This window comes from Heloderma suspectum, chromosome 15, assembly GCF_057233095.1.
Source record: "Heloderma suspectum isolate Gila_16-S chromosome 15, 16-S_ref, whole genome shotgun sequence".
In the NCBI taxonomy this organism is placed as follows: domain Eukaryota; kingdom Metazoa; phylum Chordata; class Lepidosauria; order Squamata; family Helodermatidae; genus Heloderma; species Heloderma suspectum.
In genome coordinates, this window is record NC_139472.1 from 15,318,501 (window position 1) to 15,590,237 (window position 271,737).

The following is a 271,737-nucleotide window of genomic DNA, read 5'->3' on the forward strand; positions in this document are numbered from 1 at the left end:
CGAGTCCAACCCCCTGCTCAAGGCAGGAATCTAAGTCAAAGCATCTCTGACAGATGGCTGTCCAGCCTCCTCTTGAATGCCTCCAGGGTGGGAGAGCCCACCACCTCCCTAGGTCGTGGGTTCCATTGTCGTATTGCTCTAACAGTCAGGAAGTTTTTCCTGATGTTTAGCCGGAACCTGGCTTCCTGTCACTTGAGCCCATTATTCCATGTCCTGCACTCTGGGATGATCAAGAAGAAATCCTGGCCTTCCTCTCTGGGACAACCTTTCAAGTCCTTGAAGAGCGCTATCCTATCTCCCCTCAGTCTTCTCTTCTCAAGGCTAAACATGCCCAGTTCTTTCAGTCTCTCCTCACAGGGCTTCGTTTCCAGTCCCCTGGTCATTTTCGTTGCCCTCCTCTGAACCTTTTCCAGTTTGTCTGCCTCCTTCTTAAAGTGTGGTGCCCAGAACTGGACACAGTACTCCAGATGAGGCCTAACCAGTGCTGAGTAGAGGGGAACTAGTACTTCATGTGATTTGGAAGCTATGTTTCTATTAATGCAGCCCAAAATTGCATTTGCCCTTTCTGCAGCCACGTCACAGTCAGTGGGGGAACAGGCTGCCCTGTGCAGTGGTGAGCTCTCCTTCATTGGAGGTATTTCAGCAGAGGCTGGACAGCCATTTGTCAAGGATTCTGTGGTTGCATCCTGCATCGCAGAGAGCAATATGTCAATGTGCAATACTCAAGCTTCCGCCAGGTTCTCCAAATTCCACCTAAAACTCATTCAAATGTGTGTCCCTATCAGATGGTGAGCTTTGTTTTAATTTTTCTTTTTGCACAAAAAAAATAATGGTGCGGGGGCTTCGCATCTTTTTCTAAATGTGTGTATTAATGTACACATCTTCTCCCATTGATTAAAGCATACCTGTGTGCATTTTGTAAAAATGTGTATTTTTTCATACACATTGTTCACATTATGCTAGAATTGCGCATGTCTGAAAGGCCCTTACAGGGGCCAAGGCAAAAAGAAATCATATCTGCTTTTTAAAATATAAGAACATATAAAGCAAAAATCTTAGCCTTGAGGCTCCAATGCCTAGCCAGGGATTTTTCTTTGCATATGTCCTTTGTGGGGCCTCCAAGCCAGAGTTAACACAACACAGCATAAGAACATAAGGAGGAGGGGACAAAGTTAACACTGTGGCAAATTGCATGTTCACAGAGGTCTTGACAGGGAGTTGTTACTGTCAGCATGCTCAGAGGAACTCCAAGGTTTACAGAAGTACAGTTAAAAAAAAAAATCCCCTAAGGAGACAAAAAACTCTCTAAAGAGCCCAGTGAAAAAGACCCAGCATGATCAGTGGCCATTGAATGTTGAGTTTTTGTTGTGAGGAAAACCGGAAGGTGAATGGAGTATATTGGAAGAGAACATGGCTTTTGGTGCCCTGAACAGGAACACATCACACTCCAACATTTCATTAAGAACATAAGAAGAGCCCTGCTGGATCATACCAAGGGTCCATCTAGTCCAGCATTCTGCTTGCACAGTGGCCGGCCAGCTGTCAACCAGGAAGGAACCCACAAGCAGGACATGAATGCAACTGCACCCTCCTGCCCATGTTCCCTAGCAACTGGTGTACACAGGCTCAAAGCCTCTGACACTGAAGGTAGCCTATAGCCATGAGGACTAGTAGCCATAGAAAGCCTTCTCCTCTATTCCTTTGTCTAATCCCCCTTTAAAGCCATCCAAGCTGGTGGCCATCACTGCGTTAGTGGTAGGGAATTCCATTGTTTGGCTATGTGCTGTGTGAAGAAGCCCTTCCTTTTACCTGTCCTGAATCTCCCACCACTCAGCTTCATCGGATGACCCCATTGGGTTCTAATCTTATGGGAAAGGGAGAAATGTTTCTCCCTATCCACTTTCTCCACACTATGCAGCAGGGGGGAGCCAACTCCGCCCACCGCCCAGAGAACATTCAGATGCATGCCCCAAACATGCCGTCTAAAGAGAGTCCCAAGGTCCAGTGGCACGAGAGATGTTCTTGTGGGTTTCCGCAAAAGCCACAACCCACCGGGAACACAGCTTTGCTCGGAAAATGCCCGGCCACAGGGGAGGGTTCCCCATATTTCTTGCCGAGGTTGCAGAAAGGACCCTGAGACATTATCCTGCACTTCCCTGTGCTGTAGGCAAGGTGCAGATGTGAAACTGCTGCTCTGGCAGGGATGGACGGAAGGAGCCAAGCAGAGAAAGGGGAAGGACCAGCCAATTTCCCTTTTGTCGCAAACATGTGAAGCATCGCACCACGCATGGATGTGTGGCTGGGTATGTGACAGGGCGGGGAGGGGGGAACGTGTCCCTGCTGCACAACTGTCTTCCTGTCTTTTCTGTGCCGTTGTCTTCAGTCAGGGCCTGAAGTGAGTCCAGCGTTGCTGCCTTGAGGGCTCATCAGGTGTCTGTGAGGTAAGGGAAAGATTTCCACTTGCCGTTTTCTGTTTTGCTTTTCAAACCAGCCTCTCTCTCTCTCTCTCTCTCTGTGTGTGTGTGTGTGTATGTGTGTGTCTGCGTGTGTGTGTGCATGTTGTGGTAGGGAGGAATTCATGGCTGCTAGCCAGAGAGCATCTCCGGACAGGGATCCCAAGAAAAAGCCCATCCTCCAGTGGTTTGGGAGAAGATGGCCAGTTTGGCGGCAACCCAAATCCCATGACAGCCAACAGCTCCAGGATGCCATTGCTGTGGCCAAAATAGAAGGCTGCAGCTGGTCAAAGAGTCTGTGGGCTGGTAACCTTCTCCAAAGTGTGTGTATGTTCATCCCAGAGTCCAGGACACAGAATAATGGGCTCAAGCGACAGGAAGTCAGATTCCGGCTGAACATCAGGAAAAACTTCCTGACTTTTAGAGCAATACGACAATGAAACCCATGACCTAGGGAGGTGGTGGGCAAGATGACAATAGAACCAGATGCCTGGGGAGGTGGTGGGCTCTCCCACACTGGAGGTGTTCAAGATGAGGCTGGACAGGCACCTGTCAGGGATGCTCTGACTTGGATTCCTGCATTGAGCAGGGGGTTGGACTTGATGGCCTTGTAGGCCCCTTCCAACCCTACTATTCTATGATTCTATGAAGACGAGGCTGGACCACCATCTGTCAGGGATGCTCTGACTTGGATTCCTGCATTGAGCAGGGGGTTGGACTCGATGGCCTTGTAGGCCCCTTCCAACCCTACTGTTCTGTGATTCTATGTGTGGTGGTGACTCTGACGGAGAGGGGTATCAAAGGCGGCTGGGAAGAGGGTGGCTCTGTAGGCTGGGCTGGCTCCAGGTTTTGAGGGCCCTTGGGGCAAGGCCCCCCTCAATGGGCCCCCTCCCTTAGTGAGCCTACTTTCTCACTGCAGGCTGCAATCGCTTCTCATCGTTGCTACCGCTTGCTTGCTTGGCAGGCAGAGATCCAGGGAGCAAGGAGGCCACAGCATCTCCTGCTCCTCCTTCCTTCTCACCACCACCGTTGTCTGGGCCAGAGCGAGAGGCAAGTGAACAAGCAGGTTGGAACAGCGGAGAGGAGGAGCAAGTCCAGGGGGCTCTCGTCAGTGGGCCCCAGCTGGGGCGTGGGCCCTCAACAGCCACCCAACCATGCCAACCCTTGACGCTAGTGCTGTGTCAAAAATTTCACCCACATTTCTTTCCACCCTTCTCATTCAGTTTGGTGGAAAAGAAGTGGCTTTCAAAAAGAAATTCAAAGGAGGAGAAATTTCAGAGAAATGGTCCTGGGTTGGGTTTGGGGTTCTTGTGCTTACCTTACTTACAAGGTAAGCGTCTTACCTCATGGGTGTCCTGTCTGTCACTGTACAATAATCTCCGTGTTATCCTGTAGCCTCCTCGGCTTCCCACACTTCAGTTCAAGCCATCAAGAGGAAGGCATAGAATCACAGAATAGTAGGGTCGGAAGGGGCCTACAAGGTCATCGACTCCAACCCCCCACTCAATGAAGGAATCCAAGTCAGAATTGCATCATGAGGCCATTCCTCCCATGGGGCTTTTTCAGTGCAGGAAGTGCAGGTGGCCTGGGAGGCTGCAGAGCCGTGGAAAGATGTGTAATAGGGAGAGAAAACACACACACAGCACCCTCGGCCACCTCGCAGTGATCAGGCAAGCTCAAAAACCAAAAGAAATTCAAAATTCTGCCTCAGAAAAGTGGAAGCCTCGACACAGTGGATGCTGTTGCCACCTACAGAAGCAGAGCAATGAACCAAAGACGCTCAGGAAAAGAGGAAAGAAGCTGAGCTACAAGCCCTGCCAGTCGTGAGCCTTTTCTGTGAGAAGCGGCTGGAGAATTTCTCCTCCCCTAGGAGAGATTCGGTGAGATTGTCTCCCACAAATTTCTCTGCCCACCAATAGGCTGGGGAATTTTGAGAGGCCGCTTGTGCACAGCCCTACTTGACGCCGGCCCTGCCCGGAAGGAGCAGGCAAGGCACGTGAAGTGTGATGCTCCTATTTTCTTGTCACTGTTCACATATTCAGCGAGGAGGAGGAGCGGGGCCAGGGGACTTTGGGGAGTCAGCCACGGGGCCTCTGCTCAACAGGTGCCTGAAAGTGTCCACCCCTGGCATCGGCCCTGTATGCAGGGCTGGACCCCTTGCACAGAGATACCATGTAGCTGTGTCATATCTGGCGTGACAACCACATAGGGTGCAACACTAGGGAAGAGAGTTTGCAATGGCGGGGAGATCCACTCTGCCTCCCAAAGAAGACTGGCCCTGTGGCACAACACTGAAGGGGAGGAAGGTTGCTTCTTCCAGCTGGTGCTGGGTCAGGAAGCCCTTTGCTCTGTCCATTCATTGCCATGGGACTGGGCAGGCCAGGCGGAAGACAAGCAGTGCCAGCCATGCAGCTGGGTATGGCAAGTGAGTGGGCAGGAAGACTTCTGGGATTCTGAATGATACTGCATTCAGTATCAGAGACAGTATACTGGGGTGTGTGGGACTGAGGATTGAGTGAAGGTATACTGGGAGGAACTGAGTGGGTAATGGAGAAAGAAACCTTGACTGGCATGAATGAGGAAGTAGGAAGGGGGTGAGATGGCCATTGCTGAGGGGGTCACAAAGAAGAGAAACAGGGTCTCAGGGTATATATATGTGTGTGTGTGTGTGTGTGTGTGTGTGTATATATATATATATATATATATATATATATACACACACACACACACATACATACATACATACATATATACACACACACATACATACACATATATATATATATAGTAGGAAGCCCAACACATTTTGGCCCTTTTTCTTATTTTTAGGCCTTCTTCAGGGGGAATAATGCATACGCCCCTGTCGCATTGTATGTTAGTAATGTTTTAATTGTGTGTCATTCTATTTGTAATTTTTATTACCATTAATGTTACAGCCCCCTGAAGAAGGCCTAAAAGTAAGAAAAAGGTCAAAATGCATTGAGCTTCCTACTATATATATATATATATATATATACACTGCACCCTGAGAACCTGTTTCTCTTCATTGTGATTTACTTTGCTCACCTTCCTCTGTTTTCATTGCTGAGGGGGAGCACAGAGGCCTCTGCAGGTCCACGCCAACGCAGACTGGGGGCCTCTTCTGACTGGGCCCTCTCTCGTCCTTCCAGGATGCTGAGCATGGAGACTGTTGTGTGGGCGATGCTGCTGTGCCTGCCTGCGGCCTGGCTGGCAAGTGCCAGCGCCTGCCAGGGGCCGACCCTCATTCCGGGGATACCTGGCATGCCGGGTGCTCCGGGCACCAATGGGCAAGACGGAACAGACGGGACCAAAGGGCAGCGAGGTAAGGGGAAGGGTGGCACGGGGACAGGAACTCCTTCCCAGGGGCCCTCTCAGTGTGGCACGCATCCCAAGTAGAGAGCGAGATGCTGCGGTGGACCTCTGAGCATCACCAATAGAAAGCCACTCTGCAGCCTGGTGTGGGAGGGGCAAGGAGGCAACAGGTGGAGGGAGGCAGGGGGGTCCCTGGAAAACCGTCCTCTGCTGATCTCTCTCCTACATTGGGGCCCCTCCCAACTGGCTTATCTGATGACAGCAGGGGACACCCACAAAGTTCATTTCCCACAATGCCACCTTAATATAGCGTCACTCTGGGGCATTGTGGGTAATTAAAGTAAGAGATGAGGCAGGTGGCTACCAGGAAAAGGGCCTTTTCTGCTGTGGCACCCCGGTTGTGGAAGCAACTTCCTAGAGAGGTTCACTTGGCATCTACAGATTGTAGTCTTTCCAGCACCAGGTGAAGACCTTTTTTTTATTATGCAGGAAATCCAAACCTAGATCATCCCTAACAGATGGCTGTTCGGCCACAGCTAGAAGACCTCCAGTAAATGATGACAGAGGCAACATCTGAACCCAGAAACTTAGGACAATAAGGCATTTCCCCCAGGATGTTTCCACTCTGATAGACTTACAGATTCACACTTGGGGATGAGGCTGTTGGGATTTATATGGTATTGCTGCCTCTTATTAGAAAGGCCATTTAGCCGAGAAAGGCAACACAGAATGAGCGGTTCACCATCCCATATGCACATGCAAAGCTATCTTAATAAAGATACCACACTCCTTCTTTAGTTAAGAAAAAAACAGCTTTACTCATGAGTATTCTTGCATTAAAATATGCAGGCACAACTTACAGTTTCAAACAAAGGTTTGTTCAGTCTATTTCTTTGTGTTCAGGCAGGAGAGAGAACAAGCACACCATGTGCTCTCAACAATGGAGGAAGGCAGAGAGAGTGAGGAAGCGGGGAGGAGCAGGAAGGAGGAAACAGGAAACCTCTGTAGGATATAGAGATCTGAAGGCGAGCTATGCCCATGCATTAACAGGAAACCTCTGTAGGCTATAGAGATCTGAAGGCGAGCTATGCCCATGCATTAACAGGAAACCTCAGTAGGCAATAGAGATCTGAAGGCGAGCTATGCCCATGCGTTAACAGGAAACTTCTGTAGGCTATAGAGATCTGAAGGCGAGCTATGCCCATGCGTTAACAGGAAACCTCTGTAGGCTATAGAGATCTGAAGGCGACCTATGCCCATGCATTAACAGGGAACCTCTGTAGGCTATAGAGATCTGAAGGCTAGCTATGCCCATGCATTAACAGGAAACCTTTGTAGGCTATAGAGATCTGAAGGTGAGCTATGCCCATGCATTAACAGGAAACCTCTGTAGGCTATAGAGATCTGAAGGCGAGCTATGCTCATGCATTAACAGGAAACCTCTGTAGGCTATAGAGATCTGAAGGCGAGCTATGCCCATGCATTAACTATCTGAATGCCAAACTGCCCCCTTTCCAGTGACAAGCACACGAGGCTGCAATATTCCTAATGGGGGGGGGGGCCTTTCTGTATCCAAGCAGTTCTCTTGACTGCAGTTCCAGGGAAACAGATGAGCTCAGCCCTGATTTTTTCAACCTCTTCCTCCTTCCCTCCCTCATGGTTTCCCTTTGCCTCGCTTCCTTCCTTCTGCAGGTCCTCCTGGGAGGTTCGAAGACAGCACAGATTCCGGGGAGCCAGGAGAGCCGGGGGAGCCCGGTTATCCGGGAAAAGCCGGCCCCAGGGGTCCAGCTGGTTCCAAAGGGCCACCCGGCGCTCCTGGCCCCCGTGGGCCCAAAGGGCAATCGGGCGACTCCAAGGCCTCCCTCCAAGCTGCCTTCTCGGCATTCCGGGGCGTCTCCATGATGCCGCGGAGAGGGCAGCCGGTCCGGTTCGACCGCGTCGTCACCAACATCAACCGGAACTACGAGAACCGCTACGGGCGCTTCAACTGCGAGATCCCGGGGGTGTACTATTTCACCTACCACGTCACCTCCCGGGGCAATCTGTGCATCCATCTCAAAAAAGGCCGAGGTAATGAGCGAGGTGAGAAGGTGGTGGCCTTCTGTGACTACGCTTACAACACCTTCCAGGTCACCACGGGCGGCGTGGTGCTGCGCATGGCCAAGGGCGAGTCGGTGTGGCTGGAGCCAACGGAGAAGAACTCTCTGATTGGGGGCACGGAAGGGGCCGACAGCATTTTCTCTGGGTTCCTGCTCTTCCCTGATAGCTAGAAGAGCCCCAGAACACGCTTTCTGCTTGCTTTCTACCCAACTCCGCCATCTGCAGCTGAGCTGGCCTGGAAAATGTCGGCCAGTGATGGCACTTGGGGCCAGTGATGGCACTTGGGGCCTGTGAGCTGTGAAGCCGCCTTCTCTTGACACAGCACAGCCCCAATGGGTGCCTGTCCACACATGTTAATCAGCACTCAGTCGTTTTTTTAAAAAATAAATCCAGGCCTCTGTGCTGTCCTCGAAAACAAATAAATGATCATTAACACTCCAGTTTGCAAAGTTGTTGTTGATTGCATCCTGGGGGAAATGCCAAGCAGGACATTGTTTTCTGACTTACTGATCAGCGGTTATAGGGAGCCTTCCCCAACCTGATGCCCTCAAGGACTTCAGCTCCCATCAGTCTCAGCCAGCATAGCCAGCCGTCAAGAACCCTGGAATTTGTCATCCAAAACATCTGGAGGGCCCCCGGTCGGGGAAGGCAGCTGTAAAGTTTGAACCTCACCTTAGGTGCCCTGGAGCAGAAGCTACAATTTATGACCATGCAGGCTTTCAGACACCACAGAGTTCTTGCACCGGCAGAATGTGATGCAAACTGGATTCGAACAGCAAGGAGGGCGAGTGTGGCTTCTGAAAAGTTTAAGGAAGCTAGGTGTAGCCTGTGTTAAAACTGTGCCCCTCTGTGTGTGTCGTTTCAGCGTGAAGGCATTTACTATTCATTCATTTGAGTTTATAGTCCTATGTTCAGCCTGAACATGGGGCAAAACCAGTAAGGATCAAGGCCGGGATGAATTTCTTTTTAAAATCTTTTTCAGACATTTGTTGGGTGGGTGTTGCAAAATGACCCCCACCACAAAAAAGGTGGCTTTTACTTTAGTTAAGTTTTCAAGATGGGTGCCATGCTCTCTCTGTAGCTTCCTACTGGCTGGACTTCCTGGGAGCAACAACATGTTGCGTCATGTTGCTCCCACGGCATTCTGGGAATCGAGGCTGGCAGGAAGTTGCCAAGAGAGCCTTGCACACCTGTGAGTGGTGTGGAGATTTTAAACAGAAAGTTAAAAAGGGGGGGGGACTCTTGGCCACCTTTATGGTTCTGTAAGGGGCTCCCCCACCCTCCAATTTGTTTTGATGAAATCCTCCCCCCCAACACACACACACACACACACACACACACACACACACATACACTCAGTAGAAAACTGGCAGTAGAAAAGAGAAGAGCCACTCTGGATCAGACCAAAGGTCCATCTATTTCAGCACCTTGCTTCTCACAGCGGTCAGCTCTTGGAGGCTTACAAACAGGGCCTGAAGGCAAGAGACCTCTGGATTTAGACCAGAGGCGACGAACCTCCTTCAATTGCAGAGAAGCTCTCAGGGGCCACATTCTAGTGGTGGGCGGGGCAAAAATGCATTAGAAAAAAAACCAACCCCAAATGCCAGTGTTTTGTTAGGGTAAAGTTTTACTCCCAGTAGCTAAGCCTTGGGAGAGGCATTTCAGCCTTTTAGAATCATAGAATCATAGAACAGTAGGGTTGGAAGGGGCCGATAAGACCATCAAGTCCAACCCCCTGCTCAGTTCAGGAGTCCAAGTCAGAGCATCCCTGGCAGATGGCTGTCCAGCCTCATCTTGAATGCCTCCAAGGCAGGAGAGCCCACCACCTCCCTGGGTAGTTGGTTCCATTGTCATCTTGCTCTAACAGTCAGGAAGTTTTTCTGGATGTTCAGCCCGAGGGGGGAAGCTGCACAAACACCAGGAAAAACAGCAAACTATAGGTGCTCTGGGGAAAGGGGGCCAGCTTTCCGGGGAATTCAACAGGGCTGGATTTCTTCCCCTGGGCCACTGCTGATCTAGAGGTTCCATATAGCAATGATGACCGGTAGCCATTGACGGATCCGTCCTGCCTGAATTTGCCTAGTCCCCTTTCAAAGTCGTCTGAGCGAGAGCCTCCCCCACCGCCACATCTCAGGGCAACATCCCCAGCGGATCAGTGTAAATCTTCATCAGGTTTATTGGCCTCCCCCCACCCCCCATTCCCAACTGAACCCCAAGCCCCAGTTTATCTTTCTTTCTTTCTTTCTTTCTTTCTTTCTTTCTTTCTTTCTTTCTTTCTTACATTTCTATACTTCCTGATAGCTGAAAGCCCGCTGGGTGGTTCATAACGATTAAACAATATATAAACATAAGAACGTAAGAAGACCCCTGCTGGATCAGACCAAGGGTCCATTTGGTCCAGCATTCTGTTCACACAGTGGCCGACCAGCTGCGCACGGGAAACCCAAAAGCAGGACGTGAGTGCAACAGCACCCTCCCGCCCATGTTCCCCAGCAACTGGCATACATAGGCTCATTCCCTCTGGTTCCGGAGGGAGCACAACACAAAAGCACATGTAAGACAGCAGAGCTCAAAGCAACAACAGCTGGAATGCTGAAATGCTAAAAATGCCTGAGAAAATAGAAAAAAAGGTCTTCACCTGGTGCCAGAAAGAGCGCAATGTAGGCGCCAGGTGAACCTCTAGGGATATGTTACAAAACCATCAACCCTACAAAAGGGTGTATCTCCTCCCCAACACTAGATAATACCTCCAATCGCCACTAGGGGGCAGTAGATACCCAGCGATTGCAGAACGCAAGAAAGAAAGAAAGAAAGAAAGAAAGAAAGAAAGAAAGAAAGAAAGTCCACCTATCTCGCAAGCCCTGCTCATGAAGCCTTGGCGAATTTCTGAGAAAAGGAATGTATAGTGTCTACATCCTGCTGTTGCTATGACTGGGGTGGAGGTTGGGCCTTTGGCATGGGTGGGGGCAGGTAGGCCTTCAGAGAGATGTGAGGGCTCGTTTCCCCTTCCCTGAATTTTCATGGATTTTTTGAAGAGTGGTTGCAAAGTCTCTTTCTCCCCCCACCCCATTTTTGCCTTGCGGGAGGGCAGGTATGGAGGGAGACACATTTCTTACTGGTAGCTTACCATCTGTAGTACAGTTAGGTAATTTTAAGTTCTGGACTTAATGGTCTTACATCCCCCCCCCCACCTCCGGCTTCTTTTAAGATGGCAATGTGTATTACTTCACTGACCTCAAAATGTGGCTACGCCAGCCAATCCATATTGGGGGCCTTCCTGCTCAAGGGCTCCCTGGCCTTGTGTCCAAAAGTCCTGCCATGACTGTCCCAAAGTCCTGCCCTTTCTACACTCTGCCATAGGATGTAATGGCTCGTCTTTGCTTCTTTGGGTCCTTTGCGTGTGGGGTAAAGAAGCTGTAGGGGCAAACGCCAAGGGGAGGGTGTGAAGCCTTGTTAAGGGAAGCTGACGGGGGCATTGGGGGTGGGAAAGGAGATGGAGACACATGGTGAGGGGGATTAAGAAGAATCTAGGCGGGTTGGTTCCCCACTCTGGTGTCACGTTCCTGCGTCCTCCTCCTTCGCAATCAACACTCCCCAAGAAACCAGGCTTTGGGCTCACTACTTTATTAGTTAATGGCCAGCTTCCTTACAAATGCAAATCCTAGGAAACTCTCAGGCTACAAAGGAAACAGCTACTCCACACAATTACGAATACCAACGGAGGAGCTGAAGTGGGACTTAGAGAAGTTGCCGCAAGTTTGAACAAGAACTTCCTGGCCAGACTGGGTTGGCGGCGGGGGGGGACGTCCGTCCTTTACAGTTGCTCCCTCCTACGTAGGCTCTCACGCATAGCTAACAGGGTGGGGCGTCTGAGCTCTGCCTCTAACCTTCCCCGCTTCGCTCTGCGACGGACCCTGGCCTCCCTCGAGTCACGCCCCTCGCTCTCCTCCTCCCCCGAGACCTGGGTTCTCATGGAGGGGGGAGAGGGGGGACCCTTCCGGCTGAGCCCTCTGTGTGCCAAGGTCTCGGGAAGAAGGCCTTGCCATATCTGAGCTCACTAGGGAGGGAGCCTCCCCTGTCTGGCTGTTCCCATTCTGAGCCTGAGCTGCTAGACATCTCCACATGCTCAGGTTCATTCCTGACATCTGGATTCACACTCTGAATTTACCTCTCTCTCCCTTCCTCCTAGGAAATAATGGAGGGATGAGACTCCATTAGGTATTGTGCAGGGGGGGGAGTAGAAAGGGGGAAATTCCTAAAGGGAAGGGTTGGTCCACAGCACGGTTGCTACGTCTGGGTTCCCCTCAGGACTGCCAAGCCTCCGTAGACAAGGAGGGATGCACAGTCCCTTCTCTCAAGGGCTTCCCTCGGGGTGTGGTGGGGAGAGGGGTCAGCACGCTTCATAGCTGCCTCCTCAGTGGCCACCCCTACAGGTTTCCCCACACCCAGACTCCACCTCAGCTATGGGTCTGTGGATGTCTAGACAAGTCTCTCCCCCGCCCTCTCACCCCCAACTCCTTTGCAGGGCAAAGAACAACCTCAGAACCTAAGAAGAGCCCTGCCGGATCAGACCAAGGGTCCATCTAGTCCAGCATTCTGTCCACACAGTGGCCAATGAGCTTCCCACGGGAAACCACAAGCAGGACAGGAGTGAAACAGTGCCACCATTGCCCCACCCATGTTCCCCAGCAACTGGTGTACACAGGCACACTGCCTCTCATACTGGATGTAGCATATAGCAATGAAACAGACTTCTTTCTATGACCAAGAAGAGAGAAAAAGAAAGGAAAAAATATTCCTACCAGCACCTGGAATTGATAACTGAATCATAGAGCTTTCATACACAAGGCTGTTAATCTGCTGTTTCTGCTTTCGGTTTCGATGCAGAATTAAGATCTGAGCTGTACACAAAAGCATTTCCTTTCCTGCTTTTCTGTTACATAACCTCTAAGTAGTACTGCGGTATAGTGGAATAACATGATTATACAAGTGGAGAATTGCATTTTGTTTGGCTTTCACAAATAGTACTGCTTTTTCCCTGCTTAAAAAAATAGTGCTGTTATTGCTTTTCTACCCAAGGCTGTTAATCCATTCTGTTTACTTTCAGTTTCGTCGCAGAATGGAGATTTGAACACTACACAAAGAGTGTTTACTTTCGTGCTTTTCTGCTACATAACCCCTAGGTGGCACTGTGGCATAGTGGAATAGTGCAAATACACAAGTGGGGAAAACATCTTCTTTTGCTTTGACAAATAATACCACCTTTTCCCTGCTTTTTTTAAAAAAAGCTGAAAATGCTTTTTACAAACAGAAGTGAAACTGGAGGGTCATGATATCATCTAAACAGCCCGTAAACAACAGTGAGTAGGGAATGACAAGTGCACAATAAATGCCTCGTGTGGAAAAGCTTGGATTTGACTCCATCAAAATTAATAGGACTTATTTCAGAGTCGTCGTCCCCCCCATAACTGAAAAGCATTTTGCCTCTTCTGTGCTTCTCTCGAATACCTTTTTCCAGTGCCGACACTGATCAGGCAGACCTTTACGCAAATTCGGAAACTAAAAAAATTCTGATTCTGTCGATCAGCGGATGACAGAATGAAAAGTGCCTGACAATCTGTGAAACACAGACAGAATGGATTTTATATACTCTGTACACCCTGGAGAAGATGCTGATGCCAGGGAAAGTGGAAGGCCAAAGGAAGAGGGGCCGACCAAGGGCAAGATGGATGGACGATATTCTGGAGGTAACGGACTCGACCTTGGGGGAGCTGGGGGTTGCGACGGCCGACAGGAAGCTCTGGCGTGGGCCGGTCCATGAAGTCACGAAGAGTCAGAAGTGACTGACCGAATAAACAACAACAAGCAAAACATCCTTAGACCCAGGTTAAGACACTGTTCTCCTCCACTGAGGATTTGTGTGCGACAAGGCGGGGGAGAGGACCTGGTTCTTTAATTTCTGGCATAGCAACCTCTGTTTAAAGAATGAAAGTTTGTTTTAAGAACGATTAAAGAACAATTCAGGAACAATTCTGGCTTGAAAAAAAATCTATGGCTGCTGGCATTCCCCTCAAAGTATAGCTGGCTGGTTTGTGTCCCCCCTCGCCCTCAAAGGCAATAGACCTTCAGACTTCACCCACCTGATCTGCACAGCTCTATTCTTTCTTTCATCCATTTATTATATTTCTTTCTATACCACCCCATAGCAGAAGACCTCTGGGCAGTTCACAAAAATTAAAAACCATTAAAATACATTATATAAAATATAAGAACCATTCACATAATGACATGAAACGAGTAAAACACACAACAACAACATATATCTAAAACAATTTAAAATAATCAGCCAGAGACAATCAAGAGACTCGCTATACGCTGCCAAATGCCTGAGAGAAGAGGGCAGTTTTATCCTGGCACCAAAAAAGATAACAATGTTGGCGCCAGGCGGGCCTCGTCTGGGAGATTAGTCCACAAATGAGGAGCCACCACCAAAAAGGCCCTCTTCCTTGTTGCCACCCTCAGAGCCTCCCTTGGAGGAGGGTCCCGGAGGAGGGCCTTAGATGCACAGCATAGTGTACAGGTCTTTTCATGCCAGGAGAGGCATTCTGTCAGGTACTGTGTTCCCGAGCCATGTAGGGCATTATACGTCAAAACCAGCACTTTGAATTGGGCTGGGAAGCATATAGGCAGCCAGTGCAAACAGGCCAGAGTCTGTCTTCTATCTTCAGACCTTCTGGTCCCCGTTATCAGTCTGCCTGCTGCATTTTGCACAAGCCGCAGCTTCCAAACATTCTTCAAAGGCAGCCCCACATACAGCGCACTGCAGTAATCAAACTTGGAGGTTACCAGCGCATAGACAACTGCAGCCCGGCTACCCTTTTCCAGATAGGGGTGTAGCTGGGTCACCAACCGAAGTTGGTAGAAGGCACTATTCACTCAATATTTGCCCTTCCTCAGGATGGATTTTCCAGGATCAAAACCACCCTTCTGCTTAAGTGATCCTGGAAGACCAACAAGAACAGGAACAATTCTACCATGTGATCTAATGATCATTACGGCGACTTGTAATAAGGTTGTAATAAATGACACGCACCCGCACCCCCGTGTGGGCTAAACCTGTGTGTAGGGCCTGCCCCCTGTGTTCCAGTGCTCCCTCCCTCAATTCACATGACTGGGGACCCTAATAAAGCAGGGTCCCTGATCACGCTGGAGAGGCCTCCTTGCATTCACGCAATGCAAGCAGAGCTCCCATGCAGAACTCGCCGCTCAATGTGGCAAGGTCTGAATGGATGCGGGACAGGGTGGACTTGTATGTTTGTCCTGCTCTGTCTAGGCTGAACAACTGAACGGGGCTAAAGCCTTTGATTGTGTGGATCACAACAAACTGTGGCAAATTCTTAAAGTGATGGGAGTACCAGACCACCTTACCCGTCTCCTGAGAAACCTGTACGAGGGTCAAGAAGCAACAGTAAGAACCAGACATGGAACAACTGAGTGGTTCAAAATTGGGAAAGGAGTACGACAAGGCTGCATATTGTCACCCTGCTTATTTAACTTATATGCAGAGTACATCATGAGAAATGCCGGGTTGGATGAATCACAGGTCGGAATTAAGACTGCCGGGAGAATTATCAACAACCTCCGATATGCAGACGATACCACCCTAATGGCAGAAAGCGAAGAGGATCTCAAGAGCCTCTTGTTGAGGGTGAAAGAGGAGAGTGCAAAAGCTGGTTTGAAACTCAACATTAAAAAAACTAAGATCATGGCATCTGGCCCCATCACTTCCTGGCATATAGAAGGGGAAGAAATGGAAGCAGTGACAGATTTTACTTTCTTGGGCTCCAAGATCACCGCAGACGGTGACTGTAGCCATGAAATTAAAAGACGCTTGCTCCTTGGGAGGAAAGCTATGGCACACCTAGACAGCATAGTAAGAAGCAGAGACATCACCTCTTGCCGACAAAGGTCCGACTAATCAAAGCTATGGTTTTCCCAGTAGTAATGTATGGCTGTGAGAGCTGGACTATAAGGAAGGCTGAGCGCCGAAGAATTGATGCTTTCGAACTGTGGTGCTGGAGAAGACTCCTACGAGTCCCCTGGACTGCAAGGAGGTCAAATCAGTCCATCCTAAAGGAAATCAACCCTGACTGCTCATTGGAAGGACAGATACTGAAGCTGAAGCTCAAATATTTTGGCCACCTAATGCGAAGAGAAAACTCCCTGGAAAAGACCCTGATGCTGGGAAAGACTGAAGGCAAAAGGAGAAGGGGACAGCAGAGGATGAGATGGCTAGATAGCATCACCGTTGCAATGAATATGGACTTGAGCACACTCCGGGAGAGAGCGCAGGACAGGAAGGCCTGGCGTGCTATGGTCCATGGGGTCACGAAGAGTCGGACACGACTGAACAACAACAACAACAAATGCACAAACCCCAGATCGCACAACCCAGCAGTGTGGCTGATAGATGGGGCCAGAGGGTGCTTCCCTCCGGCTCCACGGTCCCTGGCAGTGGGAGGTGAGTTTTCTTCCTGGCTTGGAAATCATGGCCCAGGCAAGGTTTTGGTTTCGTCAGCCAGGGCCCTTCTATGGGTCATAAGAAACCAGCAGGGGAAGCAGCAAAGTTGGCAAGAAGCAGCGATTGACCAAAATATCATGATATTGACCCGGTAGTTCAGGGAGAAAGGGTTTTGTGAAATGCCCCCCCACACACACACACTTTTGTTTCACTGGTTCATTCCACCCCTTTATCAGCACACTCACCTAGGACTACCTTCCTGTTGATTCCAATAAGGGTCATTTCTCATGAGGCACGCACGTTAGTCTCGGATTTCTCCCATCCCCACAAAAATTATTGCACGGGACGCCTTTTAAACCCCCGGGTCTGCTTTCGAACACAGCACCTTGCGGGATGTTCTTAGAAGTTTCTCTGAAAAACCAACGGATGGGAGCAACCCATTTCGATGGGAGTGGAACGGTCCCGAAATGACCCTTTTTATGTCGAGGCAGGCCGAGACGGTTTTTGCTCTGTGTCTGAGAGGCACAGGTGTCCCCACCGCGCTGAGCGGGACGGGCGAGTCGAAGGGGACCCGTAGCCTAGCCAAGGCCTCTTTCCCTTCCTCTTTCTGGGCTACTGGCTACATTGAATCCCTTTTCTCTAGCCATTGTCTTTCTGGCCAGCTATGGAGCCGCTTTGCTCTTGACCAGAGCACTCACAGAGTGTGCTGGAATTTCACACCCCGGGGTGTGAGGCTGTTTGTTGCAAACGCAGCCCCAGCCTGCCTTGGGCTTTCAAACAGGCTGAATGAAAAAGGGTCCCTTGGGGGAGATTTCGGCCTCTCCTGTCCCGTTGATTCTAAGACAAGACAGTGAGGGACAGGCTGAAGAGACCATAAGCTCCTGTCCCCCCCCCCCACATATGCTGCGTGAGCAGCCAGACACAGAGGGGTTAATTCCTGGGATGAGACCCTCTCTCTCTCTCTCTCTCTCTCTCTCACACACACACACACACACACACGCACAAACACACACACGCCAAGCTGATTCCTTATGAAAAGCAGGCTTTGTGGGCCGTAAGGAGCCTCGTCTCTCTGGAAACGAGCGAGCCTGTGTGTTCCAGATATTAAATTACTCATAAAATATTTGTCCCGTCCCTGAGGCGGCTGGGCAGCCCTCACTGGGCTGCTGCGAACATGCATCTATGTGTCACCTCTTGCCCCCGAGGTCAATCCTGCCAATTGAAAGCGACATCCGAGAAAGAAAAGCACGGTTCAGCTGAAATCAGCTTCGAGGGGGGCATTTGGACGAGGGGGTAGAGGGTGGGGGAAGCCCCCCATGTGGACATGAGGCGTCCTTCAGGCCACTTCTTATTCCTTATGTATTTGTTACATTTATATTCCACCTTTTTTCTTCCTTAAGGAACCCGGGGCAGCATACATAACCCTCCTCCTCTCCATTTTAGCCTCACAACAACAACCCTGTGAGGTAGGTTGGGCTGAGAGTCTGTGCCTAGCCCAAAGTCACCCAGTGAGCTTCCATGGCCCAGTGGGGACTAGGGATGCACAGACTGTGTAAAATCCGTTCTGTCTGTGTTTTGCGGATTTTCAGGCTCCTGTTGCTCCTTCGTCCGCCCGCACACGGATGCGAATCTTATTTTTTCATCATGCAGAAAAATCGGCAAATAATTACTTAAGTATTTACATAAATATTTACATAATTCACCTCAGTACGTAATATTTACCATATTATCCCCCATTCCATTCAACATTTCCTCAGAAGGAACTTACGTATTTTCCTACGAATTTATACGCGTAAATTTCAGGAAACTAAAAAAAATCATCCGAAAGTCCCATGGACTCCACGTGGCCTGAGGGGCTCGCTCCGCAGCAGATTCTGCAGGAAGGATTCTTAGAGACCCAAGCTCATTTTAGTCCATCTCAAATTTTTCCAGCATCCCTAGTGGGGACTAGAACCCGGATCTCCCGACTCCCGGTGCAGCACTCTAGCCACTACATCGCTTCTGCTATTCACCCTGCCAAGCCAGACCCATCAGGCCATCAGGTCTCTGTGTTTGCACGTGCTGGGGGATGAGGAATGTGCCACCGCCTGAGAAGGCCTGAAATATCGGGCCTTCCTCTGCCAAGTGTGCTTTTGCATCACCAACTGGCCAACATTCCCCTCACCAGCCCAAGCCAGTTGTGCTGGCAAAGGCCACCTGTGACCTAGAATCTGCCATGGCTGTCTGGGAGGGTGGGCCGCTCTCCCCCGGTTGAGGTGACCATGGGGACGGCCAGACAGCCTGGCCTGCGTTCAGCTCCGGGCATCGCTACCCAGCATGCCTTGCCGCCATCCCCGACTCCTTCTGCTCCGTTTCTTTCGAGGCCCTTCATCACGCCAGCTCTTCCCTCCAAATGAACAGCACCCTCTGTCTCCACAGGACAGCGACCTCACGCGTTCTTCCCTCCGCCTGCTGGTCGACGTCAGATCTGGGGCTGGCCGGGCCAAGAACAGGGAGGGGAAATACGAGTAACTGGTCTGTGGTATTTGAGCTTGTTAACTGTTTGCAATGTGCACAGAGGACATTAGTTACTGGGCAGATTAGAAATGTAATAAATAAATAAGTAAGTAAGTAAGTAAGTAAGTAAGATAAAACTTCTCCAACTCTACCTGAATCTTGACGTTCTTACAACACACCAAACTGACACTCGGGGTTTTATGGAACTCAGATCCACCAATCCGAATATCTTTTTCCCAAATGCATAAGAACACATTACTCCCCGGTCAGATTATTTGTCCATATAGCCCAGTATTGTATATCCTGTCTGCTGGAAGTCACCTAGGGTCTCATCAAAGAGGTGTTTCCCATAAGAACGTAAGAAGAGCCCTGCTGGATCAGAGCAAGGGTCCATCTAGTCCAGCATCCTGTTCACACAGTGGCCAACCAGCTGTCGACTGGGAACCCACAAGCAGGGCATGAGCGCAACAGCACCCTCCCGCCCATGTTCCCCAGCAACTGGTGTACATAGGCTCATTGCCTCCGATACTGGAGGTAACACAGAGCCATCACAACTGATAGCCACTGATAGCCTTCTTCTCCATAAATTTGTCCTTGAAAGCTATCCAAATTGGTGGCTACTACTATATTTTGTGGTAGTGAATTCCATAGTTTGACTAAGTACATGTGTGTGTGTGGGGGAGGGGACTTATGTCCCCACGTAGCTATGCTGCCATGAAAATGTTCATTATACATATGCCACATTATCCATATGCCGTGCCGTTGTGTGCAGAAAACTACCTCGTCTACCTTGGTGACAGAGCAAGCCCATTTTGGAGGCTTCCATAAGGTTCCGGGGTTTTTAGGTGCTGGTTATGTGTGTGGGGTGGGGTGGGGGGAGGTTTTCCCTAAAAAAGAACCCTTATTGTCAGGCAAAGCTACTTTAACCAAGCTGCTAACGCTAAGATCTTTAACTCTGTGTGTGTGTGTGTGTGTGTGTGTGTGTGTGCAAAGTCTTCCTTTTCCATCAATGGGCTTCCACCCTCCTCACCTAGGATTGGCCCAGCCACAGAGGGGCAGAGCCATCCTTTCCCCAGTCTGTGATTTCTTATTGGAGGAATTTGAGGCCTATCAGGTCCAGAAAAAGACTTCCTTGTTGCAGAACATGCGGGGAAGGAACTATGCTTGGGTTCATTGTCTCAGCCTTACTGGCTTTGACCAGATCAATTTAACAGTTATACTCAACTCTTCTATACCACTCTTCAAGTGTTTGATGAAACACTTCACACACACCGTCACACTGATCCATACAACAACCTTGCAAGGTAGGGAGGCATTTTCCCTCATATCAATTCATAGCTGAGCCTGGGCTGATAGGATTTCCACGTTCTTTTATTGCTTTTCTCGTTCACTTATCCTGCCCTTCCTCCTAATTTCTGGATTAACTAGGACAGCCTTTCCCAACCTGGTGCCCTCCAGATGAGTTGGACTACAGCTCCCATCATGGCTAGTCAACACTGCTTCCAGGTTGGGGAAAGATGAACTTCTTTTAACCTTAATTCAAGGATTGGAGCATGCACAGATTCCAGCAGCTTTCAGTCCCTTCAGTTCAGGGGTAGGCAATGTAGTCCAAAACTTCTGAAGGGAACCACAACTTCCATCATCCTTTTGTTGGCCATGCCGACTGAGGATGATAGGAGTGGTAGTCAAAACCATTTGGAAGGTGCCATGTTGACAACTCTACTTTAGTTCATTTACATATAATCCCCCGACACATTACCAATGTACATACAAGAACATAAGAAGAGCCGTGCTGGATCAGAACAAAGGCTTCTCTAGTCCAGCACTCTGTTCCCCCAGTGGCCAACTAGATGGCCCAAAGGGAAGTCCATCAGCAGGACATAAGTGCAATAGCACGCTCTCATTTATGTTCCCCAGCAGCTGCTACTCAGAGGTGTACTGCCTCTGATACTGGAGGTGACATCCAGCCATATTTTTAGGGTGCAGTCCTATGGCCTCTAGTGACTTGACAGCCATAGGATTTTTTGTTGTCTGGGAACCGAGCTCGGAGCCAGAGCTCTGAGGTCAGTTCCCAGAAAACCGCCTCCCTGCCTCTTCCCCGCTGCCTTGCAGGTGGTGCGGTTTGTCCCTGGCTCCGTGCTTGTAAGAGGTATGCAAAGCAGGGGAAAGGGGGTGTTCCTGCGGGTGAGAAGGGGAGGGGGTGGCGGAAGCGCCATTACGATGCTTCCTATGTGCTGTCCAGCCTCTGCCCCCCTGCTCCAAGGCACGCCAGCTAGACAGCCGAAATTGGATAGTCAGTCGCCTCCGAGTTCAGAGCTGGATGACTATCCCCATAGGATCGCACCCTCAGATGATGAAGCAGTTGAGGAGGGTGGAATAGCGTCACAGCTAGTCACACCAACTGCAAAGCTCTCTCCATGCTCCCCACCAGCATTTCACCTGGGCAAGCCAAGAATGCCCTAGAAATGACAGTTCATAGTCCCCTCCCAGCTGTTGACAGTTGACAAATGACAGTTGACAAATGACAGTTCATTGGCAGTTGACAAATGACAGTTCATTGACAGTTGACAAATGACAGTTCATTGACAGTTGACAAATGACAGTTGACAGTTGACAGTTCATTGACAGTTCATTGACAGTTCATTGACAGTTCATTGACAAATGACAGTTCATTGACAAATGACAGTTCATTGACAGTTTACAAATGACAGTTGACAGTTGACAGTTCATTGACAGTTCATTGACAGTTGGTGACAGTTGGTGACAGTTCATTGACAGTTCATTGACAAATGACAGTTCATTGACAGTTGACAAATGACAGTTCATTGACAGTTGACAAATGACAGTTCATTGACAGTTGACAAATGACAGTTCATTCAAATGACAGTTCACAAATGACAGTTGACAAATGACAGTTCAAATGACAGTTCATTCAAATGACAGTTGACAAATGACAGTTCATAGTCCCCTCCCAGCTGTTCCAACACAAGGAATTTTTATTGCTTTCAACCAATGGCCATTGCAACCATCCAAGAAATAAAAATAAAGGTATACCTGAAAATTAATTAAAACTGAATCTAGTGTCTCTACATTGTAATGGTTACAGTTTTAAAGTTTTGAAATGGAATCTCTGGGAGCATAATGTACAACCAAATAGACCAATGGGTTTGTCATATGAAAACGTCGCTACGGCAATCAACGGCCAAATCTGAAATGCTCGGATTTTCAAGGTGTAAAGCAGTGGTGAGTAGAGGACTGGAGGTGGAACGGCACTTGGCTGCTTCTTGCCAGCCAGAGCCATTCGCCTCCTCCCTGTCCCTGCCGATCACCATCTCTTTAAAAAAAAAAGAAAGAAAAAAAAAAGCGATCGGCAGGATGTGCCCATAGACTTGGATGCAAATAGAGTCATGAATCTTGTATCTAAGTCTATGTGTCCATAGGCTTATACGCAAGATTCACATCTCTATTTTACGTATAAGTCTATGGGCACATCCTGCCGATCGCCATTTTTATTTTTAAGAAAAGACATGGCGATCGGCAGGGACAGGGAGGAGGCAAATGGCTCTGGCTGGCAGGAGGGAAGGTAAGCACCCCCAAGCCGGTTCCCTCCCTCCCCCCCCCGGAATCCTCACGGAACGGAGCCGCTTTGGAGGATTCCGGGGTGGGGGGAGGAATGGCTTGCCTCCCCCCTCCAAGGATCCCCCACTGGGACGGATGGTGCGGAATCCATACACCCCTAGTCTCGTCACATTGACCTACCCAGGACATGAAGGCATAGCCTTTTCCTCACTGTCATGCCCTTGACGCTGGTACTCAAAGACATACTGTCAGTGAACCTGGAGGGCACATATCAGAAACCTGACTGGTAGCCATCCCTTTGGAAGCCATCTAAGCTAGTGGCAAGACATCTTCTGCAGTCAGTTCCACAGGCTAGTTTTGCACTGCGTCTTGTTGTCTGTCCTGTATCTCCCACCATTCAGCTTCACGAGATGATCCCAGGTTCCCGTGTCATAACAAGACGGAGAAAAATGTCTCTCTAATCACATTGTCTATGCCATGCATAAGTTTCTAAGCCTGCATCATGACCTGCCCCCTTTTTTTCTAAGGGATGCAAAGCGGATACTGGTTGCTACACAATGGCCCTGTAGCCCTCATGAGCCATTACTTCCCTGCCCCGCCTCCCATCACCTGGAAGAAGAATTGAAGCCGTGGTTCCACACAATACTTCGTGTTCCAGGGCCTGGTCTGAAGGCACGGGAGGCTGCCCCCTTGCTGAAGCTAAGCAGGTCTGGGTCTGGTCAGTGCTTGGAGGGGAGACTGCCTGGGAACTGCATGGAGCCACCGTGAGTTCCACCATGGAAGAAAGGTGGGATCTAAATGTAATAAATAAATAGATGTACTTTGTGGATTTATATAAACACACACATATACAGTATAGATGATAGATAGATAATAGATAGATAGGTAGATAGATTTGTATTCTGCCTTTTGATCAAATAACACTCAATGGTTTAGGATAGATGGTAACAACACACATGCACACCCTGGGCCATTGGAAGGGCCCCCAGTGTATTCCTGTTCCACTTTCCAGCCCCAGCAGGAACACAGGACGTTGGAGCTGATTGTTCTTTCTGGCAGGGAGGGGGAAGCGACCTCCCTGCAGCTGCTCTTTCTCTGACCAACGGATGGGCCCACGCCGGTCTTCCCCTTGCTGCAGTGTGCTTCCTGAGAGGCAGGGGGCGCAACCTCTCCACGGCCCTAGCTCCCCCTGGGTAGTAGCAGAGGCCAGAGTGCGCCTCCTTTCCGCTCCACCACCCCAGGGCAACATCATTATGGGGCAGAGCGCATGTGAGCTTTTTACCTCGGAAGCAAAACCCAGCGCCCATGTTTAGCTGTGCTGTATGCCCTTGGCCGTCTCTGCTTTACAAGGTCACCTGTCCCTAGCCACACTTGTGGCGGGGATTCAGGGATCAATGCGCATTGAAATGGCAACTGAAACCCCTCTCATTTCCCACACGCAGCCTAAGCTGCCTGGCTCAGCCCCTCTCTCCCAGGACAGCCCACTGCATCTTCTCTCTCAAAGCGGCCGTCGGGGTGGGGGGGAGGCTGTCATGCCCGGGCCCTCAGCTCGGCTGGCCATACAGCTTCCCTTAAACAAGCTGAACAAACACGGCCTTTATGGGCGCATTCTTTTCTTTCGGAGTGGAAGTGAAAGGCTGAGATTTTGGAGGCGTCCCACAGCAGCCGGGAGCCACACAAAGGCCTGGAGCAAATCCTCTTAGGGTCTGACTGTACGTGCATTCTTACGGAAGCCCATCTGCTGAGAGAGAATCCCGGCTGAGGGGAAACCTCACCCCCACCTCGCCCGCTAAAACAAGCATGGGGCATTCAAGGAATTAAAATGGGCTGAAAAGGAAGAATGGCCATCCCACACCACCCTGCTGATCCCAGTGGTAAATAATAAATACAGTTCCCCCCACCCCGCTGCAGCCGAGGGGAAGATGTGTGTGTGTGTGTGTGTGTGTGTGTGCGTGTGTGAGTGCGTGCTGGGGGCATGATAGCCTCAGTTTCTGGAAGGAAATCCCATTGCAACTGAACCATTCACATAGAGGGGAAACTGGGGAGAAAGGAGGAGACAAGCCGGGGGGGTGGGGTGTAAATTGCTTTTCACTGTTCTCTGGCTGTAAGGAACTAGGGCCTCTTCTCACCTTACAACCATGTCGCTTGCAAAGCCATCGGCTGAGTGAGCATCTTGAGCACTAAAGTGCTCCCTCTGCCAGATGCAGAGACGCGCATCATTTTGTTTTTCTCTCACACACCGCGCTATTCGTGTGTAGCTTTCAAATCAAATTGCACATTAGCCTGTGATTCTCTCAACACGCACAGAGTGGAGCTTGAATCGTTCTCCCTGAGGTTACATGAGGCTTTTTCTGAGATGTCATCTGGGGGCTACCAGCAAAAGGCGATTGTATGCAAGCTTGAGATGTTCACGTCTCTGATCTAACAGCTGGCCTTGATATTCACAGCATCTCATCCATTGCAGCAACAGCCTGGCACCTTCCAGATGTTTTGGACTACAACTCCCACAAGACCTAGGCAGCCTTGTCAATGGGCAGGGATTATGGGAGTTGCAGTACAAGACACCCAGAGGACACCAGGTCGCCTACCCCGCACTACAGAAATATGTGCACACTGGGGCAAAAAATAATTCCTGACTTCACAAATATGATAATATAGTCTGAACTGGAAGAGACCGGTCAGGAAAGGGATCTTGGGGCTTATTTATTTCTTTATTACATTTCTATAATGCCCAGTAGCCAAAGCTCTTTTCGTGGGTTGTAGAGGATAACTCTGTGAAATGGTTCTCCAGGGTGGATCTCCTATGAAGAAGGAAAATTCCATGTTGGGGAATATTAAAGAAGGAATCAAAAATAAAACTGGCTATGTCTTTATACAAATTTATGATGAGATCACTCTGCAAACATAAGTTTGTAGAGCTGGAGGAAGTGCTGAAAAATGGAATCCCAATTATCAAGGGGCTGGAGTATGAGCCAACAATGTGATGTGGCTGCAAAAAAGGCAAATGCAATTTTGGGATGCATTAATACAAATATAGCTTCCAAATCACGTGAAGTACTAGTTCCCCTCTCCTCAGCCCTGGTTAGGCACCACAATTTAAGAAGGATGCAGACAAGCTGGAGGGGGTTCAGAGGAGGGCAACAAAGATGATCAAGGGACTGGCAACAAAGCCCTATGAAGAGAGACTGAAAGAACTGGACATGTTTAACCTTGAGAATAGAAGACTGAGGTGGGATAGGATAGCGCTCTTCAAGTCCTTGAAAGGTTGTCCCAGAGAGGAAGGCCAGGATCTCTTCTCGAACATCCCAGAATGCAGAACATGGAATCATGGGCTCAAGTGACAGGAAGCCAGATTCCGGCTGAACATCAGGAAACACTTCCTGACTGTTAGAGCAATACGACAATGAAACCCATGACCTAGGGAGGTGGTGGGCTCTCCCACACTGCAGGTGTTCAAGACGAGGCTGGACAGTCATTTGTCAGGAATACTCTGACGTGGATTCCTGCATTGAGCAGGGATGTCTTATAGGCCCCTTCCAACCCTACTATTCTATGATTCTATGAATCTATAATGTTTGGGGCTTTCTAGCTTAGAAAAAAGTGAGTAAGGTAGCAGGACATGATAGGTGTGTATAAAATCATGTGTGGTGTGGAGAAAGTGAGTATGGAGATGCTTTCTCTCTCACAATACTAGAAGCCCCCTGGCTTCTCATGAAGTTCAAAGGTGGGAGATTCAGGATAAAAGGACGGACTTCTTCACACAGCACATAGTTAAACTGTGGCATTTGCTACCACAAGATGGTGTGATGGCCATCAGCATGGATGGAAATTAGACAAATTCATGGAGATGGATAAAGCTATCAATGGCTACTAGTCATGAAGGCTAAATGCTACCTCCAGTATCAGGGACAGTATGCCTTTGTATGCCAGTTGCTGGGGAACATGAGCAAAGTAGTGCTGTTGCACTCATGTCCTTCTTGTGGGCTTCCCATAGGCATCTGGTTGGCTACTGTGTGAACAGAATGCTGGAATATTATTTATTTATTTATTTATTTATTTATTTATTGCATTTATACCCCGCCTTTTTTCCTCTTGCAAGGAACCCAAGGCAGCTTACATTATCCTCCTCCTCTCCATTTTATCCTCACAACAACAACCCTGTGAGGTGGGTTGGGCTGAGAGTGTGTGACTGGCCCAAAGTCACCCAGTGAGCTTCCACGGCCGAGTGGGGACTAGAACCCAGATCTCCCAGCTCCTAGTCCAACACTCTTGCCACTACATCCAGAAATTCTTCCCCATGTGCAAGGACATTTTCTGCAAAGAAGACTAGCGGAAAGCTTCCCCCACCCCCACTCCAAAAGATCAGAAAAGTCGCTACAGATTCCAAAGCAATGTTGCAAACATTGATTGGCTGCATTATTGTCCAGTGACCATTATCCCTATTGAGAACTGTCAAGTGGAAGAAAGAAAAATATAACACCTATTAAGAGTCATCTAACAAGCTAACAATTAAACGGAGCCTAAACACACAGCTGCATAATACACAGAGTATCGTCATCTTCTTATAAAACACCTGAAGTTTTCTAAGCACTGTACGAAGATGAAACGATGACGATGACGCAGTTCCTACTAGGAATGTACAGATTTTGTGAAATCCGTCCTGTGTGTATTTCGTGGATTGTGCAGTGGCATTCGTTCTGGCGTTTGTTCACAGATGGATTTGAATTTTGTTTCATTATGCAGAAAAACACGCAAATAATTCCATAAGAGGGTTTGCAATAATTTACATAATTTACCTTAGTACACGACATTTAGCGTATTGTCCCACACCCCATTCCACTTTTCCCTGAGTATATTTACCAGACTCAGCAGAAACGTGCAAATTTTCCTACAAATAAATATGCGTAAATTTCGGGAAAGTTTAAAAAAAAAAAAATCGGAAAGTGGCCTGAGGAGATCGTCATGGCCTGAGGAGGCCCGGTAGGTTCCACAGGTCAGATTTTTAGAAATTCGAACTCATTTTAATCCGTCTCACATTTCTCCAGCATCCCCCCATTCCTACCCCCAAGCACACTATCTAATAGACACAATATAGAAGAGAGAGAGGAAAAGAATGGTTAGGGAAGAGGAAAGCAAGCAAATTCAGGTACCTATGCATGACATTACATATAATCTGAGAGCCTCACTGCCTTTAAGAACATGTACACACAGACAACCCAGCTGCCCTTAGATGCCGGTGTGTGCTTCCCTTCCATTCTGCAACAGCCTTCATAGAATCATAGAATAGTAGGGTTGGAAGGGGCCTACAAGGCCATCAAGTCCAACCCCTTTAAAAGCCTTATTTTGAAAGAAGTGCTTCCATTTGTTGGCAACAAGTAAAAACAGAGGGGCCAAGGTAGATGTTCTTTGGAAGGGAGTTAGATTGGGCACAGCTACAAAAATGACCTGGACCGCCACACTCTCATCGATTTCATTGTCACACACAGTGGCGGCTGGTGAGATTTGGAACTGGCGGGGCCAATTTCTTTCTTTTGCTTGTGCATAGTGTGCATTCGTACAACAGTTATAGTAGCATATGTCTTCCACACACACGTACTGTGTGTGTGTGTGTGTGTGTGTGCACTTTTGGATAAACCAGGGGCTCTCTAACTTTCTACCCCAGAGCCCAGTTGAGGGAGGGGGAAATGACTAAGACCCACCAGTCACAAAATGATGTTGTAGGGCCAGAGCCAGTCACAAAATGGTGACAGATGGTGGTGGAGTTTGGCATAATCAGCTGGCAATTACCGATAGCATCTTATATTGATATCTAACCCCTCCTTGAAAATTGCTAAATTCTTTGCCACCACTATTTCCTTGCAGCAGGGATTTCCATCATTTGGCTTCCCTCAAGTTAAATATAGACATCGCTACTCTGCCTCCTCATTTCAGAACAAATTTCCTGATCCAGAGGCTCTACGTCTGGGTGTGCTCATCAGCAACGCTGGAGCATTCGAGAGGGACTAAAATGGGTTTGGGGTTCTAAGAATCTGACCTGCAGAATCTGCTGTGGAGCGGCCCCCTCAGGCTGCACAGTCTGTGGACTTTTGGATCTTTTTTGTTTACTTTCCGAAAATGTACACATATTTATTCGTAGGAAAATATGCACGTTTCTGCTGAGACTGGCAAATATGCGTGGGCGAAAGTTGAATGGAAGGGGAGACAATATGCTAAATGTTATGTACTAAGGTAAATCATGTAAATTGTTGCGAACCCTCTTAGGGAATCATTTGCGTATATCTCCGCATGATGAAAAAATAATAATTAGCATCCATTGCACAGACCAAAAAGCACCTGGCAATCCACAAAACACAGGCAGAATGGAACTTAGGCAATCCGTATATCTCTCGTGTTCATCGACATTTCTCTTGGCAGACATCAGTCTACCAGCCTCCATTGTTTTTTTAATTTTATTTCTTAAGATAATTTTAATTTATTTTTTTACAAAAAACCCCTGGGAGATTGCCATGCTGCAAAGTGAAATGCTGGTCTTTATTTGGGTTCAAAATCTTTATTTGTGTTCAAAAGAATGTTTCGTTTTGTTTTCATTTTGGAGTTCAGACCCACCATCTCTGCCTTGTACTTAGGTTCTGAGGCTAGTTGCGTTTCTATTAGTCTCACCAGTTTGCCCTCTGGAAAATGAGTGTTTTGTGACTGGCCACACCCCAAAATAGCAGCTCTTTTATGAAAGAGCAAGCCCCTCCATGGCAGCCATTTTATGAGAGTGTCCATATGTGCCCACCAACCCAAAAAGGTTAGGGACCACTGATTTAAGTAGAGAAAACCATTTATTTTACATATACTTTTTCCTCTCCCCACATGTCTCTCAAAATCTTCTTCCTTATTTCCTCTCATTTCTTCTCCCATTCTCCTTTCACACTTAACTTGCATCCTTACCTTGTATCCTTCTGCCCTCCTTAACTTGCATCCTTACCTTGTATCCTTCTGCTCCCCTTAACTTGCATCCTTACCTTGTATCCTTAACTTGTATCCTTCTGCCCTCCTTAACTTGTATCCTTACCTTAACTTGTATCCTTCTGCTCTCCTTACCTTGTATCCTTACCTTGTATCCTTCTGCCCTCCTTACGTTGTATCCTTAACTTGTATCCTTCTGCCCTCCTTAACTTGCATCGTTACCTTGTATCCTTACCTTGTATCCTTCTGCCCTCCTTAACATGCATCCTTACCTTGTATCCTTCTGCTCCCCTTAACTTGCATCCTTACCTTGTATCCTTAACTTGTATCCTTCTGCTCTCCTTACCTTGTATCCTTACCTTAACTTGTATCCTTCTGCCCTCCTTACCTTGTATCCTTACCTTGTATCCTTCTGCCCTCCTTACCTTGTATCCTTACCTTGTATCCTTCTGCCCTCCTTACCTTGTATCCTTACCTTGTATCCTTCTGCCCTCCTTACCTTGTATCCTTACCTTGTATCCTTCTGCCCTCCTTAACTTGCATCGTTACCTTGTATCCTTGCCTTGTATTCTTCTGCCCTCCTTAACTTGCATCCTTAACTTGTATCCTTAACTTGTATCCTTCTGCCCTCCTTACATTGCATCCTTACCTTGTATCCTTCTGCCCTCCTTACCTTGTATCCTTCTGCCCTCCTTAACTTGCATCCTTAGCTTGTATCCTTAACTTATATCCTTCTGCCCTCCTTAACATGCATCCTTACCTTGTATCCTTGTGCCATCCTTAACTTGTATTCTTAACTTCAACAGCCAGTTTCTTTCATCCCTCCCTCCTCCTGCTTTTACATTCACTTCCTCCTATAACAGCTTCCCTCTCTTATTCTGTTCCTCATTATTATTATTATTATTATTATTATTATTATTATTATTAGCTTCGCTCTCTGCCCAATGCCTGCTGCCACACCTGCCTATGCAGTGTGCATGGTATGGCCATGGCACAGGTGGTCAAGCGAAGAGGCATTGGGCACTCTGCTGCACTGAGACTGCCCCGAAGATTGGCTGAGACCCACTGGTGGGTCCTGACCCACAGTCTGAGAAATGCAGGGATAAACATTGTATTCCAAACAAAAGCCCTTCTCTGGCACTTCTCCCTGTGATGTATTTTCCAAAAGCATTTGTCTGCTGTTCCTCTAGCAAATGACACACTCCTTGCCTCATTATCATGCTCGATCCGATACTTGGCCCTTGTTTATTTACATTTTTATAAATAAAGTTACCACCCCCCACCCTGAGGCCAGGCGATAACATACCTTTGGGACTCTCAAATCCCAGAGAAGATATCCCCTAACATAAAAGATTCAAGGCTACAGTGTCTGCATGAATTTAATCTGTAACCAATCTGATATCACTTTACTCCATTTCTCCAAGTAATCTGTTGGGAGTATTGCAGCCTCGCCTGCAAGTTACAGAAAGGGGGCAGTGTTGCAGTTAGTTAATGCATGGAAATGTTGGCCATAGCTAGCCTTAGGATCTCTATAGCCTACAACATGGTTTCCTCATTTTGCTCCTCCTCCTTCTCCCCCCTTGCTCTCTCTCTGGCCTCCACCATTGCTGGGAGTGGAGTATTTGCACTCTCTCCTGCCAGTGTTATAGAACACAGACAAATGGACTGAACAAACTTTGTTTGAAACTCTACGCTGTACCTCCATTTTTATGCAAGAATATTGTGAGTAAACCATTTTACCTTTTCTTCATTAAAGAAGGTTGTAGTCTCTTTTGTTCTCTTTTAGCCTTGCATGCATGTAGGGCCAGTCAACGCTCCTTCTGTTCTGCCTTCTGTTTTGTTTTCTGCTGACTGCCTTTTTAACAGGAGGCAGCAATACCAAATCATTCCCATCATAACCTACATTAAACTACTTTCATCATGGTGAATGAAATTATACCAGTGTACTCATAAAGTACTTATTATATAAATAAATTATAAATACATATATTACACATATATTATTATATATATTTATAAATTGGTATTATATAATACTAATTTATTAATACTAATTTATAATTATATAAATACTATTTTTTATTCTCCAAACTGAATACCAATGTCTGTATTTCCTAAAAAGGAAGGCTCTGTTCAGATGTCATGCTACGCCGGGATGGTTAGGGAATTTCTGCTAACCACAGTGGCTTAGAGTGTCATGTGGGGGCAGAAAACCACATTCCCCATGGTTAGTAAGCCACGCCTGTGAATCTCCCCCCTGCAAAAGGGTTAAGGGGCCCCAGGGTGGCTTCCTGTGTTGTCTGGTGGGCTCCCCAGTGCTTAAAATGGACTCCGGATGACTTCCAGGCTGCAACCATAGAGTCCGCGAGCTAGAGCATCTGCTTCTGCGGGTGTCGCTCTAGCAGCCATGGACTTTCTCTATGGACAAGGGGACAAGTGGGCACATAGTTGAACATCAAAGCCTACTAGGCCAGGCCTCCCTTTTAGACCAACTAGTCCTGTTAGAAGAACCAGGACTCTTAAATGGAAGGAAGGAATCTGCTCTTTTGCAGTATACCTTTTCTTCCTCATATTGGCATTGGTTCTATGGCCCTGCCCTAATAGAGAGAAGTCAGCCAATTGGAGGGAAGTGGTGTCCCAGAAGTATCTGAGGGGCTGGCCCTACTCAAAGCTCACTGGATTTATGCAATTGGCTGAAAATTTCCTTACAACTGCTGGCAGCCTTAGCTAAAAGCTTTGATAATTCCCTGAGAAAAGGGGGCCTATACTGAAACTAGTAATTTGTCCCTCCCTCTATTGAGAAGACTGGAGCCAGGGAGTCTTATCATGTGATTCTCTCATCTGCAGGCCTTCGCCCCTTGCTCTGACAGGATCAGAGGGGCCTTGATGAAAAACCAGCTTGAAACTAGAGACTGAGGCATGAGGGAGAAGCAATGGGACTGGACAACCAAAAGAAAACCAGGATTAATGACTCAGTGACTGGGAGCATTTCTACACAAGGCTTTTATTGCACACTCATGACTGGGCACTCATGGAAGTTTGTGGGTCCTTTACATGACATCATCAATCTCCAAGATGTCTCCCACCTGTTCTGACCTTTATCCCAGTTTTAAAAGATTGGGGATATTGCAGTGATAAATGTTGATCCACTTTAATGACTGTGTGAAATTGCACAGTCCTGCTATAACAGTGCCATCTAGTGGCTGTATGATGAAACATGTAGAACTTGCAGACAAAGGAAGTGCCAGAAAAAGCCTGTGTCAGCCTGTATATGGAGCTAACTTAATCCCACAAAGAATCTGGAAGCCGAATTCCCGGTAAATTGTGGGAGAAAAAGCTTGGTGTGGAGAAGCCCTTAGCCTGGATCACACAGAAATATTTAACTGATGAATTTTTTGCAATTAAATATTTAAATGCATTTAAAAAAAAATTTCTTGGGTGGGGTAAGTCTCATTTGGCTCTATGGAGGCGCCTCCACTGGTAACACAAGAAGAAGAAATGAAGAGTGGATAGGGGTGTACAAATCAGCAAAACTCGAGCTTGGTGAAGTTCTCCAAATTCTACCTTGAAGTTCATTCTGATTCATGTCCATATCGGATTGCAGACTTCTTCTTTTTTCAGATGAAAATCCATGCATATTTTCATGCACATTTTTAAAATGTATGCATTTCTGTCCTATTGATGTGCTTCTTTACCTTTTTCCACATTTTTTGAATGCATTTTTTGTTCCATGAATTGCATGACAAGCTTGGAATTGTATAGGCTTTGACTGCAGTTTTCATTTGGGTCCATGTTCAGCTCCAGGCCATGCAGACTGGGTGAATTCTGGTTGAACTGAAATGAATTTCTCATTTGTCCCTAAGAGTGGGTCATTCCTAGCAGATCTGAGCCTCCCAGGGCAGCTTGAATGAGAGAAGATGATCCACTCCCTTAGATATGCATAGTCAATCAGTTCAGACTAGTGCTGTGTCACAAATTTCGATTCTTCCACTTTCAGCATTTTGGGGGGGTGGGGGAGGGAGGGAATGAAAACTCTGGTGAAAGAGGGTGGGAGAGGTGAGAATTTTCTCCTTGGGGAGGGCGACAGAGTTAGCACATATTCTTTTAAAGTGTGGGCAATTCTTGAGGGGTCTTCTCTCTATTTTTTTTTTTTTTATCACTCCCTGCAGGAGCCCAGAACTCTTTTGCAGCCTGGCAGGTCTTTCTGAACTCCCAGGGGACCGTGTGACCTCTCCCTCTCCAGTAGGCATTCAGGAAGAACTCCCAGCTGGAGATGAGTCCTGAGCTCCTGCAAGTGCAGGGTTGTTGTTGTTTTTAATAAAAATATTTAAAAAATGGAAAGAAGACCCCCCAAGAATCACCTACACTTTAAAAAAAGGTATGTGGAAAACCTGTCCCTCTCCACAAGGAGAAAATTATCTGAAATTCTCCTTCTGCCTGAGAAAGAGGCAGAAAAAACCAATGCCTCTTTTGCAGGGAGAGAAAAAGGTCCCCAAAATAGGGAGCAGGCACAGCACTAGTTCAGACCTCTAGCAACGGCAATCTGCCCTTCCCTGGCAGCCTACTGGATGAGTAGGAAGAGAAGAAGGTGGCAGAAAGAGAGAGATAAGGGATAAGCCCCACCCACTGATGCCTTTCCCTGCACCCCACCAACACACACTCCTTACAAGTAACCCTCAAAGGACTGTGGCTCTCAACATCCGCTGCCCCACCTAATCCTGTATTCTTTTTCCAACAATGGGGGTGGGGGGAATTGCAGGTCTATATGTTTAGAATAATCTCCACCCATCCCCCTAGGACAGAAGTTAGGCTGATGAGCTATTAATTTCCAGGATCCAAGCTACATCTCCTGTGTAAAAAATTGTGTTAGCTATCTTCCATTCTTCTAGTAAAGAGGCCAATCTTAATGACAACTTGCAAACTTTTCTTCAAAAATCAACTATTTCATGTTTGCACTCTTTAAGAACTCGTGAGTGTATGCCTTCCTGGTGTGGTGACTCATTAATTTTTCATTAATCAGTTTGCCCTATATAACTTCATTCCTTGTCACCTATATTCAACTTAGCACTTCAGATGCCTTTCCCAAAAAGAAGGATTAAATGCTGGTATTTCTCCAACAGCTTCTGCAATTAAGATCATTGCAAAAAGTTCATTTAGCATCATTCTTCCTATCCTCCTCCTGCATCTCTTTCATGCTTTTGCCATTTAGGGCACAGTCCTAAGCAAGTTTAAACAGCAAAAAAACAAAAAACAACCCCACCCCCCCTGTAATTCCCAGCATGCTGGTTGGGGAATGCTTTCAGTTCCAATCATTTCTTTGGTTGTGTTTCTGCTATTGATGTATTTAAATCTGGGGTGGGTGCGAATTTTATTCAGGTCATTTTGATAAGAACTTACCAAAATTCCCCTTCCGAGGGGATCAGTCCTGCAAAGTTTCAGATGGATAGGTGCAGCGGGTTGTGCAAGGGCAGCCTTTAGAGTTCTGGCATTTCCAAAGAAGGATGAGTTGATCCCACAACATTTTAGGGGAAAATAGTTATGAAACTAATACAGCACAGAGGTACGAACATAAGAGCCATACTGGATGAGACCAGAGATCCATCTTGTCCAGCGGGAACCTGCAAGCAAGCCATGAGTGCAAAAGCACCCTAGTTGGAACTAGTTGAAGGCCCTAGCAAAGAAACCTTCAGAAGGTCCCCCAGACTCCACCAAACCACTTTGAACATTTGATTTGATTCTCTCTCTTGGGAGAGAGAACTAGCAAAGCACACGGAACACTCGAACGGCCCTGTGATATATTACTTCAACATCCCTTAAAGTACTGTGACAAGAGCTCTGGCAACCTACTGCCCTCTAGATATTTTGGGCTACAGCTTCCATAAGCCCCAGCCAGCTTGGCTAATCAACAGAGATTATGAGAGTTGTAGTCCAAATCATCAAGAGGGCACCAAGTTGCCTACCACTGCTCTAGAACATGCTTCTGTCCTGCTTGTGGGTTCCCGGTCGGCTGCTGGTTGGCCACTGTGTGAACAGAATGCCAGACTAGATGGACCCTTGGTCTGATCCAGCAGGGCTCTTCTTAAGTTCTTATGTTTTTAACATGTGCACACCTCTCCAAAACGGTGGCAAAAACATCTCCTGTAGTGGTTTTCAGTAACCTCCAGGGCAGTTTCCTGAAGGGTTTCATCACTACCCTCGAAATGAAAAGTTACGATTGACCTTTATGGCCAGATTTTCCTATTAAAGATCTGTGACATCAATTGCTGAACGGACATTTCTTAGAAGACATTTTTCTGAGAACATTTGGGATTTTTGTTTTTCCCACCACCCTAAAAAGAGGGATTTCTGAACACCATTTTGGGGGTATGTGGCAGCTGCTCTTATCCTCCCAAAATGTGGCCCTTTGGCCAGAGAAGGTTCCCAACCCTTTGATTCCCCTGCTCTATCTGTCAGAGTCAAGAATGGGAAAGGTGCAAGCTCTAGATGGTGGATAATGAGTTAGATCCAATGGCAACACCTGGTGGGGAGGGCACAGGTAGGGGTGTATGAAACCCACTTACCAGTCTGCTGAAGGGGTCCGCGGGGGGAGGAGGTGATCCATCCCTCCCCCTGGAATCCTCCCCAGCCAGCTCCGCTCCGCGGCGAGTCCGTGGAGCCACCAGCCGGGCCTGTCCGCAGCCGGACTTCCGTCCGCTGCCACGCAAATGGCCTCCATTTGCATCCCTGCCCTTGACTGTGATAGGCTACATAAATATTTACGTAGCCTATCACGGTCAAGGGCAGGGACGCAAATGGCATCCACTACGCTGGACACCATTTGCGTCCGCAGCCCGGCAGCGGATGGCTGCAGACCGAAGACAATGGACCCGGACCGCCTGGCGCCAGGTAGGGTCCATCCTGACCAGACTTTGCGGGGTGGTGGGAGGGAGCAGTCCATTCTGTCACGGACTCTGGGGGGGGCTGGATTCAAAAGAATCTGGCCTTATTGGAGTCCGGGGTGGATTTCTCCGCCATCCCTAGGCACAGGTTAGGTTTCCCTCCCCACTGGCCACTGCTGCTTCTTTGCCCTCAGTTCCCCTGTCACTAAGCTTGTAATATGTAACTCACCCCTTTGAGTCAGGGCTCAGCTCTGGAACCGATTTGGAATGTTAGCATGTCTTAAACTGGGGCCTGATCTACTCAAGGCCCTCACCAACCAGATTTCAAGATCCCAATATGACTCAAGTCCACTTGTGTGAAAGAATGAGCGAGATTATTGGTGGAAAATTTACGCAGATAATGAAAGCAAGAAAAGAAAGCTTACACATGCCCCTTAACTCTCAGTTCAGTCACTCTGGTTCCCAAGAAGCAACGGGTGCCATCCCATGGTACTGGTTACCTGAGAAGGTCGTTCACCTCCCCCCCCCCTCAGATGAGAACAGGTAACAAGCCAATCTGCACAGGATTTTGCAGAGCATGTCTCACTGAGTTAGAAAACTGTCAGAAAGTGCAGCCCCCCATTTTTTTGCCAAGGCCTTTCTCCCCTGGCAGAAAAGAAAGTTTCCCACAACAGAGAAAAGGAGCATCCTTATTAGCTAAGAAAGCACAGGCTGCAAAAGCCGCTGTGCGTTGTTTAATTCTTGTTATGTCAGGACCAAAAAGCTAACCACCGTTGCACAGCAGCGTGAACCAATTCTAATTTCAGAATGATTTGCAACTACTCTGCTAAATAAAAATGCATATGCTTAACAGTATATGTGTCAGGGTGGACACTGAGCCCATAGAATCCCAGAGTAGTTCTGATTCTGAGGAAGAGCAGTCGCTCCTGGGAGAGGAGTGCACTCCTCTTTCCCAGGACCAACAGCTGACGGAGATTCCTCCCACCAGCATTCCTAGTTTAGTCAGCAGTCCAGGGAGTGACCGAGCACAGATAGCAGACTTGGTGGATGCGCGACGCAGACGCAGAGAGCGGCACCAGATGGAGGGCGCGGAAAGGAGGCGTAGTGCCCGGTTGGCGCGCAAACAAAGGCTGCGCCCAGAGGATCCAAGGGAAAAGGGGAGGGACTCTCCGTAGTCCTTAAGTTCAGGGGTCTGCCAGTAATTCCCTTTCAAACGGGGACCAACTGTTCCAACGTAGGGCATAGGTACTGTGCTGCTCAGATCTAGTTGCTACCTGTAGAGTTGTTAAGTTGTAAAAGAAGAATAAAGCTTTGAAAGGAATCCCTTTGTCTGTGTCTGGACTTGGCTACTGGATTAGACTGAGAGAGGCCTCCAAGGAGCCCTTGACAATATGGAACTGTGAAAAGTTCACACCTGACTCCTCGCAAATATCCACTACACGGGGGAAGGCAGGGTGGTCAAATTCAAGAGAGGGCAGGGCTCCTGCACTTCAAGTCATTGTTTCGTCGAAAAGGGAATTTCGGCAAGCAGATCTTGCATGACACGCGACACCTGCTGAAATTCCCTATATGAAAGGTGCAGGAGCCCTGTCCTCTTTGACATCTGGCCACCCTAGAGGGGAGGAGTGGGGTTCAATGGTCTCAGGACACACTACCAGCATGGTCAAGTCAGTGCTGGCAAAATGTTTCCCTGTTTACCTAAAACCTCAGCCTAGATCTACTCTTCGGGCTTGGGGGCGGGGGCGATTGCATGGTTTGCCTAGGGCACCAATTGCTGGCAGCTAGTCTAGGACCACCCCATCTACATCACTGCTGTTTTCTCTTATCTGTGATGAGAGAAAACAGCTGTGATTCCCCTGTTCCTTGAAGCCCCGCCCACCGGAGTAATCCTAGAAGGCTCAATAGGCTGGTTGGGACACTTCAGTGGCCTAGAGGGTCTCCATCCCTGGTGTTGACAGGGCTACATGGGCCAGTGGTCAAACTCTCAACAGGACATCTTCCTGTGCCCCTCTGTTTTAAGGGAAGGGCTGTAGCTCAGTGGTAGAGCACACCCTTTGCATGCAAAAGATCCTAGATGGAGTCCCTGCCATCCCCATGGGGGGCAGGAGAAAATCTCTGGGGAAAGCCTGGAGAGCTTCTTCCAGGCAATGTAGACATGACTGAGCTAGCGAGACCTGTGGCTAGGGATGTACGGATTCCCCACTGTCCGTTCCGGTGGGGAATCTGTGGGGGGAGAGGCTATCCGTTCCTCCCCCTGCCCCCGGAATCCTCGAGGAGCAACTCGGCTCTGCGAGGATTCTGAAGAGCTGAGGCCCTCTGCTTACCTGAATCAACCGGAGCCCTTCGCCTCCGCACCGATTGCCATTTAAAAAGAAGAGGCAATCGGCAGGATGTCCCCATAGACTTATACGCAAAATAGAGCTGTGAATCTTGCGTATAAGTCTACATAGACTTATACGCAAGATTCTAGCCTCTTATACACAAGATTCACGGCTCTATTTTGCATATAAGACTATGGGGACATCCTGCCAATCACCTTTTTTTTTAATGGCGATCAGCACGGAGGCGAACGGCTCCCGGTGGAACAAGCAGCCATGCTGTCCCACGCGGAATCCTCCAGGAGATGAGGTAATGGGGCCGATCCACCATGGATTCCTGAGGCCAGATTCCAAAGGATCTGGCCTCATTTGAATCTGTGGCAGATTTCTCTAACATCCCTACCTGTGGCCTGAGTCAGGATTAGGCCATTGTCTTTGTTCCTATAGGGCAGGGGTGTGCAATGCTTTCAGCCCTGAAGGCCTCATTTGAGGTTGGCCCACACGTGCACTCATACATACAAACATGAACACGCACACTCACTGCTTTAGAACAGTTGCTCCTGCCACTCTCACCATCACCATCAGCAACAGCAGTCCCAAGACAAGAGTACTTGTTTGATGACAGGCATCAAAGAGTGCTTCAGGGGTCCCCAAACTTTGTGGATCATTGGGTGCATTTGGGAATTTGAGATGCTGCCGTGGGCACCACCACAAAATGCCTAATAAGTGGATCACCTCTTTGGCATCCAACGTTGGCATCCCTTGATCTCAGGTAGGGATGTTAGAGAATTCCACCACGGATCCCAAGGAGGCTGAATTCCAGTGAATTCACCCCCCCCCCCCGAATCCGTGGTGGAATGGAGCAATCCACCCCACCACCCCGCGGAAGCCCCGCGAAATGGAGCCTACCTGGCTGCGGTTCCGCTGCTGGGCTGCAGCTGCAAATGGCGGCCGCTATGCTGGCCACCATTTGCGTCCCTGGCAAGCTGTGATATGCTATGTAAGTATCTATGTAGCCTATCACAGCTCAGAGCAGGGACACAAATGGCATAGCAGCAGCCATTTGCGTTCCTGCTTTTGCTGTGATAGGCTATGTAAATATTTACGTAGCCTATCATGGCTCAGCCAAGGGACGCAAATGGCAGCCGCTACACCGCCCGCCCTTTGTGTCCACAGACCTGCCGTGCAGATGTACCCCATCGGGCCAGCAGCTCTGTGGAGTCGCCACGGAGCGGAGCCGGCCAGGGTAGGGTTTCAGGGGGAGGTATGGAGCGCCTCCTCCCCACCGCAAAGGTCACCCTTCAAAAAGGTAAGTGACTTTCGTACATCCCTAATCTCAGGCTGCTTCAAATTCAGCAAAAACTTTTGTTTCAGGTCTATTGGACACCGCAACATCTCTTTAATAAGGGATTGTCTAATTTGGCTAATACCTGGTGGTGCAATACAGCTAATGCTTCTTTTAAACATATGTTTTGGAAAGGTCCAGTAACTGCTTCTTTGGGGGAGGAGGTTATTATGTAGATCAATTTTGTACTGGAAGAGTCTTTAATTGAGGTTGGGGGAGGTTGACCTGGTGTTGAATGGGGTACAGCTACCCTTGAAAGACCAGGTCCACAGCCTGGGGGTCATTTTAGACTCCCAGCTGTCCATGGAGGCTCAGGTGTCAGTTGTGAGATAGATAGCACTGTACCAACTCCATCTGATACAGCGCCTGTGCCCCTTGCTTCCTGACCATCTGCTCCCATCGGTAATACATGCCCTGGTCTCCTCTCGTTTAGACTACTGTAATGCGCTCTACGTGGGGTTACCCTTGAAGACGGTTCGGAAGCTGCAGCTGGTGCAGAACACGGCGGCTCGCCTGATTAAAGGCAGCCGCCGGTGAGATCACATCACTCCAGTGCTTAAGAAGTTGCACTGGTTACCAATTGTTTTCTGGGCCAAATTAAAGGTGTTGATTTTGACCTTTAAAACCCTATACAGGGTTTTTTAACCCCCACCCCCCCCCCCGGGACGGACTTACCTTCTTCGAATGTCCCTGGCGGCGGCGGCTCCGGTGGCAGTTCAGCAGCGGTTTGACAGCGGCAGCTGCGGCGGCTGGTCTTCCGACTGGCTGCCGCCGCCGCCATTTCCAAGTAAAAAACAAAACAAAACAAACAAATGTGATAGGCTACGTAAAGATTTACGTAGCCTATCACGGCTAGATTTTTAAAAAACACCGTGATAGGCTACGTAAATGTTTACGTAGCCTATCACGGCTGACTTTGAAAAAAAAAAAAAAGTGCGTATGCAAATGGCGGCGCCCATGGGCGCCGCCATTTGCGTTCCTTATTTTGGCACCTGTAGTAGCGTTCCCTTTATTTTCGCTGTAGTCTATGTAAATGTTTACATAGACTACATGTGCCAAAATAAGGAACACAAATGGCGGCGCCCATGGGCGCCGCCATTTGCGTACACACTTTTTTTTTTTAAGTCAGCCGTGATAGGCTACGTAAACATTTACGTAGCCTATCATGGCTGACTGCAGGGACGCAAACGGCGGCGGCTACGGCCGCCGCCATTTGTGTCCCGGCAGGAGAGGAGGTTTCGCAGCAGGAGGGATGGGGCGCCTCCCCCCCGGCCAGAATTTCGGGGGGGAGGGACGAGGTCCCTCCCCCCCGGTGAGAATTTCGAGGGGAGGGACGGAGCACCTCCCCCCCCCCCACGAAGCAAGCTTTGGGATCAGGTAAGGGACTTTTGTCCATCCCTACAGCCAGGACAGTTAGGCTGGTGAGGACAACCAGAGAGGGCCTTCTCTATGGTGGCCCCCACTCTGTGGAACTCCCTCCCTATGGAACCCCGCCATGCCCCCTCTTTAATGAGCTTCCTCCACGTATTAAAAACATGGTTGTTCAGGCAGGCATTTGGGGTGGGTTAGGGTATTTTTAGAAATATGATGTTTTAATGTGGAATTTTATTGTTTTAAACCGTTGTACTATTGTACATCACCCAGAGTGGCTGAGGACTGGCCACATGGGCAATTAAGAAAATAAATAAATAAATAAATAAATAAATAAATAAATAAATTCACTGCTGTACACACTCTTTTAAATGATTTACCTGCTTCATGGAAATTAACAAATGGTCATTGTAAATGGATTCTATGCACCCTTTTGATAGGTAAAAGACTGATACGACAACAATAGAAGGATAAACACTCACACCACCTATAATGCAATAGATTGAGGACCTTACAATGCTTTCAGTATTTGAAACAGTGGCATATAGATGCCATCTTCAAATGGATACTTATTTGGATATTAGGTCTCCTTTTGTTGAAGCTCACATATAATTGCTAGGAAGCTGTATGCATTTCATACAAATGCATGCATGTGTGTGTGTATATAATTTATTTATTACATTTATATCCTGCCTTTTTTCTTCCTTAAGGAACCCAAGGCAGCATACATGGTCCTCCACCTCTCCATTTTAGCCTCACAACAACAACCCTTTGAGGTAGGTTGGGCCGAGAGTCTGTGACCAGCCCAGAGTCACCCAGTGAGCTTCTGTGGCCAAGTGGGGACTAGAACCCAGATCTCCTGACTCCTAGTCCAACACTCTAGCCACTACACCACACTGGTGCTCTCTCTCTCTCTCTCTCTCTCTCTGTGTGTGTGTGTGTGTGTGTATATATATATATATATATATATATATATATATATATATATATATATGGGTGCCTAGGGGCTCCATGTTGGGGACACATTCACGGGCACCATTGGAGGTGCCTGCAGGTGTCATGACCCCCACGGGCACCATTCTGGGGACTCCTGTGCTAGAGCATCTTCTCAGATGGAAGTCAGCAAGACAAAGGAAACAAGGCAAAGGAGACCTCGTCTGTTTGAGGCAGACGTGGCGGTGGCAGGAACAGTAAATTGGCCTGGGTGGGAGATTTGGTGATGGGAGCTATAACCCAGTTCTCAGGAGCAGTTTAAATATATCGAAATATGCATTTAGAGAGGCATTGTGAGGGGAAGCAAACACTTCAATGCATATTATTTTGAGAGGAAATACACATTAAAATACACACTTGGGAGACACATTTAAGAACATGTTTGAAGAATATATTTGCAGATTAATGTGGAATTATAGGCAAAACCATGCAGATGTGATAAAGACCAGAAAGAGACAGATCTAGCCATAACAACTTAAGCAAAGCAGTGCTGGATCAGACCAAAGACCTATATAGTCCAGCAGTCTGTTCCCACAGTGGCCAACCAGATGCCCACAGGAAGACCCTAAGTCCTACATGAGAACAATTTGGCCACCTCGTGTTCCCCAGCAACAGTTCCCCATCAGAGGCCAATTTATTTATTTGTTTGTTTGTTTGATAGATTTATTAGCCACCCATCTGGCCAGCTACTCGGCTACTCTAGGCGGCGTGCAATACAAATGACAACACAAAATACAATAAATTTACATAATCCATTGCCTCTGACACTGGAAATGATCTACAGCCATCATTACTAAGAGCCATGATGACTAGGGGGTACCTAGCACCACCTCCCAAAGAGATCGAGAGAAAGAGATGAAACTGTGAGGAGTAACCTCACTTGGAGAGGGCAGTTAAACAGGGAGGAGAAGGGTGACCAGGAAGTCTGTAGGACCAGGAGATTTCTACTGGGGTGTGATCTTCCACATCTGCCTGGTGATGCTTGCCCCTGGCACCAGTCCTGCCCAGCAGAAATATTTTAGCCCTTGTTAGCATAGCAACCACCTGTTCTGTAGCCCCTTCTTATATGGCCATCTCGAGGATATTCATTTCAATTCCACTCAGCAGGCTTGGGTTGGGGGAATGCCTTCCTTTTGGCTAGCAATGTGAAAATCAGAAAAAAAAACCTGAAGTTGTTGAGGTTTTCCGATTCCTATCTCGAAGTTTGTTCCAACTCGTGTCCATATCAAATTGCCAGTGTTGCTTCTTCCTTCTTTTCTCATGCAAATTCGTGCATATTTTCATGTGCATTTTTTCCAGTTGCACGCATCAGTTGCGCACATTGTCGAAATATGCACATTTTCTCCCGTTGGTTGTGTGTATTTTTCAAATCTGTGTATTTTTCATGCTCATTTTGAAAACGTATGCATTTTTAGTATACATGTCAGTGAAGTGAGCGCAGCGTGTATCCATTTTTAAACACCTTTTTTGTGGCATCCATTGCCTTGCAACCTCGGAAATGGACAGACGTCAACCGAAGACTGTGTTTGGGTCCGTGCTTGGCTCTGGGAGGTGCAAGTTGCCCAAATCCTGTTCAAAAACGAACTGAAATGAATTCCTCATACAGCCCTACTTGCCGCTCCTTAGCTGCATGGAATACACTGGATTGCTTGTCAGGAAGCAATCAAGTAATTTCAAGGCGACTCGGCAAGTGAGTGAGTTCCTGTGTTTCCGTTAAATCGTGGCATTAGATAAGCAAACATTGCAGTAATGAAAGCCGGGCTGGGAGGAGCTGAGCCAAGGAGGGAAATGGTTGCTGGACAGACAGAGAAAACAGGGAGCTGGAGGAGTAGCAGAAAGCCTGGCTGAGACAGCAAGGGAAGGCAGCTTGGCAGGGGGAAAGAGGGGAGCAACCTCTCCCATCCCAGTAAAATAAAATGCTCCTTCTCAACACTGGGTAAGTTGTTAAGGGAGCAATGTTATCCGGATAGGTGGCCGCCTCCAAACTCGGAGGTGACTGCCTATCCAAAGCAGGGCAGGTGAAGCACAGAAGGGATCGTTCCCTCCGCGCTTCTCCTGCCCTGCTTTTTCTGCTGGACGGCCGATTGCGGTTGTCTAGCCGTGGGAGGACGGAGCAGGAAAGGAGGCTGCTGTACATTGGATGTGTTGTACATGCAGCTACGCCCTCCCTGCCCCAGAATGCCTCCAGCCATGCCCCTTTCTGGCCCCTCTATGCTCCTCTTGTGAGCTCAGAGGATGGGCTGTTCTGTGCTGTCTCCGAGGCAGTGCGGAAGTGGGGGAGGTCAGTTCCTGGATAACAGCTTATCCTATGGCCGTCTAGCCTCTGACTAGCAGCCATCAGATTGCTCCCTAAGTGGATGTTTTGCCAACCCACTGCAGTCTGGGATAGATTAAACAAGGTGTATCTGTAGTGCTGGCTACGCCATTCTCTTACTTTGCATTTATCTGCAGATCTGTGTTGATATCTTTAGCATGGTGCCAGCACATACACAAACAAGCAGATATCTAGTAAACAAGGATGAAGGATGAGTAAGTTCCTTTGTTCCCTTCCTTTACTGGCCCTCTGGTTCTCTATACCCTGCATTCCACTCTTCCTGGATTCCAGTTGAGCTCAAACTTCGAAAATGAATTCCTTCACTGGAGCATGGAGAACTTGCCTCCCCGTTTGTCTGCATCATTCCCTCCACCCCAGCTGACGTTACTGATGAGCATTGATAAAACACTGCCCCCCTCCCCAAAAAGAAGTAATCTGGGCCATCTATATATGATTGCATGAAGACTCTTCCTGTTTGATGTTTCTTTGATCCACACCTGCATTCCTGCACTTGGATTTAAAAACAAACCAACAAAGAACATCCCATAAAAAGAATCTTGATGCAAGCTCACATCACCTTTGCTTCTTTGTGGCGCAGTAAAATACTTCACACGTTTATTTGTTGTGTGTCCTTATAAGAGGCCTATAACAGGTATTCTCTAGGTGCCATGCAATTATTTTAAAAGAAAACGATGGTACAGTAAATCACAAACAAAGATCTAAAAGCACAGCAATTCAAAACCAACATGATAAAAATACAGACGGACACACAGAAGCCACCATGATTTGGAAAGAAAAGAAAAAAAGAAACATCATGCAAGCAAAACTAACCCAATAAAATACAGTTTAAAAAATGAAGAGCTAAAACCGGGTTTGGGAGATAGGCTCATTTCCTGTTCTGGATGGGGTCACGTTCCCTCTGAAAGATTTATGTATGTATGTATGTATGTATTTATTTATTGCATTTATACCCCGCCTTTTTTCCTCTTGCAAGGAACCCAAGGCAGCTTACCTTATCCACCTCCTCTCCATTTTATCCTCACAACAACAACCCTGTGAGGTAGGTTGGGCTGAGAGTCTGTGACTGGCCCAAAGTCACCCAGTGAGCTTCCATGGCCGAGTGAGGACTAGAACCCACATCTCCCAGCTCCTAGTCCAACACTCTCGCCACTACACCACACTGGCTCTCATCAGTGTGAGATGAGATGAGAGATAAGATCAGGTCCGTAGTCTCGGGGTACTCTTAATCACTTTCGTTGGAAGCCCAAGTGGCCATGGCGGCTTGGAGTGCCTTTCACCAGCTAAGGCCTCTTCTAGACAGGGACAGCTTGGCCACTATGGTACATGCATTAGTAACCTCAAGACTGGATTACTGCAATGCACTCTATGTGGGGCTGCCCTTGAGGCTGGTCCAGAAGCTGGAGCTGGTGCAGAATGCAGCAGCTGAGCTGTTGTTGGGAGGAAGGACCCTCTCAGAGGAAGGACCCTCTCAGAGCCAGGCATTTGGGCTGGTCCAGCCCTCCGAAGAGCTGTGCCAGATGCTTTTTCTGGCCAATGCGGCTCACTGGGCTCTGGGGAAGGACTCTCTCAGCCAGGCATTTGGGCTACTCCAGCTCTCCAGAGAGCTGTGCCAGATGCTTTTTCTGGCCAATGCGGCTCACTGGGCTCTGGGGAAGGACTCTCTCAGCCAGGCATTTGGGCTACTCCAGCTCTCCAGAGAGCTGTGCCAGATGCTTTTTCTGGCCAATGCGGCTCACTGGGCTCTAGGGAAGGACTCTCTCAGCCAGGCATTTGGGCTACTCCAGCTCTCCAGAGAGCTGTGCCAGATGCTTTTTCTGGCCAATGCGGCTCACTGGGCTCTGGGGAAGGACTCTCTCAGCCAGGCATTTGGGCTACTCCAGCTCTCCAGAGAGCTGTGCCAGATGCTTTTTCTGGCCAATGCGGCTCACTGGGCTCTGGGGAAGGACTCTCTCAGCCAGGCATTTGGGCTACTCCAGCTCTCCAGAGAGCTGTGCCAGATGCTTTTTCTGGCCAATGCGGCTCACTGGGCTCTGGGGAAGGACTCTCTCAGCCAGGCATTTGGGCTACTCCAGCTCTCCAGAGAGCTGTGCCAGATGCTTTTTCTGGCCAATGCGGCTCACTGGGCTCTGGGGAAGGACTCTCTCAGCCAGGCATTTGGGCTACTCCAGCTCTCCAGAGAGCTGTGCCAGATGCTTTTTCTGGCCAATGCAGCTCACCAGAAAGCCTGCCCACCAGTGGTGGCAAGGGATGGGGGCTGACGATGACATGGCAGCAGCCGCAGTGGAGAAGATGGGGGCGATAATGACGTGGTGGCAGCCACCCGGGGGGACTTCAATGTGCAGGTGGTGCATGTGCTCTCCCACCTGGAGGTGGCTGGAGAGCTTGTGCCAGCGCTGGGAGCAGTAGATCCCGGCTTGTTCCCTGGCTGTCTGCCTATCAAGCAAGCAAGTGTGGTCAATGATGAGAAAGAGGATAAGGAGCCAATAGCAGCTGCTGGCAATGCAGGTGAGAAGGTGGACTCACTGAGTGGGGGGCATTGAGGGTGTCCTGCCCAAAGGCCCTCAGAACCGGGAGCTGACACTACTCCTGCACTTCAACATTTATTTTTATTATTAAATTATTAAATTTATTAATCGCCAATCTGGCTGGTCACCCAGCCACTCTGGGCGATGTACAGCATACAATAAAAGAGTTTAAAACAATAAAATTCTACAATAAAAACATTTGCCAGTATACCAGCAAGGGCGAGAAATGGTGATTAGCTCAGGCTCACCCAGTGACTTTCCAGGCTCCCTGACCCTGTCTGAAATGCTCCAGCCCAGACCTGGGCTTGCTTCCTCCATGGGAAGAACTAGGCATGTCTCTGAGCATGTCTACCCGAGGCTTTTACTGCATGCTTGTGATCGGTCTCTCACGGATGTTTGTGGGACCTTTACATGGCATTGTCAACTTTCATCCCACTTTTTAAAAAAGATCGGCGATAACCTGATCAGGAACGTTAATCCGATACGTTGGCCGTGTGAAATTGCACAGTTCCGCTATACCCACAGTGCCTTCTAGGGTCTGTCAAATGAAACACAGAACTTGCAGAGAAAGAAATTTCCCAATTCAGAGCACATTTCCACCTGTGTAAAGGAGCCAGTCATAATCCTCTAAGGAATCGGGGGAGGGGGGAAGACCCAGCAAGGTGTAAGATAAAAAGCTTGGTGTGGAAGCCCTCTGTCTCACTGCTGCCACAGTCACATTTCCTGTCCTCTCAGCCCAGATCCTAAAATTAGTGAAGAATGTGCCACATCTGTGCCCCACACATTTCAAAAGGTAAGTTTGGAGTGACCACCCTTTTTTCAGATCCCCACTACAACTCCCATCAGCCCCACTTAGCACAGGTCTGGGGATGGCATGAATTGTAGTCCAAACCATCTGGAGGGCATCAGTTTGGCAAAGGCCTACAGTCACAGGAGCGGGGATCTGGAAAGTCCATCAAATGCTTCCTGTTCCAGGTTCTTACACTAAGTGCTGTAGTCATTAAAACCTAACATCTTTGTTCATGTGGCGAAGTAACCATCATTCTCAAAACGAAACACATATTCTCAGTCCGAAAAGTGCTTGTGGTGTTTGGGTGCATGTTTTTCCCCTCAGCTTAAAAAACAACAACTGAAAGCAGCCATGGGGGCTGAGATCTTGAGTAGAAGACCAGCGGCAGCAGGAAGAGTGGGAAGAAAACAGGGCAGGAGTTAGGGTTAACAACCCCATAAGGATGGAAGAAGCAAGGAGTGTGCTTGCTGAGTGAATGAGAAGGAACTGCAGGCACATACGAAGAAACCATCCTTGGGGGGGGGGGGGTTAGATGGGTCGGTTGGTAAGGGAAAATTAGAGCTGAGCTGAAATTTCTCAGAATCATAGAAGCATAGAATTGTAGGGTTGGAAGGGGCCTATAAGATCATTGAGTCCAAGCCCCCACTCAATGCAGGAATCTAAGTCAAAGCATCCCTGCCAGATGGCTGTCCAGCCTCATCTTGAATGCCTCCAGTGTGGGAGAGGCCACCTCCTCCCCAGGTAATGGGTTCCATTGTTGTATTGCTCTAACAGTCAGAAAGTTTCTCCTGATGTTCAGCCGGAATCTGGCTTCCTGTCACTTGAGCCCATTATTCTGTGTCCTGCACTCTGGGATGATCGAGAAGAGATCCTGGCCTTCCTCTCTGTGACAACCTTTCAAGGACTTGAAGAGCGCTATCATATCTCCCCTCAGTCTTCTCTTCTCAAGGCTAAACAGGCCCAGTTCTTTCAGCCTCTCCTCATAGGGCTTTGTTTCCAGTCCCCTGATCATCTTCATTGCCTTCCTCTGAACCCTCTCCAGCTTGTCTGCATCCTTCTTAAAGTGTGGTGCCCAGAACTGGACACAGTACTCCAGATGAGGCCTAACCAGTGCTGAGTAGAGGGGAGCTAGTACTTCCCGGGATTTGGAAGCTATGCTTCTATTAATGCAGCCCAAAATGCATTTGCCTTTTTTGCAGCCACCTCACACTGTTGGCTCATATTCAGCTTGTGATCTACCACAATACCAAGATCCTTCTCGCTTGTAGTGATGTTGAGCCAAGTATCCCCCATCTTGTAACTGTGGTTTTGGTTTCTTTTTCCTAGGTGCACAACATGATCTCATGAAGACATTTTTCTGAGAGCATTTCTGAGTTATATTTCTTTTTGTCACCCCCCCGGGGGGGGCATTATGCAGACATTTCTCCAAATATTCACCACCATTTCTTTCTTTTGCATCATCATCACCACCCCCAAATGCCCTGGAATGATACTAGGTCTGCGGCATTTTGAGGAGGCAGAATAGTGGCCAGGCTGCTAATTCAGTTGCTGCTGTTGCCACTTTCAGTAGCAGCAAAACACACACACACACAACACCACCCTTAGGGAAAAAAAGAAAGAAAGCTATGCTGCTGTCACTGGTAATGGTAATAGTGAGCTTCACCCCAAGGAACTGTTAGGGCATTTCTCCTCTCCCTGGAAAGATTCAGTGTAATTGTCCCCCAATTTCTCTGTCCACAAAAACGGTGGATAATTTCACAGGACAGCTGATTTTATTTATTCATTCATTTACAACATTTGCACACCACTCCCCACCTAAAACAGATTCTGGAGTGGTGAATGACGGCTCTTTTAAAGAATGCTTCCTGGAACAGAACATTTTTCAGGAGGTGCCAGAAGCAACACAGGGTTGGAGCCCACCTGACTCTAGGGGCAGGGAGCTCCAACGAAAGGGGGCCACCACACTGAAGGCTCTTCTCCGGGTGGACTCCAGTCAGGCCATAGGTCTGTGTGGAACCACTAGGAACATGCCCTCTGATGACCTCAGTGACCGGGCAGGTTGGTAAGGGAGAAGGCGCTCTCTCAGGTATCCTAGTCCCAAGTTGTTTAGGGCTTTGTACACTAGGACTAATACCTTAAACCTGGCCCGGTAGCGAATAGGCAGCCAGTGCAGTTTCGTCAGCAAAGGAGTTACATGCTGAAAAGGGGCAGCTCCTGACAACAGCCAAGCTCAAGGATTCTGCACCAGCTCCAGCTTCTGGACCAGCCTCAAGGGCAGCCCCACACAGAGCGCATTGCAGTAATCCAGTCTTGAGGTTACTGGCACCTGTACCACTGTGGCCTTAGCTTAAGAGCTTGGCTCTTAAACATCTGAGCTTGAATCCAAGTTTGTGTTACTGATTCAGGGTTGCCACCTAGTTTTTGTCCCTGGCACTCACCTTAAAGAGCCACAGGGCAGGCAGACATGTGCAATCTGATCCATCCTCTCCATGCTGGGAATAGTTGTACCTATTGAATTTGGCCAGTGGACATGGGCGAGTATTGTGTTTAGTTGTCTTTTGATAAGAACTTACCAAAATGTGCCCATTCCTTCATAAGCAGGATGAAAAGACCTTGAGATGATTCCCCCACCCCACCCCAAATGCAGGAGAAACCAAAACAGACCATTTTTGTCCATCCTTAACAGTGAGTCCCACCCCCGAGAAACTGTTGGGGAATGGTTCCCCAATTTCTATGCCCACAAATACGGTGGAAAATGCTGAGGGGCAGCGTGTACACTGACAACTCTAGCTGAATTTGGTAAGGGTATGAATTTGGTAAGGGTATGAATTTGGTAAGGGTATGCACACTGTTGAAGCACATACACATTTTACTTTCTTGGGCTCCAAGATCACCGCAGACGGTGACTGTAGCCATGAAATTAAAAGATGCTTGCTCCTTGGGAGGAAAGCTATGCAAACCTAGACAGCATAGTAAGAAGCAGAGACATCACCTTGCTGACAAAGGTCCATCTAATCAAAGCTATGGGTTTCCCAGTAGTAATGTATGGCTGCGAAAGCTGGACTATAAGGAAGGCTGAGCGCCGAAGAATTGATGCCTTCGAACTGTGGTGCTGGAGTCTTACGAGTCCCCTGGACTGCAAGGAGGTCAAATCAGTCCATCCTAAAGGAAATCAACCCTGACTGCTCATTGGAAGGACAGATACTGAAGCTGAAGCTCAAATATTTTGGCCACCTAATGCGAAGAGAAAACTCCCTGGAAAAGACCCTGATGCTGGGAAGGATTGAAGGCAAAAGGAGAAGGGGACGGCAGAGGATGAGATGGCTGGATAGCATCACTGATGCAGTGAATATGAACTTGAACACACTCCGGGAGAAAGCGGAGGATGGGAAGGCCTGGCGTGCTCTGGTCCGTGGGGTCACGAAGAGTCGGACATGACTGAACGACTGGACAACAACATATGCACACTGTTCCTAACAGGTCCAACCATTCTTAGCATCTAGCACCAGATGAAATCAAGGGTCTCCTCCCCTCTAGTTGACTGTATGATGACCTATTCTATGCCACAATCATTTGTCATGTATCTATAATATATCTAGGAATTCATCGTGTATCTAGAAATGTTATCTCTTTGTTGTGAACTGAATGTACGTTGACCCAGCTGAAGTGGAATTCCCCGATCACTACCACACCATGTTCTCCTTTGATTGTCTCCCCGATTTCTTTCTCCATCTCAATGCCACCTCCAGAGTTTCGATCAGGGAAGCAGAAAGTATATTCCTAATAGTATATTACTTCGGGGGCTGCAAGCTTTAGGAAGGTTGTCCAGATTTCTCAGCTGTTTATCAAAGAACATGGGAAGCTATCCCATTATGCAGCTTAAGAGTGCTTAGCCAGTGATCAAGGAACCAATAACCCATTTCCTTCAGGTGGAGATATGTTACACCCTCCCACCCACCTACTTAAATCAATCTCAGAGGTCCTGCACCTTGTCTCCCTGCCTTCAGCAATTCAGCAAGTGGGGGTTTGAGAGATAGGACTTTTTGTTTGTTTGTGGCACCTTTAATATTTGCAGAATGCCCTTCCTGGGGAAGCCCTCACCAGCTTCATCATTGACCACAGTTGTCCATTCCCTGGAAACATCCTAACTGGCTGGCTGTCATGACTGGATAGTTTAAATATGTGGAGCTGTCTTTGAAGACAGATCAGAAACTTCAGCTGGTAGAGGATAAAGCTGCCAGGATTTTGACTGACACAGCCTATTCAGATTCTATCTCTAGTTAGAAACTGGATACAGAGTCAGACAGGCAGTCAGTGCAGTTCTAGTTAAAAGAACTCCACTGGCTACCTGTCCGATTCTGAGTCCAATTCAAAGTGACTAGCCCCAAGTCACCAGGTGAGCTTCTGTGTTGTAGATCACAAGCCGAATATGAGCCAACAATGTGATGTGGCTGCAAAAAAAGCAAATGCTATTTTGGGCCACATTAATGGAAGTATAGCTTCCAAATCACGAGAAGTACTAGTTCCCCTCTGCTCAGCACTGGTTAGGCCTCATCTGGAGTACTGTGTTCAGTTCTGGGCACCGCACTTTAAAAAGGATGCAGACAAACTGGAGAGGGTTCAGAGGAGGGCAACAAAGATGATCAGGGGACTCGAACAAAGCCCTGTGAGGAGAGACTGAAAGAACTGGGCATGCTTAGCCTTGAGAAGACTGAGGGGAGATATGATAGCGCTTTTCAAGGACTTGAAAGGCTGTCCCAGAGAGGAAGGCCAGGATCTCCTTTTGATCATCCCAGAGTGCAGGACATGGAATGATGGGCTCAAGTGACAGGAAGCCAGATTCTGGCTGAACATCAGGAAAAACTTCCTGACTGTTAGAGCAATCGACAATGGCACCCATAACCTAGGGAGGTGGGGGGTCTCCAACACCAGAGGTATTCAAGACAAGGCTGGACAGCCACCTGTCAGGGATACTTTGACTTAGATTCCTGCACTGAGCAGGAGGTTGGACTCGATGGTCTTTTAGGCCCCTTGCAGCCATACTATTTTATGATTCTATTATTTGAACCCAGTTCTTCCCAGTCCTAGACCAAAGTATGAACCTTTCCCAACTTGCAGCCCTCCAGATGTTTTCGACTGCAGTCCCAGCATTCCTGACCATCGGTCATGCTACCTGGGGCTGCTGGGAGCTGATGTCCAAAACATCTGGAAAGCACCATGTAAGCAGGGGTGGGCAACTTGTGGCCTTCCAAATGTTTTGTGCTACAACCTCCATGATCCTTCACCATTGGCTCTGCTAGCTAGGGCTGATGGGAACTGCAGGCCAAAACATCTGGAAGGCCACAATTTGCCCACCCCTGATGTAAGGGGAAGGTTCAATGAACTTAACTTATTTATTTACAATATTTATATACCACTCCACAACAAAAGATTTTGGTGAGGTGAACAGCAAAGATAAAAAAATAAACACCATGTTAAAAGAATTTAAATATTTTAAAAAGAAGCAAGTTCCGACAAGACCAAATTTAAGAAACCACGGCTGGTCACTCAGGGAGGGCCTCCAGAAATAACAGTGTCTTCAGGAGGTGCTGGAAGCAACATAACATTGGTGCCTGCCTGACCTCCACAGGCAGGGAGTTCCACAGGATGGGGGCCACGATGCTGAAGGTTCTTTTCGTGGTGGACTCCAACCAGTCCATAGGTCCATGTGGAACTTGACTGGTTCTCGTTCTCTCTCTCTCTCTCTCTCTCACACACACACACACACACACACACACACTATTTATATCTCACCTTTCTTCATACATGGATCTCAAGGTGGCATAAATTGAATTTCCAACTGGTCTCCCATCCAAGCACTGGCCAGACCCAGAGCTGCTTAGCTTAAGCAGGTTTGCTGCAACACTTATGATCAGACCATGCCTGGGGACTAGTAAGATTGTGCCCTGGAATCATCACCTGCCTGGTATGACATCATCTGCCAGAACCACTGTTCAGTTCCTTGTGAGCCAATTAAGGCAAGCAACATTTCACGGGTGTGTGGAGGGGAGACCTTTTCTTCTGTGGGTCATCCATTGGTCTCTTCTGCTCCATGTGCCTCACTTAAGATGTGGTATGATGGAATGCAGTGTGACAGGAGAGCTGCTTCTTCCATTCTGCCTGTGGATGTCACACCAGCTCCCCAACCCTCAGCTCACCTGTGCAGCAGACAGAGGCGGATGCATGACGTGCTGTAAAGCTGAGCTAAGAGGAGGAGTGACCTGGCCAAAGAGAAAGGTCAACATGTCAGATCTGCAGGGCAGCCTGTGCAGAAAATCTCTCTCATCAAAGCTGCCACTGCCTCGACTTCTCTCACATCTGAGAGATTGGCCTCCCTCAACACACAGTTACAACAGCTTCCTAGACATGCTGTGTGGAATTATTCCCTGCTTAAAAACATTGGTCATCACCAAACAGAACACATTCCTGTATGAGTCCCACAGTCCCCAAACATTCATAAACAGCACGAGCCAAGATAGCATAAACCAAGGGATCTCAATAACAAGCTACAATCCAGACTGCACAAATTTGTGCCTGGTTTTCTCGTGTGTGTGTGTGTGTGTGCATGCTGATGTTGCATCTTTTAAAAAAGCTCTTTTACAGGATTATGTTCATCTTCATCTGCTAAAAGAGGACAGATAAGAAGATAAGGACAGAAGAAGAGCACTGCTGGATCAGACCAAGGGTCCATCTAGTCCAGTGTTCTGCTCACACAGTGGCCAACCAGCTGTTGACCAGGAACCCACAAACAGGGCATGAGTGCAACAGCACCCCCCCACCCATGTTCCCCAGCAACTGGTGTACAGAGGCTCACTGCCTTTGGTACTGGAGGTAGCACATAGCCATCAGGACTAGTAGCCAAAGTAGATCTTCTCGAAACCATCTCTAATTCTGTCAGCTATCCTTTCCAGTATTTTAGCCAGAAACCTATTCCTAAGGGGTACAAAGAATGGGCGATATAAGCCATATATTATTCTCCCTGCTCACCACAGATATTCATGCTCAGATTTACAGGAATCAGTGAGTAACTTCCTTCCAAATGAGCTGAAGACATTGTCTGGAATTGAAAGACCATCAAAGATTTTCTTAGGAGAATGTTTTAGAATTCCATGTTCATTATGGGGGTAATTTAATATTTCTGCAGAATCAGAAGAAGAAGACTGATTTTCTAGGGATGTACGAAAGTCACTTACCTTTTCACAGCTTGGATTTGCGGTGGGGGGGAGGCACTCCGTCCCTCCCCCCAGAATCCTCCCTGGGTTGGATCTGCTCTGCAGCGGCTCTGCTGAGCCGCCAGCCAGGGCCGTCCGCAGCCGGAGTTGTGGCCATGGCTGGCTGCTGTGAACGCAAATGGCGGCCACCATAGCGTCCATTTGCGTCCTGCCAGGCTGCCATGATAGGCTATGTATTTACCTAGCCTATCATGGTAAACGCAGCTATGCAAATGGCGTAGTGGCCGTAGGGATGTACAAAAGTCACTACCTTTCCGCGGATTATGTTTATGGGGGGGGGAGGCATTCCATCCCTCCCCCGGAATCCTCGACGGGGGGCAGGCGATCCGTTCCTCCCCCCCGGAATCCTCGAATGGCTGGCTGTGCTCCGCGGCAGCTCCGCGGAGCAGCTGGCCAAGCCCAGGCCAGAGCCGTCCGCAGCCGGATTTCCGGCTGCGGAGGTCTCTGGGTAAAACAAAAACAAAAACAAAACCGCGTATGCAAATGGCGGCTATGGCTGCCACCATTTGCATTTCTTATTTTTGGCCGTCTTAGTCTACGTAAATATTTACGTAGACTATTATGGGGAAAATAAAAGGGAATGCAAATAGCACCCGCTACGCTATTTGCGTTCCCCTTTATTTTCCCTGTAATAGTCTACATAAATATTTACATAGACTAAGACGGCCAAAAATAAGGAACGCAAATGGCGGTGGCCATAGCCACCGCCATTTGCGTACGTGATTTTTTTTAACCCAGCCATGATAGGCTACGTAAATCTTTACGTAGCCTATCACGTCTCTGTAAAAAAAACAAAAAAACCCACCTCCAGATTGGAAATGGCGGTGGCGGCAGCTGGTCGGAAGACAAGCTGCCGCTGCTGCCAAAGCCGCCGCTGGAGCTGTCGCTGCCCGGAACATCCGCCCCAGGTAAGTCTCGTCATGGGGGGCATCCGCGGGGTGGCGGGGGGATGGCAGGCCGTTCCGCCACAGATTTCAGGGGGCACGAATGCACTGGCATTTGACCTCACTGAGATCCGTGGCAGAATTCTCTGACATCCCTAAGTGGCCACCATTTGCGTGGCTGCCTTTACCGTGATAGGCTACGTAAATACTTACGTAGGCTATCACGGAAAGAGCAGCAGTGCAAATGGCGTAGCAGCTGCCGTTTGCACCCCTGCTCTTTGCCGTGGTAGGCTACATAAATACTTACATAGCCTATCATGGCAGCCTGGCAGGACGCAAATGGCAGCCACAGCAGCTGGCCAAGAGACCAGCTGCCAGAGCCAGAGCTGCCGCCAGAGCTGCCTCCGCCTCCACATCCACCACAGGTAAGCTTCGTCCCGGGGGGGGGGGGGGATTCCGCGGGGTGGCGGGGGGTGGGAGGCCATTCCACCATGGGTTTCAGGGGGCCGGATGCCAGTGCATTCGGCCTCACTGAAATCTATGGCGGAATTCTCCGCCATGCCTAGTGTTTTCTCCGTTGTCCTCTTGCATGTTTTCAGATCTGATTGTTCTGGCAAGTGTGAATGAGGCTTTTAAGAACTACTGTGTCTTGAATTAAAAGCTCCCCCCCTCCCAAGTTTTGTATGAGTGGAGCATTAGTAATTATGTTTTCTTTCATCTGTCATTTTCTGTTCCCTTTGTGGTATAGGCGTTAACTGCTGGTTTTCTTTCATTATGTTTTTGTTCTTCTTTGTTTTTCGTTTAGAATGAAATAGTGCTATTTTGCTATAGAAGAAATGAAATTAACAGAAACCAGTAATTAAAGTCTCTTCTGACACACAGGGAATAGAAGCTGACTAAGGAGCAATTCAGGGGCAATTCATCACCACAGAAAGTAATAAGAATGGTACAAGCTGCAAAGAGGAAGGTAGTAATTAAAATGGCAAAGGATCTTTGCTGAACATAACTTATTTTATTATTTATTTATTTATTTATAGCATTTCTATCCCGCCCTATACCATTAAGATCTCAGGGTGGCATACAGATAAAATCAATTTAAACAGTATAAAACAATAAATAATTTAAATATCTAAAAACCATATTAAACTATTAAACAAGCTAAAACCAATTAAAATCTAAAACAATAAAACAGTTAAAACAATGTTCTAGGGAATGCATTTAGCCCTCAAAGGCTTTGGTAAAAAGCCATGTTTTTACTTGGCGCCGAAATGAAACCAATGTCTGTGCCAATTGGGCCCCCAAGGGGAGAGCATTCCACAACCGGGGTGCCACAGCAGAGAAGGCCCTCTCCCACATCCCACCATAGTGTATGTCTCGTACTGGTGGGACGCAGAAGACGGCCCCTCCAACAGATCTCCGTCCTCGGGCAGGCATATATAGGAAGAGGCGCCCCCTCAAATAAGTCTAGCTCCTGCATTTTGCATTAGCTACACCTTCGAAGTCGTCTTCAAGGGCAGCCCCATGTAAAGTGCACTGCAGTAGTCAAATCGGGAAGTTACCAGCACATGCACTACTGTGGCTAAGGTATCCCTGTCCAGGAAAGGCCATAGCTGGTGGATCAGCCAAAGCTGGCCCCAAGTTCTCCGGGCCACGGAGTCCACCTGGGGCTCCAGTGACAGAGATGGATCTAGGATAGGGATGTTGGAGAATTCTGCCATGGATCTCAGTGAGGCCTAATGCCAGTGCATTCGGCCCCCTGAAAGTCATGGTGGAACGAAACCCCCCGCCTCACCACCCCACTTACCTGGTGCCGTTCGCGCTGCTTTGCGAATGGTGCCGTGTCTGTGGCCGCCATTCACTTCTTCATTATTGCCGTGATAGGCTATGTAAATACTTACGTAGCCTATCACGGCTAACGCAGGGACACCATTTGCGTCCCTGTGGAGGCCATGATAGGCTATGTAAATATTTACGTAGCCTTTCACGGCAAAAAAGGGAATGCAAATGGCGGCTGCCGTAGATATGGAGATATGGAGGAGGGGAAGGGAAGCCAGAGACTCAGCCTGGAATGTGTAGAGATCTAACTTAGGGGGTCTATCACAATCTTGCCAGGCCTGATCTGTTTTTGTTCAAGGATCTTTGCCCCCCAGAGAGGGGGTGCTTTGGTTCATCACAGGCTGCCACACAAAAGGTGATGCAGACTTGTTTCCTGTTGCTTCAGAGGGCAGGACTTGAACCAATGGGTGGAAATGGCAGGGAAGCAGATTTTGACTAAACATTAGGAGAAACTTCCTGATGGCAAACTCTGTTCGACCGTGGAACAGATGGCCTTGGGGCTGGTGGCCTCTCCTCCTCTGGAGGTATTTAAACAGAGGCTGGGCAGCCATCTGCCAGGAATGCATTGAGCAGGTGGTTGGACTAGATGGCCTCTGTGGTCCCTCCGAACTCTATGATTCTGTGCTGGATAAATGGAACCTCCATTTTCAGATGAAGTATACCTTCGAATACCAATTGCTGGTGACCAATTGTGTGTGTGTGTGTGTGTGTGTGTGTGTGAGAGAGAGAGAGAGAGAGAGAGAGAGAGAGATTGCATTGATGTTGCTGCCTTTTGTTTGTGGACTTCTCAGAAACATCTGGTTAGCCAATATAGGAAAGAGGATACTAAACTAGATGGACCTTTCGTCTGAACCAGCATGGCTCTTCTTAAATCCTCAGACATGATATATAGAACCTCTCTGGGAGGGCGAGGTTTGAGTGGCCTCCATAGCTGCAGCTGTAAACAACGCTGCTGTTGCTGAGATCTGTTCCAGTACACCAGCTTCGGGGATGTTTCCTCGGGCAATTCCATGGCATGGGTGAGGGGGCTGAGTGGCTGTAGACAACTCCCTTCTGATGAATCTGTCACTGTTCCCTCACTGCTGGATCCAAGCTCCAGGCAAGTCTCTGATGTCCACTGGGGTGGGGAGGTGGGAGCAACGCACAGGACTAGAAAATGCCAGTGCCCAAAGACATCAGTGCAGTAATTGTTGATGACCTCTGTGTGAAGGGATGCTCCTGTTTACTCCTTCAGGTTGTTAAAGTGCCTCCAGGGGAGGGACAGGAGAAACAACCCATGCAGTCCTCTAGGACAGAGATATTAGACACGCTGAACATAGGAAACTGCCTGACACCAGGTCAGATTCATCTGTCCATCTAGCTCAGTATTATCTACTCTGATTGGCAGCAGCTCTCCAGGGTCCCAGGCAGAGAAGGGCCTTCCCCATCACCTGTTGCTTGATCCTTTCAGCTGGAGACACCAGGGATGGAACCTGAGACCTTCTGCATGCAAAGCATGTGAACTGAGCCACCCTCCCACGCCACAGGATAAGCTGGGTGGGAACAGAGGTGCTGGTCCTTCCCAGGCCATAAGGGAGAGGAGATCTGAAGTCGCACTTGTTAAAAGTCCTTCTCCTGGGATACAAGAAGAGTGAGCCCTGGTTAAACCAACAAAAACTTCTTCGGCTTCTCCTTCCTAATAGGCAGTCTCCTCTGGATGTATCCATGCTATTACATCTCTAACTCTCCAAGAGCAGATTCATCCACTGGTGAAACTTTTTCTATTGGTGTGGCAATTCCATAAGCCCATAAATCAACTGGGTTGCCCAATTCTTGGATTTGGAAAGTCAAGCAGTCCAATTCCTCCTGCATTCTGGTCTCCTGCCATCCCTGAAAGGCTCCTCCCTTCTCCAATGGGGTGGGATCCTTGCCATGCAGAAAAGGGCAACCAAAATGTCCCCTATGAGGAAAGGTTGCAATATTTGAGGTTCTTCAGCTTAAACAAATGTGAGTTGAATGGAGAAGAGGTGAGACATGAAAAAGATATATAAAATTAGGCATGGTGTGGATAATGTTTCTCCCTCTCTCATAATACTAGCACCCAGGTTCATCCAATGAAGCTACACGGTGGGAGATTCAGGACAAGTAAAGGTAACCTGTAACCCTGGGGAACCACTAAAAGTCAATGGAGACAATACTGAGCTAGATGGATCTGGGTTGGTATGTCTGACAGCTTCCAATGTTCCTGTCAGAAATGTTAATTTAATGAGCTTCTGCCACGCACTGAAAACTTGGTTACTCAGGCAGGCATTTGGGGTGGGGGTTAGGGTATTTTTAAATAATGTTTAATAATAATGTGGTGCTGGAGAAGACTCTTACGAGTCCCCTGGACTGCAAGGAGGTCAAATCAGTCCATCCTAAAGGAAATCAACCCTGAGTGCTCATTGGAAGGACAGATACTGAAGCTGAAGCTCAAATATTTTGGCCACCTAATGCGAAGAGAAAACTTTCTGGAAAAGTCCCTGATGCTGGGACCTGGGAAAGACTGAAGGCAAAAGGAGAAGGGGACGGCAGAGGATGAGATGGCTAGATAGCATCACCAATGCAATGAATATGAACTTGAGCACACTCCGGGAGAGAGTGCAGGACAGGAAGGCCTGGTGTGCTATGGTCCATGGGCTCATGAAGAGTCAGACACGACTGAACGACTGAACAACAACAACAAATAATTTAATGTATAACTTTACTGTTTTAATTTGTACCATTGCACATTGCCCAGAGTGGCCGGGTGACCAGCCAGATGGGCAATTAAGAAATTTAATAAATAAATACAACAAATTAAGCTTGAATTCAAAAGAAGAGGAACTGCAGAAGAGGAAACACAAAAGAGGAACAGGCCAGCAAAGAACATGCCAGCCCATAAGGACAACAGATGCAGTGCAAACCTGAGTTGCGTTGATCCATTCCCATCCATCTCAGCAACTGAATGAAGCATCACCATTATGTTTCTTTTTCTCCTCCCTCTTAGTCCCTTTCCTTGCGTCTTGTGTCTCTTTAGATTGTAAGCCTGAGGGCAAGGATCATCTAGCTGTAAACCTCTGTTTTGACCGAAGAGCAGAATAACAATGTTTGGAGTAAATAAATTAATATGTTGTACCATAGCTCAATGGTAGAGCACATGTTTTGCATGCAAGAGATTGCACGTTCAAGCCCAGCGTCTCCGGACAGGGCTGGGGGTGGGGGAATCCTCTCTGAATCCCTCAAGGAGGTGCTGCCCGTCAGCGTAGACAAGAAGATTCTTATGAGAGGAAGTCATGAGCTGGCTGCTTGCTTCCCTCAGTCAGCTAAACCTGTGGTGTCAGGAGGAAAGGGTGTATGTCCAGATTTTGCTTCCATCTAGGGATGTTAGAGGAATCTGTTTGTGGGCTGGAGCTCCACAAGGTTCCATCAGCTCAGCCCCTTGGACTTCGGTTTGTTTTCCACTTGCTGGCCTGACTCACTCTGCAGCAAGTTGGGCCAGCTAGCAAATGTTTGGTGTGTTTTACTTTGTACAAATTATACTAGCAATTTGCGCTAATTTGCATAATTTGTGCAAATTGTGCCTGGAACTTCTGCAAATTACAGCTCTAATTTGCACAAACCTCCATTGCGCGCACGCGCGCGCGCACACACACACACACACACACAATACATGCAAAAAGTCCCCGGAGTTCGGGGAAAACTCACAGCTTGGCTCACAAATGCAAGCTCAGTTGGGCATGCTGCAGAAGTACTCCGGTGAGCCCCCAAAGGGCCAGATTTCCCGGTGAAGGACATTTCTACTTCTGACATTAAGCATTCAAGGTTTAGTTGGTTCTTGCAACACCCACAATCCTCCCCCACCCCCTGCCAAATAGGGGGTGAAGGCTTTCTCTTATGCTTCACTTTCTTCCCAGTTTGGTAGGTGTTTGTAGACTGATACTGAAGATTACAAATAGACAGGAAGTTGCCAAAGCAATGTCAAGCAGACCTACAAGTCATCCTGTCGGGTCAACTGAGCCAAGCAAAATTCATATCCTGTTGGTACTGCTGGAGTTAGCGGTGGAGTGAAGGGATCTACTTTGTAGTAGTCACGAGTCTGCAATATTCACTTTGAGCACTTGATGGAATATAATGCAGATTCATTCCACCCTCTTATTATTGTCATGTATTAGCACAGAATTTCATAGCACCGTGCTATACGGTTTGGAATTCTAGCTATGTATGTGTACGTTTAAGTAGGAACTTTATACATGTCGTATACTTTGCATATTTATGGTTACGATTTTATAGCTGATGCCAGTGAGTAATGTATGTTATTTTCTGCAATTGTACGTCACTATCACTATATCTATGTCTATATTAGTGGAAGTGGCTTGGCTTGGCAAATAAGTCTATACGCTCCCTATATGTTCACAAATATTGATTTTTGGCATTGGGGTGGGGTTTTTTTGGGGGGGTGTGACAGCAGGTTCTTTTGACCACTCTCCAGAAGCATCCCATCAGTTACCAATGAATGATTGTGCTTATGCTGGCAGGGAGAATCATAGCATCATAGAATAGTAGGGTTGGAAGGGGCCTATGAGACCATCGAGTCCAACCCCCTGCTCAATGCAGGAATCTAAGGAACCATTCCAAGACCATGGGGTGAAGATCTGTCGCCCATCCCATCTGGGTAGAGCTCTTCTAGAGGCACCATCACACTTCAGAATGAGCAGTAGCTCTGACAGGATTTCTAGCCCAAATATCGTCCGTGTCAGGATGAACATCCAACCCACTTTTTTGAATCTTTCTAACAGATGCAATTGCCTTTTGCTGGAGGGGAGAGGATTTCTAAGGCCTCTTCCCCATCCCTCACCTTGAGCAAATATCATTTCAACCTCAGTAACTGGGAGAAGAGTGCACAGACTGGGCATGTGAGCTTCTTACTCCAAGGTCTAAGGGAGTGATGGAAGTAATCCTAGCTCAGCACAGTGGTGGCTGTTGGTTTGGATTTTGGTGGGGCTGTGATTCCATTCTGGGTTTCAGCCAGAACCAGTCAGAACTCTAAAGGAGCTATCCAAGGTGCTGAATACTTTATTTTTATTTATTACATTTATATCCTGGCTTTTTTTCCTCCTTAAGGAACTCAGGGCAGCATACATTATCCTCCTCTCCATTTTATCCTCACAACAACCCTGTGAGGTAGGTTAGGTGGCGAGATAGTGACTGGCCCAAGTAAATCCCACCTTTTGCCATGCCCCACCTCTACACTCATGTGTATATATACTTACCAACTGAGCGGAACACTTTGTGACAGATGCCTGCATTGAGCAGGTTAGAGTACATGACCTCCAAGGGCCCTTCCAGTACTAAACTTCTATGAGTCTGTGATAAAGTGGGCTCTAGTCCATGAAAGCATCTACCAGCCTTCTGCAGCCTGGTGCCCTCCAGCTGTTTAGGACTACAACTTCCAGCATTCCTGACCATTGGGCATGTTGGCTGGGGCTTATGGGAGTTGAAGTCCACAACATCTGGAGGGGGCTCGTTGGGAAAGACTGGCATACACTACAATAAATTCGTTGGTCTTTAAAGTGCTGCATGGCTCTTGGGTGTTTTGACTGGCTCAAAGCTTCCCTGTGAGTGATATGGCTGAGTTGGGATTTCAACCGGCATCTCCCCATTCCTCCTTCATTTATTTATTTATTTATTTATTTATTTATTTATTAAATTTATTAATCGCCCATCTGACTGGTCACCCAGCCACTCTGGGCGATGTACAACCCACCATAAAACAATTTAAAACAATAAAATTTTACCATAATTTTTTTTTTTAAATACCCTAACCCACCCCAAATGCCTGCCTGAACAACCACGTTTTTAATGCACGACGGAAGCTCATTAAAGAGGGGGCATGACGGAGTTCCCTAGGGAGGGAGTTCCACAGAGTGGGGGCCACCACAGAGAAGGCCCTCTCCCTCGTCCCCACCAGTCTAGCTGTCCTGGCTGATGGGACAGAGAGAAGGCCATCTGAGGCTGATCTTGTTAAGCGGCCTGTCTGGTGTTGCTTTAACACTTTAACCACAGTGCCATGCTAGCTTACCATAGCTGATCTTGACTTCTTATCTATTTCATCCTTTCTTCTTTTGCACATTGCTTGTCCTGGTTTATCCTTCTTCTCTGAAGAAGAGTTTGCTGGGACTGGAGCAGGCTGCAAAATCATTTGAGGAGGTCCTGCCTCAAGGCCTAGGCGAGCTCTCTTCAAACTTCTGCCCTCCTGATGTGTTGGAATACAATTCCCCTGACCCTACCTGGGGATGATGAGAGTTGTAGTCCAACACATCTGGAGGGTACCAGGTGGGGAAAGCCCAGCCTTCTTTAGGGATGTGTCTCCTTGCTTGGCTATGTACGGCCAGCGGTGCAGAGGAAGGAGGGAAGGGATTGAATCCACTCCGCCGAAGTCCGTGGAGGACTGGATCCCCTACCTTGTCCTGCAGGGCGAAGTCCTTGCTGGCGGATCCTCCCTGCCGCCGGCTCCAAAGCCCCAGCAATACGGCCGCCATGGCCGTATCGCTGGCTGCACAGATTGACTGAGGACGCAAATGGCGTCTGGGACACCATTTGCGGCTGTAAAGGCCTTAGTTTAAGGCAAATGCAGCAAATGGCATCTGGGATGCCATTTGCGGCTGTAAAGGCCTTAGTTTAAGGCAAATGCAGCCATTTACAGCTGCATTTACCTTAAACGAAGGCCTTTACGGCTGCAAATGGTGTCCCAGATGCCATTTGCGTCTGGAGACTCACCCTGCCTACCCCAATGATATGGCCATGGTGGCCGTATCGCTGGGGCTTCGGAGCTGGCTGGTGGCTCCACGGAATTGCTGCGGAGCAGAGCTGGCTGAAGAGGATTCCAGGGGGGAGGAACGGATCGCCTCCTGCCCCGCAGATCCCCCCCCCCAGAATGGCAGGTAAGCATTCTGGCTGTCCCTAGCTAGAACCCTGAGGTCCACCAACTGGAGTCAGGTGCAAAACAGTGGCCCAGCCAGGCTGGCATAGAGGTGCAGAACAAGGGTGGTCCTGAACATATGCTCAGCCCAGGAATTCACTTTCAGTGCCAGAACTGGAGCATACACACAAATCTGCCCCTATTTCTGCAGCCCCCCCCCCCCGCCTGCCAGTTCCTTGATTTCAGCAGTCTAATTATGAGGCAGAAAGGATGTTTTGTAGCACTGTGCTGAAAATTTCTCCACATTACTTTCGACCCTTCTCATCTGGAGTACTGTATCCAAGATGAGTACTCCAGATGAGTACTCATCTGGAGTACTGTGTCCAGTTCTGGGCACCACACTTTAAGAAGGATGCAGACAAGCTGGAGAGGGTTCAGAGGAGGGCAGCAAAGATGATCAGGGGACTGGAAACAAAGCCCTATGAGGAGAGACTGAAAGAGCTGGGCAAGTTTAGCCTTGAGAATAGAAGACTGAGGTGGGATAAGACAGCGCTCTTCAAGTCCTTGAAAGGTTGTCACAGAGAGGAAGGCCAGGATCTCTTCTCTATCATCCCAGAGTGCAAGTGGGCTCAAGTTACAGGAAGCCAGATTCCAGCTGAACATCAGGAAAAACTTCCTGACTGTTAGAGCAATACGACAATGGAACCAATTGCCCGGGGAGGTGGTGGGCTCTCCCACACTGGAGGCGTTCAAGACGAGGCTGGACAGCCATCTGTCAGGGATGCTTTGACTTGGATTCCTGCATTGAGCAGGGGGTTGGACTCGATGGCCTTGTAGGCCCCTTCCAACCCTACTATTCTATGATGCTACGATTCATCCCATCTGATAGAAAAAAAAAACAGCTTTCAAAAAGAAATTCAAAAAAGGAGAAATTTCGGAGACATTGTCATGGGTTGGGCTGAGGGTTCTTGTCCTTATTTTACTTATGAGGTGAGCATGAAGTGCACACAAGTGTCCTGTCTGTCAATGTACAACAATTTCTGTGGCAGCCTGTAGCCTCCTCAGCTTCTCATGCTTCAGCTGAAGCCATCAAGAGGAAGACATCCTGAGGCAATTCCTCCATGGGGCTTTTCTGGTTCAGGACGTGCAGGTGGCCTGGGAGGCTGCAGAGCTGTGGAAAGCTGTGTAACGGAGAGAGACAACACACACAGCACCCTCGGCCACCTCGCACTGATTAGGTGAGCTCAAAACCCAAAAGGAATTCAAAAGAGGAGACATTTTGAAGAAATTCTCCTGGGTTGGGTTTTCTTGGGCTTACTTTACTTGTGAGGTGGCTGAGGAGGGCACATGAGTGCCTGGCTGTCATTGTACAGTCATCTCTGTGGCAGCCTGTAGCCTCCTCGGCTTCCCCCACTTCCATTCAAGCCATCGTGAGGAAGACATCATGAGGCCATTCATGAGGGGCTTTTCCAGTCCGGGACGTGCAGGTGGCCTGGGAGGCTGCAGAGCTGTGGGGAGGTGTGTAATAGAGAGAGAAAACACCCACAGCACCCTTGGCTGCCTCGCAGAGATTAGGCGAGCTCAAAAATACCGCCAAAAGGAATTCAAAATTCTGCCTCAGAAGAGTGGAAGCCATTTCCATCCAGTGCAACAAATGAAAAACCCTGTAGGGAAAAAGGAGCTGGGCTACAACTTCTGCCAATAGTGAGCCCTGCCTGTGAGAAACTTGGAGAATTTCTCCTCCCCTAGGAGAAATTCAGTGAATTCCTGTCCCCCCTTCTCTGCCCACAAATAGGCTGGAGAATTTTGAGAGGCCGTTTGTGCACAGCTATATTTTCTGTTGTTGTTGCTGTTGTTAAACCATTGGGAATCAGAATGGAAACTTTGCCGATCTACCACTAATCACCTGGAGATGAGGTCCTATGAGCGGCTGATCTCTGAAATTAGTGCTGTAAAAGCCCCAGTGCTCTAGGTCTGTGTACAGTAAATCTGCATGGGGGGAGAGCAAAGGTGAGCATGAAAGCTTCATCCCCCTCCATCCCCATCTTCATTGCCCTCGACATGCTTAAATCACATGGGGAGCCTACCAGAAAAGGATTGCCACTGCAGAAGGTATCCCACAAGTCATGGAAGGTGATGGGCACGGTGACAGAGGGGGAGGAGCTAGCATGCTCACCCTTGCCCTCACTTACCCTCGCTCCCCTGTGCTCACCCTTGCCCTCACTCACCCCTCATCTGTTTGTTGCACATGACACTCAAATGCCAGAATAGGGCTAAAGAAGAGCATTAAAAAGCTAACTGAGGCCACAGGGTGGGGTGAGGAGATGGCCGTCTCTGAAGGTCACCCTTCATGAGAGGGGGAAATAGGAGGGATGCTAGCTCAATAGCAGAGCACCCAATTTGCAGGCTGAAAATCCCGGGTTTGATTCCTGGTGGAATCCAGGAATCTAATTTGATCCAGTTAAAAGGATCAAATCGCAGGTGACAGGAGGGACCTTTCTCTGCTGCCGGTCATAGTAGACAATACTGGGCTTGATGGACAGTATTGGTCTGGTCTTTCCTGGTTAGACAGTTTCCCATGTTCTTAACTGCACTTGCTGATGTAGACATCCCAGGCACCTGGTTGGCCATTGTGGGAAACAGAATACTGGAGGAGATGGACTTTCCGTCTGATGATCCAGGATCAGAGATTCTTCTTATGTTCTTAAGCTTATGGTCTCCTTCAGTTCTTAAGCGGGGGTTCATGACCTCCACAAGCCCAGCTTCCGCTCTCCCCAATCATGCCTGCTGGTTTTTGGAACAGCACTGGCTACGGGGAACATTAAAGAATACTTGGCTCAGCACCCACCTCCCCTGTAATCCCAGCACTTCTCCAAAGAACCTTCCCTGGAGTAAGGAAAGCACCTTCCCTGGAGTAAAGGAAGCACCTTCCCTGGAGTAAGGGAAGTGATGTCTCCAGCCAGGAGGTGGATGAAGAGCACAACAGTCTGGATTCAGTTTCAGCCAAAGGGCTGCAGGGTTGGTTCAGTCCACTGCTGCCACTTGGAGTCTCATCCTACCTACTCCAATGTGGTTTGACTGGGCACCTCTCTGTCCGGCAATGCCCCAGGGACTGGAAAGGTTGAAGAAAGTTCCAAAGGAAACACCCTCCCTCCTGTGCTGCTCCAAAGGAAACTCCCTCCCTCCTGTGCCTGTAGATCTGCCCTGTGGCCCCTAGAGACGGGCTGGGTGGTGAACCACTGGATGGAAATGGCAGAGAAGCTGATTTCAGCTACAGGTTTAGAGAAACTTCCTAACAGGAAGAGGTGCTGGACAGCGGCAGAGAGTGCCTTGGGAGTTGGTGGGATCTCCTTCCCTGGGTTTAAGCAGAGGACGGCCGGCCATCTGTCAGGGATGCAGATCCAGCAGTGAGCAAGGGGCTGGATTAGATGACCTCCAAGAACCCTGCCTGTCAACTCTATGTTTCTATGGCAGAGTATCCCGGAGCAGCTGTACTCCTTGGAACCCATCCAGGGAAGGCGACAGACTGGAATAGCAACAAGATCAACCCTCCTGTTCAGAAACGGAGCGGCAGTACAAACCAGACCCTCAATCTCCAGAACAATCCAGACCACAGGTCTGGGAAGGGGAGCCAAAGCTCCAGGCAAACTTGGGCAAGAGGGGAAGGCTCCAGTCCTGCCCGCCCTGCTGACTGAGGGCAGGGGGAGTTTCCCTTGGGCCATCTGGCAAAGAGCGGCGGCCAGATCCCCTCCTCTCTGAACGTGCTGTGCTGCCTTTGAAAAGCCACCACCAGTTCGTCCTGTGGCAAGGAGTTCTACAGGTGAATCACGCCTGGCTGGAAGGAGCCTGGCTGGAAGGAGCCTCGCCTGGCCACCACCAGTTCGTCCTGTGGCAAGGAGTTCTACAGGTGAATCACGCCTGGCTGGAAGGAGCCTCGCCTGGTCAGCCCTGCACGGCCATCCCTTTCCACAGATGGTCCTGGGCGGGCAGCGTTCTTACCGCCGGCTGCTGTCTCCTGGAGGAGCCCACCCAAATCGGGTCCAAAGTCTACCGAGTCCGGCATCCTGCTTCCCACAGCGGCCAAGCCAGGTGCCCGCCTGCAGCCCCGTCTCCGCTGGGAAGGCGACGCGCAGCCCTTCCCTCTCGGCGTGTCTGGTACGCTGCCTCGGGACACGGAGGCTCCATTGCGCTCCCCAGACGAGCAGCCCCGCGGGGCACGACCCGGGAATCCCTCGCCTCTCGGGGAGGCAGCCGGGACGCCCCTCCCGCGCTCTCGGGACGCGCCTTTCCAGGTGCGCGGAAGCTCCCTCGGCCCCCGGGACGCGCCGCGAATCCGATCTCTTTGTCGCCCGTCCCGGGTCGCCGGGCCAGCCCTCCCTACCCCGCGCACGGGCATGGGGGGGGGGGTCCGCGCCCGCGCCGGGAGAGCGGAGGCCGCCGCTCGCCAGTCCCGCGCCGACGTGGCCCAGCCCGCGCGCTCGCTCGCCTCCGCCGGCCTGGCGCGGCCCCGGCAAGGCGAGCGGGCGGGCGGGCGGGCGGGCGGCGGGAAAGGCAGCCCCTCGCTCGCTCGCCGCCCCTCCCGCCGCCAGTCTCCTCCCCGCGCCCCCTCCCCTCCCCGCGCCGCGCCGCGCCGCGCCTGCCCGCCTGCCTGCCTTTGCAGCATCCTGAGCCGCCCCGGCAGGCAGGCAGCCAGGCGCGCCTCCCGTCCAGCAGCCGCGCACCCCCGGCGCGCCAGACGGACGGGCAGACGGACGGAGCGAGCGGCCACGCCGGGAGCGAGCGAAGAGCGAGGGAGGGAGCGAGCGAGCCGGGAGGGCGGGCAGGCTGCGCCCCGGGCCCCCTCCCCCTCCCCCCCCCGGCCTCGCTGCTCGCCTCGGCCCTCCATGGCCGCCTAGAGCCGCCGAGAGCGCCGCGCCATGGGGCCGCCGCCGGGCCCGGGCGCGCTCCGGCTGCTGCTGCTGCTGCCGCCGCTGCTGCTGCTGCTCCGGCCGGCCGCCGCCGTGGAAGGTGAGCGAGCGCGAGCGCGGGAGGCGGCGCCCTCCGCCCGGGCAGGCGGCGGGCGCAGGGCCGGGATGCGGAGCCGCGAGGGCGCGCGCGGCTGCTGGGGCCCGACGGCGGGCCGGGGGCCGCTTGGCCTGGCTGGCAGCGGCCGCGGCCGGGGGCGGGGCGGGTCTCGGCCGCGGCGCGGGCGGCAGGCGCGGGGCCAGGCGGCGGGGCTGGGCAGGAGGCCGTCGGGCGCGGCGGGCGGCGGGGCTCGCCCGACGGGGCTCGCGGGGAGCCGGGACGCGCCCGGCCGCCCCGCCGGCGCCCGGCCTCGGCGTGGCGTCCCTTCCACCTCAAGGCCGGAGGACGGGCGACGCCCGGGCACCGCCGCGATGCAGGGGTGATGGGCTCAGCGCCGAGCCCGGGCGAGGACTTGGGGAGGGTGCCCGCGGGCGCGGGCGGTGAAGCTGCCCTCACTGTCACTGCCCGGCAGAAGCGGCGGGCAGGCGATGCCCTCGCCCGGTGGCAGTTGGCAGCGAGCTGGTTGGGGGGAGGGCAAGAGAGGGGCCGGGCTGCCCTCACTGGGCAGCAGGAGAGAGGCGCAGATGGTCTCGTTTGGCGGCTGCAGCTGGGGCTGCCTCCCTGGACCTTCCCAGGGCGATGTGGGGAGGTTCTCAGCGTAGGGCCGCAGCATGGCCGCACGTGGGCTGAATGGGCAGCTCTCTCTGACCCGCAGGGATGGTCTTGGCTCTCCGCCACAGCTGTGGTCTGGGACTGGGTGCCCTCACTGAATGTTGGCTGTGGAACACACCAATGTTGAGATGCTTCTGTAGGGGTCGTATGGACCTCTTCTCACTCCCTGCCCTGTTTGCCGTGGGACCAGTATGAGCATGGGGAGGGGGACCACCTGGTGTGAAGGAAGTGCCACCAGGAAGTGCCAAGGGGCCCACCAAACTGTTGTCCAGGACCGGCTTGCAGAATTTGGCCCGAGCTTTCTTAGGAAGAGTTGGCAGGAGCCCACAGAGTCGACCTGTTTCGCGTTGGCCATCTTATGCTGGCCAGGAGTCCATGATCATGGGAAGAGAGGACCACGTGTAGGGGTGGCACCCACCAAAGGCTGAGGGAGGCACAGCCTTTGTTCCATGATTTGGGGAACACGTCCACTCTCCGTGGCCCGTTCGGAGCCCGCGTCTCCGCACCCGGATGCCTTGTGGTGAATGGCCGCCAACCGCAGACGTCAAACCTTTTCTTCCCAGCACTGATGGAGTGCCTCTTTCCCAAGGAGACTGATTTGTGACCAGAATTCTTATAGCAATACTTGGAGTTCTGCAGAGTTTTACATATTTGTGGAGCTCCTGGGTATTGGGCAACAGAACAAAAGAGAAAAAGCCACTGCTGGGGGTTGGGGGGGGGGGACAGACAGAAACCTCAGTTGCCCATGGCTTTCGATTCCTCAGCAAGACTTCCTTCAGTTCCAAAGGTTCAAACCATAGATGGTGGTGGATCTCCATCACTGGTGGTACAAAGATGTTCTTGTTTGTTCACTTTAAATCAGCACATTGCCTCCTGACTGGGCAAAGGGATGTTGAAACATCTTTCCTGTGCGATTTTCCCAACCTACCCCCCTGCCCTACAATTGTTATTAGCCCTGCAGTGGGGGGCGGGCGGGCGGAATAGAGGCATAATATGGGTCCCTGTTTTTATTTCTCCCCTGCTGTAGGGCTAAAAGCGGCTCTGTGTTTGTTGTGTGTAGTATAGGTCCAAGCACATGATGTTGCGGGAAGCATTAAGCACTTTCCCCTTGCTCTGCTGCTCCAATCAAAACTGGACCCACCCGCAGCCGTTCTAAATTGGCAAACACACACGCACATGAGAGATCTGTGGCCTGATTTGGCATTAAGATTTCGCAAAGACCAAACATCAGTCATCCCCCCTCCCCCGGCAATATGAGTGTGGATGCCCAGGAAGGCAAAAGTGGGCAAGCACAGGCAGTGATGCCATAGCGGCAAAACGTGATCCCAAAACGTTTCCTCCACATCGATCCTGGTGTTTTGAATGTTGGCGAAGCGCATTGGGGCTTTGGGTGAGATGTGAAATGCTTCCTTCTCAGGCGATTCCCCTCTTAAGCACTTGGCAAGGCTAGGTGTTGTACTTTGGAATGGAGAGATAGTGAATGCTTGTATAGAGGAGTGTGAGATACATGGGAAAACAAAGGGAGGGGTATGTATATATGCATGGGCGCACATGCGGCCCTCTTGCGCCCTGGAAATTTTCCAAAATGGCAGAGCAGATGGTCTAGGAGGACATGGAGAGTGCGACGGGCACCATTTCCTAGGAGGTGGTCATAGAACTCTGGAGCAGAAGGAGATTTCTGGGTCTGCTCCATATTCCTTCCGGTTCTGGCCTGATACCATGCCACGGAGTTGCTCAGTGCCCCCAGAACAACCAAATCCAAATTCTTAGAGCCAATACAAATGAGTCGTGGGAGATGTCATCCATATAATATCATCCAATATTTTCATTTCTGCCTAAAAGCCACGGGGCAGCCTTCACATTCTCTCAACGCAACAGTGCTGAATGGGGCATTAACTATTTCCCCCTGCATCATCTCCCCCCTCCCCGCCAATTATGTTTGTCTTCCCTCCCCCAAACACAGTAGTTCCTATTAGCCCAGCAGTGAAAAACATACAGGAGGGACAGCATGAAGTTTGGTCGTTCCCCCCGCTGCACGCAGTCGCTGCTTTTAGGTAAAATTGAAATGAAGAGTTAAATTGATCAATTGAAATGACCTTGTGCATCTCATCTACTTTGGACTTCTAAATTCACCTTGGGAAAAGTTGATGTTTCAGATCAAGCAAATATTTGAATATTCATGAGGTATTTTATATTGGTATTAGTCATCCAATGATATTTTATTTCAGCCTAACTATATTTGAAAGCTCTTGTGTGATAATCTTTGACTATATGCAATTAATGTAATACTTGACAGTGTCTGTTGCAGGCATAACATAACGTTTCCTTTTTCTGACAGTGTTTGATAGTTAACATCCAATGGGCTTTAGTCTTGGGCATTGTTTGATAAGAATATAGAACAGAACAATCGTCTTGCCAGATCATACCAAACGGCTATTGATCTTGCTTTCAGTTGCAACAGTAGATGGTCAGATACCCCTGGAAAACCCGCAAGTTGAATGTGAGTTAGGGATTGCTGTGACACCAAATTATTTAGGGTGGTTAATACAAAGAGGGATTGCAAAGAGCTCCAAAAGGATTTCTCCAAACTGGGGGAATGGGCATTGAAATGGCATATGCGGTTCAGTATAAGCAAGTGTAAAGTGATGCACGTTGGGCCAGAAATTCCCAAATTCACATATACGCCAATGGGATCTGAGCTGCCAGTGACTGCTCAAGAAAGGAATCTTGCCACTGTGGTGGATGGTTTGATGAAAATGTTGACCTAGTGCTCAGCAGCTGTGTAAAAGGTGGATTCCAGGGGGTGTGTCATTAGGCAAGGAATAGAAAATTAAACTGCCAATATCAGAATTTGTTGTTCAGTAGTTCAGTCGTGTCTGACTCTTCGTGACCCCATGGACCATAGCTCGCCAGGCCTTCCTGTCCTGCGCTCTCTCCTGGAGCGTGCTCAAGTCCATATTCATTGCAACGGTGATGCTATCTAGCCATCTCATCCTCTGCCGTCCCCTTCTCCGTTTGCCTTCAGTCTTTCCCAGCATCAGGGTCTTTTCCAGGGAGTTTTCTCTTCGCATTAGGTGGCCAGAATATTTGAGCTTCAGCTTCAGTATCTGTCCTTCCAATGAGCAGTCAGGGTTGATTTCCTTTAGGATGGACTGATTTGACCTCCTTGCAGTCCAGGGGACTCGTAAGAGTCTTCTCCAGCACCACAGTTCGAAAGCATCAATTCTTCGGCGCTCAGCCTTCCTTATAGTCCAGCTCTCACAGCCATACGTTGCTACTGGGAAAACCATAGCTTTGATTAGACGGACCTTTGTCGGCAAGGTGATGTCTCTGCTTCTTACTATGCTGTCTAGGTTTGCCATAGCTTTCCTCCCCAGGAGCAAGCATCTTTTAATTTCATGGCTACAGTCACCATCTGCGGTGATCTTGGAGCCCAAGAAAGTAAAATCTGTCACTGCTTCCATTTCTTCCCCTTCTATATGCCAGGAAGTGATGGGGACAGAGGCCATGATCTTCGTTTTTTTAATGTTGAGTTTCAAACCAGCTTTTGCACTCTCTTCCTTCACCCATGGTGCAACTACACTTAAAATACTGTGTACAGCTCAAAAAGGATATTGTGGAGTTGGGAAAGGTGCAGGAAAGGACAGCCCAAATGATCAAGGGTGGGAGCAACTCCACTATCAGAAAAGGTCACAATGTTGTTGGTTTTTTTTGGGGGGGGAGGGTGCTTTAGCTTTTTAAAAGTAGTGAGTAAGGGGAGACAGTATAGAAGTGCACAAAATGATGCATGGTGTGGAGGAAGTGCGCAAGGAGATGTTTTACTCGCTCATAATACCGGAATCCAGCGGGGGGTCATCCCATGAAGCTGGGAGATTCAGGACAGATAAAAGGACATATTTCTTCACACAGCACAGAGTTGAACTATGGAGTTGGCTACAACAAAATGTAGTGATGTAGCCAACACCTTGGATGGCTTTAAAAGGGGATTAAACAAATTAATGGAAGCTAAGGCTATCAATGGCTACTAGGGGGATGCTTGGATTTTATGACATCCGTCCCTTCTGTGTTTTGTGGATTGCATGGTGTCAATCTGTTCACAGATGGATTTGATTTTTTTCCACATTATGCAGAAAAATGCGCAGATAATTCTGTAAGAGGGTTCGCAACAATTTACGTAATTTACATTAGTACGTAACATTTAGCATATTGTCCCCTATTCCATTCAAATCTTCCCTTGCATATTTTCCAGGATAGCATATGTCTCAGCGGAAACGTGCATATTTTCCTACGAATAAATTTGCATAAATTTTGGGAAAGTTAAAAAAAAAAAAGGATCGGAAAGTCTATGGACTCAGCATGGCCTGTGGTCCACAGTGGATTCTGCAGGTCAGATTCTTAGAAATCCAAACTCACTTTAGTCCATCTCGAATTTCTCCAGCATCCTTAATAGCTACTAGTCTTAGCTACCACTAGGAGGCCTCTGTGTGACAGTTTGCTGGGGAACATGGACAGGAGGGCACTCTTGCATTTATATCCTGCTTCTGGGTCCCCGGTTGACATCTGGTTGGCTGCTGTGTGGACAGAATGGTGGACTAGTTGGCCCTTGGTCTGATCCAGCAGGGGTCTTCTTACATTCTCATGAGGATGCTGTTAGATTCATGGCCTGTTGTGGGCTTCCATCAGGTAGCTGGCTGGCCGTTGTGTGAAAAGAATACTGTTCTGTTTTGTCTGATCTACCACAGGTTTTCTTATGTTCTTATGTGAAGGTGATAGGCCATCTCAAATGAGTTTGGGCAGCTTTTTCTGTATATCTGTGCCTGAAATTCCTCTTGCCCTCTGTATGTTGAGGTTGTTAATACAGGAACAGACAATAAACACAGCAAGCCCCATTCACATCAGTGGGACATAGTCCCAGGTAGGTATGTATAGGATTGCAGCCTTAAGCACCAACCAACAAGACCTTTAGACTTAAATATGTTCCTGCTGGAACTTTCATAGCTGAGTCCTTTGGTTATAATTTGTGCTGGTGCTCTTAAATGAAAGGATCTGGGTTCTAGTTCTACTTTTTGTGCTGCCATTTGCCTGGAAAACAGTCCCACACTGCAGATCCCTGTTGCTGATGGGGCCTGAGAGAAATCCCCCTTCAAAACAGTTGGCATGCTTTGAGATCTGCAGCTGAAAACAAAACTGAACTAGTGCAGTCTGTGTGGCTTCTGTAGCCGATGCTTTCGAAGATAACATTTTTGCAGAGCCAAGCATAATCACAAACGGAACAGATGGGGAGGGAAAGAGTGACTAGGGATGCAATGTGGGAGATTTCCCCTTGCTAGGTATACATGGTATAAATGTTGATGAAGACAAAAGCATTTCTTACATGTGACTCCGGTTGTATTTGAATTTGGAACCGGCCCCTGGACTGGTGACAGTTTTCCCTTCTTCAGTTGTAGCCAGACATGGTCCATGATGGAGCCAAAGGTTTTGTCTTTCTTTTCCACAACCAGCAAAACAATAAACCACCACTAAAATATTTAAGCTAAATATTTTTAGACCTACAGATCCAGGTTTTAAAGACAGAGCCCTTTCACAGCAGAGACAGGAAGTGAACCTGTGCTTTCACCAAGCCTCCCTGAGCAGATATCAGTGGCAGGAGGGAGAGTTCCCTTTGAGTCCAGTCCCATGGGATTCTGCAGGAGGCAGTTGAAGGGCAGCTCTTCCTGCTACCAGCCAGCCAGACACACACAGTGAAGGGAGAATTTGCCCTGGTTTTTATCTCTCCTTTCATGCCTATCAGAATAGTTGTGGAAAAGTTTGTCTTCCTTTGGAGGTGACTGGAGGGAGGTTGTCTTTTGAGCCACAGGAACGTAATGATGAGGTAGCACATCTGATGATGACCACAATTTCTATAGCTCTTTATACATGCTGTTTACATGCTGTTTACTAAGGATGAGAGGACAGGTCCCTGCCCCAAGGGACATACAGTCTTGAAACAGACACAAGGAAGGTGACAGCAGAATGAGATGGGAAACTAAAGGAAGGATAAGTGATGGTTGCTGTTCCCTGTGGGAACATGCCAATATCATACTGCTTTTATATGAATCTATGGTGCGACCACAGTTAGAATACCGGGTACCATTCTGGTCACCACATCTAAAAAAGGGTATTATTGAGCTGGAGAAAAATGCAGAAAAGGGCATCTAAAATGATCAAGGGGCTGGAGCATCTCCCCTATGAGGGCAGGTTTCAACAGCTGGGATTGTTTAGCCTGGAAAAAAAGGAGGGTAAGGGGAGACACGATAAAGGTCTACAAAATTATGCATGGTGTGGAGAATGTGGATAGGGAGACATTTTCCTCCCTCTCTCAAGATACTAGAACCCAATGGGGTCATCCCATGAAGCTGATTGGTGGGAGATTCAGATAAAAGGATGGACTTCTTCACACAGAACATAGTTAAACTATGGGATTTGCTACCACAAGATGTAGTGATGGCCACCAACGTGGATGGCTTTGAAAGGGGGTTGGACAAATTCCTAGAGAAGGCTATCAATAGCTACTAGTCCTGATGCCTCTGTGCTACCTCCAGGATCAGAGATGGTAGGCCTATTTATTTATTTATTTATTTATTTCTATACCGCCCAATAGCCGAAGCTCTCTGGGTGGTTCACAAAAATTAAAACCAAACAACACACAATAAAACAATTTAAAATATATAGAACATTAAAACCACAATATAACAATACAACCACAATAAAAACTAGCAGCAGTACAGGAATTTAAAATACAGATTTAAAACAGCAAATATAAAAATTTAGAAAGCTAAAAAGCCTGGGAAAATAAAAAGGTCTTCACCTGGCGCCAAAAGGAGTACAATGTAGGCGCCAGGCGAACCTCACTAGGGAGCTCATTCCAGAGCTGGGGTGCCACAACAGAAAAAGCCCTCCTCCTAGTAGCCACCCGCCTCACTTCCTTTGGCAGGGGCTCACGGAGAAGGGCCGCTGACAATGATCTTAAGGTCCGGCCAGGCACATATGGGAGGAGGCGATCCTTCAGGTAACCTGGCCCCAAGCCATTAAGGGCTTTGAATGTTAACACCAGCACTTTGAATCGGGCCCGGAAATGGACTGGCAGCCAGTGCAGCTGGAAAAGTACTGGTGTAATATGAGCTCGCAGGCCAGTCCCTGTTAACAATCTTGCTGCCCTATTTTGGACCAGCTGAAGTTTCCGGACCATTTTCAAAGGCAGCCCCACGTATAACGCATTGAAGTAATCCAGACAAGAAGTTATCAGAGCATGGATAACTGTAGCTAGGCTATCTCTGTCCAGATAAGGGCGTAGTTGGTATACCAGCCTAAGCTGATAAAAAGTGCTCCATGCCACTGAGTTCACCTGTGCCTCAAATGACAGTTCTGGATCCAAGAGCACCCCCAAACTACGAACCTGATCCTTTAGGGGGAGTGCAACCCCCTCCAGAACAGGTTGAATATCACCTAGCTGGGCAGACGAACCACCTACTAGCAGTACCTCCGTCTTGTCTGGATTGAGTTTCAGTTTATTAGCCCTCATCCAGTCCATTACTGTGCCCAGGCACTGGTTCAGAACAGCCACTGCCTCACCTGGGTTTGATGAAAAAGAGAGGTAGAGCTGGGTGTCATCCGCATATTGATGGCACCTCAGCCCACACCTCCGGATAACCTCCCCCAGCAGTTTCATGTAGATGTTAAACAGCATGGGGGATAAAATAGAGCCCTGTGGAACCCCGTGGCACAATTGCCATGGCACAGAGCAGTAATCTCCCAGCACCACCTTCTGGAATCAGCCATCCAAGTAGGAGCGGAACCACTGTAGTGCAGTGCCTCCAACTCCTAACCCAGACAACCTATCCAGAAGGATACCATGGTCGATGGTATCGAAAGCCGCTGAGAGGTCCAGGAGAATCAACAGGGTCGCACTCCCCCTGTCCCTCTCCCGGCAGAGGTCATCCCACAGGTTGACCAAGGCAGTTTCCGTTCCAAAACCAGGCCTGAAGCCCGATTGAAATGGATCTAGATAATCCGTTTCATTCAAGAGTGCCTGGAGCTGTCCTACAACCACCCGCTCAAGCACCTTGCCCAGGAAGGGGATGTTGGCCACTGGCCTATAATTGTTAACATCCTCTGGGTCCAGGTTAGGCTTTTTCAGGAGTGGTCTAATTACTGCCTCTTTTAAAGCAGCAGGCACCACTCCCTCTCTCAAGGAGGAATTTACAACCTCCTGGACCCAGCCGGACAACTCCTCCTTGTTTGATTTAATAAGCCATGAAGGGCAAGGGTCAAGCACACAAGTGGTCGATCGGACTTGGCCAAGCACCTTGTCCACATCCTCAGGCCTCAGTAACTGAAACTCATCCAATAAAACTGGACCAGACGGTGCTCTGAACGCCTCTATCAATGGAACTGCATTAATGGTGGTTTCCAATTCATGACGAATCTGAGCGACTTTATCCTCAAAGTGCCGCGCAAACTCGTCACAGCGTGCTACCGAGGGTTCCACCGTCTCTCTCCCTGGCCCAGAATGTAACAGGCCGCGAACCACTCGGAAAAGCTCCGCCGGACGACACTGAGAAGATGCAATGCTGGTGGAAAAGAACTGTCTCTTTGCCACCCTCACCGCCACAGAGTAGGCTCGATAGTGGGCTCTTACCTGTGTTCGGTCAGACTCAGCACGAGTTTTCCTCCACCTGCGTTCTAGCCGTCTCCCCTCTTGCTTCATTGCCCTCAGCTCAGGTGTATACCAAGGAGCTGGCCGGGCTCTGCTCAGAGGGAGAGGGTGCTTGGGCGCGATCGCGTCAACCGCCCGAGTCATCTCTGCATTCCACAGAGCGACCTGGGCTTCGACAGGAGCACCAGCCATACCAGCAGGAAAATCCCCCAGAGCCCTCTGGAATCCATCGGAATCCATTAATCTCCGGGGGCGGACCATTTTAATAGGTCCCCCACCCTTGCAGAGGGGAAAGGCCGCCAGGAGTCTAAACCTCAGCAGGAAGTGATCTGACCATGACAAAGGGACAGATGTTAATTCCTCCACTTTCAGATCACCATCCTTCTGCCCAGTCGAGAAAACCAGATCAAGCGTGTGTCTTTTTGTATTCATTGGGCCATGTTGGGACAGCCCCATGGTTGTCATGGTGGCCATGAAGTCCTGAGCCGCCCCGGATACAGCAGCCTCGACATGGAAGTTGAGATCCTATGTGCACCAGTTGCTGGGGAACATGGGCGGGAGGGTGCTGTTGCACTCATGTCCTGCTTGTGGGTTGGCCACGGTGTGAACAGAGTGCTGGACTAGATGGACACTTGGCCTGATCCAGCAGGGCTCTTCTTACGTTCTTAACATAGGAAACTGCCTTGTACTGAGTCAAACTCTTGGTCCTCTGAGCTCAGCATTGTGTACACTGACCGGCAGTGGCTGTCCACCATTTTAGACAGGGGTCTTCCCAACCCTACCTGGAGATGCCAGTGACTGAACTAGAGATGTGAAGGTCAGGGGTGGGAGGGAGAGGGGAAAAAAACTTGGAAAATGCACCCCCCCATTTTTTCCAAGGGGTGGGGAAACACTGGAAAAATGTCTCGTTTGATTTCCCCCCATTTTCCCCCAGGCCTTCACATCTCTAGGAAATGCATGCAAACATGTATCCCATTACTGAGTTATTTATTATTTATTGCACTTTTAAACTGCCCAAGAACCAAGTTCTCTGGGGGGTGTACAATTGAGGGTACGATTAAGGGCACAATCCTATGTAGGTTTAGACAGAAAAAAAAATCCCACAACTCCCAACATTCCCTAGCCAGAATAGGAGTTGTAGGACCTATGCCTATCTAACATACAAAGAATTGCACTCTAAAAACAGAGAATATGAACAATAAAATAATGAATAAAACTAGCACATAATAAAACCAAGATAGTCAAAAGCAAAGAGTAAAACCACCACAGCACATAAAACTGAAACATAATAAAAGTACTATGATCTAAAAGCTCAAAAAAAAAAAGTCTGGGAGAATAAAAAGGTCTTTACCTGGTGTTGGAAAGATCGTAGTGTAGGCATCAGGTGAGCCTCCCTGGGGAGAGCATTCTACAGAGCAGGTCCCACCACTGAAAAGGCCCTCTCCTTAGTAGCCACCTCATTTTGTGGGGACACCTGGAAGAGGGCTTCAGATGATGAATTTAGGGTCCACATAGGTAGATATGGAAGGAGACATTTCTTCAGGTAACCTGGCCCCAAGCCATTTAGTGCTTCAGTAGTTAAAACCAGCACTTTGAAGTGGGCCTGGAAATGGACTGGCAGCCAGTGCAGATGGCAAAGTACTGGCATAATATGATCACATCAGCCAGTCCAAGTTAGCAGCCTAGCCACCATATTTTGGACTAACTGAAATTTCTGGACCATTTCCAAAGTCAGCTCCAAGTATAACGCACCGCAAACAGGAGCTCACCGGATAACTGTCACAAGGCTATCTCTGTCCAGGTCGGGTCATAGCTGGTATATCAGCCTAAGCTGATCAAAGGTGCGCTGTACTGCCAAGGCCACCTGTGCTTCCAGTGACAATGATGGATCTATGAGCAACCCCAAACTATGAACCTGCTGCTTTAGGAGGAGTGCACCCCCTCCAGACTAGCTTGAATGCCACTTCACCGGACAGACGAACCACCACAAAAGTATCTCCATCTCGTAGGAAGCTGTCTTCTACCCAGTCTACTCTGACTTGAGATGATTTCAGGCAGGGGTCTTTCCAAGATGTACCTGGATGAAGAGATGCTAGGAAGTAAACCTGTGAACTTCTGGGTGCTGATGGATGGATGGATGGATGGATGGATTGCATTTCTATACTGCCCAATAGCTGAAGCTGTCTGGACGGTTCACAGAAATTAAAACCACAAGTTTTTGTTCAGTCATTAAGCATACAAACAATATGAGATATAAAAGCTGAAAACTACAGTATAAAGAACAACCAGAATAAAACCTAGCAGCAATGCAGAGACTTAAAATACAGGAATAACTTTAAAACAACAGAGCTAAAAGACTAGAGTGCTAAAATTCCTGGGAAAACAAAACAAAAAAAAGGTCTTCACCTGGTGCCAGAAAGAGTACAATGTAGGCACTAGGTGAGCTCATTCCACAACTGGGGTGCCACAGCAGAAAAGGCCCTCTTCCTGGTAGCCCACCCACCTCACTTCCTTTGGCAGGGGTCCTGGAGAAGGACCAGTGAAGATGATCTTAGGGTCTGGGCAGGCACATATGGGAGGAGACGATCCTTCATATAACCTGGTCCCAAGTCATTTAGAGCTTTAAATGTTAATACCAGCACATCAAATCAGGCCCAGAAATGGATGTAGTTATAGTCTGCTTCTCAGTCCTAATTTCTAAAAAATAATGTGAGCAAACAAAAGCCAAAAAATCCCCAAAGCAAGCAGTTCCCCCAAATAGATTGGACACATATACATGATAGATACATAGATTCTCTCTCTCTCTCTCTCTCTGTAGTTGAAGTATAAAGTTGTATTATAATTTGTATTAAAATCTGTTGATATTGAATTTTGCTATTTTATATCGTAAGCCACCTTGCAACGTCTACGGCCTGAAAGGCGTCTAAGAAATATATTAAATTAAAATAAATAAAACAAACCTATCAACAGTATTGAAACAAGTCTTAAAATAGCAGCAAACGTATAGTGAAAGGCTACTCATGACTTGTGAAAAGCCCATATAAATAGCCAAAGGCACAATAGGGAAGTACCTTCATTAGGATCAACTAAAATATCAAAAATAATGAGCAAGATTTCTAGTTCTCCAGAACATTTGTGCAGGCTGGATGTTAAGCAAATGGAGTGTGTGTGTGTGTGTGTGTGTGTGAAGCTGGACATGATGATGAAGCTGAAAAGTCTGCAGTTTGTAATAGTCTTAAGATGGATTTTAGGAGGTTTATCTGTTTTGCTTTGGCACCAGCAGATCCAGGAACAGCAGCTGGTTCCTCGAGTCGACGCCTGACCTGTTCTATGGGGTGGATGCGGGATAACAAATTGACACATTATCCTGACAAGGTGGAGATGATGGTGGTGAGGAAGACTTGAGAGGAAGGAGCATAGCTGCATGGCAGAACACCTGCTTTGCATGTAGAACATCTCAGATTCAATTCCTGGCCTCTCCAGTTAGAAGGATCCAATGATGGGAAGGACGGCTGCCCAACACCCTGGAGAGCAGTTGCCTGTCTGAGTAGCCAGCTAGACGGACAGATAGTTTGACTTGGTTCAAGACCGTGTCCTACTGATGTTTCTAGATGCAGAACATATTTCTGGTTGAATGTGTTTAGTCCATGTCTAAAACCTGTCAAAGAGGATGCTGCATGAATGGAGAAATGGAGAGCGTGTTACAGCTGAGGTGCCACAACTGAGAAGCCCTTGTCGTAGAGGCAACAGGCTGACAGCAATATTGTCTGTTACCCTCAAATGTGTCACCAGAATCCCGGAGAGGGCTGCTGAGCTTATATTGCCATCAGCAAGGATTTCTATGCATCTGCGTTTTCCAGTGCAAAAACCCAACTCCAGGCAGCAGCAACACCAGATAGCCATCTTGGCCAAATACTCTCTGTATGCAGGAATTTGCATGCACACATGAGGATTAAAGCTGTGCGGGGGGGGGGGGGCAAAGTCAAATCCCATCTTCAATGTCCCCAGGCACAGTGGCTGCTCGAAAGACTGACCTTCTCATATTGAGTAGGAAGGGCTTCTATACCCATTCAGCTGAACATGGTTAGAAGTCTCCACATAGTTGGGAATCCCAATAAAGGTTACTCATCCAGCCTCAGAGGACAGGGATACCAGAACACCCCATTATCCCAGCATTCCTCCCCTCAAACCGCTTTTCTGCTATTCTAACCCTTCCATCAGTGGTCCCACTCTAAGCACTTTATTTGGGGGTGGGGGCGTAGGTGCTTGCTAACCACAGGAGACTGTTGGGAATGCCATTACCATAGGGACAGGAAACATGGCTATGAGGGATATGGCGAGGTTCCAGATCCACAAATTTCAATTTAAAAGTTCCTAACACTGCCATCCTATGCATGTTTACTCAGAGGAAAGTCCCATAGTGTTCATGACAGCAGCCTAAGAGAAGTTGTGCCTCAGCCTGGTTTAATGGCAGTTGAAGGCCGCATCCTGCATCTGATCTCCTCAGTGACCTTCGTTGGCATCCTGTCAGGCAAGCTACCTTCCCAGCAGTGACAAAGGGTGCCAGTGACAAGTTTTATAAGGGAAAGCAGACATATCTGGGGCTGTAGAACCAAGAGGAAACAAGGCATGTTGACATCTTTTCCCCAAATATTTAAAAATATGTCAGAAAGAAGAGAGGAAATTATCATTGTTATATCCACCGAGTGCAGGACAAAGAAGACAGATCTAGGCTAAGCTGTGGCAGAATGTTCGAAGCTATAAGTCATATGGGTAGCAGGAGAGATTGGCAAATTCCTTTCCTGAAGGGCTTCAAGAAACGTCTGATCAGGCACAGCCTGTTCCCAACCTGGTTCCCTCCAGATGTGTCAGACTACACATGCTATCATCCCCAGCTAACTGGCAGGGTTTTGTGTAGTCCAATACATGTGGAACCATGTGGAAGGCAGGCTGTTTTAGCATGCCAAGTATCTTGTGAGTAGATCTGATTGGCTGTCTGTCTGTCTGTCTGTCTGTCTACCTACCAACCTTCCTATCTACCTATATATATTAAACACACACACAACAACAACAACAACAACAACAGATTTATATTGACCTTGAAGCAGACTGGGAAATGAGGACAGGAGTAAGCTATAATTCAGTGCAAAAAATGCTTTCAATGCTTGTAGCAAGAATTATAGAAAATATTTGTTTAACTGTTAAATTTGGTTCTTTTTTAAAATCAATTATAGTCAATATAGCTTTTTAAATAATAGTCTAGGTGTTTTTTTTTTTAAATAAAGAAATCTGAGCTTAATATGAACCAATGTGCCTGAAGTCTACAGTTATCATAATAGTTCAAAAATGAATCTGTGACACTTTGAATGCACACCCCATCATAGGAACAATGATCCAGTCGCTTGGTTGTTTTAGCTGTCTTTTGCTTGACTTTTTTCAAGTTCTATGATATCCATTTTGAGATGGGACAATCAAGACTGTCTGGTTTTCTAAATGTAGATACACCAAAGGATTTGCACCATTTCAAAATGCACCAAATAGAAATGCACCATTTCGAAATGCACCATTTCTAAATGCACCATTTCTAAATACACCAAAGGATTTCTAATGGCACTTGCTGTATTATTGGCAGCCCATTTTCTAATAATTCCACAAACTGAACTTTCTTAAAAAATAAATGCCAATACATATTTCTTCCTTAGGGACCAATCCTATGGCCACTAGTCAGTGGCTAGACGGCCATAGGATATCTGGTTTTCTGGGAACCAACCTCAGAGCCTGCACTCCAAGGTTGGTTCCTGGAGAACCGACCTTCCCCCGCTCCCATGCTGCCCTGTGCTCACAAGAGGAGCATGGAGCAGCCAAAACGGGGTGTTCTGGGGGGTGTTCCGAGGCAGGGAGGGCAGAAATGCCAGTACGACACATCCAATGTGTCGTCTGGCAGCCTCCTCCCCCACTCTGCCCTCCCACGGCTAGACAGCTGAAATCGGCTGTCTAGCCTCTAATGCAGGGCAGGAGAAGCACGGAGGGAACGATCCCCTCTGTGCTTCTCCTGCCCTGCATTGGATAAGTGGTCACCTCCGAATTCGGAGGCGGCCACCTATCTGCATAGGATTGCACCCTTAATTACACGTTGATTCAGATTCACATTCTATTATTTGCATCACCCACAGAACTTTGCATTTAAAATATAATGCACAAAGGATAAAAGCAAGATTACAATTGACTGAAGTTACCCAGGTTAGATTCTAAAAATGTAGATCAAACACAAATGCCAAAATTAATACACTTAAAAGAGTTCTTTTCACATACAAAATTACACAGATACACTACTGATCCATCGAAGGAGCTGTGTAAAATTAAGACTGAGATAAAATTATAGATCTTCGTTCAATAGCACCTGCTAAAAAATTGTAGTCATTGCTGTTAATTACATGTACATTCCACCTTTCCTTGAAGGAGCGCAAGGCTGCAGAGGTGGTTCTTCCCACCATTTTATCCTCACAACAACCCTGTGAAGTAGGTTAAGTTGAAAGAGAGTGACTAGCTCAAGCTCACCCACTGCGCTTTATAGCTGAGTGGAAACTTGGGCCTGGGTCTTTTCAGTTCCAGTACGACACCCAAGCCACAGAGGTAGAGAAACTGTCTGGAAGTCACTTTTCTTAAGTGGGAAAACACTTGGGCTATTTTGGGGGCAAAAGGAGTCTTCAGACAAGGTTCTTCTCTCCCCACTTATATCCAAAGAATGGAGTGCTGCAGCTGTGTCCCCTCCCTGCCCCGATCAGCCTGGCTGCATGGCCTTTGAGTCACCGGGTTGCTGTATCCTGCGGCTGTTTCTGCGGAGAAGAGACGTCCTGGGCTCTTCGTAATGTTTTACGGGCCATGGGACTTTGCCAACAATTGAATCATGGCTAAAGTCTCACAGAACAGTTGAAGAAATGTTAACGCTGGGATTATGTTACCCATCCTCCCAGTAAAAAAGACTCTATAAACAGTCCATTAAGCCCAAGAATCCTGCTTTTGGCTCTGGGGTTCTGCCCAAGTCGGAGCTTGCTTTGACAGGCGTTGTGGGGAAGTGGGAGATGGTGGGAGGGCAGGGGGAGAATTCTCCATGGTGACAGACTCCTGGAACATGAAATCAGAACTCGTCTCTGGGTGGTCACTTGTTCCTAGATCTATGTGGGAGACATGAGGCCCATTGTGAGCAGCTTCGGGCATCTCTCCAAGGGGACAGCCAGGCCAAGGGCTCTGTGACGTGGAGAGAGAGCATCTTGAAGGTCCTGAGATTGCTCAGGAACCTACAAACATGTTGCCGATGCCAGGGTGCTTGGAATGACGTTCCAACCTTGGTGGGGGCAAGAGTTTGAGATGGAGGATGAGTCTACCTCTGGCTGATGTGAAGGTCTGAGGCCTACAGAGGCAAAGGGAAAAAGGGTCCGGCTCAGAGGCCCGGGGTTTTCTGTTGGGAGGGGGTAACCCTGAGAGGCGTAGTTTCATTTCTCCGTTTAAGTGTCCGTTTCATTTCTCCACTTAAGTTGCATTTCTTCAGGTTTGAAGCAGTACTTTCAGCTTTGAGGGAGGAGGGTATATAAAGAGAGCCAATAAGAGCAGAGACACAGCCAGAGCCTGAAGTGAGAGCAGAGTCTGAACAGTGAGCAGGAAGAAGCAGCCTGGAGAAGTCTTACGCACTGCTAGGGTCAAGGAATTTGTGTTTTGCAACTTTTAATTTCCTTGAATGCCTGTTGTCTCACTCAGCTCTATTGTATAAATACTTTTAGTTGTAATTTGTTTGCTACTAGTAAACTGTTGTGGCTAAACCCTGTGTCTAGAGTGTCAGTCACTCCACATCTACAGCCTAAAACCCACACTACTGGGAAGGGGATGTTTAAAAGAAGGAAAGTGGGACTCTTAAGGAGGGAAGAGATACTTAAGGGATTGCTCAGGGGGTCTAGGTCATGAAGGGAACCTTGACAGCTAGTCATCATAGAATCACCATGTTCAGAGGCAGGCTATCTTAGAGCTCCAAGCACTGGGGATATACAACAAAGGAAGACTGCCGTCATGCCCTTGACCTCTTGACCACTGTGGGAAAACAGGATGCTGGACTAGGTAGATCTTTGGCCTGATCCAGTGGGGCTCTTGTCGTATTCTTAGGTCCATTCCATTGTGTGCCCATTACTGTGGTGTGTTGAGGAAAATTTGGGTTGGGAGGTTTCCATCATTGTCTAAGCTTTAGGGTATGTAGGAAGGAGGGGCGGGATATTACTGGTTGCTGTTTCCATTTGCCCCCTCCTGCCTCCCGAACTGGGAAAGCTGCAATGAACAAGCTCTGAATAGAAATGCCGGAGCTCAACCTGCCCGTCGCAGATCTGGCTGGCATGCCAATATTGCTGTCTGTTTGGGTTCTGGTGAGCTTTTATGGATGGAAGAAGAGCCCCTTTGCATCCACTGCACGCTAATTTCCTGCCAGGCATATTTGGACCAGATCAGGGGGTGGCAGGGAGGAGGGAGTGCAAATTTAGGAGTGGGAATCCCCTCACAGAAGATCACAGGCAAAGCCAGGACACACTGACCTCACCCATAGTGAGCCTGCAAGCGTCCTTTGTCTTGACGTGGCGTCTTTGCCTCAGCTTTCCAACGTCTCTGCATAATACTTTATTAAGCACTTAATAAACTCTAGGTGCTGCAGTCCGTCTCCTCGCTCTGCACATTTCCTTTAATGGAGGATACAGAAGTCTGGATGACTCACACCCCTTAAGCTGTTGTGCATTCGAAACAGCCTCCCTTTCAGCCCTTTCAGTTGGCAAAGATTTTGGTTCAAGGCTCTTTGACTTAAGGCTCTTTGAGGATCTTTGGTTGGCAGGCCGGAATATCATTTTCTGCAGTCATTTTCCTTCCATCTTTACATGGCTTGCAGCAGGGTCATTGCTTAGCCCTGCAGTGAGCATAGACCCTTAGGTACCTGGGCATGGCGTTCATATGGACCCAAGCAAATAACTTACCAAACTCTCTTTCTCTTGGGGTTGATCTGCCTGCCAAAAGTCTGTAGTTTTTTTTTTTTTAAATAGGATCATGTTATAGATGTGTTGGCTGCATGCCAAAGGAATAAAGGGAACCCTTCATCAAGGAAGCATGCTGTTGGTGCCCAGAATAGTTTAGTTAAATGTAGGGATGTCAGAGAAATCCGCAGTGCAACCAAATGAGTTTGGATTGTCATGAATCTGACCTGTGTATTCTGCAATGGTCGGGCTTTTGCTCTGTCGGGCTTGCAGACTGGTTTTCTAACTTTCCCAAATTTTGCTCAGATTTCATTATAGAAAGATGTGCAAAAAAAAAAAAAAGAACAAAGCCAGCCAAAACTTATATTTCCCACATAGGATAAAGCATGAACATGCACACTTGGGGAATTTGTGGATTTTCACACCTGCGAAATTGCACAAATGCACATTTGTGCACATTGGGAAACAAACAAAAATCTGATTCCATCAATGGGTGGACGAGGCAATGGAAGATGCCTGACAGTCTGTGAAACACAGACAGCATGGATTTTACAAAATCCATACATCCCTGGTTAAATGCCACAAGACGTAGTTTTCACTGAATTGGTTTACTCTGTGTCTGGGTATTGTTACTTCAGATTGCAGGTGGAGGTTCACATGAAGGAAGCCTCCATTTGCTGTCTGAAATGTATGATGTTTCAGGATGTTGAGAATTTAATTTTTGCTCACAAAACATGCAAGCATGTCCCGTTTGAAGCTCTGAACGCGAGCGCGAGCACATGTTTGCCAAAAACTTTTGGAAATTGTCAAACACGCTCTCATGTTTGTCTTGTTCCCAATTCCCAGTTTGATTTTATGTATTATTGATTTATTTATTATGTTTCTATGCAGCTCAATAGCTGAAGCTTTCTGGTGGTTCACAACAATGAATCTCCTAATTTGCACAAATTCCCTCAGTAGACTGCATCAGCCCTGCTTTAGTCTATGGAAGAGATTTCCCCAAATTAGATTTGCACAGATTTGGGGAGATTTGTGCAAATTTGATCGCCGCTTTATTTGCCCAATTTTCCCCTTCTCTTAGAGCAGGCAGTGCTCGTAAGTGTGCATGGGAATCAGGCATGAAACGAGTGGTGAGAAGATGCTTGGAGAATCCTAGCCACCTTGAACGTGGCTCATTCACCCATCCCTAATGGCATGGATGGTGGAGAAAATTGGATTGGAACGACATTAGGAGAGTGCTGGATTTAGGAACAAGCCAAGCAAGCCCTGGCATAGGGCCTCCTATTATGAGGGGCCTCTAAATACTTTGGAGATAACAAAGAATTATTATAATTGAAATTGCTATGGCTTGAATAACATTTCATCTACAAGCCACCACCAACCTTCTGAACCCTGACCTCATCCCAGTTCACACCCAATCTCATCAACTTCCCTTCCACTGATGGACAGTGGCTCTCGAGGATTTTAACCAGAAATCTTTCTACCTGGAGCTGCCAAAGATTAAAACTGGGACCTTCTGAAAGAAATGCCGGCATTCTATGCCACATGAACTATGGCTCCTCCCATTATGCAGTGCATTTGTGGGCGGAGCTACAGCTGGACCACTGTGATGCACCGAGGGATGTTGGAGAAATCCACAGTGGAATCAAATGAGTTCAGATTTATATGAATGCAACTCATGGATTCCACAGCAGTCTGACTTTTCCTGAGTCACATGGATTCCATGGATTAGTGGACTGTTTGTTTTTTGTTTGTTTTTATTTTCCGGAATTGTTTGCAAATTTAGTCATAGAAAAATACATAAAATAAAATTTTAAAAAGTCCGGCCAAAAATATGCATTTTCTCCGTAGGCTAAAGATTGAAAATATGCATTTGGGGGTGATTTGTGCATTTTGGGGTGATTTGCACATTTTGGGGTGATTTGTGCATTTTCACAAGTGCAAATTTGCGTAAATTCAAGAGACTGGAAAGACCCCCCCCAATTCTGCCAGCGAATAGAGGATGGAATGGAAGGGACTTGACAATCCGCAAAATGCAGAGAGAACGGATGCACCATTCTTCTGCAGTATTCACATCTCCCTCTGTATTACACTCCCCACCTCCACCCTGCTGCAGTTATCCAGAAGGCCTACAAAATCCTTGAGGAATGGCGGTTCCATGGCTTTCCTTGGACTGTTGTTTTCTTGTCCCCGCAGTGCCGATATCGGGGTGTTGGATATGCACTGAGTGGTGACTTGCACCGAGTCAGTTTGATGCAAATCATTTAGCCATAGTAGCTCTTTCAGCATTTCCCCTGTAGTCTCATGCCCCAGCCACCAAAATCAATGAGCAATGCTTGCTTATACTATCACCCCTCCCTATCAGCTTTCTTGGAAAGGGACTCTTGCATGGGAAGCTGCTTTCTATGAGTCAGATGACTGGCAACAGCTCTCCAGGTGGTGGTCTTTCAGCCCTAACTGGAGATGCAAAGCAGGTAGATCTGCTACTGAGCAACATCCTTTCAGCATGTTTATGGCGTCCGTCTTTGCCTTTATGGCTGTGCATAGCTGTTCCCTTGTCATGGCTTCCCTTTTGAACCACGCAAGGAGGGAACAGGCAGAGCTGGGAGCGGAAGAGCTTTCGTTCCCTTCCAAGCTGTCTTGTCTGTGGCTTCAGTTTGGTCTTCTTCTGAGCATGAACCTGGTCATTTATGTTCGGGACTGTTTGTTATCCCAGCAGCACGCGGGGGCAGTGGAGGAGGCCTCGGATAGGATCAGGCTTTCTTCTCTGGTATGGGATGTTTTGCCTGAGAGGAAGCTGAAATGTCAGCCACTGGAGAATTGTAAATGTCCTTCGGTGTGGGTCAAGACTGGAGGGGCACGTAGGCCAAGGCCACGTGTGGGTTGTTTCTTACACATCACTTCCTGCTGAGACCCCATTCAACTCCCATCCTGGGTTTGCCTGCAGCTGCAGTTGACCTTGGGGATGGACGAACTCACCACAGTCTGGGTCACACACCGCTCGCTGAACCCCTGCTGGCCAGCCGCCCCTGTTCTCTGTGCGAGCTGCCAGGTGGTCCACGAGTACCTGCAAGCAGCGTGCAGCTGCCCACTTCCTCACCAAGCTGCCATTTTGTGGGAAAACCTTGTTCGTCAATGTCCATTTGTGAAAATGGCGGTGGTAAAGTAGCCATTCATGCAAGATTACTGGCGTAAATGGACCATTTATGCATGTCATCTTGCATAAATGGCCCCTTTACACTACCATTTGCACAGATGGACATTTACAAGGATAAGCTGCCATTTCCCCACAAAATGGCATCTTGGCGAGGAAGCGGGCAGCCACGTGCTTGCCTAGCTTGGTGAGCACTGAGCCGGGCAAGTGGAGGGATTTGCTGACTGGCCTCCAGGAGGCCAAGCCGGCAATTCCTTGCTGGGCTTCAACCCCTAGCGGGATGGCTGTGACATCCCTAGTCAACTGCATGAGAAAAGGAAAATGGCAGCCATGTGCAGGGGAAATGTTCAGCCCTTGAGGCTGGCAGGAGTGAGGAACATGGACAAGGACTCTGTCCTGTCCCCAGTGCTGGGCTTATTCAGAAGAAAATTATTCTGGGCTACTGCTGGCATATAAGGCAGACGCATCTGGCCTTCATGGAGAGTTTCTTCAGGCTCTCTGCTACGATGCTGGGCCAGTCTGGGTTCATTTGGTGGAGAGTTAGGACAGCCTTACCTGCTAGCACAGATGTCTTCCACACTTCCCTTGGCTTTGAGGAACCAGAGCAAAGCAGACTTCCTCACCAACATCTGTGCCTCCATCAAGAGCCTCGAGTGATTATCTTACATTAAAATCCATTGAGAGCATTTTCTAGGATTGACACAGTTGGATTAAGTGCCCATCACCCTGCACCTCTGGGTGGTGTGATCAAGGGAGCTGGAAAGGCAGACAAGAGGGGCAGGTGGGCTCCAAGGAGCATCGAGGTGGCCGGTTGTCAGGCGCTCAGTCCTGGGGACGGCTCCTTATGTCAACAGGGCCTTCTGCACATAGGAGGAAACAACAGGTGGTTCCACTGGGACAGCCATACAACAGCCCCAAATCCTCCTGGCCTGGGAAGTCAGGTGATGCTGGAGGGCCAATCCGAAGGAACAATAGGCAGCTTCATATGGGACAGTCACAGAGCAGCTCCTAATCCTGGCCTGGGAAGTCAGTTGATACTCAAGGCAGGAAAGAAAGTGATGCTTGCTTAGAGAAGAGCCATCCTTGAATGAGGTGGGTGGGCAGGCTTGGCTCCCTCCACTGAGGACAGGTAGGGAGCCCACCTTTTCCTGCCCCTTTGGCTTTAACAATAGCCCAGCACACAGAAATTAGGGCTGGGCCAAACGTTCCATCAGCAGAACATTCCGTGGGTTTGAGGGGGGAATTGGGGGTGCAGTGCAGAACCTTTCCCAAAGGGTGGAAAGGGGTTGACGGCATTCAGCTAGCAATGGGGTAGAAGAAGTCTCACACTGGTGGGATGCCTACAATGTCATGAGGTGGCTGAGTGGGTTTCCACCTCCTCCTCCCCCTTTTTAACATTGGCGTTGGGAGCATCACCACATGATGACATAGCATGTTTCTCAGTGACACAGAACAGGGGGCAAAAAGATGGCTGTCCCCATATAACGGGGCTGGGAACCACATCATCACATAGCCATCTTCCCTGGGCCATTCTTTAAAAGATTGCTTTTTAACAAGACCAGCAACCACTGGTGTGAGTACACAGCCACTTGTCCTTGCTTAATATTTAAAAGAAGCAGAGAAAAGGCAGAAAGATGACTCAGGGCACATTGTACAATTGTAAGTACCTCATGCACCTGAAAATGTTGCAACGGTCAATTCTAATCCCTCCTTCGTTGGAGGATGAAGGTCCAGAGAAAGCAGGATGTGGGCTCCTGCACAGCCCAACAGAATAGTATAGTAGGGTTGGAGGGGGCCTACAAGGCCATCGAGTCCAACCCCCTGCTCAATGCAGGAATCCAAGTCAGAGCATCCCTGACAGATGGCTGTCCAGCCTCATCTTGAATGCCTCCAGTGTGGGAGAGCCCACCACCTCCCTAGGCAATTGGTTCCATTGTTGTATTGCTTTTGCAATACGACAATGCATCAGTTTTTCCTGATGTTCAGCCGGAATCTGGCTTCCTGTTACTTGAGCCCATGATTCCATGTCCCGCACTCTGGAATGATGGAGAAGAGATCCTGGCCTTCCTGTCTGTGACAACATTTCAAGGACTTGAAGAGCGCTATCCTATCTCCTCTCAGTCTTCTCTTCTCAAGGCTAAACATGCCCAGTTCTTTCAGTCTCTCTTCATAGGGCTTTGTTTCCATATTCCAAATAGGGACCATTTGGTCCATATTTTTAAGAGAACCAACCTAATTTGCACTTCCTGGACTAATCTAACACAGTTATTATTTGGACTGCTCCTTCCTCTGAATGTTGCAATGCAGTTCTCACCATAGAAATAACACAGAAACATGGCTATATCAGGCAAAGTTGTGTACAAAAAATGTATTTGGTAGGGAACGTTGTTTGGGGAAATTGCATGCACAAATGCGTGTGGATTTTCGTGCAGACTGATGCAGAACTTGGATGGAACAGGCTTGTGACTGAATTGATGTGGAACTGCCACAAATAGACAAGAGTCGTGCATCTCTAGTAGCAGGCAATGCTTTCCCCATCATTCTGCCTGCCTGCAGTCAACAGATTCCATGGTGTGATTTCTGTCCATCAGGCCACAAGATCAGGGCCAGAAAAAGAAGATGGCCACTCTGGCTTGCAGGAGGGAAATCCATTTGCTGAGACAGTATTAAGAGTCATTTCCGATAGCAATCAGGTAATGGGGTGGGGTAGGGGTGGCCTGCCATCAGATAGGGTAGTTGATGCTAATGGTTTCGTATGCAAAGCGGCTCTGTGGTCCCCCACAAAGAAACCAAGATTGATTGCATTTCTATACCAGCCCACAGCTGAGGCTATCTGGGCGGTTTACAAAGATTAAAGACATTAAATGTTAAATGACAGTAAAAATAATAATAATAATAATAATAAAATAAAATACAGTGTAAAAGTTTTTAAAGCTATTTACATAAAATGCACAAACAGTATGCATGAGACAACATATATCTAAAAACAACATTGAGCCATGAGCCATAATCATAAGATGATTAAAAACTCACCGTAGGCTTCCAAACACCTGAGAAAAGAGATAGGTCTTAACCTGGTGCCAAAAGATGGTTAAAAACTCATCATATGCTTCCAAACGCCTGAGAAAAGAGATAGGTCTTAACCTGGTGCCAAAACAGAGCCATAACCATAAGATGACTAAAAACTCACCGTAGGCTTCCAAACACCTGAGAAAAGAGATAGGTCTTAACCTGGTGCCAAAAAAGAGCCATAACCATAAGATGATTAAAAACTCACCGTATGCTTCCAAACGCCTGAGAAAAGAGATAGGTCTTAACCTGGTGCCAAAACAGAGCCATAACCATAAGATGATTAAAAACTCACCGTATGCTTCCAAACGCCTGAGAAAAGAGATAGGTCTCAACCTGGTGCCAAAACAGAGCCATAACCATAAGATGATTAAAAACTCATCATATGCTTCCAAACACCTGAGAAAAGAGATAGGTCTTAACCTGGTGCCTATCTTAAGGAGCGCTTCCAGCAACACCATACAGGCCGCTCAACAATATCAGCCTTGGATGGCCTTCTCTCTGTCCCATTAGCCAGGACTGCTAGGCTGGTGAGGACGAGGTAGAGGCCTTCTCTGTGGTGGCCCCCGCTCTATGGAACTCCCTCCCTAGGGAACTCTGCCATGCCCCCTCTTTAATGAGCTTCTGCCATGCATTAAAAACATGGTTGTTCAGGCAGGCATTTGGGGTGGGTTAGGGTATTTTTAGAAATACGATGTTTTTAATGTAGAATTTTACTGTTTTAAACTGTTTCTATTATTGTACATTGCCCAGAGTGGCTGGGTGACCAGCCAGATGGGCGATTAATAAATTTAATAAATAAATACATGAATAAATAACAGTGTTGGCGGTTGGGGGGCCACCACTGAGAAGGCCCTGTCTCTTGTTGCTGCCTTCCGAGCCTCCCTCACAGGAGAGACCTGGAGGAGGGCCTTGGATGCTGAATGTAGAGTATGGGCAGGTTCATGTTACGAGAGGCACTCCATCAGCCATCCAGGAGATGCAGCCATTGAAGGAGAGGAGAGGTTCCTCTCATTCTGCAGCCAATCCAGTTTCTCTGCCTCCCTTTGCATTCCGAGTTGCAGTGCATGCAAGTCACTATGGATCAACTGGCTGCTTGTTCTATCCTTCCATCTGTCCTTGCCCAAATTTCAAGGGAAAAGATTCTTCTATTTCAAAAGTTCCCCTCTCGTCCAGATATTTATCCCCCCCTTTAAAACCTAGTAAAGAAACTACTCAAAACCTTTCTTCGCTCCAGCTTACTCACAAGCAGACATGCCAGAGCTCTCCTCCTAACCTAGAGAGGATTTCCTGGGCATGGAAGCTTGGTGCCAGGCACCTAGAAACAGGAAGAGAACAAGTGGAATTTGCAAGAAAAGTTGCATGCAGCATTTCCTCCTCTCTTATTAATAGGAGTGCTCCGGTTCAGGGTTCTGGCCAGTCAGCTGCCAGACCTTCCTCCAGGTTATGTATGTATGTATGTATGTATTACTATACTGCCCAGTAGCCAGAGCTCTCTGGGTGGTTCACAAAAATTGAATTGTATTGAATTATAAGCTCTTAGAGGATCACACAAGGCAATTCCCTCTCCCAGCTAGATTTCTGGTTTTCTTTTCTAACTGACACTTTATGTGGCTACTGAACATGCTTGATCCTCATTGGACTGTTTTTTTTTACCATATAAAATGAACTTCTGTAAACCACGGGGTTCCTTGAGCGTACTGGTATCTCCCTCAGGTTTCTCAGCGGCCCCCTATTTTATTCCATTTCTCTCGCCACTCACCACCTGAGTTTTTTATTAGAGGCATTGCTGTCCTGATGACACACTGGCTAGGTTCGGACGATGGCGGGGGTAAAAGAAGCCATTGTGGCTTCTCCCCCAGCCCCTGCACTGCTGTGTGTGACTGTGGTTTGCATACTTACCCATGATGCAGTGGGAGTTGCAGTGTTGTCCGAACCTGACACGCGGTATGGCAGGGGTGGTTTTACCCCCGCCATCATCTGAACCCAGCCAACGTCTTAGTTGGAGCATTCAGGCTCTTCCTGTTTCTCTTCTAACACCCCAGATTTTCGTGACATCCTCTTTATTCCCCTTTTAGTATGACCCCTCGTTTAGTACCACACCCAAATATCCTATTAGCCTCATGGCTTTAAAATGGGGAAGATACAGTTAAGTAAAACTAAAAAAGAAAGCAGCACATCACAGAATCCTGTCCGCATCTATTTTAGATCAGGAATTGTCTTTTGAAGAACTAGGTACAGTCAGGGCTGCAGAGCTGAAATGGGATGTTGTACATTTTCTAATTGCCTTTTTGAATCTTTAATATTTTCAGATTTAATATTTGAAAGAAATCTGGCTCTGGGACTTTAAACACACACATCTGGGTGACCAGCCAGATGGGCGATTAATAAATTTAATAATAATAAATAAATAAATAAAAATAAATGCACAGGATCATGTAGCAGATGTGTGAAAGAACATCTGGATTGCTGAGAAGAAATTACTAGGCCAGATGGATAAGTAGTCTGACCTCTTCTAAGGCAACTTCCTATGTTGAACACAGGAGGGACATTGGCTCAGTCATAGTCAGAGCACATGCCTTGCATGAAGAAGGTCGCAGGTTCAGTCCCCATCATCCCCAGTTCAAAGGGTCAGGTAGCAGAACATAAGAACATAAGACCCATGCTGGATCAGACCAAGGGTCCATCTAGTCCAGCATTCTGTTCACACAGTGGCCAACCAGCTGTTGACCGGGAACCCACAAGCAGGGCAGGAGTGCAACAGCACCCTCCCACCCATGTTCCCCAGTGTACATACTGGGGAACATGTACCTCTGATACTGGAAGTTGCACATAGCCATCAGGACTAGTATCCATTGATAGCCTTCTCCAGGAATTTGTCTAGCCCCCTTTTAAAACCATCCAAGTTGGTGGCCATCACTACATCCTGTGGTAGCGAATCCCATAGTTTAACTCTGTGCTGTGTGAAGAAGTTCTTCCTTTGATCTGTCCTGAATTTCCTGCCCATCAGCTTCATGGGATGACCCCTTTGGGTTCTAGTGTTATGAGAAGGAGATAAATGTCCTCCTATCCACATTCTCCACACTGTGCATAATGTTGTACACCCTTATCATGACTCTCCTTACTCACCTGTTGTAACCTTCCCTCGTAGGGGAGGTGCTCCAGCCCCTTGATCATTTGAGTTGCCCTTTTCTGCAGTTTTTCCAGCTCTACAATCTCTTTGTTTAGAATCTCAGCCTGAGACCCTGGAGAACAAAAGCCATAGAGAACAGAGACACCAGAGAGTGGCTGGGTGACCAGCCAGATGGGCGATTAATAAATTTAATAAATAAATAAAATAAATAAGAGAGCACTGAGCTAGATGGACCAGCGGCCTGACACAGTAGGAGGCAACTCCCCTTTCCTGTTTAAATCAGCCCTTTACTCAGAACCATGAGGACTAGAATCTTATTTTTTTTAGGGAAAGGGCCATAACTCAGTGTCAGAGTGCACACTTTACATGCAGAAGGTCCCAGGTTCAATCCATGGCATCTCCAGATAAAAGGATGAGGTATCCGGTGATGAGAAAGACCCTTGTCTGCTTGAGACCCTGGAGAACAGCAGCCAGTTAGATTAGAGGCAATACTGAACTAGATGGACACACCGTCAGACCTGGTATGAGGCAGATTTCTATGTTCGTAAAGCTCTGGTGATTTCTTCTCTGGTCAGCGTCCCAGAAGCTCTCCTGGTTTAGGAAAGGGAGATAGTTCCTGTTTGGAATATGGCTCCCCCTTTGCACTGTGGAGATGGCTGGGCATGTTTGGGCTGCCTGTCTGCCTGCTGTTGCTTGCTGCACATGGCTGAGCTTGCACTTGTTATTGCGCACCACACACACACACACATGCACGTGCACACACACCAGGGTAGATGCACAGAAGCGCTTCAGAAAGAAGAGCCCTGCTTGATCAGCCAAAAGACCCATCCAGTCCAGGATTCTGTTCCCTCGTGTGCCCACATCCACTGCTCCTTTGCTCTCACTCCCATGTGTCGATATGCACACTCTCATCATGAGTGGAGCCCAAAGTGAGTTCATATTTCTGCCCGCTTCTTCCTCTTGCCAGCCATTACTTGGGAAGCTGCCTAAGTGGAACTGCCAACCATAGCCTGGTTTGAAGCCCACCAGTCTCTCTCTCTCTCTCTCTCTGTATCCATCCATCATCTATCCTCCCTCCTGCTCTCAATCTCTCTCTTACACACACACACACACTCTATCCATCTATCCCACCTCTCTCTGTGTATCTTTCCATCCATCCATCCATCCATCCATCCATCTCTATCCATCTATCCTCTCTCTCTCTCTCTCTCTCATCTATCCATCTACCATGTCTCTCTCTCTCGCACGCACACACGCACGCACGCACGCACACACACACACTCTATCCATCCATCCATCCATCCATCCCCCTCTCTCTGTATCTTTCCATCCATCCATCCATCCATCCATCCATCCTTCATCCATCCATCCATCTCTATCCATCTATCATCTCTCTCTCTCTCTCTCTCTCTGTATCCATCCACCATCTATCCTCCCTCCCGCTGTCAATCTCTCTCTTACACACACACACACACACACACACACTCTATCCATCTATCCCACCTCTCTCTGTGTATCTTTCCATCCATCCAACTCTATCCATCTATCCTCTCTCTCTCTCTCTCTCTCATCTATCCATCTACCATGTCTCTCTCTCTCGCACGCACGCACACACACACACTCTATCCATCCATCCATCCCCCTCTCTCTGTATCTTTCCATCCATCCATCCATCCATCCATCCATCCATCCATCCATCCCCCCTCTCTCTGTATCTTTCCATCCATCCATCCATCCATCCATCCTTCATCCATCATCCATCCATCCATCCATCTCTATCCATCTATCATCTCTCTCTCTCTCTCTCTCTCTCACACACACACACACACACACACACAGTCTATCTATCCATCTCTCTGTCCACACAGACAAATCTGGAACGCTTGGCAGTTGGGGTAGTGCGCAAAGCCAAAAGAAAGTATAGTGAGTGAGGGGAAGGATCTGTCCTGATTTGTCATCATGGGGTTTCGGCCCTGAACAGCTGCCTCTCAGGAAGCAGGATCTGTCTGTAGCAAAGTGGAGAGGCCAGGGCTTCTGGCCACAGGAACGCCCTGCAGAATTTCCTGTAGACCCTTGGATGGACTTCCCACTTACTGACGGGAAGAGCTCTGGGCCCTTTGGCCAACTGTCAGCTGAGGTCTTCATGGCCCCACCTCTTCGGAGTGTTGGCTGACGACTCCCAAGAAGAGAAGGGTGTTTTTCTCTGCAGCTGAAAAGAGGGCTTGGGCCCTGGTCAGCCCCATGGCACCTTGGGATGGTCTTTTGTTTGACCCGTCACTGCTTTCTCGAGGCAGGTACACCCGTGGCATCAGAGCCCAGCTGGGGAGCGCTCTCCCACCTTGTGTGGCCTTGCCTTGTGCCTTGGCGTGGCGAGACGCAGCACGTCGTGTGCCGTGGAGGCTGTGCTGTCTGAGTGACTGTCGTCTGCACTTGAGGGATTTGAGACCTAAAAAAGAAAAAGGAAAAGGGGGAAAAAAAGAAGCCTTTAATTATCTGGGCAATTAATTCCACTCAGCATAGTTCATTGGGAGGGGGTGGACCTGATGTCAATGGGGACTTCTTTAATGAGGTAATGACGCCAAAGGGGGAACAACCCCTGGTGAATTCCTCAGCCTGAGAGTTTGGGGGGTGGGGGTGGAGGGAAGAATCCACCTGAATGAGGCCAAAGGGGGGAGGCGGAAATATGTGGGGCGGGGGTGTGCTTTTATTGAGGCACAAAAGCTTTCAGAATTCCTCACCCTCCACAGCTTCCTCCAGTCCCACGTCTGGGAACGCTGCCCACAACAGACCTGGTCTTGAGACACTTCTTGTGATTCCGTCCAGGCTGGGCCGGCGAATGTCTTGCAAACTCCCCTCCCTCTCCACCCGATGCCCGTCTCTCTGAAAGCCGCACTTTTATCAGCAAGACGCCTGCCCTGGTCCCTCTGTGGCGGGATGGGAGTTGGCCCTGGCATCTCCTTCAGCTTGGAGCTGGGCCAGCTCTGGCACAGGCGTCTAATGAAAAGCCCATCGATGTGGGAAGGACGGGCCCAGCTTGGCTAACTGGGCCGTGGGGAAGTGCCACAGCTCCTGCTGGGAAGACAGCCAGGCTTGTGTCTGCCTGTTCCCATCGGCTGCAGATTTATTTTGAATGCCAGGCGCAGCGTGAGGACCTCCAGATAAAGACGCGGGCGGGAGGAGCACAAAAAGCTTCTTTTCTGAGCGCCGGCTCTCCAGGCTGCCAGAGAAGGGCAGGCGGTCGAGTACTTTCTTTAGGTCGCCCACCATCCTCTTCCTCCTGTATCTTCGCTCCAACTGGAGGATGTCAGAGTTGAGAAGAAGGGAGGCGCTTTGGATGGCTTGACCGTTCCACATGTTTTATCCCTAACTAGTTTTTCCAGGGCCATTCCGGCCCCACTGTAATCCAAGCTGTGTTAGAAGAGATTGGGCATTTTGAGGGGGCAACCTGTAGCACCGGTCGCTGGGCTTGCTCCTGCAACTAAACAGCCTTCTTTTATTTGTTCGTTTGTTTAAAACATCCATAGACCACTCTTCATTGCATCTGGAGTCCCCGCATTCAGTCTGTGCATTTGCACTAGGGGTGGATGAATCAGTCCATTTCTGAGCCATGTCAGTTCTGCATGAGTTCACTCACAAGTTCGTTCCGTTCCGTTTCTGCATCCATCTGCAATTTCTCAGAATCTGCATCAAATTTTTTGCAACATGTCATGTATATCCTCTCAAAACACACATTTCTAAATGTATTTCCTGTCAAAACACACTTTGAAAAGTGATTTTTTTTTTTTGAGCCAAGAACTGCATCAGCTGCATTTTTTTTCTTTGAGCCAAGAACTGCATCAGCAAAAGCCACCGGGGAACTAAATTCCCATCCACGCAGCAGAAGGTGAAGATCAGGTCAGTCCATATTGGAACTCACAAAGATCAGCTTTTTCAAGCATCCCAACTTTGCACCAACTGCCACACACATTTAAGCAGTCCTTTTTCACGCATTCATGATCTTTGGTCACCAAATCCTGCCAGGAGTCAAATGTGTATCTGGCGCAAGTGTATTCAAACATGCGTATTCGGGTAGATACCAAGGTGTCCAATGAAGTTCTCCTTCCTCGTAGAAAGCAGGTTTGGTATCCCACGTATGCTGTGGGAACTGTGCAGTGACTGGCTTAGAAAAACCACACAGCTTTGTGGTGTCATTGCCTGCCGTCGAAAGGGGTGCGTGTTTGAGAAATGACTCTTGAACTAACCTGAAATCCCGCTGCTGTACTTTGGGGAGGGTTGACGTGCGTTTCTTCTGTAACAGCAGAGCGGTGGGGGAAGCTCTGATAACTTTGGGTTGGGTGAGAGGGTGGTCTCTGACTCCGTGTTTTTTTTTCTCCTGTTCTTCTGCAGAAACACTGATGGACTCCACCACAGCAACGGCAGAACTAGGCTGGACAGTGCACCCACCTTCAGGGGTGAGTTTGTGCATGAGGCAGAACAGAGGGATAAGAACCAATCAGAGCCTCCTTGGCCAATAGCATCTTTCTCAGCTGGCCCCAAGGAAGGAAGGAAAGAAGGAAGGATGTAAGGTAGCCTGTGGCATTCCTGTCTGTCAGTGAGAATGCCTCTTCAGTAAGGCCTTTCTGACAGCAGGCAACACCTTCCCTCATGCCCAGTAAAACTGCCATCAGGACCTTTACTTCATCTGCAACACTGTACTTTGTGAGATGTGAGGACACCCTGGCTTTTGTTCTAACCTGTATTATTCCCTTTATTACTTTACCGTTTTGTAGCCATGAGCAGAAGGCGTAGGATTTTATAAAACAAAGAAATATTTATTAACAACAGCATTAATTTATTAAACAATAAATAAGTAACTTTTAAAGCTTCTATGTACATGCTTTCACACACACACACACACACACACACACATCCTAGTCATTCTCTCTCTCTCCTCACAATTTATCTCTTCACAATCAATCTCTTCATCCACTCTCTCTCTCTTTATCTTCACACTTCCCACAGACCCTGTCCAACCTTGACCCTCTTTCGCCACAAGCCCTATCTGCCTTCCACATGCACAGCTCCCTGCTTATATATCACAAGCACTTTGCCCCGCCTTCACTCACTCAGCCAATCATTTCACATATACAAATGCATCATTCCTCCTGTCACTCATACCACTCTCCCCTAGATATACTCACCATCAAACACAGAGTCATACCAGGAGTACACATCTGTAACCACAAATTCATAATATACGTACATGTAAAGCCACATAGCCTCAAGTGGTTCTTTGGTTCGTGAATCAAGGCGTGTTAGGATTTCTAACAGTCAGGAAAAACTTCCTGACTGTTAGAGCAATATAACAATGGAACCCATGACCTAGGGAGGTGGTGGGCTCTCCCACACTGGAGGCATTCAAGACAAGGCTGGAAGGCCACCTGTCAGGGATGCTCTGACTTGGATTCCTGCATTGAGCAGGATAGCGCTCTTGAAAGGTTTATGATTCTATGATTCTGAGTACTTGAAAGGTTGTCCCAGAGAGGAAGGCCAGGATCTCTTCTCAATCATCCCAGAGTGCAGGACACAGAATAATGGGCTCAAATGACAGGAAGCCAGATTCCAGCTGAACATCAGGAAAAACTTCCTGACTGTTAGAGCAAAACAACAATGGAACCCATGACCTAGGGAGGTGGTGGGCTCTCCCACACTGGAGGCATTCAAGACAAGGCTGGATGGCTACCTGTCAGGGATGCTCTGACATGGATTCCTGCATTGACCAGGGGGTTGGACTTGATGGTCTTATAGGCCCCTTCCAACCCTACTATACTATAATTCTACTATTCTATGATTCTCTGGAGCCAGATTCCGGCTGAACATCAGGAAAACCTTCCTGCCTGTCGGAGCAATACGACAATGGAACCAATTACCTAGGGAGGTGGTGGGTTCTCCCACAGTGGAGGCATTCAAGACGAGGCTGGACAGCCACCTATCAGGGATGCTCTGACTTGGATTCCTCCTGCATTGATCAGGGGGTGGGACTCAATGGTTTTATAGGCCCCTTTCAACCCTACTTTTCTATGATTCTATGATTCTTGGTGGAGGGGGTGGTGGACAGAATTTGAATTCTCTGACAGGTTGTGGAGATGTGAGAAGGGGTCACAAGTCAAGAGTAGAGTGCATGGGCTGCATGCAGAAGTTCCCAATTTCAATCCCTGGCATATACATCAAGTGGTGGAGATGGGAAAGACCTCTGCATGAGACCGTGGAGAGCCAGTGCCATTCATAATGGACAAGACTGGGCTAGATGGAACAATGGTTTGACCTTGTACAGCCTTGCTGTAAGGACCTTTTGGGGAAAGTCCCAGGGTCAGTTAAGGGTGGGAGAGAGAGAACAGAGGGAGAGAATCTCTCTCTCTCTCTCTCAAGAGAGAGAAAAAACAGAGAGAATACGAATATATGATGTGAATGCATATAACATGTTTTCGCAAACAACTCCCCCCGCCTTTTCCAAACCAATTTCAGAGCCCTCCGCTTCGGATGTAGAGGGACAACGGTGCACCAGCATCCACTGCTCATTTGCAAAATGCATTCAGGAAAGCCTCTTGGTAATTTCCTATCGGAATGCCGTAAACTCCTAGAATAATTCCAATAAGATTGACAGTGCTAATGAAAGCAATTAGTTGATTAATTAACTTCATGGCAGATTAAAAATGTGCATTCCATGGAGGTGTGTGTTTATGGGGATAGCACATGGTTGATGCCTTTGTGAGAAACAACTAGGTATCTTCCTTGGTTTGTGCGTCTTGGTTGGGATGTTCTTTTTTTTAATTTGTAAAGAAAACGTGTTGTCATGTGGAATTTAGGCAAATGCTTGTTCCCCCCAGATTGCTTCAAAATAATACCCGAATGCAGATCTTTTTAATCCCTGCTTACTGATTCCAGTGTACCCTGGTAAGCAGCTACGTTACCCCATTACTCCGTCTCCCAGATGAGCAATGAGATGTAGGGCATTTCTTCCTAGAGATTTGATTTCATTGATTAACATATTAATATCCCTCCTCTTTGAACCATAGGATATGCAAGGCAGCTAGCAATGTGAGGAAAAAACACAAATGTTGTCTTAAACTGACAATGACAGAACGTGCACATGACATCAACCAACAACTTATCAATCAAAGAAGCAGCAGGAAACGAAAAATTATAGCTGGCAGGGGTAGGGAAGATGTAGTAGCTAGAGAAGGAGACCCCTTCAGAACAAAGCCAGTGTGGTGCAGTGGCGAGAGTGTCCGAGCAGGAGCCGGGAGATCCAGGTTCTAGTTCTCACTCAGCCACGGCAGCTCACTGGGTGACTTTGGGCCAGTCACTGACTCTCAGCCCAACCTACCTCACAGGGTTGTCGTTGGGAGGAGAAAATGGAGAGGAGGAGGAGCATGTACACTACCTTGGGTTCCTTAAGCAGGAAAAAAGGCGGCATATAAATGTAATTAATTAATTAATTAATTAATTAATTAATTAATGCATGCATGCATGCATGCATGCAAAGCTCCCCTGGATGGCCTCTGGAATGACACAGCCTTTGCCTGTGAATAATAATAATAATAATAATAATAATAATAATAATAATAGAGAGAAGATGGAGCAAACTCTACCCAACAGAGCGTTCCAGGTCCTTAGTGCCACCCCTGGATAAACCCTTCTCTGTAATTCATATAGGAGGCAAACCCAGAGTAGATCCTCCAACAAAGATTTTGAAATCTTTGGTCATTGGATCATGTCATTGGATCCCACAGGTCCAGCCCCTTGGCTAGGCAGCGATGCCAAATGATCGTCTGTAGCGGCACCCACCCTCTGGAAAACCCTCCCTCGTGCCGTTCGGTAGGCAGAAAATGTAAAGTCTTTGAAACGCCTCCTGAAAACACACCTTTTCACACAGGCTTTCCCTGGGCTGCAACTGCAGCTGGGTTTTGCTTTGGTTCTGCATAGTACTTTTTACACTTCTAAAAGTTTTGTGCTATGTCTTGTTGTTAGTTTGCTTTTTGTTTCAATTGTGAACTGCCCAGAGAGCCTCGGCGATTAGGCAGTATAAAATGTAAGAAAGAAAGAAAGAAAGAAAGAAAGAAAGAAAGAAAGGAAGGAAGGAAGGAAGGAAGGAAGGAAGAAATTGTGTGTAGGGGATGTGAGGGTGCTCAATGTCAAAGTGTATGTTTTTCATGGCAACATGGTGGTGCCACCCCACTCAGGCAAAACACACCTGTTTGTGTATTTGGTGAGTCCTAGAGCAAGTGTGCCCCAGCGCTGCACCCAGGTGAGGTTGGTAGAACTTTAACTTCCCTTCGGCCCCCAGCAAGTCAATGGATTAGCTAGGAAAAGCGTCTTTGCATGGGTTGCTGGCTGGATTGATGTGCATGTGCTGGGATCGGTGCAAAACATTAGTGATGCTGACATGTCACACAGCAGAGAACGTGCTTCTGCTAGGGAGGTACGGACTGTGTAAAATCCACTCCATCTGTGTTTCGCGGATTGTCAGGTGCCTTTCGTTCGGCCGTCTGCCCACAGACAGATGCGAATAATTTTTTTCATCATGCGGAAAAATACGTAGATAGTTACATAAGTATTTATGTAAGTATTTACATAATTTACCCGAGTACGTAACATTTAGCATGTTGTCCCCCATTCCATTCAACTTTTCCTCAGCAGAAACTTACGTGTTTTCCTACAAGTTTATATGTGTATATTTCAGGAAAGTAAAAAAAAAATCATCTGAAAAAATCCACGGACTCTGTGCGGTCTGAGGGGGTCGCTCCATAGCGGATTCCGCAGGTCGGATTCTTAGAAAATCGAGCTCATTTTAGTCCATCTCAAATTTCTCCAGCATCCCTGTCTTCTGCACTTTCCGTTTATGTCTGAAGCCCTGTTCAGATGTTTGGTACAGTGCATACCGAGCCCATGAAGGAGCTCTCTAGAACATCCCTGGCTAGGTCTGCTTTTTTTAAAAAATCAGAAATTGATGCAGCAATGTGGCAGAATGAATTTAAGGTTGGAAAAATGAGAAAGCCACATTGTCCATCCCCAGCTTATGTGAACCCTTAAAGACAGTCCAAGCATAATTTGGAATAATAACATAAATAGATATAGATGCACATGGGTTTGGCCTTCCCATAAGATTGCAAACCACGGGCAATTGGGGTTTGCGTCCACATGGAGGAAGTCCTATACACATAAATCCAAACACATTTAGGTGCTCCTTCAGACTGAAGCTGGTTGCAGGTCACCAGGGAGCATGGCCAGTGCATGCATCGGTGCATGAGAGCCCGTTCACGCATTCCAACTGCGCACCTGAAGAGGACTTTAGCCCTGACATCGTCTATAGTCCCACAAGCTGGGGTTTGATTCTTGGCTCACCTACTGTCTTACTGTGCTTGACCTGTAGCGAGTGGCTTGGCAGCTTGGGCGGTCAGCTTCACCCTGCGTGCTACATCAGGCAAGCAGATTTGGAGGTGACGCTTTGGACCCCGAGGTCCTGAGTTCAAATTTGGCCTAAGCCATGAACTCATGGCGTGTCCCCATTCTCTCATCCTCCATCTTCTCCATCTGCAAGATACTGAACTAACATACGGCATAGTTGTGAGGATTGCAGCAAGAATGCACGCAGGGTGCTTTCAACAATCCAGACATCTGCTAAGTATTGTTACTCTCATCGCTGGGAGCCTGGCCAGCAGTCAGTAAATCTTAGCAGCTGGGGCATGTGGATGGAATTCCTCTGGCAGCAACAGCTACAGTGATCTAGCAAGGTGTGAAATGGGATCAATTAGCCAAAGAGGGAGTCTGGAGCAGAGAGCAATGAACAGGCAAGAGCAGGTGACAGCTGAGTGAAGGATGCCGGTAGGGAGCAGGTCTATGTGGACCAAATGGAGTGCTGGCTGATCAGACTCAGGCCCTGCATGCACAGTAGCTCCTCCAGACTTGAGAGAAGCCTTTGCAAGAAGAGGAAACATGAGAACACTGAAGGTCCAGCTAGTTCAGCATCTTCCTCCCCACTAGGACCAGTCAGGTGGTAGGGATGTATCCAGATTTTGTTTCTGCTCACAAACCATGTGAGCATGCCCTGTTCTCAGCCCTGAGCACAAAGAGAACGCGCCTGCTGAAAATGTTCACAAATTCTTGAATCTGTGCCCGTATTCAGTTTGTGCAAATCTCCCTGTTCTATTTTGCACAACTTTCAAAAATGCACAAATGTTGAAATCACCCACGCAGAGTTTGTCTGAACTGTTTTTAACAGACTTGCAGATGGGAGTTTCACTTTTGGGGGGATTTGTGCTAATTTGCCCTTGCAAAGGCACATTAGTGCTAATGCACATTAACTAATGCGGATTAGCACACAGTTTGGGAAATGTACACGATTTAGGGGATTTTTGCTCAGGTTTCACAGTCAGTCGCTGTTCGTTTCATGCAATGTCCCTGTTCTCACAAAACACACAGCCATTGCAAACGCGAGTGCAAATTGAAGAGAGCTGAGCAGCGAGTGGGTGTTCTGAGTATCTCGGTGTGCTCAAACATTGCTCGTTCACCCATCCCTATCAGGCACTCCTGCTAGGAAGCCCACCAGTGGGGCACGGAGGCAACAGTGCCTTCCTGCTGTGTGTCACTAGTATCTGGGATCCAGGGGAATACTGCATCTGTATGTTGAGGTCCCATATTATGGTTGATAAGGATGTGAGAAGAGTCCTGCTGGATCACACTGAAGTGAACCACTCAGAGAACTTTGGCTGTTGTTGTGAACCACCCAGAGAGCTTCAGCTATTGTTGTGAACTGCCAAGAGAGCTTTGGCTATTAGGCGGTATAGAAATGTAATGAATGAATGAATGAATAAATACAAGTCCAGCATCCTGTTTCTCACCATGGCCAACCAGATGTCCCTGGGAAGTCCACCAGTGGGGGCATGAAGGGAAGCCCAGGTCTTGACCCTGTTGGCATGCCATGCTTAGTGCTAGAGGTGGTGTTTGCAGGACAGGCACACTAGTGTGGCTTGGAGAATCATGCACACTTGCTGTTTTTTCTGGCACCCTCCTGCCCACACGGAAGTTGGATTCAGCATGGGCATTCCTGGTGGGGGTGGGAGGTGGAGGGCCACTTTTAAATAGGCAGCATTGGTCACAATTGGCAGGCAGGGTGAGTCCAGCACCTTGGGCGTCCATCATTGGTGAGCACCCAGAAGTGCCTTTAAGGTGAAACCGGGGATTCCAAGAACATTGGATGGGCCCTGGGATTGAGACTGGAGCAGTGCTGCTCATATTGGCTAACCTAATCCGACCTGCACCACTACCACCATTTTCACATGGCTTGCTGTTCATGTGGCTCTGGTTTAGTCCGACCTGCACCACTACCACCATTTGCACATGGCTTGCTGTTCATTGTGGCTCTAGTTTAGTCCGACCTGCACCACTACCACCATTTGCACATGGCTTGCTGTTCATTGTGGCTCTAGTTTAGTCTGACCTGCACCACTACCACCATTTGCACATGGCTTGCTGTTCATTGTGGCTCTAGTTTTACCCAACTTTCTGTGTGTCGCCTCGTCATTTCCGGGGATCTGGTTTGTCTATAAACAGAGCATAAAAGAAGATCAAATCAAGGGTCCATCCATTTTGATTTCCCATATATATATATATATATATATATATATATATATATATATATGTGTGTGTGTGTGTGTGTGTGTGTGTGTATATATATATATATATAGAGAGAGAGAGAGAGAGAAAGATTGCTTTTATCTCAGTTTGATAGTTTTCGGTTTTAAGCCCCCTTTTCTTGGGTGGACAGGTGGGATGCAACTTTACTTTGAATTAATTAATTGATTAATTAATTATTCAGGTCCACCATCCTGTTTCCCAACGTGACCTCCTGATGCTTCTAGTAAGCCCACAAACAGGGCATTTTTAATTTAGTTTTTTATTTTATTTATTACATTTATTAATCGCCCATCTGGCTGGTCACCCAGCCACTCTGATATGGCATGATAGCAACAGTGCTTCCCTCCCCTGCTGTTGCCATCACCACTACCGTAGCCGCTGCCATTTGGAGGTATACTGCCTCTGGACATGGAGGCTCGGTTTATCTGCTGATAGCCCCCTTCCTCCTAGACTTTGTCTGAACCGCTTAAAAAAGGGAGAGCGGGGGATGCTGCCAAAGCCTTCCCGTGCTTCCTTAGTGGCTGTTTCCAGAAGAACCCTGCAGGGCCCAAATCTGCCACGCACATATATACTTCCCTCTTCCAGCCAGAAAGCACATTTTCACACTGAGTTACCAGTTCAGTGTACAACATCTCATTCACCAAGCACTATAGTTTCCAGAATTCAGTGCTGAGCAAAAATAAAAATCAGAAATCCAACTGGCAGGTAAGCATCAGCCATAAGGTACTGATTTTCGAGCATGGAGGAAATGAGAAACACACGCGCACACACACACACACACACACACACACACACACCAGGTGCTGTTGTTTTCAGGTTGGAGACAGACAACTAGGCTTTAAGGGGACATCTAGTCTTTAAGGGAGTTGAAAGTAGAAGGACACGGTGACAGAGTCTCCCCATTATTTTCCTCTCTTGTCCCCCTGTCATCTCTAGTCCAACAGATTTTGCCAGTACCCTACCTAAGTGCTACAAACCCTATTTGACCAGAGGTGATAATGGAGCAAAAGAAAGGATTGTGCACACCAAAGAAACAACAACAGCAAGCTCTTAAGCTAAAGCCACAGTGGTCCAGGTGCTAGTAACCTCAAGACTGGATTACTGCAGTGCGTTCCATGTGGGGCTGCCCTTGAGGCTGGTCCGGAAGCTGGAGCTGGTGCAGAATGCAGCAGCTGGGCTGTTGTCGGGAGCTGCCCCTTTTTAGCGTGTAACTCCTTTGCTGAGGGAACTGCCCTGGCTACCTATTTGCTACTGGGCCAGATTTAAGGTTCTAGTCCTAGCGTACAGAGCCCTAAACAATTTGGGAGCAGTATACTGGAGAGAGGGCCTTCTCCCTTACCAACCTGCCTGGTCACTGAGGTCATTGGAGGGCTTCCTCCTGGTGGTTCCACATGGACATATGACCCAATTGGAGTCCACCAGGAGAAGAGCCTTCAGTGTGGTGGCCCCCTTCTTTGGAATTCCCTACCACAGCACTCTTCCAGGAGGCATTCCTTCATTGACCAGTCATGCTTTTTATTGGTATTCTTTTTTTAAAAAAATAATAGAATTGTAATCTCATATTTTAATCTGTTTATCCATTGACTGTTTTATCTCTTGTGTTCACCACTCCGAAATCTGTTCTAGATATGGAGCGGTATACAAATATTGTAAATAAATTAATTTCAAGGTAGCAGGGTTAGTGGCCCTCCAAGGAGGCCTGCCCCAGCTCACCCCAAAACCTAGCTCACATCAAAACCTAAGAGCAGTGATGCTGTGTCTGCTGGCGGGACAACTCTGGGGCTACTAATGCTGAACTGTGACATCCCATCTCTCCTCTCCACAGTGGGAAGAAGTGAGTGGCTATGATGAGAACATGAACACGATCCGGACTTACCAGGTGTGCAACGTCTTTGAATCCAGCCAGAACAACTGGCTGCGGACCAAGTACATCCGGAGGAGAGGGGCCCATCGCATCCACGTGGAGATGAAGTTTTCAGTGAGGGACTGCAGCAGCATTCCCAACGTCCCCGGATCTTGTAAGGAGACCTTCAACCTCTACTACTATGAGTCCGACTACGACGCTGCTACCAAAACGTTTCCCACCTGGATGGAAAACCCATGGGTGAAAGTAGACACCATTGCTGCCGACGAGAGTTTCTCCCAGGTGGACCTTGGGGGCCGAGTGATGAAAATCAACACGGAGGTGCGCAGCTTTGGGCCCGTCTCCAAGAACGGCTTTTACCTGGCCTTTCAGGACTATGGTGGCTGCATGTCCTTGATTGCTGTCCGCGTCTTCTACCGCAAGTGCCCGCGCATCATCCAGAACGGAGCCATTTTCCAGGAGACGCTCTCCGGAGCCGAGAGCACTTCACTGGTGGCAGCCCGGGGCACTTGCGTCCCCAACGCAGAAGAGGTGGATGTTCCCATCAAGTTGTACTGCAATGGCGATGGGGAGTGGCTAGTGCCCATCGGACGGTGCATGTGCAAGCCCGGCTACGAATCGGTGGAGAACGGGACGGTCTGCAGAGGTAAGTGACTCTCACCAAAGGTCTGTTTCCCGAGGATCCGAAGATTCTGCAGTGCAGCTTTCCCCAGCTTGGTGCTCTCCAGAAGTTTTGGACTACAACTCCCAACATTCATGATCGTTGGTCATGCTGACTGGGGCAGATGGGTGTTGAAGCATTAAAGATCTGGAGGGCAGCAGGTTGGGCAATGTGCTGTATTTGGTGTGTGGATGAGGGGAAAGGAAGAGAACTCTGGACTAGTTTGCATGATACGAGGGTGGTTAATAAGCCACAGTGGCTTGTTAAACACCCCTGTGCATGCAGGTCACGTGGTGACTGATTTCCCTAATTACCCTTGCTGGGTGAGGGTTGTTGAGACATCCAAACCTGGTGAGGGTGGGTGGCTGAGGTTGTTAACAAACCACCCAGCAACCCTACAACAGGCCATGGGTTCTCTGCGGTTTGTTAACCACCCAGCCACACACATTGTGTCATGTGAACCTGGTCTGTGTTTTGCTGCCTTGTGATGGATGAATGCCAGTTTGGAATTGGGTCAGCAATTATGAGTATCCATGGAGAAAGCTAAATAAAAAAAAAGATAAACATTTCAGAGAGTTCTTCTACACTGACTCATAACGTCACCTGCACCATATAATACTACTGTATCATTTTTTTTAACACACACACCCTTCAACATTTTATCTGTGTCGTGTCCATGCTCTGGGCACTAGTCACCCTATAGATAGGGCAAAGCAAATACTTTGCTTGTAACATTTTTTTAAGGCTTGGGGGAACTCTTTGCTTAGTACTTTCTGGGCCATGCTTAGTGGCCTGAACATGAACAACAACAGCAACAACAACAGAGAGATTTTAATTAAAAAGAGATTTTGTGCATTTGCAGAGTCTTGTTACACATTTTGAGCTGTAGAAGTAGTCTGGGAAATGATGTTCATAATAAATGAGAGCGCTGTGATTTGAGCAGGTTCATATTCAGGGCAGGGTAACTGCGAGCTTTGCTGATGTCCCCCAATTTTAGCTTTGCTAAAGTTTGCTGCCATTCATTGGTGGTGACTTGGGCTGGGGTCTGGGAATTGTGTGGCCAGTTACATTGCAGGAAAGACTGGTGCTTGGCCTCGCTTCTTGGCTGAAAGGGAGCAGCAGCGTGTGCTACGCAGAGCTGGTCCTTTCTTCCAAGAGAGAATTCCCCCTTGTTTCTTGCCAGGGTGGGGGCTCCCTTCAGAGGGAATCCCTGGTAGGCTCAAAGTTGCTTTGCCAGCTGATTGACCTCCATGCTTTTCTCAATGTTCTTTGCTGCACAGTTCTGGGTGTTGCCAGGGCACAGCTTCATTTTGAGGGAAGGAACATGAGTTGTGGACGTCCACTTCCATGACTTAGAAAGGTTCTTTTCTGTCTTCACAAATTGCTGATCCAGGTTGCTCAGCTGAAAATTACTGCGTGGTAGTTTGTTGTTGGGATTTATACACCACTCTTTGGCAATGCCTCTCCTCTACCCTCTCAGTCAACTTAGTTGACTGAATGATCTGGCGGAAGATGGGCTGGGCTGGCTTAATGTCCTTGAACTTGGAGATTGCCATAAAAGAACAGCTCCCATTAAATATCCTCCATTTGCAGTGCCTGTGATCTTATCCCACAGTAGGACAGAGGGTGAGTGAGAGCCTCCCAACAGCCATAAAGTATTTAGTCACCTTGAAGGACATTGACAGCCATACCGCACCTAGCTTGACCAACAGAGGGGTTGGCAAGATTGTAGAGCTGGAAAAGGTGCAGAAAGGGGCAACTCAGATGACTGAGGGGCTGCAGCATCTCCCCTATGAGGGAAGGTTACAACAGCTGGGATTGTTTAGCTTGGAAAAAAGGAGGGTGAGGGGAGACATGATAGAGGTGTACAAAATTATGCCTGGTGTGGAGAATGTGGAGAGGGAGACATTTTTCTCTTTCTCTAAAAATAGTAGAACCTGGGGTCATCCCATGAAGCTGAGTGGTGGGAGGTTCAGGACAGATAAAAAGAAGTACTTCTTCACAGAACATAGTTAAACTATTAAACTACACAGGATGTAGTGATGGCCACAAATTTAGAGGCCTTAAAAGGGGGTTGGACAAATTCTTGGAGGAGAGGTCTGTCAATGGGTACTAGTCCTAATATCCAGTACCAGAGGCAGTGAGCCTACGGACACCAGTTGCTGGGGAACATGGGTGGGAGGGTGCTGTTGCACTCATGCCCTGCTTGTGGGTTCCCGGTCGACGGTTGGTTGGCCACTGTGTGAACAGAATGCTGGACTAGATGGGCCCTTGGTCTGATCCAGCAGGGCTCTTCTTATGTCCTTATGGCAAGACAGAGGGGTTGTGCAGCCATCTGGCATTTTCATGTGAAAGGGCTGTAGCTCTGTGGTAAAGCACACGCTCTGCATGCAAAAGGTCTCAAGTTCAACCCCCGGCATCTCCAGGTGGGGCTAAGGAAAACCTGCCTGAAAGCTGCTGCCGGTAGGTGCTGGTATGTGCAGGCAATACTGCTGCCGGTAGGTGTAAGGAGGTAGCACTGAGCTAGTTGGACCAGTGGTCTGCCTTGATATAAAGCAGCTTCCTATGTTTCCAGTGAAAGGTGGAGAAGATGGGAGGTGGATGCCGTCAGCTGTGCATGTCACGAGGTATTATGAGTTGACAAGATGGGTCTTTGTGGTATGCTGCTGCAAAATGTCTTGGGCTGACCCTGCTACCTTTGCCTGTGGTCTTTGCGCATTTAGGATTCAAGCACATTCATGAATAAGCATCCCTGTGTGGATTAAGGGACTCTTTCCTGGAGGAGAAGGCTGTCAGTAGACTACCAGTCCGGATGGCTGTTTGCTACCTCCATATCGGAGGCAGTGTGCCTATGTACACCAGTTGCTGAGGGTGCTGTTGCACTCATGTCCTGCTTGTGGGTTCCCGATTGACAGCTGGCTGGCCGCTGTGTGAACAGAATGCTGGACTAGAGGGACCCTTGGCCTGATCCAGCAGGGCTCTTCTGATGTTCTTATCTGTTCAAGAGAGAATAATCCCTCTCAGCTGAGATGCTCCATTAGTCTGCTCCGCGCTCACCAATGCAGTGGGGCCCAGGCCCTGTGTCTCCTTTGGGTGTGCCAGCTGGATTCTCTCTTTCCTTCTTGAGTTTCACACTGACCTGCGCGAGCTGAAAGAGTATTTTGGCACTGCAGTGGGCTTTGGGACCAAGTGCCAAGAAGCCCTATCCACCCTGCCTTGGAGCCACGGTGTCCCACCAGAAGATGCAAAGCAAGTTGCAACATGCCAGGGTTTGGTGTGGACACCACACAGACATCATGTATTCAGAGCTGCGTAATCTCAGTGGTTTGTACTGCTCTGGGTATACATCAAGTTGGGGAAGCAGATCAGTGTGGTTGAGTCAACGAGGCAGGGGTAAGGAAGGCTCTGCTGGTGCTCAGAAGGCCACAAAGCCAGGCAGGATTGGGGATAAGTAGCTCCTAGGCACAGGAACCCCAGAACTGCTGTGTATACGTTTGTTTACTTCCTTTTGTTGCCCCGGGCCATTTAATGACAGATTATGACCAGTTCAAACTAGTGCTGTGCCGAAAACTTCTCCCACATTTTTTTGACTGTTCTCATTCAGTTTGATAGAAGAGAAGCTGCTTTCAGAAAGAAATTCAAAGGAGGAGAAATTTCAGGGAAATTCTCAGGGGTGGGTTTGGGTTTCTTGGGCTTACCTTAGGAGGTGGCTGAGGAACAAGCACAAGTGCCCTCTCTTTCACTGTACAATCCTTTCTTTGGCAGCCTGTAGCCTCCTCAGCCCCCTACACTTCAATTAAAGGCCAGTGGAAGGCACCGTGAGGTAATTCCTCCCATGGGGCTTTTTTTCAGATCAGGAAGTACAGGCAGCCTGGGCGGCTGGCTGGGGTTAGGTAAGCTCAAAAACACCACAAACATAAATTCAAAATAAATTGCAGACTGTCCTGAGGATGACAGGACAGGAAGCCCCTTTCATAGGGGAAGAACACATCAGCTGATGCTGTTGCAGCGCGAAACACCCCAAAACTCTCACCAAAAAAGACATCAGCTGTGCTACAAGCCCTGCCAATGGGGAGCCCTACCTGGGAGAAATGGTTGAGAAGTTCTGCTTCCCCTGGAGAAATTCAGTGAAATTGGCTCCCAAATTTCTCTGCCCACAAATAAGGTGGAGAATTTCAAGAGGCCGTCTGCGCACAGCTGTAGTTAAAAGCAGCTCCTTGAACTTGGATGATAAGAGTTTGCCTTTGGTGTCACCATTCCAGAGCTCACCTGTGGTATTGGTGCTGGCAGTTACAAGGAGGCTTTGGGAAACTGCGTTGCAATCACTGGCCCAGGGCTCTCTCGAGGAAGACATTTGCTCTAGCTTTGCCACAGCATCCAGTCTAAGCTCCAAATAACCATGCCATAATGGGAGACAGGCAGCCATAGAGTGGGAGCCAGGAACCAGATGCCAGAAGGCACTGCCTAGGGGTCAGCCAGAAATCGCTCCAGAAACCAGAAGGACAATTGCTGCCAAGGCAAAGTGCCGAACACATTTGGGGGACAGGGTGCAGCACCTTGGATAGCACCTTTAGAGCTCTGGCTGGTTCTAACACAAACCCAGAATGGAATTACCACCAGCAGCCTCCATGTCTGCTTCAGTGGGACAGGCTGAGCACCCTCCCAAACCTAGAGCCTTCCTTGATCCCACCAGCAAAAGGTGTGGGTGATTTGTCCCGCATGTCGAAACATCAAAGTTCATCCTGTTCCCAACCAAGTGCTGCTGTGTGATTATACAGCTATAATTCTTGATAGGGCGAGGGTCTCCACCAGGGCTGGCCCAAGACATTTTGCTGCCTGACACCAAGGACAAGACGGTGCTCCCCCAGTCCATGTACCAAAGCCAACCAAACTGGTAGCTGAATCTTAGTTCAACACTGGCGATGAGGCAAGTGTCCTCCGCTCCACCTGAGGGCAGCAGGTGAGCTTATGGGATGCTGTGTGACATCCATGGCTCTGTTCTTCTGCCTCTGCCCTCCCCCCGGCGTCTGCCACCTGAGTCACCCCCTCACTCTGCCTAATGGTATGGTCAGCCCTCTTCTCCAATAAAGGGTTCTGAGTAGGGAAGGCGGAGAATTCCGCCACGGACCCCAATGAGGCCGGATTCTAAAGAATCTGGCCTCCGGAGTCTGTGGCAGAATGTCACTACTCACTTCCATCTCCCTCTGGACCCATGCGGAGCCAGATCCTCTTCACGGCGACTCCTCAGAGCTGCTGGCCAGCTCCACAGCGCCAGCAATATGGCCGCCATTGCCGTGCCTTATCACTGGCTGAGGCTGACTCCGGACGCTAGCCTATCGCATGAAAAACCACAGACTCAAATGGCGTAGGCATTTACAGCTGCATTTAGCTTAATCTAAGAGCTTTATGGCCGCAAATGGTGTAGTGGACACCATTTGCATCCAGAGTCAGCCTCAGCCAGCGATACAGCACTGCAATGGCAGCTGTATCACTGGCGTTGTGGAGCCAGCGGCCACCGGCCAGCTCCATGGAATTGGTGTGGAGCAGAGCTGGCCGAAGAGGATTCCGGGGGGAGGGACGGATCGCCTCCCCCCAAGAGCGGATTCCCCACCGGAGCAGTGGGTAGGGAATCTGCCCATCCCTGGTTCTGAGGACCCTAACAAAACTGTAATTCCTGGCGTTCTTTGTAAAAGGCCCTTATATCAACCTCTTTTACAACGATGCGCTCTATCAAGTAATGGGGTAACATAGAAGCAGCCCAGAAAATGCTGTCCGGGAAATGTTCTTTTTGGTATAGCCACATTCCTTCTCAAGTAACCGAAGAAGAAACTACTGGAGAGATGGCTAGATACCAAAAACGATCTTATCCTGAACTCTCAGCAGCCCAGAGTTTGGCAGAGACTGGCTGGCAGCTTTCTGGAGCTGACTGGCTCCAGCAAAGAGTTTTGTCAATCTTTCAGGCACAACAGCAGCCTCAAATACTTCAGATGTTTCTGACACCCTCTTGAGCGGAGAAAGTTGGCCAAGACATCTTTGGAAGCTGGGATGACCACGCTCCCAAATCCAGAAGCCATAGATCAGATGAGCCCAGCAGTGTCGATCAATTGGGATAAAAAAATGAAAAGTTAGCAAACGGCTGTCATTAAGCTTGTCCCTGTCGGAGCATGTCCACAGCTCAGTGCTAGAATGTAAACTCTGCATGCAGAATGTCCAAGGTTTAATGCCCAGGAACTCTAGTTAAAAGCCTCTCAGATAACGGGGCGGTGGGGGAAGTGTTGCCAACATCATTGGCAGAGACATTAGAAAATGAAATCCTAGCTTTTTTTCCCTAGGAAAATAAATGAATAAATTCAATGAAACATGCTGGCTTAAAAAAAAAAATCTAATCTAAACTCACTTTACTAATTAAAGGGTACAAGGCTATATCCCAGAAGTGTTGAATCTGTTTTAGCCTATGGGCTGAATTCAGTTTCAGAGAAACAATGAACTAAAGAGCAGTGGAATAATAAAATTTGGGAGACTTTGAGTATGTATAAACTTACTCAGCGAGTGCAATGAGCGAGGAATCCGAACTTGAAGAATGATATTATGGCACCATGGTTTCCATTCATTTCCTGTGTTGAGGCACTTCAAACTTTTGATAAAGTGCCAGCAAAGTACAGTTTCCTGTGTTTTTTCTGATGAATATGCACAAAGACACAAAATGACACACACTTGTGCACGCACCTTTTATATGCTGTACAACCTGTATTTTTACGTTCCAAAAATAGCTCCTACTTGGGCCTTTATTCCATAAGCATATTTCATTTCATTTCGTTTCATTCTATTTCTATACCGCCCCATAGGCAAAGCTCTCTGGGCAGTTCACAAAAATTAAAAGCCATTAAAATACATTATACAAAAAATAAAAACCATTCACATAATGACATAAAACAAATAACACACACACACACAACAACAACATATATCTAAAACAATTTAAAACAATCAGCCAGAGACAATCAAGAGACCCATTGTACGCTGCCAAATGCCTGAGAGAAGAGGGAAGTTTTAACCTGGTGCTGAAAAGATGACAATGTTGGCACCAGGCAGGCCTTGTCAGGGAGATTATTCCAAAAATGGGGAGCCACCACCGAAAAGGCCCTTTCCCTTGTTTCCGCTCTCCAAGCCTCCCTTGGAGGAGGTTTCCGGAGGAGGGCCTTAGATACAGAGCATAGTGTATGGGTCTTTTCGTACCGGGAGAGGCGTTCTGTCACATACTGTGGTCCTGAGTCATGTAGGGTTTTATAGGTCAAAACCAGCACTTTGAACTGAGCTCGGAAACATATAGGCAGCCAGCACAAGCGGGCCAGAATCTGTTTTACTAAAACTGCTTAAAATACTAAATTTTAAGGCTGGCGGTTTTAGTATTTGGCCACACCCTCTTTTGTCTTTAGCCCCACCCACCACTGGAATGTGGCACCCCAGAATTCTTTTTTTATCATGACATTTTATTTTATTTCAAAATCAGGCTAACACAATAAAGGTGACAAACAGAACAAGAACGTATATTATAATAAATCAAAATGGCTTTTAGTATTTAGTATTTAAGTGGCTTAAACTCTTACTGTTCATAACCAAGCCTTAGGGGAGGCATTTCAGCCATGTAGAATGGGGCCGGGGGGGAGGGAGCACAAAAGCTGGGAAACCATCAAATGATCAGCAGTCAGGGGAAAGAGATGCCGTGTAGAGCTGTGTGCAAATGTCCTCTTGAAATCCTCCACCTTACTTGCGGGCAGAGAACTTTGGGACACAATTTCTTCGAAATTCTCCAGGGGGAGGAGAAATACTCAACCGTTTCCCCAAGATAGGCCTCCCCACTGGCAGGGCTTGTAGCACAGCTTTCTTTTTTAGTCAGGGGTTTGTGCTGCAACAGCATCAACTGTGTTGGCAGGCCGGCCCACACTTTGCATCTACTGCAATGCAGGTGGGGGCAGTGTGGTGTCCAGCTCCAGAGATGCGGTGGAGTTCGTGCTCTGCCAAAATCTGTCCTCCAATTTCCTGAATGTTTTCTCCCCCCATGAATGAGGCTTCCCTGGTTCTGCCTCATTCTGGATGTTTTATAGTGTGTTTTTGTGGTGTTTTTGAACTTACCTCATCACAGCCAGCCACCCAGGCTGCCTGCAAGTCCTGATCTGAAAAAGCCCTATGGGAGGAATTATCTCATGATGCCTTCCTCTGGGCTTTAATTGAAGTGTGGGAAGCTGAGGAGGCTAAAGACTGCTGGAGAGATGATTGTACAATGAATAACGGGACACTTGTGCTCACTCCTCAGCCACCTCCTAAGTAAGGTAAGCCCAAGAAACCCAAACCCAACCCATGAGAATTTCTCCGAAATTTCTTCAGTATGGAATTTCTGCTCGAAAGCAATATGGGAGAAATTCTTGACACTGATGTAGCCATCTGGGGGACCAGACTGGGACCCCAGGCCAAATTTGGCCTGTTTCCCACAGGTCCAACAGCCCTGCTGTACACATTTACCTGGGAATAGATCCCATTTAATTCAGTGGATCTTACTTTTGAGTAGACATATATAGAACTGGCAGTGTAAGAATATACATTATTATTTTACAAATAACTCTGCACAATGGTACTGTTTGTCATCTTTGGCATGCACACTGCAGTCCTATGCATGTTTACTCAGAAATAAGTCCCAGTATGATCAACATGACTTATTCCTATGTAAGTATGAATAAAACTTCATACTTGGGGGTTGGACTCGATGGCCTTGTAGGCCTTCCAACCCTACTATTCTATGATTACATGATTGAAACAAGAATGTAGACATAGCCCATGTTAGGGATCGGGGCCACAAGCTGCTCAACCTGGAGACATCCCCCCCTGCAACACACATGCATAGAAAGGAGTGAAAATAAAAACCATCATGATTATAGCAAATTGAAAAGGAATATCTTATTTTCTGGGCTTGTATTTTCTGAGTATGTAGACCTTGACTGTCAAGTATAGTATATATTCATACTTATAATTTGGGATGTTGGACAAATACATTTGGGGGCTGGAGTTCAACGGGTTTTCCCAGGCTCGGCCCCTAGACTTCGTTTTTGTTCCTGCTGTGGCGCCTGAGTCAATCTACAGCAAGTTGGGCCAATTCGTGGATTTTTGGGGGAGTTTGCGCATTTTCAAGGGGGTAGTTCTGCAGCTTGCACACATTTCTGAGCAATTTGGGCAAATCATGGCTGAATTTGAACAAATTGTGCAAATCCCAACAAATGTGTGTGATTTGAGCAAATTCGCACAGATTGCTCAGAATTTGCGCAAATTGTAGAACCTTCCCCCACAAAGCACAAAAAAGTTCCAGAACGTTAGGGAATAGCCTGCAGCTCAGCCCACAGACACAAAATGAGTTGTACATGCCATGGAACTGCATTAAGCCAAAAAAGGGCCAGACACCCAGGGACAGACATCCCTATTTATTATTATTATTATATATATATATATATATATATATATATGCGCGCGCGCGTGTAGGGAAAGAGAAGCCCCAGCACCTCCCTATAATGTAGTTAAGGAGTATTAGCACTGAACTGATACTGAAAATGTCTGTCTTGAAACCTGGGTGGGGTGGGCAGAGAAAAGCAGACTTCAAGCCATTTTAGTTGTTCTTGTGGGGCACAAAATAGGGTGTGCCAAATGTTAGGAGCACCTTGCCAGTCGGGGCAGTGGAGGCACTCATCATTTTCTTAATGGGGATGGGGTGTTTAGTTTTGCTATCCACTGATGGCTACTAGTAGTGGTTCCGTGGGGGGGCAGGGGAAGGTGGGGAGATGACTGGCAGTGGGTTGAGAGTGGCAACTCCATGCCTGCTCCCCCAAACGCAGAGAAATAATGGCAGCTGACAACCTTCAGGAGGACAACCAGTAGTCCTGCTTCTGCTAAACCTCCTGAACCTTCCACAACCTGTTTCACACTCCATTCTCCCCTGAAAATCATCAAAATTCCCTCCCCATTTTTGCCGTTCGAAAACAGAATTGTACAATAACTGGAGTGGTGGTGGGATCAGCTCAATTTAACTCTTCCATCCTCATAAGCAGTATGTATGATAGCACATCAAATGCGATACAGTAATTTTTGAAAGGGGCCCCACATCAAAATGTTTGAGAGATGTTGTCTTGGGCATCATTTCTCATTCAGCACCAGATTTCACTGTTCTCTTTTGCATCACCTGGCCAGGCACTGTGTCCAGTTGTTTCAAACTGGCTGATTGTTGATCTGGGAAGGCTCAAGAACCCCTAAGTTTGAGACATCCCAGGAAGAAGCTGATGTGTTTGTTTTCTGGAATGGGGAGAGGATATAGGAGTGGGGTGAGGCTTTGATATACATGGTGCATCATAAAGAAGCATGCCATTGCTTCAGAGGGCAAGTGTGTGTGGCAAATATAGATGGGGCAGAAAGTGCCTTTTCTGAACAGGAATGATGCTAGGGATGAGCAGAACAGGACAGTTCTGTTCCATAATTCCTCCAGGATTCCTATATCTGGTTGGTTTGTCCTGGTTTAATTCCAGTAGGAAATCCAGATTTTAGAATATAAGTAACAGAATTCTCTGCCTGTGCTTTCCCCCAACATTTCCACAATTGTGCATCTGCAACGACATCTCTACTAGAATTGACATGGAGATTAAAGAGGCTGCATCCTGAAAACATCTGTCAGAAGACAAAAAGCAACTCACTGCTGAAGATCTTTGGGGAAAGAGGTTCTTCAAGGCTGGGTTGTTTGTTTGGTCACTTGCTTGTTTTAAATAGTGATTCTCTTTTTCCAGCAAAGGGGGGGGGTACAAAAATACTCCTCCAGAATGTGACCCCTCAGATAATTCTGAACTGCCAGGCTCTAATCCAGGAAGCCCACTGGATCTGGGTTGAGGTAGATTGGAAGGTCAGGGAAGAGGGCCCTGGACAGGGGTGGCAGGGTGGCTTATCTCTCCTCAGACTTCCAGTGCTGCACAAAGAAACATCTGGGCCATTGGGGCCTGAGTAGGGCTGTGCCAAGGGCCTAGGGAATGGTTTGGCAGGAGCCTGACCTGCACTGGGCCGCCTGCCCTCTGGGAGGCCCTGCCCGCCCTGTAAGGGGGTGGGGATTATATTCCTTCTGGGTCCTCATGGAGGGGACTGCCCACCTCCATACCCCAGCTTTCTGTGAACACCCAGCCGCAGCAGAGACGAGCGGCAGAGTTGCTTCTCAGCCTTTTGTCGATGCCTGAGAGCGCTCCAAGCTCCTTTAATTAAAGACAATTACTGCTTTCAGACCCTCTCCCGGCTCGGCTGCCTTGTTTGCAAACACACAGCTGCGGGTGCTTTTGTGTCCCTCGGCACACTCGGCTTTTTCCCCCGGAGCTGTACAGAGCTGCCTCTATTATCTGCGTTGTAGCTGCAGCACCAATCAGGACGGCGGGTGGAAACCAAAGCTTTGCCGCAGCGCAATGCCACGGTGGAGACGTCTTCCATGGGGAAAGACCCAGAGCGGGCGGATGCAAAGGGAGGTGGGGGGGTGAGGGTCAGTGGGGCGATTGTACCTTTAGTGGCTGTGTTGAAGTCAGATCGTTTTGGCCAAGTGCAGCTTCCATCCCCTCTGCAGCCTTGCGGCATGATGAGTGAGCTGCAGTGGGTCCTTCTTAATGGGGGACCTTGTCTGTCTTAGCCTTGTCTGTATCTCAGGTGGCCATCCGACTGGAGTCCAGCATCAGAAGGCATTTTGAGTGGTCCCCGCTCCCCTAAACAAGACCTTTGGCCTGACAGACATCACGCTAAGCCATGGCCATTTGGGACTTTCCAATAAGCATGGTGGCTTAGCGTGTTGTGTGGGGGGAGAGAACCACGTTCCACATGGTTACTAAGCCGCCCTGGTTAACAACCCCCTGGGCCCCCAGGATGGCTTACTGTTACATGTGGTGGGCTCCCCAGTGGCTTAAACGGAATCAGGAGGATTCCCAGGCCATGACCATAGAGCCGACTAGCGTATCCGCTGCTTTGGCCAATGTTCTAGCTGCGCCAGACTTTCTCTATGGTCACGCTGCCGTTCTGGGAGCCCGTTCACGCCACAGAGGCCGTCGGGATGCCCGCAAACCACTAAGGTAAGTTCACCCAGTAACTACGGAGTGGGGGGGGGATGTTAGCGGAACCACAAGGCACTGCGTGGTTCCCTGACATCTGATGGGCCCGTGTGTAGTGGTTCCGCTAACCCCCCTGTGGTTCCCCTAGCCACCCTCCTCCCGTGAACATGTGAACAGGCCCTTTGAGTACCCTCACCCTTTCCCCCTCTCCTCACATGCCAAGGTACCAAATATTTTACAACCAAAATCATATCTGTGAATGAAGCAGAACTGGCTAATTAATAAATAATACCTTTGCAAACAAAGCAGTTGTGATGCCACCTCTCTTTCTTCCTTCAAATCTCCTTGCTGGAGGCTGAGCAAAGGGAATGACTCCCCTCCTCCCACATCCCATCCACCCACCCGCCAGGTTTGTGAATGCCCTGCTTTCCTGAGGCTCAGGTTTGACTAAGAAGCTGTGGTCAATAACCGGGAGATCCTTGGGAGTTCTACACAGATTAGGAATAAGCAGAGAGCAAAGGCAAGGCGGCCCACAAGTGGACCAAGGCACCACAGCGAACAGGGTTCAGGCAGGAAGAGTGGTCCACAGGAGGCCCCCAAAGGTACTCATGAGAGATTCAATCCAAGGAGGAGTTAGGTAAGAGGCCAGAACTGATGGGGAAGGAGATCGAGGGGAAGAGGACCAGCTGCACCAGTTGGACCCTGAGGCTGAGTTTGTCTCTGTCCCTGCCCAACCAGGTACTTAAGGTGGGGCTGACAGAGGCTGCTTGGGAAGGAGTTTGAGGGGAAGAGGATCAGCTATACTAGAGCTGACAAGGTTCAGTTAGGAAGCGTAGTCAAAAGGCAGTTCAGAGCTATTCATGAGAGGTTCAATTTAATAAGACCACTAAGGAGCCTTGGGTTGAAAACGGAACAAGAGGACAGACAATGTTTCCAGCAACCCTTCTAGCTCCCAACTGCTGTTCTCAAGCAGAGACTCTCAGAATCCCACCCAGCATCCAGCTGCAGCTTGTTAGTTGCTTCTGCAAAGAGTCTTCTCCTGATGAGCCCCCTTACTCCTGAGGAGTCTTCTGCTAGAGCTTGGCACTTCTTATGGGCTTGAGGAGACTGGCCTGCCTCTTCAATCTATGCCACTTCTGGTGGGTTTGCGGTCTCTCCTCTTCTGCCTCCGAAGGAGATCCCCCCTCCTAATGCGGGGATAGGTTCTGGGTGGGCATTATTGAGAGCCCAGGCTCTTCCAGGGCTTTTGAGGAACACTGGTGGAACTGGCAGACCAGAGCTGGAGCATGGACAGTGAAGGCCACAGCATGAAGGCTCAACCTGAGAGGTGCCCAAGGAATCCAGTGATGAGGTTGGTCATCCAACTTAGTAGGGGGCCTACAAACTCTGGAGCCCCCAGATATAACCACACTAGGCTGTGTCCTCTGAGGACCCTGTCTGTCCCTGTCCTGGATATGGAGTCCCTCACACAGGGTTTCACAGGTTTGTCATTTTTCTTCCAAGTGAGAACTGAGAGAGAGGCCACCCTTGGCAGTGCATTTTACACCAAACAGGCCCTACTTTTTAGATGTCTGCCCTGTTTCACCCGGCAAAGGAATCCATAGCAGATCCTCAGATGTTGAGCTAAGAGTTTGGGGAGCAACATACAGGGAGAAGGCATATCCAGATCCCAAACCGCTTTGGGCTTCTGCATGTTAATGTAGAAAAGCAGGGTATAAACTATATAAAGGGTGCAATCCTATGCATGTTAGACAGAGAAAAGGCCTACAAGTCCCAGCATTCCCCAGCCAGCCATGCTGGGAGTTGTAGGCCTTTTTTCTGTCTAAACATTTATAGGATTGTGCCTTAAATAAATATTGGGACCCAGAATGTATTGATCTGGGCAGCCACAGTCAGAACAAAATGTTTACCATATTCAGAAAATTGCACTAGATAAGGTGGAAGAATAATATGGAATTTATATAGAATATACAAAATCATAATCAGATTTTTTTTTTTTTTAAGATGATATTGAAGAAATAGTCAAAATGAGTGACTGGGTCTGCTGTAGAGAGGCCCTAGCAATTTTATAAATATTGTTAGAGGCGACAATCAACTAAAGACAAAGAAGCGTTTGATGCTTTAAGGGAAATGGGAGTGAAATAAACTGGCTATCTGCGGATCATACATTGGAAACGGAAAGAAAGTTGCAGAACATATTAAATAAAATGGAGCCAATACTTATTTTTAGAACTATTTTGGCTCAAAAATGTAAGGGTCAGTCCTGGGGCGGGGCGCTCTCACAAAACCCGCCCACTGCTCACCATTTCTGCCACTGCCTCTTTTGTGGGCCTTGCACCAGTTGCAAGGCTCAAAAATGAGGGCAGGAAGCCTTGTTCTCACCCTGACGTGGCTTCTGATGTCATCATGTGATGTCATCATCAAGGCACTGTCTTCCCTGTGGACTCACGTGGGTTAAAAAAAAAAGGAGGGGGCGGCTTCCCATAAGTCCACAGTATGATTGCTTCTGGCATGTTTACCCTGTACTTTGCCTCCTCTCCAAATCGCTCCCCTCGACCCCTGCCGCAATTGTGCCGCCTGTGAACATGGTGATAAAGTTTGGGCCGGGGCGATTCAATTCAATGGCTAAGGCGCACTCCCATTGAATGAGGGCTTTAAAAAAGTTAACAGCAGCGTGTGAGGCAATTTGTCAGGATTTTGGCTGGGGAGGACAGAGGTAAACATGCCCCCCCCCCACACACACACACACTGTAGTCCCAATGAGAATCTTTCTCTCTCTCTGTCTCTCTCTCTGTCTCTCTCTCTCTCTCTCGCACGCACACACACACACACTCACACCAGCACCTAGTATTAGGCTATTTTTAAAAAGAAGGAAAAAACCCCAGTCATAATTGCTAGTAGCTCCGCAGTTAAAGTAGCATCCACTTTAGCCCTTTGTCATGACTTAAATCCCGATGATTTCGATGGGGAATAAGTTCAGTTCATTTTGCCTGCATCCAAACCAAGTTGGTTCAGGATTATGGCCTAAAAATGAATGAATGAATGAATGAATGAACGAACGAATGAATGACAGTGTTAGTAACAAAGAAATTTGCTATCTACATAGATACATACATGCATACATACAAATTGAGCAAGGACAAACATTTAAATATCTGGGAAACAAGAAGGTAACAGAAGACCGAAGACATGGACGAGAAATACAAAGCCGAACAAGGATGGCATAACAGGCATTTTATAAGAAGAAGCACCTGTTGGCAGGAGGAATACGTTTCATGCTGAAAAATACATTTACAAAAACATGCGTATAGATTATCTGCAGAGCTCTATGTGGCTTTGAAGCATGAGGTCTGGGTGGAAAGAAAGAGAGGAAACGAGGCATTTGACATGTGGTGCTGGAGGAGAATGCGCAACGTGAGGACGACGAACAAAGAAGCGGAGGGCACCATCAGAGAGGGACGAAGACGGCTACACACTGTGAAGAAAAGGCAGTGAAGCATGATAGGCTGTGCTCACACACTCATGAAGGAGTGGGGGAATATGTTCAACAACCGGGAGCTGCAACGTAATGTTGCAGCATATCCTCCTCGCCTCCTAGCAGGAGTGCTCCTGGTCAAGATTCCTGCTAGCCAGCCCTGCCCTCCTCCTGGATAGAGTATAAGCTGTAAGAAGCTCTTTCGCTTCCTCTTTCTCCGCACCGGCCGCCCTTTCTGGAACGCAGTTGACACTCAAAATGCTGTGGCTGCTGAGCATGCTCAGTCCTCATTGGGACATGCTTTTCTTCGCGCGTGGAGGGTGGTTGTCCCCTTAGGTTTATTTTAAAGATATTTGAAGGTATTCAGATATCTCCCTTGGTGGCCCCATTTGAGCTCCATTTGTGTCAGCACTCAGTATTATCACTTCAGTATTAGAGGGAGTTGTGTATGATTGAAGGGAAATCAGGAGGAAATCCTTCCTCCTAAGAAGGGAGTAGGCTATCTCTTTGCTCCCGAGTCAGAGGCTTTATGGTGCTGTTGGGTGGGCCAGGAGCTGGCTTCCCCTCCCCTCCCCTCCCCTCTCTCTCTCTCTCTCTCTCTCTCTCACACACACACACACACACACACAGTCATTCATGTGCATGCGCGCACACACACAGTCACTCCTCCTCCCACTTGAACTCCCCTCCCCATATTTGAGAGTAGTAGTCTGAGACTGACTGGATAAAAGTATATTTGCCCATTTCCCTTGTGATTGGAACAACTTTACACTTTTAAAATAAATGTACTACAAATAACATGGCAAAGGTGAAAACAGAAAAAGGTGTTCTTTTTTAAAAAAGTCATTTACTTCTTCTTCCTGGTGTCTTGTCAATCTGTCTTTGTCTCTTGATTCTTCTTGCTCTGGTGTTCTTTCAGCTCTTTCTTCTCGGCTTCTCTTCCTCCTCCTCTATCGCCAACTGACTTTTCTTCAGCCCCTTTCTCGACATTCTGTACCTGTCCTTTCGTTGGCCCAGCACTCTGAGATACCTCACAGGAGTATTATTACATGTACACATACACACACTGTGCCACATGTTACATTACATGCACAGTCTGGGGCATATGCATTAATCTCCCCATTGCCTCATCCCTCTCCCTTCTCCCTTCCCGAGCTCCCCCGAGCTTTGAACTTTTCCAAAGTTTCGAAATGTTCTGCATGTCTACACTGCTCAAGGTTCAGTTAAAAAAAAAAAAAACAACAATTGAGCAAAATCAGTCTGGTAGACCTCTAGTAATAAGCCTTACAATGCCATATTCTTATGTAAGATCTTAATCTCCTCACTCCCTAACAGCCTTGCTCGTGTTCACATTGCCAGCCAGCTCCCCCCCCACACACACTTCTCCAAGATACTTTAAGCTGTTTGGGGCTCAAGCAGAACAATTAATTCCCTCCCCTCCAGTTTGGGTGTTTCTTTTCCAGCTGACATGCCACATTCCATGGCCTGGAGGCCACTGAGCATGCTCGGTCCTCATTGGACTGCTATTTGATATGTGTGTGTGGGGGGCAATCTTAAAAAAAAAAAAGTTTTGTAAGTCTTCAGACCTTGGGGTTCACCCAGACATGCTGTTACCTCCCTCTCATTTCTCAGCAATCCTGTTTTGGCACCAGTCCTGTCAGCACTCGACCACCTGAGTTTGCTGTTGCAGCGAAATATGTCTCTGGCGAGCTTCTGTGGGTATTGGAGCCAGCTTAGCAGTATGCATGACCAGCAAATGGCATCAGATTGTCTTTCCCTTCTGCTAAGAAGCCAAAGACGTCTGCTCCTGTTTGCTGTCACCCAGCCATTTGTTTATAGCGGGGACACCCTTTCTGTGAACACACCGCTTTTGCAAGGGGGAGGGAAGACCCTCAATTACCATGACTGAACAACAACAAAGGAAAAGAAAGAAAAGGGAAAGGAGAACTGGTTTTGATAACTAAATTTGGAAACAATTAGAAGTTTCTAACTGATTTTTTTTTTTTTTAAGAATCAACCCCCTGACTCCTTATTTATTGCTTCTGTGTCACTCTGTGATCTTGTTATTGCTCCTTTCAAGATTGCTGAGGCTGTTCCCGAGAGGCCTCGCTACCTGGCTCTTAGAACGTCTGCTCTGTTCGCCGTTGCTTTGAACTGTTGGGAGATTAAGGAAGACCAAACTCCTGTTACGTTGTTCATGCTTTGAAAGGGGAGGGAAAGGTGCTTCGAACGGCCACTTTTCTTTTCGAAGAAAGAGCAGCCATGGGGCCCTCATCCAGAACGTGCTTCTTGCAGCCAGTGCATGTGGGCCGGACTCGGTGTTACACGTTCAGACCTTCTGGTCCCCGTCATCAGTCTGGCTGGCGCATTTTACACGAGTTGCGGCTTCTGGATTGTCTTCAAAGGCAGCCCCATATAGAGCACATTGCAGTAATCTAACTTGGAGGTTGCCAGAGCATAGCCGACTGAAGCCAGGTTATCCCTGTCCAGATAGGGGTGTAGCTGGTCCACCAACCAAAACTGGTAGAAGGCACTCTGTGCCACGGAGGCCACCTGAGCCTCAAGTGACAGAGATGGCTCCAAGGGAACAACCAAGCTACAACCCTGCTCTTTCAGGGGGAGTGCAGCCCCACCCAGAACAGTTTGAACACCCTCTATCTGGTCAGAAGAACCATCTATTAACAGCATCTCAGTCTTGTCTGGATTGAGCTTCAGGGTTTTGTTTTGTTTTTTTAGCAAGGCACTGACTTAGCACACCTATAGCCTCACCTGATGAGGATGAAAAGGAGAAATAGAGCTGTGTGTCATCAGCATACTGATGACCACACAATTCAACACTCCTGAGAACCCCACACAATGGTTTCGTGTAGCTGTTAAATAGCACGCCGGACAAAACCGGCCCCTGTGGAACCCCATATTGGCCACGGGGCTGAGCTATATCCCCCAGTGACCACCTTCCGGAGCTGTCCATCCAAGTTGGAGTGAAACCACGGCTGAAATTAATCTCGTAATTGGTCTCATGTATTGTAGAAGTAAAGAACCCTCTTGTGAAAGTACCCAAGTCTCTTGCATGTTACCTGTAGAACAGAGCGTAGGAGTGGACTGCAAGCTAACCAAGCAAGCTCACCACCCATATTAACCACACCTGGGGCCGTTCCAGGGATGAAGGGAGCCAGGGAAAGAACTGAAAGTTTGAGCCCCAGGTAGAACTAGAAGGACATTTCCAGGCACCAGATCTATGCACTGGGAGAAAAACAGAGGCCTGTCTGGCATACAGTTTATCAGAGGCCAGGTCTCCATATCTCAGCCTTGTCGCAAAAATCTGTCACAGAAACCTTTAATGGCTTTCATTAGGGTTTCTATGCTACACTCACAGCAATTCATTCCAAAGAAATTATCCATAAACATTTTTTGTAAGAACCTTCCTTCAGAAAGAATTTGAAGGCAGAATAAAACAATCTAAATATATCAAGGACATCTAATTCAGCATTGTCTAAGTCCAAATCCACCAGGCATTATAAAAAAAACCCCAAAAAACGGTTTTGAAAAATGAGCAGCTGAAGCTAATTAAAAGCTAGAGAAAACAAACAAACAAACAAACAGATTTTGTTTTCTCTGGCTTTTAATTCATGGTTCAGGCCTAGAATTGTTTATTATTATGACATTCAGTGGTGAGAAACCACAGATTTTTAATTATTTTTAAACTGACACATTAATGCGACAATTAAGTGTTTGGTTACAGTAGGACATATACACACTGCTGGAGAAGAGCACATTAAAATCTGTGCCCTCTGAAGCAAGATGTGTGCCGTGTGCTGTGGGTTTGCCTGGCAATTTGCATATGGACAATGCATATGATGGGGTATGCACCTTAGCCCTTTGATAGTGTGCAGCCAATGTGTCTGTGTGTGCATCCTTGCTATGTGGAATAGTGATGGAGGGTTATGTGTATCTCTGGCAAGTGCATAGTGTAGATACCTGTCAGCTGGGTAGGGGAAAAGGATTGCGGAGGGGATCACTTGGAAATGGCTGTCCCAAGGGATTCTTTTATAAGCCAGGCAGGTTAAGGATAGATGACTCTGTCTATTTGCAGTCTGTACCACTTTCACAAGGTTCCATTCCTTTCAGAGGAAGGGTGACAGCCTAGTGAGAGAACACATGCTTTGCATGCTAAAGGGTCCTGGTTCAATCCCAGACATCCCCAGGTAAGGCGACTGCAGCTGGGATTGTTTAGCCTGGAAAAAAGGAGGGTAAGGGGAGACACGATAAAGGTCTAACAAATTTTGCATGGTGTGGAGAATGTGGATAGGGAGACATTTTTCTCCCTCTCTCATAATACTAGAACCCAATGGGGTAATCCCATAAAGCTGATTGGTGGGAGATTCAGGGCAGATAAAAGGAAGGGCTTCTTCACACAGCACAGAGTTAAACCATGGAATTCATTGCAACAAGATGTAGCGATGGCCACCAATTTGGATGGCTTTAAAGGGGGGTTAGATAAAATATCTGAAGGAGAAGGCTATCAATGGCTACTAGTCCTGATGGCTATGTGCTACCTCCAGAACCAGAGGCAGTGAGCCTGTGTACACCAGTTGCTGGGGGACATTGGTGGGAGGGTGCTGCTGCGCTCGTGCCCTGCTTGTGGGTTCCCATCGACAGCTGGTTGGCCTCTGTGCGAACAGAATGCTGGACTAGAGGGACCCTTGGTCTGATCCAGCAGGGCTCTTCTGACATTCTTCTGTTCTTATGTTCCGGTCTGGTGCAACGAGGGAGAGCTGCTGCCAGTCAGTGCAAACAATACTGGGCTAGATGGACCAAGGTCCTGACTCCATATAAAGCAGCTTCCTATGTGCCTATTTAAATGAGCCCTTTGTTTAGAACCACAAGGACTGCAATCTTTATTTTTCAGTGGTGGAGCTCATGCTTTGCCCAGGTTGCATAAGGGCTCTGGTTCAATCCCCAACACATCTCCTGCTTTGAAAGAGCCCGTCTGAAACCCTGGAGCGGTGCTGGCATTCAGTGTGGTAGGCAATCCTGAGCCAGATGGTCCAGAGGTCTGACTCAATGTCAGGGCATCTTCCTACATTCATTCATTCATTCATTCATTCATTTATATTTATTTATTTATTTATTTATTTATTTATTTATTTATTTATTTATAGAGACAGACAGACAGACATAGAATCATAGGGTTGTGTGTGTGTATATATATGTGTGTGTGTGTGTATATATTTTCTCCTCTCAATGTACTATTTAAATAATATTTAAATGCTTGTTTCATTTATGTATTTAAATGTGCATTTTCTCTCAACAGACGTATTTAAAGGTGCATGTTCCCCCAAGTCTCATTTTAGTAAAAGGTTTATCGAAATATCTCTGAAAATCCTATGTTCTCTTAAACTGCTGTTTCAATATTTATTTGGCACGTTTCAGTTGCATCACAGCATTTGCAGAGGTGCGAGACCCAGTGGATAGCTCCGCTGCCGTCCTCACATTGGTCTGGGATACGTGGCTCGTATTGTCTCACCCAGAAATAGGTCAGGCGGGGTGCTGTCTATGCCCCCACTGCATCTTTCCCCTGTGTGTTGCACAAACGACGTTCTTTCCAACTGGCCTTCGGTGCATGTGTGTTCGGCGACTGCTTTCCCTAAGCCCTGCTGTGGGCGCCAAGCCAATTGCCATGGAAACCACTTTCGGCAGCTGGAATCTGTGCCCTGCTGGCATGTTTGCCAAGATTTGCTGGATGAATTGGCTGCTGGCCCCCTGCACCCTTGCCGGATGCTGGACTGCACCAGCTAGCCTGTCCAGTTCTGTCTTCTTCCCCCTCCTTTGCATGCAGAAAGTCCCATGTTCAGCCTTTGACGTCTCTACTTAAAGGATCTTGGTTGGATTTTGGATACTTGGGCTGGGAAAGAGTTTTCTCTGCCCGGGATCTTGGAGGAGACAGCGCTGGCTTAATGGACTGATAGGCGGGCTCAGGATGAGACAGTTTCCTACGTTTATATTAGTACCGCACCGAAAATTTATCCCACGTATTTTTCTACCGCTCTCATTCAGATGGAGTGAAAAGAAATTGCTTTTGAAAAGGAATTCAGCTGTGTAGAAAATTTCAGACAAATTCTCATGAGTTGGGTTTGGGTTCCTTGTGCTTACTTTACTTGGGAGGTGGCTGAGGAGTTTGCATAAGTGTCCTATCTTTCATTGTATACTCATCTCTCTGGCTGCCTGCAGCCTCCTCAGCTTCCCACAATTCAGTTAAAGCCCAGGGGAAGAGATCATGAGGTAATTCCTCCCAGAGGGCTTTTGGGGGGCTTCGCCCAAGTAATATCTTCTGTCTTCCATCCACCATCACTGGCTGCTGATGTCTGGCTGTCCTGAACGAACACAGCACAGGGCTTGGCCATTCATACTGGAGTCCAGCATCCTGTGTCCTACTGTGTCCTATAAGCATCCTGTGTCTTACTGTGTCCTATCTTTCATTGTATACTCATCTCTCTGGCTGCCTGCAGCCTCCTCAGCTTCCCACACTTCAATTACAGTCCAAGTGAAGACATCATAAGGTAATTCCTCCCAGAGGGCTTTTGGGGGGCTTTGGCCAAGTCATATCTTCTGCCTTCCATCCACCATCTCTGGCTGCTGATGTCTGGCTGTCCTGAACAAATACAGCACAGGGTTTCCCACCCCTTGCTGTCTGAAAGCGCACCCTTTCTTGCCTTCCTGGCCCAGGTACTTGGTCTCAACATGTTATTCGAAGGCAGAGTGGAGAGGCCATGCCAAGCAGAGCTGGCTTCCTGAGGGGACCTGCTGTTCTTTCCTCAGGCCACAGTGGGCCCCACGAGTGTTGCTGCGAGAGATCCTGCTTGGTGGAAGAAGAGCTTTGTGCCACAGCAAATGCTCCAAGCACACCCAGTGTTGCATAAAGCACCTGTCACATTGCATAAAGACTAGTCACTCAGAGCCAGTTTGGTGAAGTGAGACCAGGGAGACCCAGGGTCAGGCCCTCAGTTATCTGTGGCATTTATTGGGTGGTCTCGGTTCAGCCAAACCTACCTCACAGGGTTGTTCTGAGGACAGTATGGAGGGGGAAGAAGTACATGCAGTTCCTTGAGGGACTTGGAGCAAAAGCAGGATATAAATGTAGTAAAATAAGTCAAAGAATGAGAGTAGCAGTGTTTTTCAACGGCTGCTTATGGGACTGCTTATTTCGTTCTCACCAGGGCAATCTGTGTTTGGCTATCTGGCCTTAAATGAGCAGGACTTGCCACTTGAAGGGCCTTGGCGGGCTTCATAGCTCATCAGAGATTGCTCTCTTGAGCTGAGCCAAGCCAGGAAGATTCCATCTGGCACAGTCTGCCTTTCTTTCCCACCCTCACATTCTTCCTATTTGCACACTGAACCAAATGGCGATGAGCAAACTCTTCAGCTCTATTCGGAATTAGCTTGGTATTTACAAGCTTTCTTGGCAAGCGTTCGGGGGAGGAGGGGCAGCGTGTCTACTTTCCAAGAGTTCTGTCCTGGCTCAGACTGTTGGCACATGCATGTCAACTGTGTCATGCACGTGCAACCACCCCAGCTCAGTGGTAGAGCATCTGTTTTGCATGCAGAACGTCCCAGGGTCCAAGTAACCGGCAATGCAAGTAAGTAACCAAGTAACCCAGGGTCCAAGTAACCTCTGCCTGAGACCCTGCAGAGGGACTGCCTGTCAGAGTAGACAGACAATACTGGGCCGGAATCGGTAGTTCCCAGCCTTGGGTTCCCGCATGTTCGATTGTCAGGGATGATGGAAGTTGTAGTCTAACAGCACCTGGGAACCACTGGGCCAGATGGGAACCACTGGGCTGGATGGACAAAAACTCCGTCCCAGTATGGAATAAACGTGTTCTTGAAAAAATGCAAATGTTATAGAAAGTGAAACAGAGGGATTTGTCCAGCAGAGAGATTTGGGCATTTTATTGATTTATTTAAAATATTTTTTGGCTGCCTTTCAGGGCAGAATCCCTCACAGGATGGCTTAAAACAATAAAAAACGTAACCATTAAGATATTGAAAACAATAAAAAATGTAAGCACAATAAAACAGCCATAAAGACAGCCATAAAAAAACAACAATAAAAACCAGCAACAACTACAGCAACGAGAGCAGTCATATCGTGAGAAGGCCTCCTCAGGTAAAATAATATGTTTTCAAGGCCTTCTTAAAGGACTGCAATGATGCAGCGTGGCAGACCCCTGATGGCAATTTGTTCCAAAGGTGTGGGGCCACTGCAGAGAAGATCCCCTCATGTGTGGTCATCCACCTAACTGCTCTCACAGCTGGGCAGATGAGAAGGGTCTCTCTTGGTCATGTAGTTCCACCGTGAACCATGTGAGTTTTATGAGAGTTTCGTTGGGAGTAAGGAGTTGATGTTAAAACAACTTCTGTACATGCACTCAATAAAGGGGCTGGCTTTGTTGCTGATGCAGCTCCACAGCCATCAACGTGTGTTTCATTGAGAGCAAGGAGTGACATTAAAGAATGTTTGTGCATCTCCCTGCGAAATATTGTGGTCAGCTTGCTTCTTGCCCGTACATTCGCAGAACCCAGAGCCAAAGATCAATTAAGACCATAAGGCAGGAATTGCCTTTCCAGCGCCCAAATTGTTCCATGACACCCATTAAATCTCAGCAATATGGCAAATAAGCATGACCACACACAGCCGATAACACAGCCGTGTTTGGAATCCGTTTGTGTTGTGTTCTTATCTTGCTTCTGTTTGCTTTAGCAGTTCTTCTATAGCAAGAGAAGAGCCTCACAAAAAAAGAACTTAATATCTCAAACACCATATCCAACGCCAGGAGGTGTTTGCTCGTGTCCAACACAGCTTGGAACAATCACACCTGAACATAACCTCCCCCCGCTCCAAAAATACCCCACCACCATATGCAGGAATTAAATTTTAGGATCCTGTCTCCAGTATTCTGAGTCACCTGAGTAACACGTGCAGCCTCCTGGGTAAAAGAGAAGTTCACGTTAGGATATTTTGCCTGCTGGAGGTGAGGTGGAGGAGGGAGTTGGCTGAGATGGGCCGTTTTGCAACACTGGTGCTTAGCTAGAGATATCAGTGCAAATGCTCAATCAGTAACTTAAAAGATTCTTTAATCAGCAAACTTTAGTAAGGGAGCAACAAATTATCAGGGAACTGCACAATTATGGTAAACGTTGGACCACAGCCAGGGCCCTGCCAGTTCAGAAGACACACGGGCATAAAAGCTTCTGAACTGCATCTGTTGCTGAACGCTGTTTCCTAAAAACCAATAGCATTTCCTTAAAAAAAAAAAAAAAAGACATTCTAGCAGTTTTGTTACAAACTTGTCAACCAACAAAATTAGTTCTGAATAACTTATTGGAAGTGCATTTTGTCATCACTGTTTCGTTACCTAAACCCCTTTCTTCCTACTTCCCTTCAAAATTGAAACAGCAATTTCAAATCCTCTGTAAAAAGTTCCTCCCTACTAAAAACGATGGATTTTTTTTTAAAAAAATGAGCCTTTGACACATCCAGCCTCAATTCATTCCTCTATACACTCAACTAAGAGATAATCAGATAATATTAACCAGAAGCAAGGTTGTGCTACACTGTTGTTCCCGCTCTCCTGAGACAGGATTAATCATTCTGACAGGAGTTCTGGTGTGTGAGACCAAACTGATGACTACTGGTCCTGATGGCTATGTGCTTCCTCCAGAACCAGAGGCAGTGAGCCTATGTGCAGCAGTTGCTGGGGAACATGGGCGGGAGGGTGCTGTTGCACTCATGCCCTGCTTGTGGGTTCCTGGTCAACCGCTGTTTGGCTGCTGTGTGAACAGAATACTGGACTAGATGGACCCTTGGTCTGATCCAGCAGGGCTCTTCTTATGTTCTTATGAGACTTTCCTCCCTGAGTTTGGTAACTATGTGGATACTGAATTTACCTAGATAGCTAAAACAAGATTTGTAATTAGCTGGTGAACTCCCATCTGCTTTTGACTAAGATAAGGGGATGTGCCAAGTCTCACTTCTGTATTGGTTTGAATAAGGGGTCAGAGAGCTCCTGTCCTTTTTGAAGGAACACCTTGGCAAAGGTCCATCTAGTCCAGCATTTTGATTCTGAGAGGAGTCATGAAAGACATGAAAGGGACCATTGTGAGAAAAATAGAATGGGGTTACACACACACACACACACACACACACCCTGTGCTTCTCCAGTCTTCCTTGACTCTTAAGTCTGGATGTTCTGGGAAACCAACAGGGGTTAAACTGTTAGAATTGAGCCCAAGTGGTCATGAATATGCCCCCCCCCCTCTGAAATAGGGGATGAAGCAATCTGGTGTACTGTTGTGGGTAGGGATGTCGGAGAAATCTGCAACGGAATCAAATCAGTTCAGATTTTCATGAATCTGACCTAACCGGCTTTTCGCCTGTCGGGCAGATTCTGTGGACTTGCAGACCAGTTTTCTAACTTTCCCAAATTTTGTGCATATTTTGTCAGAGAAAAATACGCCAAATAAAAACGGCGCGAAAGCACGCATTTGGGGGGAACTTGTGCATTTCTGCATGTGCGTAACGCATAAATGTGCATTTGTGGTGGTGCTCATTTACACAAATTTGGAAACAAAAAATCCGGTTCCATCAATGGTTGGACAATGGAACAAAAGGCCCCAGACAATTTGCATGAAACACAGATGGAATGCATTTTACACAATCCACACATCCCTAACTGTCGCCTCATAATTCCAAATTGTAGGCAGGACTCAATTTAATTTCCCCCCGGGGCTCTGCTAGCATTGCCCATTTCCAGATGTTTATTTTATCACTGAAATATTAATACTAATAATTCTACCCTTCCTTCAAGGAGCAAAGGGTGGCATACATGGGTGTCTTTTCCCCACCTCATGCTAGCTTTACAACAACTCAGTGAAGGTGGTTAGGTGTTGAGAAAGTGACCAGCCCAAAGTCGCCCAGTGAGCTTGATGGCTGAAGAAGGATGGCTACCCAGGACTCAGTAGTCTGAAGCCCAACACTCTGCCCACTGCACCATGCTGGCTGTACACAGTGGTTTTGTGAGGTATCCTGAATGGAAGAGGGAGAGAAAGAAGTGGGAGGATCTTCTCTTGCCCTTCCTCAGAAAAGTCCAACTTCTAGCTTTTTGAGGGCTTAGTGGCTGCCTGTACCCCATGACTTGGCTTTTCTAATTTTCAATTAACAGCTGTAGCAGCGAATTTCCTATGGTGGCAAGGGGTTGGGCTAGATGACCTTCGAGAGACCCAACTCTACTTGTCTAACACCGTGGGTATTGGAAATGGAACTTATTTCTCTTCATCTCATAGGGAGGGACATCTCTGGAACAGCTGCTGCCTGGCGATGGAGGCATTGTGTGTGTGATGAGGGGAGAACCACAGGCCTTCCCCATCTGTTCCCTTGCACTCCCTATGGGGCAAGGTGAAAGGCCAAGTGAAAGCTGTGGAGTTGCCCTAGCAACTGAGGCATAGCCCACAGGGAAGAGCGAAAGGCACCTGATCGCAGTGGAGGGCTTAACACAGAAGCATCCTTCCCTGGTCCACCGTGACCTGCTTTCCCCAGTTAGGGCGAAAGCACCTTGTTGAGCCCAATCTGCTTTCATTAACAAGATTAACACCTTCAGTATGCTGAGGTGGGAGGAGGAGGGAATGGGAGCAAAACAAAGGCCATTTTGTCTTTGGCGGGGTGCACATGGATATGTTGGAAGTTGCTGCTGAGAGTCGCGGGCGGCAGGCGGCGGTACGTGTAACGGAGCATGCGGTCCATACTAGATCGCCATTACTGAACAGAGGGGGTGCTGTAGAGGTTTGGAGTTTTGCAACGTGGACATTTCATTCTGCCAAGGACCGTTTGTTTATTAGCAGCATTGATATGCTTCCCCTGAACAATGGTCTCTGTGTTCTCTGGGCAGGCTTACAAAAACTAAAACATTAAAATGCAATCATGATCACCGAATAAAACCAGTTGCTCCAACAGTTTCCCCAATAATTTCTTGCATTGGGGCTCATCGTTAGCAGGGGCAGGAGCATAGCTTGTTTTCGTTGCTATGGTTCAGGGGATTTGGTTGGCATCTTCAGCGTTCTCCCCAATGGCTGACCTACCACTGTACCTTGGCATTGTGAATGAGTGTGTGTGTGTGTGTGTGGGGGGGAGAATAACATCATATTTTGAGAAAACTCTGAAAAACAGCCTTCTTCTTCGACGGCGGGGGGGTTGAGAAAAAGAAAATTCACAGACATTTTCTCAAAAAAAGGTTTTACAAGAAATGTTGGTGCAGGTCTCATAAAACACCCCTTTGTTCCCAGAGGTCATTGAAGAGTAGGGATGGTACGGGGGCCTGATTCCGTATGGGAATCCTGCGGAACCCCTCCCCTGCCCGCACCCAGAGCGCCGCTCACTGAGCCCCTGCCCCCGCTTGCCCCCCCCATGCCCAGCAAGCAGCCCGCACTCACCCAGCAGCCTCATTGAGCTCCGCAGTCGCAATATCCTGAAAAATGAAATGGTCATCTAAAAAATGTGCATATTTGTGTATGCATAATTTGTGCAAGAATGCATATTTGTGCATATTTGTGCAAGAATGTGCATATTTGTGCAAGAATGCATATTTTGTGCATGCACAAGTATGCACCTTTGCAAAATGCAAATTGTTGCATACATAAACATGCATATTCAGAAAATGCACATGTTTGCATATGCTAACAGATAATATGCACATTTGCGAAAATGCGCATTTTCATGCAGACACAAATATGCACATGTCTGTGATCGCCATTTCATTTTTCAAAAAATGGCGACCATGGAGCTCGACAAGGCCACTGGTGTGAGTGCGGGCTGCTCGCCAAACACGGGGAGGGCTCGAGAGCAGTCTGGGGACTGGCGAGCAGGGGCAGGGGCTGGGCGAGCATCCAGAGAACCCGGGCTGGGGTGGGTTCGCACATCCCTACTTAGGAGCTTCCTCAGGCTGTGCAGGCAGACAGATACACAAGCACATCGGACTGAGAGGAGATGTCTATGCCTGTTGGCAGTTTAGTGATGTTGACCAAACAAGAACAAATTTGGGGGAAAGCAGAGCTGTAACGTTGGCTGCCCTTTCATTTCCAGGCACGATTCAAAGGCCTGTTTTGACTTTTGAAGTCTGAACTGGAGTTTCTTTGGAGGCTGTGAACAGGCAGGGTCTTTGCTTGCCCTAAACATCTCCCACATCAGTTTAAATTTGGAGGGGGGGACAGGTGGGCTGCTGGCCACATGCCTCTGGCAGTTTTTGTGACCCCCATCCTCTCCACAACCGCTGCCACCAAATTTGGAAGTGTGGCAACAACAACAACAAAGAACAATTTTGTTTTCCCCCCTTGCTTTCAAGAAAACAACCTACGATTTGCTGCCAACATTCAGCAGCAAAAAAAAAAGGCCATTGTCCTTTACTTAAAAGTAAAATTGGCCATTTTTTGTTACTGTGCTGCTACCAAATTTGTAGGGGTGGACGAGAGTCACTTACCTGTCCTCGAAGGAAGTTCGCGGTGGGGGGGAGGCGCTTCGCTGGTCCCCCCGCGAAGTTCAGGCCGGGGGGGAGGCTTCCCGCCTCGGCCCGGCCGAAATTCAGGCCGGGGGGGAGGCTTCCCGCCTCGGCCCGGCCGAAATTCAGGCCGGGGAGGAGGCTTCCCGCCTCACCCGGCCGCGAACGCGAAAGTTAAAAAAAAAACAAAAAACGCCCCCTGATAGGGGTTGCCCTTATTTTCGCTGTAGTCTACGTAAATCTTTACGTAGACTACAGCGACCAAATAAGGAACGGGAATGGCGGCTCCCTATGGGGGCCGCCATTATCCGTACACACTTTTTTTTTTTTTTTAAGTCACCCGTGATAGGCTACGTGACGATTCATGTAGCCTATCACGGCTGACTTTGCAAATCTAGCCGTGATAGGCTACGTGAATCGTCACGTAGCCTATCAGGGGGCTTTTTTTTTTTTCTTTCATTGCAATGGCGGCGGCAGCCGGTCGAAAGACCGGCTGCCGCTCCCGCCTCGCTCGAACACCTGCCGAACCGCCGGCCGGACCAGCCACCGGGAGGGACATTCGGTGAAGGTAAGTCCTGTCGCGGGGGGGGGGTTCAGAGGATTTCTCCCCGAAACTTGTTCGGGGGGCCGAACACGTTGGCGCTCAGCCCCCCGAAGTTTCGGGGAGAAATTCTCCGCCAACCCTACAAATTTGATGGCACAGTGCAAGGGTGTCCCCTGGACCCCTGGTTTGAATGGATGACTCTCAGTTTTTGTACTGTGAACACTGTACCCCTCCTCTCCATGCCATTCCAGAAATCTAAGGAGAAATGACACGCTGCACACAAATGCAGGTTACAAAGCACTGATGGACACTTTTTGACAACAAAAGCAACTCCGGGGTGATTTTGAGCTGAGAAGCAGCCAGGCAGCAGGGGAAGAGAGGGAATGCAACCTTCTCGCTGATGGGCTTTTTCTTTTTCTTTTTTCGGCACCGCCTCAAGATGCTTCCCTACCTTTCCCCCTCTCCAGGATCTCAGATGAGTGCAAAGTGGGCAAACATGCCTTTGGCGCTCCCTGGGGAAGAGCAGCTTTAGCAGAAAGGCAGTTTGCCTCAGAAACAGGAACAGTGGGGAAAGGTAAGCATCCTCTTCTGTCCCCTTCTGCACTCACGCCCAGTCCTGCCTCCCAATCTTGCCCTGTCTCCAAGCTGTTTTGCTTCACACACAGTGACATCAGGACTTGAAAGCATGCGTTTGGCATGCAACACATAGGCAGGCCTTGATCGTGGTACAGTCCTCCCCCTTGCCCTAAATCGAAGCGGAAATCTCCCACTGAAGTCCCAACGTCACCCCCCACTCCTGGGTGACTTTCCTGCGGGAAGTGACTAATATTACCATATAGCAGAGGGAGCTGCCATTAATGAGCAGCTAATTAACACCACAGATCTTGACAATTCCAGTGTCAGAACCCCTAATTAGTCTCACATTCTGCTTTAATCAACTGTCCCTGTCACGGTTTTAATTTAATTTCTGAATCTGGACTGGAGCGCATAATTGCCACCCTGGAATAGGGATGCTGGAGAAATTTGAGATGGAGTAAAATGAGCTCGGATTTCTAAGAATCCAACCTGCGGAATCCATTGTGGAATGACCCCCTCAGGCCACGTGGAGTCCATGGACTTCCAGATCATTTTTCTTTACTTTCCCGAAATGTATGCATATAAATTAGTAGAAAAAGACATACGTTTCTGCTGGGGAAATGTTGAATGGAATGGGGACAATACGCTAAATGTTACGCACTGAGGTAAATTATGCAAAAGCTGACGTAAATGCTTACATAATTATTCGCGTATTTTTCCGCACAACGGGAAAAAAAAATTGCATCCGTCTGCGGGCGGACGACAGAACAAAAGGCACCTGACAATCCACGAAACACAGACGGAGCAGATTTTACACAGTCGATACAACACTACCCTGGAATATTGAAGCCAAAGTGGGAGGTGAGACCGGGATCTGAGTGGGAGGGTCCAGTTCCTTTATTTCTTTGGACTTTATTTATTTTGAAATATATACCAGCTTTTCTTTAAAATAAACTCAAAGTGGTTTCCTAAAGGGGACCACAAGAATACATGAAACACAGTAAATGAATTAACTAGCTAACGAACCCAGTTCAAATGACTCAATTCAGTTTCACACAAGGAAATCAAGAGCGGAATAAAAGACATCATTTTTTTTAACAAACAAACAAGCAAACAAACAGGGAGACAGAAATGCAAAATATTTTTGAAAGGTCTTAGCAGCTTCTCTAGGGCTTAAAAGAGAAGGAGCCATTATCTTTGTCACCGTTCCCATTTTAGACCTCCTTTGAAGCCGAATGTATCCACAGAAACTGGATTCTTAGGTTCAGGGGGTTGAGTCTAGTCTAGAGCTGAAAACAAAAGCCAAGGCCAGATTCAGAGACAAGCCCCAAAGGCCAACCAGGCAAGCCCTGACCTCTAAATTGGGAGTGGGGAGACAACTTCCGGATTCTCTGCAGGCCTGTTCCTGGAATCCCCTGGGGGCTGCACAGCCCCTGAAATTGCTCCTTCCACACCGCAGCCAAATAGCCATTTAAATACAGTGGTGCAGCAGCAAAAAAAACCCTGCATATTTTATTTCCTAGTGCTATGCTGAAAATTTCTCCCATATTTTTTTTACCATTCCCATTCAATTTGATAGAAAAGAAATTGCTTTTGAAAAGAAATTCAAAAGAGGATAAATTTTGGAGAAATTCTCATGAGTTGGGTTTGAGGTTCTTGTGCTTACCTTACTTGTGATGTGGCTGAGGAGTGCGCTTGAGTGTCCTGTCTGTCATTGTACATTCATCTCTGTGGCAGCCTGTAGCCTCCCCGGCTTCCCTCACTTTGGTTAAAGCCATCATGAGGAAGACGTCATGAGGCCATTCCTCCCATGGGGCTTTTTCAGTTCAGGAAGTGCAGGTGGCCTGGGAGGCTGCAGAGCCATGGAAAGATGTTGAATGGAGAGAGAAAAAAACACATAGCACCCTAGGGCACCTCACAGTGATTAGGGATGCTCAAAAAGACCACCAAAAGAAATTCAGCATTCTGCCTCAAAAAAATGGAAGCCTCAACACAGTTGATGCTGTTGCCACCTACAGAAGCAGTGCAATGAAACAAAAACCCTTAGGGAAAAAGAGAAGACCCTGCCAGTAGTGACCCCTCTCTGTGAGAAACTGTTGGAGAATTTCTCCTCCTCTAGGAGAAATTTGGCAAAATTGTCCCCCCAATTTCTCTGCCCACAAATAGGCTGGAGAATTTTGAGAGGCCGTTTGTGCACAGCTCTAGTATTTTCTTTAAAACAAGTGTGCTGGTAGGATGCACCTTATTTCAAAGCAAAATCACACTCTCCAGGGGCTTCCGGGAGCACGTTTTCGGGTTAAAATTAGATGCACAAAAATGCATTTATTTATTTTTTGCTGCTGCACTGCTGAATGTCATTGGCAAATTCAGTGGTATGGCTCAGACAGTTCCACAAAAAAGGACAGGGAGTGTGTCCTTGTACACACGTTGCCCCTGTCCTAGATGGTGGCATTCACATCAGCCGCTCCCCCAACCAACACGCAATTAGCAACAGTCCAAACTGGGCTCATGTGTGTGCAGATGTACACTTGTAGGGGACATAAATATCTCTGTTGTGTAGGCCTCCTTTAGACTGATGCTGGTTAGCTCATGTGTCAGCATTTAGGGGAAGCAGCTAGCTGGGTGCATTCTTGGAAGCCCCTTCAAATGATCTGTACTCACAGGTGCCGAACACCTGAATGGGGCTTTCAGGACTTAAGAGGGGCAGGTAATGGTGGAAGGTTTAGGGCTAGTGTTAGCTGCAGGGCGGCCATCACGTTTCCAGTGACATCACACCTGCTCGGTGGGGTCCAAGACAGAAAGGGGCCCAAGCTTAAAATGAGTTAATATGAGCATTTACTGGGCATTCACCAAATGAATTCATTGTAATCTGGCCTGTTTGCATTCAGGCCCAAGGGAGCTTGCTTATCGCTAATCTTCTAGATGCGGAGAAGTCTGCGCAGGGAAGTCTACATAAAAGCGAATTTTGATGTCTGGCACAGATTTATTTCAGTGCCCTCTGGGGCAAACGACACATTATGTGCATTTGCAGATGTGTGTAGTGAAGCCCCGCAATGCTTTTTAAAAATGAAATGCAGCCTCGTGAAGCTGTGGTTTTGAGCAGAGGAACAGCAGAGGGTGAAGAGAGACAACTCATGATCATGTTTTGGTTTTTCTCGTGTTTTGGTTTTTCTTCCAATAAAGTTCCCTACCACCCATTCACCAGGTTCCAGATACATGTGTAAGTGTCCCTCTGTTAAAAACCACAGTCTCTCAAAAGTTTCAAAATAAAATAAAATTGTCTGGGATTTGCTGCATGTAACATACAGTCTGCTTGTGAAACTCTTAATTTTATTTTATTTTTTTTAAAAAAGAGTAGATTTCGACTAGCTCTCATTCCATCGAGTTAAGCTTTATGGATTGTGTTTACGATAGTGGATAGTAGATAGCTATTTATAGTGGATAGTGGATAGCTTTATGGATAGTGTTTGGGTGAAATCTCAGAAGACTACATGGGGTGGGGGGGCAGACCTGGAGTGCTAAGGGAACCATGGGATCTCGTGCTCTGAATATGTGATCCCCATCTCATTCTTCGCTATGAATGTAGCATAGCGTCTCAAAGTGAAAGCCAGGAAGCCTGTCATTCAAGTCTTACCTCAGATGCAAATTTAGTGTCCTTATCCTCAGGAACAAAAGAAACAATGTTATCCTGAGCATTCATCCATCTAGGTCAGTAAGGTCTACAGCAATGGCTCTCCAGAATTTCAAATAGGACTCTTTTCTATTCCAACCCTACCTGGAGATACTGGAGATTGAACCTGGGACCTTAAGAACATAAGAGCCATGCTGGATCAGACCAAGGGTCTGTCTAGACCAGCAGTCTGTTCACACAGTGGCCAACCAGCTGCTCACGGGAAACCCACAAGCGAGGCATGAGTGCAACCAGCCCATGTTCCCCAGAAACTGGTGTATATAGGCCTACTGCCTCTCATACTAGTGGTAGCATAGAGGCATCAGGACTAGTAGCCATTGATAGCCTTCTCCTCCAGATATTTGTCTAATCCCCTTTTAAAGCCATCCAAATGGGTGGCCATCACTACGCTTTGTGATAGCAAATTCCATAGTTTGACCATGAACTGTGTGAAGAAGGACTTCCTTTTGTCTGTCCAGAATCTCCCACCCATCAGCTTCGTGGGATGACTCCAGGCTCTGGTATTACGAGAGAGGGAGAAAAATGTCTCCCTGTCCACATTCTCCACACCATGCATTATTTTGCACACCTCTGTTGTGTCTCGCCTTGCTCGCCTTTTTCCATGCTAAAGCATCTCAGCAGTTGTAACCTTCCCTCATAGGGGGGTTGCTCCAGCCCCTTGATCATTTTAGTTTTCTGCACTTTTTCCAGTTCTACCACACCATTTTTACTACACAGTATTCCAAGTGTGGTTGCACCATAGATTTGTATAGGGGGAGCATTATCTTGGCAGTTTTATTCTCAGTGTGTTTTGCATGCAAAGTAGATGCTCTATCACTGAGTTCTCGCTGCCCCTAATGAACATAGGAATTGTGCTCGGGATTGTCTGCACTGACTGACCGCAGCCCTGCAAGGTTTCACACCTCTGCGAGGCCTTCCTCAGCCCTGCCTGGAAATGGCCAGAATTGGTCTTGGGTACCTCTGCCTACAAAGCAGGGGCTATACCACTGAGCTACCTTTTCCTTAGGCTATTCTAAACAGCCTCACTGCCCCCTCAACATTTGTAATAATATCTCCCTCCTTTGCGGGGTTGTTGTAAAGATGACCAGAAGATGTACGTGAACAGCATGATCAGTTGTATACTATTATTCACATATGGTAAGATCATATGCATATTTACTCAGGCTGCGGTGGCTTAGTGGTTAAGACGCTGAACTGCAGACTGGAAGGTCAGCAGGACAGCAGTTCGAGACCCGAGTGCTGCGTGACGGAGTGAGCTCCCGTCTTCAGTCCCAGCTCCTGCCAACCTAGCAGTTCGAAAGCAAGAAATTGCAAGTAGATAAATAGGTACCGCCTCGGTGGGAAAGGTAACAGCATTCCGTGCACCTCGGTGTTCAGTCATGCCGGCCACATGACCACGGAAGCGTCTTCGGACAGCGCTGGCTCTTCGGCTTAGAAACGGGGATGAGCACCGCACCCTAGAGTCGGACACGACTGGTTGGGGACACCTTTACCTTTTTTAGGTCCCAGTGCCTTCAGTGGGACTTACTTCTAGGAAAGTGTGCACAGGATTGCTGTCTTACTCTGCCGTCGCCTGTCCTATACTGGAGAATTTCCTATACTGGAGCCTGTCCTGTACTGGGGGAGAATTTCATTCATTTTGATACGGACTTCCCAAATTCGCACGTCCCAAGACAATATGTGAACCAGATATATAGTTCAGTATTTACCATTCTTTGGATTTTGCGATGCAGTTCTCAATAAAATAAAATACAAGAACGTGTAAGTTATAGAAAAGTGTGGGCAAAAAGTGTGCGTGTTAAGGGAAACCATGCATGTTATGAAAAAACGCACATGCAAAATAGCATTATATAAGGAGAAACTGCTTGAAAAAAAGCATATTATGGCTGAATCTACACACAGCAGTTATGCCATTATCATACCGTTATCATGACTATTGGTGCCCGTTGGTGTCATGTATACCAAGAATTATGATAATGGTATAACTGCTATGTGTAGATTCAACCTATATTAGAGAAAAGTGAGTACAAAAATGTGTATATTAAGAGAAAAGTGTATGTGAATTTCCATGCATACTTCCCCCCCTCCCCCATTTTTAAGTCATAACCTGATCGGAAATAGGACAGAACAAACTGAAGGCTGGGGGGGAAAAAATGAGAAACTGAGATAAACTGAAATTGCCGCATTTGTCCATCCCTACTAGATTTCGAAACGAAGCAAGGCGTGTTAATAAACTGACCATTAAGCTTCCTTAGACACACACAGAGGCCTTTAAAACATTTAATCTCACAGTGGATCTGGTTGTAATTATTATTATAGAATAACTTGAACTTAAATAGATTCATGCTATATTGGGCAGGAGACTGGCATTTACATGTAGCCAATCAGGAAAGAACTAACTTTGCCACCACAACCAGGATCAGGTTACAAAATTTAAAAGCAAAGAATGTGCCTTGTTGGCTAAAGACATGCTAGGGGGCGGGGGAATCATGGCCTTAAAATATGTTACAGAATTAACGTTTCCAAAGGAACATTACTGTCTTACTCCCTATGAAATTGCACACTGTGCAGTGGAAAGTGCCTTATTCTTTTTCACATGCATTCATGCGCATGAATGCTACAGCCAGGATGCATCCCGGGGCTCAAATTATGTGGGAGGGGGAGATAGAGGGGTCCTTAATGAAATCCAGAGGCCCCTCCCTGACATCCCCCCGATGTTAACCAAATGACACGCAATGTTAATCGAATGATACGCTGCTAACGTTCAGAAAACAATAGCTAAATGGGCTTTCGCTAAAGGTTAGAAGCATTCACCCACACTTGACACTTTGGGTGGGCACTGAAATCTGGAGAATGGCAACTGTAGCTATCACCCTGATAGGCTGATCACCAGGCAACACAAGGGGAGACGGACCGTGGCTCACAGGTTTTAGCATACAGAATACAGAAGGTATTCTTTGCATACAGATGGTCCCAAGTTCAGTTCTCCAGTTAAGAAAAGATCATGTACCAAAAGATTATTACAGGCTAGAAGGAGCAACATTCTGACTTCAGGGAAGGAAGCTTTTCAGGCGTATCCGTAGCTCAGTGACAGAGCACATCTTTTGCACACAGAATGACCCGGGTTTGGTCCCTGGCAAAAAGCTAGGTCGTAGGTTGTCAGGGGCTCCTTGGAGGCCTCTCTCAGTCTAATCCAGTAGCCAAGTCCAGACACAGACAAAGGAATTCCTTTCAAAGCTTATTCTTCTTTTACAACTTAACAACTCTACCGGTAGCAACTAGATCTGAGCAGCACAGTACCTATGCCCTACGTTGGAACAGTTGGTCCCCGTTTGAAAGGGAATGACTGGCAGACCCCTGAACTTAAGGACTAGGGAGAGTCCCTCCCCTTTTCCCTTGGATCCTCTGGGCGCAGCCGTTGTTTGCGCACCAACCTGGCATTACGCCTCCTTTCCGCGCCCTCCATTTGGCGCCGCTCTCTGCGTTGGCGTCGCGTGTCCACCAAGTCTGCTTCCCGCGCTCGGTCACTCCCTGGACTGCTATCTAAGCTAGGAATGCTGGTGGGAGGAATCTCCGTCAGCTGTTGGCCCTGGGAAAGAGGAGCGCGCTCCTCTCCCAGGAGCGACTGCTCTTCCTCAGAATCAGAACTACTCTGGGATTCTATGGGCTCAGTGTCCACCCTGACACAGGTGATGGGAAAGACCCTGTCTTGACACACGACAGCCACTGTCAGTCAGAGCAGGGAATACTAGGGATGCTGGAGAAATTCGAGACAGACTAAAATGAGCTCACATTTTTAAGAATCTGACCAGCGGAATCTGCTGCGGACCGACCTTTATGGACTTCTAGATCTCTCTCTCTCTCTCTCTCTCTCTCTCTCTCTCTCTCAGTTTTTACTTTCCCAAAATTTACACATATCTATTTGTAGGAAAATACGCTCGTTTCTGGTGAGACCGGTAAATATGCATGGGAAAAGTTGAATGGAATGGGAGGACAATACACTAAATGTTACATACTGAGGTAAATTATGTAAATTGCTGCGGACCCTCTTAGGGAATTATTTGCGTATTTTCCCACACAACAACAAAATATTCAAATCCGTCTGTGAACGGACGATGGAACAAAAGGCGCTTGACACAGACGGAGTGGATTTTACAGAATCCATACATCCCTAGGCAATACTGGGGCAGGTGGCAGGAGAAACATGCCACATAGCTTGGCACAAGGCAGCCTCCTTGGTTCATCTCTCAAAATGCTCCACTGTGTTTGCGGGCAGAGAAATTGGAAGAAATGTTTCACCAAATTTCCCCAGGGGGAGGAGGAATTCGCCAACAGTTTCTCATCATACACAGTGGCAGGAGCACTGCTTTCCCCTTCCTTCCTCGAGAGTTTCGGCTCATTTTGCTCCAAGCGTCAGCGGCGGCAACTAAATTTTCTGCCTGGCCACTGTTTCACGTTCTCTAGAATGTCTCGGACTTTGCGTCATTGCGGGGCATTGTGGGGGGAAAGTTGTGCTTGCCACCTCCCCAATAATGGTGGAGAATATGAGGAGAAAATTGTGCAACAGGGCCTCCTTTTTCCAGAGGGGTGAGAAAAAGAGAGAGAGAGAGAGAAAAAAAAGAAACCCTTTGAGCGTTCTTGGGGTGGGGGGAGAGTCTTCTGAAAAAATTCGGCTCAGCTCTAGACAAAACAGGGAGGGGTACAACAAAGTTTAAACTAGAGCTGTGCACAAGTGGCCTCTCAAAATTCTCCAGTTTGTGGGCAGAGGAATTGGGGGAACAATGTCACTGGATTTCTCCAGCGGGAGGAGAGATTCTCCACAGTTCCTCTCAGGCAGGGCTCACCATTGACGGGGGTTGTTGCACAGTTTCTTTCTTTGTACATAAGGGTGGTGGTGGTGGTGGTGGTGGTGGTGGTGGTGATGGTGGTGGTGAAGCAACATCAGCTGTGCTGGTAGGCTGGTCCCCAATTTGCATTGTACGCAATGCAGGTGTGAGGGGGGGGGCAGTGTTGTGACTAGCTCCTCAAATTTCCTTCCCCCGTGTGAAAGAAGCTTCCATTGTTCTACCTCATTCTCAGGGGGGGTTATAATTTATTTTTCTGGTGTTTTTGAGCTTGCCTCATCATTGCTAGCCTCCCTGGCTACCTGCATCTCCTGAACTGCAAAAGCCCTGTGGGAGCAATTGCCTCATGCTGCCTTACACTGGGCTTTAATTGAAGTGTGTAGGAAGCTGAGGAGGCTACAGGCCACCAGAGAGATGATTGTGCAGTGAAAGACAAGGCACACACACACACACTCCTTGGCCACCTCCTAAGTAAGGTAGGCACAAGAAGCTCAAATGGGCTCAAGTTACAGGAAGCCAGATCCCGGCTCAGCTTCAGGAGAAACTTCCTGACCGTCAGAGCAATACGACAATGGAGCCAATTACGTAGGGACGTGGTGAGCTCTCCCACACTGGAGGCATTCAAGACGAGGCTGGACAGGGATGCATCCCTGTCAGGGATGCTTTGATCTGGACTCCTGCATTGAGCAGGGGGTTGGACTCAATGGTCTTACAGGCCCCTTCCAGCCCTACTATTCTATGATTCTGTGATTCTATGATTCTACGATTCTATGATCACCTGGCCATTATGGTGAGATGTACTGTATTTCTATTTAAATGGTAATGATTATTTCTAAATGTGCATCTCTCTCTCTCTCTCTGTCTCTCCCTATCTGTCAACATATGCCAATTATCTGTCTTAGCATAAGCACATTTTGGTGTTCCCTTCTGTCCTCTTTTTTGGCTGTGCATTTCCTCTTTTTGGGGTGGCCACCCTCGATAAATATCATAGGCCATTCAGGATGCAGGGAGGTGGCGGGCTCTCCCACACTGGAGGCATTCAAGATGAGGCTGGACAGCCATCTGTCAGGGATGCTCTGACTTGGATTCCGGCATTGAGCACGGGGTTGGACTCGATGGTCTTATAGGCTCCTTCCAACCCTACTAGTCTATGGTTCTATGAAACCCAGCCCATGAGAATTTCTCTGAAATTTCTTCACCACTGAATTTTGTTTCAAAAGCAATTTATTTTCTATCAAATGGAATGAGAATGGGCAACAACAACAAAAAGTGGGAGACATTTTCAGCACAGCTCTAGTTTAAAGTTTCCTGGAGAAGTAGGGAGAGTTGGGAATGCATGGCTTATTTCTGTCATTATGTTGCACCTTGAGACGTGAGAGCCAACCTCCTGGGAGCACTTCAGCCTCTCCTTTTCCATCTTCACCCTCTTATCTCTGCCCTTTGTCAGAGACAGGCCGCCCATGAGGACCTACTGCTCTGTGAAAGCTCTCATTTCCTTCTGGATCTGAGCTGTTCTCAAGCTCCAGGAGTGGAATTTTGTCAGGTTTATGAGGCTTTTAAAGACAGTTTTAGCAGGCCCATCCTCTCCCCTTTTCAAAAAAAGCATCGAGATAAGATTATCTTTGTTTTAACACCCATTAAAGCAAGAAGGCTTTATGGCATAGGTTGGGGGAAGAGATCCAGCTCTTCATCAACCTTGCTTTGATGTCCCCACTTATTTCTCTGCCTTTAGTTTTTTAGCTGGCTCCCTAATAATGCCCAGGCTCGGGACCGAGGGGGAAGGGAGCTTTTAAGGAAGAGTTTACATGAGGCCCCAAAAACCCAGTAAGATGTGGGAACTCCTTCTGGAGAGCAGCTGGTGAGGAATTATCGACCGTCTCCGGAATAGGCCCAGGAAGATGGTGAGGGCTCCACTTGTAAAGCCTTTTAAGAGGGAAGAGGCCTCTGGAATTTTAAAACGCGTTTTGAAGTCCCAAGTCACTGCGCTCTGTTGTGGGGAATCCTCTTCCCACCTCAGGAAGTGAAAGGAGTGGGAAGTAATTTCACTTCACAGGAAGTGAAAGGAGTGGGTTGCAAGTGAAAGGAGGGGAAATAATGAGACAAGACACAGATATGGATTGAAACTTGGTCCATACTTATTGTAAAGGTCTGTGAAGGTGGGGGGGGGGGCTAAGTGAGCATTACTCTAAGCCGGTAACCAGCCAGGCAGTGAATCGGGTGAGTCATTCAATGCCTGTTGAGTGGCCTTGGTGAGATCGCCACCCCTCCGGCTTGCCCCATTTGGGGAAGGGAGGCCTTCCCATGTCACCCCCTCCCAAGCCCCCAAACTCTGAGTGGGTGGGGTGAATTGGCCTCAAAGGTAATCTTTCTCTCCCAGCCGGGGCCGCAAAACCCTGAGCTGGCAGCCTCAGGCATTTCCTGTCAGTGAAACGGTGCCTCTGAAAGCTCACCAACCCCGTTCCCATTAAGGATGCCTGCAAATACCTACCCACCTGCCAAATGTGACCAAATAGCCAAAAGGTTACCAGCCAGATAAACCAGCCAGATACTCCTGAACCCCACTTACAGTGTGAAGTCAGCAAAAAGTCACATAGAATCATAGACTAATAGGGTTGGAAGGGGTCTATAAGACCATCAAGTCCAACCCCCTGCTCAATGCAGGAATCCAAGTCAAAGCGTCCCTGACAAGTGGCTGTCCGATCAGACTATGAGACAAAAATTCTACTCAGGCCTCAAAAGGATGACCAGCAATGCTCACACTGCATACAGGAACGGAGGGAGGGTGGGTGCCACGCAATGAAGAGGAGGAAGGGAGGGGTCCCGCAGGCTAAAGTGCCTCAAGAGCCCCTCCCTCCACCGGCGGCACCACATCAAGAACGCCAATGGCGTTCCTTCTTGCTGCATCCTTCCCCCACAACAACAACAACACCCCGCGCCTCGGCAAGCCAGGCGTGTTGTAAAGGCATATGTGACCCGTGGGCAGCATGATGCTGTCTTTTCTGGAATCCTTAACTGCAGATATGCGACGCCCTTCAAGAATGCTGTGATAAGGCCAAACCTGAAATAACCTTTAGACCCTGTGTGTTTGACGCAGGTTTGATGACGATGACAATGACAACTCTTATGTTCTCATGTGTGAACATTTTATTGACCTGGAACTCCTGGTGTCATCAAGCTTCAAGTCTACCTCTGCCACAAAAAAAGATGTGCTGTCCCTTAGAAGGCTGCTGAACCCATGACAACAGCAAAGATATATGAGGGTGTTGCCGCATGTTGGAAGGGGAGAGTTAACCCTTCCCCCACTGCAACCCCCCCTGCTGCAACACACACACCCCTGTATCCCCCTTGCATGGCCGTTAAGCTGGGGGGTGCAGGGGGGGACCTTCCATTCACACCAATGGACACTCAGGGCTCTGTGAAGTAGATTTGGAATCCTGGGAAACAGATTTGGGGCTGAGTCTCCATAGGATGATCCTCAGGGGTGCCAGTTGTATGCAAGATATTAGATTTGGTGTTTGACCAGACATTCAGGTACACAGATACAGTGGAAGCTGGTGCTTGGATTCCAGTGGAGCAGTGAATCTGCTCCGAGTTTCAGTCAGAACCAGTCAGAACTCTAAAGGAGCTGTCCAAGGTAGCTCCTTTAGAGTTCTGACTGGTTCTGACTGAAACCCGGAGCAGATTCACCGCCTTACCATAGAATCATATAGTAGTAGGGTTGGAAGGGGCCTACAAGGCCATCGAGTCCAGCCCCCTGCTCAATGCAGGAATCCAAGTCAGAGCATCCCTGACAGGTGGCTGTCCAGCCTCGTCTTGAACGCATCTAGTGTGGGAGAGCCCACCACCTCCCTAGGTAGTTGGTTCCATTGTCATATTGCTCTAACAGTCAGGAAGTTTCTCCTGATGTTCAGCCGGAATCTGGCTTCCTGTAACTTGAGCCCATTATTCCGTGTCCTGCCCTCTGGGATGATCAAGAAGAGATCCTGGCCTTCCTCTCTGTGACAACCTTTCCGGTTTTCAAGGAGGTGGAGGCTGGACCTTACGTCAGCTGTGGGGTGGAAAAAGGCACTGCTGCCAATGGCCATTTCCCATCAGGCACTCTGAGTAATGAACAGCTGTTGCAAAAGGAAATGTCCAGTGGCCCACACATTATCTCATAATCACCATTGCTCTGTGTTCATTCAGAGCTGTGCCTCGTGCCTCACCGGAGTGTATTGCTCCTGCAGTAGGCTTCAAACTCTTAATTTAGAGGTGCCAAGATAGTGATAAATCAGATCCAGGTTTACTTACAAGGAGATACTTTATTGAGTACAAGCAGCACACAGGCATACCCCATGGTTGGATCAGACAGCTTCTCTGCACCCAGAGCCATGGGGTACAATGGGTTTTATACCACACATGTCAGCAGTGAGGCAGCATGACAGCAGCAAGCGTTAATTAGCATTTGTTCCCAGCACAGGCATAACATTGCTTGGTCAGAAGGGAAATGGTCCAAGCTTGCCCACTACAGACACCTGCAGCTTTAAGGCAAACAAGCTTCACTTCCCAGGCACATACTAGGCCCTGATAAGATACTAGCCTTTGTTAGCATGGAATGTGCTGAGGCCGCTACTATTGACCTTTGACTCATCTCACATGCTCAGAGGCCCACTAGCAAGGGAATTGCACTAATAATGAACCTAAGCCAAGCATTTTGGATCTCTAGGCCCCTCTAAAACTACAGATGACTTGGTTATGCTCCTGGGGCCATTACACGGAGTAGCAAGCCATCCAGCAGCAAAAGCCACACCCTTTCTGCTGTGTGCAATGAAGTCGTGCTGGCGTCAAGGGTTGGCATATTTGAGCCCCTGCCAAGGGGCCATGCCCCAGCAGAGGGCCCCTGGACCTGCTCCTTGTCACCATTTCAACCTGCTTGTTCATCCACCACTTGCTCTGGCTTAGACAACAGTGGCGCTGAGAAGGAGGAGAAGGAGATGCCACAGCCTGCACGCTCCTTGATCCTCTGCCTGGCAAGCAAGCAAACGGTAGCAGCAGGCCCGGCCCAAAGAATCCTGCCCCCTCAAGCAAGACATCAATGCCACCCCAGTCCTGGTGCCGCCGCCACACTTCTTTCCCTCCCTCTCTGCCCACCAGCCACAGGAGCCTCCTGGGAGAGTCAGCTGAAATATCATGGGAGGTCCCGGCTACAGGAGTGGCCAGGATCTCTTGCAGTATCTCAGCCAACTCTGCCAGGAGGCCCCTGGAGAAGAAGCCAGTTCTGGGCACCGCACTTTAAGAAGGATGCAGAGACGCTGGAGAGAGCTCAGAGAAGGGCAACGAGGATCATCAGGGGACTGGAAACAAAGCCCTGCGAGGAGAGACTGAAAGAACTGGGCATGTTTAGCCTGGAGAAGACTGAGGGGAGATATGATAGTGCTCTTCAAGTACTTGAATGGTTGTCACAGAGAGGAAGGCCAGGATCTCTTCTCGATCACCCCAGAGTGCAGGACACGGAATAAAGCCAGATTCAGGCTGAACATCAGGAAACACTTCCTGACTGTTAGAACAAGACGACAATGGAACCAGTTACCCAGAGAGGTGATGGGCTCTCCCACACTGGAGGCATTCAAGTCGAGGCTGGACAGCTGTCTGGCAGGGATGCTCTGACTTGGATTCCTGCATTGAGCAGGTGGTTGGACTTGATGATCTTGTAGGCCCCTTCCAACCCCACTATTCTATGATTCTATGAGGCCGGCTGGAAAGCAGGGAGGCACGTGGATGCTGGAGACAGCACCTTGGTGACACAGTGTGGCAGGAGGGAGAAAGAAAGTGAATGGCTGGCTGGGGGGGGCAAAGCAATTGGCCACACTTCCTGTTCTGAACCCCCTGATGCACCTGCATCAGGCTGCATCGTGGCAGGGCTGGCCCTGGGTAGCAGTGATGGGGAAGAGGTGGCATTGCAGTGGGCAACAATGCTGGAGAGAAAGCAGACTCACCGAGGGAGGGATCCCATGGAGGGTGTCTTCCCAAAAGGCCCCCGAGACCTTGGAACCATCGCCGGCAAGGAGTGAACACAGAACGGCAGTGGCCGTGAAACAATACATGGCAGAACTGGTGCCATTGTGTGGTTCAAAAGGAGGGTTGAGACTTCAGGCGTAGGGCTGTAAACATGGACTGAACACAGACTCAGACACAAACCACAGTTGAAGTCTATACATTTCCGAGCTTGCAATGTGATTCACGGAACAACAACAAAACAATGTGTTCGAGAGCACTCGTACGTTTGGAAAATGTGCATGAAAACAATGCATGCTTTTGATAAATGTGCACCAATATGCTTTCATCAGGGGGAGAAGAATGCATTCATTTCAAGGATGCGCACAAGTGATGAATACCATTGGGAAAATATACATGAGGATATGCATAGGTTTTCAAGCAAAAGGAAACCAAAACAAAGCTCGCAATCCAATATGGACTCGAGCTGGAATGAGCTTCAAGATGGAATTCAGGTTTTGTTTGGGCTGGTCTTTGACTGTAATAAAGTTCTGTCTGTCTGTCTATCTATCTATCTATCTATCTATCTATCTATCTATCTATCTATCTATCATCTATCAGGTTTTGTTAATTCACACATCCCTGCTCAAGATGTGATGTTGCAAAATGTCTTCCCCCTGATTTGCCACCCTATTTGCAGGGGGGAATTGCAGGAGGGCATTTTGCAAATTTGCAGGGGAGGTATGGAACAAAAGTAACCAAATTGGTTCAGGTCCGGGGGGTGGGGAGGAAGGCTGTGTGTTTCATTTGCCTTTATCATTTATTATTTATTATATTTCTATACTGCCCCATAGCCGAAGCTCTCTGGGTGGTTTACCAAAGTTAAAACATTAAAATACAATATACAAAGTTTAAAATCCATTTACATAAAGCATACAGACAAACAACATATAACTAAAAACAACTTTGAACTAAAAACAATTTGTTTAAAATATCCAACAATAAAACACAGCTTAAAATAACACTGCTTAAAAATAACATACGAAAGTCAGCAAAAGGAACAAAAGTTCTAAAAAGGGAAGCCTGATGGAATAACAGCATCTTTAATGCCCGCTTAAAAACCTTCAACGAGGTCAGCAGGTGCATTTCAACCGGCAGGCATTCCACAACTGAGGGGTGGCAAAGGAAAATGTCCCCTTGCATGTGGCTGCCAGTTTCCCGTTAGGCAGCTGCAGCAGAGACCATAATGGGCGTAATATGGTCTCCACAGGATGTCCCAGAGACCAGCCTGGCTGCCATGCTTTGTACCAGTTGAAGTTTCCAAACTAAATATACAGGCAGCCCCATTTACAGCGCATTGCAGAAATCAAGCCTAGAGGTTACAGGCGCATGCGGGCAGTCATTCAGAGGATTCATACCTTCTCTGGACAAAGTTGTTAAGGTGAAACAGATTTGGGTGTCATCAGCATACTGATAACACCCAGCCCCAAACTCTCCCAGCGGTTTCATGTAGATATTGAACTGCATCGGGGATAGAATGGAGCCCTGAGGGACTCCACATAATAGTTCCTTTTTTGAGGAACAACTATCCCCAAATGACACCGTCTGGAACCGTCCTGAGAGAAAGGAGTGGAACCTCTGCAGAGCAGTGCCCCCAACCCCCAGCTCCTTCAGGTGATCCAGAAGGATGCCATAGTTGATGGTATTGTTTCCTGCTGAGAGATCCAAAAGAATCAACAGGGATGCACTCTCCCAAGCGATTCCCAGGCGAAGATCATCCACCAAGGCGACCATGGCAGTGACATTTACTTATGTGGTGAGCAGCAGCAGTAGCAGAGATGATGGCTTTCTCCCTGCCCCTGCTACACGCACACTTTCCTCATCGAGGGCGAGGGGTGCAATATACTTTGCCACTCACCAGGACAAGGGCTCTGCTCTACACAGAGTGCTTTTGGGGGGTGCAGGGAAATGTTGATCGTTGGCTGTCACACCCACCATCGCACCCAGCAGCGGAACTCTTGCTCTGGCTGGCTAAGTGCATTGCTTTCCCACCCACTGATTTGCAGTAGATCAGGTCAAGGATTCCCGACTCCCAATTATTTAACAACCGCCGTAACAGAATGACTCCCCCCGCCCTCCCCGTTGCCCTACTGCTGAAATGAAGAGAGTGTAGCAGAGTGCATTTGTGTGTGGTAGGGCTCTGGATTGTGTTCGGTTCTGGAACTCAAAGCACATTCCTTGGCTCAGAATTCCTTAATTCTAAGTTCACGTGTTTTGCACCGGGCTCTGTTGGTGGATCTGGGGTTCTAGTAATAACAAAGCAAAATAGAACCTGCATGGCAAGTCTGCCCACCACTGCACTATACAACTAAATAAAGATTTGATTATTCAACAAGTAATGTTAACGTTGCTTCCAGCACATCCTGAAGACACTGTTATTTCGAGAAGCCTTCCTTGAGTGACCAGCCAAAGTTTATTAAATCAGAACTTGTTTCTTTTTTAAATGTTTTAATTCTTTTAACATGGTGTTTTCTTCTTTTAGTTTTGCTGTTCACCACTCCAAAACCATTTGATGTGGAGCGGTATATAAATATTGTAAATACATACGTGTGTACATATGTACGTACGTACATTATTCTCCCTCCAAAAATCACGCGCGCGCGCACACACACACACACACACACACACACAGAGAGAGAGAGAGAGAGAGAGAGAGAGAGTTTTGGGTTGGGCAGATTTGCTACACACACAACTCATTCCCTGATGCAAACCTGGTTCAGCAAACAAGTAGCAGCCCTTAATTCATTTTTTAAAAAGTGTCGTGTGGCCCCTTACAATATTTATTGTGGCAGAAGCTTTCATGGGCTAGAGACATCTTTATCAGATACTTGAAGTGTTACCCACAGCTGGCAAATATCTATGTGTATTGGGATACAGGGAATGTGTGTGTATGGTGGTGGTGGGGAGTAAACAGTACAGACATAAACTGCAAGAGATCCAAACTGTATACAAGATAAGCAAGTAACCATTCAGCACAGCAATAACAAATGTGATTAACTATTTGTCTGGCTTTGGCATGCTAAGGACACCAGTAATAGGAGAAAGAACCCTGCACTTGAAATCTCCCTGCACTTGATTGAGTCCTAAGTGAATGGAATCAAACTTATTGATGAATTATGTTCCAGCAATTCCATTCAGATGTCTTGCTTTGAAGTTCTTTTGTGGGGAAGAAGCTTAACTTTCAGATCAGCAGCAGAGCATCCTGAAATGGTCATAGCCTTCCTTCGCTTCTTTGGCTTTAAGAGTAGCTTAATTGGCAGGACTTATCAGGCAAAACTGGTTACGCCTTATCCATGGCTTCCCATGGAGCAGCTCTCCAAGACACAAGTGCGGGGGCTGGTACAAACAATTAGCAAGCCTAGATAGGTGCAAGGGCCAGGAAAAGTAGTTCACAACCTTAGCCATTTATATGTGGATTTCAGACTGAAATCCACAGCATTACTGCAGATGAACTTTTTTTTCCCCCCTGAACACACTCAGTATGATTATTTTTTCCCTGAAAGGAGAAAAAAGGGGAGAAGCAGGGCTAATGGACACTGTGCGTGCGTGTGTGTGCGCGTGCGCGCACATGAGAGAGAGACTGTGAAGGGACATATTCCTCATGGGTGCTAGCAGTGCTAGCAGTGCTAGCAGCATGGTTGGAGTGTGGGACGGGTTAATGTGTTACCCTCTTCATTTGCTGAGTGACTAAGGAGAGGGGGTGTGATAGGTGAGCTGCAAGAGTAAACAGACCTGTGGAATGAACCTACCACCCCTGACATTCACACACAGACACTCCTGGTGATCTGTGAAAGGAGATATTCACTCACCTAAATAACCTTGACCTGGTTATAACTGTAGGGAATTCCGTGTCTGGACTCCATGGGGATCCGTTTTGGCTTGGGTTAGCTGCATGGCGAAGCGAGAGAGAGGCAGCAAGCGGTCCTAGGAGACATGCTCGGTTCTCCAAAATTCAAGGTAGAGCCTGCCTGGTTCTACCACAGGTGGGGCTTGAAATCTCCTGTAACTGCAGCATGAAAAATGCGATCCTGCAAATGTTTGGAGAGCATCAGAAGTCCCCATAGAGGGCTGTGTACAGCCATGCCACAGTCATACCACAGGTATATCCCATGCTGAGCTTTTCTTCTTCAGGCCTCTTAATCCACATGAGGGCATACCTGTGTATTCACTAAGGATGGACCCAGCTGTCAATTTCAGTTTGTCTCAGTTTCTCGTTTTTCCAGTGTTACGTTCATTTCATGCTGACTTCTGTTTGTTTAAAGTTTGCATGAAAATTCATACACATTTCTGTGCGCATCTCTCTGAAATGAGTCTGGATTTTCATGAATCTGACCCACCAATTCCGCAGTGGACCGTCTTTTCCTCTGTCACGTGGATTCCGTGGACTTGCAGACCGGTTTTCTAACATTCCTGAAGTTTGCACAAATGTTGTCCTAGAAAAATACCCATTTTTTAAAAAAAAAAACTGGACAAAAATATGTATTTCCCCCATAGGGTGAAGCATGAAAATGCCAGTTTGGGGGGAATGTGGATTTGTGCAAATTCAGAAAAATACCTGATTCCATCCATGGGTGGACGATGGAGCAAAAGGCGCCTGATGATCAGCAAAACTCAGTCAGAATGGATTTTACACATCCCTACCCCTAATACGGGCATTTTTAATGCAGTTTTGCCTAACATACACATTTTTTGCAAGCAATTTGCTGATTATAATGCATTTTTCTGTGCCCTTTCCCCCGATGTGCACATTTTTGTACACACTTTTGGAGTGGAGAACCCCGTTACAAAAATTGGAGAAGCGCGAATTTTGAAGGGCACCTGAGTTTTGCTTTGTATATCGGTTCAGAAGTGCAAACAAATTTCTCCCCCACCCCTAGTATGCACATTGCAGCTGCATATCCCACATTCTTCTCTGTGTCTCTTTCTGCATCTTTACTGCGCCTGGTGGTGGAATGAGCTCCTTCGGAAGGACCAAGCGAGAGATTGCAGTTGAGTAATTAGGAGCTCAGAGCTTGGCGTCATGGGGAGGGATGTACAGCCAGCCAACAGTCTTGTGCTGGCAAAACTGCATTATTTATTATATTGCTAATTTTTACAATATCTCCCCCAGCTCCCAACTCTCCCCATGTACATTTGCAAACAGCAAGAAATTTCCTTGCAACTATCTTACTATAAGAACAGTGAATGCATACCCTCTACCTGTTTCTATTTAGCAGGGATAGTCACATTTAGCAGTTCACACAGTAGGGATGAAAATGCATATGCATTTTCATGCACGTCTCCTAATATATGCATTTCTGCACAGTTTTGCCTAATCTATGCAATGTTTACAAGCAATTTCCCCACATATAACACATTCTTGTCTGTTATTTTCACAAATGTGCCTGTGTTTTGTGTGCACCTTTCCCTAATACGTGCATTTTTTAAACACTTTTATCAATTGGTGTGAACATTGAAGAATAACTGCAATTCACTTTGCATGTTGATTCAGGGCATGTTAATTAAGTCCATTCACATTAAAATGTGACCCAAACAATTTTCTCCTGTACTCCTAGTTCTCAGTCCCCATTAAATTGTCTCTATTTTGTTCTCCATTCTGCCTCTTGGGAGTGCCTCATTAAAAATGTGTCAGTGCACTGGAGTTGTCAGTTTCTCCATACCTTGGATGGCTTGGAGAGTTCTGACTGGTTCTGACTGAAACCTGGAGCGGATTCACCACCCCACTGACATCAGAGCCACCAACCTTCTCTGGGCAAGCCACTTCCTGAAGCAGTCTCGTCTACTGTCAAAGAAACTCATACCTTCAGGAAGTGCTTCCTAGAGTTTTGTCACAGTCCCCTTCCTTGAAATTTGGAGATCATGGCTGCAGAAAGCTTTAATGAGAGGGAACTGGCCAGGGGTGAGATCCAAGCAGAATTGGGCAGGGGACTGTTTAAAGTGGGCTTCACCCCTCTTGATTCTGCTCGCAGTCAGTTAAGGAAGAGTGTTCACATAGTGTCCCTGCTTGCCATGACGTGGCAATCAATCAGCCTTGGTTCCCCAGATGTTTTGGACTCCAACTCCCATCATTCCTTACTAGTGGCATGCTGGCTGGGGATGATAGGGATTGTTCAGGACATCTAGAGGGGAGTAGGTTGGGTAAGGCTGGTATATATTAACAGCGAACACATTTTCCAAGTGCCTGTCCTTATGAAACCAAAATGCCACCATCTACACACCAGAGGAAGATGGCAGCAGGCTTGGAGGAACCCAACGTTTTGTAGAACTACAAAAATAATTAGGGGGGAAACCTTCATAGAATCATAGAATAGTAGGGTTGGAAGGGCCTAAGAGGCCATTGAGTCCAACCCCCTGCTCAGTGCAGGAATCCAAGTCAAAGCAACTCTGACAGGTGGCTGTCCAGAGCCCACCACCTCCCTAGGTAATCGGTTCCGTTGTTGTCTTGCTCTAACAGTCAGGAAGTCTTTCCTGAAGTTCAGCCGGAATCTGGCTTCCTGTTGCTTGAGCCTAGTATTCCATGTCCTGCACTCTGGGATGATTGAGAAGAGATCCTGGCCTTCCTCTCTGCGGCAACCTTTCAAGTGCTTGAAGAGTGCTCTCCTATCTCCCCTCAGTCTTCTCTTCTCAAGGCTAAACATGCCCAGTTCTTTCCGTCTCTCCTCATAGGGCTTTATTTCTAGTCCCCTGATCATCTTTGTTGCCGCCCTCTGAACCCTCTCCAGTTTGTTTGTGTCCTCCTTAAGGTGTGGTGCCCAGAACTGGACACAGTACTCAAGATGAGGCCTAACCAGCGCTGAGTAGAGGTGAACTAGTACTTCACGTGATTTGGAAGCTTAAGGGGGCAACCCCCCCAAAAAAAGAAACCTATCACAACTAAGGACCAACTTAGTGGCCATGAAATGCTGGCAGGCAGAGTGGGGAAATGGGGGAAGTAGAATGGCATGGAGCATCCTAGAAAAGGGTGTGGCTGGCTAGCTGGAAACCTGAATAGGAGCGCTCCATACTGCAACCTTTTATTGCAGGTCCACCTTGTCTCTACTTTGTGTGTGTATGTGTGTGTTTGTCCTGTCCTCAACAGCACACAATTAAAACTTTAGTTTAGGCTCAAAGGTGTACATGTTCACTTGAATGTAAGCCCAACATTGGACCTTCTGCCCAAGCAAGTGTGCGTAGGTAGTTGTGCTACCTAGCACTGTCTAGAACGTTTACATAGGGTGGATAATGGCATTTTTATGTTAATTTGTTGGGTCCATATTGCTGTTAAGGGATTGTGGTTGATGGGGGATCCTGGTAAAAAAGAAAAAGTGGGATTTTAACATATTAATTAAAATACATTATCTAAGGGTGCATGCTGGGAGCTGTAGGCCTTTTTTCTGTCGCAACATGAATAGGATTGTTCCTGCAAGGTAATATATACATGAGAGTCCCTGCAGAAAATCAGAGGAGGGTCTCTCTGATGGGAATTATTTAGCACTGATGCTAGGGATGGCAGAGAATTCCGCCACAGATCTCGGTGCAGCCGACTGCCAGTTCATTTGCCCCCCCGAAATCTGTGGCAGAACGAAGCCCCCTGCCCCCCACCCCGTGAAATGGGCCCAGAACGGAGCCTCCAACCCACTACATGCACGCAAAATGGAGCACTTACCTGCTGCCGTCCACGCCGACTAGCGAATGGCAGCTGCCTCCACGGCTGCCATTCACTTCCTCTTCGTAGACGTGATAGGCTATGTAAATACTTACGTAGCCTATCACGGCTAACACAGGGATGCCTTTTGCGTCCCTGCGGTGGCTGTGATAGGCTACGTAAGTATTTACGTAGCCTATCACGGCAAGGTAAAAAAAACACCATGTACGCAAATGACGGCGGCTACGGCGGCCGCCATTTGCGTCCCTTTTTTTCGCCATTTTAACCTACATCAATATTTACGTAAGCTATTACGTAAAAAAAAAGGGGGAACGCAAATAGCGTCCACTACGCTATTTGCATTCCCCCTTTTTTTTGCTGTAATAGCTTACGTAAATATTTACGTAGGCTAAAATGGAGCAACAAAGGAATGCAAATGGTGGCCGCCGTAGCCGCCGCCATTTGCGTATGCATTTTTTTTTTTACTTTGCCGTGATAGGCTATGTAAATATTTACGTAGCCTATCACAGTTAAATCCAGGGATGCAAACGGCAGCGGCTATGGCAGCCGCCATTTGCGTCCCTGCTGCCCAGTGGCCGGATGTCTGGCTGTGGGCGGAACCAGCCAGCGGCTCCGCGGTATCCCCACAGAGCAGAGCCGGCCAGGCAGGACTCTGGGGGGAGGGATGGAGTGCCTTCCCCCCTGCCGAGGATTCCGGGGGGAGGGACGGAGCGCCTCCCCCCACCGCGAAGCAGATCTGCGAAACAGTAAGTGACTTTCGTACATCCCTGACTGATGCCTCTTGTAAGAAAGGCAGTTAGCAGAGAAAAACAAAAGGCAGAACAGAATGAGCGTTCAGCAGTCTCACATGCTCACAACGCTAAAAAGGAGACCACATCCTTCTTTAGTGAAGAAAGGTAAAATAGCTTAGTCACAATATGCCGGCATGTATTGTGCAGGTACAATGTTGAGTTTTCAAATTTGGCTATTTGTGTTCTGTAACATTGGGAGGAGATAGAGAGAAAGAGAGAGAGAGAGAGAGAGAGAGAGAGAGAACAGAAGTGCTCCCAGCAATGGAGGTCGGAGGGAGGGGGCGCAAAAGGACGAAATCAGAGGAAACCACACTCTGGGCTATAGAGTTCCTAAGGCTAATTGTAGCCTAAAATCCTATGAAATAACCAACTGCAACACTGCCCCCTTCCAGCAACTTGCAAACTTGCAGATGAGCCTTCAGTATGCTCAACACTGTCCCTGTCTGTCTCTGTCTGTCTGTCTGTCTGTCTCTCTCCTCCTTCTCACACACCCACACATTTTCCTCTCATTGCTGTTCACACAGGCCAGCTAAGGTGCTGTGTGTCCTGCTTCACAAAAGACAGTCTTCTATTTGCAGGGCTGTGCAGTCCACATCTGGTTTCAAAATAGCCTACCAAGGGAGAGGCCTTGAAGCTGCCCATCAAGAATTACCACCAAGACAGCAGACTGAGCACGTGGTCAGGTGGCACACAGGTGGTCATCTGGACACCTTTTCCCCCAGTATGGTGAAATGTATTGCATTTCTATTTACAACATATATAAATATAGCCACCCTGGGAAAGCCCCCCCCCCCTTTAAAGGGAAGGATATAAAAACTAATAAATAAATAAATAACCAACCAACCAACCAAATCATCAGCATTCAAAAACAACCAAAAGTGGCAATAAAATCTAATAATACTAATATTAAAATAGCAAAACCATTGTTAATATATGTTCATTCTTAACGCAGCCTCCTTCTTGTCTGTGTATCCCATCCCACCAGCAAATTACTGAGCCCATCACCAGCTGCCCCCTGGATGCAAAGGGAAGCAGTTTTGGTAGGGCATAATGACATCTTACATGTAGGATGGCCATGTGGAAAACAGAGGAGTGTGCTCTATTTGAAGGGCTGTTCTCTCCAGTTCTGGTTTAGAGTGAAAGAATAAGAACAGTTGCCCATGGAGCCATACAATTCATCTGGTCATTCTCTTCCACTTAGGGATGTGTGTACAAGCAAAACTAAAGTTTGTCAAAGTTCTCCAGTTTCTACCTTGAAACTCATAAGAGCATAAGAAGAGCCCTGCTGGATCAGACCAGGGGACCATCTAGTCTAGCATTCTGTTCACACAGTGGCTGACCAGCTGTCAACAGGAAACCACAAGCAGGGCATGAGCACAACAGCACCCTCCCACCCATATTCCCCAGCAACTGTTGGACATAGGCATACTGCCTCTGATGCTGGAGGTAGCACAAAGCCATCAGGACTAGTAGCCATTGAGAGCCGCCTTCTCCATGAATTTGTCCAGTCCCCTTTTAAAGCCATCCAGATTGGTGGCTCTCACTACATTTTGTGGTAGCAAATTCCACAGTTTAATTATGTGTAAAGAAATCCTTCCTTTTCTCTGTCCTGAATCTCACACCAATCAGCTTCATGGGATGACCCCAGGTTCTAGTATTCTGAGAGAGGGAGAAAAATGTCTCCCTAAAACTCATTCTGTCTCATGTTTGTAGTAGAATCGCAATCTTTCTGTGCATGTCTGTGCACATTTTCCAGATCTATGGATCAGTTGTGCGCATCTTCAAAATGTGCACATTCTTCTCCCATTGATTCAATAGAATTTGTGGGCATTGTTGATGCACATTTTTCAAATGTATGCATGCTTTCAGACACATGGAGTGGGGGGTGCTCTGCAAATCACACTGCAAGCTCAGAAAGGTACAGAGGTCAACCTTAAATTGTGTTTGCGTCCATGTTCAGAACGGAAGGTGCAAGCTGGTAAATCCTGGTCTGAAACAAATTGCTCCTACTTTCACACTATGTATTTCTATTTAAATTATAATTATTATTTCCAAATTTGCATCTATACATATAAATTACCACATGCAAATGTTATGCAATCCACTGTCCTCTTTTGCCCTTGTTTTTGATGATGCATTTCCCATCCTACTAACATGCAAGTGTGTGTAACCTTTCTTTGATCTTTTCCCCTTTAAAAAACAAATAAATGCGAAGTTGCCTCAGGAGTTAATGGTGGCTGGGTGGAGTGGAGGCACTTAACCTGTGCCCTGTCTTGGTTGTTTTTCCAATCGAAATTGTACGTCCCCCCACCCCACCAAGCTATTGTTCTCAGCCCCTGAAGAGGAGGGATATAGGTCCCTGTATACCTTTCCTACAGAGAAAAAGAGACCCGGCGGGGGGGGGGGGAACAATTTTTAGTAAGAAAAAATGCCCTGGGGGAGAATATTAAGCAGCCCCTTCCTCTGCACTGGCCCTTCAGTCAAGATGGCAGACTTTTTTGGCTGCTTTTATTAGGAAAAATGGGGCAACATTAATGTGACTGCTTTTAAAGGGTACTTTGGCTCTTGCCAAGATTAGATTCATCCTGTCCCCACCATCATGTTTTGAGCTGCAGCTCTCTCTCTCCTACCTGGTAGGGATGCATGGATTTTGTTTAATTCATTCTGTCTCTGTTTCCTGGATTGTTGGGCGCCTTTCATTCCGTCATCTGTTCATTGACAGAATCAGATTTTCTTTTACCTTCAGAAAAGCATGCAGAAACCTCCACCACAATTTTATTTATTTATTTATTTATTTATTTATTTATTGCACTTATACCCCGCCTTTTTTCCTCTTGCAAGGAACCCAAGGCAGCGTACATTATCTTCCTCCTCTCTGTTGTATTCTCACAACCCTGTGAGGTAGGTTGGGCTGAGAGTCTGCGACTGGCCCAAAGTCACCCAGTGAGCTTGCATGGCCAAGTGGGGACTAGAACCCGGACCTCCCGGCTCCCAGTCCATCACTCTCACCACTACACTACACTGGCTCTCTTTATGTAACGTTTGCTGGAACACAATATTTTGCATATTTTTCTTAGTGCTACACAATGGAGGCTGAAGAGAGACGTAGAAAACATTGGTTTACCAAAAACGAAAAAGAAAAAGGTGTTTACATTAATACATTTTCCACTGACTTTCATATGACTGAATTTGCATACAAACCAGAAAGTTAAAAAAAAAAAAAAAAAGGTTTGCAAGTCTGTGGAATTCGTGTGACTCAGAAGATGTGGCATCCATGGGTTAAACTTCATAGAAATAATTTCAATCCTTTTGGGATTTCTTTGACATCCCTACTACCTGGCCAACTTTACTTGGCTGCCTTTATCTTTAATACTCTGTGGAACTCCCTCCCTAGGGAACTCCGCCATGCCCCTTCTTTAATGAGCTTCCGCTGTGCATTAAAAACATGGTTGTTCAGGCAGGCATTTGGGGTGGGTTAGGGTATTTTAGAAAACGTTTTTATTGTAGAATTTTATTGTTTTAAACTGTTTCATTATACGCTGTACGTCGCCCAGAGTGGCTGGGTGACCAGCCAGATGGGTGATTAATAAATTTAATAATAAATAAATAAATAAAATTTAATATAACAAAGAGAGAGAGAGAGAGCGCGCACATGCACACCTCAAGAGATGTCTCAGGCTCATCCAGGTCCTAGTTTTGCCTTATTCCAGATTCAGTTGAGTTCAATGCAGATGTGTTGAAGATCACTTCCAAATTCATGCTAGCCATCAGAAGACACTAAATGCCTCCCTTCAAGGAAGGAGATATGAAATCAGACCTCCTTAGTACTTCTCACCAATAGCACATGGGCCCTTCTGATCCAAAGTCCTGGGTGATGTTTTCTCCTCACAACACTCTGTGACATCACAGCTCCTCAGCCAATGTCCTGGGAAGGTTCCCTCTCTACCCTTTTAGCAGAGCCTCTTTATCGTGACTGGGCTCCTATGATGATAAGCAGGCCTGGCCATATATTAATGTACTTAAGACTTTATGTACCATTTACTGGTACAAAGCATTGGGAGATAGCTGAGCAACCATTATATTCTCCCACAGAATGTGGTGCTATGAGGATTTGGTGTCAACTTAGGATTTGCATCCCATTCCAGACTGGAAGCACGTCTACATTTTTGTGCCTGATGGTTGCAAACCTTTCCTGGGAAAAGGTGAATAAAAGTAAAATACACCTGAACAAACCAGATCTGCTGAAGCGTGTGGGGCTTCCACAGTTTTGTTAACTTAGTCCCCATCACACCACAGAAGAAAGTGAAGGTTCCAGGCCCACAACAGCCTAAGTTGTCATAAGACGTGATGACCCAGGTGTGTGCATGGTGAGTCTGTTCCGTGTCAGCCAGAAAATCCACCCCACCCCTGATTCTGCATCACAGGAACCACAAGATTTGTGCTGAGAACTAACGAACATGAGTCTTCCCATCTGTTTTCTTTTTAGTGTCCATTTATTCAGATCCAGAATGTGGCTTCCCCCCGCCCCCTTCCACAATAATTTGAAATTCTTTGGCAAGGACTGGGGAAATGAATCCAGGAGATTTCAACTAGGGATAGATGGGTCAAGGGAGAATGGGCGGTGGGGAAACTCAAGAACTTATGCAGGGCCCTAGAAGTCTCCCCCATCCTGGCCCTTCCAGGCAAACTCTCACTAGATTCTGAAATGCCACACATGTCTTGATCATGATTGCTGTTATTATTGTAGCCAGGAAAGCGAGGAACTGGAGGGGTGCAAGTATCTCTTTGTCTATTGCTTTGTTTTGTTTTAAGAAAGCTGAGCTTCCCTAGCTTCTATGTCCTGCATGTTAGACCAAACTCATATGGCAAAGCTGAGGAGCTATCATCAGGAGGTTTGGGGTGCAGTGTCATCAATATGCGGATGACACGCAGCTCTACCTCTCGTTTAAATCTTCACCAAGGTTGGCCGTAGAATCCCTGTCCAAATGTCTGGAGACGGTGAGTGGCTGGATGGGGAGGAATAGGCTGAAGCTGAACCCTGACAAGACCGAGATACTTTTGGTGGGAGACAAGAGGAGGCTGGGGGATGTTGCCCTGGTGTTGAATGGGGTACGGCTACCCTTGAAAGACCAGGTCCGCAGCGTGGGGGTCATTTTGGACTCCCAGCTGTCCATGGAGGCTCAGGTGTCAGCTGTGAGCCGGACAGCGCTGTATCAACTCCATCTGATACGGCGGCTGCGCCCCTTCCTTCCCGACCATCTGCTCCCATCGGTAGTACATGCCCTGGTCTCCTCTCGTTTAGACTACTGTAATGCGCTCTACGTGGGGTTACCCTTGAAGACGGTTCGGAAACTGCAGCTGGTACAGAACGCGGCGGCTCGCCTGATTAAAGGCAGCTGCCGGTGAGATCACATCACTCCAGTGCTGAAGGAGTTGCACTGGTTACCAGTTGTTTTCCGGGCCAAATTCAAGGTGTTGGTTTTGACCTTTAAAACCCTATATGGTTCCGGCCCAGCCTATCTTAAGGAGCGCCTCCAGCAGCACCAGACAGGCCGCTTAACAAGATCAGCCTCGGATGGCCTTCTCTCTGTCCCATCAGCCAGGACAGCTAGACTGGTGGGGACGAGGGAGAGGGCCTTTTCTGTGGTGGCCCCCACTCTGTGGAACTCCCTCCCTAGGGAACTCCGTCATGCCCCCTCTTTAACGAGCTTCCATCGTGCATTAAAAACGTTGTTGTTCAGGCAGGCATTTGGGGTGGGTTAGGGTATTTTAGAAAATGTTTTTATTGTAGAATTTTATTGTTTTAAACTGTTTTTATTGTATGTTGTACATTGCCCAGGGTGGCTGGGTGACCAGCCAGATGGGAGATTAATAAATTTAATAATAAAGTAAAAAAAAAAAAAATGGCAGAATATTTATGAATGAGCTCGTCCTTGGCTGTAAGACCTTCCCCCTCCTAATTTTCTGTGGGCCTTGCTGCATTCAAGGTCTCAGCTCCCTCCTCACTCCGCAGCAGTGATCTCCCTCAGATGCCTGCCTGCCCCACTGAGACCCTCTTCACTGCTGCTGGGCTCCCAGCCCAGCCCAGCCCATTCCATCCCAGCAATGTTCAAGGGGTACCTGCACAGACGTAACTACACTAACTGGACAGGATCCAGGCCATGCTAAACACCACCATATCTGTGGAGCAGCAAACAGTGAGAAGGGGCTGAAGCAAGAGTGGGCAAGTGGGGGGGGTTGCAGCTGTTGCTGGGGGCACAAAACCCAGAGCCTGTGTCTAGGGGTGGCTCCTTCCCCCTGAAACAGCCTGGGAGGGGTGGGTGAGTTATGGTTGGAAGAATCCCAGCTTTACCTCACAGCTGCTCCTGCCACAACGGGAAGGGTCAACCGTCTGAGCTCCAGCCTCATTTTAGGGCATGGGATTGTGGCAATTTGGAGGGGGGGTTAAGAGATACAAAAGAGGTAAGGTGATAGCTTCTACTGGAGCTGCCTTTATCGTCACGGGAATGAGCAATTCATCAAATTACACAGAAGGGAACTCTTCCCCAGACACAATCGAAAGGGGGCCAGGTCTGAGAGAGAGGGGAGGAGACAGAGAGAATGTGAAAATGTGAAAAACGGGCACTGCCAGAATCTGTCGGGATGCTCACGTTTGCCACATGTGGGAATTAGAAGCATGCGGACCAAAATGTGTGAGTCTGGGGACTGAGAGCAAGGAGACTGGCACCTGTGGAAATGCCGTGACACCCTGCAGCATCCTCTTGGTCAAGGGAGAGGTCATCACTGACGTGGTTGTGGTGGCCTTTCTTATCCACACACCCTGTGCTCCAACCTCCCTGGATTCCACCTCTTGATAGGATGTTTCTCTCTGTGTGCATGTGTGTTTTTCCTTCCAGGCTGCCCCTCAGGGACGTTCAAAGCCAACCAGGGGGATGAGGGCTGCATTCACTGCCCCATCAACAGCCGGACCACGTCAGAAGGAGCCACCAACTGTGTCTGCCGCAACAGCTACTACCGGGCGGACTCAGATCCACTGGATATGCCATGCACTAGTACGTTACCCCCAAGGGGGAGGTGGGAGAAGGTTAAGAGGAGGGTACAGCCATTCTTTCAGGTTCTCATGTGCACAGGAAGTCACCTTATATGAGGTCAAAGCATTTGTCCATCAAACAGTAGAAGATGGCAGCCCTGATGTCAGTGGGACGGTGATTCTGCTCCAGGTTTCAGTCAGAACCAGTCAGAACTCTGAAGGAGCTCTCCAAGGCCCTATCCAATTGTAAATCGAGACTTGATTAATACAACAAGTATTTTCACACACACAGTAGCAAACCACGCAAACTGTGGGAGTTCTTGAGCTCTGGGAACCAATACAATGCTGTTTAATTGTGTTAAGATGTCATAGAACAAAATAACTTTGAACCTATTTTGATGTTGGATGTTTGGCATCCATTTCCCCTTCCCTCCCAGTGAATAGGGTTGCCATCTTCCAGGATTTGCCTCTCTGCGTCGGGATCTTAGCATCTGAGGGGGGCCATAGCTCAGGAGGGGCCGTAGCTCAGTGTGACAGAGCACACGTTTTGCATGCAGAAGGCCCCGGGTTCGATCCCCGGCTTCTCCGGGTAACGCTAGGAAGGAATCCTGCCTGAAACCCTGGAGAGCCGTTGCTGCCAGTTAGTGTCGACGATACTGGGCTAGCTGGAACATTGGTCTGGCTCGGTATCAGGCAGCTTCCTACGATCCTATGGCTCAGGGCCTCTGAGAATAGGAGGAACATCCCAGGACAAAGGTCCAGAAGCAAGAGAGCACCTTCAGAGTTCTGACTGGTCCTGACGGCAACCCGGAGTGGATTCACCACCCCACTGACGCCGGAGCCACCAGCCTCAGCTGCCATCCGTCTCACTATTGTTCATCCTGACTGGCAGCTGTTCCCCAGGGTCTCAGGCACAGGCCTCTCCCACCACCTCCTACCCGATCCTTTTTAACTGGCAAAGTTGAGGATGGAATCTTGCATCTTCGGCGTGCAGAGATGTGCTCTACCAGTGAGCTATGCTCTGTGCCACAAAACTGTATCCTGCATGTGCAGTAACAGCTGTATGCGAAGAGAGGGTAGCTCTTAGCTCAGGGGTGGGGAACCTCTGGCCTGAGGGCCAAACTTGGCCCTCCAGGGTTCCCCAGAGGGCCACGCCCCTTTCCTCCCTGACCACCAATCATTTGGTGGTTCCACGGCTGTTGCGGCATTCTACCCCATTCTAAAAGGTTGAAATGCCTCTCCTAAGGCTTAGTTACCGGCAGGAGAAGCTTTGCGCTAAAATATGCCAGCAGTCTGGCCCTGCCCCTTTGCTTCAGCTCTGCCCCTTTTGCCTTTGGCTCCACCCACCACTGCAATGCTGCCACCAGAGAGCTTCTCCGAAATGGTGTGCAAAATTATGCCTGGTGTGGAGAAGGTGGCTAGGGAGGCACTTTTCTCCCACTTTCAAAATACTAGAACCCAATGCAAAAGAGGGCAGCTCAAATGACCAAGAGTCTGGAGCAACTGCCCCATGAGGGAAGGTTACAGCAGCTGGGATTGTTTAGCCTAGAAAAAAAAAAAAAAGGAGGGTAAAGGGAGACGTGATAGACGTCTACAGAATTATGCACGGTGTGGAGAATGTGGATACGGAGACATTTGTCTCCCTCTCTCCTAATACTAGAACCCAATGGGCTCAGCCCATTGGACTCGATGGTCTTGCAGGCCCCTTCCAACCCTACTGTTCCATGATTCATCCCATGGAGCTGATTGTGGTGGGAGGTTCAGGACAGATGAAAAGAAGTCCTTCTTCACACAGTGCATGGTCAAACTATATAATTTGCTATCACAAAATGTAGTGTTGACCACCAATTTGGATGGCTTTAAAAGGGGTTTAGACAGATCCCTGGAGGAGAAGGCTCTCAATGGCTACTAGTCCTGATGGCTATATTCTACATCCAGCATCAGAGGCAGTATGCCTATGAACACCAGTTTCTGGGGAACATTGGTGGGAGGGTGCTGTTGCACTCATGTCCTGTTGACAACTGGTCACCCACTGTGTGAACAGAATGCTGGACTAGATGGACCCTTGGTCTGATCCAGCAGGGCTCTTCTTATGTTCTTATGAAATGGCACTGGAGCTTCAAACTCAAAGAGGTTCAGTGCCCCTGTCCTAGCTGATGAGCCAGTTCAATCAGCCGTTGTGCCTGCTTCCAGTGTGAAAGCAAGCAGCAACCCATCCTGTTGAACCATTTGAGTGAACAGCACATGTTAGAGAGGTCTTGGGTGGTGCGGAAGATCAGCATCTGTGGTCCCACGAAGGCCTGTGTGATTTGGCCAAGGAGACTGAGGCTGCATGCTGGTTTTTCATGCTTCTGAAAAGTGTTTCTTGCCATGAATCAGAATGCAGACCATCCCCCAGGGAGACAGCGCAGCAGCGTTGGACACAAAACCACAACAGAGGTTTGTAACTTTGCGCAAGGTGTGCAGAAAGTGGATAAAATGAAGCCCCCCCCCCCGCCCCCGCGCTACATCTATCCTAATACTAGATCTTGGGGGGTATCCGGTGAAACAGCCTGGAGTTACGCATTTAAATATGTTTTTCTGAACGTGTTTTCTCACAAAGTTACACGCGTATGAACGTATTTTTTCTCCAAGTATGCATTTCTAACTGTACTTCATCTTAACGCACATATTTTAAGATGCATTTTTGGTACATCTTTCGAGCAGAGAAGCGCACTGTAAAATTCAGAGAGGTGCAAAATCTGAAGCATGATTCTGTTCCAATGCGCACATTGGTCTGGGAGGTCAGATCAGGTCAGTTGACATTAGAATGTGCAACGGCTGGATTCCTCAAGCACCCCTAATCTTATTGCTTATTCTGGGGACCGCTGCTGCTGCTGACCCATGTGTTTCTCTGCTGTCCTGCCATTTCACTTTCTCATTCTCTCCCTCCCACAGCCATTCCATCAGCCCCACAAACGGTCATCTCCAGTGTGAACGAGACCTCTCTGATGCTAGAGTGGAACCCACCCCGGGACTCCGGGGGCCGCGAGGACCTGGTCTACAACATCATCTGCAAAAGCTGTGGTTCGGGCCGTGGGGCCTGCACCCGCTGTGGGGACAACGTACAGTTCACACCACGCCAGCTGGGCCTGACCGAGCCCCGGGTCTACATCAGTGACCTCCTGGCTCACACGCAGTACACCTTTGAGATCCAGGCTGTGAATGGCGTCACTGACCAGAGCCCTTTCTCACCACAATTTGCCTCAGTCAACATCACCACTAACCAGGCTGGTAAGAATATGCCACACACCCACGGCTAAGCATCCTCCTTTCTAATGTTTCCTCAATGGAGGTGGCCCTGTTTTGGAAACCCCAGCACTGGGGAAGTTAGGATGTTCACTTCCTAACTTTTCCTCTTCTGGGAGACGCAAAGCCAGGAACATTCCAGCTCCTTGTTGTTGTTGTCGTCGTTTAGTCGTGTCCGAGCCTTCGTGACCCCATGGACCATAGCACGCCAGACCTTCCTGTCCTGCGCTCCCTCCCGGAGCGTGCTCAAGTTCATATTCATTGCATCGGTGGTGCTATCTAGCCATCTCATCCTCTGCCGTCCCCTTCTCCTTTTGCCTTCAGTCTTTCCAGCTCCTACAGGTTAGCTATGGCAGGGCTGGGTATGTTTTGGAAATCTGGATTGTGCCATCTAGATCCATTGGGCATTTAAATGTGGTTACATGCTGCTGCTAGTACTCCAGGAGGTAGATTCAGAATGACGAATCATAGAATCATAGGTTGGGAAGGGGCCTACAAGACCATGGAGTCCAACCCCCTGCTCAGTGCAGGAAGCCTGATTCCCAGGCGGTCTCCTATCCAAGGACTAACCAGGGCTGACCCTGCTTAGCTTCCGAGGTCAGACAAGATAACTTTCTGTGCTCATCATAGTTGAGTCTGTTTGCATACTCTTCAGAACTTCAGTTGATTAAAATTCCACTTCCTTAGATATTTCATTTCATTTATTTTATTTCTATACCACCCCATAGCCAAAGCTCTCTGGGTGGTTCACAGGAATTAAATTGATGTAATTGAATCAGATATATTGAGAAGTGGCTAACAGCAGATGATTAGCATCCTCAAGCCAGGATTGTGAGCTTGCCAGGCACATCTGTGATGAGTTTGCAAGACACTTTGAGGATACAATTGCTCACCTTCATGCTGACTTGAATGTCGCTACTGATGCAGTGTCTGTTGAGGTGTCCAGTGTCTGCTGAGGTATCTTATATAGCTAGTGTGTGTGTGTGTGTTTGTCCTGTCCTCAGCAACACACAATTAAAACTTTAGTGGCCCAGAGGCGTGCATGTTTACTTGAATATAAGCCCAACATTGGACCTTCTGCCCAAGCAAGTGTGCGTAGGTAATTGTGCTACCTAGCACTGTCTAGAACCTTTACATAGGGTGGATAATGGCATTTTTGTGTTAATTTGTTGGGTCCATATTGCTGTTAAGGGATCGTCGTTGATGGGAGATCCTGGTAACAAAGAAAAAGTGGGATTTTAATTGAAAATTGAATACGTAAATATATTACATAAGGGTGCATGCTGGGATTTGTAGGCATTTTGTCTGACAAAACATGAATACGATTGCACGTTAAAGGTAATGGATACAGGAGAGGCCATGCAGAAAGGCAGAGGAGGGTCTCTTTGATGGGAATTGTTTAGCACTGATGCCTCTTGTGAGAAAGGCAGTTAGCAGAGAAAAACGAAAGGCAGAACATAATGAGCATTTCTCCTTCTTGAAATATGTGTCTCTTGGGGAGCAATCCTATGGCCACTAGACGGCGGCTGGATGGCCATAGGATATCCTGCTTTTCGGGAACCTACCTCGGAGCCTGTGCTTCGAGGTTGGTTCCCAGACCAACCTCCCCCCACTTCTGAGCTGCCTCAGAGGCAGCGTGGAACAGCCCCGTTCTCCGCGCTTGCAAGAGGAGCATGGAGCGGCCGAAAAGGGGCGTGGCTGGGGGTTTTCTGGGAAGGGGAGGGCAGAAATGCTGGTATGACACATCCAGTGTGTCATACAGCAGGCTTCTCCCCCGCTCAACCCTCCCTTGGGTAGACAGCCACAATTGGCTGTCTAGCTGAAAATGCAGGGTAGAAGGAGCACAGAGGGAACAATCCCCTCCGTGCTTCTCTTGCCCTGCTTTGGATAGGCGGTTGCCTCTGAGTTCAGAGGCAGCCGTCTATCTGGGCAGGGTTGCATCCTTAACGTGCTTTGATCGTATCTTTTGAGCCAAGAATTGCGCCGAAAGATTTGGGGGTGCAAAAGACAGTGGATAGCAAAGTTCCAACTGGCACAGTAACCCAGCAGATGGAGATAAGACAAATTTGTATTGGAATCCGTACAGATCAAATTCCACAAACGTGCAGTGGAGGATGTTCAGTGGGGCAGTGAATCCATTCTGCGTTTCAGTCAGAACCAGCCAGACCTCTCAAGGAGCTCTCCACTGCAAACATCCCTAACTTCCGGGACTGCTTGGGCAAAGAAGGGACCTGCCGCCCTGCTTTTGCATGCTCAGATCTCACCTCTCGTAATTAAGCAACGTGGTTGTGATTTTATTGCAACAGCTGTGAACATTCTCACCTTTGCAGTGAGAGGGAAGGCTGTGGGGGGGGGGCGACAAGCCCCCCGCTCTGCCTCCGCTTCCCCCACATGCTGCAGCCTGACTCTGTCTGATTATGCGCTGGGTTCTGTCTCCCAGCCTTGTGCAATGCCTTCCTTAATGTATCTATTCATTAGCGCTAAACAGTAACTGTCTGCTCGCTAATTCTCCCGTAATTAGAGGCAGAATTCTTTCTCAGGCTCTCCATTCAGCCTGGCAGCCTTGATGTTTCTCATTAGCAGCTGGAAACAGAAGCTGTGGAGATGGAAAAAAAAAAAGAGCTTTAAAAGGAGAGGAGTTTGCAGCAGGGAGCAGGAACGGGAGGTTGAAGCAGAACGAGAGGGAAAACTTGTGTCTTCCAGGGGTGCAGGGAGGGACATGTTACTCAATCCCTAGAAGATCCTCAGCTCTGGAAATGCCCTCTGCAGGTTTATTATCAGTGGTGTTTTGGAGCTGATCGTAAACAGCCACCGAAATTTCTCCATCCTATTTGCAGGCAGCAAAGTTGGGAGGGGCATTTTTGCCAAATATTCTCCTGGGAAGGGTAACTTCTTCAGCAGCTCAAAAACGAAAACACCCTCCTGAGAAATGTCAGTTCAGTTTGTACCAAATGAAATTATAGCGTTAGTTCCCAGTAGTGGGTGAAGGTAGCAATGGGCTAAGAGAATAAGTAGAGGACAAGACCATTTCTATCTTCAACGAGATTAAAATAGATTGAATTGTATCCACAGCTGTGCCCGAAATTCTCCATTGTATTCATGGTTAGCCACATGGAAAGGATGAGCTGTTTTGCTGAATATTCTCCAAGGGAATTCTGGAATTCTCTGGCATTTGAAGGCGGGGGGACTGGGGGGGAAAAAAATTCTTACAGAATTTTCCGAGGGAAAAAAAACGGTCTCAAGTTGTTGTCAACATCTTTTAAAAATCTGCTTTTGATCTGAATAGGTTACTCTCAAATTAAGCAGTTTCTTCTTCTCATTTGGAATATTGTATTTTGCTTTTACTATGACGTTTGCAGGAGTGGGAGGGGGGAGGACAAAAACACCATTAAACCTCCACATGTGGCTGTTGGGAGGCTGGCTGAGTGCTCCACTCTCCAGCCCAGCTTTGCAAGATTTCAGTGCACCTAAAGAGTACAAAGCATGAGGACTAGAAACCTTGAGATTCGTGGGATTCCTAGCTATGGACTGAAAAAGATCATGTTCTATGGATGTGCAGAAAGCACAATGCCTATACGTACTCTAGGGACTGTACATATAAAAACAACAGCTGTAAAGGGCCACCTTCTCCCACATGAACCATCCTGGCCATTGAGATCTTTCTCAGGCTCTGCTCTTCACCCGTATCCCTGTGCCCCCGCCCACCATCTGAAGTCAGCTGGGTGGAGACAGGACCTTTTTAGTTGTGGTCCCCTCATCTTTGGGATTTCCTTCCCATGGAGGTTCTTTTTTTTTTTTTTTTTTTGGTACCAGCTGAATACTTTTTAAAAATTGCTCAGTCCTTTTTAGTTTTGGTTTGTTTTCATCTCTGCTGGATTTCTATTGCCTGCTGCATAGCGCCTTGTTTTATGGGAGGGGTACTCTATTTTTGATGTTTTTTCTGTAAGCTCTTTTGGGAGCTGTAACCAGAGCAGCTAACAAATGATCTCAGTAAAATAAAATACCACCTGGAGGCTAAGGCTGCCAATTCTGGCCATTATCTGTAGCAGAACTGTCCCATCCGTGGCTCTGGTTCCATGTGCAGCTACTGAACATGTCAACAAAAGAGACACAACTTTGCTCCAAAGCTGAGAAACAGGAAGGATGAAGGCTGGACGCACAGAATTGGAAGGGCCCCAAATGCAGCCACAGTAGGGATGGTGCAGGCGCCCGATTCAGTCTGGGAATCCGGCAGACCCACTCCTACCCACACACCCCAGCCCCGCTCGTTGAGCCCCTGCCTGCCCCCTGCCCACACTCGGCAAATGGTGTATGCCATTTTGCGAATGCGCGTAGTTGCATATGCACAAAAATGCACACTTTTGTCTTGAGCCTGTCTCTGTAGCCAGCCTTCAGAGCCTGCCCTTAGCCTGAGTGGCCGATTGACAGACCTTGAGCACAAGCCAAACCCCACATCTCAAGGATTGCACAGATTCACCGAGTATGGCCCCAACCCCAGCAGTTCAACATGATGGAGCATCCATATTCAGAGGCAGTGTACCTCTGAATTCAAGAGCAATGCATTCGATTTGCATGCCGCGTTCTTGGTCTGACCCAGTTAGGACTCTCAAAAGCAGCCCATGTTGGATTCTCAAAAACAACCAACATTGGACTCTTAAAAATGGCCAATATTGGACAATTATAATCACCATCAAGCTGTGCTGCAAAACTTCCCAGGCACATTTGGGTGGCTACTTTTAAAGATAGAATGTAGTGCTAGAAAGACCCTCGGTTGGGTCCAGCATGGATATTCGTATGCACCGCTCCACATATGCTCATAGAAACTCTATGTGAGAACCTCTCCCCACAACCTCCCAGCATTTCCTGTTTTCAGAGCACGTCTTATTTATTTTTATCTAACATTATTTTTAGGGCACATTTAATGGTGAAACCCGTAAACTGGGCTTTCAGCCTAGCAGTGGTATGAGAGCCTGAAGAAAAAATGAAACGTGCGTGCGTGTGCATCCTCCATTTTCTCTGCCGCTAGCAAGAAAAAATAGAAGAGGGGCTACCATAGTAAAAAGAAACTGATCTGTGAAACCCTTCTCTCTGAATGAAGACTTACAGTGCAATCCTATACATACCTACTCGGAAATAAGACCCATTGAGTTCAATGGAGCAGACCCCCAGGTAACTGTATATAAAGACACATGCTCAGAAATAAGCCCTTCTGACTTACAGTGAGACCTCCTTCCGAGTAAACCTTCATAGGATGGCACTGTCAGTTTATTACACCCCCAACTTCTTTCTCTGTGCACTCGTTCGCATCTTAGTGATCACATCAACGGCAGACATAGTTTCTCTTTTATTTCTGAACCTGGAAGACAGAAGTACGTTTGATGGTGGCAAGCCAAGTGCTATTTTTATTTTACCTGTTCTGTTTGGATTCCACCAAAGTGAAACACATCCACACACACAAACCCCTTTCCCTTTGGAATTTCCCAGAATGCTCCCTTTCCAGTGCTAATCAAAGCCTACATATCCATCTGCAGATTCCAGCCTGCTGTGTCCCCCCCCCAACACACACACACATCTACCCCCCTAAAACATTTCTGACCCTGACCTCAGAGCACAGCCGTGTCTGCTGGACGGTAATTGAAAATACCAGAATTCCCCGTTGGCTTGATGGTGGCCAGTGGTAACCTGATGCCCGGGGAAGAACTTTGGAGAGAGGGTTCGGAGCGGGAGGCCGGAAGACCCCCAGCTGCTCCGTCCTTCCTCCTTGCTCCATCTCGTTCCCTGGCACTCCTGGGAGAGAGGGCTTTGGTGGGCCTGCTGCTGGTGCCGCCCCTGAGACTTGACACAAGTCATGGGGATTAATGTGATCAGAGACGGGTTCTGGGGCCAGTAACCCAAGCCTGGCAGCTGAGTCTGATCAGCCGGGGAGCTCCTTTCATTACTCCGGGACAGGGGGTGGGGAAGGCTTCTTCGTGGGGGCGAGATTTGCTCTGCAGAGCTGGCAGCTGACAGAGAGGAGGGATACAAACAGTAAAATGGATCGGTGCTGGCAGGCTTTCAGGGTTGAAAGGGGAAACTGGAGAAGGGCCGTGGTTTCATGGCTGACATGTGGTCCAAAATCATCCTAGACTACAAGTCAGTTGACCGCCCCCCCTCTGCCTCCCTTTCCCCAGTCCACCCACCCACAACGAGACAAGGAGCCCAGGGGGACAGTTTCGCTGTTGCATGGCTCAGGCTTAAATCTGGGGGTAGGGAAGGGAAGCTATGGGAGGGGAAGGAAGGGCATTCCACCCTCATTCTTCAGTTTCCCAGACACATGCTTGTAGCTGGGGATATACGGACTGTGTAAAATCTGCTCAGTCTGTGTTTTGCAGATTGTCAGGCGCCTTTTGTTCTGGCGTCCGTCCTCAGACGGATGCGAATTTTTTTTTTTCGTCATTTGGAAAAATACGCAAATAATTACGTCAGTATTTACGTAATTTACCTCAGTATGTAACACTTAAAGTATTGTCCCCTGTTCCATTCAACATTTCCTCAGCGGAAACTTGTGTATTTTCCTACGAATTTATATGCGTAATTTCCGGGAAGATAAAAAAAAATAATCTGACATTTCTGTGGACTCCGCGTTTCCTCAGCTGAAACTTGCATATTTTCCTACAAATTGATATGTGTAATTTTCAGGAAGATAACAGAAAAATCATCTGAAATTTCTGCAGACTCCACGTGGCCTGAGGGGGTCGCTCCGCAGCAGATTCTGCAGATTGGATTCTTGGAAAACCGAGCTCATTTTAGTCCATCTCGAATTTCTCCAGCATCCCTACCTGTAGCAATGGATCTGTGTCATTTAGACCCAGCTTTTCTCAGCCCTTGAGATGCTGACAGCTTCACCAATTGGCTTTTTTTTTTTTTTTTTTGAAATGTGACTGATCGGCGCGGTCGCTTGGCTGAAATTGGACGGATTGGCATTTTCCCTCCTGGACAAACTTCTCCTTTCATCTTTTTTTCTTTCTTTTTTTAAGCTCAGCATTTATGTCAGTCAGGTACAGTGTTCATAGAAATGAAAAGGCTGGAAGGGATCAGAAAAAATCGGGTTCAAATCCCTGTTCTAAGGCATTCCACCTCATCAGCCGCCACCGCCACCCCACCCTTGGTAATCCAGCCAGAGTGTCCTCTGAGCAGAGAGCTGGGCGGGGGGTGTTTCCACCAGCGATTTACTCCAACCTGGCTGCGTGGTGAGGTCTCAGTGTTTCCATGACGTCATGGTCATTCTTTACTGAGCTTCCGCCATGCATTGAAAACTTGGTTGCTTGTACTATTGGTTGTTTGTACTAATAGTACAAAGGCAGGCATTTGGGGTGGGTTAGGGTATTTTTTCCCCTGGACTGCAAGGAGGTCCAGTCAGTCAATCCTAAAGGAAATCAACCCTGAGTGCTCATTGGAAGGACAGATACTGAAGGTGAAGCTCAAATATTTTGGCCACCTAATGCGAAGAGAAAACTCTCTAGAAAAGACCCTAATGCTGGGAAAGATTGAAGGCAAAAGGAGAAGGGGACGGCAGAGGATGAGATGGCTAAATAGCATCACCGATGCAATGAATATGAACTTGAGCACACTCCGGGAGAGAGCGGAGAGCAGGAAGGCCTGGCATGCTATGGTCCATGGGGTCATGAAGAGTCGGACACGACTGAACGACTGAACAACAACAACAAGGGTATTTTTAGCATATGATGCTTTAATGTTTAATTGTACTATTTTAGGTTGTTTGTACTGTTTATTGTACAATAGGGTGACTGGCCAGATGGGCGATTAAGAAATTTAATAAATGAAAAAATAAAATAAATTCAGCACCAGCCCCGCATTTTATCACGGAAAGAACGCTTCTTCTGAGACTGGTTATAGTCTGACTTTTCCTGTTTACTTCAGCTCCAGTACGGAGCTGTTTCCACACCCGCTCTGGGTTCAGTATCAAAGTCCTGCCCATGGGGCATGTAGCCGGCCCCATGGGGGGGTGATACCAGCCGGAAGTTCTCACAGATCTGCTCACAACGGGAACCAGCTGTGTGAAGGAGGGGGGAGATGATACTGGAGGGGGCAGACAGGCCGGGATGAAGAGATGTACACATAAGCACCCCTGACTTAGATGTGTATGTGTCTGCCCACCCTGGGTATCCATATGACATTCCCAGTCAAGGTGGGGCAGGGAAATCGGGAGAGCCACAAAGACAGCTTCACAGAGAGTCATAGAATCATCGAATCATAGAATAGTAGGGTTGGAAGGGGCCTACAAGGCCATCGAGTCCAACCCCCTGCTCAATGCAGGAATCCAAGTCAGAGCATCCCTGACAAATGGCTGTCCAGCCTCATCTTGAAGGCCTCCAGTGTGGGAGAGCCCACCACCTCCCCAGGTAATTGGTTCCATTGTCGTATTACTCTTACAGTCAGGAAGTTTTTCCTGATGTTCAGCCGGAATCTGGCTTCCTGTGACTTGAGCCCATTATTCTGTGTCCTGCACTCTGGGATGATCAAGAAGAGATCCTGGCCTTCCTCTCTGTGACAACCTTTCAAGTACTTGAAGAGTGCTATCATATCTCCCCTCAGTCTTCTCTTCTCAAGGCTAAACATGCCCAGTTCTTTCAGTCTCTCTTCATAGGGCTTTGTTTCCAGTCCTCTGATCATCTTTGTTGCCCTCCTCTGAACCCTCTCCAGTTTGTCTGCATCCTTCTTAAAGTGTGGTGCGGTGCCCAGAACTGGACACAGTACTCCAGATGAGGCCTAATCAGTGCTGAGTAGAGGGGAACTAGTACTTCCCGGGATTTGGAAGCGATGCTTCTATGAATACAGCCCCAAATAGCATTTGCCTTTTTTGCAGCCACATCACATTGTTGGATCATATTCAGCTTGTGATCGACAACAATTCCAAGATCCTTCTCGCTCATAGTGTGGTTGAGCGACGTATCCCCCATCTTGTAACTGTGCATTTGGTTTCTTTTTCCTAGGTGCAGAACTTGGCATTTGTCCCTATTAAATGCCATTCTGTTGTTTTCTGCCCAGCGCTCCAGTCTATCCAGATCACTTTGAATTTTGTTTCTGTCTTCCAAAGTATTAGCTATCCCTCCCAATTTTGTGTCATCTGCAAATTTGATCAGCATTCCCTGCACCTCCTCCTCCAAGTCATTAATAAAAATGTTGAAGAGCACTGGGCCCAGGACTGAGCCCTGCGGTACCCCACTCGTTCCCTCTGCCCAGTTTGAGAAGGTCTCATTGATAAGCACTCTTTGAGTCCGATTCTGTAGCCAACTGTGGATCCACCGGATCGTTGTTTCATCTAGCCCACTTTGAGCTAGTTTGCTCATCAGGATATCATGGGGCACTTTGTTGAAAGCTTTGCTGAAGTCGAGGTATATGATGTCTACAGCATTCCCATGGTCTACAAGGGAGGTTGATCAAAAAATGAGATCAGATTTGTCTGGCAGGACTTGTTTTTGACAAATCCATGTTGGCTTTGAGTAATCACGGCATTGTTGTCAAGGTGCTTCCAGATGGATTGCTTTATCATCTGCTCCAGAATTTTCCCAGGGATTGATGTCAGACTGACTGGTCTGTAGTTCCCAGGTTCCTCCTTTTTACCCTTTTTGAAGATAGGGACAACGTTAGCCCTCCTCCAGTCATCTAGCACTTCCCCCGTCCTCCATGATTTCTCAAAGAGAATAGACAGCGGTTCTGAGAGTTCTTCTGCCAGTTCCTTTATGACTCTAAGATGCAGTTCATCTGGCCCTGGAGATTTGAACTCATTCAAAGTAATGAGGTGTTCCTTGACCATATGCCTATCGATCTCAAGCTGCAATCCTGCCCCTTCAGCCTGTACTTCGCCTTTGCCAGGGGGGTCATAGACCCTCTTTTGGGAGAATTGCTTGTGATTGTGCCTTGAGAATTTCCTTTTTTAAAAGCTCCCACCCGTCTTGGACTCCTTTTCTCGCTAGCATCGCTTGCCATGGGACCTTACTGATCATTGTTCTGAGTTTATGAAAATCAGCTTTCCTAAAATCCAGGGTATGCATTTGACTACACTCGGCTTTTGCTTCCCTTAGAACCAAGAACTCAAGTACAACATGGTCGCTTTCCCCCAGAGTTCCTGTAACTGCTACTTTATCCACTAAGTCATCTCTGTTGGTTAGGATCAAGTCAAGGATAGCCGATCCTCTAGTTCCTTCCTCTACTTTCTGTAGGCGGAAGTTATCCACCACACAAGTCAGGAATTTCCTGGAGGGGCCATGTTTTGCAGAATTTGTCTCCCAACAAATATCGGGGAAATTGAAGTCCCCCATTACTACTACATCATGCTTCCTTAAAACATTGGCTATTTGCTTTTCAAAAGTTTCATCCTTGTCTTCTCCTTGATTGGGTGGCCGGTAGTAGACTCCGACCACCAGGTTCCTTTTATTCTTTGCTCCATTTATTTCAACCCAGATGCTCTCGATGGGGCTACCAAGCTCCTCCTCCTGTCTTTCTGTGCAGAGATATGTATTTTTCACATACAGTGCAACCCCACCTCCCTTTCTGTTCCTCCTGTTCTTTCTGAACAAGTTATATCCTTCAATTGCTGTATTCCAGTCATGAGAGTCATCCCACCAAGTCTCAGTTATACCTATCAGGTCATAATTTCCCTCTTGTATTAAGAGTTCAAGTTCGTTCTGTTTGTTTCCCATACTCTGGGCATTAGTATATAGACATCGAAGACCATGTGCTTCATAGTCTGGCTTTCTTCCTACATGTGTCTGAAGACTATTATTGGGCGCTATCAGAGCTGTTCTCTCCATTGCAGTGCATGCGCCTATGTCCATCGTTACCCCCAACATTACATCTCCCTTCCCTGTAGGATTCAGTTTAAAGCCCTCCTGATGAAGTTCTTCATGCTGTGGCCAAACACATTCTTCCCATCCTTTGTGAGGTGCAACCCATCCCTAGCCAACAGCCCATCTTCCAGGAAGTATAGCCCGTGGTCCCAGAATCCAAATCTCTCTCGTCGGCACCACTTTCGTAGCCAGTCATTCACCCGGAGTATTTTTCGTTCCCTTTCTATCCCTCTTCTAATTACTGGAAGGATGGATGAGAAAACTTTCTGGGCCCCAAAGTTCTTGAGTTTCCTTCCCAAAGCTTCAAAGTCTGACGTGATCTCTTCGTAGCTCCGCTTGGCGGTATCATTTGTTCCCACATGGATGAGAAGAAAGGGATACCTGTCAGTGGGCTTTATGAGTGCAGGCAACCTTTCAGTCATGTCTCTAATCTGTCCTCCCGGGAGACAACATACCTGGCGAGTCCATGGGTCTTCACGACATACTTGGGTCTCGATCCCACGCAGCAAGGAGTCTCCCACTACTACCACTCTTCTCTTCTTCTTCTTGTAGGCCTGGGTTTCATCGCCTCTGTTTGACTGACCTTTGGCCTCTTGCTCACTCTCATGCAGGTTCCCCTGTGATTCTTCCTCTGCAGGCTGTCCTCCAGTCTCATCCGCAAGTACATGGAATCGGTTCCACAGCTCCACTGCTTCCAATGGTGCAGAGTGGCATCTAGTTCTTCCTCTCCTAACTGTCACCCTTTTCCAAGGAGTATCCTCTATTCCATTTTTCTTCACCTCAGCATTTCCCACTGCCTCATCTTGCTGTTGCTCTTCAAGCTTCTGGTCTGCCCTTTGCTGCTGTAGTTCCCCCATTCTGTCCAAGAACTCTTCGTGTTCTCTTATTCCCCGGAGGGTCGACAGTCGCCGCTCCAGTCCACTTACTTTTTCCTCCAGCAGCATGATCAACTTGCACTTGTTGCAGGTGTAGGCCATGTTGTTCTCAGGCAAGAAAACAAACATTGCACACACCTTGCAGGTCACCACCACTGGAGAGTCTTGTCCTTCCATAGCCTCTTTTCCCTTTTTGTGTCTAGCTTTGTGATTGTTCTAGACCAGCCTGTGCCTGCTCCTCTACTCAGTAGAGGTTAAAAGCAGAGTCCCACTGGTGTGAAAGTGTGTGTTACAAGACAAATAAATGGAAAAAAGTTAGTTAAAATAAAAAATAAAAATAATTTAAAAAATTATTAGGGGCCTCCCCCTTGACCTCCCCTGCCGAACTCCCCTGGCCAACTCCTATTTGCTCCCCCTGTTCGCTCGCTCTGTTCGCTCGCTCTGTTCGCTCGCTCTCTGGGAGCTTGCCTGCTTCTGTAGTCCCTGGACCGGCTGGAGCAGCTTGCTCTGCTCTGCTCTGCTCAGCTGGGAGGCGGGAAACCATTAAGGCGCTTTGGCCTGCTTTAAGGCGCTTTGGCCTGCTTTCTGTGTGCATGTACTAGGGGGTGTTACTTCTGAGTAAACCCATTGGATGTAAGGCTTTCCTTTCCTGGGCGTAAGTGCCATTGAAATCTACATGGCTTGCTTCTGAGTAGGCACGTATAGGAGTGCATTGTAAGTCTACTTAGAGTAGCAGTCTTAAGCTCTCCCATCCTCTTCAATGCATTTACTTGGAACTTCCCTCTCCCATTGACTTCTCTGACAGCTTCTTCTCCCTTTAGCTCACCAGTCTGATGGGCTTTTTTCCTCTCGGGTGATGGGGAAGTCTCCCTTCTCAGCCACGCAGGAGAAAGGCTTGACAGTTTGGATTTCAATGTGTATTAAAAGTGCTTTTGACTGGGGAGCCAGTCAGCCACTATCTCTCCTTTTAGCCCACCTGACAGGGTCGTTGGGAAGCCAGAATAAGGGGGAAGAGCAACAACAGGGCCGGGGGGGGGGGTAACAAGCCAAGTCTAATGAAGAAGTTGTCCCTGTGAATTGGTTGCCTGGGGGGATGGGCTCTAGGGATGTGGATGCTGCAGACACGAGTTTGCTTAAAGGGAAAAACAAAAGGGCTCAGAAGGCAAGGAGGAGACTAGCCAGAGCGGGAAACTGGAGTGGAGCAGAAGGGGGCGAGGGAAGGAGGAATTGGCAAGAGGAGGAGGCGGGAACACAGATGAGGTAATCAGACCCAACCCAGACTCCATCCAGACTCCTCCCAGCCATCAAGAAGAGACTTCGATTAGAGCTCAATGGAAATGGCACAGAGCCCCAGGCTACAGCGATGAGAAGCCGGGACTTTAAGGGCTGTGGAAACAGGAAGAGGGGAAGATGCGGTTGGGGAAACATCACAACACAGTTGCAAACAAAGTAGGGATGTACGAAATTCTGCTACGGATCTCGGGGAGGCCGAATGCCAGCGCATTCGGCCCCCCAGAATCGGTGGCGGAATGGCCTGCCCCCCCCCCGCCCCCCCGGGACGAGACTTACCTTGGGCGGATCTTCCTGGCGGCAGCGGCTCCGGTGGCGGTTCGGGGCAGCAGCTGCGGCGGCCGGTCTTCCGACCAGCTGCCACCGCCGCCATTTCCAGTTTAAAAAAAAAAAAATGTGATAGGATGCGTAAAGATTTATGTAGCATATCACGGCTAGGTTTTAAAACAAAACCCGTGATAGGCTACATAAATCTTTACGTAGCCTATCACGGCTGACTTGAAAAAAAACAACAAACGCGCGTACGCAAATGGCGGCGGCCATGGCCGCCGCCATTTGCATTCCTTATTTTGGCACATCTTAGTCTACATAAACATTTACGTAGACTAAGACGGTGAAAATAAGGGGAATGCAAATAGCATAGCGTCTACGCTATTTGCATTCCCCTTATTTTCGCCGTCTTAGCATACATAAATGTTTACGTAGACTAAGACGTGCCAAAATAAGGAACACAAATGGCGGCAGCCGTGGCCGCCGCTATTTGCATACGTGCGGTTTTTTTGTTTTTGTTTTTAAGTCAGCTGTGATAGGCTACGTAAACATTTACGTAGCCTATCACGGCTGACTGCAGGGACACAAACGGCAGCGGCTACGGCCGCCGCCATTTGCGTCTCTGCTAGCCAGCGGCCGGATGTCCAGGGATTCTGCGGAGCACAGCCGGCCGGCCAGGATTCCGGGGGGGGGGGACGGAGCGCCTCCCCTCCCCGGCCAGGATTCCAGGGGGAGGGATGGAACGCCTCCCCCCCAACCATAAACATAATCCGCGAAAGGTAAGTACTTTTCGTACATCCCTAAAACAAAGCGAAGCCGAGAGTGTGGAAACATGCCCCAGGAGGCAAGCAAAGTGTGTCGCTGAAGATTTGCTGGCAGAGCAGAAGCCCCCTGGTGAATCCAGCGAGCCGTGCCATGAACTGCTCTCCAACCCCAGTGAAAAGTCCCTTCCACCCCGAAGATGGGGAGAGGTCAGAGGAATGAGGTGAAGTCATTCTCTGAAACACTCTGAAGTACAATTAGTGGGATGTGCACAGCAACTCTTCCCAACATCCTGTCATGGGGTGAGGTACTGCCTGGTGTCACAGTGAAATGTAGAGATGTCACCAGCTGTCTTTTTCCTGGGCTCAGAAATATCAGTGGCAGGATTTCATAATGTCTCCAATATGAAGTGAGCATTATGATCCACAGATCCTTCTCTGGCTCAGGCTGAAATCAGATCATCTGTGGGGGCGGGGGGGAGCTGAGCTACTTCCTGATTGAGGAAACAGCTTGGCATATTCTGAAACAATCTGTTTTGAGCAGGGTGGTGGAGACGGTCCATCACTTTCATACGAACATAAGAAGATCCCTGCTGGATCACAGCAAGGGTCCATCTAGTCCAGCATTCTGCTCACACAGTGGCTAGCCAGCTGTCGACCAGGAAACCACAAGCAGGACACGAGTGCAACAACACCCTCCCACCCATGTTCCCCAGCAACTGGTGTACATAGGCATCCTGCCTCAGATTACTGGAGGTAGCCTACAGACATCAGGGCTAGCAGCCATTGATAGACTTCTCCAAGAATTTGTCTAACCCCCTTTTAAAGCCATCCAAGTGGTGGCCATCACTTCATCTTGAGGTACTACATCCTGTGGTGGTAAATCCCATAGTTTAACTATGTGCTGTGTGAAGAAGTACTTCTTTTCATCTGTCCTGAATCTCCCACCAATCAGCTTCATGGGATGAGCCAGTTGGGTTCTAGTATTAGGAGAGAGGGAGAAAAATGTCTCCCTATCTGTCTTCTCCACACCATGCATCATTTTGTAGACCTCTATCATGTCTCCCCTGACCCTCCTTTTTTCCAAGCTAAACAATCCCAGCTGTTGTAACCTTCCCTCATAGGGAAGTTCCGCCAGAGTCTTGGTCATTTTAGTTCCCATTTTCTGCATTTCCCCCACCATGTTTTAGGTGTGGTGACCAGAACTATACACAGTATTCTAAGTGTGGTCGCACCATATGTTTGCATAAAGACAGTATGATATTGGCAGTTTTAGTCTCGGTCCCTTTCTTAACGATGCCTAACAGAGTTTCCATTTTTTACAGCGGCTGCCCGCTGGGTCGACATCTTCATTGAGCTGTCCACCGCAACCCCAAGATCTCTTTGGTTGGTCACTGCTAGCTCTGATTCCATCAAGTTATATTTGAAGTTGGGATTTTGTGCCCCAACATGCATCACTTTACAGTTGCTTAAATTGAACCTCATTTGCCATGTTGATGCCCACTCTTCCAGTTTGGAGAGATCCTTTTGGAGCTCCTCACAACCCCTTTTTGTTTTGCTGCCCTAAATAATTTGGTGTCGGAACAAAACTAGAGCCAGTAGCGGAGTTATGGCCATGAACTTTCTACTTCCTGGACATTTGAATGAGACAAATGCAGATCTTCTTGGATCCAAGTTCCCCAATCTCCTCCCTGATCATGTTCAGAGCATTGGACAGATACACCCTCACCTACTAATGCATCTCTTCTGCCACTACTATGGAGTCTCCGCTGCTTCCTGTTCACCATTTTGTTTCCCACATTAAGAGGCAACATAGAATCATAGAATAGTAGGGTTGGAAGGGGCCTATAAAACCACTGAGTCCAACCCCCTGCTCAATGCAGGAATCTAAGTTAAAGCATCCCTGACAGATGGCTGTCCAGCTTCATCTTGAATGCCTCCAGTGTGGGAGAGCCCACCACCCCCCTAGGTAATTGGTTCCATTGTCATATTGCTCTAACAGTCAGGAAGTCTTTCCTGATGTTCAGCTGGAATCTGGCTTCTTGTCGCTTGAGCCCATTATTCCATGTCCTGCACTTTGGGATGGTCGAGAAGAGATCCTGGCCTTCCTATCTGCGACAACCTTTCAAGTGCTTGAAGAGCGCTCTCCTATCTCCCCTCAGTCTTCTCTTCCCAAGGCTAAACATGCCCAGTTCTTTCCATCTCTCCTCACAGGGCTTTGTTTCCAGTCCCCTGATCATCCTTGTTGCCCTCCTCTGAACCCTCTCCAGCTTGTCTGCATCCTTCTTAAAATGTGGTGCCCAGAACTGGACACAGTACTCCAGATGAGTCCTCTACCAGTGCTGAGTAGAGGGGAACTTGTACTTCCCGGGATTTGGAAGCTATACTTCTATTAATGCATCCCAAAATGGCATCATGGAATGGTGGCTATGGATCAGCCTTCCTGGAAATGATGGGAGTTGTAGTCCAAAACATCTGGAGGGACCCAGATTGGAAAGGCTGCTATAGATGGTGTAGGGGAAAGGAATGTGTTTGGTTTTGGGAATACTTCACATTACCCATCCATGTAGTGTGCACACTCATGCGCAGATGCACACACACACACAGCAGACACACAGGCTTAAAAACAACAAGGCTAGGTAACCCTTCTCTCCCTCATCCAGCTGTGTCACCCAGAGGGGGCACAAAGCTGCTGCAAAAGAGGCCTTTTGTTCTCTCCTTTGCCTGGCACAATTTTCCGCCCCCTGACAGTTCCCTACTGAGCCATGTCAGTTTTATCATAATGAATTGCCCTGAGCATTACACAGCCGTTTCCACAATTAGCACTCATTTCTGAGACACCATAAGCCTCCCTGACCTGGAACACAATGTGATGTACTGAGTTATCCCATACTAGTGAGGTATGGGGGGCAGGGGATGTGGTGGGGAGAGAGGGCCGAAAGCATCAGAAATACAGCCCTTCTACAGGGCTGTGAAGGCAAACTGGACAGGGTGATCGATGTGCTTCTGGAATGGACACTATCAGTGAAGATCTATGCCCCGGGAGACCTTCTTGCTAAGCTACAGTATGATGTCAGTTTTGCTTTCTTTGCAGTTTTTTGTTTCATTGTTGTATTCATCTCAAGTTCTTCCTGTACTGTTTATGAAGACCTATTTTGGTAAGATCTTATAAAAAATGAACCGAACAAAATCCTCACCATCCAAATTCAGTAGGTACAGTTCTTCTCATCATGGAGAGGATTGTGTTGTACCTGCCTGTCATGCAACTGTTCAAAGTGAGGAGCCTGTTGTCAGAAAAAAAAAAAAAGAGAGAGAGAGGTGGTAACCCTAATTCAGCACCACAAACTTCGGTAAATACACAAGGATTCAAAGTCATACTTTAAAGCACGTAACACCCCAAGCTGGGGATGTACACACTGGGTAAAATCCGTTCCATGGGTGTTTCACGAAATGTCAGGCACCTTTCACTCCATCGTCCCGCCCACTGACGGAATTGGATTTTTTCAAATTTGCGCAAATTTATATCTGAAAGTGCACAATTGCGCACATGCGAAAATGCACAAATTCCCCCAAATGTGCATTTTCACACTTTAGCCTATGGGGGACTGTGCATTTTTGGCCGTGTTTCTTTTTCTTTTGCATATTATTCTGTGTGCAAATTTGCAAATTTGTGCAAATGCAGATTTGCACAAATTTGGGAACTAAAAAAGCCCTGACTTGATCTGATGTGTGGACGGCGGAACAAAAGTTCCTGAGGGTCTGCGAAACACAGACGGAACAGCTTTTACACAATCTGTACATCCCTAGTGACAACACAGGTCAGGAGTAAGGCAGAAAAGTCCCAGTATGTTTAAATGAAAGGTGTGAGTTTGTGGGAGTATCTGGGGATTCTGAACTATTGTTCTGGAGTTCCCTCTGGATATTTTGGAACTGTGGGCTGTGCCCCATTAGCCCAAGGTAACACACTGCCCCTCTGTATAGCTCTATGATTATGGAACCTATACAGATCTATGAGTATAAGAGTGCCAAGGGCCTATGAAGACTTCAATCTAGCCTGAGGGATAGCCCTCACTGGATTATTTATTTATTTATTTCCAGGGGGGAGTGCAAACTGTCAGGGATCCTGTCATTATCGACAGTGACTTTGTGATGTTTCTTCCAAACCACCAGGATCCCTAGCAGAGTGGTGGGAGGAAGAGTTAATTTTATACACTGTATCTCACTGGCACCGGTGGACGGGGTGGCTCATTTGTATGTCAATAACCATCTGATGTGAGGGCAACATGGGTGGGGTGGGGGTGGGGAGACAACACCTGGTGTTCTTTGACTAATGAGGAGCAGAGGATCAATGCTAAGTCCCTAGAAGTATCTCAAGGGTTTCCTTCAAACATCTTCTCTCCTGCAGGGTGTGCTCAGTATCCAGAGAGTCACTGCTTTAGACACTGGCTTCTTTCTCTTACAGCCCCTTCCGCTGTGTCCATCATGCACCAGGTGAGCCGGACAGTGGACAGCATCACCCTCTCATGGTCACAGCCTGATCAGCCCAATGGAGTTATCCTGGACTATGAGCTGCAGTACTATGAGAAGGTACCAAGGGCCGAGGTGGGGTTGGGCATTCTTCACTTTTCCTAAAGGCACCATGAACCCGAAGGGTGGGTCAGTTGGCTTAGCTTGCCTCTCCTGAGCAGTCCTTTCTGCAGCAAAAGAGAGACACTGGTCCCCCTCGTTTTGTGTCAAGAGGTAGGGAATGTGTTCCCCCTGGTCTTCCAGGGTATGAGAGACTTCCATTACTAGGGCCTGCGATGTTCTGTGGCTTGGCTTTATCTCTCCCGCCTACATGAGCAGCCACCATAAAATGCAGACTCCATGGGCAATACTCTAGCCACAGAACAGCCACAACAGAGTGGGCAGTCCCCACTGATCAGAGCAAAGAGAGTAACATAATTGTCCCTTTGGTCTTTGTCCATTTTTTTTTTGTCTTTGGTCTTTGTCCATTTGTCTTTATCCATTGTTCTTTACATAATTGTCCATTTGGTCTTGGTCTTTGTCCATTTTTTTGGTCTTTGGACTTTGTCCATTTGGTCTTTGGTCTTTGTCCATCAGTCCCCACTGATCAGAACAAAGAGAGTCACATAATTGGGCTTGTCCATTTTTTTTGGTCTTTGTCCATTTTTGGGGTCTTTGGTCTTTGTCCATTTGGCCTTTCGTTGTTGTCCATCAGTCCCCACCAGTCAGAGCAAAGAGAGTCATATAACTGGGCTTGTCCATTTGGTCTTTAACCAAATTGGCACATGGCTTCCTTGCTGCCAATATGGCAGCTCCACTTTTGCTCAAGAGAATTGCAACATGTGAATAATAGCACAAGCATAGCCCTTCTCAGACATCCTGGAAGTGCATCTCTGGAGGGGCTGTGGGACTGGGTGCACCATCCCCTCCACTCGTGATCTTCCAGCTCCAGACAGGAAAGTCTAAAGAGGGAGCTTCAAGTGTGTTCACTGAGCATGGTTGCAGTCCTCTTCATTCTTGAGAGCCCTGCACGATCACAAAAGCGATTGGGTATATTCAGTGACATTGAAAGGATGGCCAGAGTTATAGAATTTCATACCTTTAAATGCAAGGTGGGCAATTTCTTCTTCTTCTTCTTCTTCTCCTCCTCCTCCTCCTCCTCCTCCTCCTCCTCCTCCTCCCAGGGGCATTCTGTCCTAGGAACACAGCATGGCCCAGAGCAGCCAAGCTGCTGGTTGAAGTGGGAACAAGGCTTATGGAGGTGGTGAAGGGATGTGTGTGTAGCTTTGTTTTGAAAAAAAGAAGAAAAACCCTGGGCCAATTCGCATTTAAAGGGAAAATGAAAAATCCTTGAGTTTGCCCACCCCAAAAAGATTAACGCAGTCTTTGGGGGGCATCCTCTCAACCTATGAATTTTGGCTGGGGTGGATATTTCAGGCCATCACTAAAGCTAAGTGGGCCTAACTAGGCATAGGTAGGAATAGATATTCCACTCTGCCCCCCACTCCACCCCACAACCTAACTCAGGTTGCGCCAGAGTGAAAGAGACAGAACCATCCCCAAGGGATGTCACAAAACTGGATTTTGAATTGTGACCAGATCTGTGCATTTGAGTTTATTTGAAGTGAGCTTCACAATTCCTCTAGAGCAGTGGAACCTATGGCCCTCGAGAGGCCATTGGATTACAGCTCCCATAATCCATGACCATTGCCCATGCTAGATGGGGCTGATGGATGTTGTAGCCAAGAACATCTGGAGGGCCACTGTTTCCCCACTGCTGTACTTTACTGCTCAGGCTGTGAGAAGCTCTGAATTGTCTCCCAATAGGAAAATATATATATATATTGAAAATGGAAAACTGGCAGTGAATTTACGTGTTAAATTTTATGGGAAAGCATTGATTTAATCCTGGAGAACCACTTCTTTAGTTGTGAGAGCTGCTGTTTAAGAGAAACAGTAGGTGAATCCGATCCTGCTCTTCCTCTCTGGACCAAGCTCCTCATGACATGCAGTTGTGCGTTGATAGGAACGTCAGAGGAATCCATCCTTTAGTCAGCTCAGCCCCCTGGGCCCTGGCTCGCTTTCCCACTGCATAAAGTCAGGCCAGCTCACAGATTTCCTTTTTTTAAAAATCATGTAAAGCAATTTGTGCAAATCATGCCCGCAGTTGGTGCAAATCACCCACAGTGTGGCTGTAATTTGTGCAAATTGCATCTGTCATTTGCACAAATTGCTCCCCCCCCCATGAAAAAGCTCTCTGATTTCGGAGACGACCCCCCGGCTCAGCTTGCAAATGTAAGCCAAGTCAGGGGAGCCATGGGAATCCAAAAAGGGATGGATTTCCGGGCGATAGACATCCCTATGTCGATCCCCCGCACCCAACCAAAGTTTTGTGTTTTTTTATTTTCCATTGTGTTTCACAAAATGCAGCAGGAGAGCACTCACTTAGTAGCAGAAGACTATCACGAGCAGCTTCGTAACCCCTTCCCATTAAAATTGGGTTGGAGAACCTTCTTTCTGTCAAGGGCAAGCAGGTCAGAGTCTGCATGTTGGCAGTGGATAGGGCCAAATCTAGTGGTGGACAGGGTAGAGCCCAAAGTGTGTGGGTATCCTCTGCTTTCATTCTACCATCTCTTTTTCCCTCCCTTCCTCATCCTTCCTGCCCATCAGGCTGCCAAGAAAAGGACAGATGGCTCTTACCAGAGGTCTGAACTGATCTCACGCAGAGGGCTTTTGAAAGTAGGCCAAGGTTCCCCACCCCTGCACTAAAGTCAGTGCTGAGCTGAAATACCACCCCCCCACACACACACACACACATACACACACACCCCTTCACTATTTCGTTGGGAGGCTACGTACTGGGGGAGGGCATTTCTACCGGCATTGGGGAGGCTCATACAAGGCTGAATTCGGCACCAAACTTACAGATCAGACACATCATCTGCTGGTGTGTTCCATTTTTGTTTGTTTGTTTACCCACAAGACTTCAGAATGAGAGCAGAAATAATGGTGCATACTCTAATCTGGCTTCATCATGGCACCATGTGATGGTACCTGAAGCCAATTCGAAGTAAGAGCTATGCTTCTTGTCCTCACACTAGGCCCTGTGTAGTATTATCATTATCATTATCAATATTAAGTGGTGTTCCCAGTAATTGGGGATGTGATCAGCCCTGCCCCTCAGCTCCCTGAAACATGCAGCAAAAACAGCAAGCAGGGGAGAGGCACCACTTTCAAATCCTAAAATGAAATTTTAGCTAAAATTACTCCCTCCACACAACACACACACACCTGCTTTCCCCTCATGGCAATAATTAATAGGAGAAGTGCTGGAGGGGAAAGGGTCTGTAACACACACATACTCTCTATTTCATGCCCATCTTCTCGTCCATATTTAGGAATGGGCAAATCTGTCTATTTCTAGTTCATGTCACTTTCAGATACGTTCACCCCTCAGTCCATTCTGTCTGGTTTCCATAAATCTGCTTTTTTAAAAAATCACATTTGACTTCGTATTTTGATATGTATGTTCAATGTATATTCTCTCAAAATACGCATTTCTAAACTTATTTTCTCGAAAAAAATGCCCATTTTAAAATGTATTTGTGTGAGTGTGCGCGTGCATGTTTTAACTTGAGAACTGTGTTATAACATTGGGGAAATTTGAAACCCAGTCAATAATTAAGTTCTGATCTGCACATTAATCCAGGAGGTACAAATTGGGAGAGTTTGTTTCAAAATTGGGAAAGACTGAGCATCCATATTGAAATTGCAGCCTCCGCTACCACATTTTTTTCGTGGGGTGGGACAAAGCACGATTGAGTGTCATGTGCAATTTGGCCCTCAGTGTGCATTGGGATGATCATCTGAGTTCTATGCCAAACTCAGTGTCTGAGAAATTTCACAACATCCCCTAGTCAGAAATGGCTACATGTCAGGATCTTCTGTCTTCAGCAGCATCTCCTGTGCAGGTTATAGTTCAGGATTCCCTCAGTGGGTCAGTCCAGGCTATATTTTTGCCATAGTGGTTGATAGCCCCAAATTACTATATTTTAGGTTCCTATATATAAGGATGTCGGAGAAATCCACAACGGAATCAAATGAATTTGGATTTTCATGAATCTGACCTGTGGATTCCACAGCGCACTGTTTTTTCCCCTGTTGAGTAGATTCCATGGACTTGTGGACTGGTTTTCTATCATTCTCAAATTGTGCAAAAATTTTGTCATAGGAAAACATGTCCTCTTTTTGTTTTTTGCTTTTAAAAAAAAAAATGACAAAAAATGTGAATGTCCCCCATAGGATAAAGTGTGAAAATTTGCATTTTGGGGGAATTTGTGCATCTTTGCACATGTGAAATTGTGCAAATATGCATTTGTGCAAATTCGGAAACAAAAAACATCCAGTTCCTGCTGTGGGCATACAATGGAATGAAAGGCACCTGACAATCCATGAATCAGAGGGAACAGATTTTACACAATCCATACATTCCTACTTGTATGTGGGACTTGTCTTCTTTTCTGGTCCAGGTTACCCAAATGCATATAAACCTTCATATTTTAGATTAAAACGCATATTTTAGGGGGGACTGCATACAAAAATGCAGATGTTAGGGTTCCATCTCTCCAAAAATATGGGTTTGGTGGGGGAGGAAACGATTAAAAATAATGTGAAGTTTTGTGTGATTTTTTTAAAAAACTAATTGCAGAATGGGATGGAACGGACTTATGAAGGCATGGGAAACTGATATGGAGCGGAACCCCCTAATACTGGTATAACAAAATAGTTCAGCCAATAGCAAAAAAAAAAAAAGTTCATACGCATCATCTCCCGAGAGTTGAGGAAGCTTCATCTCTGCTCCAAGATTTTCACAACTAGGGAGCAGGTTCTTGAGCCAGTTTGATTCAGGTGCAGAGAGAAATGCTGAAGGTGGGAGTGGGGGTTCTCTCTCTCTTGCGTCCCCCAGATGTGAGAAACAGAGTAGACTAGAAATTATGGGGGATGGGGATATATCAGGGGAAAAACTAATTAAAACTCCATGATTAAATGAAGCCGCATGTGTGTGTGTCCCCAACAAGCATCAATGGACTCCTCAACTGACAGTGGAGAAGGCTTATCCTCTGTTCCCTTCAGATGACCCATTTTCAGTTCCCTACAGGACAGCAGGAGCTGGGGGAGGGCCCCTCGTTTGAGCGGATAAATCGGTCCTGACCTATATTGCATCAACTGGAGCCTGTTTCTACCCTGCTCTGCCCTCCCTCTGTGGCAAATTGAGAAGAAGGAGGGCACTGCCAGGGGAGGCTGTCTGTCTGCTGTCCTGGGTAATGTCCCATTTCAGCAAATGACTGTGAGCCGTATTTGGTGTTGTTGAGCGAGAACAGATGGGTTGTCCTTTTGCGCTCGCTCAGTGCTGCCCATGGTTTTATGGAGGTCCTGAGAACTGCCAAGCTGGATCACACCAAGGTCCCTCTAGACAAGGGATGGGCAGCTTGCACAGCCCCGAGGGTCACATGGGGTGTTGGGTGAGTTGCTTGTGTACATACATGGGGGGATGCACACGCATGCGCAGGCATGCACACGCACATATATTAGAGCTGTGCACAAATGGCCTCTCAAAATTCTCCAGCCTGTTTGTGGGCAGAGAAACTGGACAGACAATGTCACCAAATTTCTCCTAGAGGAGGAGAAACTCTCCAGCAGTTTCTCATAGGTAGGGCTCACTATTGGCAAGGGTTGTAGCACAGCTTCTTTCTTTTTTCCTGAGGGTTTTTGCTTTATTGCACTGCGTCTGCAGGTGACAGCGTCCACTGTGTTGAGGCTTCCGATTTTCTGAGGCAGGATTTTGAATTTCTTTTGGTTTTTGAGCTAACCTAATCACTGTGAGATGGCCGAGGGTGCCGTGTGTGTTTTCTCTCTTTGTTACACATCTTTCCACGGCTCTGCAGCCTCCCAGGCCACCTGCACATCCTGAACTGAAAAAGGCCCCTGGGAGGAATTGCCTCATGATGCCTTCCTCATGATGGCTTGAGCTGAAGTGTGGGAAGCCGAGGAGGCTACAGGCTGCCACAGAGATGACTGTGCAACGACAGACAGGACACTCACGCACCCTCTCGGCCACCTCGTAAGTAATTTCTCTGAAAATTCTTCTCCTTTGAATTTCTTTTCAAAAGCCGTTTCTTTTCTATCAAATTGAATGAGAATGTTAAAAAAAAAAAAGATGTGGGAGAAATGTTCGGCACAGCACTACTGTATACACACATACAAAAGCCTCCTGCGGATTGCTCGCCCACACCTCTCCCTCGAGAATAAGGAGAACACCTTTCAGAGTTTTCTCAAATATTCTCCACCATTTGTTTGCAGCAGATGCTGCCCCCCCCCACTGCCAATTTCCCAGAAACACATTAACTCTGGGGTATTTGGGAGGATGCATTATGGTGTCTATGCTGCCAGCAGAGTTGCTGCTTCTGCCTCTTCCAACAAAAAAAAGAAAACCCTTCGGAAAAGGAAAGGAGCTGTGCTCCTGCCACTCTGACGATAAGCCCTCTGAGAAAGGGTTAGAGAATTTCTCCTCCCCCTGGAGAAATTCAGGGACGCTGAATTCCATCACCCAGGCTTTCTCCGCCCGCAAATAGGGTGGAGAATTCCGAGAGGCCCTTTCCTCCAAGCTGGAAGGTAGCGGCCGTTCCCTGTGACTTGTCCCCAGGATTTGGTGTTTAGAGGGTTGTTTCTTCTCACTGCCTATTACATTTCTATCCCAGCCTTCCCCCAAAATGCTCAGAAGGGCAAACCTGTTTCATGTTGTCCCTCCGAAGAGCTGGAGGAAGAATGCGCGGGTCTCCCTTTCCGCACTCACTTCATCCTCACACCAACCTTGTGAGGGAGCCGAGGCGGAGAGGGACTGACTGCACATCAGACCACTGGTCTATCTAAATCAGCCTTGTCGGCACCGAGGGTGGGCAACTTGTGTCCCAAGGGCCGCATCCAGCCCTTGGCCTGATCTTAAAAGCCATCTGCAGGTCCTCAGTTCAGACCTCTGGCAAGAGCGATCTGCCAAGGTTCAAAGCTGGAAACTTCTGCATGCAAAGCCTGGCCTCTACCACACTGCCTCTCTGCAGTCCAGTTCCCTTTCGCTCGGTATTTTCTACACTGACTGGCACTGGCTCTCCAGGGTTGCAGACGGGGTCTTTCTTGACCCCTCCTGCATAAGCTTTGCACAGCCAGGAAATTATTTCCTTCTCATCAGGTCTCCCTCCCTCTCTGAACAGTCACAGAGCTCCTGTCCTTCCTCTCTGTTCCATCGTCATTCTCTTCTTTTACTACCCCCACCCCTGCCATTTTTCCCCCTTTCCTTTAAGCCCGTCTTGTCAATGCTCCGTGGAGCCTGACCGGCCCAGGCTGATGTCTTTGCTTTGGAGATGGGCCTAGTTCTGCTTGTCTTAATTGTCAGATTTGAAAGGTCTCCGTTTGGTTCAAATGGCTCTGCAGGCCTCACATTCTCCCAGGGCCGCCTCCTGTCTCCGTGATTTCCTTTCCTGGCTCAGGGCTACAAAGGCAGCATTGAGGTGAAAGCTGTTGCTCCTGTTTTTCTCCAGGACCACACACTCCGTGCCTCTGGACCAGGCTGACACCTGTCTTGCCCGCCCCACCACCACACAATCTCCTTTACTGAAAATGTGGTGGAAAATATAAAAGATGGCAATGATAAGAACAGCAGCCTTAGCATGAAATAATCAAAACGAGTGCTGTGCCAAAACGTTATCCCACATTTTTTCCGACCCTTCTCATTCAATTTGATAGAAAAGAAATTGCTTTCGAAAAGGAATTCATAGGAGAAAAAAATACAGAGAAATTCTCATGGGTTGGGTCTGGGGTTCTTGGGCTTACCTTACTTATGAGGTGGCTGGGAAGTGTGCATGAGTGTCCTGTCTGTCATTGTACAGTAATCTCTGCGGCAGCCTGTAGCCTCCTTGGTTTCCCGGACTTCAGTTAAAGCCATCATGAGGAAGACATCATGAGATAATTCCTCCCATCGGGTTTTTAAGGTTCAGAAAGTGCAGGTAGTCTGGGAAGCTGCAGAGCATTGGAAAAACGTGTAATAGAGATTAAAAAACAAACAAACCACAGCACCTTTGGCCACCTTGCAGTGATTAGGTAAGCTCAAAAACCTCAGAAAATGGGAAGCCTCAACACAGTTGATGCTGTTGCTACCTACAGATAGGGATGTCAGAGAATTCCGCCATGGACTGAAATGGGATCGAATTCCCTTCAGTCTGTGCCACGGAATCCTCTGTGGAACGGCACCACGAGGTCCTGCGGAGCCAGCCGTCATGCGGCTTTTTTTTGGTCATCCGCACAGAGTCGCGAAATTTTCGTAAAGAAAAATGCAAGGTAGTATATTCTTATAATAAATACGTAAGTTTAAAAAAAAATGAATTGTGCTCACCGCCTTGTTTGTGGGTCTACTTTTTCTATTGAAATCCTCCCTCTCTGTTTACTTTCAGCCAAAACACTTCCTCCTCCTCTGGGCTTCCCAAAACAAGGCTGCCCCAGGTGTGCCTGAGCGATGCACTCTTTGCTTAAAGCAACGCCGTTTGAAAGAAAGAAAGAAAGAAAGAAAGAAAGAACCTTTTAAAATGACTATGCCTGTCTGGATCCCTGCACGAGCATTATTCCCCCTGCTAGGCTTTCTATTTCCACATCCAGCCTTGTTGGTGACATGGTGAGGCTCAAATGGAGAGGAGAACCAACCCTGTGCATGTCTACTCAGAAGTAAGTCTCACTGAGTAAGACCTAACCATCATACTTCTGTTATGAAACTCTTGAAGAAAAAGAGACAGTATAATGGAAAGTTCCTTCTGAAGCAGTAACATTTCACTTGTACAAATGCAGCATGAAGGGAAAGATCAGCAACCTTCTCTTTGTTTGAATAAAAAGCACACTCTGCACATGCTCAGGGAATGGACAAAGTGAAGAATAAACATACCAGGGAATATGAAGAACTATATTCTTCGTGTGTGTGTGTGTGTGTGTGTGTGAAGTTTCATAACAGAAGTGTGGGGTAGTGGTTAGAGTCCAGCCCAAAGTCACCCAGTGAGATAACTAACAGGAGGTTTGCTAATGAGCTGGATGTGGAAATACAAAGCTGAGCTGGGGGCAAGTGGGGTGCTGACATGTGTAGGAGTAAGTCGCATTGAACTCAATAAGACTTACTTCTGAGTAGACATGCACAGAGTTGGTTCTCTCCATTTTAGCCTCACAATGTCACCAACAAGGCTGGATGTGGAAACAGAATGCCTAGCAGGGAGAATAATATTCGTGCAGGGCTCCAAACCGGCATGGTCATTTTAAAAGGTTCTTTCTTTCTTTCTTTCTTTCTTTCTTTCTTTCTTTCTTTCTTTCTTTCAACAGCGTTGCTTTAAGCAAAGAGTGCATAACTCAGGCACACCTGGGACAGCCTTGTTTTGGGAAGCCCCAAGGAGGAGGAAGTGTTTTGGCTGAAAGTAATTACTGCACATCTCAGGGCAGGGGAAAAAATACGTAACTATCTATGAAAAATAGCCTTTCATACAGACGTTATGCAGAATTACAGCTGTCGGTATGGATTTATCTTCATAATTCTTGGAGCAGAAAAGAAAGAATTCCGGGGGCTTGCAAACGATGGTACGGAGCACTGGCTGCAAACTGCGGAAGTCAAGCGGCACGGAAGGTACACAATTCGTACATCCCTACTAGGGATGTCAGAGAATTCCGCCACGGATCTCGGGGAGGCCGAATGCCAGTGCATTTGGTCCCCTGAACTCCGTGGCGGAACGGCCTGCCCCCCCCGCCCCCCCACAGATCCCCCCTGGGACGAGACTTACCTGGGGCGGATCTTCCGGGCAGCGGCAGCTCCGGCGGTGGCTCCGGTGGCGGCAACTGGTCTTCCGACCGGCTGCCGCCACCACCATTTCCAGTGTTGTAAAAAAAAAAAAAAAAAAGATGTGATAGGCTACGTAAATCTTTACGTAGCCTATCACGTCTGACTTTAAAAAAAACAAACGCGTGTACGCAAATGGCAGTGGCTACGGCCGCTGCCATTTGCGTTCCTTATTTTGGGCCGTCTTAGTCTACGTAAATATTTACATAGACTAAGACGGCTCAAAATAAGGAACGCAAGTGGCAGCGGCCATAGCCGCCGCCATTTGCGTATGCGTGTTTTGTTTTGTTTTTTAAAGTCAGACATGATAGGCTACGTAAAGATTTACGTAGCCTATCATGGCTGACTACAGAGACGCAAATGGTGGTGGCTACGGCCGCCGCCATTTGCGTCCCTGCTGGCGGAGCCGGTCGGCCAGGATTCCGGGGGGAGGGACGGAGCACCTCCCCCCCCCCCAGCGGAACCCAGCGGAGCCAGGTAAGGGCACTTTCGTACATCCCTACCACCAATAGGCTGGAGAATTTTGAGAGACCATTGGGGCACAACTCTAATCAAAGCCATATCAAGATCCAAAAGTCCTGGGCAAATACAAAAATACGTATTTGCCTGATGCCAAATTCTGCACCAGATGAGCTACTCTGGAAGTTCATTCCATAATCTGGGTGCATGATCAGAATGGATTGAAAAGGCCCTGTTTGAGGTCCAGGTTTGAAGAGGACCTGAGCAAGCCCCACTCTGGTGGCCCCCTCTTCTGGTGTTGGCCCCTGGAAGGCCTCAGAACTCTGAGAAGTATCTGCTCATGGTAACCTCCCACAATGCCCTAGAGTGAGACTACATCAGGGGCATTGTGGGAAGTTAAAGTGGTGGCTTAACTCAGCTTCCTGGTACTGCTCAGAGCATCCCTCCAGGAGAAAAAAAATATAAAGGGGAGCAGGGGCCAGGCATGCTGGGGCTCTGACAGCTGTCTGTGGCTACCAGGTGCTAATGGTGGCACTGCACATCTGCCTCACCTTTGAAGGTGGGTAGGGAGGGCTCAGAGGAAAGCCTACAGAGTTGACAGCAACATTGGTATAGGTTCTGAACCAGCCTTTCCCAACCTTGTGCACTCCAGATGTGTTGGACTACAATTCCCTTCATTATCAGTTGGCCATACTGTCTGGGAAAGAAGAGGGTTGTTGCCCCACACATCTAGAGGGCACCCGGTTAGGAACATAGGAAGCTGCCTTATACTGAGTCAGTCCCTCTAGCCCAGTATTGTCAACACTGACTGGCAGCAGCTCTCCATGGTTTCAGGCAGGGGTTTTTCCAGCCCTACCTGGAGATGCTGGAGATCAAACCTAGGACCTTCTACACACAAAGGATGTGCTCTACCACTGAGCCATGGACCTTCCCCAGTCGTAAAGGCTGGCCTGGATCTTGTTAGCTGAAGCGGGTTGCAGGGAGGAATGCAAATTTGAAGCAGGTTTTCAGGCGAACCAGAGGTGTAGAACATCTTTCACCCTGAAAGCAGAACTCCATTTTGGAGAAGCTTTCAGAAGCCACCTTATAATGTTGGGTGACACCAAAGGCAGGAGGAAGGGGCCAGAAATATTTTAAAAATACCAAAAATACTGCCATATTTTTAACTGAAGTTCTTACTGCCGCTAACTAAGCCTTGGAGAGGCATTTCAACCTTTTAGAATGGGGGGGGGGGGAATGTGCAAAAGCCAGGAAACCATCATGGTCAGGGAAAGGGTTGGGACCAGATGAAGGAATGTGGCCATGTGGAGAACCCTGGAAGGCCAGATGTGGACCACAGGCAGGCTAGATTTGACCCGTGGGTCTGAGCTTCACCACCCCTGACCTGAGGAACAGTCACTGTGTTTTGTGCATCATGTCCTGTCCAGCTTGGTTCAAGGCACCCGGAGGGGCTAAAATCAGCAAGGTACATACAGGCAAGGACCTGGCAGGTCAAGGTCAGGTCCGGGCCAGGGCCAGGGCCAGGGCCAGGGCCAGGGCCAGGGCCAGGGCCAGGGCCAGGGCAGGCTGGTTTAAGGGTGCTGAGTAGCTAGGCAAGTTAGACCAGGCAGGGTCTTCCAGGACCTTGGCTAGCTCCCAGTTAACTGAGGTTCAAACAAGGAGAACTGTTGACTCAGCAACAGCCAAAGGCTTTCTGGAGCCTTATAAAGGCCAGCAGCTCAAGGCCTGCAGTTAACTCCACCCCCTCAGAGAAGTAGTTTGTTTCTTAAAGGGCTACTGCCTGATGTGTAGCCACTGGCTCCTACGGGGTGGTGGTGGTGAAGGCTGTAATGCGGGAGTGTCTTCTGCACCTGAGAAGTCAGGTAGAGGCACTTCCTCTGGTCTGGAAGGGCCTGGCCTAGCAGGGACTGGATCAATGGAGGGAGTCTTCTCTGCCTCTGAGTCCTCTTTGGAACCAGAGGATGGGTCAAGGCTGGGGAACAGGACACATCGGCTGCTGTCTCTTTGCCTGGCAGGATCTGAGCGAGTTCAATGCCACGGCAGTGAAGAGCCCCACCAACACCGTGACGGTGCAGAACCTCAAGGCTGGCACCATTTACGTCTTCCAGGTGCGGGCACGCACAGTGGCAGGCTATGGGCGCTACAGCGGCAAAATGTACTTCCAGACCATGACAGAAGGTGAGGAACAGGGGGACGGCACCCTCGGCTGGCCTATGCCAGGAGTGGGCCCACACCATTTAGTCCTCCTTTGCCTGGCCAAGGCATAAGCACGCTTTCTCCCTTGTGTGTCATTGCAGCCGAGTATCAAACCAGCATCCAGGAGAAGCTGCCCCTCATAATTGGCTCCTCGGCTGCGGGCCTCGTCTTCCTCATCGCCCTGGTGGTCATCGTCCTTGTCTGCAACAGGTAGGGATGCGGTGCCAAGCTGAGCGGGAGGACACTGGAGAGGGACGTTTGGTGAAGAAGGGAATGGAGCCAGGGCCAAAGTCAGGCAGTAGAAGAGACACTGAGCTGCCTTTCCCTCAGCTCTTGTTGCTTATTTCAAGCAACGCCCAATGATGAAATCGGACTTCTGGAGGAAGGAGGCAGCAGTAGACAGGGCTTGTACACCATTGGCTTCTGCAGGTCCAAAGCGGGAGGAAAACCAGAGGGAGAGATTATGCCTCTTCAGTTAGGAGTGGCTGAAGCAGGGTGGTGCACGTGCGTGGAAACGCACATGTGTGAACATGAGTGGCATGTGCACATTGACATCATGCTGGTCCCAGCACGGTGGAGATGATGGATGCAGCCACTGCAGAACTCCAGCACGTGGTCACACAAGCATGGCTGCAGCTTTGTCAGGGAGGGCAGGACTTGAAGGGGGGAGGCCTCAGACTGGGAAGGGAGGGGAAGGTGTGCTGTATCTCTGGGGTGAGAGCTGAAGCCCAGCCTTGCCCCCCTGCTCTGCTAGTCCATCTGCCTCCCGCTCAGCACGATGCTCTCCTTCCAGAAGACGAGGATTTGAGCGTGCAGACTCCGAGTACACCGACAAGCTGCAGCATTACACCAGTGGCCACAGTATGTACTCTCCAGGGTGGGGGGGGGGGGGTAATGGGGGGCGGGGAGCTTCTTCCCTTCCCTGTGTCAGCAACTTGGAACCTCTGTCCTACATTGTTTTGGAACCCAAGCTCCACTTTTCTCTCTGGACAAGCTGGATTCTGTAGAGCAGGGTGGATAGAAGGAAGATCTGGATTTTCTGGTGGATCTCTAGGTGATTTGCAGCAGGTCGGCAAGGACTCCTGACCCCCAAGTGTTTAACAATAGCAGTGATCACATGGCTACACAGTAGCAATGTCTGTTGCTGGGAAACCTGGTTCTTTTGGGGCTCAGTGGAGTTCTGTGATGTGTACAATTTGCTTTGCATCTGTGAGGTGTGCTGCAGGTTGTTCCCCGAACTCCAGGAACTTTTTTGTGCATTGGGGGAGGGGGCTCTGCAATTTTTCTCAAATTACAGCTGAATTTGCTGAAATTACAGCCAGATTTGCCCAAATTAGGGCCAAATTTGCTCCAATTATGGCTGAATTTGCACAAATTACAGCTAAATTTGCTCGAATTACAATCAAATATGTGCAAATTATACAAACCCAGGCATCATTTGCATAATTTGCACAAATTCACCCATAATAATGCTCAGAAATTTGCAAAAATTGGAGAACCTCCCCCCCCCCACTCCACAATGTGCAAAATTCCTACCAAGTCCACAAACTGGCCTGACTGGCAGCAGATCAAATTGGACACCTCAACGGGAACCAAAAAGAAGTCTGGGGGGCTGAGCCCAAGAAAACTTGTCGAACGAACAGATTTCTCTGACATCTCTAGCACACACACACTCTAATTTATACTGCTGAAAGTGAAGGAAGTTTTCAGTAACCAGGAGTAGATTTTTCTGTGGAAGGACTGTGAGCTGCATTCAGTTCTGGTACTCAAAACAAATTTCCGGGCCCAAAATTTTGTAATTCGAAGTGCATGTCTTTTGCACCAGGCCCAGGTTGGTGGATCTCAGAGTTTAGTCAAAAAATAAAGTAGATCCTGGAAGCCGATTGAGGCCCACCTTATTAATTTTATTATTCACTATGTAAAAGGGTGCTCTCCTCCCACCTTCTCCTTGTGGTTTAAAGAATAACCGACCTTCCCCCTGCTTCCGCACTGCCTCACAGGCAGCGCGGAACAGCCCCGTGCTCCACGCTCAGAAGAGGAGCGTGGAGCGACCAAAACGGGGCGTTCCAGGGTGGGGAAGGTGGAAATGCCATGTTAAGTGTTGTCTGGCAGCCTCCTCCCCTGCTCCGCCTTCCCTTGGCTAGATAGCCGAAATCAGCTGTCTAGCCGCAAATGCAGGGCAGGAGAAGCGCAGAGGGAACGATCCCCTCCATGCTTCTCCTGCCCTGCATTGGATAGGCGGTCGTCTCCGAGTTTGGAGGTGGCCACTTTTCCCCATAGTATTGCGCCCTAAATGGTGTATAAGTATAAAGGAAAAATGAATGAATGCTGGTCAAACTCCAGACAGTTGGGTTCCAGGACTCGGAGAGAGCCGGCACAGGCCAAGAGGGCCAGATGTGTGGTCTTTAAAAGCCAGGCGTCCAGTTCCAGAGCAGCAAGCACAGATCAGAGGGGACAATACGCAGGCGTTCAGTGCAATGCAGGCAGGGGTCACAATCGAAGGATGCAGGTGTTTAGGCTGTGTCCTCATACCAAAGAAAATTTGCTCAGATAGAAGAATTAACTCAGAGGCCAGGGCTTTATACAGCCTGGCGGGCAGGGATTGGTCCTTAGAGGTTTGTTGATGGAACGCTCAAGCAGCCTGCAACTACAGCCTAGATCAGTGTTTTTCAAACTGTGGGCTGGGACCCACCAGTGGGTCTCAGCCAACCTTCAGGTGGGTCTCAGTGCTGCAGAGTGCCTGGTCCCTCTTTGCTTGACCCTCCTGTACCATGGCTGTACTTACGTTGGCAGGTGTGGCAGAGGGAGTTGGTTAGAGAGCAAGGCTAATAATTCTTGTGACAAGCTGTTAAAGATAAAGCCTCTCAGAGGTGGTTTAGTCTCTCTCAGTTCTTGGAGAGAGCTATTTTTTTTTCCAGCTAGGCATTAAACAAGAGATAGCTGACTCATCATAGAGGCTGGTGTTTTCTCATAGAGAATCCTAGTCTCAGTTAGTCTCCCTAAAAAAACCTTACCTGTTTGGCCACACACACACACACAGGATTCCTTGTCTTTTCCTCCTTTCACCACCACCCATCCTTTTATCTTTCACCCATTTTTTGCCCATTTTCCCCATCTTTCAGCTCCTATGGGAATGCTGCCATTACTTTCAGGTGGAGTAGCGAAGCTAGCCAAACTTCCACCTGTACACGGCCTCTCATGTGTTTTTTTTTAATAACAGTAAGAAGAAGGACCAGAAGAACCATTTTTAAAACTGGGAATAAAGAGGAAGGGGATATGAGAGAGAAGCTCTTCTAGCAAGAAGGGAATGTCAAAGTAGCAGGAGGGAGGGATGAAAGAAACTGGCTGTTGGAGCTAGGGTACCAGTTCAGCGTGAAAGGAGAAGAGGAGAAGAAATGACCATTCAGAAAATTGCACAAATCGAACTGAGAATTGGGAGCGAGACAAACAGGAGCCCGTGTTCGACGATCTGTGAACGTTTTAGGCCGGCATGTGCTCCAGTCTGGGGCCTTGAACAGGGCATGCTCACATGTTTATCCCCATAGGATAAAACAAAAATCTCATCCACCCCTAATTCCAAGTACAGGGAAACTACAAACTTCCAGCTCACATCGCACATGTCCAAGGAATTCAGTGTGGTGTAGTGTTTAGAGTGTGAAGCTTGGACTATGGGCAGGGCAGAGGGCTCGCTTCATATCCCCACATAGCCAAGGAGCTGGTTGGGCTGAGCTTGGCCCAGTCGCTAGCTCTCGGCAAAACCTGCATCACAGGGCTGTTGTAAGGGAAATGAATGGATCAAAACTCTGATGTACTATGTCCTGAGCTCTTTGGGGGTTAGGGAGGGGCACAAGTATGGTGAAAAAAATGTAATGAATAATACAGATCCGCCCTTTTCCACCTCTGAGCAGTGACACCTGGCATGAAAATTTACATTGATCCTTTCACCTACGAGGACCCCAATGAAGCCGTCAGGGAGTTTGCGAAGGAGATTGACATCTCATGTGTCAAAATTGAGCAGGTGATCGGTGCAGGTAAGCCCTGCCCTTGATTCTCGTTGCTGCAGCCCGTGTCACCCCCGAGATGGGGGAATGTTCAAGTGACTGATGCGCGTGTATGGCTAAGAGCAGGCCCAGCAAGGCCCAAGCCAGAAGTTTGGATCTTTGAATTTTCATTTTGGAATTCAAACACAAAAAAGGGTGGAGAAATGGAGGGCAGGATTTCAGGGGCAGCTTACTTCTGGCTGGTAGTAGCAGCTGCATTCTCTCGCTCTTTCTGCTGTAACCCCCCTCCCCAATGCTCTGGATGTAACAGTGTTCTCGGGGCAGTGTGGGAGGAATTGGCAGCTGCCACATAAAATCATGTCTTCCGGGTATTTCCCCCCAGCATACCGCAGAATAATGCTACATCCCGGGCATTCTCAGGAGCAGAGAGGGCAAGCAGTAGCCAGGAGGACACCCAGTGGGTTTTGTACCCAGCCTTGAAAATCATGCTCCCCATCCCAAAAACCGAACGGCCCCCGTTTTTGCCTGTGAAATGGGGCTGTAAGGCACTGGGGGAGGTTGTCCCAGCCTGAATGCAGGTGGCTTTTGTGCCTTGCTAAGGGGTAGTGCAGGAAGAGTGAGTGGTGGGAGGAAGTGTCCTCGAGGTCAGGGTACAGCTGCAAGTGGGTTTGACCTTTTGGTTCTCCATGTCAGGGGAGTTTGGCGAGGTGTGCAGTGGCCACCTGAAGTTGCCGGGCAAGAGGGAGAGCTTTGTGGCTATCAAGACGCTGAAGTCAGGCTACACGGAGAAGCAGAGGCGGGACTTCCTGAGTGAAGCCAGCATCATGGGCCAGTTCGACCACCCCAACGTCATCCACCTGGAGGGGGTGGTCACCAAGAGCACCCCTGTCATGATTGTTACAGAATTCATGGAGAACGGCTCACTAGACTCCTTCCTGCGGGTACGCTACCAAAGGGCGGGGGGGAGAGGCAGGGAGGGGGACCAAAATATATGAGAGGTGGCCTACTCTCATAGCTTCCCTCTCTGTGAGCAGCCCTGCTGGTCTTGGAGGGAGATGTGCAAAGTGGCTTGCACGGATCCTGCACATCCCCTCTTCCCGAACATGCAATATCATGTTTGGAGCTAGAATTGGGAAACCTTGGTTCTGCATGTGGCTGCCCCATGTGGTCAGCTATCAGAACAACAGCTTGGAACATCTTGGTAGTGAAATGTTCTCAAGCTTTAGACTGGCACCACCTACCGAAGCTAGTGACTGGGCTTCCTCTTTGGGTTGGGACCTTGCCTAAGCCACAAGGCCTTCCTGTTTCTGGGACGTTGCCTAAGCAACAAGGCCTTCCTGTTTCTGGTGTGCTTGCCAAAGCAACAAGGCCTTGCCTAAGCAACAAGGCCTTCCTGTTTCTGGTGTGCTTGCCTAAGCAACAAGGCCTTGCCTAAGCAAAAAGGCCTTCCTGTTTCTGGTGTGCTTGCCAAAGCAACAAGGCCTTGCCTAAGCAACAAGGCCTTCCTGTTTCTGGTGTGCTTGCCTAAGCAACAAGGCCTTGCCTAAGCAAAAAGGCCTTCCTGTTTCTGGGACATTGCCTAAGCAACAAGGCCTTCCAGTTTCTCAGTCATTTCCTAAGCAACAAGGCCTTGTTGTTTCTGGTGTGCTTGCCAAAGCAACAAGGCCTTGCCTAAGCAACAAGGCCTTCCTGTTTCTGGGACGTTGCCTAAGAAACAAGGCCTTCCTGTTTCTGGTGTGCTTGCCAAAGCAACAAGGCCTTGCCTAAGCCACAAGGCCTTCCTGTTTCTGGAACACTGCCTAAGCAACAAGGCCTTCCTGTTTCTGGTGTGCTTGCCAAAGCAACAAGGCCTTGCCTAAGCAACAAGGCCTTCCTGTTTCTGGAACACTGCCTAAGCAACAAGGCCTTCCTGTTTCTGGAACACTGCTTAAGCAACAAGGCCTTCCTGTTTCTGGAACACTGCCTAAGCAACAAGGCCTTCCTGTTTCTGGTGTGCTTGCCAAAGCAACAAGGCCTTGCCTAAGCAACAAGGCCTTCCTGTTTCTGGTGTGCTTGCCTAAGCAACAAGGCCTTGCCTAAGCAAAAAGGCCTTCCTGTTTCTGGGACATTGCCTAAGCAACAAGGCCTTCCAGTTTCTCAGTCATTTCCTAAGCAACAAGGCCTTGTTGTTTCTGGTGTGCTTGCCAAAGCAACAAGGCCTTGCCTAAGCAACAAGGCCTTCCTGTTTCTGGGATGTTGCCTAAGCAACAAGGCCTTCCAGTTTCTCGGTCATTTCCTAAGCAACAAGGCCTTCCTGTTTCTGGTGTGCTTGCCAAAGCAACAAGGCCTTGGCTAAGCAACAAGGCCTTCGTGTTTCTGGTGTGCTTGCCAAAGCAACAAGGCCTTGCCTAAGCAACAAAGCCTTCCTGTTTCTGGAACATTGCCTAAGCAACAAGGCCTTCCTGTTTCTGGAACATTGCCTAAGCAACAAGGCCTTCCTGTTTCTGGTGTGCTTGCCTAAGCAACAAGGCCTTCCTGTTTCTGGAACATTGCCTAAGCAACAAGGCCTTGTTGTTTCTGGTGTGCTTGCCAAAGCAACAAGGCCTTGCCTAAGCAACAAGGCCTTCCTGTTTCTGGAACACTGCCTAAGCAACAAGGCCTTCCTGTTTCTGGAACACTGCCTAAGCAACAAGGCCTTCCTGTTTCTGGTGTGCTTACCAAAGCAACAAGGCCTTGCCTAAGCAACAAGGCCTTCCTGTTTCTGGTGTGCTTGCCTAAGCAACAAGGCCTTGCCTAAGCAAAAAGGCCTTCCTGTTTCTGGGACATTGCCTAAGCAACAAGGCCTTCCAGTTTCTCAGTCATTTCCTAAGCAACAAGGCCTTGTTGTTTCTGGTGTGCTTGCCAAAGCAACCAGGCCTTGCCTAAGCAACAAGGCCTTCCTGTTTCTGGGATGTTGCCTAAGCAACAAGGCCTTCCAGTTTCTCGGTCATTTCCTAAGCAACAAGGCCTTCCTGTTTCTGGTGTGCTTGCCAAAGCAACAAGGCCTTGGCTAAGCAACAAGGCCTTCGTGTTTCTGGTGTGCTTGCCAAAGCAACAAGGCCTTGCCTAAGCAACAAAGCCTTCCTGTTTCTGGAACATTGCCTAAGCAACAAGGCCTTCCTGTTTCTGGTGTGCTTGCCTAAGCAACAAGGCCTTGCCTAAGCAACAAGGCCTTCCTGTTTCTGGTGTGCTTCTGTGTGTTCCTCACTCCGATTCCTTGGCTTGGTCTCTTGGGTCTGGCTCCCCGTCTCAACTCCTGGCTCCCCTCTGACAGCTGCCTACAGCTCAGCCCTGACCTGCATACACATACACAGAGAGAGCAACCCTGTTATTAGCCAAGGAAAAGGATATTCAGAGACAGTCGTGCTTGGCCCTGGGGAGCAGGGTTCCGTGTGTTGCTTCCTGCATGCTGGATGATAATGTGGCCAGATGGGAGATTTTCTCGGTGGGCAAGCAACTAACCAAGTCCCATTGCCACGAGGCCCTTGAAGAGCAGTGGGCAGCTCAGGTCTCCAGTCATGTTCTACATGGAGAGGGGTGGGTGGCATGTTAATCCTTCTTGGAAACTGCAGGTCTGCCTCTTTTGCCTGCTCACCTCCCGTGGCCTTTCTTTTCAACCCACCATCCCTCCTCCATGCACACACAGCAAAACGATGGACAGTTCACAGTGATCCAGCTAGTGGGCATGCTGCGAGGCATTGCTGCTGGCATGAAGTACCTGGCTGATATGAACTACGTCCACCGTGACCTGGCTGCACGCAACATCCTCGTCAACAGCAATCTGGTCTGCAAAGTCTCGGACTTTGGCCTCTCTCGCTTCCTGGAGGATGACACCTCGGATCCTACTTACACCAGTGCCCTGGTAAGTTGCTAGAAGAAAGGCTTGTAGGACCAACGTGGGTGGCCCCGACAGTTTCAAAGGCCACAGGGGTGTGGTGGTATGGCAGCCATATCAAGAGCAGGAAATGCTGCTAGGAGCAGATATGCGTTACACTCTCGCTCATTCCACCACCAGGAGATCGTGTTGGTGTCACCTCATGCTGGGGATCCATTTCATCCTATGTTCTTCTCCACACGGATTCACCAGATAAGGTGGTAAAATGTGTTCTGAGACAAAAGTGTTCTATTGAAGTTACGGATTTCCATCACCAGAAAATCTGGCCCTTTATGGGCCTGACAAATTCACGCGGTGCCCCCAGCTCGTCTTGCAGTTGCGAGCCAAGGCAGGGGTTTGTTCCCAAAATTGGGGAACTTTTTCAGGGGGCTTGGGGAGGGGCATAAAAAGCAATCTGTGCAAAAAGCAGCTGCAATTTGTATAAATTACACAAATTTTGATTGCAATTTCCGCACATTCCGGCTGAAATTTGTGTAATTTGCATAAATTGCTTTACACAGATTAAAAAACCCCACCTGGAAATCCACTAGATGACCCGACTCAATGCAGATTGAGTCAGGAAAGTGAGCCAAAGTCTGGGGGGCTCAACGAGCTTCACCCCACAGACAGATTCCTCCGACATCCCTGATTGAAGTCTTTTGGTGAAAATGTGAGTTGGCTGAAGTGAGGTAATGAACCTCATATGCAAATATTTGGGGGAAGACATGTAGTGAGTTTCAGCAGTTTCCTCTTACAAGGTAGCATTACTGCTGTCACAGCCGAAGATCTCCTATCAGTGACCTGATAGTTATCATCACCACCACCCCACGCCACAATGCCCCCAAAATGATGGAGTGTCATTCAAAGTGGGGCATTCTGGGAGGAAATGAAGGCTGCCACAAAACTACATAGAATAAATACTGCCACATTTCTTGGTAAGCTTCCCCAATCCCCCACCCCACCCCAAATACTTTAATTTCTCCTGCCCCTGAAAAGAATGGCCAAAATGGCACTCATGTATTTACAAAGTGTCTGTTTACTACACTTATACTGCCTTTTTGCTCATACACTCAAAGTGGGTCACAGCTTGGAGTACAGGTTACAGTGTTAAGAGATGTGTGAATAGGAAAAGGGTCAGGGAAGGAAGAGGGAAGTAAATAAGTTCAGGTCACATGACCACTGATGGAGGCAGTTCTCAGAGGGGAGAAGCCAAATAGCGGTTGGTACCAACCAGGCCGATAGAGCAGTCCACGCCATCTCATCCTGCCTGTCTCATCCTCCCACTCACAAGGCAGCTGATTCTGATCAGTAAGGAGACCTGACAATCATTGGGCTTTAATGGAGCATCACCTTGTCACACCATTTTTTTTTTTTTTACCTTGGTACTCCATGCCTCTGCAGATCAAGGGATAAATATAAGTATGTATTTACATTAACAAAATTTGTATCCTGCCCTGTATCATTAAGATCTCAGGGCAGCATACAGATAAAATCAATTTAAACCGTATGAAATAGGGAATACTTTAAACAGCTAAAAGCATACTGTATTCTTTTATTTATTTACAACATTTATTTATTTACTTACTTACTTACTTACTTACAATATTTCTTGCCACTCCACATCAGATGATTTCAGATCGGTGAACAACAAAGGTAAAAGAATAAAACACCAGGTTATTTTTTAAAAAAAGACAAATTCTAATAAGGTCAAATTTAATTAACCATGGCTGGTCACGCAAGGAAGGCCTCTCAAAATAACAGTGTCTTCAGGAGGTGCCGGAAGGAACACAATGTTGGCACCTGCCTGGCCCCCTTCCGAGTTCCACAGAAAGGGGGCCACCACACTGAAGGCTGTTTTCCTGGTGGACTCCAACCAGGCCACGGGTCCATGTGGAACTACATGCTCTCTGATGACCTCAGTGACCTGGCAGGTTGGTAAAGAAGGAGGCGATCTCTCAGGTATCCTGGTCCCAACTGGGCACCACAGGATGCAGACAAGCTGGAGAGGGTTCAGAGGAGGGCAATGAAGATGATCAGGGGACTGGAAACAAAGCCCTATGAGGAGAGACTGAAAGAACTGGGCATGTTTAGCTTTGAGAAGAGAGGACTGAGGGGAGATATGATGGCGCTCTTCAAGTACTTGAAAGGTGGTCACAGAGAGGAAGGCCAGGATCTCTTCTCAATCATCAGCAGGACACGGAATAATGGGCTCAAGTGACAGGAAGCCAGATTCCGACATCAGGAGAAACTTCCTGGCTGTTGGAGCAATATGACAATGGAACCCATGACCTAGGGAGGTGGTGGGCTCTCCCACACTGGAGGCATTCAAGAGGAGGCTGGACACCCATCAGTCGGGGATGCTCTGACTTGGATTCCTGCACTGAGCAGGGGGTTGGACTCGATGGTCTTATAGGCCCCTTCCAACCCTACTCTTCTAAGATTCTATGATTCTATAAACCATTAAAGAAGCTAATCCCAACTGGAAAATCAATAAAACAGTTAAAACAGTGTGCAGCTGTAGGGAATTGAAACAAGGCCTGCTCCCCATCCAACCCTGCTCTAGAGCAGAAGGTTCCCCAGCAGTTCCTGCTCTTCCACTCTGGCTGTACCACAACAAATGTGCATGGTAGATGCATGCTGATCTGCAGCCAACTTGCGAGGGCTGTTTTGCTTGGGGGGTGATGTCAGCAAAGTGGTGTCTTGCCCCCCAGACTACTTGGCCTTGACGTGAACCTCTTGACAGATTGTACCTGTTCCATCTCGCAGCCTTCCACCTCCTCTTTTGCCCTCTGTTGGAGCTGTGGAAAGGAAACATGTAAAGCCCTTCTACATGTTCTGTCGGATTTTGTAGACACCTGTATAATAGTGTCCTACTATAAAACCTATCATGCAGCTAGGTCTGAAATACTGTTGAATGGTCCCGGTGACACCTAAGGATCCTCCCCAGAGCTGGGAAAAGGTAACCCAAAGAGCAATGGAATCACCAAGAGATTGAAACACCTTCCTTACGAGGCTAAAGTACCCTTCCCCAACCTGGTACCCTCTAGATGTGTTGGACTATAATTCCCATATTCCCCAGTTTGCAAAAAAAAAAAAAAGACAAATGGGGTGACATGGAACTAGAAGTCTATAAAATGATGCACAGTGTGAGAAAAAGTGGATGCAAGGAATTTGTTTTCTCCCTGTCCCATAATAGCAGAATTTGGAGTCACTCAACAAACCTGAGTAGCAGGAGGTTCAGGGTAGTGCTGTGCCGAAAATTTCTCCCACTGAGAAATTTTCAGGAATGGCAGGTGATCTGGGAGGCTGCAGAGCAATGGAAAGAAGTGTAATAGAGAGAGATTTTTTTCGACCATTCTCGTTCAATTTGATAGAAGAAAAATGGCTTTCAAAATGAAATTCAAAGGAGAAGAAATTGTGGAGAAATTTTCATGGGTTGGGTTTGAGGTTCTTGTACTTACCTTACTTGTGAGGTGGTCAGGAGTGTGCATGAGTGTCCTGTCCGTCATCGTGCAGTGATCTCTGTGGCAGCCTGTAGCCTCCCTGGCTTCCTGCACTTCAGTTAAAGCCGTCATGAGGGGGACATCGTGAGGCAATTCCTCCCATGTTTGTTTGTTTTTTGTTTTTTCATTCAGGAAGGGCAGGTGGCCTGGGAGGCTGCAGAGCAATGGAAAGTTGTGTAATAGAGAGAGGAAACACACACAGCACCCTCGGCCACCTTGCAGTGATTAGGCAAGCTCAACAATACAACCAAAAGAAATTCAAAATTCTCAGAAAAGTGGAAGCCTCAACACAGTCGATGCTGTGGCCACCTACCGAAGCAGTGCAATAAGCCAAAAACCCTGAGGGAAAAAGGAAGAAGCTGGGCTACAACCCCTGCCAATAGTGAGCCCTCTCTGTGAGAAACTGTTGGAGAAATTTGGTGAAATTGTGCCCCCAATTTCTCTGTCCTCAGATAGGCTGGAGAATTTTGAGAGGCCATTTGCGCACAGCTCTGATTCAGGGTAGACAAAAGAAAATGCATAAGTCATTTAGGGCATTCACTACCACAGGGACCACAGGCTTGGATGGCTTTAAAATGGGATTATGCAAATATACGAACATTTCAGCATAGAGTGTGTTTGCTCAGATTCCCAGCCGTTACATGCCCCAGCCCAGTTTTCTGTCCACCCCCCTCAGAAGATAGCATTCCTCGCCCAGTGGTCCTGCTCAAGGAATGAACTGGGCTGTTTGGGGCTTTTCTTCCCCTCCATTGTAGGATTTGTTTGTCTGCCTGTCTGTTTGTTTTTCTGGTCACCCAGGCACACTGGTATTGAGTCCTAGGATTTCTCCACTGAGTTCCATGGGAAGCTTGTGCTCCTGGAGATATTTAAAAATAGCTTCTCTGTGTGAACCAAGAAATGATCTATCCAGACTGTGAGGTAGTTCTCGGTACTTTTTGTTATCTATATGTCTCTTCCTCTGTCCTCCTTTTCCAGCCATTCCATTCTCCCTCCCACCTACTTTTCAGGCTTTCCGCATTCCTGTTCCCCCCCCCTTTGTGCCCCTTCAAATTCCAGGGTTTCCCATAGTCTGCCGATGCTCCCTCTTGTCTGGGGGTGGTGCTGTTTTGGCTACATTTGAGCTAGCAGGGGAAGATGCGAGGTACTAACAGTCAGAGACCTCTGAGTGCTACTAATTGGCAAGCATTGTGCAGCTATTCTGACTTTCTCTCCTTCATGGGTTTTCTACAGCAAGAGAGAAGATGGAAGAAATTGTGGGGACTCCCCATAAAATTCTGTGAATGAGGCAGGAAAATGGTGCAATAAGCACCCTTAATTTCAGAAATAGAGGGGATGATATGGGGAACAAGTATTGATAGCTAAATGGGGCCTCCAGATTCAGTGGCAGTGTACCTCCAAATGCCAGTCACTGGGGAAGGAACAGCAGAAGTGAGCTGTTACCTTCATGCCCTACAGCTGTGAGTTTCGCACAAACATCTGGCAGGCCCATGTTAGCAACAGGATGCAGGACTAGATGGGTCTCATCCAGCAGTACTCTTCTTATGACTAGGGGTGGGCCAAATTCCATTTGGTTTCCATTTTCATAGGTGTTGACCTAATTTGAACTTCTTTCCAAACTAATACGTGAACCGAAGCACAATTAATCTTCCTTTTTCGCACTGCTTTGAATTTCGTGATCTCTGATCAAAAAATGTGTACAAAGAAGCATACCTCAGGGAAAGCAGAGTACAAAAAGGCATTTGAGAAATACGCTTGCAAAAAAAATTCATATATTAGGAGAAATTGTGTACAAAAATGCATGCACATTTTTGTGCACATGAACGTGCATATGGACTTTCGTACAGGCTTTTTTTAAAAAGAAGTGAACTGATGTAAACATGGAACAGAAAGAACTTGCACTTGAAAACATGTAAACTTCATAGAAAATGAAAGAGACAGATTCCTCCTATGTATGATCAGGGCTCTTCTTCTGACTAGCCAAAGGTCTTTCTGAGTACAGTAGATCAAGGGGCTCAAGGCAGGCCAGAGAGACTTCTCCATCTGGCGTGAAGTACACAGCCACAAATAGCCCAAGCACAGAAAGGAGAACGACACACAGAAGAAGTTCCTTCTAGAGAAACGAGCCAGAGAGGTCATGGGGCACTTTATCTGGGTCACCCTTCTGCAGGAATCTGTCTTTTTTTCTTCTCCGTTACAGAGAAGAGAACCGACATTTGCAAAAGACACAGGTGGCACATCAAAATGCACTCTGCTTCTTCATGCAGATATTCCACAGCAATGTTAACAATTTATAACACTTCCTCCTCGATAAGCAGCAAGCGCATTGAGGCATCTCCAACGCTGGCAACAAAACCTCCATGATGGCACTTTTTTAAGTTAGTTGGTGTGAAAGGGGTGGAGGTGGGGGTCTGGTAAGGAGGTGGATCAGTGTGGTGACAATTTGCCCTTCCTTACAAATAAAAACATTAAGGGTGCAATCCCATGCATGTTTAGACAGAAAAAAGTCCTACAACCCCCAGCATCCCCCAGCCAGAGTTGTAGGACTTTTTTTTCTGTCTAAACATGTACAGGATTGCACCCTTAAGTATTGACCATCTGGATCAGGTCAAAGGTCCCTCTTGCCAAACTTTTTTTATATATATCTAGCAGTGGTCAACCTCTGGAGGCCTTTCCAAGCTGGTGGTGATTTCCCCCCATTCTTGTCCCCAGCACCTGATACTCGGAGCTAGATTCCCTCTGAACATTGACTTTCCTATCTTGCTTTCATGGGTAATAGCCATGGCTAGACCTATTCTCAAAATGCCTTGAAAGCTTTTCCCCCCTCATAGATACGTTCATAGCTTTTAATGGTATATGGGGGGAAAATCCTCGGTTTTGTCCAAGAGTTGTCTGTGGGGTGGAAACTGGGGCCAACAAACCATGTTAAAAGCTGTTACTCCATCAACAGCATGGATATTCTAGTAAGGAACCAGGCAATGCAGGACCTGCTCATACATTTACAACACTGCATTATTGCCAGGTTCTGGGAGGGATGGGTGAGAAATTTGTTCGGTTCACATTTGAATGTGAACCCACAACATTTGCAATTTCTAAACTTAAACGCAAACCAGAATGCAGTTAGATGTCGAAATCCATACTTTTCCATAGTTTGTGATGCACTTCACACACACACACACACACACACACACGCATACAAAAAACCTGTAAATTTGAAATGTTGTGTACAGGAAAAAATAGATTTGGAAAAATGCACACAAAAATGCTTTATTCAACAGGGAAATAGCTTGCAAAAAAATGGGTACGTTTGGAAAAGTGTGCACAAAAATGAATACATTTTTTAAAATGTGTCCAAATTTATGTATATTTTGAAAAATGCGCACAACAATCCTGGTGTGATGTGATCATAATGTGATCATAATGTCCAGTCTCAATATCTAAAGGACCTTCTTTTCCCACTTGAACCTGCTCTTTCAGATCTCCTGGACAGGTGCCGCTTTGCACACACAGAACTAGGGATGTACGAAACTTCCGCCACGGATCTCGGGGAGGCTGAATGCCAGCACATTCGGCCCCCCGAAATCGGTGGCGGAACGGCCTGCCCCCCCGCCCCCCCCAGGACAAGACTTACCTTGGGCGGATCTTCCTGGCGGTGGTGGCTCCAGCGGCGGCTCCGTTGGCGGTTCGGCGGCTGCAGCGGCCAGTCTTCCGACCAGCTGCCCCCGCCACCATTTCCAGTTAAAAAAAACAACAACATGATAGGCTACGTAAATATTTACGTTGCCTATCACGGCTAGGTTTTTTTTAAAAAAGTGATAGGCTACGTAAATGTTTACGTAGCCTATCACGGCTGACTTTAAAAAAAACAAAAAACGCGCATACACAAATGGCGGCCATGGCCGCTGCCATTTGCGTTCCTTATTTTGGCACGTCTTAGTATATGTCAAGATTTATGTAGACTAAGACGGCGAAAATAAGGGGAACGCAAATAGCGTAGCATCTACGCTATTTGCGTTCCCTTTATTTTCGCTGTCTTAGTCTACGTAAATGTTTACGTAGACTAAGATGTGCCAAAATAAGGAACGCAAATGGCGGCGGCCATGGCCGCCGCCATTTGCGTACACGCATTTTTTGTGTTATTTTTAAAGTCAGCCATGATAGGCTACGTAAACATTTACGTAGCCTATCACGGCTGACTGCAGGGATGCAAATGACGGCGGCTACGGCCACCGCCATTTGCATCCCTGCTAGCCAGCAGCCGGATGTCTGGCTGCTGGCAGAGCCGGCCGGCGGCTCCGCAGAATCGCTGCGGAGCACAGCCGGCCGGCCAGGATTCTGGGGGGAGGGATAGAGCGCCTCCCCCCCCCCCAAGCGGAACCCGACAGAGCCAGGTAAGGCCAATTTCATACATCCCTACACAGAACACATTTGCACACACATCAACAGCCAACACATTTGGCTGGGATGAAGGAAGGACGGAGTCTTCTATGTAGTGACACCATGGTTGTGAAACTCCTTTCTGAAGGAGGCCCACCTGGTTCTTTCCCTGATGGCCTTCGCTAACTCACAAAGACTTTCAGCAGGCCTTAGGCCTGCCTTATGATTCATGTTTTAAACCCCCTGCTTTGTGAGGGATGTATTTTTTTTGTACTCTCTTTTTTCTCCTCGCTTTTTTGTAACTCCCCCCTCTTGTGTAGTTTTTTATGGGATTTGTTTCATAGCTGTAAGCCATTTGAGAATATGAATGGAAAGAAGGGGTAGAGATGTTTCAAATAAACAAAGAAATAACGAGGAGGCCAGTTGCCAGGAGCGTATCTAGGTTTAGTTGTGTGTGGGGTTTTCCTCCCGTTCCGGCCTCACGGCAGATTGCAGGCCCCAGACCTCCCAGGGTTGATGCCCATTGTTCTTCTGTATGTGTGCCCACTCCTCAGATCCCTCAGCCATCAGGACTCATGGGTTGCATGTGTGCAGTGGAGGCTAATAGCTCTGATATCAGTGGGGCAGTGAATGTGCTCTGGATTTCAGTCAGAACTCTAAAAGGAGCTATCCAAGGTGCTAGCTCCTTTAGAATTCTGGCTGGTTCTGACTGAAACCTGGAGCACATTCACCACCCCACTGACATCGGAGTCATCAGCCTCCCATGGTCCAAGCTGAGTGACAGAATCTCCAGGGATTTGGCCAGGAGCCTTTCCCAGCTGTACCTTGAGATGCTGGGGGCTGAACCTGGGACCTTTTGTATGCAAAGTGTGCACTCTGCCTCTAAACTAGAGCCCTTCCCTGAAGACAGGAGTGACGTTTGCGTCTGCCACCCACAAACTCTGCCATGCTTCCCATGCTCTCTCAATGCACAGGGGTGTGGTCAGCATGCAGGGAAGCATGGCCAGCAGACGTGACCAGTGGGAAGGCTAATGTGCATGGCCCCTTGAAGTTATCCCATGTTAAGCCAATCTGAAAGCCCCAAAGAGAAGAGTTTTGGGATAGGGATCTGATGCCAACCTTGTGCGTGTGAGATTGCATTGCAGCTATTTGGTTCCTTTTGGCTATAGACAGCTCTGGAAACACCCTAGCCAGCCACTGAACATCCTTCTTGTCCTGTTTCTCTCCTCTGCCCTCACAGGGTGGAAAGATTCCAATCCGTTGGACAGCACCAGAAGCCATCCAATACCGGAAGTTCACTTCTGCCAGTGACGTCTGGAGCTATGGCATAGTCATGTGGGAGGTGATGTCCTATGGGGAGCGGCCATACTGGGACATGACCAATCAAGATGTAAGTCAATGTTGGCCTTGTGGCTTTGGAACATTCTGCAGTTGGCTACACAATGGGGAATCATTGTGTGCCATTGTACACTGCTTAGAGATTATTTTATATATATATATATATATATATATATATATATAGTAAGCAGTATATCCCCTTCATGGATCACTGCCTTGTGGCAAAGGAGCTTGCGTAACTCAGTGAAGCCATAAGCTATGCCGTGCAGGGCCACCCAAGATGGACAGGTCATGGTGGAGAGTTCTGACAAAATGTGGTCCACTGGAGAAGGAAATGGCAACCCACTCCAGTATTCTTGCCAAGAAAACCCCATGGAACGTATCACAAGGCTAAAAGAGATGACGCCGGAAGATGAGCCCCTCAGGTCGGAAGGTGTCCAATATACTACTGGGGAAGAGCAGAGGGTATTTCCAAGTAGCGCCAGAAAGAGTGAAGCGGCTGGGCCAAAGCCGAAAGGACACTCAGCTGTGGATGTGTCTGGTGGTGAAAAGAAAATCCGATGCTGTAAAGAACAATATTGTTTAGGAACCTGGAATGTAAGATGAATGAATCAAGGTAAGCTGGAGGTGGTCAAACATGAGATGGCAAGATTGAACATTGACATCTTGGGTATCAGCGAACTAAAATGGACAAGCATGGGCGAATTTAATTCAGGTGACCATTATATCTACTACCGTGGGCAATAATCCCTTAGAAGAAATGGAGTAGCACTCACAGTCAATAAAAGGGTGGGAAAAGCAGTATCTAGGTTTAGTTGTGTGGGGAGTTTTCCTCCCGTTCCGGCCTCACGGCAGATTGCAGGCCCCAGACCTCCCAGGGTTGATGCCCACTGTTCTTCTGTATGCGTGCCCACTCCTCAGAACCCACAACCATCAGGACTCATGGGTTGCATGTGTGCAGTGGAGGCTAATAGCTCTGATATCAGTGGGGTGGTGAATGTGCTCTGGAATTTCAGTCAGAACTCTAAAAGGAGCTATCCAAGGTGCTAGCTCCTTTAGAATTCTGACTGGTTCTGACTGAAACCTGGAGCACATTCACCGCCCCACTGACATCGGAGCCATTTCCAAGTAGCGCCAGATCTCAAATCAAATTACAATCTCAAAAACGATAGAATGATCTCAGTACGAATCCAAGGCAAACCATTCAACATCACAGTAATTCAAGTCTATGCCCCAACCGCTGAGGCTGAAGAAGCTGAGGTTGATCAGTTCTATGAAGACCTACAACACCTTCTAGAACTAACACCAGAAAAAGATGCCCTTTTCATCACAGGGGATTGGAATACCAAAGTAGGAAGTCAAGAAATAACCAGGACAATAGGCAAGCATGGCCTTGGTGTACAAAATGAAGCAGGACAAAGGCTAATAGAGTTTTGCCAAGAGAACACGCTGATCATAGCAAACACTCTTTTCCAACAGCACAAGAGGCGACTCTACACATGGACATCACCAGATGGTCAATATCAAAATCAGATTGATTATGTACTTTGCAGCCAAAGATGGAGAAGCTCCATACAGTCAATAAAACAAGACCTGGAGCTGACTGTGGCTCAGATCATGAGCTTCTTATTGCAAAATTTCGGCTTAAATTGAAGAACATAGGGAAAACCACTAAACCATTCAAGTATGACCAAAATCATATCCCTTATGAATATACAGTGGAGGTGAGGAATAGATTTAAGGGATTACACCTGATAGGCGGAGTGCCTGAGGAACTATGGACGGAGGTCCGTCACATTGTTCAGGAGGCAGCAACTCAGTGCATCCCAAAGAAAAAGAAATGCAAGAAAGCAAAGTGGCTGTCTGATGAGGCCTTACAAGTAGCTGAGGAAAGAAGGGAAGCGAAAAGCAAGGGAGAAAGGGGAAGATATATCCAACTGAATGCAGAGTTCCAGAGAATAGCAAGGAGAGACAAGAAGGCCTTCTGAAATGAATAATGCAAAGGAATCGAAGAAAACAATAGAATGGGAAAGACCAGAGATCTTTTCAAGAAAATCGGAGATCTCAAAGGAACGTTTTGTGCCAAGACGGGCATGATAAAGGACACAGAAGGCAGGGACCTAACAGAAGCAGATGAGATTAAGAAGAGGTGGAAAGAATACACAGAAGAACTATACAGGAAAGATCTGAATGTCCCTGATAGCCATGATAGTGCGGTCACTGAACTTGAGCTGGACCTCCTAGAAAGTGAAGTCAAGTGTGCCTTAGGAAGCATTACTAACAACAAAGCTAGCGGAGATGACAGTATTCCAGCTGAGCTATTTAAGATCCTAAAAGATGATGCTGTTAAAGTGCTGCACTCAATATGCCAACAAATTTGGAACACTCAACAGTGGCCACAAGACTGGAAAAGGTCAGTTTACATTCCAGTTCCAAAGAAGGGCAATGCCAAAGAGTGTTCAAACTACCGTACAATTGCGCTCATTTCACATGCCAGTAAGGTTATGCTCAAAATCCTACAAGCTAGACTTCAGCAGTATGCGAACCGAGAACTACCGGAAGTACAAGCTGCAGAAGTACAAGCTACAGAGGATGAGATGGCTAGATAGCATCACCGATGCAATTAATATGAACTTGAGCACACTCCAGGAGAGAGCGGAGGACAGGAAGGCCATGGCTATCTCTCTCTCTCTCTCTCTCTGACACCCTTTCCTCTCTCTCTTTGTCATTCTCTTTTCTCTCTTTCTGACACTCCCTTCTTTTCTCTCTTTCTGACACCCTCTTTTCTCTCTCTTTCTGACTCATTTCTCTCCATCTCTTGTTCTGTCCGTCTTCCTCCTTCTCTGCAAACTGCCGCAGGAAGGACAGATCACTCTTCTCAGAAGACGGAACTGATCACTTGCGGAGGGCTTTTGAAATTAGATTGATGGCTGCATGCTGCCTGCGGGCCATAAATTGCCTCCGCTGGCTTAACAGAAAGTTGTAACTTTGGGGGAGAATTCTGGGGGGCCGAAGCGAAATGTTTCCCGAGACTGTTCCCCACTTTACATTTTTCACTGTCATTGCTGTGTTTTATGGTCCTGGTGAGGACACTGATAACACTGCCCAGACTCTCAATGGCTGATGACCACCATTTCCACACACCCCAGCCGTTGGGGGGGGGGGAGCACTGTCATAAACCTGATTGGCTTCATGACAACACAACAAGATAACATCCTGTTGTCATAAAGCCCAGCAGATTTAGGGCAATATGTTTTGTGTTGATTCTAGAGAATCTTGGGGGAAAGTGATAGTCACCGAGACATCAGGGAACGACATTGTTTCTAGCTTTGAGAATTCAGTCCTGGCTTCACACCGTTTCAGAAATTGGCCAAAATGTTACTCCTGATCTGAGTGAGGCCTTTTGGCTCAGCCCATGGACTGCCATTGTTATCAATGCCATTTCTAGTTTTTGCCCCTATCAGAACTAGGGATGTACGAAAGTTCCGCCACGGATCTCGGGGAGGCCGAATGCCAGCGCATTCGGCCCCCGAAATCGGTGGCGGAATGGCCCGCCACCCCCCTGGGATGGGACTTACCTGGGGCGGATCTTCCTGGCGGCGGCGGCGGCTCCAGCAGCAGTTCGGCAGCGGCGGCGGTGGCTCCGGCGGCCGGTCCTCTGACCGGCTGCCACCGCCACCATTTCCAGGTTTAAAAAAAAAAAAAATGATAAGCTACGTAAAGATTTGTGTAGCCTATCACGGCTAGATTTTAAAAAAAACACCGTGATAGGCTACGTAAATGTTTACGTAGCCTATCACGGCTGACTTAAAAAACAACAACAACAATGCACGTATGCAAATGGCGGCGCCCATGGGCGCTGCCATTTGCATTCCTTATTTTGGCACGTCTTAGTCTACGTAAACATTTACGTAGACTAAGATGGCGAAAATAAGGGGAATGCAAATAGCGTAGCGTCTACACTAATTGCGTTCCCCTTATTATTCCCATGCGTTCCCCATGGGCGCCGCCATTTGCGTACACGCTTTTTTTTTTCTTTTTTTTTAATCAGCCGTGATGGGCTACGTAAACATTTACGTAGCCTATCACGGCTGACTGCAGGGACTCAAACAGTGGCGGCTACGGCCGCTGCCATTTGCGTCCCTGCTAGCCAGCAGCCGGATGTCCGGTTGCTGGCGGAGCCAGCCGGCAGCTCCGCAGAATTTACGCGTATATATTCATTTACGCGTATATATTCATAGAAAAATACGTACGTTTCCGCTGAGGAAATGTAGAATGGAATGGGGGACAATACGCTAAATGTTACGTACTGAGGTAAATTATGTAAATACTGATGTAAATGCTTCGGTCGTTATTTGCGGATTATTCTGCACAATGAAAAAAAAAATCATCCACATCCATCTGTGAGCGGACGACAGGACAAAAGGCACCTGGCAATTGTGAAACACAGGCGGAGTGGATTTTACACAATCCGTACATCCCTAGTTCCAGGCGGCCATCTTAATCTGCAGCAACCCCGCGTCTTTCTCCTCAGTGGGTTCCTTCTGCTGCTGCTCCTGGCCCTCCTCCAGCCCTTCTGTCCCAGAAGCCATTGCTGCTTAATTGACAACGATCTTTCCTGCAAGGGGGTCGTGCTCACTGCCTATTAACCTTCTTGGCCTCAGCTGGGAACACCAGCAGAGGGGAAAGCCACTGATATCTCTGTGCCAGGGGGGAAGTGTTCCCAGGGACCATGTGTGTGAACACACATAAGCCACACAATGCCCAATTACAGATGAGGAATGGCCGACTGACCATCACTCATTCTAGTGAGGGGTAAACCATATTTTGTTATAATGTGGATTAACACAAACAATTAATTAGCAGGTTCAGATGACGAAAGGAACAAAAGCCATGGATGAACCCAACAAAAGCCACATTTGGTTCGATGGCCGGGGTGCCAATTATCTGTCACGGTTTGGCTAGCAGTTAGCCTCTGTAACAGAACGTTGTTTGGCCTATTCGTTTCTGCTGCTCTGCGGCCGCTCATCTCCCTTCCGATGTCCTGTCTTTCTCTCCTCATTTTCTTTGAATATGTTCTCTCTCTTCTTCATTCTACCCCTTTTCTTGCTTATGTACTATTTAATGGATTTATAGGCTGCCTTTCAGGGTCATGCCCTTACAAAGTGGTGTAAATGGCCGTGCTCTCACAAGGCTGTAGAAACTGTCACAGAGCAGTACCTAGGCCAGTCTTTCCCAACCTTGGCCAAGTTCACTGGGAACGTTGCGCGTTGCAGTCCAACACATCTGGAGAGCACCAGATGAGAGAAGGCTGACCAAGGTGGTATAGGTCTGATGAAATCTTACGATTTCAAAAAGAGCAAATAAAGAAACAAAAAAGCACAGCCCAGAATCTCATAGCCAAAAACACATTCAGGAAAGACGACAGCCTGGAAGATATGCGTATTTTTGAGGCCCAATTGAAAGCCTGCACAGAAGGAGCCAAGTGTAATTCATTCCACAACTGTGGGGCCGCTACCATGAAGGCCCCGTCTCTTGAGCCTGCCAGCCTAACTGAGCTGATGAGCAAGCACAAGAGCAGGGTCTCCGAAGTTGATCTTAGTGAACAGGCAGGATCTTATGGGTGAAAGCAGTCTCTTAGATAAGTTGGCCCATGCCATTAAGGGTATAATAGGTCAGCACAAACACTTTGAATTGGGCTCAGATACACTGGTGGCCAGTGCGAATGGTGCAAAATCAGTGACTTTCTGGCCCCACCAACTTCCAGGTGGTCTCATTCTGCAGCAGTTGAAGTTTCCATACTGTCTTCAAGGACAGCCCATGTAAAGTACATTAGCCCAGCTTGGAGATAACTAGTGCATGGGTAACTGAAGTTAGGTCCAACCACAGCAGGAAAGGCCGCAGTTCTCCTACCAGCATAAGCCAATAAAAAGCGCTCCTGTCCGCTGATGCTACCTGATCCACACCAGATAGTGATGAGTCCAGAAATACCACCATGCTTTAAATGTGGTCATTCAGGAGGCATACAACCCCACCCAGTACTGATTTCAGATCTCATTCCAGAATGGACAACTTCCTAGCCCATAGTAACACCGTCTTCTCCAAATTAAGTTTCTGTTTCTTCCTCTTTATAGTTCCTCTGCAGTCCTTCCTCTTACAACTGCACCTTCCCTTGATTCCCCATCATCTTCTATTTCCATCCCTTCCAGTCCTCAAACAAGAAACTACCAGTAGGCTTGGGTACCTTTACCTTTCGATTGCCCTCCCCAGCTGCAGGGGGGAAACGATTTGGCTAAAACTGAGGGGAGTCAGGGGATGTGCCTTGTGGTTTTAATTAAGGTTCCCCTACCTCCCTCATAACTTGAACTCAGTTCTGTTCCCACACCCCCAGATTTCATAAATTGCAGGCATTGTATGTGCCAGTCCTGAGAGAGTGAGACATGCTTCATTGTTCCAGCCCTGGGAAGCCCTTTATATGTTTCGGCAAACTTCCCCTATTTTTGCAAGCAATTATCCCTCATAGATTCATTTTTGTATGCAATTTCCCCTAATGTGTGCATTTTTGTACACAGTTTTCCGTAATGTGTTAAAAATGCATACAAACGTTCATGCAATTTCTCCTACTGTGTGCCTTTGGAATACTGTGTACAGTTCTGGTCATCACACCTGAAAAAGATATTGCAGACTTGAACAGAGTGAAAAAAAAGGGCAACTCAAATGATCACAGGGCTGGAGTATCTCCCCTATGAAGAAAGGTTACAACAGCTGGGATTGTTTAGCTTGGAAAAAAAGGAGGATATGGGGAGACATGATGGAGGTCTACAAAATTATGCATGGTGTGGAGAATGTGGATAGGGAGGCATTTTTCTACCTCTCTCAAAATATTAGAACCCAATGGGGTCATCCTATGAAGCTGATTGGTGGGAGATTCAGGACAGATAAAAAGAAGTATTTCTTTACACAGCTCAGAGTTAAAGTATGGAATTCACTACCACAGGAAGTAGTGATGGCCACCAATTTGGATGGCTTTCAAAGGGGGTTGGACAAATTCCTGGAGGAGAAGGCTCTCAATGGCTACTAGTCTTGATATCTATGTGCTACCTTCGGTACCGGAGGCACTGTAAACCAGTTCCTGGGGAACATGGGTGGGAGGGTGCTGTTGAACTCATGTCCTGTTTGTGGGTTTCCCATGGTCAGCTGGTTGGCCACTGTGTGAAGAGAATGCTGGATTAGATGGACCCTTGGACTGATCCAGCATGGCTCTTCTTATGTTCTTATGCATGGTAAAATTCGGAGAAGCACGAATGGGGTAGGGTAATGGTTTCACGCATCAGTCTGAGGCATGTGAATTATGTTGGTTCATATTAAAATGTGAACCAAGCAAATTCCTCCACCATCCCTACCATTTCTACACTGACTTCAGCAGGGGCTTTTCTCTTACAGGTAATAAATGCCATCGAGCAAGATTACCGCCTGCCACCACCGATGGACTGCCCCAGTGCCCTCCACCAGCTCATGTTGGACTGCTGGCAGAAGGACCGCAACCATAGGCCCAAATTTGGACAGATTGTCAACACCTTAGACAAGATGATCCGGAACCCAAACAGCCTGAAAGCCATGGCACCACTCTCCTCAGGGTAGGGAATAGGGCAGGCTTTTAAAGTGTGCTTGCAGAGGCCTCATTGTCACGTTCTTGTGTCCTCTCCATTCGCAATCAACCCACTCTAGGAAACAAGGTGTCAGGCTAACTCTACGTTGTTAGTCAACAGCTAGCTTCTTCACAAATGCTGGTTCTCGGAGACTCTCAGACTGCATAGAACCAGCTACTCCACACTTCTACAAATGTCAGTAGAGGAGATGAAGTGGAAGTTAGAGAAGTTGCCAGCAGTCTGGGCATGAACTTCTCAGCCAGACATGCTTCACAGGGATGCCCCACCCTTAGGGTGGCTTTCTCCTACACTGGCTTCCACGAGTGGCCAACCTGGAGGAGCGTCTGAGCCCTGCCCCGAACTTTTCCCACTTTGCTCTGCGACGGACCCTAGTGTCCCTCAAGTCAAGCCCCTCGCCCTCTTCCTCTGAAACCTGAGGTCTCATGGGGGAGGAATGGGGGAGTTGTTCAGCCTGGGCCATCTGCGTGTCAAGATCTTAGGAAGAAGGTCTTGCCACATCTAGGCTCACTAGGGAGGGTGCCTCCCTCTGTTCTTGCTAGTCCCATTCTGATTCTGAATCTGAGCTGCCAGACATCTCCACACACTCAGATTCATTCCTGACAGTCATATTTTCAAGGGTCTGAAGGAGGCCATGCCTTCTGCTTTTGGCCCGACTGGATTTTCCCATGTACATGTCTCTTCCGCTTCCCTCCTGCCCCCATTTTGATCTATGGAAGTGACAGAAGAGGCTTTTTGGTGTATGCCATATTCAGTACAGCATCAGAGCACAAAACTTTTAATGGGGTTTTGGCAGGTCCTCCACAGTGCTGAGTGGGGGAAACTGCCCCAGTTAAATTACGTGGACATGGCACCTCTGGTCTTTATTTCTTGAATGCCATCTATGTACACTTGGTGCTTTACAAAGAATGGGAAGACAGGTCCCTTCTCCAAATGTCTTACAGTCCAAATAATTATTCAAAATGACAACAGGGGAAGGGGAAGGAAATGGAGGCAATGGTGAACAGGGGAAGAATATGCCGTTGTTCCAGTTGCAGGTAGTTATGCTCAGGGCTGGCCCTACCATTAGGCAGAGTGAGACAATCACCTCAGGCGGCAAATGTTAAGGGGGCAGCAGTAGCAGCCTTCCAATTGTTCTGCTCTGTTGCAGGACAGAGCTGTGGATGCCACACATCCGGAACTGGGCTCACTAAATGAGCCTGCTGCCTGGTGGAGGGCAGTGTTGAAGTAAGAATCAAGCCCTGGTCTAGCTGGCTTCCGTATATGGAATGAGAATGGGGCGCCATCTTGTTCTTCACCTCAGGCAGCTGGCCCTGGTTAGGCTGAGCTACAACAGGGCAATGGGACATCTCTAACGTTCAAGGATGTTCGTTCTTGTCTTGGTTAACAAGGCTCTCCACTGAGGTCAACTGACCCACTATTTTGACTCAGCAGTAAATAAAACCATGTAATTCAGAACACCGGAATCTGGGGAGAAATTCAAAATAGGAAAATTTGGGAAGCGCCTAAAGTCTTGTTCTGTTTTGTTTCGTTTTAAGGAATATTCCAACTTGGGGCAGGAGTATTCTTACCATGATGGGTAAGACAATCAGGATTGAGGGTGGGACTCTTCTAGGCCAATGGTAATCCAATTATTTTACTCTGCCCATTTTGGGGACTTTCTTCCAGGATTAACCTCCCCTTACTGGACCGCACAATCCCAGATTATTCCAGTTTCAACACCGTAGACGAATGGCTCGACGCCATCAAGATGAGCCAGTACAAGGAGAGCTTTGCCAGCTCCGGATTCTCCAGCTTCGACATGGTGTCCCAGATGACCATGGAGTAAGTGCCAGAGGATGGGGAGAAGACAGCCCTCAGGATCTTCCCAGATAATCCAGTGGCAATTTCACAATCTGCCTGGAGCAACTCTTATGGCTCCTAGACATGGAGCCTGTTCGGAGGACTAAGAGAGGGGATCTTTCCCCAAGCACACAGAAAAGGTGCAAGTAAAGCCACAGCAAAACGGATGCCATCTACAGCACAGGGAGCAAAGGAGAAGACCTGTTCCACAGTTCAGGATAATCACATGATACAGCCCTGTTGGGGCTGTGCCCCTTCACAGTACAGCTGGGGTGGGGTGCATTTTAAATGTTGCCTTGTATTACCAAAAACAACACAAAGAACAACCCTAGCATCTCAGGGAGACAGCTGGCTTAGAACCTCCAGCTTTCTACATGCAAGGAAACGTTTTTTCATGGAGCACTCAGTCATGCAGCCCCCAACAAGGGTTTGTGGCTATGCTGAATGTGTAAATCAGCTATCATTCCAGGGTAGAGATGGCCCATGGCAGTTTGAGGTGCCCGAGTTGGAAATTGACCGTGGCACCCTGTGATTTTGGGGGGGGGGGGAACGACACTTGACAATAATAATATGCTAAGGGTGCAATCCTATGCATGTTTAGACAGAGAAAAGGCCTACAACTCCCAGTATGCCCCAGCCAGCCATGCTGGGAGTTGTAGGCCTTTTCTCTGTCCAAACATGCATAGGATTGCCCCCTAAATAACTGATTATTTTATTCCCTTTAATGAGACACTCAGATCTGCAGTGTAAGGTGGGGCTACCCAACCAAGCCGAATTGTAAGGCCTGGGTTCTCACTTGCTTTTCGTGCAACCAGACCTTGAATTCTACTGCTCCCTGTTCCCTGAAAGATGTCCCTGGTCAACACTGTCCTCCACCTACAGACACCTCATGTGATCCTGCTTTTCTAATTGGCTTCCTTATTTCAGAACATTCCTGTTCTGCAAAATAGGGACCCTTAGCTCTGTAAAGTAGTGCTGTGCCGAAAATTCCTCCCACATCTTTTTTGACCGTTCTCATTCAATTTGATAGGAGAGAAATTGCTTTTGAGAAGAAATCCAGTGGTGAAGAAATTTCAGAGAAATTCTCATGGGTTGGGTTGGGGTTTCTCGGGCTTACCTTACTTAGGAGGTGGCCGAGGAGTGAGCACAAGGGTCCTGTTTTTCCTTGTACAGTCATCTCTCCAGCAGCCTCTTCCTATAGTTCAATTAAAGCCCAGTTTAAGGCACCATGAGGTAATCCTTCCCATAGGGCTTTTTCAGCTCAGGATGTACAGGCAGCCTGGGAGGCTCACTGGGATTAGGTAAGCTCAAAAACACCACAAAAATAAATGACAAAACATCCTGAATGAGGCAGAACAATAAAAGCCTCTTTCATGGGGGGAGGAAACGTTCAGGAAATTGGAGGACCGATTTTGGCAGAGCACGAACTCCACCCCATCCCTGGAGCTGGACACAACACTGCCCCCACCTGCATTGTGGTAGATGTAAACTGGGAGCTGACCTGCCAAGACAGTTGATGCTGTTGCAGCGCAAAGACCCCAAAACCTTTAGGAAAAAAGAAACCAGCTGTGCTACAAGCCCTGCCAATGGGGAGCCCTGCCTGGGAGAAACGGTTGAGAAACTCTCCTCCTCCTGGAGAAATTTGGTGAAATCATCTCCCAGCTTTCTCTGCCCACAAGTAAGGTAGAGAATTTCAAGAGGCCATTTGCCGACAGCTCTACTATTAAGTTCACACCTGCTCAACCCAGGCAGGCTTTTTTTCTCCTCACTATACAGAAACATACAGAGCTGCACCGAATCATGGGGGGAAACAGTAGGGCAAAATCCACAGATGCCATAGAAAACAGATGTATCTTTGGAAAGTTGGGCCAAAGCTCAGTGGTAGAGCCCATGCTTTGCTTTGGAATCTGCAAGGTTCAATTCCGGGCATCTCCAGTTAAAGCTGAGAGAGCCACTGCCAGTCCAAGTAGCCAATAATGAACTAGGTGGACCAATGAACTGACTTGGTATAAGGCATTGTCCTATGTTCCACAGGCTAGTTCTGTGTGTTGTGAGAATGGGCCCTTGACCAGAGACTCTGAACAGTGACGTGTCAGTGTTTATAGACTTGGGGTGGGATTAGGAAGCGCAGTCTAGCTTGAATGAATGATTCACAGCGACCCCAACTTTCTCCTCGTTGTGCCTGGCAGCTGCTTTCTCACTAACCTTTCTCCCCTGTTGTGTGCGTTTTTGTTTTGTTTCATGCTGCCAGGGACATCCTGCGAGTGGGGGTCACATTAGCAGGGCACCAGAAGAAAATCCTGAACAGTATCCAGGTGATGCGGGCACAGATGAACCAGATCCAGTCCGTGGAGGTTTGAGAAGCTGGGCGTACACACATCTCTTCCTCAAGGCCCTGTTCCCTTTGGTCCCTGTGTGTCCGAGCCCTTGCTGGGCCTTACCTTCCCCCACAGAGACGGCAGCTACAGGGAAGGGTCAGCCTCAAGGCAAAGTGGCTGCAGACGTTGCCAATCCAAAAAAAGGGAACAGTGAGGACTCTTATTTAGAAGGATGTTTTAAAAAATGGAACAGGACAGGAATGATCTTCCCCCCAAGGGCTCTGAGATGAACAAGTGGACTGGGGAAGGATCCAGAGCGGCTCCTTTTTCCTCCTCCTTTGCACTGGTGCAGTTGCCTTCTGGAGCACAAAGTGGACCAGAAAGCCTGGGGTGGCAAACTGCATGTCCCTCCGAGTCTTGCTGGGCAGGCCTCCCCCAGCAAACAGCCAGCAGCTCTGCGGACTGGGCCGAAGAGGGGACAAGAGTCAGAAAATGTTTCCCATGGAATGGGCCAGGAATGTCTCAGTAGCAACGGACCTCGGAGATGAACGTGTCCTTTTCACTTCCTTTCCTCTAAAGGACCGAAACCAGAAGAAATGTTTCCCCCACCCTCCTCCTTTGGACAAGCAAGACTCTTTGCCCCACTGGGGAAAAAGAAGGACAAGGGGCTTTCTGAGGTCTCGGTCTCTGTTGCACTGGGACCACTTTGAGAGTGGCACTTCCTGGAGGCCACGCCCCCTCTACTTCCCAGTGGCAGCTCCTATCATATGCACAAGACATTCACAAGGCTTCACGCCTTTGCCAATGACCTGCCCCCAGAAGGCATCCCTTCTCCTCCTGTGCCATGCAGTACGTTGTAGATTTGATGTGCATTTCCATTTGCCTGTTGTCATTTCATCTTTTTCTACTTTGTTTACAACGGGTTGCGGGAGGTGGATTATTTTTTCAGCGGGGGGGGGGGGATGTTTTGTTTTTCTTTTTGCAAAAGCAGGATGACATTTCCACAGGTCTTGTCTCCCCAGGGCACTCTCCGTTTCCTCGCAGGCAGCTTACTGGCTGAGCACTTCCAAGGGATGCAGGTATTTTGGACACACCCTTATTCTTCTGCCGGGCTGCTCCTGAGTCTCTCCCCCCACCCCCGCACCATTTTCTAGCAGTTATTTCAAAGTGGTGGGACTGTCGGCTATTTCAGGTTGAGGAAGCCGTTGCCTGCCCCATCGAGAGGATCCCATGGGCAGGCGCTTGTCATGATAGCTCTTGAAAAAATGAGAACTGCTCACAGGGGCCATGAACTGGGAAGGCCAGCTGGGAGTGAAGCATTATATGCGAGAGAGTAAGATGGCTGGAGCCAGGGCCGGCCCAACCATTAGGCAGAGTGAAGGAGTTCCTTCAGGTGTTAGATGCTGGGAGGCAGCAGCGAGGTGTTAGAAGCTGTATGCCAATAAGCCTGCCCAGTACCACCTAAGCTAGCTAGCTTGCCCTCAGGTGCAGTGGAGGACGTGGTTCCATTGCCAGTATTGATGAAACAGTCCAGTTGGCTTCTGTGCATAGAATGGGAGCGGGAGCCATCTCGTTCTTTGCCCCAGGCAGCAGAATGTCTTGGGCCGGCCTTGGCTAGAGCGTGGAGCTGCCTTTCACAAGACCAGCCCAGCTTTAGAGCAGTGCATGAGTGGATGTTTCCTGCAGTCCTCAGGCACTCCGTCAGCTCTCTATCAGCCTTGTGGGAGATTGGAAACAGTGACAACAGTGAAAGCCCAGCAAGGGCAAGTCTTCAGATTTGTCAGGGAGTGCCCAGAGCTGTTCAGAATGACCCTCCAGATCTCTACTTCTGCAGACACTTCTGCAGACACAAGACGGAGTCCAGCTGGTCAGTCCTCAGCAGGTTAGTGGTATGTAGGCCTCAGGCCTGCCAAGGCTGAGTGTTGGTGGGGTCCAGATGGACCAGTTGCTGCAGCCCAACCCTGTCCTCTTTGACTAGGCCTGTCCTTGTAAAAGTCAAAAGCACGGGGAAGGTCTTGGATGGTTTGAAAGCCCACCATGGGAGGAACATGGCATCCACCCAGCTTAGCTCAGGGTTTCCGTTTCTACAGGGGAGGGTGATGACCAGCCGCACCAACAGGAGCTCCATGGAAGCTTTGCCTCTCCGAGGCTGTAAGCCAAAGGCCAGGATCAGACAATGGGCAACCACAGGTGGTCCACTCTGTGAATGAGTAGCCTTGGGCACATCCAGTTCTTCCTCCGTGCTGTGAGGAGGAGATTGGAAATGTTTGCTTCTGATTTTAAACTAAACGCTGTCCCTGACTAATATCGGACCACAGGGAACTGTGGCTTCTTTCAAATTCTGGTAGCGAGATCAAGGCAGGATCAAAATGTGTTTTCAGCTACTGGCTTGTTCTGAAATCATAGTTTAAACAAACCACTGATTCCTGAGATTGGACCTTATTGGAAACTGTGGTTTGTTTAAAAGCAGAAGTGAAAACGTCCAGTCCCCTCCTTGTGACCACGAAAGAGAGAGGGGATGGGGGGACTGCAGTGGTGAGGGTCACCACAGTTTGTTCATGTAGGAGAAAAACATGATCTCCCTTTGCTTCTGAACTGGGCCACATTGTTCGCAGGGAGTCAGTTTCCTTGGCCCAGCCCTGGCTGACAGGGAATGCCAAAAAAAGTACATGTTGTCCTCAGGCCTTCTATCTGTCATTCTTGTCAGACATGGGGTGAGATGCAGGGATCGAAAGAGGTTTAGGTGTCATGAAATCTGTTGAAATCCCAGAAAAGGGATCATGCTTAGCTTGGTGCCACAGTGCAAAGGGATCTCATAATTCCATGGACAGTATCCTGTTTGAATTGGGGGCAGTCCCTTTACAGACCATGGCCATTTTAATGCCACCCACTCTGCGCCCCCAAACATTCTGCTGAACCCTGAGCCATGCTATAGACTTTGCACTCTGCTGCCTTCCTTCTGTTTGGAGGAGAATTTGAGTGCATAGTTCTTTGCACGGGGGTGGGGGGCTCATTTATCTTTGCACTAAAGCTCCCCTCTCCCTGCCCTTCTGACATAGGTCCTATCAGTTCCACTGTGCACTGCTGGCATCAGGGGAGGGAGGACAGGGGAGCGGTTTTCACCAGCAGAAAGACAACACACACACACATGTCTACCTGATCCATTCCACTGTGAGAGACAGAGGATGCCTTGCAGCACTGCTGGTGATGCCTATGGTTTCACGGGAGGGGGCTGATGTAGCCATGCCTCGTTCCTCCCCTTGGCCAACTTCAGATGTTAATACGATGGGACTCGCCTGTCAACGCCAAGCCTCTTCCTGTGACCTTGGCAGGATGGTGGAGAATTCCCCTCTTTCTACTTGACAGTATGGTCTTCCCTTCCCATCTTCAAGCCAGTAGAGAGGCTTCTTTGGCAGGTCTTAAATTGTGATCACAGAAGTCCGCTGTGCATAGGAACGCATCATGCGCAGTGCCTCCCTCAATGCACCGGTGCCACAGTGTCAGTCCTCACAACCCCAGTTCAACTGCTTGGTCACACTTCCAAACTCTTCCCAGCTGAGCCTCTGTTCTCATTCTGTTCCCACCAGCTGACTTGCCGTCACCACATTCTTTTAGCGATCCTGAGTGCTCAAACTGGATTGCCGACGTTCCGTTGAACATAGCAATAAAACGCTGGGCTGAGGACCCTGGACTCTGAGAAAGAGCTGGGAGGCATGTGTTGTGCGGGAAAGAACCACTTGCTTAGGAGGGCCCCAGCAGTTTCATTTGAAGGTCACCGCTTTGAGGAGGAAAGGGGAGAAGCAGAGGAAAGGCAGATCCTAGATTCAGCATTTGAAAAGCACCAATATTTCACTGTGATCTTTTTTTAAAAAGCATACCACACCAAACTAGACTGGAACCTTCTCTGTTTAAAAGACGCCCGCAAACAAACCCGGCTTAGCTGCCCTTGCATCCTGCTCTTGCATGTTTCAGTGCCAGATGCTTCTTCTTAGCTTTCCTTCCTTCAGCAACCCTTGTGGGAGAAAAGACGATGGATAGATCATGCCTGTAAGGGTCACCTCTCTTCCTCACCCCTTAGCAGGATGGCCCCGTGGCTGTGCCATACCAGAAGCTGGATGCTTCTTCTTAGCTTGCTTTCCTTCAGCAACGCTTGAGAGAGAAAAGAGGATGGATCATGCCTGTAAGGGTCACCTCTCTTCCTCGCCCCTTAGCAGGATGTCCCTGTGGCTGTGCCATACCAGAAGCTGGATGCTTCTTCTTAGCTTGCCTTCCTTCAGCAACGCTTGAGAGAGAAAAGAGGATGGATCATGCCTGTAAGGGTCACCTCTCTTCCTCACCCCTTAGCAGGATGTCCCTGTGGCTGTGCCATACCAGAAGCTGGATGCTTCTTCTTAGCTTGCCTTCCTTCAGCAACGCTTGAGAGAGAAAAGAGGATGGATCATTCCTGTAAGGGTCACCTCTCTTCCTCACCCCTTAGCAGGATGGCCCCATGGCTGTTCCATACCAATGCCGAATCAGAGGCGTGGCCAACTACCCATTCCACCCCACGAGGGGTTTGCTAGCCAAGGTGGTGTCTGCTGGCCGAGTGGATACAGACTGAGTAGAGTCGGCTGATGCCTCGTTCACATGACCCACATCTTCCGTGCCAGAATCAGGTTGGCAGCAGCGTAGCAATTCATCGTGGTTTGAGTTACGAGCCGGGCATATGGTGAGGCCATTGCATGACCATCTCATCAAGAGCGAGACTTGACTCCCACTTATGATGTCGGCGAATTGCAGGCACGGGAGGACCTCTGTGAAGTTTGGACCCAGCTTGCAATGGGCTCCTTGCCGGCCACCCCTCCCTTCCTGAGCAATTCTATCCTTGTGAGGGGGCAATGTGCAGTGGGTTGCTTGACTAGCCAGAGGGGAGGCCATGGAAGGCCTGGAGCAAGGGCATCCATTGCTGACGTGATGTATAGGAATTGTTTCCCACTGCCTCCCAGCCCCATTTCTTGAATCAGGAGGACATTTCCAAGCATCCCTGTGGCAATGGATACATCCAGGCCTTAAAGAGGAGGTACAATGCCATTGCCAGCCAATACTCTCTGAGGTTCTTCCTTTGGGAAAGTGGAGCGGGGGAACTGCCAGGTGGGTTAGGTGCCAAAAACACTAGGCTTCTTCTTAACTCAGTTTTCTCAGAGAACCTTTAAAAAAAACTAAGCTTTCCCCAAGAAAGCTAAATAAAACAAACAAATTATGGGGGAGGGGGAGAGAGGTCCACCCACCACTAAGTACCACACCATTTTGTTCATGTGAATCCATTTGAAGATTCTCGCCTCTGGATCAGTGTGAGTATCCTCTGCAGGTGAGCACTGGTGGAGAAGATCATCTGTTGTCCACAGATGATCACTGTGGATGAGATGTTAGATCTTGGTATCTGTGGCCCCTTTCACACACTTCCAGTTGTGCCAGCTCACACTCCTGGGGAGTACGATGGGGGCAGAAGGTGCCAATGAAGCCACATGGTTAATCGTACAAAGGGAAGAAGCAAGCTTGAGATGCTTGGCTGGCTTGGGGTGTGTGACAAGGAATATGCTGATCCTAAGCTCATCCTAAGCTTTTGCTCTGAAGTAGGCATGAGCATCCTGTAGCCTTCCAGATGTTGTCAGACTGCAGCTCCCATGAGCTCCAGTCAGCATGGCCAATGATCAGCAATGACAGGAATCGTAGTTCAACAATGTATGGAGGGTCACAGATTCCCCAGCCCTGCTCTAAACTGAGATCGCTTTCCCTACTGGGGAGTAAGCATGCCTATGTAGTGTGGGTGGAAGTCTGTCCTTTTTGTAACTTCCAGGAAGACCTATACCTCAGTAGCAATCCCGCCCTTCTTTCATGGGAACAGGCTTTCCAGGGACCCTGAGTTTCACCAGAGAAGCAAGCTAGCAGGCCCCAGCTGTTGGCCAGGTCTTGCTCTGGCAGGAGGCGTGGTCAGTGCCTCAGTTCCTCATGTCACCTTTTCTGCACTTTCTCATTCTGTAGATGGCTGCTGTTTTCTTTCAGTGTGGATGGGCCCTATGGGGACTGTGGGACAGGCAGGTGGGGCAACCTGGCATTGTTCTCAGATCTTTGCTAATTATGGATGGTGTGGGTGCCCCATTCCATCCAGGAGTCTGGCAAAACACTGCCCACGCCCCTGCACGCCAAGCTCCTGCCCCCGCTCACCCCCTGTCCGTGTTCTGCGGGTGGCTCACACTCACCCCAGCAGCCTTGTCAAGCTCCATGGTTGCCATTCTTTGAAAAAAATAAAATGGCGATCCCAAAAATGCACATATAAAATGCTCATTTTTGTGCATGTGCACATATGCGCATATGCAAAATGTGAGTTTTCACACATATGCAAATATGCGCATTTTGCAATTGCCATTTTATTTTTCAAAAACGACAACCACAGAGCTCAACAAGGCTGTCAGGGTGAGTGCAGGCCGTGTGCAGGAGGGGCTCGAGCATGGTCCAGGGACTGGTGATCGGGGGCAAGGCCCACATCCCTATTGCTAATCCACGTCCATCTGGCTAGTGTCCAGTGGTTGCCCACCTCCATCCAGAGTTCCAGGGGTAGCCTTTAGTTTTGGATGCTCAAATAGGGAAGGATGAGAATCCCCATGCTTTAGGGCGGGGGTGCTGGACTTCCTTCTGCTGAATCCCAGTTTGGAGAAGCTCTCAGGGGCCACAATCCAGTGGTGGGAGGGGCCAGAGGCAAAAGGGGGCAGGGCAAAAAATACCAGCATATTTTAGCATAAAGCACTTAGGAGAGGCGTTTCAAGCTTTTAGAATGGTTGAACAAAGAATGGTCCTGGAACAAAGGCCAGGAAGCCACCAAATGGTCACGGGGGAAGTGGGTGGGAATACGGTAAGGACTTGCCACCTGGCAAATCCTGGAGGGTCAGAATGGGACCCCAGATTTCAGATCTAGGGTAAGGTTCTGCACCCCTGCTTTAGGGAAACCATGGGCTGATTCCCTACTCATAATTTCCAAACGTATGTAGAGGAATGATCAAGAAAACCACCAGGCAAAGGTCTGATTCAGGCTTGAGACACAAGCAAGATGGGTACAATCCCTGGGGCATAGCCAGACATCTCCCAGACATGTGCCTCACCATGTTTTCATCACAAAAGATGTGTCTACAGCCACTTATTGCTTTTCCCTGCTTCCTTTGCCTGGTGCATCTAGAGAGACACCTGGCATGACCACCATGTTTGCTACAGGGGAGGGAGATCTTGTAGTACTGAGTTAAAATGGAGTGGCAGTTGCGGGGTGGGGGGGACTTCATCAGAATTTGGCAGTTCTTTCAAAGATCATTGTGAACAGGCAGAAAAACATCTTTTGATTTTTCAAGTTATCCTTGATGGGCTAGAATTCTCCACCTGACCAGTATAGGAAGCATTGTCCTCACTCTAAACGGTAATGTTGGCCCTTCATGACTTCCGAGCATCATTCATTCTGACTGATGAAATATATAGTACTATACTACACATACTATATAGTATGTCACCATGGCATCCAGTCTATGATTCCTGACTAGGTGGGATCAACCAAGGAGGAATGGAACGAGGAGAAAAATTACCACGTCTGAAAGAGCAGCAAATGTGGGGAAAGAATGGCTGCAGACAGGAGCAAGCAGCCCTACTGGGAAGAAGAGATTAAGAACTTTGGGGGAAGATTCCCTGCTCTCATCACTAATTTCAAGGTGAAAATCCAACCCGTAGAACGTTCAGCTGAGTATTCATTGGCAGTTTGTGTTCTGCACACACAAGCTCAGCTGTAGCTCAGAACAATGGCTGGTCCTTCGGTCATCAAGCCTCCCCTCTCCACAAAATGGTGACCCATTTCTTTGGCAGGTCTCCACCTCAGGGTGACTGTTCTGTCTCCAGCTGTCCATGGGCTGTGACTCTGTGTGCAGCATCGCTCTTTCCCTGACAGTATTTGTCTTTTTAGAAGATGTGAATAGGTAGGTGGCGTGCCGGCCCTTGTCACAAGGGGGGGTGTCTTCCATTCTGTCCAGGGTCTTCTGGCTCCATCAGGCATCTTTTGATGTTACTGGGGAGGGGGAAAAAAATAAACCAGATGTATTTATAAAGGAAATCAAAACCTGCTGCTCCCAATGCCTTTGTAGGAGTATTTTTAAGAAGACTTTTTTTCAAAATAAATGTGAAGTGTAAAAGTTTGGAGCGTTCATTCGTGGCTTGCATTCTTTTGCGGTTTGCTGCCTTTGTTCCCCCTTCTTTGACCACCATGCCAAACAACAGGGAAAATGGGGCTCGGGTTTCAAGGAGCCCTTGGCAGAGCGCACGTTGATGGGTCCCCTTCCTACACACAGCAGGCTGACCTGGTGGCAAAGGATGGGCTGTGATCAGTGGAAGGTGAGTCCGTCTGAGCCGCCATCTTAATTGGCCTTATTGCTCTGGAGCAACACTGAGTAAGGTGATTGCGAGAAACTAAAATGGTGACTCTAATCCAGTGAGACAGGAGGCCCAGAGCACGTGTCAGTGCAGATGTGAGCCCAGCTACGACTCTGAAGCTGTCCAAGAGTTCTGTGTGCTGATGCTGGTCTGGTGCCAATCACAAGAGAGAAAAAGCCAAATCCAGGAAAGCAAGAAGGGTCCTCTAACAGGCCCTCGCAGCTGGTAATAGCAATTGCGCTGTAGTTGTGTTAGCCACTTAAGAACTCATTACATATTGACTGGAGCCCGTCAACCATTGTGCCTGCCAATTTTATCATTCCTTCTCCATGCCCCTGTTTCTGATTGGTTAGAGGCATGGCCAAGTTAATTTTGTCATGCCAGATGTGATGGACGAGTGACTTGTTGCATGGTTCTAATCCCCACAGAGTGAGTTTGGTGACACCAGGGCACAATTGAATTCACCCCAAATCTGCTTTAGATGGCACCCGAAGCCATGGAAGGGAAACCTGGAGCTCACCTGAAATCTGTGCCCACCTATTCTGTTTTAAAATGCGGTTTCTGATATTCACAGCCCTTCTCTTAGAGACAATAACTAGGTGATGTACAGTAGATAGCAGGTGGCAGAGCTTTACATGAGCTTATGCCAGAGCAGTGAATGACCTAAGGCAAAACTCTCAGAATTATTCTTCAACAAAAGAAATGATTTGTTCAGGGGAAAAGCAAGAGCATCACACAAAACAAAGACCACCCAAAAAGCATGTTCTAGGTAAAGAACCAGACGTGGAACCCATATTTGTTTATGTATTTATTATTTCAAGAGGAATAAAGGCGGGATATAATTGCAATAATAATAATAATAATAATATGTATTCATAGAATCATAGAATAGTAGGGTTGGAAGGGGCCTACAAGGCCATCAAGTCCAACCCCCTGCTCAATGCAGGAATCCAAGTCAGAGCATCCCTGACAAATGGCTGTCCAGCCTCATCTTGAAGGCCTCCAGTGTGGGAGAGCCCACCACCTCCCCAGGTAATTGGTTCCATTGTCGTATTGCTCTTACAGTCAGGAAGTTTATTGTATATCCTGACTTTCTGGCTGACAAGTGAAAATATATAACAACACACAATAAGATTCCTTTTAAAGGCAGCAATGATTTATGAAGGTGCTGGGGAAAATGATGGCAGAAACCTAGGTCTTAGATGTTGCAAACATTTTGTCATGTCGGTGTAAAAATGAGGGCTACAAGTTTCTCTAGGACACACAGGAGTGGAGAAACCAGCTCCCTGCCTTCTGTAGCAAGCCAGGTATCAATCTCCAGACCTAATGCTTAAGGAACCAGTGTCTCCTGGGTGCCTAGGTCCCTGCACCTCTGGTCTGGCACATGCAGGACATTAAGGCTGGGTCTTATATACACCTGTAAGTAAGTTCCATTAAACTTAATGGGGCTCATTTCAGAGCAGTAATATAGGATTGTGCTGTAAGGCTGCAATCCTATAACTATTTACCAGAGAGTAAGCCTCACTGAACTCAGTGGAATTTACTTGGTGAGTAGACATGAACAGGATTGCACCGTTAGGGTACTACCAATCACTTAATTTTGATAAAAATTGAATCATTGTGATTGCTTATTGGTCAGATTCAAGGGCATCAAGAGAGGAGTTGAAAGGGGGAAAGTTGGGGAAACGGGAGTAAATGGCATATTCCAAGGCTTTGGAAGTGGGATCGCTCAGACAACTGGAGAGCGGAACAAGTCATAGGAGAGTTTGAACTTGAAAAAATGCTGCATGTGCATCCCAGACAGGGCGCGGTTCCCCAGGTTTGAGTGAGCCTTCTGCAAAGTGCCCTCGAGTCATCCCCCCGGCCCCCCATGGCTTACCTGGTGGCAGCAGCACTCCTGTGACTACCGGGCAGGCTGTGTCTTTAAGCTGCCCCATTTAATATTCCACAGTGCCACCTGCTTTGCATCACAGTAGGCCAACATGAGAAATGTAAATGGCAGCTCCCAGACCCTTTAAACGGGTGCCATTTTCGTTTCCCACAATGCACTGGAGTGATGCTAAGACAGCGGCATTCTGGGGAATGAAAATGGTGGTTCCAAGACCCAGACACCCGGGACTTGTTGGAGCACTGTGGGAAAATATTTAAAGGAAAAAGACCCAGGGTGGGTGTTAGTGATGGGCCTTGCTGGAGTGTGATGATGCTAACATGGAGCCATCTCATAGCCTGATCAGCACTCCAGTTTCAGATGGCTTGCCTTGTAATTCCTTGATCAGTCAACTGCTGACCAGGAAACCACAAGCAAGACACGAATGCAACAGTACCCTCCCACCCACATTCCCCAGCAACTGGTGTACATAGGCTCACTGCCTTTGGTACTGGAGGTAGCACATAGCCATTGGGACTAGTAGCCATCAATAGACCTCTCCAGGAAAGTGTCTAATCCCCTTTTAAAGCCATCCAAATTGGTGGCCATCATTACATCCTGTGCTAGTGAATTCCATACTTTAACTCTGTGCTGTGTGATGAAGTCCTTCCTTTTATCTGTCCTGAATCTCCCACCAATCAGCTTCATGGGATGACCCCATTGGGTTCTAGTATTCTGAGAGAGGGAGGAAAGTGTCTCCCTATCCACATTCTCCACACCAGGCATAATTCCGTAGACTTCTATCATGCCTCCCCTTACCCTCCTTTTTTCCAAGCTAAATAATCCCAGCAGTTGTAACCTTCCTACATAGGACAATCGTAGAATCATAGAATAGTAGGGTTGGAAGGGGCCTACAAGGCCATCGAGTCCAACCCCCTGCTCAATGCAGGAATCCAAGTCAGAGCATCCCTGACAAATGGCTGTCCAGCCTCATCTTGAAGGCCTCCAGTGTGGGAGAACCCACCGCCTCCCTAGGTAATTGGTTCCATTGTCGTATTGCTCTTACAGTCAGGAAGTTTCTCCTGATGTTCAGCCGGAATCTGGCTTCCTGTCACTTCAGCCCATTATTCTGTGTCCTGCACTCTGGGATGTTTGAGAAGAGATCCTGGCCTTCCTGTCTGTGACAGCCTTTCACGTACTTGAAGAGCGCTATCTCCCCTCAGTCTTCTCTTCTCAAGGCTAAAAATACCCAGTTCTTTCAGTCTCTCCTCATAGGGCTTTGTTTCCAGTCCCCTGATTATCTTTGTTGCCCTCCTCTAAACCCTCTCCAACTTGTCTGCATTCTTCTTCAAGTGTGGTGCTCAGAACTGGACACAGTACTCCAGATGAGGCCTAACCAATGCTGAGTAGAGGGGAACTAGTACTTCCCAAGATTTGGAAGCTATGCCTCTATTAATGAAGCGCAAAAGAGCATTTGCCTTTTTTGCAGCCACATCACATTGTTGGCTCATATTCAGCTTGTGATCGACAACAATTCCAAGATCCTTCGCGCTTGTAGTGTTGTTGAGCCACGTATCCCCCATCTTGTCACTGTGCATTTGGTTTCTTTTTCCTAGGTGCAGAACTTGGCATTTATCCCTATGAAATGTCATTCTGTTGTCTTCTGTCCAGCACTCCAGTCTATCCAGATCACTTTGAATTTTGTTTCTGTCTTCCAAAGTATTAGCTATCCCACCCAATTTTGTGTCACCTGCAAATTTTATCAGCATTCCCTGCACCTTCTCCTCCAAGTCATTAATACAGATGTTGAAGAGCACTGGGCCCAGGACTGAGCCCTGCGGTACCCCACTCATTACCTCTCCCCAGGTTGAGAAAGTCCCATTGATAAGCCCTCTTTGAGTCCGATTCTGTAGCCAACTGTGGATCCACCGGATCGTTGTTTCATCTAGCCCACTTTGAGCTAGTTTGCTCATCAGGATATCATGGGGCACTTTGTTGAAAGCTTTGCTGAAGTCAAGGTATATGATGTCTACAGCATTCCCATGGTCTACAAGGGAGGTTGCTTAATAAAAAAATGAGATCAGATTCATCTGGCAGGACTTGTTTTTGACAAATCCATGTTGGCTTCGAGTAATCACTGCATTGTTTTCAAGGTGCTTGCAGATGGGTTGCTTGATAATCTCCTCCAGAATTTTCCCAGGGATTGATGTCAGACTGACTGATCTGTAGTTCCCAGGTTCCTCCTTTTTGCCCTTTTTGAAGATAGGGAGAACATTAGCCCTCCTCCAGTCATCTGGCACTTCCCCCGTCCTCCATGATTTCTCAAAGAAAATAGACAGCAGTTCTGAGAGTTCTTCTGCCAGTTCCTTTATTACTCTAGGATGCAGTTCATCTGGCCCTGGAGATTTGAATTCATTCAAAGTAATGAGGTGTTCCTTGACCATATGCCTATCAATCTCAAGCTGCAATCCTGCCCCTTCAGCCTGTACTTCGCCTTTGCCAGGGGGGTCATAGACCCTCTTTTGGGAGAAGACTGAGCCAAATTAGGAATTGAGCACCTCTGCCTTTTCTTTGTCATCTGTTATATTTTTGCCATCCTTAAGTAACAGCTGAACAACCATTTCTTTCCTCTGCCTTTTACTATGCAGGTAGCTGAAGAAAGCCTTTTTGTTGTTTTTAGCATCCCTCGCTAACCTCAGCTCGATCTCAGCTTTAGCCTTCCTGACACCATCCCTGCAATTCTGTGCTACCTGCCTGTACTCTTCCTTTGTACCTTGGCCTTCCTTCCACTTCCTGTATGTGTCCTTTTTTGTTTTCAGGTCATCTCTAAGCTTTTTGTGAAGCCACATTGGCTTCTTCTGTTGTCTTCCACCTTTTCTTCTTGTTGGAATTGTTTGTAATTGTGCCTTGAGAATTCCCTTTTTTAAAAGCTCCCACCCATCTAGGGAGAGATGTTCCAGCCCCTTGATCATTTTAGTTGCCCTTCTCTGCACTTTTTCCAGCTCTACAATATGCTTTTTTAGGTGTGGTGACCAGAACTGTACACAGTATTCCAAGTGTGGTCACACCACAGATTTGTATAAGGGCAGTATGATATTGGCAGTTTTATTCTCAATTCCTTTTCTAATTATGCCTAACATGGAGTTTGCCCTTTTTTTTTACAGCAGCTGCACACTGGGTTGACATCTTCATTGAGCTGTCTACCAAAATCCCAAGATCTCTTTCTTCTTCAGTCAGTCACCACTAGCTCAGATCCCATCAGGTTATACTTGAAGTTGGGATTTTTTGCCCCAATGTACATCACTTTACACTTGCTTACATTGAACTGCATTAGCCATTTCGATGCCCATTCTCTCAGTTTGGAGTGATCCTTTTGGGGCTCCTCACAATCCCTTTTTGAAATACCTAAATTCGCTGGTGTCATCAGCAAACTTTGCCACTTCATGGCTGGCTCCTAGTTCCAGATCATTTATGAACAAGTTGACAAGCATTGGTCCCAATACAGATCCCCGTGGGACCCCACTATTTCTTTCCCTCCATCGGGAGAATTTAACATTTATTTCTACTCTCTGCTTTCTGTTCTTTAACCAGTTATTGATCCATAAGAGGACCTGTCTTATTCCACAACTGCTAAGTTTGCTCAGGAGTCTTTGGTGAGGGACTAAAAGCCTTTTGGATGTCCATGTAAACAATGTCTACATGGATGTGGAGGGGGGATAACTGGATTTTTATGTGAATTTGCAAAATACAACACAGCTGTGCACTATAATTTCCACTTTTCTGAATTTTGCAATATATTCTCCACTCCCCCCCCAAAAAAAGCAGAGAAATGCATAAATTAAGGGAAAGTGCACTCCAAAAATCTATGTGTGATGGGAAAGTGTGTCCAAAAATGTGCACAAGACTGAGAATTATGAACAAAAAAGCATATAATAGGGAAAATAGCATGCAAAAATGTATAATTTGGAGAGAAAAAACCATAAACACAAGAATGTATATTTTGGGAAATTGTGAGCCCTAAAATGCATGCAAATGTTCGTAGTGACTTTCTAAAAAAAAGAATCCACTGCTATGGAATTGGGCTGAAAACAACTTTAAGTCAGAAAAATTAGAAACTGGAACCAAAATTAACAGATTGGTCCATTCGTAGCCTGAAGTCTGCCCATATCTGGTCTAGGAGTATCAACCCGGAGGAATCATCCAGATCGGACAAAGATCATCTTCCAGGGCCACCAGAACTGATCTTGCCCCATGCCCAGGAAGGAAGCCTAAGTGAAATGGGATGAGGAACAATGTTTCATCCATGAAAACTTAGAAGTTGTTCTAGCAATCACTCACTGAATTTCCCCCATAGTTGGCAGGATCATCCCTGTTTATTGTTGGAATCTGAGGACAGCATGCTCTGCTTGTGGCTTCTCTTCTCCTTTAGGGTCTGAGTGTGGCTTTGCTTCCCCCAAACTCTGAGTCATCAACTCCACCAAGCAGAAAGTCCTTAAGACAGGAAAAAGTCCCCCGATTCCCAGCATTCCCCAGCCAGCCATGCTAAATTATTCTACTATGTCTTAAATGAGCAAATCCCAATGCTTCGAAGCTTAAACTTATTGGTTACAAATAAGTGGATACATGATTATATGACAATGCAACCTTGTGAATAATCAAAAAGTAAAATGTCAAAGAAATGTTGCTAAGGGTACAATCCGATGCACGCATGTTTAGACAGAAGAAAAGTCCTTCAACTGTCTAAATCTGCATAGGATTATACCCTCAATATATAAACAAGCAAGGAGGCTAGCAGAGTTTCTCTTTCACATTAACATAAATCCCAATTTAGGAAGGGGTACACCTGTCTATTTACAGTCTGGATCACTTTTACATATTTTACGCATACATCTATTCCATTCCATTTCTACATTGATCGGTACTAGATTGAGCTTCATAGATCAAAATATAAATTTAACTGGATGTTTTCTCTCAACATATGTCTTTGAATCCATATTTTGATACGTTTAAACTAGAGCTGAGCCAAAATTTCTCAAAAACAATTTTGCTGAGAATTCCCTTTTTATTTACCAACCCACCCACCCCTCGCCACCAACTCTGGAAAAGAGGAGCACTTCCTTGAGCATTTCTTAAATTTAACATCAACCTGGGCAGGGTTGCTAACTGCCAGTGTGGTTCCATCACCTCTGATGTGATGTCCCATTTGATGACTTCAGAAGTGACCGACTGACCATGCCATGGTTCATTCTTTTGAAGACTGAAACTCAAAATAAATCATTCGGTTTGCTGAATATAAGTGCGCTTGGATTGAATAAGGCTATCAGTGGCTACTAGTCATAATGGCTACATGCTCCCTCCAGTGTCAGAGACAGTATGCCTATGTACACCAGTTGCTGGGGAACATGGGCAGGAGGGTGCTGTGACACTCGTGTCCTGCTTGTGGGTTTACCATGGGCAGCTGGTTGGTCACTGTGGGAACAGAATGTTGGACTAAATAGGTCTTTGGTCTGGTCCACCATAGTTCTTCTTATCTTCATCACGCACCTACATCCTTTAACCATAGAAAGATGATGGCCTTCTAGTCTGGTGATGGGTACCCTTATTACAGCCTTGAGGTCCTTCACATGGACCTTCTTTCTTGCCTCACACCCGTTTTTGTTTGTTTGTTTTTCCTAACCATAGAGGTGTTAGAGTTACCACAAGGATCAAGGGAAGGGTCTCCCCCGAGGATCTTAAAATCCAGGCAGGCACAGATCAGAGAAGGCAGTCTTTCCAACAGCCTAGTCAAATGTTATAACCAGCACTTTAATTTGTGCCCCCAGAAACAAGCCAATGGCCTGTGAAGTCACTGAGACATGAGTTCTCTGTAACCAGCTCTGGTCAACAGCCTGGCTGCGGCTTTCTGGCCCAGCTGAAGCTTGCAAACAGTTTTCAAAGGCAGCCCTAACACGCAAAGCGTGTTACAGACATCCAAACAGGATGTAACTAAAGCATGTGTCACTAGAGCCAGATCTGACATCTCCAGGAAAGGGTGCAGTTGGCCTCAGCTGCGGTGGTGGAGAATTCTCCCACGGACTCCAATGAGGCCGGATTCTTTAGAATCCAGCCCCCCAGAGGCAGTGGCGGAACGGACCATTCCCCCTGCCATCCCGCAAACTTCATCCCGGACGGACCCTACCTCGTGCCAGCCGGGTCCGGGTCCGTCCACTGAGTCCTTGCGTCCGCTGCCGGTGTGCAGATGCAAATGGCGTCCGGCATAGCGGACACCATTTGCGTCCCTAGTCTTTTCATGATAGATTTATGTAGATAAAGATTTACGTAGCTTATCACGGCAAAGAGCAGGGACGCAAATAGCGTCCGCTACATCATTTGCGTCCCTGCTCTTTTTGTGATAGGCTACGTAAAGGTTTACATAGCCTGTCACAAAAGGACCAGGAACGCAAATGGCGTCCACTATGCCAGATGCCATTTGCGTCCACACACGAGCAGGGCAGCGGACGGAAGTCCGGCTGCAGATGGGCCCGGCCGGCAGCTCCGCAGACTCGCTGCAGAGCGGAGCCGGCCGGGAAGGATTCCGGGGGGAGGAACGGATCGCCCTCCAGGTGGATCGGTGAGTGGGGTTCGTACACCCCTAGTCTCAGCTGTTCAAATATACTCCTGACCGCCCCCAAAGTCTGAGCATCCAGGTTCAGGGCTATGTCCAGGAGTAGGCCAAAACTGTGAACCTGAGTCTTCAAGGGGAGTGTAAACCGTTCAGCATGGGCTGAGTCCCTATTCCCTGGGCTGCCTTTTGCCTCACCAGGACCACCTCTGTCTTGTCTGGATTAAGCTTCAATTGGTTTGCCCTCATCCAGTCTGTTAGTGACATCAGACACTGATTTAGATCTATAGCAGTTTCCTTGGATTTAGATGGAAAGGAGAGATACAGTTGGGTGTCATCAGCATACTGGTGGTATGTGTTTGTCATACATACAAATTATGTACAACCTCTTCCGGTGATTTCATGTATATGTTCAATAGCATGGGGACAAGATAGAACCCTAAGGGACATCATGGGTCAATGCCCACAGCATCAAACAGAAGTCTCCCTGCACCACCTTCTGAAATTGTCCCTCTAAGAATGAGTAAAATAGAGCCTCCATAAAATAGAGCCTCCATGAGGAAAAAATGAATGTGAAAAAGCATGTATATTAGCATGTAAATGTGCATGTAAAAATGCATATGAAATTATGTGCATCTTTTTTTCTTTATTTTGCAAACTGATGCAGAAACAGGATGAAGTGAACGTAAGATTTGAAAAATGAGAAACAGAGAGAAACCAACATGGACAGAGTCATCCAGTGATCCCATTTGAAGCTATTCCTATTTTGTGCATGCTGTTTCTTGAAAAGATGCACAGTCTATAATCATTATACGCTTCCCTGGGAGTGAACTGGATTGAACAGACATGAATAGAATCGTGCTGTACCAGTCAAAGGAGATATGGCAAAAGAAATCTATGGTGTATTACCGTTTCTCTAATGTTTTGCACATAGCTGTGTGTGTGTGTGTTGTAATTGAGATTGGGACCATAGTGCAGGGTTAACCCTGTCCCCATGCAATTTTCCCAGTGAACCTTCCTCTCTCCCCTTCATTCACCCCATGCCCTGAAAACAAATTGCCTCAGTAGGAAAAACATATTTGAGGATGTGTGTCTTTCCAACTGGTTCAAATAACAGCTTTGGGGAGAGGGAGCTGATGTTTATCAGCAACCTAGCCCAATGGCAAAGGTTTAAACCTCACAAAGCTATGGTCCTGATTTGGATCAGGGTCCATCCAGCTGCCATTTGCAAGAAATAGATATAAAAATACAGAGATACATTCTCTGCAAAGTAAAATCAGCCCTAAATTGGCATCTGTGTTAGAGAGGCCCATCTCTTCCCCATATAGCAAAAGTAGGGGTATGCGAATCACTTACCCCATTCCGCTGGGGCCATCCGCGGTGGGGGGGAGGCGCTCCATCCCTCCCCCCGGAATCCTCCCCATCCACAGCCGGACTTCTGTCTGCGGACTTCTGACGCCATTTGCGTCCCTGCGGAGGCCGTGATAGGCTGCCTATATATTTACGTAGCCTATCATGGCAAAAGGCAGGGACGCAAATGGCGTCCCTGCGTTAGCCGTGATAGGCTATGTAAATACTTATGTAGCCTATCACGGCTAAAGTAAACAGGAAATGGTGGCCGCAGACTGTGGCAGCCATTCGCGCAGCAGCGGACGGCCGACAAAGGTAGGCTCCGTTCCGTGTACATTTCGTGGGGTGGGGTGGGGATTGCTCCATTCTGCCACGGACTCCAGGGGGCTGGATTCTAAAGAATCCGGCCTCACTGGAGTCCGTGGTGGAATCCTCTAACGCCCCTAAGCAAAAGCAATGTACAACTAGCAGCAGAAGTCTCACCTCAGCCAATAGGGTTTTGATCAGAACCTTGTTGAGGGGAGGCAGAAATCCACCCCCCCCCCAACTGTGTCATTTGTGTGACAATTCACAGCCTCGTATCCTTGGGATCACAGAGCAGTGACCCACAGCATGTCACCCTCAATCTGCCTCTTCTGCACTGGAGGAATGTGACTTGAGGAAAATTCTGTAGGAACAATAACCTTATGAGAACAAAGTTTCCCAAGGAGCAGGTTCCTGTTGGAAGGAGCAGTGCATGCCCCAATTACGAATATGCAACAAACAGTGGGAAATTGGCTAAAGCTGTCATTCCGAAATGACAGCCCAGGGCGTGCTCCGATGTGTGCTTTGAGAAAACTGTTAGAGTGTGGCAAGAAAGATGTTAATTAAATAATTACAGGCCCAACATATCTCTCGACAGAGGAGACCGTTGGTCACTGCAGGTCTGCAGTTAAAGTTGAGCCAAATTTCTCAGAAAACATTTTTTTTTCCTGAGAACATTTCTGATTGCCCCCCAGTCCTCACCGCCCCAAGAAAAAGGATGCTTTGCAGAAAGTTCTTGTAATATTCCCCAACCTTTATGTTGTAGCAGCCGCCATTGCTCCCCTGTCACACACTCACCGGAATGACACGAGATCTGAGGCATTGTGGAGGTTGCAAAATGGCAGCCAGCCTGCCTACACAGCTGTTGCTACTGCTGCTGCCAGTTGCAATGGCGGAAACAAAACGACAATGCTGTGCTTCTGCCACTGCTGATGGTGAGACCCAGCTCCAAGAACGTGTTGGAGAAGTTCTCCTCGCTGGAAAGATTTGGTGAAATCGCTAGGGATGTCAGAGAATTCCGCCACGGATCTCGGTGAGGCTGAATGCCAGTGCATTCGTCCCCCCGAAATCCGTGGCGAAACGAAGCCCCCCACACAAAAGGTACGCGAAATGGAGCACTTACCTGCTGCCGTCCGCGCTGACTTGCAAATGGCGGCTGCCATTCGCTTCCTCATCATAGCCGTGATAGGCTACGTAAATAATTACGTAGCATATCACGGCTAATGCAGGGATGCCATTTGCGTCCCTGCAGAAGCCATGATAGGCTATGTAACTATTTACGTAGCCTATCACGGCAAGCAAAAAACAAACAAACAGCAGACGCAAATAGCGGCAGCTACGGCGGCCGTCATTTGCGTTCCCTTTTTCTCGCCGTTTTAGCCTATGTAAATATTTACGTAGGCTATTACGGCGAAAAAAGGGGAACGCAAATGGCGTAGTGGGCGCTATTTGCGTTCCTTTTTTTCTCCGTAATAACCTACGTACATATTTATGTAGGCTAAAATGGCGGGGGGGGGGAGGATGCAAATGGCACCCACTACGCCATTTGCATTCCCCTTCTTTTTTGCCGTAATAGCCTACGTAAATATTTACGTAGGCTAAAACGGCAAAAAAAAAAGGGAACGCAAATGGCGGCCGCTGTAGCTGCAGCCATTTGCGTCAGCTGGTGTTTTTTTTTGCTTGCCGTGATAGGCTATGTAAATATTTACGACCCCTATCATGGCAAAATACAGGGACGCAAACGACGGCGGCTACAGCAGCTGCCATTTGCGTCCCTGCAGGCTGCCCAGCGGCCGGATGTCCGGCTGCGGGCAGCCCCGGCCGGCGGCTCCACGGAATGTCCATGGAGCGGAGCCAGCCGGACAGAATTTTGGGGGGAGGAATGGAGCGCCTCCCCCCCACCGTGAATGTCACCCTTCGAAAAGGTAAGTAGGGATGTCAGAGAATTTTGCCACGAATCTCGGGGAGGCTGAATGCCAGCGCATTCGGCCCCCCGAAATTGGTGGCGAGACAGTCTTCCACCCCCCACCACCCCCCGGGGCGGGACTTACCTTGGGCGAATCCTCCTGGCGGCGGTGGCTCCGGTGGCGGTGCGGCGGTGCGGCGGCGGCAGCCAGTCTTCCGACCGGCTGCCACCGCCGCCATTTCCAGTAAAAGAAAAAGAAAAAAAAACGCTCCCCTCCCACCCCGCTCTGCTTTCTCTTCCTGCAAATGGGGTGGAGAATTTTGAGAAGCCATTTGCACACAGCTCTGGTTCTATACCATTTGTTGCTCTGGGCTGGGGGTGGGCAACTTGTGCCCCTCCAGATGTTGTATTACAGCTCCCATCATCCTTGACCATTGGCAAAGAGAAACGGGGCTGATGGAGACATCTGGAAGGCCACGGGTTGCTCGCCCCTGCTCTGGGCTTACCTGTGCTTAGAAGCTTGCAACCCTTTCTTTCCACCAGGTGTGAATAGATCATTACAGGAAAGAAAGAATGTGCCCATCAAGGAGGCTGCCCTGTTGCATCCTTGCATAATGAATGCCCCAGACTCACTCCCTTCCCATCAGGAGGCATGGCTCAGAACAGCGACTCATGCAGGGATGCACCGGCAGTCTGACTAGCTCTTGCTCTTACACACTCCAAAATTGCCACTGCCCTGGAAGGATGCCCTGGGGCTGTTCCTCTCTGCCACTGCCACTTGCTTCTCTGCCCACAAACTGATATGGGTCCCTCTCTCTGCCTTTCTGGAGGAGCTGTTAGCTGCCAACTGCTCCTCTGCTCCTCCACCACCTCACCAGAACCCTGGGCAAGAAAGTGGATGACCACATCAGTAAGCCACTGCCATGCATGGGGGGAGGCACTTGACAAGGGAGGGGTCCCTCAAAGTCTGAAACTGGCATGGGCTCCAGCTTCTAAAACCAGCTTCTAAATCAGTCTGAAATTTAGCTAACCAGTAAAGCATCAAGTCCAGAGTTCCAGGATGAGAAGTGACTGCAACGGCCAGTTTAGGAGCTCAGTTAGTCAAGCTAGCAATGCCAAAATGGCTGTACAACTCTGGTCTGATCAGAGCTTCAAGGGCAGTGGTGAGAACGAGAAAGGGGGGGGGGAAGCACCTCCCATCCAGCTGGATCAGCAATGCTCTCCATCCGCTTGGGAAGAATGCACTTGGCCGCAATCTCTCCGAAGCCAAGATAGTTCAGTCTTCTTCAATTAACATTGCCTTCTTCAAGAAGGGATTTCACACCCCTCGTGTGCTCAGTAAATGGATGTTTGGATCCTTATGAGCTCTGGCAGGAAGAAAAGAGCAGTGAACCAGGGGAAATTGGGTACGTTGGGGTGTCAGGTCTCCTGGTCCCCACCGACTCGCACAGAGCCAGCATCCTAATTGGTGCAAAGGAAGGAAGGACCCAATGCAATATACAAAGAGATATTGTTGCGTGAATCTATCCTCCAGGATGCACCTCTCATAACTGCTGGCGTTTCGCTGGTGTTATTTCTGCAATGATGGATCTTGAATGCATCCTCAGGTTGATGAATATTACTCCTGATGTGCTCCCTTATGTCCCTTTGGTGGTGTAAATGTGTGAAAGGGCACTGAACTTTCAATGACTCTCCTGAAAAATAACTATAATAACTGAATAACTAAAAATGAGGTCTTCTTGGGTTCAAAAGTTCAGCGCACATCAGGAGTGATCAGCTTCTCTATCCTGAGGTGTGAGGGGCGGGGGGAGTTAGATGAGGACGCTTGCCCCCCAAAAGGATAATGGGGAAATGCTTGCCTTTCCTGACCTCCTGAGTAACTGTGATTGGAGGAACCTTCCTGTAGGGACCCAAAGCCGCTGGGCTTTGGCGATACACCAGACTTCCCCAGGTCTCATTCCCTGAGTACTGCAGACCCACAAAGCAGCCATTTTTTATGCTAGCAACAAGAAGAAGGGTGGGTGGAGCAAAACACAGCAGCAGCAAGCACACAAAACAGAGCAAAAATTCAGGTCAGACATGCTCTCCGGAATTTTCACCACTGTTAATCTATGCGCCTGCCGGGCACAGTAAATGCCAGTTAGGGGGAAAGGAAGTTTCTTGGCAGTCCAAAAAAAAAGCGGGGAGATAAAACCCAGTAAGTTCTCCTACATGCACCAGTGTCTCCCCTCAAGTCATGAGGATTTGGCTTTTGACCATGAATAGCTGTTTCCAAACAACAGCCCCCTCCTCTCTCAATCACATATTGCCAGCATTTCCTTGCTGGACTAATTTCGAACAGCTTTGCGGTCTCATTCTCCCTGTTTGCCAAAAGCCCCAACTTCTCCAACATAGGCCCCGTAATGCTTCTAAAATTCTCCCCAACTGAATTTCTCCCAAACTGTGCGATTCCTAGTTACCTGCTCTTGTTTCCAAAGTGGAACTAACGTGCTAGAAATTCTCCACTGTCATCTCTGTGTTTTAATTATAATTTCTTCGTTTTGCACAGAGCAGGGAGCATTCACAATTTAGTTATGCCTTTCTGTTCCTTCATTTCATTAATATCTTTCTCCCTGCTTCACATTATCAATGCATGTGCAAAACAAGCCAACCCACCAATCTGGATGTGATCATGCACAAGCATATTATGATGCTTTCCCTCCTCTAAATCACCAATGCACTTGTGTACATGGGTAAAATATGTGCACACAAAAAGCATTGTGATGTGCCTGTACACCGTTGGGTCAGGATTCTTTTTGTGTGGTGTTTTATCAATGCATCGTGACACATTTGCACATCAGTAAAACACAACCAATAGCTTAACTTCAAAAATAACAGAATCAATTAAATTGATATCCTTCCTTTCCACTAAAAATAGCGCTCAAGGCAGCTAATAATAAAATCCAGTAAAAGAAAGCATTAAAAAGAAATAAACAGCACCCATCCAGTAAAACACCCATTCGGCAGCAAACAAGCTCACATGCCAAAGGCCTGTCTGAATAAAAATGTATTTGCCTGCCAGCAGAAAGACAATAAAAAAGGAGCCAATCTAATCTCAATTGGCAGGGAGTTCGAGAGCTAGGGAGCAGCCTCTGAGAAAGCCCTGTCTCATGTTCTCAACAAATATGCCTCTGATGGTGGCAAGACAGAGAGAAAGGGCTCTTCCAAGAATCCACAAACCCAGGCAAACTCATAAGGGGGAATACAGTCTTTCAAAAAGCCTGGTCCCAAATCTTTATGTACTCCTAGGTACAGCCACATCAAATATGGCAGCGTGTTATCAATAGGGCTAACACTGCCATGCAGGAGAGTGAACAGACGTGCATCCGGTAGCACCATGAAGGTGGGGCGGAAGGGATAGATGAAGGCAGAACTTCATATGCTGAATGGTAAACAGTGTAGCAATTTATTTATTTTTAAGTGTGGGCCCTAGAACATTTCTACACAAGGCTTTTATTGCACGCTTCTCATTGGTCACTCATGGAAATTTGTGGGTCCTTTACACAACGTTGTCATCTCCCAGGGCATATCCCATGCTTTCTGACCTTTAGCCCACTTAAAAAAAAAAAAATGGAGATAACCAGATAAGGAATGTTAATCTGTTATATATCTGCTGTGTGTAATGATGGAGTTGCCCTATAACCACAGTGCCATGTAACGGCTGTAAAATGAAACATACAGAGCTTGCTGAGAAAGGAAGTCCGTGATTTAAGGTATGTGCTGCCCATGTAAAGGAGTTGATCTTAATCCCGCAAAGGACCCGGAATCCAAACCCTGGTAAGGATGACAGATTTTAGCCTTGTGGGGTGAAGCCCTTAGTGGGGTGGAGGCTGCAGGAAGCAAAAAGTCTTAGGCCAGCATGGTTTTTCAATGCACACGTATTTGTTGGTAATATGGAAGAGATGCAAATTCATTTCAGAGACTGAATGCTGCAGCAAACTGCACATGTTCTGATTTGGAAATGAATTTAAGGAGTTCTAGTCAGATCAGAATTTAATAGCAGCAAAGCAGCAGAGTGAACCAGAGCAATAATAACGGAAAAGAATCTGAGAAATCCTCTTATTCCTAGATGAGTCCTAGGGAAGGATGGGTGAATCTGTCCATTTTGATGTCTCTCACATTTGGATTTTTTTAAAAAAAATTCACGTTCCAAACTTTGTGATGCAGTTCTTGGATAAAACAAAACAGCCCAAACCCAAATGTATAATAAAATATGTTTAGAAACATGTATTTTGCGAGAAAACATATATATGTTGTTGTTGTTGTTGTTCAATTGTTCAGTCGTGTCCGACTCTTCGTGACCCCATGGACCATAGCACGCCAGGCCTTCCTGCCCTCCGCTCTCTCCTGGAGTGTGCTCAAGTTCATATTCATTGCATCGGTGATACTATCTAGCCATCTCATCCTCTGCCATCCCCTTCTCCTTTTGCCTTCAATCTTTCCCAGCATCAGGGTCTTTTCCAGTGACTTTTCTCTTCGCGTTAGGTGGCCAAAATATTTGAGCTTCAGCTTCAGTATCTGTCCTTCCAATGAGCAGTCAGGGTGGATTTCCTTTAGGATGGACTGATTTGACCTCCTTGCAGTCCAGGGGACTCGTAAGAGTCTTCTCCAGCACCACAGTTCGAAAGCATCGATTCTTCGGCGCTCAGCCTTCTTTATAGTCCAGCTCTCACAGCCATATATATATATGAGCATTTTCATGCTTTTATTTTAAAAAATCACAGATTAATGTGGAAACAGAACAGAACAGACTTGAGCTTTGGATATATGGCATCTTGAAATTCTCCACTGTTATTTGTGGGCAGAGAAATTAGAGAGAACATTTCACCAAATTTCTCCAGGAGGAGGAAAGTTTCTCCAACCTTTTCTTGGTGTGGGGCTCACTATTAGCAGTGCCAGGAGCACCGCTTCCTTCTCCTTTCCTCAGGATTTTTTTTTTGGGGGGGGAGGGTGCTGCTGCTACAAATGCCAGGAGGAGCAACTGTGTTGACATCCTGGGTTCCCACTTTGTATTCTCCTGGAGATGTATGTCCTGGACCTAGGGTCACTCTGGGGCACTGTGAGGGGAAAATGGCAGCCCCTGTATAAAAAAAAAAAAAACACCAACTGAGAATATTGGGGGGGACAGTCTGCAAAGTGGCCTTTTTTTAGGGTGGCAAGAAAACAAATCTTAGAAATGTTCTCAGAAATGTCTTCAGAGAAATTCCAGGTTAGCTATCATTATGAAGGAACCCATAGGAAGGAACCCATGCGGAAGACTGGAATGAAGAATGGAAATAGATCGTTCTGACCAACCCTATAAGGCACCAAATCTACTTTTTAACAGCATTGTATCAGTGCACACTTATTTTTATTATTAATATTTTATTATTAAATTTATTAATCGCCATCTGGCTGGCCACCCAGCCACTCTGGGCGATGTACAGTGTATAATAAAACAGTTTAAAACAATAAAATTCTACAATAAAAACGTTTTCTAAAATACCCTAACCCACCCCAAATGCCTGCCTGAACAACCATGTTTTTAATGCACGACGGAAGCTCATTAAAGAGGGGGCATGGTGGAGTTCCCTAGGGAGGGAGTTCCACAGAGTGGGGGCCACCACAGAAGAGGCCCTCTCCCTCGTCCCCACCAGTCTAGCTGTCCTGGCTGATGGGACAGAGAGAAGGCCATCCGAGGCTGATCTTGTTAAGCGGTCTGTCTGGTGTTGCTGGAGGCGCTCCTTAAGATAGGCTAGGCCAGAACCATATAGGGTTTTAAAGGTCAAAACCAACACCTTGAATTTGGCCCGGAAAACAACCAGTGCAACTCCTTCAGCACTGGAGTGATGTGATCTCGCCGGTGGCTGCCTTTAATACACTTATGTATTATTGATAACGTAGAAGGGGGGACACAGGAAGGAACTGAAACTCTTTGTAGTACATTTAGGGTGGAATCCTATGGCTGCTAAACAGCAGCTAGATGGCCACAGGATTTTTTGTTGTCTGGGAACCAAGCTCGGAGCCAGCTCTCCAAGGTCGGTTCCGAAAAAACCATCTCCCCACCCTTCCCCTGCCACCTTGTAGGCGATATGGTTCGTTCATGGCTCTGTGCTCATAAGAGCAGCATAGAGTGGGGGGGAGAAGGGGGCCTTCCTGGGGGCAGGGCAGTGAGGGGACAGTGGAAGTAGTGATACAATGTTTCCTATGCACCATCCTGCCTCCCCCCCCCCCCGTGCTCCGAGCCGCCCTGGTTAGGCAGGCGAAATCGGCCATCTAGCCTCAAATGCAGGGTCACCAGAGCACGGAGGAGAAGATCCCATCTGTGATCTGCTTGCCCTGCATTGGATAGCTGGTCACCTCTGAGTTCAGAGGTGGCCAACTATCCCCACAGGATCGCACCCTCTGAATGGTTCTAATAAGGATGCTGGAGAAATCTGAGACAGACTAAAATGAGCTTGGATTTCTAAGAATCCAGCCTGCAGAATCAGCTGCACAGCGATCCCCTCAGGCGGCGCGGGGGCCGTGGGTTTCGGATTTTTTTTTTTTTTAACCTTCCCAAGATTTACACATATAAATTCATAAACAAAATACCGAAGTTTCTGCTGAGGAAACATGAAATGGAATGGGGACAGTACACTAAATGTTGCGTACTAAGGCAAATTATGTAAATGCATACGTAATTATTTGCGTATTTTTCCGCATGATGAAAAAAAAGTATTCACATCTGTTTGTGAGCGGATGATGGAACAAAAGGTGCCTGACAATCCGCAAAACACAGACGGAGCAGATTTTACACAGTCCGTACATCCCTAGTTTGTAGTACATTTAGAATATTTTTAGGAACATGCACATGAGGGAACTTCTAGTAGCATTCCCAATCCCATTCCCATTCTCTCCTCTCTCTGTCTGTCTGTCTCTCTCTCTCTCTCTCATGGCCTCTTTCTGTTTTCTTTTCACTCCCATGTCGTCCCCCTCCTTTTGTTATGGCTTCCCTCCTCTCTTTCTCTCTCTCTCTGAGAGCTCAAGGCTAGCCTTCCCCCTCCCCTGAAGCCCAGGCGGAGCGAGCACTCCTACAGCTATTCCACTCAGAAACGTCTGGCACGTGCGTCTCGGCTTCCTCATGCAATTTCTCTTCATTTATTCTCTGAGAAGAGGACATCGGGTAGCGTTCCACGCATGGGGGTGGCGAGCAGAGAAAATGGGGGAGGGGGAGAAGAGGGGAGGGACCCAGAATGGTGGGGAAGCAGCTCCACATCCAGTTGGATTGGCTCCTCACAGCCACTTTGGGCTAGTGAGCTGGAACCTCAAACGGGCGCCACATGGGCTTTTCCACTTCCAGTGAGCGGCAACCGTTCACCAGTTCCATGTGTATTTTTGCCACTTGCTAAAAGGGCGGTGAGGGGGAGCGCATCCTGGTTTGGGATTGGGGATGCTGGAGAAATCCGTGACGGGCTCCAAGGAGGTCGGATGCCCAAGAACCTGGCCTGCAGAGTCCACAGCAGACCGCCTCTCCTTATCTGCCGATCCTCTGGATTTCATGCAAGGCATGTTCTGTCTTTAAAAAGGGCAAGCTATGCTACTTCCAGCTGCAGTTAGAGTATTCTAGGCAAATTATGGCCACAATTGGTAGTGCTGTGCTGAAAATTTCTCCCATACTTTTTTCAACCATTCTCATCCCATTTGATAGAAGAGAAGTTGCTTTCGAAAAGACATTCGGTGGTGCAGAAATTCCAGAGAAGTTCTCCTGGGCTGAGTTTGGGTTTCTTGGGCTTAGCTTGCTTAGGAGGTGTCTGAGGAGTGAGCCCAAGTGTCTTTCAGTGTACAATCATCTCTCTGGCCGCCTGTGGCCTCCTCAGCTTCCCACACTTCATTTGAAGCCCAGTTTAAGGCACCAAGAGGCAATTCCTCCCATAGGGCCTTTTCAGCTCAGGACGTGCAGACAGCCTGGGAGGCTCGCTGTGATGAGGTAAGCTCAAAAACACCACAGAAATAAATTCAACATACGTTATAGACTGTCCTGAGAATGAGGCAGAACAATGGAAGCCCCTTTTGTGGGGGAAGAAAATGTTCAGTACATTGGAGGACAGAATTTGGAAGAGCACTAACTCCACCTCATCCCTGGAGATGGCACAACACTGTCCCCCCCCCCCGCACCTGCATTGCACTGGATGCAAACCGGGGCCTGGCCTGCCAACGCAGTGGATGCTGTTGTGGCATGAGAAGCCCCAACACAACAACAAAGAAAGCAGCTGTGCGACAAGCCCTGCCAATGCGGAGCCCTACCTGTGAGAAACGGTGCAGAATGTCTCCCTCCCCTGGAGAAATTTGGTGAGATTGTCTCCCAGATTTCTCTGCCCACAAATAAGGTGGAGAGTTCCGAGAGGCAATATGACAATGGAGCCCATGACCTAGGGAGGTGGTGGGCTGTCCCACACTGGAGGCATTCAAGACGAGGCTGGACAGCCATCTGTCGGGGATGTTCTGACTTGGATTCCTGCATTGAGCAGGGGGTTGGACTCGATGGTCTTGTAGGCCCCTTCCAACCCTACTCTTCTATGATTCTAGGCCATCTTCACACAGCTCTAGTAATTTGCATATTTTATGTAATTTGCAGCTGGAAGGCATTTATACGTAAACTGTGGCCACAAGTAGCATCCTGTTCTATTTATGGAAAGAAAATGCTTGCGTGGAATCCAAAGGATGATCCAGGGCTCCAGAGAAATCCACAGAACCCCAAGCAGCATGGATTTTCCCATGGTAGACCCCCCTCCTCTCCAGACCAGACATCGGGGTAGGGATGTATGAAAGTGACTTACCTTTTCACGGATTCTGTTCATGGTGCGGGGGGAGGCGTTCCATCCCTCCCTCTGGAATCCTCGACGGGGGGGAGGCGATCCGGTCCTCCCCCCCGGAATCCTCGACAGACGGCTCTGCTCCGCAGCAGCTCCGCGGAGCAGCTGGTCAGGCCAGGGCTGTCTGCAGCCGGATTTCCAGCTGCGGTGGCTGCTGGGTTAAAAAAAAAAAAGGCATACGCAAATGGCAGCGGCTACGGCCATCGCCATTTGCATTCCTTATTTTTCGCCATCTTAGTCTATGTAAATATTTACGTAGACTATTATGGCAAAAATAAAGGGGAACACAAATAGCATAGTGGGCGCTATTTGTGTCCCTTTTTGATTCGCCATAATAGTCTATGTAAATATTTACGTAGACTAAGATGGCAAAAAATAAGGAACGCAAATGGTGGCGGCCATAGCTGCCGCCATTTGTGTACACCATTTTTTATTTTTTTTTACCGGGATGTGATAGACTACGGAAGTCTTTATGTAGCCTATCACATCTCTGTAAAAAACAAACAAACAACCCAATGACCAGACTGCAAATGGTGGCAGCGGCAGCCAGTCGGAAGACCAGCAGCCGAAGCCGCTGCCGCCCAGAACATCCACCCCAGCTAAGTCTCGTCCCGGGGGGGATCCGTGGGGGGGCGGGGGGCAGGCTGTTCCACCACAGATTTCAGGGGGCCGAATGCACTGGCATTTGGCCTCACCGAGATCCGTGGCGGAATTCTCTGACATCCCTACATCAGGGGCTCCGCACATCTCTATTTGGGATCCACTGCAAACTTCTGTTGGTGCTTAGTTCACATTTGTGAGATGCATGAATCACTGCTGAAATAATCAGGGCCTCTGCAGTGTGGGGAGCCCTGGGGTTGTGCCACATAGTCCCGCAGCCCTCCTGGTCATGCATTTAGCAGCTGGGTGAAGTGGCCCTATGCCCTAAGTCATGGGTGCAGAACTTCAGCCCAGGCAGCAAATGTGGCCTTCCTAGGTCCCAACTTGGCCCTCTGGGGTTCTCCAAATTCCACACCCCCTTTCTCACCTGCCACCGATTGTCTGGTGGCTTCCCAGCTTTTGTGATGTTTCCCCCCATTTCTAAAAGGTTGAGATGCTTCTGCTGCGGCTTAGTTACTGGCAGGGTGAGCTTTAAGCGAAAATATGCTGGTACTTCTGGCATGTTTGGCCCGGTCCCGTTTGCCTTTGGCACCACTTACCACACAAATGCACATGGACAAATGCATCCTTAAAAAAAAAAAAGCGCATGAAGGGTGCAGTCCTATGGGTTGCACCCTTGATGGTTGTAAGTAGAGCTGTGCACAAAGGGCCTCTCAAAATTCTCCAGCCTATTTGCGGGCAGAAAAATTGCAGGGATAATTTTGCTGAATTTCTCCTAGGGGGAGGAGAAATTCTCCAACAGTTTCTCACAGGCAGGGCTCACTATTGGCAGGGGTTGTTGCGCAGCTTCTTTCTTTCTTTCTTTCTTTCTTTCTTTCTTTCTTTCTTTCTTTTTCTTTCTTTCTTTCTTTCCTTCCTTCCTTCCTTCCTTCCTTCCTTCCTTCTTTCTCCCTCAAGGTTTTTGGCTTATTGCACTGTTCCTGCAAGTGGCAAGAACATCCACTGTGTTGAGGCGTCCACTTTTCTGAGGCAGAATTAGGGATGGTGGAGAAATCCACCACGGACTCCAATGAGGCTGGATTCTTTAGAATCTGCCCCCCCCCCAGAGTCTGTGGCAGAATGGACTACCCCCCCCCGTGGAATCCCCCCCCCCCGGACGGACCCTACCTGGTCTTCAGCCGGTCTGGTCCAGTCCGTCCGCAGCCGTCCGCTGCTCCGTCTGCGGACGCAAATGGCTGCTGTCTCCTGAGGGCAGCGCAGTGGAGAAGGTGGTGGTGTGGCAAAAGCAGGAGTGTCCCTGCTTTAGCCGTGATAGGCTATGTAAGTGATAGGCTACGTAAGTATTTACGTAGCCTATCACAGCAAAGAGCGGGGATGCAAATGGTGTCCGCAGCCCAGCAGCGGACGGAGGTCCGGCTGCGGGTGGGCCTGGCCAGCAGCTCCGTGGCCTTGCCGTGGAGCGGAGCCAGCCAGGGAGGATTCCAGGGGGAGGGATGGATCACCTCCCCCCCCCAGCAGATGCCCCAGAGCAGAACCAGGTAAGTGATCCTCCCACCCATAGGCAGAATGTCGAATTTCATTTGGTGGTATTTTTGAGCTTACCCAATCACTGCGAGGTGGCCAAGGGTGTTGTGGCTTCTTTCTTTCCCTATTACATGGCATTTCATTGCTGTGCAGCATCCCAGGCCTCCTGCACTTCCTGAACTGAAAAAGCCCCATGGGAGGAATGGCCTTATGTCATGTTGTTTTCCCCATGATGGCTTGAACTGAAGTGCGGGAAGCCCAGGAGGCTTCAGGCTGCTACAGAGATCATGTTACAATGAAAGACAAGACACCTGTGCTCACTCCTCAGCCACCTCATGAGTAAGGTAAGCACAAGAACCCCAGACCCGACCCATGAGGATTTCTCCAAAATTTCCCCTCCTTCGAATTCCTTTTCAAAACGAAATCCATTTATTTTCTATCAAATGGAATGAGAATGGTTGGAAAAAACGTGGGGAAAATTTTTGGCACAGCACTAGTTGAATGACCCTGGACTCAGGGGCTTATGAACATCCAATGGAGGGTGGGAGGAGCAGGCAGAGGCAATTTTCAGCACCCCATCCTCCTGCCCTGCATTTTTTGCTAGATGGGCATTTTTGCCCATGTAGGTGGGCCGCTTCAGGGGAGGAGGGAAGGAGGCTGGTGAGACCTCAGGATAACTTGTGTCCTGGCCTCTCCAGTCTCCTCCCCTCCCTGCCCACTGAAACACCCCCTTCTCTCCTTCTCCGAAGTCGAGTTCAGAGAGCTGCCAGCACAGTACTTTCCATGGCAGCTGTGAAGGAGTGGGGGATGGGGGAGCTCTGATATGCCCTCTGAGGTTGGAGTGCTGTCTCCAACCTCGGACTGGGGAATCTGAAATGTCCTATGGCCCCTCAGACACTGTCTAAGGTCATAGAATCATAGAATAATAGGGTTGGGAGGGGCCTATAAGACCATGAAGTCCAACCTCCTGCTCAGTGCAGGAATCCAAGTCAGAGCATCCCCGATAGATGGCTGTCCAGCTTCATCTTGAATGCCTTCAGTGTGGGAGAGCCCATCACCACCCTAGGGAATGGGTTCCATTGTTGTATTGCTCTAACAGTCAGGAAGTTTCTCCTTATGTTCAGCCGGAATCTGGCTTCCTGTCACTTGAGCCCATTATTCCGTGTCCTGCACTCTGGGATGATCGAGAAGAGATCCTGGCCTTCCTGTCTGGGACAACCTCTCAAGTACTTGAAGAGCGCTATCCTATCTCCCCTCAGTCTTCCCTTCTCAAGGCTAAACATGCCCAGTTCTTTCAGTCTCTCTTCACAGGGCTTTGTTTCCAGTCCCCTGATCATCTTTGTCATGCTCCTCTGAACCCTCTCCAGCTTGTCTGCATCCTTCCTGAAGTGCGGTGCCCAGAACTGGACACAGTACTCCAGATCATAGGTCATAGGATTGCTCCCAAACACACTTCAATGGATGGGAGAAAAATATATTGATGCATACATTTGGAAAAATATGGCTGAAAATGCACACAATTGTTAAGCAAAAAGGAAAAAAGAAGAAGACGCTTGCAATCTGATAGTGACACGAGTTGGAATGAGCTTCGAGGCAGAAGTAGGAGAGCCTTGAGTTTTGCTGATTCGCACATCCCTATTCTTAAAGCTGTCAAAGTTGGTGGCCATCACTGCATCTTGTAGAAGTGAATGCCACAGTTTGACTATCCACTGTGTCAGTGAAGGCAGGTGGCTCCAATTTCGGTGAGGCTGTGATTCCATTCCGGGTTTCTACCACAACCAGCCAGAACTCTAAAGGAGCTCTCCAAGGTTCCGAACCCTATCCGCAAAATGGGCTCAACACCTTGGATACCTCCGTTAGAGTTCTGGCTTGCTCTGGCTGAAACCTAGAATGGAATTGCGGCCCCACCAAAACTTGAGACACCGCACTCTGTGAAGAAATACTTCTTTTGATCTGTCTTGAATGTGCCACCATCCAGAATTGTTGGATGATCCTGGGTTCCCGTATTATGAGTCATGTTTTTCTCCATATCCACTTTCTCCACGTCATCTATAATTTTATACACCACTATCATGCCCACTTGATAGCAGGGCTTCACTTGATTCACCTGCTTTCTAACTTAAAAAGCGCAAACGATAACTTCCTGGTAGGGCTTTGCTCCAGCCCCTTGATCATTTTGGTGGCCCTTTTCTGAACTTTTTCCAACTCTGCAATAACTTTTTGGAAGCACGGTGACCAGAACCATATGCAGTTTCCTGAGTGTGGTCACACCATAGTTCCGTAGAAATGCATTGTAATATTGGTAGTTTTATTTTCAATTCCTTTCCTAATGATCCCACTATGAAATTTGCCATTTTCACAGTGGTCATACGTTGGGTGACATTTTATCTATCTCTCTATCACAACTCTAAGGTCCCTTTCCTGAAATCAACCCTGAGTGCTCATTGGAAGGACAGATACTGAAGCTCAAATATTTTGGCCACCTAATGCGAAGAGAAAACTCTCTGGAAAAGACCCTGATGCTGGGAAAGACTGAAGGCCAAAGGAGAAGGGGACGGCAGAGGATGAGATGGCTCGATAGCATCACCGATGCAATGAATATGAACTTGAGCACACTCCGGGAGAGAGCGGAGGACAGGAAGGCCTGGCGTGCTATGGTCCATGGGGTCACGAAGAGTCGGGCACGACTGAACGACTGAACAACATCAACACTGCCAGCTCAGACCCCATCAGCATATATATGTGAAACTAGGCTTTTTTTTGCCCCAGTATGCATTACTTTATGTATACACTCCTGGCATATGCACAATCTCATTCCCCTCACTTTTTTTTTTGCAGTGCCTCATCAATGCACATAAGTTCTCATGCATGTTGGTTCACCACACAAAATGAATCTCAGTGCAGTCCTGCATAGATTTCATTGAGTTGCTTTCGTGTTTCATATTGCATTGATAATATGTGAGGGATACATAAATGAACCAAAGGAACTCCAATGTTGTGACAAAATGTCGAAGTATGGCTCTCCATACAACATTTGGAGGTTGAAAAAATGGAATAACAGAGAAATCGTAACATATTTGGTTCTGAGTCAGAAACTACTCCAGGTATTTCAGAACTACAGCATTAGGGGAGAAATTTGGTTAAGGACAATGCTGGGCACATCTATGATTTGAGTATGCCTCTCCTTGTTTTACCTTCGCCTCCCCCACCTCAGAAAAATGCTCCAGACCACATGTAGAATTCACATCTTGAATCAACCGACCTTACGAACGGCATGCTGCACATGAAACGATCAAGCTACTCTGCAAGACCGCTCAGGGAAGCCAAGTGGTTCTCTGGCTAACAGACTTGGAGAAACTGATGGGAAACCCGACGCAATTCAGAAAAAGCTGACCGCCGGTTTCTGGAGAACATCTGGCAGCTGTCCCCATCCCAATGTGCTTAAAATAAACTCATCTGCACCAGATCTATGTGAGACCCCTCCTCCTGCATGCTTAACTCACTTTGCAGCCTCAGCAAATTGTACGCGCCTTGGCCATTGATTCTCTGTTGCCTCGGCATGGGGCATGGAGTGTTAGCTGTGCTGACGGGCTGCCCTCCCTGCCCCTTCTCTCTGTGGCTGCATTTCTTCTCAGTACTATTAGCGCAAGCATTTGTACAGCACGATTCCAGCCTCACCTTGTTGACCTTGAAGATCCAGTGTTGCCTGCTGCTTTTGTCAATACAAGGCTGTTTATTTCTCTGCCTCTTCCCTACTGTGGTGTCTTTTTGTACACATTTCTGCAGAGTCCCTGACATCTCCAGCATCTGTAGATAGCTCTGTGCCTCCTTTGTTTACCTTTGGCCTCATCTCCATGGAGAACGGGGAGGCAGCATCTTCTAACAACTACAATGCTCCAGCAAAAGCTGGAGCTGACCTTGTAAAAGGGGTTCATTTCACCATCTGCCAAGGGGACCCCTACTAGCAAGCAGTGACATGGGAGGGGCTCAGAACATGAGCCACACTCTTCTACAGCTATAGCTTAGTGGGAGGTGACAATTATGGTTAAATGTAGCCCAGAATGGCTAGTAGGACAAGGAATGGTAAAGGATGAAACAAAGTAAGGGATGAAACAAAGTAAGTCATGCTGGGCTATAAGAAGAAGAAAATAGCCAAAATCCATGGTCAGGCAATCCCATTATTACCTATTTTAACCTATAAAGCCTTACACGGCTTGGGACCACAATACCCGATGGAGCGCCTCTCCCAACATGAATCTACCCGTATACTATGCTTAATATTTAAGGCCCTCCTCCAACTGCCTACACCAAGGGAAGCTCGGAAGGCAGCAACAAGGGAGAGGGCTTTTTCGGTGCTGGCCCCCAAATTTTGGAATGATCTCCCTGACAAGGCCTGCCTGGCACCAACATTGTTATCTTTTTGCTGCCAGGTTAAGACCTTTCTCTTCTCCCAGGCATTTGGCAGTATATGATAAGTGTTTATTCGATCCTGGAATGTCTTATGGTTATGGTTGTTTGTTTTTGAGATTGTTGTTGAAGTTGTTTTAGATATATGTTTCTTTGTGTATATCGTGTGTTCATGTGATTTTTTGTGTAAATGGTTTTTAATCACTGTATATTGTATTTTTCATGTTTTTAATCTTTGTAAACTGCCCAGAGAGCTCCGGCTGTTGGGCCGCATAGAAATGCTAATAATAATAATAATAATAACAACAACAACAACAGCAACCAACCAACCCATATTATAAATTATTTAAAATATTTCTTGGCTGCTTTTCAGAGCAGAAGCCCTCCCAAGATGGCTCACAGCAATAAAATAC

General features: G+C 47.9%; 2 protein-coding genes across 4 annotated transcripts; both read left to right on the top strand.

Moving 5' to 3' along the window:
* Positions 1-2,381: 2,381 nt before the first annotated feature.
* On the top strand, positions 2,382-8,732 carry C1QB (complement C1q B chain). Of its 3 annotated transcripts, XM_084821721.1 has the most exons (4): positions 2,382-2,441; positions 3,373-3,503; positions 5,624-5,796; positions 7,479-8,732. In XM_084821721.1, the coding sequence occupies exons 3-4, from the start codon at positions 5,625-5,627 to the stop codon at positions 8,054-8,056; spliced, it is 750 nt and encodes a 249-aa protein (XP_084677847.1). In that variant the 5' UTR covers positions 2,382-2,441; positions 3,373-3,503; position 5,624; the 3' UTR covers positions 8,057-8,732. The 3 variants fall into 3 exon arrangements, with proteins under 3 accessions (XP_084677847.1, XP_084677848.1, XP_084677849.1); XM_084821722.1 differs by lacking the exon at positions 3,373-3,503; XM_084821723.1 differs by lacking the exons at positions 2,382-2,441; positions 3,373-3,503 and adding an exon at positions 4,158-4,333.
* A 93,283-nt stretch (positions 8,733-102,015) lies between these two features.
* Positions 102,016-236,334, top strand: EPHB2 (EPH receptor B2). The gene is made up of 15 exons (XM_084821719.1): positions 102,016-102,078; positions 111,129-111,813; positions 171,975-172,130; positions 175,046-175,381; positions 193,905-194,029; positions 206,339-206,501; positions 206,621-206,729; positions 207,274-207,380; positions 210,428-210,550; positions 211,214-211,461; positions 214,185-214,400; positions 223,530-223,679; positions 231,071-231,264; positions 232,963-233,118; positions 235,388-236,334. The coding sequence occupies exons 1-15, from the start codon at positions 102,022-102,024 to the stop codon at positions 235,494-235,496; spliced, it is 2,934 nt and encodes a 977-aa protein (XP_084677845.1). The 5' UTR covers positions 102,016-102,021; the 3' UTR covers positions 235,497-236,334.
* Positions 236,335-271,737: the final 35,403 nt, after the last annotated feature.

Coding starts and splice junctions, on each gene's coding strand:
- C1QB (XM_084821721.1), top strand. CDS start 5,625: ATGCTGAGCATGGAGACTGTTGTGTGGGCGATGCTGCTGTGCCTGCCT. Junction 5,797..7,478: donor CGGGACCAAAGGGCAGCGAG/GTAAGGGGAAGG, acceptor TTCCTTCTGCAG/GTCCTCCTGGGAGGTTCGAA.
- EPHB2 (XM_084821719.1), top strand. CDS start 102,022: ATGGACTCCACCACAGCAACGGCAGAACTAGGCTGGACAGTGCACCCA. Junction 207,381..210,427: donor GCATTACACCAGTGGCCACA/GTATGTACTCTC, acceptor ACCTCTGAGCAG/TGACACCTGGCATGAAAATT. Junction 223,680..231,070: donor GGGACATGACCAATCAAGAT/GTAAGTCAATGT, acceptor TTTCTCTTACAG/GTAATAAATGCCATCGAGCA.